Source organism: Aotus nancymaae, unplaced genomic scaffold (genome assembly GCF_030222135.1).
Source record: "Aotus nancymaae isolate 86718 unplaced genomic scaffold, 86718_ANA_hifiasm-v0.15.2.pri h1tg000011l, whole genome shotgun sequence".
Taxonomy (NCBI): Eukaryota; Metazoa; Chordata; class Mammalia; order Primates; family Aotidae; genus Aotus; species Aotus nancymaae.
Window position 1 is genome coordinate 41,563,265 of NW_026988422.1, and position 211,829 is coordinate 41,775,093.

General features: G+C 47.0%; 9 protein-coding genes, 1 long non-coding RNA gene, 1 other non-coding gene and 2 pseudogenes across 15 annotated transcripts; 8 read left to right on the plus strand and 5 right to left on the minus strand.

Moving 5' to 3' along the window:
* Nucleotides 1-25,495: 25,495 nt before the first annotated feature.
* On the minus strand, nucleotides 25,496-26,169 carry LOC135274172 (uncharacterized). The gene is made up of 2 exons (XR_010341957.1): nucleotides 26,098-26,169; nucleotides 25,496-25,834 (listed from the first exon to the last, which is right to left on the minus strand). It is a non-coding gene; the product is annotated as an uncharacterized LOC135274172 (long non-coding RNA).
* A 73-nt stretch (nucleotides 26,170-26,242) lies between these two features.
* RAD51 (RAD51 recombinase) lies at nucleotides 26,243-68,713 on the plus strand. Its single transcript, XM_064374474.1, has 10 exons — nucleotides 26,243-26,458; nucleotides 29,718-29,806; nucleotides 33,309-33,446; nucleotides 39,142-39,259; nucleotides 42,779-42,870; nucleotides 52,404-52,498; nucleotides 65,667-65,780; nucleotides 66,147-66,276; nucleotides 66,663-66,784; nucleotides 67,542-68,713. The coding sequence occupies exons 2-10, from the start codon at nucleotides 29,720-29,722 to the stop codon at nucleotides 67,663-67,665; spliced, it is 1,020 nt and encodes a 339-aa protein (XP_064230544.1). The 5' UTR covers nucleotides 26,243-26,458; nucleotides 29,718-29,719; the 3' UTR covers nucleotides 67,666-68,713.
* Nucleotides 30,270-30,376, plus strand: LOC135274352 (U6 spliceosomal RNA). The gene has a single exon (XR_010342196.1). It is a non-coding gene; the product is annotated as a U6 spliceosomal RNA (small nuclear RNA).
* Nucleotides 41,883-42,001, minus strand: LOC135274372 (5S ribosomal RNA; annotated as a pseudogene).
* Nucleotides 68,714-72,607: 3,894 nt separating the features above from the next.
* Nucleotides 72,608-93,112, minus strand: RMDN3 (regulator of microtubule dynamics 3). The gene is made up of 13 exons (XM_012462484.3): nucleotides 93,021-93,112; nucleotides 92,428-92,621; nucleotides 89,889-90,081; nucleotides 89,343-89,486; nucleotides 82,622-82,907; nucleotides 81,707-81,809; nucleotides 76,885-76,945; nucleotides 75,235-75,310; nucleotides 74,705-74,782; nucleotides 74,374-74,472; nucleotides 74,059-74,112; nucleotides 73,864-73,944; nucleotides 72,608-73,358 (listed from the first exon to the last, which is right to left on the minus strand). Exons 2-13 carry the CDS (start codon nucleotides 92,612-92,614, stop codon nucleotides 73,305-73,307), a joined length of 1,416 nt encoding a protein of 471 aa, XP_012317907.1. The 5' UTR covers nucleotides 92,615-92,621; nucleotides 93,021-93,112; the 3' UTR covers nucleotides 72,608-73,304.
* A 10,970-nt stretch (nucleotides 93,113-104,082) lies between these two features.
* On the plus strand, nucleotides 104,083-104,672 carry LOC110567856 (cystatin-B). The gene has a single exon (XM_064374475.1). The coding sequence runs from the start codon at nucleotides 104,121-104,123 to the stop codon at nucleotides 104,415-104,417; it is 297 nt and encodes a 98-aa protein (XP_064230545.1). The 5' UTR covers nucleotides 104,083-104,120; the 3' UTR covers nucleotides 104,418-104,672.
* LOC110567857 (small ubiquitin-related modifier 2-like) lies at nucleotides 104,502-105,112 on the plus strand (annotated as a pseudogene).
* A 3,801-nt stretch (nucleotides 105,113-108,913) lies between these two features.
* GCHFR (GTP cyclohydrolase I feedback regulator) lies at nucleotides 108,914-112,380 on the plus strand. The gene is made up of 3 exons (XM_012462483.2): nucleotides 108,914-109,024; nucleotides 110,631-110,725; nucleotides 111,924-112,380. The coding sequence occupies exons 1-3, from the start codon at nucleotides 108,989-108,991 to the stop codon at nucleotides 112,045-112,047; spliced, it is 255 nt and encodes an 84-aa protein (XP_012317906.1). The 5' UTR covers nucleotides 108,914-108,988; the 3' UTR covers nucleotides 112,048-112,380.
* Nucleotides 112,381-112,532: 152 nt separating this feature from the next.
* Nucleotides 112,533-158,751, minus strand: DNAJC17 (DnaJ heat shock protein family (Hsp40) member C17). Its single transcript, XM_012462479.2, has 11 exons — nucleotides 158,633-158,751; nucleotides 124,920-124,989; nucleotides 124,532-124,590; nucleotides 124,209-124,296; nucleotides 121,529-121,614; nucleotides 121,178-121,274; nucleotides 120,540-120,583; nucleotides 120,018-120,095; nucleotides 119,345-119,425; nucleotides 118,746-118,856; nucleotides 112,533-112,734 (listed from the first exon to the last, which is right to left on the minus strand). Exons 1-11 carry the CDS (start codon nucleotides 158,708-158,710, stop codon nucleotides 112,612-112,614), a joined length of 915 nt encoding a protein of 304 aa, XP_012317902.1. The 5' UTR covers nucleotides 158,711-158,751; the 3' UTR covers nucleotides 112,533-112,611.
* CUNH15orf62 (chromosome unknown C15orf62 homolog) lies at nucleotides 113,292-117,150 on the plus strand. The gene has a single exon (XM_012462480.3). The coding sequence runs from the start codon at nucleotides 115,163-115,165 to the stop codon at nucleotides 115,739-115,741; it is 579 nt and encodes a 192-aa protein (XP_012317903.1). The 5' UTR covers nucleotides 113,292-115,162; the 3' UTR covers nucleotides 115,742-117,150.
* Nucleotides 158,726-165,458, plus strand: ZFYVE19 (zinc finger FYVE-type containing 19). Its single transcript, XM_012462476.3, is given in 12 exon segments — nucleotides 158,726-158,982; nucleotides 158,985-159,137; nucleotides 160,390-160,511; nucleotides 160,679-160,732; nucleotides 161,118-161,236; nucleotides 161,337-161,482; nucleotides 161,915-162,023; nucleotides 163,582-163,785; nucleotides 164,223-164,302; nucleotides 164,595-164,693; nucleotides 164,825-164,952; nucleotides 165,030-165,458. Coding segments are annotated over 12 exon segments (1,422 nt in total). The 5' UTR covers nucleotides 158,726-158,853; the 3' UTR covers nucleotides 165,109-165,458.
* On the minus strand, nucleotides 162,546-191,092 carry PPP1R14D (protein phosphatase 1 regulatory inhibitor subunit 14D). 2 transcript variants are annotated; one of them, XM_064374859.1, is made up of 9 exons: nucleotides 190,991-191,092; nucleotides 184,645-184,791; nucleotides 179,410-179,529; nucleotides 177,973-178,067; nucleotides 177,393-177,544; nucleotides 176,732-177,010; nucleotides 167,033-167,116; nucleotides 166,826-166,858; nucleotides 162,546-166,624 (listed from the first exon to the last, which is right to left on the minus strand). In XM_064374859.1, exons 6-9 carry the CDS (start codon nucleotides 176,984-176,986, stop codon nucleotides 166,559-166,561), a joined length of 438 nt encoding a protein of 145 aa, XP_064230929.1. In that variant the 5' UTR covers nucleotides 176,987-177,010; nucleotides 177,393-177,544; nucleotides 177,973-178,067; nucleotides 179,410-179,529; nucleotides 184,645-184,791; nucleotides 190,991-191,092; the 3' UTR covers nucleotides 162,546-166,558. The 2 variants fall into 2 exon arrangements, 1 of the variants encoding a protein (XP_064230929.1); XR_010342045.1 differs by lacking the exons at nucleotides 162,546-166,624; nucleotides 177,973-178,067; nucleotides 179,410-179,529; nucleotides 184,645-184,791; nucleotides 190,991-191,092 and adding an exon at nucleotides 167,889-168,057 and having other exon boundaries at nucleotides 177,393-177,613.
* SPINT1 (serine peptidase inhibitor, Kunitz type 1) lies at nucleotides 190,860-209,820 on the plus strand. Of its 4 annotated transcripts, none has more exons than XM_064374855.1 (11): nucleotides 190,860-191,090; nucleotides 191,320-191,859; nucleotides 201,285-201,412; nucleotides 201,648-201,786; nucleotides 201,871-202,089; nucleotides 202,219-202,245; nucleotides 202,562-202,687; nucleotides 202,804-202,854; nucleotides 204,668-204,838; nucleotides 205,060-205,107; nucleotides 205,555-209,820. In XM_064374855.1, exons 1-11 carry the CDS (start codon nucleotides 191,081-191,083, stop codon nucleotides 205,764-205,766), a joined length of 1,671 nt encoding a protein of 556 aa, XP_064230925.1. In that variant the 5' UTR covers nucleotides 190,860-191,080; the 3' UTR covers nucleotides 205,767-209,820. The 4 variants fall into 4 exon arrangements, with proteins under 4 accessions (XP_064230925.1, XP_064230926.1, XP_064230927.1 ...); XM_064374856.1 differs by having other exon boundaries at nucleotides 191,009-191,090; nucleotides 201,871-202,041; XM_064374857.1 differs by lacking the exon at nucleotides 202,562-202,687 and having other exon boundaries at nucleotides 191,009-191,090.
* The last annotated feature ends 2,009 nt before the right edge of the window (nucleotides 209,821-211,829 follow it).

The window sequence follows — 211,829 nt, forward strand, 5'->3', positions numbered from 1 at the left end:
TGCCTCTACTAAAAATACAAAATTAGCTGGTCGTGGTGGCACATACCTGTAATCATAGCTACTTGGGAGGCTGAGGGAGGAGAATCACTTGAACCCAGGAGGCTGAGGGAGGAGAATCACTTGAACCCAGGAGGCAAAGGTTGCAGTGAGCTGAGATTGCACCATTACACTCCAGCCTGGGCAACAAGAGTGAAACTCCATCTCAAAAAAAATGAAACAAATTTTTTTGTTGTTTTTGAGATGTGGTCTCACTATGTTGCCCAGGCTGGTCTCAGACTCCTGGGCTCAAGAGATCCTCCCACCTCAGCTTCCCAAATTGCTGGGATTACAGGTGTCAGTCACTGTACCCAGTTTGCTATTCTTTTTCTAGTTTCTTGTGATAGTAGATGTCTAGCTCATTTATTTTCATCCTTTTTTTTTTTTTTTTGATGGGAAATCGCAGGGGTCAGCACATCCGGAGTACAATGGATAAGCCTCACAATGGGAAAACCACCTTCGTGATCATGGTATCTCCCCTGCAGAAAAGTATATTTTCATACTTTTTTTTTTGAGACGAAGAAGTCTCACTGTGTCACCCAGGCTATAGTGCAGTGACGCAATCTCAGCTCACCACAACTTTCGCCTCCCGGGTTCAAGCAATTCTGCCTCAGCCTCCCAAGTAGCAAGGATTACAGGTGTGTGCCTCCACACCCAGATAATCTGTGTATTTTTAGTAGAGACAGGGTTCCACCATGTTAGCTAAGCTGGTCTCAAACTTCTGACCTAAGGTGATCCATCTCCCTCGGCCTCCCAGAGTTCTGGGATTATAAGCATGAGCCACCACGCCTGGCTTCTTTTCATTTTTTAAACAAATACTTAAGGTGATACAGTTACTTCTTTTTTTTTTTTTTGAGACAGAGTTTCTCACACTTGTCGTCCAGGCTGGAGTGCAATAGTGCAATCTCGGTTCACTGCAACCTCCACCTTTAGAGTTCAAGCCTCCCAAGTAGCTGGGATTACAGGCGCCTGCCACCACACCCAACTAATTTTTGTATTTTTAGTAGAGACAGTGTTTCACTATGTTGGCCAGGCTGGTCTCAAACTTCTGACCTCAGGTAATCCGTCTGCCTGGGCATCCCAAAGTGCTGGAATTACAAGCATGAGCCATCGCACCCGGCCCAATATATTTGTTTCTAAGTAATGTTTTTACCACTCATTCTTCTAATCTGATGTTTTTAAATATATATGTCTTTTTTATTTTATTTTATTTTATTTTATTTCAAGAGAGACCAAGTCTCACTGTGTTGCCCAGGCTGGTCTCAAACTCCTGAGCTCAAGTGATCCTCTCACCTCAGCCTCCCAAAAGTCTGGAATAACAGGCCTGAGTCATTGTGCCAAGCCTTAAAAAAAAAATATATATATATATATATATATATTTTTTTTTTTTTTTTGGGTCAATAAGAAAATGAGATTATTGTTTCTTAGAACATTACTTCATAACAGAGCTCAGCCCCAAAGATCCAGATCAAACTTGAAGAACAAGAGTTTTGAGGTGGTTGCTCTACAAATAAAAAATTTTTGTGGGGCAAGAGATTGGTTCCTGGCACTAATATGTTTGCTTCTAAAATTTTTCTTTCTTTTTTTGGAGACAGGGTCTCACTCTGTCACGGAGGCTGGAGTACAGTAGCACAATCATGGCTTACTACAGCCTTGACCTCCCTGAGCTCAAGCGATTCTACCACATCAGCCTCTCAAAGAGCTGGGACTACAGATGCACACTACCACCCTGAGCTAATTTTTCTAGAGATGTGATTTAAACATGTTGCTCAGGATGGTCTCAAACTCATGGGCTCAAGCAATCCACCCACCTCCACCTCCTAAAGTGCTGGGATTACAGGTGTGAGCCACCACACCTGGCCTAAACTTTTCTTCAGTTCTAAGGTTTGTGAAAAGGAACAGTGAATAACAAGTCAAACGGAGCCTGGTAGGACCTATAGCTGAGAATACTTATACTCACAGTTGAAGAAGGTGTTTAGACTGAATAACAGAATAAAGTGGCAAGAATACACATTTCAATCCTTTAAAAATATTTCCCCTGAAATATTTAGGAAAAAAAGTAATGATGTAAGAGGATTTTCTTTCTTTTTTTTTTTTTGAGATGGAGTCTTGCTCTTGCTGCCTAGGCTGGAGTGCAATGGTGCAATCTCGGCTTGCTGCAACTTCAGCCTCCTGGGTTCAAGCAATTCTCCTGCCACAGCCTCTCAAGTAGCTGGGATTACAGGCATGTACCATCATGGCCGGATACTTTTTGTTTTGTATTTTTAGTACAGATGGGATTTCTTCGTATTGGTCAGGGTGTTCTCGAACTCTGACCTCAGGTGATCCGCCCGTCTTGGTCTCCCAAAGTGCGGGGATTACAAGCATGAGCCACTGCACCCAGCCGTAAGAGATTTGAATCACCAGGATATTATCTTTTTTGGAGAACACTCTCAAAACCAGAGTATTATCCTCAGGTTTGCTGCCACGGTTGTCTATAGATAAATACACAGATTTCACAATGCATAAGCAGATTCTGTCTAAAATCTTTTCCTACGTCAAACCTTTACTGGAGCTCTGTAAGGTGTTCAGACTTGCACTAAGCAAACACAAGAGACTTCTACATAGCAGCTCTTATCTAATGTAACACCACCACAGCATTTTATTATTATTAATAAAACTTTAACAAATGTATCCATATACTTTATTGTACATACAACTAGCATTCACATTACCAGAACAGCCTTACTGCAGGAATCAATGTTAGGAGAAAGCAATTGCTATGATTTGAATGTTTTGTCTCCTCCAAAGCACTTGTTAAGACTTAATCCCCGGGCCGGGCGCGGTGGCTCACGCCTGTAATCCCAGCACTTTGGGAGGCCGAGGCGGGTGGATCACGAGGTCAAGAGATCGAGACCATCCTGGTCAACATGGTGAAACCCCGTCTCTACTAAACATACAAAAAATTAGCTGGGCATGGTGGCGCGTGCCTGTAATCCCAGCTACTCAGGAGGCTGAGGCAGGAGAATTGCTTGAACCCAGGAGGCGGAGGTTGCGGTGAGCCGAGATCACGCCATTGCACTCCAGCCTGGGTAACAAGAGCGAAACTCCGTCTCAAAAAAAAAAAAAAATACTTAATCCCCAATGTGCCAATATTGAAAGGTGCCTCATGAATGGATTAATGTGTTACTATCGGACTGGGACTGATGGCTTTATTAGAAGAGGAAGAGAGGCTGGTCAGTCATGGTGCCTCACATCCATAATCCAGCAGTTTGGGAGGCCGAAGTGGACAGATCACTTGAGGTCAGGAGTTGGAGACCAACCTGACCAACATGGTGAAACGCTGTCTCTAATAAAAATACAAAATTAGCTGGGTGTGGTGGCACCTGTCTGTAGTACTGGCTACTTGGGAGGCTGAGGCAGGAGAATCGCTTGAACCGGGGAGGTGGAGGTTGTAATGAGCTGAGGTTGCACCACTGCACTCCAGCCTGGGCAACAAGAGCGAGACTCCATTTCAAAAAAAAAAAAAAAAAGGAAGAGAGGGCCAAATATTGTGGTTCAGGCCTGTAATCCCAGCACTTTGGGAGGCTGAGGAGTGGTGGCGGGATTACTTGAACTGAGAAGTTTGAGACTAGCCTGGGCAATATGGCAAAACCCTGTCTGCACAAAAAATACAAAAATTAGCAGGATGTGGTTGTGCATGCCTGTCATCCCAGCTACTTGGGAAGCTGAAGTGGGAGTATCACTTGAGCCCAGGAGGCAGAGGTTGCAGTGAGCCAAGAATCATGCCACTCCACTCCAGCCTAGGTAAGAGTGAGACCCTGTACCCTACAGAAAAAGAAGAAAAAAAAAGAGGAAAAGAGACCTGAGCTAACACTCTCAGCCCCCTCGACCTGTGATGCCCTCTGCCAACAGGCACCCCCATCAGAGTCCCTATCAGCAAGAAGGCCCTCATCATATGTGTCTCATCAACCTTGGACTTTTCATCTTCCAGAACTGTAAGAAATACATTTTTGTTTCTTTATAAATGACTGAGTTTTAGGTATTCTGTTACCAGCAACAGAAAATGGACTAACATGGAAATATTATTGTCCATGGCTAAGTACAAACATATTTCATGATATATAAGCTGATTCTGTCTAAAATCTGTTTGTATGCTAAACTCAGTATCACATACAATTCTTTTTTTTATTTTAATCACCTTGTATTATCATATGCTAGATTTTATTCTATCTAACTATATTTTCGTGCCCATTAACTATCCACGCTTGCCTACATCCCCATTACCCTCCCAGTCACTGGTAGCCATCATTCTACTGTCTTTCTCCTTAAGTTATTTAAATTTTTAGCTCCCACAAATAAGTGAGAACATGCAAAGTTTGCCATTCCATGTCTGCCATATTTCATTTACTGTAAGGACCTCCAGTTCCATCTATGTTGTTGCAAATGATAGGATCTCATTCTTTGTTACGGCCGAATACTACTCCATTGTGTGTATGTGTCACATTTTCTTTATCCACTTGTCTGTTGATGGGCACTTAGGTAGCTTCCAAGTCTTGTCTGTTGTGAGTAGTGCTGCAATAAACATAGAAGTGCCAATATCTCTTTGACATACTGCTTTTCTTTCTGTTGGGTATAGCCCTAGCAGTGGGATTGCTCAATCCTATGGTGGCTCTATTTTTGGTTTTTAAGGAACCTCTGAAGTGTTGTACATAGTAGTTATACTAACTACATTTCCACCAAGAGCGTACAAGGGTTCCCTTTTCTCCAGATTCTTGCTAGCATTCATTATTGCCTGTCTTTTAGATAAAAGCCATTTTAACTGAAGTGATATGATTCTCATTGTAGTTTTAATTTGCATTTCCCTAATGATCAATGATGTTGAGCACTTTTTTATATACCTGTTTGCCATTTGTATGTCTCTTGAGAAATGCCTATTCAGATTTTTTTGCCCATTTTTTTTTTTTTTTTTTTTGAGACCGAGTCTCACTCTGTTGCCCAGGCTGGAGTGCAGTGGCTCACAATCTTGACTCACTGCAACCTCCGTCAGCCAGGGTTCAAGCGATTCTCCTGTCTCAACCTCCCGAGTAGCTGGGATTATAGGTGCCTGCCACCATGCCCAGCTAATTTTTGTATTTTTAGTAGAGCCAGGTTTTACCATCTTGGCTAGGCTGGTTTTGAACTCCTGATCTCGTGTCCACCTGCCTCAGCCTCCCAAAGTGCTGGGATTACAGGCGTGAGCCACAGTGCCTGGACTTTTGCCCATTTTTAATTGGATTATTAGATTTTTTTCCTACTGAGTTGTTTCAGCTCCTTATATATTCTGGTTATTATTATTACTATTAAGACAGATTCTTGCTCTGTCACCCAGACTAGAGTGCAGTGGCCTGATCTTAGCTCACTGCAACCTCCATCTCCCGGCCTCAAGCAGTTTCCCTGTCTCAGCCTCCTGAGTAGCTGGGATTACAGGTGCAAACTATCACGCTCGGTTAATTTTGTTTTTTGTTTTGTTTTGTTTTGTTTTTGCAGAGATGGGGTTTCATCATGTTGGTTAGGCTGGTCTTGAACTCCTGACCTCAAGTGATCCACCTGCTTCAGCCTCGCCAAGTGCTGGCATTACAGGTGTGAGCCACCGTGCCTGGCCTATATTCTGATTATTAATCCCTTGTCAAATGGATAATTTGCAAATATTTTCTCACATTCTGTGAGTTGTCTCTTCACTTTGTTGATTGTTTCCTTTGCTGTGCAGAAGCTTTTTAACTTGATGTGTTCCCTTTTGTCCATTTTTGCTTTGGTTACCTGTTTTAATAGTTTCATAGTTTGAGGTCTTAGATTTAAATCTTTAATAGATTTTAATTTGATTTTTGTATATGGTGAGAGATAGGGATCTAGTTTCATTCTTATACATATGAATATACAGTCTTCCCAGCACCTTTCATTGAAGAGACTGTCTTTTTCCCAGTATATGTTCTTGGCACCTTTGTCAAAATGAGTTCACTGTAGATATATGGATTTATTTCTGGGTTCTCTATTCTGTTCCATTGGTCTATGTGTCTATTTTTATGCCACTACCATACTGTTTTTGTTATTATAGCTCTGTAATATAATTTGAAGTAAGAAAATGTGATTCCTCCAGTTTTGTTCTTTTTACTCAGGATAGCTTGGCTATTCTGGATCTTTTCTGGTTCCCTATAAATTTTAGGTTTTTTTTTTCTATTTCTGTGAAGAATGTCATTGGCATTTTGATAATGATTGCATTGAATCTGTAGATTGCTTTGGATAGTATGGACATCTTAACAATATTGATTCTTCCAATCCATGAACATGGAATAACTTTTTTTTAATGTGTCCTGTTTAACTACTTGTGTCAGTGTTTTATAGTTTTCATTCCAGAGATTTTTCACTTCTTTGGTTAAGTTTGTTCCTAGGTGTTTTATTTTATTTGTAGCTATTGTAAATGGGATTACTTTCTTGATTTCTTTTTCAGATGTTCAGTGTTGGCATATAGAAATGCTGCTGCTTGGCTGGGCACGGTGGCTCACACCTGTAATCCCGGCACTTTGGGAGGCCAAGGCAGGTGGATCATGAGGCCAGGAGATCAAGACCACTATCCTGGCCAACATGGTGAAACCCTGTCTCTACTAAAACTACAAAAATTAGCTGGATGTGGTGGTGTGTGCCTGTAATCCCAGTTACTTAGGAGGCTGAGGCACGAGAATTGCTTGAACCCAGGAGCTGGAGGTTGCAGTGAGCCGAATGCGCCACTGCACTCCAGCTGGGTGAAAGAGCAAGACTCCATCTCAAGAAAAAGAAAAAAAAAGAAAGGCTGCTGCTTTTTTTTTTTTTTTTTTTTTTTTGAGAAGGAGTTTTGCTCTTGTTACCCAGGCTGGAGTGCAATGGTGCAATCTCAGCTCACCGCAACCTCCGCCTCCTAGGTTCAGGGAATTCTCCTGCCTTAGTCTCCTGAGTAGCTGGGATTACAGGCATGTGCCACCATGCCCAGCTAATTTTTTGTATTTTTAGTAGAGACGGGGTTTCACCATGTTGACCAGGATGGTCTCGATCTCTTGACCTCGTGATCCACCCGCCTCGGCCTCCCAAAGTGCTGGGATTACAGGCGTGAGCCACCGCGCCCGGCCAGGCTGCTGCTTTTTGAATGTTGATTTTGTATCCTGCAACTTTACTGACTTTGTTTATCAGTTCTAATAGTTTTTTGGTGGAGTCCTTAGGTTTTTCTAAATATAACAGCCTATCATCTGCAAACAGAATAATTTGACTTCTTCCTTTCAATTTTGGGTTCCTTTTATTTCCTTCTTTTGTCTGATTGCTATAGCTAGGACTTCCAGTACTATATTGAATAACAGTGCTGAAAGCGGTCATGCTTGTCTTGTCCTAGACCTTAGAGAAAAGGTGTTATCAAAACACCAGGGGTTAAACCAGGCACATGGTTCACACCTATAATCTCAGCATTTTGAGAGGCCAAGGTGGGTGGATGACTTGAGCTCAGGAGTTTGAGACCAGCCTGGCCAACATGGTGAAACGCTGTGTTTACTAAACATACAAAAATTAGCTGAGCATGGTGACATGCACCTGTGGACCTAGCTACTCAGGAGACTGAGGCAGGAGAACCAGTTGAACCTAGGAGGCTGGGGTTGCAGTGAGCTGATGATGCCACTGCATTCCAGCCTGGGCAACAGAAAGAGAATCTGTCTCAAAACACACATACACACACACACACACACACACACACACAGGGGTTTGGTCTAGGTTCTGCTGCTTGTGGCACAGAAAGCTAATCACTGAGACAAGTATTGCCAAGGAAGAATGTTTTAATCAGTTTCTGCAGCCAAGGAGAGAGGAGATCAGTCTCAAATCTATCTCCCTGGCTGAGGCGGTGGCTCATGCCTGTAATCCCAGCACTTTAGGAGGCTGAGGCGGGTGAATCACAAGGTCAGGAGTTTGAGACCAGCCTTGCCAACATAGTGAAACCCTGTCTCTACTAAAAAACTACAAAAATTAGCCGGGCATGGTGGCACATGCCTGTAATCCCAGCTACTCGGGAGGCTGAGGCAGGAGAATTGCCTGAACCCGGGAGGTGGAGGTTGCAGTGAGCCAAGATTGCGCCATTGCACTCCAGCCTGGGCAACAACAGCAAAACTCTGTCTCCAAAAAAAAAAAAAAAAAAAAAAAAACTATCTCCCTGACGAAAATTAGGTAATTATACAGCAGGGAAGAAATGTAACTATACGTGGTATATGTGGGAAAACAGGAACTAGGGAGGAGTAAGGAAACAATTATGACATATGAGGAGTCTGGCATCTCATATGGATGTGGTGATCTGGAGAGTTTCAGTTATTTGATACTTGGTTTTTTTTTTTTGAGACAGGGTCTCACTCTGTCACCCAGGCCAGAGTGCAGCAGTGTAATCACAGCTCACCACAGCCTTACACTCCCAGGCTCAAGTGATCTTCTCAACTCAGCATCTGGAGTAGCTGTGGCTACAGGGGTACACCACCACACCTAGCTAATTTTTTAAAATTTTTTTGTAGAGATAGGGTCTCCCTCTGTGGCCCAGGCTGGTCTAGAAATTCTAGGCTCAAGCAGTCCGCTGACATCAGTCTCCCAAATTGCTGGGCTTACAGATATGAGCCTACAGACACCCACCAGTTCTTTGATACTTCTTGAGAAGCCTAAGGTTGTTTCCCTTTAAGACCAAAAGGGCCTTAGTCGGGCATGGTGGCACATGCCTAATCCCAGCTACTTGGGAGGCTGAGGCAAGAGAATAACTTGAACCCAGGAGGCGGAAGTTGCAGTGAACTGAGATCACCCCATTGCATTCCAGCCTGGGCAACAAGAATGAAAGTCCGTTTTTAAAAAAAAAAAAAATGGCCCTTTGTGCAGTGGCACAGTCTTGGATCACTGCAACCTCCACCTTCCAGGTTCAAGTGATTCTTCTGCCTTAGCCTCCTGAGTAGCTGAGATTACAGGCGTGTGCCACCACACCCAGCTAATTTTTGTATTTTTAGTAGAGACAGGGTTTCCCCATGTTGGTTAGGCTGGTCTAGAACTCCTGACTTCAGGTGATCTGCCCACCTCAGCCTCCCAAACTGCTAGGATTATGGACATGAGCCACCGTGCCTGGCTGTAGGATGAGTTTGGAAGTATTCCCTCCTCCTCTATTTTTTGGAATAGTTTGAGTAATATTGGTATTAATTGTTCTTTAAATGTTTGGTAAACTCAGCCATGAAGGCATTGGGCCCCAGGCATTTCTTTGCTAGTAGAATTTTTATTACAGCTTTGATCTCATTACTTGTGATTGGTCTGTTCGGATTCTGAATTTCTTCATGGTTCAGTCTTGATAGATGGTATGTGTCTAGAAATATATTCATTTCTTTCAGATTTTCCAATATATTGGCATATAGTTGTTCATGGAAGCCACTAACAATGCTTTGAATTTCTTCTGTATCAGTTGTAATGTCTCATTTTTCATCTCTGATTTTACTTATTTGGTTTTCTTTCTTTTCTTCTTAGTCTGGCTAAAGGTTTGTCAGCTTAATCTTTTCAAAAAAACTAAAATTAACTCCAGATGGATTAAAGATTTAAACATAAGACCTAACATCATAAAAAGCCTAGAAGAAAACCTAGGCGAAACCATTCAGGACATAGACGTAGGCAAGGACTTCATGACTAAAACACCAAAAGCAATGGCAACAAAAGCCAAAATAGACAAATGGGATCTAATTAAACTTCAGAACTTCTGTACAGCAAAAGAAACAATCATTGAAGTGAACCAGCAACAAACAGAAAGGGAAAAAAGTTTTGCAATCCACCCATCTGACAAAGGGCTAATATCCAGAATCTACAAAGAACTAAAACAGAAAAGAAAAAAAACAAACCCATTCAAAAGGGGGCAAAGGATATGAACAGACACTTTACAAAAGAAGACATATATGAGGCCAACAAACATACGAAAAAATGCTCATCATCACTGGTCATTAGAGAAATGCAAATCAAAACCACATTGAGATACCATCTCATGACAGTTAGAATGATGATCATTAAAAAATCTGGAGACAACAGATGCTGGAGAGGACGTGGAGAAACAGGAACCCTTTTACACTGTTGGTGGGGGTGTCAATTAGTTCAACCATTGTGGAAAACAGTGTGGCGATTCCTCAAGGATCTAGAAATAGAAATTCCATTTGACCCAGCAATCCCATTATTGGGTATATACCCAAGGGATTATAAATCTTTCTGTTATAAAGCCACATGCACACGTATGTTCATTGCAGGACTGTTTACAATAGCAAAGACCTGGAACCAACCCAAATGCCCATCAATGATAGACTGGATGAGGAACATGTGGCACATATACACCATGGAATACTATGCAGCCATTAAAAAATGATGAGTTCATGTCCTTTGTAGGGACATGGATGAACCTGGAAACCATTATTCTCAGCAAACTGACACAAGAACAGAAGATCAAACACCACATGTTCTCACTCATAAGTGGGTGTTGAACAATGAGAACACATGGACACAGGGAGGGGAGCATCACACACTGGGGTCTTTTGGGGGGGATAGGGGAGGAACAGTGGGGGGCGGGGAAGTTGGAGAGAGAGAACATGGTGAGAAATGCCAGATATAGGTGACAGGGGGATGGAGGCAGCAAACCACATTGCCATGTATGTACCTATACAACAATCCTGCATGATCTGCACATGTACCCCAGAACCTAAAGTACAATTTAAAAAAAAACTTTGTTTTCTAGATCTTTTGTATTGTTTCCTTCATTTCAAATTCATTTATTTCTGCTCTGATCCTTATTATTTTCTTTTCCTAATTGTGGGTTTAGTTTGCTCTTACTTTTCCAGTTTTTTTTTGTTTGTTTTTTTCCTGAGACAGAGTCTCGCTCTGTCACCCAGGCTGGAGTGCAGTGGTGCAATCTCGGCTGACTGCAGTCTCCGCCTCTGGGTTCAAGGGATTCTCCTGCCTCAGCCTCCTGAGTAGTTGGGATTATAGGTTCTCACCACCACACCCAGCTAACTTTTGTATTTTTAGTAGAGACAAGGTATCGCCATATTACCCAGGTTGGTCTCAACCTCCTGACCTCAGGTGATCTGCCCACCTTGGCCTCCCAAAGTGCTGGGATTACAGGACACCATGCTCAGACATTACTTTTCCAGTTCTTTAAGATGTATCATCAGATTATTTACTTGAAGTTTTTCTTCTTTTTTGATGTAGGCACTTATAGCTATACATTTCTCTCTTAATACTGCTTTCACTGTATCCCATAGGTGTTGGTATGTTGTATTTCCGTTATCATTTGTTTCAATACATTTTAAAATTTCCTTCTTAATTTTTGCATTTAGCCACTGTCAGGAGCATATTGTTTAATTTCCGTGTGTGTGTGTATAGTTTCCAAAATTCCTGTTGTTATTGATTTCTAGTTTTATTCCCATGTGGTTAGAGAAGATACTTGAAATTATTTCAATTTTTTGCATGTTTTAAGACTTGTTTTGTGTTCTAACATGTGGTCTATCCTTCAGAATGATCCATGTGCTGAGGAGAAGAATGTGTATACTGCAGCCACTGGATGAAATGTTTTATAAATACCTCTTAGGTCCATTTTTTCTATAGTGTAGATTAAGTCCAATGTTTCTTTGTTGATGTTCTGTCTGGGAGAAAAGGAGTCTGGGAGATCTGTCCAATGCTGAAAGTGGATGTTCAAGTGTCCAGCTATTATCGTATTTAGGTCTAGTTCTCTCTTTTGCTCTAATAATTTTTGCTTTTTTTAATCTGGGTGCTCCAGCGTTGGGTGCATATATATTCATAATTGTTGTATCCTCTTGCTGAATTGGCACCTTTATCATTATATAATGACCTACTTTAGCTCTTCTTACAGCTTTTGTCTTTAAATCTATTTTGTCTAATATAAGTGCAGCGACTCCTGTTCTCTTTTGGTTTCCATTATTATGGAATAACTTTTTCCATCCCTTTATGTTAAGTCTATATGTATCTTTATAAGTTAAATGTCACTCTTGTAGGCAAGAGATCATTGAGACTTGTTTTTTTATCGCTTCAGCCACTTTGCATCTTTCTATTGGAGTGTTTAGTCCATTTACATTCAACGTCATTGGTAAGTAGGGACTTACTCTTACCTTTGTTTTCTGGTTGTTTGGCAGTCTTGTCTTCCTTCTTTCCTACCCTCCTGTATTCCTTTTAGTGAAGGTAATGTTCTCTAGTAGCATGCTTTAAATTCTTGCTTTTATTTCTTGTGTATCATTGTATGTTTTTCTATCTGAGGTTACTATTAGGCTTGCAAATACTATCTTACAACCCATTATTTAAAATTGATGACAACATTGATTGCATATGGAAACACACAAAAATAAAATAAAAACTATACACTTTCACTTTATTTCCCTGCTTTTTAATATTTTGTTTGTCTTATTGTACTATGTCTTGAAAAGTTGTGTTATTTTATTTTATTTTATTTTATTTTGAGACAGAGTCTTGCTCTGATGCCAGGCTGGAGTGTAGTCACGTGATCTCAGCTCACTGTAACCTACTCCTCCCGGGTTCAATCGATTCTCCTGTGTCAGCCTCCTGAGTAGCTGAAACTACAGGTGCACACCACCATGCCAAGCTAATTTTTGCATTTTTAGTAAAGACAGTGTTTCACCATGTTGGCCAGATGGTCTTGATCTTCTGACTTTGTGATCCACCCACCTCGGCCTCTCAAAGTGCTGGGATTACAGGTGTGAGCCACTGTGCCCGGCTGCAGTTATTATTTTCAATTGGCTCCCTCCCTCCCTCTCTCCCTTCCTTCCTTCCTTCCTTCCAACAGAGTTTCGCTTCTCTTACTCAGGCTGGAGTGCAATGGCGCGATATCAGCTCACTGCAACCTCCATCTCCCAGGTTCAAGTGATTCTCCTGCCTCAGCTACTCTCCTGAGTAGATGGGATTACAGGTACCCACCACCACGCCTAGTTAATTTTTTGTATTTTTAGTGGAGACAGGTTTTCCCATGTTGGCCTGGCTGGTCTGAAACTCCTGATCTCAGGTCATCCACCTGCCTCAGCCTCCCAAAGTGCTGGGATTACAGCCGTGAGCCACCAAGCCCAGGTCATTAGTTCGTCTTTCTACTTAAGACAAGAGTAGTTTACATACCACCATTACAGTGTTGTACTAGTCTGTGCTTTTTGTGTGTGAGCTTACTATTACCAGTAGGTTTTGAACCTTCAGCTTTCTTTCCTTCTTCCTTTCTTTCTTTTCTTCTTCCTTTCTTTCTTTTCTTTCTTCCTTTCTTTCCTTCCCTCCTTGCCTCTTTTTCCTTTCCCTCTTTCTCCCCTTTCCCTTTCCCCTTCCCTTCCTTCTTCCCTCTTTTCTTTTTTGAGACAGAGTCTCACTCTGTCACCCAGGCTGGAGTGCACTGATACAATCTTGGCTCATTGCAACCTCTGCCTCCTGGGTTCGAGTGATTCTCCTATCTCAGCCTCCTGAGCAGCTGGGATTACAGGCACCCGCCACCATGCCCAGCTAATTTTTGCAATTTTAGTAGAGACGGGGTTTCGCCATGTAGGCCAGGCTGGTCTCAAACTCCTGACCTTGCGATCAGCCCACCTCAGCCTCTCAAAGTGCTGGGATTACAGGCATGAGCCACTGTACCTGGCCCAGATGATTTCTTTTTGCTCATCAACGTTCTTTTCTTTCAGCTTGAAGAGCTCCTTTTGGTATTTCTTGTAGGACAGGTCTGGTGTTGATGAAATCTCTCAGCTTTTGTTTGGGAAGGTCCTTCTTTCTTTTCAATGGAAACCTTATAAGCAAGGGAAGAATGGCATGACAAGGAACACTTTAAATATGTCATGCCATTCTCTCCTTGCCTGTAAGGTTTCCACTGAAAAGTCTGCTGCCAGATATTGGAGCTCCGTTGTATTTTTAGGGCCCTTTCTTTAACCTTGGCCTTTGGGAGTTTGATTTTTAGTAGTAGTCTTATTTGGATTAAATCTGCTTGGTATTCTATAACCTTCTTGTACTTGAATATTGATTTATTTTTCTAGGTTTAGAAAGTTCTCTGATATCCCTTTACTTTGAATAAATTTTCTTTTTTCTTTTACCTTTTTTTAGATGGTTCATTCTGAAAATTGTTCTATCTTTATCTCTTTCTCTACCTCCTCTTTAAGGCCAAGAGTTATCGAACTCAGATTTTCCCTTTTGAGGCTATTTTGTAGAGCTTGTAGGTGTGCTTCATTGTTTTTTGTTTTTTTTTTGTCTTTTGCCTTGAATTTCTTTGAGTTTTCTCAAAAGAGCTGTTTTGAATTTTCTGTCTAAAAGGTCAGAGATGTATCTGTTCCTCCAGGATTGGCCCTTGTGCCTTATTTAGTTTGTTTGGTGAGGTCATATTTTCCTGGATGGAGATGATGCTTGGAGATATTTGTCAGTGTCTGGGCATTGAAGAGTTAGATACTTTTTGTAGTTCACAGTCTCGCTTTGTTTGTAGCTGTCCTTTATGGGAAGGCTTTCCAGGTATTCAAAGGGACTTGGGCCCCAAGCCCAATAATGCTGTGGTTTTTGCAGACTCACAGAGGTACTGCCTTAGTGGTCTTGGATGAGATCTGGAAAAATACTGTAGATTACCAGGCAGAGACTCTTGTTCTTTTCCCTTACTTCTCCCAAACAAATGAAGTCTCTTTCTCTCTCTGTCCTGAGCCACCTGTAGCTGGCAGTGTAGTGATGCAGGCACCTGTGGCCACCACCACTGGGAATGCACTGGGTTAGACCTGAAACCAGCAATCACAGCACTGAGTTTTTTTTTATTTTCTTTCCTTTTCTTTTCTTTTTGAGATGGAGTCTCACTCTGTTGCTCAGGCTGGAGTGCAGTGGCATGATCTCTGCTCACTGCAACCTCTGCCTCCCGGGTTCAAGTGATTCTCCTGCCTCAGCCTCCTAAGTAGCTGGGATTACAGGTACCCACCACCACAACCAGCTAATTTTTGTAGTTTTAGTAGAGACGGAGTTTACCATGTTGGCCAGGCTGGTCTTGAACTCCTGACCTCAAGTGATCCGCCCGCCTCAGCATCCTAAAGTGCTGGAATTACAGGCGTGAACCATCATGCCTGGCCAGCACTGGGTCTTGCGCAAGACCTTTCCCTTCAGGGCAGTGAAATCCCCCAGGTCCCAGGTGCGTCCAGAGATGTTATCTGGGAGCCTGGGATTAGAGTAACAAATTTTAGCAGTTTACCTGATGTTCTATTCTACACAGCTAAGTTAGTCCACCTCTAAGCCCAGCCTAGCACTAGGAATTGCCTACGAATTACAGTCCTTGTGTCCTAGATTGCCTCTCAAGTTTACCTAGGACCCCAGAGAAACTCAAGTTCCAACCACTGGGATGGGCAATTCCCCTTGGCTAGGACTGGTCCAAATGTTTTTTGCATGTGTGAGTGCTGGCTGAGCCCAGCATGGCTTTATACTCTGCTGTGACAGGGTAGGACTGAGTTCAATGTAAAGTACCCCAGTCACTGTATTTTCCCTCTCCATATTGCACAGTGTCTCTTCCACATGGCTGCTGCCAGGGGACGGGGTGGGGGTGACACTGGTGATTCAACACCGCCCTCCTCAATTGCCTTTTTAGTGATATGAGTTAAAAACATGTATTATGATTGCTCAACCGACTTTTTGGTTCTTGTTTTTTTTTTTTTTTTTTTTTTTTTTTGAGACAGAGTTTTGCTCTTGTTACCCAGGTTGGAGTGCAATGGTGTGATCTCGGCTCACCGCAACCTCCGCCTCCTAGGTTCAGGCAATTCTCCTGCCTCAGCCTCCTGAGTAGCTGGGATTACAGGCGTGCGCCACCATGCCCAGCTAATTTTTTGTATTTTTATTAGAGACGGGGTTTCGCCATGTTGACCAGGATGGTCTCAATCTCTTGACCTTGTGATCCACCCTCCTCGGCCTCCCAAAGTGCTGGGATTACAGGCGTGAGCCACCGCACCCAGCTTTTGATTCTTGTTATGCTGCTTTTCTGTGTGTTGATAATTACTAAAATTTGGTGTTCCAGCAGAAGGGATAAACAGTGTAGCCTTCTATTCTGCCATCTTGCTCTGCCTTTTCACTAGTGAGTTTTGTACCTTCAGATGATTTCTTCTTGCTCATCAGTATTCTTTTCTTTCAGAATAAATGTCCTTTAGGATTTCTTTTTCTTTTTTTTTTTTTTTTTGAGACGGAGTTTCGCTCTTGTTACCCAGGCTGGAGTGCAATGGCGCGATCTCGGCTCACCGCAACCTCCGCCTCCTAAGTTCAGGCAATTCTCCTGCCTCAGCCTCCTGAGTAGCTGGGATTACAGGCACGCGCCACCGTGCCCAGCTAATTTTTTCTATTTTTAGTAGAGACGGGGTTTCACCTTGTTGACCAGGGTGGTCTCGATCTCTTGACCTCATGATCCACCCGCCTCGGCCTCCCAAAGTGCTGGAATTACAGGCGTGAGCCACTGCGCCCGACCTAGGATTTCTTATAAGATAGGTCTGCTGTTGATGAAATCCCTCAGCTTTTGTTTGTCTAGGAAAGTGTTTATTTCTTCTTCATGTTTAAAGGATATTTTCAGTGGATGTACTAACCTGAGATAAAAGTTTCTTCCTTCAGCACCTTGACTATGTCATGTCATTCTCTCCTTGCTTGTAAGGTTTCCACTGAGAAGTCTGCTGCCAGATGTATTAGAACTCCTTTGTATGTTGTTTCTTTTCTTTTTTTTTTTTTCCTGAGACGAAGTCTCACTCTGTTGCCAAGTGCAGTGGTATGATCTCGGCTTACTGCAACCTCTGCCTCCTGGGTTCAAGCGATTCGCCTCACCCTTCTGAGTAGCTGGGCCTACAGGCACCCGCCACCACACTCAGCTGATTTTTTTTTTTTTTTTTTTTTTTGGAGACGGAGTTTCGCTCTTGTTACCCAGGCTGGAGTGCAATGGCCTGATCTCGTGGCCTGATCTCGGCTCACCAGAACCTCCGCTGGGTTCAGGTAATTCTCCTGCCTCAGCCTCCCAAGTAGCTGGGATTACAGTCACACGCCACCATGCCCAGCTAATTTTTTGTATTTTTAGTAGAGACGGGGTTTCACCATGTTGACCAGGATGGTCTCGATCTCTTGACCTCGTGATCCACCCACCTCGGCCTCCCAAAGTGCTGGGATTACAGGCGTGAGCCACCGTGCCCCAGCCCACATTTTTTTTTTTTTTTTTTTTGAGACAGAGTCTCGCTCCATCACCAGGCGCCAGTCTGGAGTGCAGTGGCACGACCTCGGCTCACTGCAACCTCTGCCTCCCGGGTTCAAGCAATTCTCCTGCCTCAGCCTACCAAGTAGCTCGGACTATAAGCACGCGCCACCACGTGGGCCTGGCTAATTTTTTTTGTATTTTTAGTAGAGACATGGTTTCACCATGTTGGCCAGGATGGTCTCTATCTCCTGACCTTGTGATCCACTCGCCTTGGCCTCCCAAAGTGTTGGGATTACAGGCGTGAGCCACTGCACCCAGCCATTATTTGTTTCTTTTCTCTTGCTGCTTTTAGGATTCTTTATCCTTTACCTTTGGGAGTTTCATTATTAAATGACTTGAGGTAGTCTTATTTGGGGCTTTTTTTTTTTTTAACATATATATATTTTTATTAAGACGGGGTTTCACTGTGTTGGTCAGGCTGGTCTTGAACTCCCGACCTCAGGTGATCCGCCCACCTTGGCCTCCAAAATGCTTGGATTACAGATGTGAGCCACCATGCCCGGCCCTTATTTGGGTTAAATCTGCTTGATATTCTCTAACCTTGTACTTGAACATTTATATCTTTCTCTAGGTTTGGGAAATTCTCTGATATAATCCCTCTACATAAACTTTCCACCCCTATCTATCTCTCTACCTCCCTTTTAAGGCCAATAACTCTTAGATTTCCCCTTTTGAGGCTATTTTCTGGACTCTGTAGGTGTGCTACATTGTTTTTTACTCTTTATTCTTTTGTCTCCTGTGACTGCGTTCTTTTCTTCTTTTCTTTCCTTTCCTTTTTTCTTTTTCTTTTTTTTTTCTTTTGAGACAGAGCCTCACTCTGTCACCATGGCTGGAGTGCAATGGAACAATCTCGGCTCACTGCAACCTCTGCCTCCTGGGTACAAGTGATTCTTGTGCCTCAGCCTCCTGAGTAGTTGGAGCTACAGGTATGTGCCACCATGCCTGGCTAATTTTTCTATTTGTAGTAGAGATAGGGTTTTGCCATGTTGGCCAAGCTCGTCTTGAACTCCTGACCTCAGGTGATCCACCCACCTCAGCCTCCCAAAATGCTGGGATTATAGGCATGAACCACTGGGCTTGGCCTGACTATATTTCCAAATAGCCTGTCTTCAAACTCACTAATTCTTTCTTCTGCTTGATCATTTCTGCTGCTAAAAGACTCTGATGCATTCTTCAGTATATCAACTACATTTTTCAGCTCCAGAATTTCTGTTTGATTCTTTCAAATTATTTCAATTTCTTTGTTGAATATATCTGATAGGATTCTGAATTCCTTCTCTGCATTATTTTGAATTTTATTGAGCTTTCTCAAAAGAGCTATTTTGACTTTTCTGTCTAAAAGTTCATATATCTCTGTTTCTCCAGGATTGGTCCTTGGTGATTTAGTTTATTTGGTGACATAATGTTTTCCTGGATGGAACTGATGTTTGTGGATATTCATCAGTGTCTGGACATTGATGAGTTAGGTATTTGTTGTAGTCTCCAGTCTGGGCTTGTTTGTACCTGCCCTTCTTGAAAAGGCTTTTCAAGTAAGGGACTTGTGTGTTGTGATCTAAGTATTTGGTCACTGTAGCTGTTTCTGGATTAAGAGGCAGCCCAAGCTCAGTAATGCTGTGGCTCTTGCAGACTCTTAGAGATACCGACTTGGTGGTCTTGGGTAAGATCTGAGAGAATTTCCTGGATTACCAGGCAGAGACTGTTGTTTTCTTCCCTTACTTTCCCCCAAACAAACAGTCTCTGTTTCTCCGTGCTGAGTTGCCTGGGTCTGAGGAAGAGGTGGCACAATCACTCCTGTGACCACCACCATTGAGACTGCACTGGGTCAGACCCAAAGCCAGTAGAGCACTGGGTTTCACCCAATGCCCATGGTGACCACTGCCTGGCTACTACCTATGTTCACTTAAGGCCCAAGGGTGCTACAATCAGCAGGTGGTGAATCCAGCCAGGCTTGTGTCCTTCCCTTCAGTGCAGTGAGTTCCCCTTGGCCCCGAGTGGGTCCAGAGATGCCATCAAGGAGCCAGGGCCAGAAGTCAGGAATCTTGGGACTCTACCTGGTACTGTATTGTGCTACAGCTAAGCTCGCACCTAAGTTGCAAGATGAAGTTCTTCCCACTCTTCCCTCCTCTTTCCTCAAGCAGAGGAAAAGGAGTTGGAGTTGGGGGTGGCATTCCCCATGACCACTACTGCGTCAGTCCCGTGATAAGTACTGCCTGGCTACCACTAAAGTTCACTCAAGGCCCAAGGGCTCTTCAGTCAGGTCTTGGTGAATGCTGCCAGGCCTGGTTCTCTCCCTTTAGGGTGATGGATTCCCCTCTGGCCCAGAGCAGTTCCAGAAATGCTTTCCAGGCCAGGCCTGGAATTGGGGACCCTGCTTGTCACTGTGACTAAGCTGGTATCCAAGCTGCAAGAAAAATAAAGTCCCCTTTATTCTTCCCTCTCCTTTCCTCAAGCAGAAGGAGTCTCTACCCATAGCCATCACAGCTGGGAATGTGCTGGGTCACACCTGAAGCCAGTGTGGCTCTGAGTCTTACCCAAGGCCTGCGGTGAGTACTGCCTCACTATTCAGGGCCCAATGGCTCTTTAGTAAGCAAGTGATTATTGCTGCCAGGACTGGGTCCTTCTCTTCAAGGCAGCAGGCTCCCTTCTAGCCCAGGATGTGTCTAGAAATGTCATCCAGCAGCAAAGGCCTGGAATGAGGCCTTAGGACTTTGCCTGGTGCCTGATTCGATGGTAGTTGAGCTGGTATCCAAGATGAAAGACAAAGTCGTCTTTATTCTTCCCTTTCCCCCTCAGTCAAGAAGAAGGAGTCTCTCCCAGAGCTGTGAGCTGCATTGCCTGGGGTTCTGGGACGGGTGATGCAAGTACTCCTTTGGCCACCCCAGCTAGTATCTCACTAAGTTGTGTGCATCCCAAGTCCACTGGCTCTGAGCCTAGCACAGCAGCAGGACTTGCCCAGGAATTGCAGTCCCGGTGGCCTACACTGCCTTTCAAGTTTACCTAGGCCTCCAAAGCACTTTAGCCTGTGGGGCCTGCCAGAACTCAGGTTCCAACTGCTGGAATGGACAATTCCCCTCTGGCTAGAGCTGGTCTCAATGCTCCCTCTGGGTTACTGGCTGAGTTCTTCCCTGTGAACTCAGCCAGGGGAGCACTGAGTTCAGATGCAGAGTCTCATAATCATTGTATTCTTCCTCCCCCAGGAGCACAGATTCTCTCTTCATGCCAAGTGCCCACTGCCAGGGGATGAGGAGGGATGATGTTGACAATTCAAGACTGTATTTCTTACCCTCTTCAGTTCCTGTTTCCTTAATAAAATAAAACCAGGTACTGTGATCACTCACCTGATTTTTGGTTCTTATGAAGGCGCTTTTGTAATGTAGTTGTTCAGTTTGATATTTCTGTCAGGGGGATGATTGCTGGAGTCTTCTATTTAGCCATCTTGCTCTGCCTCCTCCCAAGACAAAAAACCTGAGTTCCAGCTCAGCCAGTATCCCAGAGGGAGCATTTGGAACCTGAGTTCTGGCAGGCCCCACAGGCTAAAGTGCTTTGGAGGCCTACTTTTGTGCAATTTTATGTTCAAATATTTGTAATTTTATTTTTTGAGATGAAGTCTCACTTTGTTACCCAGACTGGAGTACAGTGGCGTGATCTTGTCTCACTGCAACCTCTACCTCTCAGGGTCCAGCAATTCTCCTGCCTCATCCTCCCAAGTAGCTGGGATTACAGGCATCCGCCACCACGCCTGGCTAACTTTTGTACATTTAGTAGAGATGGGGTTTTGCCATGTTTCCCAGGCTGGTCTTCAACTCCTGACCTCAAGTGAACCACTTCCCTTGGCCTCCCAAAGTGCTGGGATAACAGGCATGAGCCACCACACCCAGCCCAAATGGTGTAATTTTAAACATTACTTATAGAAATTCTAATAGCTGTCAAAAAGATTTAATAAATTTTCAGCAGGGAGCAGTGGATCTCACCTGTAATCCCAGCATTTTGGGAGGCTGAGGCAAGCAGATCACTTGAGCCGAGGAGTTCAAGATCAGCCTGGGCAACTTGGCAAAACCCCATTTCTACAAAAAATACAAAAGGTAGCTTGGCATGGTAGCATGTGCCTGTGGTCCCAGCTACTCGAGAGGCTGAGGCAGGAAGATCACCTGAGCCTGGGGAAGTTGAAGCTGCAGTCAGCTGTGATGACACTACTATATTCCAACCTGAGCGACATTCTGTCTCAATAACATATATCTATATATACACACACACATACACACATATATATATCTTGCAAGTACAAATTCTTAGAAGCAGTCCTTTCTTGTCAATTGTAAGCATCATCAACTACTGTGGTTTTTATGTCATCCCAAGATGTTTGTAGAAATCATGAGAACCAAATCCAGTTGCACTCTGAAGGAAACACTCAACATTTTATATAAACAGATTACTTGTTGGGTCTCTGATGTTAACATTCTCATTCCCATCTTTTGCAAAAAATGGGTAGGGTGAATAAGGAGCTCCCAGGGTACTGGGGGTAAAGCAAGCCTTTCTATCCCAGGTTGGCTAGTTGGGGACAATCACTGTTTGGGATGATCAGTGTGTCCATATTGGTCAGTGTGTCCAGTGATACGTCCAGAGTTGTTACCTTCTAGGTTACTACTGAATCCAAGTTGATTTTATGCCATGTTGTCTGGCTCATGTGGTTTGTTTATTGAGTTCCTTCAAGTTTTTCAGCTGCTCCTCTAGAATTCTCCTGTATTTGGATAATAATAAGCTGTTTGGATTGGGAATGTGCCCAAGGCCAGCCCTTGCTGAGGCAGGGGTGAAGATTTCCACAATCTTCTGCTAGGATTGGATTCCCACTGGCCCAGCAATGTCTCTACCCTGAGGAAGGAGTGGATGACTCTGGCAACTGATAGTCACTATTAACCTCTTTGAGTCTTATTTTTCTCATCTGTAAAACTACATTAGTACTTCCTTGTAAGTTGTGAGCATTAAATGAGCTCATGCATATAAAGTGCCAGCACAAAGTAAGCACTCAATAAATAGTAGCTATTACCTTCATATAAACATATATATTTTATTTTTAATTGACAATAATTATACATATTTATGGAATATAAGATAATGTTAATTATGTTTACATTGTGAAATTATTAAATCAAGCTAATTAACAAATCCATCACCTCACATACTTACCATTTTTTGTGGTGAAAACATTTAAATTCTATCATGTACATATATGTTTAACACAGGGGTATTTTTCCCAAGGTTCAGCTGGGCTTGGTTTTCATGGGAAAATTGGATTACAGTACTTATAAGTTTGTTTGTTTTTTTTTTTTGGAGACAGAATCTTGCTCTGTTGTCCGGCTGGAGTACAGTGGCATGATCTTGGCTCACTGCAACCTCCAACTCCTTGGTTCAAGCAATTCTCCTGCTTAAGTCTCCTAAGCAGCTGGGATTACAGGCACATGCCACCATGCCCAGCTAATTTTTGTATTTTTAGTAAGACGGGGTTTCACCATGTTGGCCAGGATGGTCTCGATCTCCTGACCTGTGATTCACCCACCTTTGCCTCCCAAAGTGCTGGGATTACAGGTGTGAGCCACTGTGCCCAGCCCAGTACTTATAAGTTTCATGGATGTGAAATTGATTGAATTTTAAGGAATCATAGCAAACTATATTTAGTTGAACCTTGGGGAAATATACTTGTAGAAAGATATTCATTTAGGCCAGACGTGGTGGCTCACGCCTATAATCCAAGCACTTTGGAGGCCAAGGTGGGTGAATCACCTGAGGTTGGGAGTTCAAGACCAGCCTGACCAACATGGTGAAACCCTGTCTTTAAAAAAAAAAAGAAAAAAAAAAAAGATATTCATTTATTTACAATGCATGTCTGCTACTCAAGGACTCTCATTTTATAAGCATACTAGTGGAGTTGAATTAGTAAGGAGCAGATTAGATCACTTGATACACATCACCTACATGATATTCTTTATATAGAGCTACCTAAAGAATACACACACATACACACACACACACACACACACACACACACACATATATATATACTTTTTTTTTATACACGGTCTCTTTCACCCAGGCTGGAGTGCAGCGGTGCAAGGTGCAATCATAGCTCCCTGTAACCTTGAACTCCTGGGCTCAAGCAATCCTCTCTCCTCAGCTTCCCAAGTAGCTAGGACTACAAGCATGCATCATCACACCTGGCTAATTTTTTAAAAATTTTATTGTAGAGTTGGGGTCTCACTATGTTGCCCAGACTAGTCTCTTAACTCCTGGCCTCAAATGGTCTTCTCGCCTCAGTCTCTCAATGCACTAGGATTACAAGTGTGAGCCACCACACTCCAAAACTTTTCAATTAACATATTTATAAATTTTCTCATAGATTGCCAATTTAACTGCCAGAGAGAAATTTAGTTTGCCTTATTTCCAAGTTCTTGGTAGGTTGTTTTGGAGGAAAGGAACAAAAACTACTCAAACTAGTTTAATCAGAAAGAAAAGGAAAATTTATTGGAATGTAGGGATCTCTTGTAACTCAAGAGCATTAACCCTTAAGAGTTCAAGGTTTTTAAAAAAAAAAGTAAAAAAGAACCCAAGAGCAGGAGGAATAAGTGCTGCTAGGCTTCTGAGAAACTGGAAAGGCAATCTGGAAAGGAGTCAGAATTCAAATGGTTTATTTATCTTTGACTATCTCCTTAGTATCTCAATTTTTTTTTTTTTTTTGAGACAGAGTCTCACTCTGTCACCAGGCTAGAGTGTCGTGGCACAATCTTGGCTCACTGCAACCTCCACCACCCAGGTTCAAGCGATTCTTGCCTCAGCCTCCCCAGTAGCTGAGACTACAGGCATTGTGCCACCATGCCCAGCTAATTTTTGTATTTTTAGTAGAGATGGGGTTTCACCACGTTGGCCAGGATGATCCCCCTGCCTCAGCCTCCCAAAGTGCTCGGATTACAGGTGTGAACCACTGTGCCCAGCCAGTTTCTCAATTTCTTAACCTTTCAGATGTGTTTTTTCTGGTTTGACATTCACACACACCTATCTGTGTACTTTGCCCCATAAATTCCTGAGGTCAGACTTCAATATAAAACCCAAGTCCAATTTTCCAGGAGCAGGAATATGATTGGCTGATTTTGGGCCAGGTGAACACTGCTGGTACAATTGGTGGCCAGAAAAGTAAACGTCATGTGACTACAGTCAGCTAGAAGGAGGGTTGTAGGTTTGCAGATGCTCTAAGGGTGTGTGAAGAACTGTAGGCAAAGGTGGGTAACTTTGATATGGAAGAAAGTTCACTATTATCCCAGGTACTATCTATAATCACTAAGTTAGGTTGTTTCTACCCCAGAAATCTGCCTGAGTCTGTTCTGTCATTCCTCTAATTCAGGGGACCCCAACGCCCAGGTCACACACCTGTGGCCTGTTAGGAATTGGGCTGCACAGCAGGAGGTGAACAGCGGGCAAGCAAACATTACTACCTGAGCTCTGCCTCCTGTTAGATCAGGATGGCATTAAATTCTCACTGGAGCTCAAACCCTATTTTGAACTGCACCTGTGAGCAATCTAGATTGCATGCTCCTTATGGAATCTAACTGATGATCTTGCAGTGCAGCAGTTTCATCCCATTACCATCCTCTGCCCCACAGCCACTCCCCGAACCCTGTGGAAAACTATCTTTCACAAAACCAGTCCCTGGTGCCAAAAGGTAGAATTGGAATCTAATTCAAATCTGTTGCCTGAAATATTGCAAGAGCCTCCTTTTCGCTGTCTTCACTCTCACTCTCCTGAAATCTATCCTTCAATGCCACAAGGTAATAGTGTGAGGATTAACTAAAAACTTGGTCAATTTTAAAGCACTCCACAAATATGAAGTAGTAATAAGGCCGTTGCAACGGCTTACACCTGTAATCCCAACACTTTGGGAGGCTCAGGTGGGAAGATCACTTGAGGCCAGGAGTTCAAGGTCAACTTGGACAACAGATCGAGATGCTGTCTCATTAAAAAAATAATAATAATAAATAAAGCCAGGTGAGGTGGCTCCTGAAGTGCTGGGATTACTGGCGTGAGCCTCCGCGCCCGGCTCTACTCAGCTTTTAAAACCGGAATCAAGAGTCAAAACTTTTTGGTAAACCACGATACTGTTCAGGTTATCAAATTCAATGCCTTCTTCCTCTTAAGTCCTGCAAATCTCCAGTAAAGCACCACAAATTGACGAATATTCCAGCCATTTATCTCTCCCGTCCGCTAGCTCCATTTCCCAATTATATCCATCTTCTCGAGCTTCTCAGCTCCTCCACCTTCATGAGGCCTGGAAAGCACCCGGCTCCAGGAATGTGAGTCGGAGGCTCAGAGCGACCCTAAGTGCCAAAAGCCGACGTTCAGACACTGCCGAAAACAAACCACAAAAGAGCTAAGGCTCCGGGATGAAGCTGGCAGCCGCGAGCCCGCCGGAGGTGCATGCCGGGAGACGCAGTCCCGAGCCGACGCATTACTTCTTGGGAGTTGTAGTCTTTGATCTGGTAAACATAAAACGGTTTCTGTAGACACCTGAGAGAGAGAGAGAAAAAAAGTAAAAAGATAAAACGGCAACTCGGATAAGTCTTCCTCCCCCACCCTCCCAACCCCCGCCCCACCCGCGAGGGACTGGGGTAGGAGTAAGGGCGTTGCTGTGGCTGGCCTCGAACTCCTAGGCTCAGGTGGTTCTCTCGCTCCCACGTCCCGAGTAGCTAGGACTACAGGCGTGAGCCACCGCGCCCGGCATAAAGTTTGAATTAGTCCTCATGCAAAAAGTGAAGAAGGCGGTCAGTAACCTCGCGCAGGTTCAAGCTCTCGCGCTCCCGTCTTGCCCTGGGGTGCAGGGCGGAAGCGGTGAGAAGGCGGATCCAGGAGGCGGGGAGACGTTACGCCGACGCGGGCGTGACCCCTGGCCGAGAAGCTTTGGCGGGAATTCTGAAAGCTGCCGGCGGAGGGCAGACAGCGGCCAGAGACCGATCCTTCACGAGAGCGCCGCGCTTGCCGAGGCGCGCAGCTGGGAGCTGAAACTCGCCTGGGTTGTGCGCAGAAGGCTGGGGCAAGCGAGTAGAGAAGTGGGGCACAACCCAGGGGCGTTGGGGTCCGTGCCGGTGGTGCGCGGACTAAGCCCACGGGCTGAAGTTGGAGCGCGCGGCCTAGGTGAGTGTGTGAGGCGCAGGCCGGGGCCTCCACAGCCGCGGCTCGTGCTCGCCCACCTGGGTGCGAGCCGACTCGTTGCTCAGCGGCGGCTGGTGGGGCCTTCGCGCGCAGTGTGAAACCTGGACGTGGCAGGGCGTTTCGGCGCCCGACCGACCCTCAGCTGCTGGGGCGAAAACACAGTGGACCCCAGCTTTCGAGCTAGGGGAGAAACAGTAGAACCGTCATTGCCAACACCCATTTTTTATGGGCTTGATCGAGGAGTCGGAGATCAGAGCCCTGTAGCCACAGCTGTTTGATATATCACCGCCAGGGCTTCCGGATTCCTGGTCTTTCCCTTACAGCACGGTGTAATGGAAAGTTGGAGGTTGCTTAGAAAGTATCCAAACTCCAATTGCCAAAAAAAAAACATGTCATTTGATGCGGAAAACTATTTACGTGACGCCTAGAGAATGTTCTGAAGTGAGGTTTGGGTTTTTTTGTTTGTTTTTGTTTGTATTTTTTGTTTTTTTGAGATGGTGTCTCCCTCTGTCGTCCAGGCTGGAGTGCAGTGGCCGGATCACGGCTCACTGCAACCTCCGCCTCCTGGGTTCAAGCGCTTCTCCTGCCTCAGCCTCCCGAGGAGCTGGGATTACAGGCGCGCCCCACCACGCCCGGCTAATTTTTTTGTATTTTTCGTAGAGACGGGGGTTCTGTTGACCATGTTGGTCAAGTTGGTCTCGAACTCCTGACCTCAGGTTATCCATCCGCCTCAGCCTCCCAAAGTGCTGAGATTACATTGTGAGGCACTGCATACTGGTTTCTAATGCGATTATGTCGCTTGTTTTGGAATTTTATATACAAGTATATCAGGAGTGTTATTGTTTCACATGGTTGCCAATACGATATTTTTCAGTCTTATTAAATTTTAACCCTTTTGCCGGGTACATAGTAATGTCTCATTATGATTTTGATTTTCCTGATTACTGATTAGGTTGGGCATTTCTTCATGTGTTTTTGGCCATTTGGATATCTTCTATGATGTGCTTGTTAAAATCTCTTGCCTCATTTTCTGTTGAATTGTCTTTTACTGATTTGAAGTTCTTTATATTCTGGTTATCAGGCCTCAGTTATGTTTGTGCTAAATGTTTTCTCCTCTGCTGTAGTTTGACTTATCATTCACTTAGTAGTGTCCTTTGATGAATAGAAGTGCTGAATTTGAATGTAGTTCAGGCCAGGCGCCATGGCTCATGCCTGTAATCCCAGCACTTTGGGAGGCTGAGGCTGGTGGATGACGAGGTCAGGAATTAAAGACCAAGAACCCCAGAGGTAGAGGTTGCAGTGAGCCGAGATCGAGCCACTGCACTCCAGCCTGGGCAATAGAGCCAGACTCTGTCTCAATAAATAAACGAATAAATAAATAAAATAAAAAATAAATGTAGTTCAGTTTTCAGCCTTTCGTCTTTGGCTAGTGCATTATATATCCAACTTCATGAAATCTTTTTCTGTCCCAAGGTTGTGAAAATATTATCCTATATTCTGAAAACTTTGATTTATCTCTTACATTTAGATTGGGTGGAATCTATTAATAAATTGGAAATTGATTTTTGTCTGTGGTATGAGAGAGGGACAAAGTTCATTTTTCTCTCTAAGGCTATTCAATCAACCCAACACTACTTATTGAACAAAACCGTCCTTTCCCCATTATTCTGCAGTACTGTATTCATAAATTATGAAGGGAAATATTTAAATTGCGCTGATGTGATTCTTGGCTGGGTGCAGCTGATTACAGGCTCATGCCTGTAATCCCAGCACTTTGGGAGGCCGAGGTGGGTGGGTCACCTGAGGTCAGGAGTTCGAGACCAGCCTAGCCAACATAGTGAAACCCCATCTCTATTAAAAATACAAAAATTAGCTGGGTGTGGTGGCGTGCGCCTGTAATCCTAGCTACTTGGGAGGCTGAAGCAGGAGAATAGCTTGAACCCAGGAGGTGGAGGTTGCAGTGAGCCAAGATAGCGCCATGGCACTCCAGCCTGGGTAACAAGTGGGAAATTCAATCTCTAAATAATAAATGAATAAATAGCATTGAAGTGATTCTTTTTCTTTTCTTTCTTTCTTTCTTTTTTTTTTTTTTTTTGAGTCAAAGTCTTGCTCTGTTGCCCAGGCTGGAGTGCAGCGGCATGATCTCAGCTTACTGCAGCCTCCACCTCCTGGGCTCAAGCAATTCTCCTGCCTCAGCCTCCCAAGTAGTTGGGACTACAGGCGTGTGCCACCAAGCTCAGCTAATTTTTAAAATTTTTAGTGGAAATCCGCCTACCTCAGTCTCCCAAAATGCTGGAATTACAGGTGTGAGCCACAGCACCAGCCAAGGTGATATTTCAGTACATATGTACATTGTATAATGAATGATCAAATCAATTCAGTTCAAACTTGTCATTTCTCTTTGTGGTGAGAACATTCAAAATACTCTTTCTGGCTATTTTGAAGTAGACATTACATTAGTGTGCATTGTAGTCACCCAGCTGTGAAATAGAACACTAGAACTTATTCCTCTTGTCTAACTGAAACTTTGTGCCTATTGACCAACCTCTTTCCTTCCCACTGCCCCTCTAACAGCTGTGTTCTCCTCAGTCTCTGATTACCAGTCTTCTATTTGCTCCTTGTATGTGATTAACTTTTTTTTTTTTAGACACAGTCTTGCTCTATTGCCAGGCTGGAGTGCAGTGGCAGCAATCTCCGCCTCCCAGGTTCAAGCCATTCTCCTGCCTCAGCCTCCTGAGTAGCTGGGATTACAGGCTCACACCACCACACCCAGCTAATTTTTGTATTTTTAGTAGAGACAGGGTTTCACCATGTTGGCTAGGATGGTCTCAATCTCCTGACCTTGTGATCTGCCCGCCTTGGCCTCCCAAAGTGCTGGGATTACAGGCATGAGCCACCACGCCTGGCCAAGATCAACTTTTTTAGATTGTGCATATGAGTGAGATCATGCAGTATTTATCTGCAGACACATTTATAATGTATAATGGGGTATACAAAAATAAAAAAGACTTGGCCTCCACCCTCTTATTTTTTTTCTTTTTTTTCTTCACTATTTCCAGTAATGGCTATAAGCAAGGCCTCCACTCTCGAGGACTGTAAAGCAGGAGAACAGGGAGGCATAATAAGAGAATGGCATTGGCTCTTCCTAAAGTCTTTCCGATACAACTAGCTAGATAGAAGATGGAGAGACAGATGCACCTTATTTCTCTAGTGTTTATACTGAAGCATTTGTATTTTTCAGTAATGGCAATGCAGATGCAGCTTGAAGCCAATGCAGATACTTCAGTGGAAGAAGAAAGCTTTGGCCCACAACCTGTTTCACGATTAGAGGTATGTGCTTAGTTGCTAATTTTGGAATTATATACTAGATTCTTCTACCTAGAGGAAAGTATTACAATCTTTACATAAACCATAGGTTTACTACCAAGATCAAGACCCAGATTAGACTTTTCAGAAACGTTGTCAAGAATCTTGTGGAAAAGCTGAAGATTGTTGCTAAATATGTCTGACAGGGCGTCTTCCTTTGTTAACAATTCTCTTCCTACTTTATCATTTTTATTTTTGAGAGCTGGACTGTCAGCAACTAAGGCCTAGGATCCCATGGTAGAATCTCTGTGCTGTTTTTTGGTTTGTCTTTAAGAAATGGGTCTTACTATGTTGGCCAGGTTGGTCTTGAACTCCTGGCCTCAAGCAATCCGCCTGCCTCAGCCTCCCAAAGTGCTAGGATTACAGGCATGACCCATCATGCCTGGCCAAAGCATCCTGTGCTATTTGTACTAAGTATGAAAGTGCTGTGCTCACTTTGGCGGCACATATACTAAAATTGGAACCATACAGAGGAGATTAGCATGGTCCCTGCACAAGGATGACATGCAAATTCGTGAAACGTTCAGTATTTAAAAAAAAATAAATAAATAAAAAAGAAAGTGCTGTTCTGGGAATTACAGTGGCCTGGACCAGTTGTGCAAGGAAGAGAGGGGAGCACCTTCTCTCCATTGATCTAGATTGTGCTGTGAGCTGTCATTGGCAGGGAGAAGGGTATGGGGTTGTTATAGTATAAGAGACAAGCTCCAATTCAGGATTCTGCACAAGAACATTAAGCACCAGAGCTGAGGCCTTACACTCTTTCTGCCCATTATATAGAGAATGCCCTGTCAGTGCAACTGATTCGGGCTGAGATAAGTAGGGGGGAAGCAGAGAAAGACTTGATTCTTCTCTTTATGCATATTTCCCATCTCCAACTAACCTTCAAGACTCTAGAAGTTAGGAGTCCAAAAGGCTTATTTAAAAAACAAATTCAAGAAGTTCCTTAAATTGATTTGTGATAAACATTTGAAAGTTCAGAGTCGTAACTTCTGGTGCCATGAACATCCTTATACTAACACACGCATATTGCTTATCGCCTAAATATTCATAGCAGACATGGCTTCTGTTGGCAAACTTTCCTCTTGTAAATTCTCCCAAACCCTAAATACATCCACATTTCCCTACTAACTCATGTTCTCTCAGAAGTTATGGTTTTGGTGGCTAATGAAACCAAAGCTGACTTGAATATAGGAAGAAAGAGGTATCTTTGGGTGGTTTGTTTTGAGAAGTCATATAAAAGTCTCTGACAAAAAGTAGTTTTCCTCACTCTTAATGTCAGTTGTTAGAGCAGAGCTTTCAGTCATTGTTCAAGAAAAAGGGTATTGATAGGCCAAGATAGTGCTCATTTCAGTTCTGAGCAGCTTTATCTGTTTACCCTACCATAGTGTAAAAATATTGTTTTCTATGTGTGTGTGATGTGGAAAATGTTGAGCAACACTGTCTTAAAATAGTCTTTTAGGGCCCAAGGTCTCAGGGGTCATTTAGGATCACAGAAAATGGTTGGGAGTAGTCGGGCATGGTGGCTCATGCCTGTAATCCCAGCACTTTCAGAGGCTGAGGAGGGCGGATCACTTGAGATTGGGAGTTTGAGACCAGCCTTGGCCAACATGGTGAAACCCCATCTCTACAAAAAATATTTTTACTTTTTTTTTTTTTTTTTTTTTTTGAGACGGAGTTTCGCTCGTTACCCAGGCTGGAGTGCAATGGCACGATCTCGGCTCACCGCAACCTCCATCTCCTGGGTTCAGGCAATTCTCCTGCCTCAGCCTCCTGAGTAGCTGGGATTACAGGCACGCGCCACTATGCCCAGCTAATTTTTTGTATTTTTAGTAGAGACAGGGTTTCACCATGTTGACCAGGATGATCTTGATCTCTTGACGTCGTGATCCACCCGCTTCGGCCTCCCAAAGTGCTGGGATTACAGGCTTGAGCCACCGTGCCCGGCCTCAAAAAATATTTTTAAAAAATTAGCTGGGTATGGTGGCCATACCCAGCTAATTAATATCTATTTTATGCTAGACAACATGACATAAAATCAACTTGGATTCAGCCGGGCGCGGTGGCTCAAGCCTGTAATCCCAACACTTTGGGAGGCCAAGGCGGGTGGATCACAAGGTCAAGAGATCGAGACCATCCTGGTCAACATGGTGAAACCCCGTCTCTACTAATACAAAAAATTAGCTGGGCATGGTGGCACGTACCTGTAATCCCAGCTACCCAGGAGGCTGAGGCAGGAGAATTGCCTGAACCCAGGAGGCGGAGGTTGCGGTGAGCCGAGATCGTGCCATTGCACTCCAGCCTGGGTAATGAGAGCAAAACTCCGTCTCAAAAAAAAAAAAAAATTAACTTGGATTCAATAGTAACCTAGAAGGTAACAACTCTGGACGTATCACTGGACACACTGACCAATATGGACACACTGATCATCCCAAACAGTGATTGTCCCCAACTAGCCAACCTGGGATAGAAAGGCTTGCTTTACCCCCAGTACCCTGGGAGCTCCTTATTCACCCTACCCATTTTTTGCACCTGTAATCCAGCTACTTGGGAGGCTGAGGCGGAAGAATCGCTTGAACCCAGGAGGCAGAGGTTGCGGTGAGCCAAGATCGTGCCACTGCACTTTAGCCTGGGTGATGGAGTGAGAGACTGTCTCAAAAAAAGAAGAAAAAATGTTGGGAGTTACTTTTTAATTCCAATTGCTAATAAGAATTTTTTTTTCTTTTTTTTTTTTGAGGCGGAGTCTTGCTCTGTCGCCAGGCTGGAGTGCAGTGGCGCAATCCCAGCTCACTGCAACCTCCACCTCCTGGGTTCAAGCGATTCTTCCGCCTCAGCCTCCCAAGTAGCTGGGACCATAGGCGCGTGCCAACACGCCCGGCTAATTTTTGTATTTTTAGTAGAGACGGGGCTTCACCATGTTGGCCAGAATGGTCTCGATCTCTTGACCTCGTGATCCGCCCACCTCAGCCTCCCAAAGTGCTGGGATTACAGGAGTGAGCCACCGCGCCCAGCCAAGAATTCATTTTAATATACATGGCATAGTGCTAGTTTAAAATTATTGATTTTGATGATGAAAAAGTTGTTACTTTGTTATTTAGTACCTTATACATAGGGCTCATTTTTCAGCTTTTGCATATAATACAGTAGGCTCTCTATATCCCTGGATTCTGCATCAGGAAATTCAACAAACTACATATGAAAAATTCAATCAACTACATATCAAAAAAAAAGTATACAGGAGGATGTTCATAGGTTATATGCAGATAATAAGCCATTTTATATAAGGTACTTGAGCATTCTTGGATTTTATTATCTGCTGGGGGTTCTGGAACAACTTCCCGCCCCAGGATTTAGGAATAGTTGTATTTTAAGTCTTCCAGCACCTCTGTGAAGTATGTAGGACACATATCATCTGTGTTAGATTAGAGAACTAAAGCTTAAATTTATTTATGGTTTTCTTCATTTGCAGCAGTGTGGCATAAATGCCAATGATGTGAAAAAATTGGAAGAAGCTGGATTCCATACTGTGGAGGCTGTTGCATATGCACCAAAGAAGGAGCTAATAAATATTAAGGGAATTAGTGAAGCCAAAGCTGATAAAATTCTGGTAAGTACTGCTCATTTGACCTAGGGAGGTATTAGTGGGAATAGTACAAAAGGGAATGTAGTGAAAGACTTCTTCCTTCCGTCTCTCATTCTTCTGTCATCTTGTTTTCCTTTCCAGGGGTGACTGTTACCTCTGTTTCTTTTTTTGTTGTGGAGACATGTTCTCGCTCTGTCATCCAGGTTGGAGTGCAGTGGTGCCATCTGAGCTCACTGCAGCCTTCGCCTCCCAAACTCAAGAGATCCTTTCACCTCAGCCTCCCAAGTACCTGGGACTACAGGCACATGCCATCATGCTGGGCTAGTCTTGAACTCCCGAGCTCAGGCGATTCACCTGTCTCAGTCTCCCAAAGTGCTGGGATTACAGGTGTGAGCCACTGTGCCTGGCCTATTTATTTTTGTAGCTTCATGTAGTTCTTTAATATCCATAATTCCCCATGGTTACATTTTGTTTTATGAACTTATTCCTTCAGTATTTATATAGTTATACAGTTTTACTTACCTTTGCCCTTGAAGTTTTGTATAATATAAAGCAAATATTTATATAATTGTATTTTTTTTTTTTTTTTTGAGACGGAGTTTCGCTCTTGTTACCCAGGCTGGAGTGCAATGGCGCGATCTCGGCTCACCGCAACCTCCGCCTCCTGGGTTCAGGCAATTCTCCTGCCTCAGCCTCCTGAGTAGCTGGGATTACAGGCACGCGCCACCATGCCCAGCTAATTTTTTGTATTTTTAGTAGAGACGGGGTTTCACCATATTGACCAGGATGGTCTCGATCTCTTGACCTCGTGATCCACCCGCCTCGGCCTCCCAAAGTGCTGGGATTACAGGCGTGAGCCACCGCGCCCGGCTATAATTGTATTTTTAAATATCGATTACTATTAGCATTAGAGAAATTTATTGGATTACTCAAATAAATGAGTATTTGTTGAAGTGGTTGGTTAATTGGAAATAAGAGTTCTGAGTTCCTAACATAGTACTTTTGTTAACCAATTGTGATATTGATGGCCGTGTGTGGTGGCTCATGTCTGTAATCCCAGTACTTTGGAAGGCCAAGGTGGGTGGATCACAAGGTCAGTAGTTCAAGACCACCCTAGCCAAGATGGTGAAACCTCTGTCTCTACTAAAAATACCAAAGAGGAAAAAAAAAAAAAAAGATTGTGATATTGACTAAGCTAGCAGGGGTCCGTAAAGTCTTTCTGTTGTCACTTTTTGGGCATCAGTTTTTGTTAATGAACAAATGCTGACAGGATATTTACTTTTGCCTTGTGAGATCTTGGGTTCAGAAATCAAGTCAGTTCTAGGCTTCTATGAACACAAAAATACAAACAAACCTAGAATATGCGGTTTGAGATGCAAAATGATATAGGCATATGTGTCTTTACTTTTAGATATTTTATGTTCTTAGTTTCTGTTCAGTAAAGATTATGATTATATTGTTTGTTTTCCTTTTTTAAAAAATTTATTTTTTTGAGACAGAGTTTCGCTCTTGTTGCCTAGGCTGGAGTGCAGTGGTGTGATCTCACCTCACTGCAACCTCCTTCTCCGGGTTCAAGTGATTCTCCTGCCTCAGCCTCCCAAGTAGCTGGGATTACAGGCATGCACCACCACACCCAGCTAATTTTTGTATTTTTTTTTTTTTTTGAGATGGAGTTTCGCTCTTGTTACCCAGGCTGGAGTGCAATGGCGCAATCTCGGCTCACCGCAACCTCTGCCTCCTGGGTTCAAGCAGTTCTCCTGCCTCAGCCTCCTGAGTAGCTGGGACTACAGGCGCAAGCCACCATGCCCAGCTAATTTTTTTTTGTATTTTTAGTAGAGATGGGGTTTCACCTTGTTGACCAGAATGGTCTCGATTTCTTGACCTCGTGATCCACCCGCCTCGGCCTCCCAAAGTGCTGGGATCACAGGCGTGAGCCACCGCTCCTGGCCCTAATTTTTGTATTTTTAGTAGAGATGGGGTTTCTCCATGTTGGTCAGGCTGGTCTCACTCCTGACCTCGGGTAATCTGCCTGCCTCAGCCTCCCAGAGTGCTGGGATTACAGGAGTGAGCCACCACACCTGACTTTTTTTTTGGACGCAGAGTCTTGCTCTGTCACCTAGGCTGGAGTGCAGTGGTGCCATCTCTGCTCAGCTCACTGCAACCTCTGCTTCCTGGGTTCAGATGGTTGTCCTGCCTCAGCCTCCCAAGTAGCTGGGATTACAAGTGCCCACCACCACACCTGGCTAATTTTTGTACTTTTATTAGAGACAGGGTTTCACCATGTTCCCCAGACTGGTCTCAAACTCCTGGCCTCAAGCAGTCCACCCGCCTCAACCTCCCAAAGTGTTGAGATTACAGGTGCCAACCACTGCACCCACCTTTCTAAAAAAAAAAAAAAATGTGAGAGAAACAGAGTTTGACCGTTTGCCCAGGCTTGAGTGCAATGGCATGATCATAGCTCATTGCAGCTTCAAACTGCGAAGCTCAAGGAATCCTCCTCAGCCTCTTGAGTAGTTTGAACGACAGGCACACGCCGCTAGCCTGACCATTTCTACCACTTTTGTCTTTGCTACTACATTCTCCTTCTGTTTTTCACCAAAAGAAGTAGCCTGTATTCCCTGAGCTCCCATGCCTATTTTGTTAATACTTCTATTACCTATCACATCTACTTGTACTATAGTTATTTTGTATAGTTTATCTTCCTGATTAAATTGTAAGCTCTTTGGAGGTAAGAATCAGCTCATCTTTTTCTCCATATCCTTCAGAGTCCCTAGGACTGTGTTTCATGCAGAGTAAGGGTCTAGTACGTGTTTTTTGCACTGAATTGACAGTGAGTATATGAATCGACCAGGCTGGTCTCAAAACCCTGGCCTCAGGTAGTCCGCCCACCTCGGCCTCCCAAAGTACTGGAATTACAGGCATTAGTCACTGCATCTGGCCCTGCAATTAATTTTTAAATGAAATATTAAGTATATGGAAAAGTTTAGAGAATAAATTTGCATTGATTTTTCAGCTGTTTGTTGATTTTTTTTTTCTTCTTTTTTTTTTGAGATGGAGTTTTTGCTCTTGTTACCCAGGCTGGAGTGCAATGGCGCGATCTCGGCTCACCGCAACCTCCGCCTCCTGGATTCAGGCAATTCTCCTGCTTCAGCCTCCTGAGTAGCTGGGACTACAGGCACGCTCCACCATGCCCAGCTAATTTTTTGTATTTTTAGTAGAGATGGGGTTTCACCATGTTGACCAGGATGGTCTCGATCTCTTGACCTCGTGATCCACCCGCCTCGGCCTCCTGAAGTGCTGGGATTACAGGCGTGAGCCACTGCACCCGGCCCGATTTTTTTTCTTCACAGAAAATTTTAAAATCATAAAAGTTTAATCTTTTTACTTACTATGAGTCTAGATTTTCTTCTTGAGTGAGTTTTGGTAGTTTAGCTTTCTACGAATTTGCTTATTTCATCCAAGTTATCTAACTTGGTGAGATCAAAGGGTTTCCTTGTACTACTTTTTATTTCCATGTCAGTAATAGTGTCCCCTCTTTCATTCTTGATTTTAGTAATTTGAGCCTTCTCTTTTTTCTTGGTCAGTGCAGCTGAAAGCTTGTCAATTTTGTTGATATTTTCAGAGAACCAGCTTTTGGGTTCATTGATTTTTTTGTTTGTTTCTTTGTTTTGGAGACAGAATCTTACTCTTTCGCCGGGTGCCAGGCTGGAGTGCAGTGGCGCAATCTCGGCTCACTGCAACCTCCACCTCCCAGGTTCAAGCAATTCTCCTTCCTCAGCCTCCCGAGTAGCTGGGACTACAGGCGCACGCCACCACGCCCAGCTAACTTTTGTATTTTAGCAGAGACAGGGTTTGACCATGTTGGCCAGGATGGTCTCGATCTCTTGACCTCATGATCCGCCCGCCTCGGCCTCCCAAAGTGCTGAGCTTACAAGCGTGAGCCACCATGCCTGGCCAGGTTCATTGATTTTTCTGTATTATTCTCTCCTCTACTCAGTAGTTTCTACCCTAACCTGTATTATTTCTATTCTTCTGCTTGCTTTGTTTTGTTCGTTCTTCTTTGGAAGGTTAGGTTATGATTTATCTTTTTTGTTTTTAGAGACAAAGTTTTGTTCTGTCATCTACGTTGGAGTGCAGTGGTGTGATCATAGTTCACCACAGCCTCCCAGCTCCTGGCTCAAACAAACCTTCCACCAGCCTCTCAAGTAGCTAGGACCACAGGGACCTAGCACCATGCCCTTCTAATTTTAAAACATTTTTTTAGAGACAGGGTCCCACTTTATTTCTCAGGCTGTCTCAAACTCGTGGCTTCCAGCAATCCAGCCACCTTGACCTCCCATAGTGCTAGGATTACAGGCGTGAGCCACCACACCCAGGTTTCTTCTCTAATATAGCTATGAATTTCTTTTTAAGCACTGCCTTTGTTGGATCCCAAAAGTTTCGATATATTTTCATTTTCATTCATTGCAAAAGTATTTTCTGATTTCCCCTGTCATTTCTTAGACTTGTTAGTTATTTAGGAGTGTATGGCTTTATTTTTGCATATTTGTGAGTGCATTTATTTTTCAATTTTAGAATCAACCTATAGTGCTATTATAGAACACTTACCTATAATTACAAAATAGGAAGTGACTGTTCTCAACCAGACAATGTGAGAAAAAAAGGTACAGCTGATTGAGGTGGGGAAGTAGCCATGGAGAGAGAAAAGATGAAAGGGCAAATGTCCTCATTTTGCAAAGTAGGCAGTTAAGAGATAGAGTCTGGTTGATGGAGCAGGAAATGAATGTGTACTCTATTGTTATTTTTGTTATAAATTGGACAAAACACATATATATGGATCTATAATGGTTTTTTAAACTATATTAATATATTACCTTGAATTGGCAATTAAAAAATTGATCTTCATGGAGTCTGTGAATTAGATTATCCTTTTTTATGACATTCTAACTTTCCTTTTTTTTGAGACAGAATCTCGCTCTGTTGCCCAGGCTGGAGTGCAGTGGTGCTATCTTGGCTCACTGCAATCTCTACCTCCTGTGGGAGGTTCAAGTGATTCTCCTGCCTCAGCCTCCCAAGTAGCTGGGACTACAGGTGTGTGCCACCATGCCCGGCTAATTTTTTGTATTTTTTTTTTTTTGAGACGGAGTTTCGCTCTTGTTACCCAGGCTGGAGTGCAATGGCGCGATCTCGGCTCACTGCAACTTCCGCCTCCTGGGTTCGGGCAATTCTCCTGCCTCAGCCTCCTGAGTAGCTGGGATTACAGGCACGCGCCACCATGCCCAGCTAATTTTTTGTATTAGTAGAGACGGGGTTTCACCATGTTGACCAGGATGGTTTCGATCTCTTGACCTCGTGATCCACCCGCCTCGGCCTCCCAAAGTGCTGGGATTACAGGCTTGAGCCACTGCGCCCGGCCTAATTTTTTGTATTTTTAGTAGAGACAGGGTTTCACCATCTTGGTCAGGCTGGTCTTGAACTCCTGACCTCTTGATTCACCCACCTCAGCCTCCCAAAGTGCTGGGATTACAGGCGTTAGCCACTGAGCGCAGCCGTTTTTTATGATTTTCTAAAGAGAACTCAGCCTAGTATTTTTGTTAGATGTTTTCTCTTCCCATTGTATACCTGATTCTTGTTTTACTAATATATATATATATTGCCCTTGAGATCACTCTGGTAAGGAATATTGTTTTGTTGATTTAACATTTCTTATTTTTCCCAGGCTGAAGCAGCCAAATTAGTTCCAATGGGTTTCACCACTGCAACCGAATTCCACCAAAGGCGGTCAGAGATCATACAGATTACTACTGGCTCTAAAGAGCTTGACAAACTACTTCAAGGTATAGTAATCCCTTATCCTGTGTTGTGAACCCTAGTTAGGAAAGCTTCCAGGTTATAGACAAAAACTGAAATATTTGGGTAGCATTTACTTGTTAGGTATGATAAAGAGATAAAGGAAGGCCAGGTGAGGTGGCTCACGCCTATAATCCCAGCACTTTTGGGAGGCTGAGGTCGGGAGTTTGAGACCAGCCTGACCAACATGGAGAGACCCCACCTCTACTAAAAATAAAAAATTAGCCGGGTGTGGTGGTGCATGCCTATTACGTAATACCAGCTACTCGGGAGGCTAAGGCAGGAGAATCATTTGAACCCAGGAGGTGGAGGTTTCGGTGAGCCAAGATCATGTGTTGCACTCCAGTGTGGGCAATAAAAGTAAAACTCTGTCTCCAAAAAGAAAAAAAAAAAAAAAGAGAGAGAGAGTTAAAGGAAATGTCTACATTGAAGAAGTAAGACTGCTGCAAGTTGGGACCTTATTTATGAAGTACTAAAATTATCTGCAAATTAAATAATTTAGTCTCCATTTAATGTTGCATTAAGAGAGTAAGTGCCCTTTGCTTAAGGAAGTAACTGTAATTTTAACCTACTCTACCACAAGATTGAAAACCTTATCAATGGTTAAAACATTCCATGTTTGAATACTACTCATTTTGTAGTACACACTAATCTTCAAGACTTTAAGGAAAACTATAAAGCTTTTGACCTTATTTTTTTTTTTTGAGATGGAGTTTCGCTCTTGTTACCCAGACTGGAGTGCAATGGCGCGATCTCGGCTCACCGCAACCTCCGCCTCCTGGATTCAGGCAATTCTCCTACCGTAGCCTCCTGAGTAGCTGGGATTACAGGCACGTGCCACCATGCCCAGCTAATTTTTTTGTATTTTTAGTAGAGACGGGGTTTCACCATGTTGACCAGGATGGTCTCGATCTCTTGACCTTGTGATCCACCCACCTCGGCCTCCCAAAGTGCTGGGATTACAGGTGTGAGCCACTGCACCCGGTCTTGACCTTATTTTTTAAAAAATTTATTTGTTTATTTATTTTTGAGACAGGGTCTTACTCTGACACCCGGGCTGGAATGCGGTGACATGGTCTCAGCTCACAGCAACCTCTGCTTCCTGGACTCAAGTGATCCTCTTGCCTCAGTCTCCCCAGGGCTAGGACTATACTCATTTACTACCTGGCTAATTTTCTTTTTCTTTTCTTTTCTTTTTTTTTTTTTTTTTGAGGTAGGGCTTCACTGTGTTGCCCAGGCTGGTCTCAGAATCCTGAGCTCAAGCCATCTCCTTGCCTCAGCCTCCCAAAGTGCTGGGTTTACAGGCTTGAGCCCCCTAACCCAGCCCAATGTCAGCTTTCTTTGCTTTTCTTTTTTTTTTTTTTTTTTGAGACGGAGTCTCGTGTGGTCACCAGGCTGAAGTGCAGTGGCGCAATCTTGGCTCACTGCAACCTCCGACTCCCTGGTTCGAGTGATTATCCTGCCTCAGCCTCCCAAGTAGCTGGGATTACAAGCGTGCACAACCACGTCCAGCTAATTTTCGTATTTTTGGTAGAGACTGGGTTTCACCATGTTGGCCAGGATGGTCTTGATCTCCTGACCTTGTGATCTATCTGCCTCAGCCTCCCAAAGTGCTGGGATTACAGGTGTGAACCACTGTGCCCAGCCTGTTTTCTCTCTCTCTCTCCTCTTTCTTTTTTCTTTCTTTTCTTTTGTCTTTTTCTTTTCCTCTCTCTTTCTTTCTTTCTTTTTCTTTCTTTTCTTTCCTTTTCCTTCCTTCCTTCCCTCCCTCCCTCCCTCCTTTTGTTCATTCTTTCTTTCTTTTCTTCTTTCTTTCTTTCTGTCTTTCTTTTCTGCTTTCCTTCTTTCCTTCTTTCGTCACTGTTACCCAGGCTGGAGTGCAGTGGCATGATTTTAGTACACTGCAACCTCTGCTTCTTGGGTTCAAGCAATTCTTCTGCCTCAATCTCCCAAGTAGTTGGGACTACAGGTGCATGCCACCACTCCCGGCTAATTTTTTCATTTTTAGTAGAGATGAGGTTTTACCATGTTGGCTAGGTTGATCTTGAACTCCTGACCTCAGATGATCCGCCTGCCTCAGTCTCCCAAAGTGTTGGGATTACAGGCGTGAGCCACTGCACCCAGCCCCCAATGTCAGTTTTTTAATATCAGTACTGTACTGTCATTATGCAAGATGTTAACATTGGCGAAGGCTAGGTGCATAGAACCTCCCTGTGTGATTTTTTTTTAAATTTTTTTAATTTTTATTTTGTTGAGAAGGAGTCTCACTCTGTCACCCAGGCTGGAGTGCAGTGGCACCATCTTGGCTCACTGCAACCTCCACTTCCCAGGTTCAAGCGATTCTCCTGCCTCAGACTCCTGAGTAGCTGGGATTACAGGCGCCCATCACCACACCCAGCTAAGTTTTATATTTTTAGTAGAGACGAGGTTTCACCATGTTGTCTAGCTGGTCTCGAACTCCTGACCTCAGGTGATCTGTCTGCCTTCGCCTCCCAAAGTGCTGGGATTACAGGTGTGAACCACCATCCCCGGCCTTATTTGCAGCTTTCTGTAAATCTATTATTATTATTATTATTATTTTTAATCTTTTTTAAAAATTCATTTTAAAAAAGCCTATGGTACCGGGTATTCCCAGGCGGTCTCCCATTTAAGTGCTAACCAGGCCTGACCCTGCTTTGCTTCTGAGATCAGAAAACATCGGGTGCGTTGAGGGTGGTATGGCCATAGACTGTTACTTTTTTTGAGACAGTTTTACTCTTGTGTCCCAGGCTGGAGTGCAATGGCATGATCTCAGCTCACCGCAACCTCCACTTCCCGGGAACTCAATTCTCCTGCCTCAGACTCCTGATTAGCTGGGAATACAGGCATGTGCCACCATGCCCAGCTAATTGTGTATTTTTAGTAGAGACAGGGTTTCTCCATATTGGTCAGGTTGGTCTTGAACTCCCGACCTCAGATGATCTGCCCGCCTCGGCCTCCCAAAGTGTTGAGATTACAGGCGTGAGCCCCTACGCACGGCCAATCTATAATTATTTTAAAATACTTTTTGTTTGTTTATTTGTTTATCTGTTTTGAGACAGCGTCTCACTCTGTCGCCCAGGCTAGAGTGTAGTGGCGCGATCTCAGCTCACTGCAACCTCCACCTCCTAGACTCAGGTCATCCTCCCACCTTAGTCTCCTAAGTAGCTGGGACTACAGGTACCCACCACCATGCCTGGCGAATTTTTATATTTTTGGCAGAGACAGAGCTTCACCATGTTGCCCAGGCTTGTTTCGAACTCCTGAATTAAGACACTCCACCCACTTCAGCTTCCTAAAGTGCTGGGATTACAGGCATGAGCCACCATGGCTAGCCTCAAAATACATTTTTCAAAAATTATTGCTTGTTGGAAATTAAATTTTTAATTTATGTAAACATCTTTCTGATGAGCTCTAAGAACATTTCTGTGACTACCATTTCTAAACATTTGTATTATGCTAAGAGGTATTTCTTGTTGCTCTTTTAGGTGGAATTGAGACTGGATCTATCACAGAAATGTTTGGAGAATTCCGAACTGGGAAGACCCAGATCTGTCATACACTGGCTGTCACCTGCCAGGTGAGCTACTGGGGCTATAGCTAATCAAATAAGCCATCAATACTTGATTCCTGCTATTTGCAAGCATTAGTTAGGATGGCCATAAAAGATACTTTCTCTGTCCTCAAGAATCTTATAGCTGTTAGTAGTTATAAGATAGACTCCTACTGCAAAATTCTTGCATGTCAAAACTCTTCCAGATCATTGATCTTCTTTCAGATACGTTGATTTCAAATACTTTTCTACTACTAGGCCTTTCCTGTCTTACTTGCCACCTTCTTTTTTTTTTTTTTTTTGAGGCAGAGTCTCACTCTGTCACCCAGGCCGGAGTACAGTGGCACGATCTCGGCTCGCTCCAACCTGCACCTCCCTGGTTCAAGTGATTTTCTTTCATCAGCCTCCGGAGTAGCTGGGATTACAGGTGCCCACCACCATGCCCAGCTAATTTTTGTATTTTTAGTAGAGATGGAGTTTCATCATATTAGGTAGGCTGGTTTCAAACTCCTGGCCTCAATTGATCTGCCTGTCTCGGCCTCTCAGAGTGCTAGGATTACAGGCGTGAGCCACAGCCTCCATCTTCTTTATTAGTCTAGATTTTATGATTCATCAGTAAAGTAATTCTCTTGCAGATAGCCTCAGTTTACATACCCACTTGAGATCCCAACCTTAGATGAAATTCATTTGTCTTCTCAGTGTCTGTACTCAAATAGCTGATTTTGCTGGAGAAAAACCATACCATAAAGCTGACTGACTTCACTTTAAATTCAAGATGACAGGCGGGGCGTGGTGGCTCATGCCTGTAATCCCAGCACTTTGGGAGGCTGAGGTGGGTGGATCACCTGAGGTCAGGAGTTCGAGACCAGCCTGGCCAACATGGTGAAACCCTGTCTGTACTAAAAATAAAAAAAATTAGCCAGGTGTGCTGGCACATGTCTGTAATCCCAGCTACTTGGGAGGCTGAGGCAAGAGAAATGCTTAAACCTGGGAGGTGGAGGTTGCAGTGAGCTGAGATTAAGCTATTGCACTCCAGCCTGGGCAAAGAGGCAAGACTCTGTTTAAAAAAAAAAAATTAGGCCGGGCGCGGTGGTTCACGCCTGTAATCCCAGCACTTTGGGAGGCCGAGGCGGGTGGATCACAAGGTCAAGAGATCGAGACCATCCCGGTCAACATGGTGAAACTCCATCTCTACTAAAAATACAAAAAATTAGCTGGGCACGGTGGCACGTGCCTGTAATCCCAGCTACTCAGGAGGCTGAGGCAGGAGAATTGCCTGAACCCAGGAGGCAGAGGTTGCAGTGAGCCGAGATCGCGCCATTGCACTCCAGCCTGGGTAACAAGAGCGAAACTCCGTCTCAAAAAAAAAAGAAAAAGAAAAAAAAAATTAAAGATGACAAACTTTAGATTAACATTCAAGACTTCTTGGCAAGTCTACTTTCTCCGTTTAAGTGTACTTTCCCACTTAGGTATTTCATACCTTGTCTTCTCTTATCAGAACTTTATGCTCCTCTTCAACCCTCATTCTCAGCCAATAACTTAACCTCCTCTTGGCATCAAATCTAGATCCACCTACATTTGTGCCCATCTTTTCTTATCTTAGGTTACAATGGAGAAAGTGACCCTTTTCTTCTCAAAGGCCCATTCTATCAATATGGTTACCATCTCCTGCTACCTTCTCAAGGACTCTACTCTTTCCATTTTGTGTTGTACCTCTCTATGAAATTATCCTCATCAGTATACAAATATGTCTAGTGTCTCCTCCATTAGGAAAAAACTTTCTCTGGACCCTTTCAGTTTCATTTTCCTTTACTTATGCTGCCATTCCTGGGTGGATTTGGAAACAGACATAGTGGGTTAAATATTTGCCCAATACATTGTATTTAATTAGTAAATAGTGGAATCAAACCAGACTTTAGAGATGGTGCTCTTAAACCTTCATAAGAGACCAGGCATGGTAGTTCATACCTGTAATCCCAGTACTTTGGGAAGCCAAAGTGGGAGGATCACTTGAGACCAGGAGTTTGAGACCAACCTGGGCAACATAGTGAGACCCCGTTTCTATATTTTAAAAGAAAATGAAAATATTAACCTAGCGTGATGGTGTGCACCTGTGGTCCTAGCTACTCAAGACGCTGAGGGGGGAGAATCTCTTGAACCCAGGAGGTCAGGGATCCCAGTGACTGGGTCATGCCATTACATGTTTTCTGTTGTATTGCTAGTGCTTAAGATAGTGCTTGGCACTCAGTAAACAATAAAATGCTTGAATGAGTGAAGATAATAGATGTTCAGAAACATGCCTGATATATAAAATGAATGCTATAGAGGAAATGTGTTGGCTGTTTAAGGAAGAAAAAGGGGTAACTTCACCGTAGAGTTACCATGAAATACTTTATGGAGAAAAGATATTGGACCAGACTTCCAAAGAATGCTAAATTTGGGAAGGAAGGAAATTAAAAGCATTTAACTGTACAGAATGGGATGGACAGAGGATGGAAGGCATAAGTTATAAGGAAAAGACAATAAATAAGCAAGCTCATTTACCTGGTTCAGGGTATGTGTAGAAAAGTTGTAGGAGATGACCTTTAAAAAGGTGCATCAAGCTGGACATGATAGCTCATACCTGTAATCCCAGCACTTTGGGAGGCCAAGGTGGGGGGATTGTTTTAGTTCATGAGTTCGAGACCAGCCTGGGCAACATGACAAAACTCCATCTCTACAAATAATATAAAAATTAGCCAGATGCGGTGGCCTGTGCCTATAGTGCCAGCTACTTGGGAGGTAGAGGTGGGAGGATTGCTTGAGCCCAGGAGGCCAAGGTTGCCGTAAGCCAAGATTGCACCACTGTTCTCCAGCCTGGGCAACAGAGCGAGACTCAGTCTCTGTCTCAAAAAAAAAAAAAAAAAAAAAAAAAAGACCCTATTTCAGAAAGTTTTGAGTATGGTAAGAAGTTTAAGCTTGATTTTGTGGAGAGTAAGTATTAACTGGTCAAGACTAAACTAGGATAGTGACACTAAAGAGATGTAGGGAAAAGATATTGTAAAGGGCATCACTTAATGACTGACAATAAAAAATATACCTCAGACCAACAGTGTATTACAGTAATTTAGTAAACCTAAAAAGTGCTTGGGAAAGGAAGACAGTTTTATTGGAAACATGAGTTCAGGTTTAGAGATGGCAGGTTTGAGGTGACAAACTCCAAGCAAAAATTTTTAGCAGTATTGAGAGACGTGGAACTAAGTCACACAGAGAAGTAACAATGGAATCTGGAAATGAAAGATACATGAAAAAAGGAGGGAGTAGGATATAGAAGAGAAAGGTAACAAACTTTCATCTTGTCTGCAACTTCAGAGATAGGGGGAGCCCTTTTTCCTTGTCTAAGTAGGTCCTAATATTTTCTGGCTTTAAGGATGTGCTGCATGAGTGGCCAGTTCACAAAGTACTCTGGAACCTGGCCCATGCCTGTGGACCAACTCTTCTGTTATAATCTTTTGAAGCTTTATTATAATTTGAGTTATTTTGAAGAACATGACATTATTTTAATCTAGATAGATTAGACCCACTTCTACCATGAACACAAGTTACTGTTGGAGTTCAAGAACAGGGGAAACAAAAACTGACTTATATCAGTATTATAGAAGAGGCTTCCTAGTGTTTTTCTATCCTCAGGACTCTTTTGAGTTTTTTGTTTGTTTGTTTGTTTTTTTGAAACGGAGTCTTGCTCTGTCACCCAGTCTGGAGTGCAATGGTACGATCTCAGCTCATTGCAACCTCCGCCTCCCAGGTTCAAGCAATTCTACTGCCTCAGCCTCCCGAATACCTAGGATTATAGGCACCTGCCACCATGCCTAACTAATTTTTGTATTTTTAGTAGACACGGGGTTTCATCATGTTGACCAGGCTGGTCTTGAACTCCTGACCTCAGGTGATGCATCCGCCCCAGCCTCCCCAAAGTCCTGGGATTACAGGCTCGAGCTACCATGCCTGGCCTGAGTTCTTATCCTCTCAGAAAAATAGCAGTAGTTTTTGGAACTCAGTTATAGATATAGATACTTTCTTTTGTGTTTTTTCTTGTAAATCAAGTAAAGAACTATCCTTCATAATTTACTCTGAATTTTTTTTTCTACTGTCTTGATCGAGTTATAGTACTCTGAATTTATTTATTTATTTATTTATTGAGACGGAACCTCACTCCGCAACTCCACCTCCTTGGTTCAAGCAATTCTCCTGCCTCAGCCTCCTAAATAGCTGGGATTATAGGCGCCTGCCACCACATAAGGCTAATTTTCTTTGTATTTTTAGTGGATACAGGGTTTCACCATGTTTTCCAGGCTGGTTTCCAACTCCTGACCTCAACTGATCTGCCTGCCTTGGCCTCCCCCTTGGCCTCCCAAAGTGCTAGGATTACAGGCGTGAAACACCTTGCCTGGCCAGTTTACTCTGAATTTAAATTATACTTTATTAAAAATGTTTATTACATTGATGTAATGCTGTGTTATAGTTAAAGATGGTAAGTGTCATTAAAAACGTGGATTTTGAAGGCCAGGTATAGTGGCTCAAGTTTATAATCCTAGTACTTTGGGAGGCCAGGGTGGTCAGATCGCTTGAGCCCAGGACTTTGAGACCAGCCTGAGCAACACAGCAAACCTAATCTCTATAAATAATTTTTTAAAAATTAGCCAGGTGTAGTGGCCTGAGCCTGGGAGGTTGAGGCTGCAGTGAGCTGATTATGCCATTACACTCCAGCCTAGGCAACAGAGCCAGACCCTATCCTAAAAAAAAAGGAAAAAGTTGTGGATTTTATTGGGGCCCTGTGTCCTGCATGGTAAACCATATGCAAGAAATGAGAAAATCAGCCTTATCATATTAGTCTCTGCAGAGACTAATTTTTTTTTTTTTTTTTTTTTTAAGTTGGAGTCTCGATTTGTCGTACAGGCTGGAGTGCAGTGGTGTGATCTAGGCTCACTGCAGTCTCCGCCTCCTGGGTTTGAGCAGTTCTCCTGTCTCAGCCTCCTGAGTAGCTGGGACTACAGGTGCACACCACTACGCCTAGCTAATTTTTGTATTTTTAGTAGAGAGGGGATTTCACCATATTGATCAGGCTGGTCTCAAACTCCTGACCTTAGGTCATCCACCCACCTTGGCCTCCCAAAGTGCTGGGATTACAGGAGTCAGTCACTGTGCCTGACTTTTTGATGTCATTTTAATTGTTTCTTTCTTTCTTTGCTTCATTAATATTTTCTTTGCAGACCAAAATGTTACCAAATGTTTTATGAAACAGCCAAGTTAGCATTTCAGTATTGAGCAGACCTAATCCGTTGTTAACTCTCCTCAGAAATAAATTCTTGGCCGGGCGCGGTAGCTCACGCCTGTAATCCCAGCACTTTGGGAGGCTGAGGCGGGCGGATCACGAGGTCAAGAGATCGAGACCATCCTGGTCAACAGGTGAAACCCCATCTCTACTAAAAATACAAAAAATTAGCTGGGCATGGTGGCGCGTGCCTGTAATCCCAGCTACTCAGGAGGCTGAGGCAGGAGAATTGCCTGAACCCGGGAGGCGGAGGTTGCGGTGAGCCGAGATCGCGCCATTGCACTCTAGCCTGGGTAACAAGAGCGAAACTCCGTCTCAAAAAGAAAAAGAAATAAATTCTTGTTTTGAGATGAGGTCTCACTATGTTGACCAGGCTGTTCTAGAACTCCTGAGCACAGGCAGTCCTCCCACCCAGCTTCTCACTTAGCTGGGATTACAGGCGTATGCCTCTGCACCCATCTCCTCATAATAATTAGAAAGAAAGAGTTTGTGGGGAGGGAGGTGGGAGGGTGCTTAGGAGACCTTTTATGATAATAAGGGAGGGACATTGCGAAGAGGAAGAGGAAGCTATAGAAGCTATAGCTATTGCCTGAGCTCCATTAGAAATTTGGTAGCTAAAAAGAAATAGAGCTGTTTAAAATATCACTCTTACATAGGTCATTTAACATGATGTGTGACCTTTTTAAATAGAAATGTTTTCCCATGTTGTTTTGACAGGGACTCATGTAGAATAAATATTTAGACTACAGTACACAATATCCATAGTTGCCACGGCAACTCAGCATAGCATGCTGATGCTCCAAAGTTGTACAAATACAATCCTAGCCTGAGAATGTTTATTAAGTAGTCAGATAACGTCTGTCAACAATAAACTAAAGCAAAATTCTCAAGTAAACATAGCTTGTCCGTTAAAATAACATTTGCAGATGGCTAAACAACTGTAGATCGTTAATTTTTTAAAGAAAAATGCTAATTAAGTAATAATAGAAAAGATTACATTTCATCAGCCTAAGAGCTAGAACCAGGGATATAGAGAGGATGTTAGACTATCACTTAAATCTAAACATTTTCTACTCTCATTTGTTCAGATTTTCTCAATTTAATAAAGTAAAACCCTGCTATGTGTTAGATCGCTGTATAATAGAAAAGTTATGAAGTTGAGAGCTACAGTTAGGTTACAAAATGAATAGCCCATGCTTATTCGAAGTACTACAGTAATTTTAGAATTCTGGGCCAGGCATCGTGGCTCACGCTTGTAAATCCAGAACTTTAGAGGCTGAAGCTGGAGAATTGCTTGAACCCAGGAGTTCCAGATGAGACTGGGCAATGTGGCGAGACCCCATCTCAATTTAAAAAAATAAAAACAAAATTCTGAGAAGACAATTTAACATAAGTACCAATTTTAAAAACATATGCCTTTTGACAGAAAATTTGTCTCACAGAACATTTCTTATATATGCAAAGATAAATGTACAAAGAATTTATGCTAAAGCATTATTAAAATGGTAAAAGTTAGAAACAAACTGCATCACTATGAAATGGGAAGAAGTGTTAAATTATGGTCCTAAGCAGTTATTATGAACAGCTAACCTGGTGGTATCTCAGTCCAATAACAGAAGATGGCTATGATGGTTCTGAGAGGGCAAGGTGGAAAGGGCCAAATCAAGTAGAGAACAGAGCATGCAGTCCATCCCCCTGAGCTTACCCTGGGATCTTGTCCACTATCCTGTTGTCAGTCTACCTACCGATGCCCAATCATCTGTGGCCTTTCTTTTGCCAAGGAAGTCTATTCAATTGGAAAAGAATTCCCTGTGATGGTAGCGCTTAATATTAGCCAGAGGTGGGAGAAAGGGGAACTTCATTTATCTTATTTCCTGGTGACTTAGCCCCCAGAGTGTTAATATTTCCTCCTTCCCAAGAAACTGAGGCAGCTTCTGCTCTTTGTCCTCTTGGCCACTGGTTCCAATTCTTTCTTTACTTCAAGACCCTCTTTTATTGTATATGTGTCCTTTGCTCCTTCCATGGATTCCCCTGATGTGAAATATTTTACCTGCCAAATAATAACATAATTTTTTTCTTACCAAATTAACAAAGCCTTCCATAACTGTATACACTAAAGTCAGTGCCCTAAAGGTTGAGGAAATCATGCCTTCAGAGTGTACTGTGCTAAACACTTTATATGAATTATTTTATTTAGGTTTTAAAACAATCTCATAAGGTCAGTTTGGTCAGTTTTATTTACATTTTACAGAAAAGGAAACAATATTCTCAGAGTCACATAGTAAGTAGAAGAACTACTTACATAAAAGAAGTATATGAAAATGCATAGAAAGTAACGTAGGAGAGTACTTCTGGGAGATGGAGAGTGGTGAAGAAGAGCTTTCAGGGGTTTTTTGTTTGTTTTTTGTTTTTTTAAGAGATGAGGTCTTGCTGTGTTGCCCAGGCTGGAGTGCAGTGGCTGTTCACAGACACGATCCCACTACTGATCAGCACAGGAGTTTTGACCTGCTCCTGTTTCTGACCTGGGCAGGTTCACCCCTCCTTAGGCAACCTGGTAGTCCCCTACTCCCGGGAGGTAACCATATTGATGCCAAACTTAGTGTGGACACCCGATCAGCATAGCACACTACAGCCCAGAACTCCTGGACTCAAGCGATCCTCCAGCCTCAGCCTCCCAAGTAGCTGGGACTACAGGCACACACCACCAGGCCCGGCAAGCTTTCAGTTTTTACTCTACTACTTTTTTTTTTTTTTTAGATAGGGTCTCATCTGTCTCCCAAGCTGGAGTGCAGTCGTGAGATCTCGGCTCATGGCAACCTCCGACTTCTGGGTTCAAGCAATTCCCCTGCCTCACCTTCCTGAGTATCTGTGTTTACAGTGCACACCACCACACTTGTCTAATTTTTGTATTTTTAGTAGAGATAGGGTTTCACCATGTTGGCCAGGCTGGTCTTGAACTCCTGACCTCAAGGGATCCGCTTGCCTTGGCCTCCCAAAGTGTTGAGATTACAGGTATGAGCCGCCACGCCTGGCCCCCTACTTCTATATTGTTTGGATTTTTAATATAAGCACATAGTTACTTTGTAATTTTGAAAGAAAATTCTCAAAAAAGATATTTGGTTCTCCTAGGCCTTTAATGTAAAATGTTCTAAGGGATTTACCTCAGATTTTAAAGGTGAATTTTGACTTCAAAGTAGATTTCTAGAGTGAAAATTACCCTTTAGCATCATTCACTTAAAATTTGTAGAAAAATTCAAAGGTATCTGGTATGGCATGGGTAGCCTAAAGCAGAGGTTTCCTTGAGAGGCTCATGAGACAGGTTTCATGGCATTTCATTTACTTCTCTTTTCTTTCCTTTTAAAAATTGTTTGTACTACTTATTTTTCCATTTTTCCAATTGTTCACTTTCAACATCTGTGTGTATTATTGGAGTAATTGTGTTTTTCTTCTTTCTTGCTCACACTTTAAATTTGCTGTGTGTACTCCAAGGGCATTGACAAGCCCCTTTAGTACCCCTGAAGAATGATCTGCTCAATACAGTGAAGTATAAGTTTGACCTAGACATGCTAAAATTAACTGGTCTTTGGATCATGGCCCTTTATTGATTACAGCTAAGGTAAATGGTCTTCCAAATTTTTGTATTCTTGAATTATCAGTCTTGTGTTGGTATGTAGTTATAGAATTTTATTACCGGCCAGGTGTGGTGGCTTACTCCTGTAATCCCAGCACTTTGGGAGGCCAAGGCAGGTGGATCACCTGGGGGTGAGGAGTTTAAGATCAGCCTAGCCAACTTGGTGAAACCCTGTCTGTACTAAAACTACAAAAATTAGCTGGGTGTGGTGGCACACGCCTTTAATCTCAGCTCTTCTGGATGCTGGGCCAGGAGAATTGCTTGAACCTGGGAGGCAGTTGTAGTTAACCATAGTGCCAGTGCACTCCAGTCTGGGTGACAGAGTGAGACTCCATCACAAGAAAAAAGTAAATAATTTTATTACCTAGTTTGGGCTATACTTCTAAGCAGTTCAGTTCTGACAAGACTAACTGTATGTACTGAGACACAATCAGCGTTACATTTTTTTCTAGCTATATTTCTATTAATATCAGAAGAGAATGCCTCCTCCTTACTTACCACTGTCATATTTTAGTCTTTTTCCCTTTGACTTGGAGTAATGATAAAGATGTCACGAGGAATTTGGTCAGCTATAGCAGAAATAAAATGTTCATTTCCTCTGTTGTTTCTGTTCCCTAGCTTCCCATTGACCGGGGTGGAGGTGAAGGAAAGGCCATGTACATTGACACCGAGGGTACCTTTAGGCCAGAACGGCTGCTAGCAGTGGCTGAGAGGTAGGTTACTGTTCAGATAAGAGAGAATATGGCTACAATTATCACTGTAGTGATTGCCAGGGTTTGGCTGAAGAATGTCTTTTCTATAACCTCACATATCAAAGTTACATATGTGGTTCAAAAGAATGACTTCCTTTAGTAGAAAAAGGCGTTGATTTTTTTTTTTTTTTTTTGAGATGGAGTCTCCTTTTTGTCACCCAGGCTAGAGTGCAATGGTGTGATCTCAGTTCACTGCAACCTCCGCCTCCCGGATTCAAGCAATTCTCCCGCCTCAGCCTCCCTAGTAGCTGTGATTACAGGCACCCGCCACCACACCGGCTAACTTTTGTATTTTTAGTAGAGACAAGGTTTTGCCATGTTGGCCAGTCTGGCCTTAAACTCCTGATCTCAGGTGATCCAGCTGCCTTGGCCTCCCAAAGTGCTGGGGTTATAGGCGTGAGCCACTGTGCCCAGCCAGAAAAAGGCATTCTTTAGTCAACAATCTATGAGATGCTGTCAGACTGGATTAAATAAAAAATCCAACTGTGTGTTTTCTTTTGGAGAAATCCTTTAGAAAGTAAAAGAATATAAAAAGATACTACATGCAAATAGTAACCATAAGAGAGCCTGATGCCAGGCGCGGTGGCTCACGCCTGTAATCCCAGCACTTTGGGAGGCTGAGGCGGGTGGATCACGAGGTCAAGAGATTGAGACCATCCTCATCAACATGGTGAAACCCCGTCTCTACTAAAAATACAAAAAATTAGCTGGGCATGGTGGCGCGTGCCTGTAATCCCAGCTACTTAGGAGGCTGAGGCAGGAGAATTGCCTGAACCCAGGAGGCGGAGGTTGCGGTGAGCAGAGATCACGCCATTGCACTCCAGTCTGGGTAACAACAGCGAAACTCCTACTCAAAAAAAAAAAAAGAGAGCCTGAGTGGCTATACTAATATCAGACAAAATACACTTTAAGACAAACACGTTATATGCGAAGAGGAACATTTTATAATTAAAAGGTCAGTTTGTCAGGAAGTTATAACAGTTGTAAACATATACACATGCCTAACAACAAAGCCCCAAAATACACGAAACAAAAAGTCAATTAAAGGGGAAAATAGACAACTCAACCATAATAGTAGGGGACCAGTTTCTAATTTTCACTAATGGATAGAGCCTTAAATATCTCACTCTGAATAATGAATGTAACATCTGTCAGAGGCCCTGCTAAAGGGCATCTGTGAAAAACCTATAGGTAGCATCATACTTAATGGTGAACATCTTTTTTTTTTTTTTTTTTCTTGAGGCAAGGTTTTGTTCTGTTGCCCAGGCTGGAGTGCAGTGGCTTGAACTCAGCTCACTGCAACTTCCACCTCTCGGGTTCAAGTGACGTGACTCTCCTGCCTAAGCCTCCTGAGTAGCTGGGACTACAGGCGTGGGACACCATGCCTGGCTACTTTTTGTATTTTTAGTAGAGACGGGATTTCTCCATGTTGGCCAGGCTGGTCTCAAACTCCTGACCTCAAGTGATCTGCCCATCTTGGCCTCCAAAAGTGCTGGGATTACAGGTGTGAGCCACTGTGCCCGGCCTTAATGGTGAAATTCTGAATGCTTTCCCCCTAAAGTCACTAACAAGGCAAGGATGCGCACTTTCGCTATTTACATTCAACAATGTACTGAAGATCATGAACAGTGTAGTCAGGCAAGAAAATGAAATAAACGGCATCCAGATTGGAATGGAAGAAGGAAAACTATTTGCTGATTACATGGTGCTTTATATAGAAAATGCTAAGGAAAACACACAAGAAAAACTAGAACTAAATAAACTAGTTCAGCAAAGTTGCAGAATACAGTATCAAAATGCAAATATCCATTATATTTCTATATACTAGAAAATAATTCAAGAGTAAAACTTAAAAGACTTCATAGTAGCGTGAAAAAGAATAAAATACTTAGGAATAAATTTAACAAAAGAAATGTAAGATTTGCACAGCAAAACTCTAAAACATTGCTGAGAAAAATTGAAGATTTACATAAAGAGAGACATTCCACATCATGGATTGGAAGACTCAATATTAAAATGGCCTTCTTTGCCAGGCGCAGTGGCTCACACCTGTAATCCCAAAACTTTGGGAGGCCAAGGTGGGCAGATCACCTGAGGTCAGGAGTTCGAGACCAGCCTGGCCAGCATGATGAAACCTTGTCTCTAATAAAAATACAAAAATTAGCTGGGTCTGGTGGCACATTGCCTGTAGTCCGGGCTACTTGGGAGGGTAAGACAGGAGAATCATTTGAACCTGGAAGGCAGAGGTTGTAGTGAGCTGAGATTGTGCCACTGCACTCTAGCCTGGGCAACAGAGTGAGACTCTCCAAAAAAGGCAGTTCTCCTCAAATTGATCTATGGATTCAACACAATCCTTATCAAAATTCCAGCAAGCTTTTTTTTGCAGAAATTCACAAACTAATTATAACATTTATGGAACATAACATATATGGAAATGTAAAGGACCCGGAATAGCCCAGTCTGGAAAAAAAAGAAAATTTGAGGTCTTAGACTTTTCAGTTTAAAAATTTATTATGAAGCTATAGTAACCAAGAGAATATGGTGATGGCATAAGGATAAACATGGAGAGTTCAGAAATGAAACCTGTATGGTCACTTGATTTTTGACAAAGGTAACAAGGCAATTTTTTTTTAATTTAAAATTTTTTAAAAATACAGGTGGTCTCACTGTGTTGCCCAGGCTGGTCTTGAACTCCTGGCTTCAGGTGATCATCCCACCTCAGCCTCCCAAAGTGTTAGGATTACAGATGTAAGCCACCAAGCCTGTCTGACAAGGCAATTTAATGAGGGAAAGAATGATCTTTTCAATAAATCGTGCTGATGTAGTTGAATTTCCAAATGCAAAACAATGAATTTAGAACTTTACTATACACCATACATAAAAATTAAAGTAGATAACAGTGTGATCATTCCTCAAAAAATTAAACACAGAATGATCATGTGATCCAGCAATTGTTTCTGGCTATATATTCAAAAGAATTGAAAGCAGAGGCCAGGCATGGTGGCTCATGCCTGTAATCCCAGCACTTTGGGAGGCCAAGGCAGGTGGATCACTAGAGGTCAGGCGTTTGAGACCAGCCTGGCCACATGGTGAAACCCTTTAACTACTAAAAATACAAAAAATTAACTGGGCATGGTGGCATATACCTGTAATCCCAGCTACTCCAGAGGCTGAGGCAGGAGAATCATTCGAACCTGAGAGGTGGAGGTTGGAGTACACCGAGATCCTGTGATTGCATTCCAGCCTGGGCAACAAGAGCAAAACTCTGGCACGGGTAAAGAAAAAAAAAAAGGGCCGGGCGCGGTGGCTCAAGCCTATAATCCCAGCACTTTGGGAGGCCGAGGCGGGTGGATCACAAGGTCAAGAGATCAAGACCATCCTGGTCAACAAGGTGAAACCCGGTCTCTACTAAAAATACAAAAATTAGCTGGGCATGGTGGCGTGCTCCTGTAGTCCCAGCTACTCGGGAGGCTGAGGCAGGAGAATTGCTCGAACCCAGGAGGCAGAGGTTGCAGTGAGCCGAGATCGTGCCATTGCACTCCAGCCTGGGTAACAAGAGCGAAACTCTGTCTCAAAAAACAAAAAAAAAAGAAAAAAAAAAAAGGGAGGGGGCAAAAATTGTATGATTCCACTAATATGTGGTACTTCAAAATCAAACAGACAGAAAGTAGAATGGTGGTTTTCTCAGGGTAGGGAGAATGGGGAGGTACTGTTTAATGGTACAGTTTCAGTTTGGTTCCAGTGATGAAAAAGCTCTGGAGATGAGTAGTGGTGATGGTTGCACAGCAGCATGAATGTCCTTAATGCGCCTGAATTGTATACTTTAAAATAGTTAAAATGCTCAATTTAATGTTATATGTTTTACTCTACTGTTTTTTTTTTTTTTTTTTTTTTGAGACGGAGTTTCGCTCTTGTTACCCAGGCTGGAGTGCAATGGCGCGACCTCGGCTCACTGCAACCTCCGCCTCCTGGGTTCAGGCAATTCTTCTGCCTCAGCCTCCTGAGTAGCTGGGATTACAGGCACGCGCCACCATGCCCAGCTAATTTTTTTTGTATTAGTAGAGACAGGGTTTCACCGTGTTCACCAGGATGGTCTTGATCTCTTGACCTCGTGATCCACCCGCCTCGGCCTCCCAAAGCGCTGGGATTACAGGCTTGAGCCACCGCGCCCGGTGATAGTCAAGGCCAGGCATGGTGGCTCACACCTGTAATCCCAGAACTTTGGGAGGCCAAGGTGGGTAGATCATGAGGTCAGGAGATCAAGACCCTCCTGGCTAACACGGTGAAACCCTCTGCTAAAACAATACAAAAAAATTAGCCGGGTGTGGTGGTGGGCACCTGTAGTCCCAGCTACTCGGGAGGGTGAGGCAGGAGAATCGCTTGAACCCGGGAGGCAGAGGTTGCAGTGAGCTGAGAACATGCCACTGTACTTCAGCCTGGGAGACAAAGCAAGACTCCGTCTCACAAAAAGAATAGAAAAGGATGATGGTCCTAGTTAAGTGCCTAATAAAGTATAATTTTTCAGAGAGAACATGGGAGAAAATCTCAGTGACCTTGGGGTAGGCAAAGTTTTATTAGCTACAACACCAAATGCACAGTCCGTGAAAGAATAAATTGATGATAGAGTGAGTTTTCACTTCATCGAAGTTAAAAACTTTTGTGCTTCAAAGGACACTGAAGAAGTGAAAAGATAGCCCAAAGAATGTGAGAAAATATTTGCAAATCATGTATCTGATAAGCTACTCGGGAGGGTGAGGCAGGAGAATCGCTTGAACCCGGGAGGCAGAGGTTGCAGTGAGCTGAGAACATGCCACTGTACTTCAGCCTGGGAGACAAAGCAAGACTCTGTCTCACAAAAAGAATAGAAAAGGATGATGGTCCTAGTTAAGTGCCTAATAAAGTATAATTTTTCAGAGAGAACATGGGAGAAAATCTCAGTGACCTTGGGGTAGGCAAAGTTTTATTAGCTACAACACCAAATGCACAGTCCGTGAAAGAATAAATTGATGATAGAGTGAGTTTTCACTTCATCGAAGTTAAAAACTTTTGTGCTTCAAAGGACACTGAAGAAGTGAAAAGATAGCCCAAAGAATGTGAGAAAATATTTGCAAATCATGTATCTGATAAGGGTCTAGTATCCAGAATATATAGAGAACTATTATAACCCAACAATGAAAAGATAACCGAGTTTTTTAAATGGGCAGAGGATTTGAATAGACATCTCTCCAAAGGGGATATACAAATGGCTGGTAAGCATATAAAAAGATGCTCAACATCATTAGTCATTAGGCAAGTGTAAATTGAAACCACAGTGAATTACCACTTCACACCCACTATGAAGGCTGTAATAAAAAAGATGATAAATGTTGGGAGGATGTAGAGAAACTGGAACCCTCACATACTGCTGATGACAGTATACAATGATGGTCTCTTTGGAAAATAGGCAGTTTCTTAAAAAGTTAAATATAAATTTACCATATGATGCAGCAATTTCACTCTAGTTATATATCCCAGCCCAGGAATTTGTTTTCTATCAGGTGTTCCAGTTTATTCTTATCTTTAGGGAAGTACAAGAGACACTATGAAAGAGGATGCTATTTCCAGCCAACTTTTTCCAAGCTGTGGGAATTCCGTGTCCTGCTTCTAGAGCCTAAGCACAGAGGTTCTGCAGTCTTTTTTTTTTGTGAGTGCTGCTGAGAGAAAAGCTAGGATAACTCTTTTTTCTGGTTAACCTTCTCTGTTCTTATAGTAAATAGATAATCTTCTCCCTTCCTTTTTTAATTTTTTAAAATTTTGTAAATAGAGGCAGGGTTTTGCCATGTTGCCCAGACTGGTCTTGATCTCCTGAGCTCAAGCAATTCTCCTGCCTCAGCCCCTCAAAGTGCTGGGAATACAAGTGTGAGCCACCGTGCCTAGCCTGTTCTCTGTTTCTGATAGATTATATCCATGTATTGTTTTTCTTTTTTCTTTTTTTTTAGACAGAGTCTTGCTCTGTCACCCAGGCTGGAGTGCAGTGGCGCAATCTTGGCACACTGCAACCTGTGTCTCCGTGGTTCAAGCAATTCTCTTGCCTCAGCCACCCGAGTAGCTGGGAAGCAGGGATTACAGGTGTGTGCCACCACACCCAGCTACATTTTATATTTTTTGTAGAGATGGTGTTTCACCATGTTGGTCAGGCTGGTCTCAAATTTTTGACCTCAAGTGATCCGCCCATCTCAGCTTCCACAAGTGCTCAGATTACAGATGTGATCTACCACACTGGGCCATATCAGTGTTTCTTGAGGCAGAACCAGAAGACTTGTATAGTAAAGTACTTAGGCCTGTTATATCTTGTTTTTTACCATACATTCATGATCTAAATAGAGAAAATGTATTATCTCTTCATTCTTGTTTCATTTGGTCAGGACTGTAAGGTGTAACTCTAACCTCATGCCATCTGTTTATCCTTATGATAGAATAATGAACCTAGAACATAATTATAGCACACTGGGTTTTATTTAAACATTCTCTTTTGGGGGCCGGGCACGGTGGCTCACGCCTGTAATCCCAGAACTTTGGGAGGCTGAGGTGAGCGGATCATGAGGTCAAGAGATTTAGACCATCCTGGGCAACATAGTGAAACCCTGTCTATAAAAACTAGCCAGATGTGGTGGTACACGCCTGTACTCCCAGCTACTTGGGAGGCCGAGGCAGAAGAATCGCTTGAACCGGTAGGCAGAGGTTGCAGTGAGCTCAGATTGTGCCACTGTACTCCAGCCTGGGTGACAGAGCGAGACTCCTGTCTCTTAAAAAAAATTCTCTTTTGAACTTTTTTTTTTTTTTTTAAGATGGAGTCTCACTCAGTTGCCCAGGCTGGAGTGCAGTGGCACCATCTCGGCTCACTGCAACCTCCATCTCCCAGGTTCAAGCGATTCTCCTGCCTCAACTTCCTGAGTAGCTGGAATTACAGCCAGGTAGCACCATGCCCAGCTAATTTTTTGTATTTTTAGTAGAGACTGGGCTTTCACCATGTTGGCCACGCTGGTCTTGATCTCTTGACCTCGTGATTCACCTGCCTTGGCCTCCCAAAGTGCTGGAATTATAGGCATGAGCTACTGCACCTAGCCACATTTTTATATTTTTATTTTTATTTATTTTTTAGCCTAATGTCATAATTTATTTTTTTTTTCAAAATTTTTTTATTGTATTTTAGGTTTTGGGGTACATGTAAAGAACATGCAAGATTGTTGCATAGGTACACACATGGCAGTGTGATTTTCTGCCTTCCTCCCCATCACTTATATCTGGCATTTCTCCCCATGCTCTCTCTCCCCAACTGCCCACCCCCTGCTGTCCCTCCCCTATTTCCACCCTACAAACTCCAGTGTGTGATGCTCCCCTCCCTGTGTCCATGTGTTCTCATTGTTCAGCACTCTCCTATGAGTGAGAACATGCGGTGTTTGATTTTCTGTTCTTGTGTCAGTTTGCTGAGAATGATGGTTTCCAGGTTCATCCATGTCCCTACAAAGGACACAAACTCATCATTTTTGATGGCTGCATAGTATTCCATGGTGTATATGTGCCACATTTTCCCTGTCCAGTCTATCATTGATGGACATTTGGGTTGGTTCCAGGTCTTTGCTATTGTAAACAGTGCTGTAATGAACATTTGTGTGCATGTGTCCTTATAGTAGAACGATTTATAATCCTTTGGATATATACCCAGTAATGGGATTGCTGGGTCAAATGGAATTTCTATGTCTAGGTCCTTGAGGAATTGCCACACTATCTTCCACAATGGTTGAACTAATTTACACTCCCACCAACAGTGTAAAAGTGTTTCTATTTCTCCACATCCCCTCCAGCATCTGTTGTCTCCAGATTTTTTAATGATCACCATTCTAACTGGCATGAGGTGGTATCTCAATGTAGTTTTGATTTGCATTTCTCTAATGACCAGTGATGATGAGCATTTTTTCATATGTTTGTTGGCCTCAGGTATGTCTTCTTTTGTAAAGTGTCTGTTCATGTCCTTTGCCCACTTTTGAATGAGCTTGTTTGTTTTTTTCTTGTAAACCTGTTTTAGTTCTTTGTAGATTCTGGATATCAGCCCTTTGTCAGATGGGTAGATTGTAAAAAATTTTTCCCATTCTGTTGGTTGCCGATTCACTCTAATGACTGTTTCTTTTGCTGTGCAGAAGCTGTGGAGTTTGATTAGGTCCCATTTGTCTATTTTGGCTTTTGTTGCCAGTGCTTTTGGTGTTTTGGTCATGAAGTCCTTGCCTACGCCTATGTCCTGAATGGTTTTGCCTAGGTTTTCTTCTAGGGTTTTTATGGTGTTAGGTCTTATGTTTAAGTCTTTAATCCATCTGGAGTTAATTTTAGTGTAAGGTGTCAGGAAGGGGTCCAGTTTCTGCTTTCTGCACATGGCTAGCCAGTTTTCCCAACACCATTTATTAAACAGGGACTCCTTTCCCCATTGCTTGTTTTTGTCAGGTTTGTCAAAGACAGGGTAGTTGTAGATGTGTGGCATTGCCTCCGAGGCCTCTGTTCTGTTCCATTGGTCTATATCTCTGTTTTGGTGCCAGTACCATGCTGTTTTGATTACTGTAGCCTTGTAGTATAGTTTGAAGTCCGGTAGTGTGATGCCTCCTGCATTGTTTTTTTTTTTGCTTAGAATTGATTTGGCTATGCGGGCTCTCTTTTGGTTCCATATGAAGTTTATGGTGGTTTTTTCCAGTTCTGTGAAGAAGGTCATTGGTAGCTTGATGGGGATAGTGTTGAATCTGTAAATTACTTTGGGCAGTATGGCCATTTTCACAATAGTGATTCTTCCTAACCATGAACATGGAATGTTTCTCCATCTGTTTGTGTCCTCTCTTATTTCGTTGAGCAGTGGTTTGTAGTTCTCCTTGAAGAGGTCCTTTACATCCTTTGTTAGTTGTATTCCCAGGTATTTTATTCTCTTTGTAGCAATTGTGAGTGGCAGTTCATTCTTGATGTGGCTCTTTAAATCTGTTATTGGTGTATAGGAATGCTTGTGATTTTTGCACATTGATTTTGTATCCTGAGACTTTGCTGAAGTTGCTTATCAGTTTCGGGAGATTTTGGGCTGAGACGATGGGGTCTTCTAGATACACAGTCATGTCATCTGCAAATAGAGACAGTTTGACTTCCTCCTTTCCTATTTGAATACCCTTTATTTCTTTTTCTTGCCTGATTGCTCTGGCTAGAACTTCCAGTACTATATTGAATAGGAGTGGTGAGAGAGGGCATCCTTGTCTAGTGTCAGATTTCAAAGGGAATGCTTCCAGTTTTTGCCCATTCAGTATGATATTGGCTGTTGGTTTGTTGTAAATAGCTTTTATTATTTTGAGATACGTTCCATCAATACCTAGTTTATTGAGGGTTTTTAGCATAAAGGGCTGTTGAATTTTGTCAAAGGCCTTCTCTGCATCAATTGAGATAATCATGTGGTTTTTGTCTTTGGTTCTATTTATGTGGTGAATTACGTTTATAGACTTGCGTATGTTGAACCAGCCTTGCATCCCCGGGATGAAGCCTACTTGATCATGGTGGATAAGCTTTTTGATGTGCTGTTGCAATTGGTTTGCCAGTATTAGTATTTTATTGAAGATGTTTGCATCTATGTTCATCATGGATATTGGCCTGAAGTTTTCTTTTCTTGTTGAGTCTCTGCCAGGTTTTGGTGTCAGGATGATGTTGGTCTCATAAAATGATTTGGGAAGGATTCCGTCTTTTTGGATTGTTTGGAATAGTTTCAGAAGGAATGGTACCAGCTCCTCTTTGTATGTCTGGTAGAATCCGGCTGTGAACCCATCTGGACCTGGGTTTTTTTGGGTGGTATGCTCTTAATTGCTGCCTCAACTTCAGACCTTATTGGTCTATTCAGGGTTTCTGCTTCTTCCTGGTTTAGGCTTGGGAGGATGCAAGTGTCCAGGAATTTATCCATTTCTTCCACGTTTACTAGTTTATGTGCATAGAGATGTCTGTAATAATCTCTGATGATGGTTTGTATTTCTTTGGAATCTGTGGTGATCTCCCCTTTATCGTTTTTTATTGCATCTATTTGATTATTCTCTCTTTTCTTTTTTATTAATCTGGCTAGTGGTCTATTTTATTGATCTTTTCGAAAAACCAGCTCCTGGATTTATTGATTTTTTGAAGGGTTTTTTATGTCTCTATCTCCTTCAGTTCTGCTCTGATCTTAGTTATTTCTTGTCTTCTGCTAGGTTTTGAGTTTTTTTGGTCTTGCTCCTCTAGCTCTTTCAATTTTGATGATAGGGTGTCGATTTTAGATCTTTCATTGTTTCTCCTGTGGGCACTTATTGCTATATATTTTCCTCTAGACGCTGCTTTAAATGTGTCCCAGAGATTCTGGCACGTTGTGTCTTTGTTCTCGTTGGTTTTGAAGAACATCTTTATTTCTGCCTTCATTTCATTGTTTATCCAGTCAACATTCAAGAGCCAGTTGTTCAGTTTCCATGAAGCTGTGCGGTTCTGAGTTAGTTTCTGAATTCTGAGTTTCAACTTGATTGCACTGTGGTCTGAGAGACTGTTTGTTATGATTTCCATTCTTTTGCATTTGCTGAGGAGTGATTTACTTCCAATTATGTGGTCAATTTTAGAGTAGGTGTGATGTGGTGCTGAAAAAAATGTATACTCTGTGGATTTGGGGTGGAGAGTTCTGTAAATGTCTGTTAGGTTTGCTTGGTCCAGGTCTGAGTTCAAGTCCTGGATATCCTTGTTAATTTTTTTGACCTTTTTTCTCTAATCTTGCCTTCTTGTTTTATTCCATTGAGTTAATCTTTGACCTCTGATATCCTTTCTTCTGCTTGGTCAAGTCAGCTGTTGAAACTTGAACTTGTGTATGCTTTGTGAAGTTCTCGTGTTGTTTTTCAGCTCTATCAATTCACTTATGTTCCTAAGTTGTTTATTCTCGTTAGCATTTCGTCAAATCTTTCTTCAAGGTTCTTAGTTTCTTTGCATTGGGTTAGAACATGTTCTTTTAGCTCACAGAAGTTTCTTATTACCCACCTTCTGAAGCCTGATTCTGTCAATTCATCACACTCATTTTCCATCCAGCCTTGTTCCCTTGCTGATGAGGAGTTGTGATCCCTTGTAGGAGGAGAGGTGTTCTGGTTTCAGGTGTTTTCATCCTTTTTGTGCTGGTTTCTTCCCATCTTTATGGATTTATCCACCTGTTGTCTTTGTAGTTGTTGACTTTCAGATTGGGTCTCTGAGTGGACGTCCAGTTTGTTGATTATGAAGTTATTTCTTTATGTTTCTTAGTTTTCCTTCTACCAGTCAGGCCCCTCTGCTGTATGATTGCTGAGGTCCACTCCAGGCTCTGCTTGCCTGGGGATCACCTGCAGTGGTTGCAGAACAGTAAGGGTTGCTGCCAGTTTCTTCTGTTATCTTTGTCCCTGAAGGATACCCACCTGATGTCAGTCTGAGCTCTCCTTTATGAGGTGACTTTTTGGATATATGGGGGTCAGGGAGCTGCTTGAGGAGACAGTCTGTCCTTTATAGGAGCTCAAGTGCTGAGCTGTGAGCTTCATCGTTCATTCAGAGTTGCTGGGCAGGTACGTTTAAGTCTGCTGCAGCTGAACTCATAACCCTCCCTTTTTTTTTCCAAGGTGCTCTGTCCCGGGGATTTAGGGCTTTATTTATGAGTTTCTGTTGTGCTGCTTGCTTTTTTCAGGGCTGTCCTGCCCAGCGAGGAGGCAGCCTAGTCACTGTCTGCAGAGTGCAGCCTAGCCACTGCAGAGGCTTTGCTGAGCTGCTGTGGGCTCCGCCCAGCTGCCATGTGAACTTCCCTGCAGTCCTGTTTATACGGGTGTAGTTAGAATTGCCTCGGCAATGGCAGCCCACCTCTGTAATGGCGGGCTGCTTCGGCAATGGCGGGCTGCCTCAGCAATGGTGGACTACCTCTGTAGTGGTGGAGTGCCTCCGTAATGGCGTATGCCCTTCCCCCACAGAGCTGGACCGTCCCGGGTTCAGCTGTGCTTGCTGCGAAACTCAATCCAGAGTGTTTCAGATTGCTGTTTTTTTTGTGTGTGGGTGGAACCAGCAGAGCCTGATCACCTGGCTCCCTGCCTCAGAGCCTTTTTTTTTTTTTTTTTTTTTTTTTTGTCTCCCAGGTGTTCCAGTCACCTGTTGAAAAGGTGCCGGGATCTGTGTGATTTCCCATGTGATGACCCGGCTGAAATAGCCATGCTGAGATTCGTGGCACTTTTTTGCCAAGGAATCTCCTGGCCTGGCTCCCTGTTTCAGTCCCCTTTTCTATCAGTTGAATGGGCGACTCTGTTTTCCCCAAGCTCCAGTTGCCTGGACCCATGTATTTTGTATGGAGAACCACCGCACTGGGGTGCTGGTCAAAACAGCCACGCCGGCGAAAACAGCTGCGCCAGCCAAAACAGCCACGCTGGCGACCCGTGGAGCTCCTCCGCCTGGGAATCTCCTGGTCTGTGGGCAATAAAAATCCATCTGGAAATGCGGCGTCCACTAACCCTCCATGCTTTTGCTGGGAGCTGCAATCCTGAGCTGCTCCTAATCGACCATCTTGGATCCGTCCTTATATTTTTATTTTTATTTTTTGAGACGGAGTCTTGCTCTCTTGCCCAGTCTGGAATGCAATGGTGTGATCTTGGCTCACCGCAACCTCTGCCTCCTGGGTTCAACGATTCTCCTGCCTCAGCCTCCTGAGTAGCTGGGATTACAGGTGCATACCGCCACCATGCCCAGCTAATTTTTATACTTTTAGTAGAGACTGGGTTTTGCTGTGTTGTCCAGGCTGGTCTCAAACTCCTGACCTCAGGTGATCCACCTGCCTCGGCCTCCCAAAGTGCTTGGATTATAGTCATGAGCCACAGCACGTGGCCCTCAAAGAATAGATTTGATTTATCCTGAAGACTTGCCAGGTAGAGCTCCAGAGTATTGGATGCTATCATCTCTCTGCTTATAGTTTGCCTGAATTTAACAGAAAGGGAATTACATTCTTTAATCCTGAAACTACTGTCAGTACCACTTCTTCCCTACCTGTTCAGGTAATTTAAGTGTCAGAGATGAATTGCTCATCTGCCTGAGTTCTGTGTGCAGACTATAAATGTTCTCTCCTCGCCTATAGGTATGGTCTCTCTGGCAGTGATGTCCTGGATAATGTAGCATATGCTCGAGCATTCAACACAGACCACCAGACCCAGCTCCTTTATCAAGCATCAGCCATGATGGTAGAATCTAGGTATGTGGTCAGTATAAGACACCAAATACGTTCTTAGAGTCCTTACCTGGATCCTGTAATGGCTATTTGGCCAGATAGATAGTAGCTTTAATTAGAAATGAGGAAGTTTAAGTTTAATTCCTGTTTTTACACTCTTGCTTTGTAGTTTAGGTCAAGTCACTATTAAAAATGAAACCATAATCTACCTGAATTTTGTGGAAATCTTGTTAAACAGTACCTCAGTTGTTAGTGCTGTGCAAATATTTTAATAAAACATCTATATACAAGAGAAACTACGAATATGAGATTTTAGGGTGGTAAGGAAGGGGAGAGAATCTGCCTGACACAGGCCAGAAAGAGGCTTCAGAGAATCCTTGTTTCCTGTAGGTATGCACTGCTTATTGTAGACAGTGCCACCGCCCTTTACAGAACAGACTATTCAGGTCGAGGTGAGCTTTCAGCCAGGCAGATGCACTTGGCCAGGTTTCTGCGGATGCTTCTGCGACTTGCTGATGAGGTAAGTTTTGGGATAGGGACAGAGAATGCCTACTTTCAGTAGCTGTGAATTCCAGGAGCCTTGCTAGGAGGCCAAGACATCAGTGCCTGAGATGATCAAGCTCTATTAGAAAAGGAGGAAGAGGACTGGACCGGCGTGATGGCTCACGCCTGTAATCCAAGCACTTTGGAGGCTAAGGTGGGCGGATCACCTGAGGTCAGGAGTTCAAGACTAACCTGACCAACATGGTGAAACCCTGTCTTTAAAAAAAGAAAGAAAAAAGAAAGAAGGAAAAGGAGGAAGAGAGACATTAGTCATTCGTTTCCTTGTGGGGGAAAGTGGTAGCAGCATTAAGGCTCTTGGAATGTCTGTGGCCACAAAATTGACATTTATCCTTTCTCCATCAGTTTGGTGTAGCAGTGGTAATCACTAATCAGGTGGTAGCCCAGGTGGATGGAGCAGCCATGTTTGCAGCCGATCCCAAAAAACCTATTGGAGGAAATATCATCGCCCATGCATCAACAACCAGGTAAGGTGAGGGATTGATTCTTCTTTTCAGAATGTCATGTTAACTGTGAAGTAGACATGAAGATAAAACATTTTCATTTAAGCCCTGTTAAAGCTACTGTTGTATAGACACTTGGGAACTCTTGCTAATCTAATGGACATGCTTTGGTTGGTATAGATATTTGCTCATATAAGAATTAAAAACCCACAAATGTGGAAGAATGAATTTGAATAATTGATACTCCTCTCCCTGGTTATTACAAAAATGGGCTGGGCACAGTGGCTCACAGTGGTAATCCCAACACTTTGGGAGGCCAAGGTGAAAGGATAGCTTGAGGCCAGAAATTCCAGACTAGTGAGGGCAACATAGTGAAGCCAATATCTCTACAAAATAAACTAGCAGGTGTGGTGGTGTGTGCCTGTAGTCTTAGCTACCCAGGAGAGTGAGGCGGGAGGATCAGTTGAGCACAGGAATTCAAGGCTGCATTGAGCTATGATCACATACCACTGCACTCCAGCCTGAGCTAAAGAACGGGACACTGTCTTGAAAAAATTTTTTTCTTTTTTTAATGTTTGTTTCAGTATGGACAATCCACTTAAGAGGGGCCAGGGCAAAAATGGATTCTGCCAGGTTGGAAATGCATTAAGGAAAATAGTACAGAAACATCCCCAGTGTTCTTCTAGGACGAATATATGTTTAAAAAGTTTTCAGCTCTTTTATAGGAATGGAATTCTTTAATTATAATAACTTGATGCTTTGGTCTGTGTCTTTGGGTCAGATTGTATCTGAGGAAAGGAAGAGGGGAAACCAGAATCTGCAAAATCTACGACTCTCCCTGTCTTCCTGAAGCTGAAGCTATGTTTGCCATCAATGCAGATGGAGTGGGAGATGCCAAAGACTGAATCATTGGGTTTTTTTTTCTGTTAAAAACCTTAAGTGCTGTAGCCTAATGGGAGTGCACTGCACTGTTCCCTGGTGTTCTCCACAGGCTTCTTCCTGTTTTGACTACCAGGAAAAGGCTTCCGGGAAAACAGCTATTGTATCAGCTTTTCTGATGGTGTAAACAGGAGACAGCTAAGTAGTCACAAACTAATCTAAACTGTGTATTCCTCTGGATTGTATTAATCTCTGTGTTTTCTTTGGTTTTGGAGGAGGGATACGAAATATCTGACATGGTGCCTTGGGAATGACTTGGGTCTTTATAAGCTGTCTACTGGACAATCTTATGTTTCTAAGATAACTAAAGCTGGAGAGACTCGACCCTTCTGTCACTTCTGAATTAATGGTAAAATAAAATGCCTGAGCTATGTAGCGAAGGAAATGGGTCTCTGCACAGATTCTTTTTTTCTGTCAGTAAAACTTTCCCCTCAAGCAAGTTTTTAAGTTGTATGTCGGAATGATCTTGTGTAAGATTTAGGTTATGGAGTCTTGTGCCAAGCGTAGTGGGCTGTTAGCCCTTCACCATCTACCTGCTTGGTCTTTTATTGCTAAGACTAACTCAAGATAATTCTGGAGTTTTAAGCATTTCAGGCCAGGTATGGTGTCTGACGCCTGTAGTCCTAGCTACTTGAGAGCCTGAGGTGGGAGGATCACTTAAGCCTAGAAGGTAGAGGTTGCAGTGATCTGAGATTGTACCACCGTACTCCAGCCTGGGTGACAGAGTGAGACCATGTTACCGAAAAAAAAAAAGCATTTCAGAAGGTAAGTAAACAGATTGTGAGGCTTCTAATAAAGTAGTTAATAGTAGTGAATGTGCTGTTTATAGCAGTTATTCTAGTGCTTATGGAGACCCAATCCAAAAAGATAGAGTCTCCATAATCTTTTTGACACTGCATAGGGGTGATTAATTTCTATTACTTTAAGATTTGAAACCAGAAGGTGAAGTCCCGTTTGCAGATGATTTTGCTTGTTCTTTAACCTAATGGGAAATAAAAGAAAGACATACCATGGCTTGGTTTGTGGTCTTTGTTTTTGGTTTTGTTGAGGCAAAGTTTTGCTCTTGTTGCCCAGGTTGGAGTGCAATGGTGCGATCTCGGCTCATGCAACCTCCACCTCCCAGGTTCAAGTGATTGTCCTGTCTCAGCCTCCTGAGTAGCTGGGATTACAGGCGGCTGCCACTAGGCCCAGCTAATTTTTGGTATTTTTTTTTTTTGTAGAGACAGGGTTTCATCATGTTGGCCAGGCTGGTCTTGAGCTCCTAACCTCAGGTGATCCCCCTGCCTTGACCTCCCAAAGTGCTGGGATTACAGGCGTGAGCTACCACACCTGACTGTGGCCTTTGTTTCTATCCTGTAAGTCTGTGGTTGTGCAGATCTGGTACTCGCCTGGATTATTTTACTTCAGGGTTTTGGGATACTTCTTTTCCTCACCTTCAGACTTATATGTGGAATTTTAGCTAGCTCTTCTAATTTCAAAGGGACTCTCAACTAGTATTGAGAGAAGAGGCAGTTGAAATCTCTGCTGCTGCCTGTTGGTACCACTGCCTGTAGGGACATAGAAAGACTTGACTCAAATTAATGTTGCATTGTTTCTGGGTTTTTTTGTTTGTTTGTTTTTTGAGATGGAGCTTCGCTCTTGTCACCCAGGTTGGAGTGCAATGGCATGATCTTGGCTTACTGCAACCTCCACCTCCTGGATTCATGGAATTCTCCTGCCTCATCCCCCGGAGTAGCTGGGATTACAGGCACCCACCACCACGCCCTGCTAATTTTTGTATTTTTAGTAGAGACAGGGTTTCACCATGTTGGCCAGACTGGTTTCGAACTCCTGATCTCAAGTGATCTGCCCGCCTCAGCTTCCCAATGTGCTGGAATTACAGGCGTGAGCCACCATGCCCAGCCCTACAATGCTTTGTTTTAAAAGCAGTTCTAGCCTGGCACAGTGGTCCATGCCTATAATCCCAGCACTTTGGAAAGCCGAGGCAGATGGATTATGAGGTCAAGAGATTGAGACCATCCTGGCCAATATGGTGAAACCCTGTCTCCACTAAAATACAAAAAATGAGCTGGACATGGGGGTGCACGCCTGTAGTCCCAGCTACTCAGGAGGCTGAGGCAGGGGAGTTGCTTGAACTCGGGAAGCGGAGATTGCTGTGAGCTGAGATGACGCCACTGGACTCCAGCCTGGTGACAGAGCAAGACTCCATGTCAAAAACAAAACAAAGCAGTTCTAGTCTCTTTTTTTCTTTTTGTCTTGAGATGGAGTTTCCCCTCTGTTGCCCAGTGTGGAATGCAGTGGCACAACTCACTGGAACAGCCACCTCCTGGGTTCAAGCAATTCTCCTGCTTTAGCTGGGATTATAGGCGTGTACCATCACGCTCGACTACTTTTTGTATTTTTAGTAGAGACATTTCTCACTGTTCTGACCAGGTTGATCTCGAACTCCTGATCTAAGGTAATTCGCCTACTTTGACCTACCAAAGTTCTGGGATCACAGGTGTAAGCCACCACGCCCAGCCTCTCTCTTTAAAGAGTAAGAAGAATCAGGGACTGGGCCAGGCGTGGTGGCTCACATCTATAATCTCAACACTTTGGGAAGCCAAAGTGGGTAGATCACTTGAGGCCAGCCTGTGCAACATAGTGAAACCCTGTCTGTGCAAAAAATTTAAAAATTAAAGTTATTTGGGCATGGTGGCACATGCCTGTAGTCCCCAGCTACTCAGGTGGCTAAGGTGGGAAGGTCATTTCAGCCTGGGAGGTGGTGGTTGTAGTGAGCCCTGATCACACCATTGCACTGCAGCATGGGTGACAAAGCAAGACCCTGTCTCAAAAAAAGTCAAAGATTGAAAACTAGTGTTGTCAATGTCCCTGGAAGCCAGAGGCCAAATGGAGGTTATGGGACTCTTTTTTTTCCCTTTACCTCATTTCACTAGTTAGGACTTCCAACCTAGATCCTACCCAAAGTGCTGAGTGACCATCCAAAATATTTTCCTGTTTTTAAAATAAACTTAGTGTATGTTTAAGATATACAACATGATGTTTTGAGATGTTAATACATATAAGGAGGCCGTGCGTGTGATGGTTCACACTTGTAACCCCACCACTTTGGGAGCCCAAGGTGGGTAGATCACCTGAGGTCAGGATGAGCCGGCCAACATGGTGAAACCCTATCTCTACTAAAAATACAAAAATTAGCCGAGTGTTGTGGCAGGCGCCTGTAATCCCAGCTCCTTGGGAGGCTGAGGCAGGAGAATCACTTGAACGCTGGAGACAGGGTTACAGTGAACTGAGATCATGCCACTGTACTCCAGACTCCACCTCAAAAAAAAAAAAAAAATATATATATATATATATACACACACATACACACACACACACACACACACACACACACACACATAAAGTAAAATGGTCTTAAGTGTCCTATGACACCGATTTCCTTGCCAGGAAGAGTAAGGTCCTCAGCCTGGTCTGGCTCAAGTACCTTTTCCTCTGAATGTGTGTTATTGGTGGCTGGGCCAAACCCTGTTTGTTTTCCGTACAGAATAGTCAGTGTTCCTAAAAATAAAAAATATTTAAAACCTCTTATTCACACTTTAATCTTTTCGTGGCAGGTTTCACCTGAGCTGACTAGAAATAAAAGCTACAGCCTTGCTGGAAAGCCCTCTCAGTGCCACTGTGCAAGATGTCATCCAGAGCTTCCTAAAGGTACTGAGGTGGACAGGGGGGTGCGGGCGACAGAAATACCAGGGTAACTTTGCTTTTCCCTAAGGACATTGTTGAGACCCTAATTAGGAGGGGTTTCTGGTAGGGGGCAATTTTGTGTTTGCCTGTTTCTTGGGAAAATCACTAGAGAAAGATGGATTCCCAGACCCACCGAATCTAGGTTTTAGACCAAAAAATATTATCAGAATTGAGTATATCTCAGGTCCTCTTTCATTACTATACCACAAAATAAATCTGAGGTGGTATAATAAAGACAGTGATATTCTGAAGTAAGAGGTTGGTTCTTAAATAAAAGCATCTCTCTTTTTTTTGTTGTTATCGAGACATAGTTTCACTCTTGTTGCCCATGATAGAGTGCAATGGTGCGATCTTGGTTCACTGCAACCTCCGACTCCCAGGTTCAAGCAATTCTGCCTCAGACTCTTGAGTAGCTGGGATTACAGGCCTGCACCACTATACCCAGCTGTTTTTTTTTTTTTTAAAGTAGAGATGGGGTTTCACTATGTTGGCCAGGCTGGTCTCAAACTCTTGGCCTCAAGTGATCCAACTACCTCGGCCTCCCAGAATTCTGGGATTACAAGCATGGGCTACCACAACTGGCCTAAGCATTTCGGTCTTAAATACCTTGTAAGTGAATTTGACCTAGAAAGTTGTCTTTTTCGTCTAGGTGGAATTAGGGGTTTGTGATGGTGGCTCAGAATGAACATGAGACGGGCAAGGGAGTACCTGCTTAGTTGCAGTAGGCCTTGTTTAGGCTAAAAATAAGCTCAATACCAGCTGGACACAGTGGCTCATGCCTATAATCCCAGCACTTTGGGAGGCCAGAGTGGGCAGATCACCTGAGGTCAGGAGTTTGAGAGTAGCCTGACCAACATGGTGAAACCCTGACTCTAGTAAAAATACGAAATTAGCTGGGTGTGGTGGCACATGCCTGTAATCCCAGCTACTTGGGAGGCTGAGGCAGAACTGCTTAAACCCAGGAGGTGGAGGCTGCAATGAGCTGAGATCGTGTCATTGCACTCCAGCCTGGGCAACAAGAGTGAAACTCTGTCTCAAAAAATAAAATAAGCTCAATACCTGTATCTTACATACTGGAAAGAGCATTAACCATAACCTGCCTGCAGTACCCTCTGTAGTCAGAAACAATTATGGAGATGTCGAGCAAGACTAAAGAGCTGATAACATCAAATTTGTTTTATTTCAAATTTGTAACAAAATATATTCTAGGCAACTTTTCAGACATCATTTTATAGCATCATTATAAACCCTGTACCACTGCTATCATTCCAAAAGCTGCTAGAACTCTGGAAGTCATCAAGTGGTCCAGCCCTTCAGCCCAGGAATACAGGTAGAATTCACATGATGATAAGAAAGCAATGTCCATGGGCCACTCCGATCCCTCCTTTTTACCCTGGTAGGTAAGGTATGATCTTAGGACTATATATATATGTATATATATATATAATTTGTGTGTGTTGAATATTAGTCAGTCAGTGAAAAAGTTAAAGTGACAGGTTCTATGCTTTGTTCTCATAGCTCTTTGAAGTTATCCACCTCACCAGCAGTTAGATCTCAGGTCTAGCAGGCTCCATCCACGTGTAATCCTGGGGCAGGTGTGCATCTTGATTTTTTTCCCCAAGAGATTCAAGGGAGAGAACAATAGAAACCCAGGCCACCAGTACTTCCCCAATTTTAGATTAGGTAAGAGGTTAGAATAAATTAACTGATGGGGAATGGTAGTGGGTAGCAGTCAGACCCAGGAGTCAGATAGATTTGAGTAGTTGCCTGATCTCAGGAAGGTCTAAGGAAAAAAGGCTTTGACTTTTTTTTCCCTCTAAAATAGTGGCATCAAGTCATGAAGGTCAGTGAAATGTGATTAGTCTCCTAAAATGACTTCTAATTCTTCCAGGTCCTTCTGGAGAGCCAAGTCCTAGGGAAACAAAGAACAAATTTAGGACTCAAAATTTAAACCAGCATTTTCCCAAACCAGTGGAACCTGAGAACAGGGGCCCTTTGCTTCCTTCCTGAGCTGTTACATTCTTTTTCCTACTTTCTCAGGATAGCCTCGGGCCCATGAAATCTGTCTCGTCCCCTAGAGGTAGACTGTCTTTCCTTCCCTAGGAAAGATTTTTTTCTAAAAAATGTCACATGATGAATCAGTAAAAACAAGCAGTTTTTCTTTTTTTTTTTGAGACGGAGTTTTGCTTTTGTTGCCCTGGCTGGAGTGCAATTTCTGCTCACGGCAACCTCCGCCTCCCAGATTCAAGTGATTCTACTGCCTCAGCCTCCCGACTAGCTGGGATTACAGGCATTCAACACTATACCCATCTACTTCTGTATTTTTAATAGAGACAGTTTCTCCATGTTGATCAGGCTGGCCTCAAACTCCCAACCTAAGGTGATCCACCCAGACAGGGAGTATTTAAAAGCATTACCTCCTTAGTGACATCTGGCAGCTCCAGGGCCAACTTCATCCACCATCTAGCTTCAGAGTTTTTCCCTAGTTCTCTGTAGCACTGAAAACAGACAAGTGAAACCTGAGAGAAATAATATCAGGAGACTAAAAGGGGATGAGTATGTGTGCTTTCAGGAGTTCCCAGAACTATGTTGAAGTAGACAAGTGAGTTTACCTTGGAAATATATACCCTTCCTGCTTTGGAAAATCCTGGCTGTAGTTCTTCAGCCTGGGAAAAGGGACAAAGATATTTCAGTAAGAGGTTCCTATATTCTAATCAGGCTGAAGTTTATTAGAGATTTCTAGTCCCCAACCATGTGGCTGATTAGTGGGTCTGAAAAAGAAATCTATTTTTGATAAGGTGTGCAAGTGATTCTGATTTTCCCATAGAACAAGCAAACACAAAATTGCCCCCTACCAGGAAAACCCCTCCCAGGAAAAAACAAGGTTACTCTGGTGTTTTTGCCTGCCACCCACCCCTCTCTGATACCTTTAGGAAGCTCTGGAGGGCATCTTCCACAGTGGCACTGAGAGGGCTTTCAAGCAAGGCTGTAGCAGTTTTTTTTTCTAGCCAGCTCAGGTGAGAGACCTGCCACCAAAAGATCAAGGTGTGAATAAGAGGTTTTAAAGGTTTTTTTAATCTTTAAAATGTACTGAAAAACAGGGTCAAAAGGGGCTGGGTCCAACCACTAAATAACACAAGTATTCAGAGGAAAGGGCACCCGAGCCAGAGCAGACCAAAGATCTTGTTCTTTCTGGCAAAGAAATCAGTGCCAGAAGGCATTTAGGACCATTATGTCAAGCCCTTAAATGCAGCTTACCTGATAGCACCACCTGCCAAGAAGAAAATGAGCCATGGGATTTTCTGGCTGGAGAGCAATGGCTTTGTCCACATGCTCCTAAGGGGAAAATGTAAACTAACATCAGACACGAGCGTTGCTAAAAGAGCAGCAAGGGTGGGACGTGGTGGCTCACGCCTGTAATCCCTGTACTTTGGGAGGCCGATGCAGGCGAATCACCTGAGGTCAGGAGTTTGAAACCAGTCTTCGCAGTCCTAGCCAACCTGGTGAAACCCTGTCTCTACTAAAAATGCAAAAATTAGCTGGGCATGGTGGTATATGCCTATAATCCCAGCTACTTGGGAGGGTAAGGCAAGAGAATTGCTGGAACCCAGGAGGAGGTTTCAGTGAGCCAAGATCACACCACTGTAGTCCAGCCTGGACAAGAGAGTGAGACTGCCTCGAAAAAAAGAGAGGCAAGTCACTGAGGCTGTAGAAAAGCCTTTGGCAGGGAGCCAGAAAGGAGCAGGGAGTCTGGGATAGGCCAGTACAAGGAAGAAGCCTGTCCTCACCTTGAAGCTAAAGCCACTCTGGATGCGCCTCTGGATACTCTCATGCTCAGCCAGCTGACCACAAAGCACTGCATACCTAGGGGGGAAGCAGCAAGCTCAGGGACAAGGACTAAGCAGCATCACTGCAAGGAATGATGTCCCACCAACAGCCTAGTGGTACTGTCCCCTGTCCCTCTACCCTCAACTAGAGCTGAAAATGCCTAATTTTAATCTGTATGTAATACTCTCTCTTCACAGACCTCTGGCCCTAATTAGTATTCCTTAGTAGATCATGGTAGGCTTAAAAGTCTCCAAAGTATTCTAGGTATAAAAAAGCTGGGACTACCACAGTAAATCTCTTACACTTAAGAATATTTAGGCAAGTTCTCAGTCCAAATTTCCCCTCATAAAGAGTACTGCCAAAGGCATTAATAAAAAGTTAAAAAGCATGAAATAATCATCAGCATGAAAGTATAAGAAACCGGAGTATATTGCTTATCTTCTGAGCAGACAAAAAAGTGAGTCTCATTAGCCTTTAAGCATACAGATGTAGCACTAGGACTTGGGAAGCAATTTCTTAGGATAGTCACATTGGGAGGGGATGTTCTAGAAATTTCTAATGTTAACTTGGGGACCAACAACCAGAGGAAGAAAGACTTATGTTTGCACACTGCCCCTCCCAAGGGGAACCAACTAGCCAGCTTCCCATCTTCTATCCTCAGAAACAAACTCTTACTCCCCCATCCCCGCAGCATTGTTCCTAGCAGCACAGTTGACATTAGATGAGTAAACCAGCCCAAGTTGCTATTTCATGTATATGCTAAGTATCTGTGGGATATCGGACACTTCTGGAGGCTCATTTCCATGTTTAATCCAAACAGCTGTTCCTCAGGAATAGCTAAAAATTTTCATCCTTGGAAGCCCAGGGTAGCAATGACACCCAAGAAACAGTTACTTGGCCTCTGAGAAGAACCCCTGCAGAGACAAAAGTTTCAGCAACAGATGGAGAAAGGCTCTCACTTAGCTCACAATCTGAGGATGGAGATATAGAAAGCAAGGATGGCGGTGGGAAAGGAACATTTTCACTAAAACTCACGTGCTGGAACCAGACCCCAGGACCTGAGTTTGCTCTGACCCAGGTAAGATGACCAAACTTCCCGTCACATGAGACCACAAAAAGGGCTGATGTTTTTTTAACCTAATAAGTTGAGCGTTGAACTCTCAAGAGGTGAGCTCACATGCTCACATCTACTTTTCCTCATGCAAACCAAGCAAAGAAGCCAAAGTACCACCAGCCAGGGATCACACACAGCAACAAGAAGAGCTTGTGCAGGATAGGGCAGCTGCAGGTTGTCCCAGCCTCCTGAGAGCCAAGAACTTCAGTTTTGTAGCTAGGATGACTCTTACAAAGCTATTCATTTCTCCAAGTTCCATCAGAAAAAAGCTTGCACCGCACCCCCCCACCTTGCCTCATTCCCAAGTCACCTCCCCCACCAGAAACTTCCCTTGTCTCTCTGACTAGGGGTAGACTGAGGTATGTGGAAATACAAGCCAGAGCTCCCTCTCCTGGATCCTTTGGAAAATGCCTCTGTCGCCCAGGCACAGAAAAGAGGGCTTTGCTCTGCCATAGCCCTTGCTGGCTCTTCCCAGAACACTGCAGGGTGTTATTACCACAGGTGGCAGTCAGCACTCTCCTCCCCCTTCTCTAGAGCAGCCTCTGCTTCTTCTTTTCCTGTAGGACAAAAGTAGATCCAGAGTTGACATGAGCTCGTACGCACATTTTCATACGAAGCCTTGTGGGAAGAAAACTGCTTTAGCTCTCACCGGTCCCTAACCAACTTGGACTTGCTTGGAAATAGTTGTGAACTTAAGCAGAATGAAAGGCTGCAAACAGGCCAGGCATGGTGGCTCATGCGTGTAATCCCAGCACTTTGGGAGGCCGAGGTGGGTGGATCACCTGAGGTCAGGAGTTTGAGACCAGCCTGGCCAACATGGTAAAACCCTGTCTCTACTAAAAAATAAAAAAATTAGCTGGGCATGGTGATGAGCACCTATAGTCCCAGCTACTCAGGAGACCAAGGCAGGATAATCGCTTGAACCTGGGAGGTGGAGGTTGCAGTGAGCTGTGACTGCACCACTGCACTCCAGACTGGGTGACAGGAGGAGATACTGTTTCAAAAAAAAAAAACCCAAAAAAACCACAAACAGCTTCTAAGAGATGACTTCTGCTTCACCTTGGCTTCCCCATCCATCATTAGAAACCCCAGTTACCTTCTTTTTATAACACACCTCATGTGCTTGAAGCAGAGTAAAATTTTATCACAGCTTTGATAAAATTCTCTAAAGGGGGTGGGTACATTGGCTCACACCTGCAATCCTGTATTTAAAATATAAAAGCTGGACGCAGTGGCTCACACCTGTAATCCTAGCACTTTGGGAGGCTGAGGCAGGTGGATCATGAGGTCGAGATGAAGACCATCCTGGTCAAAATGGTAAAACCCTGTCTCTACTAAAAAGAGAAAAATGAGGCCAGGCACGGTGACACGTCTATAATCCCAACACTTTGGGAGTCCGAGGTGAGTGGATCACCTGAGGTCAAGAGTTTGAGACCAGCCTGGTCAACATGATGAAACCCCCTTCTCTACTAAAAATACAAAAATGAGTTGGACATGGTGTGGATGCCTGTAATCCCAGCTTACAGGTTGGGGCAGGAGAATCGCTTGAACCCCGGAGGACGAGGTTGCAGTGAGCTGAGATCGTGGTATTACGCTCCAGTCTGGGCAACAAGAGCAAAACTGTCACACACACACACACACACACAAAATTGGGTGTGGTGGTGCATGCCTGTAGTCCCAGCTACTCGGGAGGCTGAGGCAGGAGAACTGCCTGGACCCAAGAGGCAGAGGTTGCAGTGAGCAAAGATCGCGCTACTGCACTCCACCTTGGCAACAGAGTGAGACTCCGTCTCAAAAAAGAAAAGTATAAAAGGATCCAGCCAGGCATGGTGGCTTTTGTCTGTAATCCTAGCACTTTGGGAGGCTGAGGCTGGTGGATCACCTGAGGTCAGGAGTTTGAGACCAGCCTGGGCGACATGGTGAAACCCCATCTCCACTAAAAATACAAAAATTAGCTGGACATGGTGGTGTGTGTCCACCATGATTCTGCTGCCTCAGCTACTCAGGAAGCTGAGGCAGGAGAATCACTTGAACCTGGGAAGTGGCAGTTGACATGAGCCAAGATTCAACCACTGCACTCCAGCCTGGACAACAGAGTGAGACTCTGCCCCACTCCCCCTCAACTGAAAAAAAAAGGATCCGACACAATCAAAAACTGTCCCCAACAGACCTTACTCTGGAGGGGCAGTGTCTATGAATCTCAAGTTGTATAAAATTTAACTTAATTGTGGAGACGGTCCACAGCTTTGATAAAATTCTCTAAAGGGGATACACATTGGCTCACACCTAGAGCTTTGAGAGACCAAGGAGAGAGCATAGCTTGAGACCAAAATTTCAACACCAATCTGGGAAACATAGCCAGACCCCTGTCTCTTTAAAAAAAAAAAAAATCCTCAAAAGGATCCATGATCCAAGAATATTAATCAGCTCTAGGCCAAAACTCTTTTTCATATGAGCCACGTGGATTGAGGTCTGACCAGAGATGACTTTCACTTAGTCTTACCCACATTTTCTAGGATAGTGTTCTAGCAACGAAAGCCCAGACACATGAAGTTATGACAAGTGTCACCAATATCGAGGCTTGAGCCTAGGACCTCCAGATAAGGACCATCATGCCTACACACTGGAGAAGATACTGCAAAATAGGATTTTTTTTTTTAAAGAGAGGGTGTCACTCTGTCACCCAGGCTGGAATGCAATGCTGCGATCATGGCTCACTGCAGTCTTGAACTCCTAGTTCAAGCAATCCTCTAGCCTCAGCTTCCCAAGTAGCTAGGACTATAGATGTGCACCACCACACCCAGTTAATTTTTCTTACAAGGTGAGGTCTATCTAGCCCAGGCTGGCTTTGAACTCCTGGCTTGATGCCATCTTCCCAGCTCAGCCTCCCAAAGTGCTGGGGTTACAGGCATGAGCCACTGTACCTGGCCAAGACTTCTTTTAAGAAAACAGATGGCTTGGAAGGGAACATGGAGAAATGGAACAAATGTAAATTGGATAATCTGAAATGTTATACCTTTTTTTTGGAGACAGTGTCTTGCTCTGTCACCCAAGTTGGAATGCAGTGGCACAATCTAAGCTCACTGCAATCTCTGCTTCCTAGGGTGAAACAATCCTCCTGCTGGCATGTTCCACCATGCCTGGCAAATTTCTTAAGGTTTTTGTTTTGTTCTGTTTTGTTTGTAGAGACAAGGTCTCACTATGTCGCCCAGTTGGTCTCGAACAACTGGGCTCAAGCAATCCTCTTGTCTTGGCCTCCCAAAGTGGTGGGATTACAGGCATGAGCCACCACACCTGGCCACAAATCCATTTTTGAGACAACTGACTGGGCACGGTGGCTCACGCCTGTAATCCCAGCACTTTGGGAGGCCAAGGTGGGCAGGCAGATCATGAGGTCAGGAGTTCAAGACCAGTCTAGCTAACACAGTGAAACCCCATCTCTATTAACAAAACAAAAATCAGCAGGGCATGGTGGTGTGCACCTGTAATCCGAACTATTCAGGAGGTTGAGGCAGGAGAATTGCTTAAAACCAAGAGGCAGAAGTTGCATTGAGCTGAGATCATGCCACTGCACCCCTGCCTGGGTGACAGAGTGAGACTCCATCTCAGAAAAAAGGAAAAAAAAAAAGACAACTGATGGTGTAAAGGACTCTAAATCCCTTCCCAAATGGAAGGATCACATGGCCCCACCAATGAGGGATGCGGCCTCTTTGGGGATTTCTCTCTGCCCTCTTTAAAGTACTGTCTCACGAGGAAAATAATAGCAAAGAATGTTCCTGCCAAGCTAGACAGATTGTTATAGACATTACCTGAGACCCCACAGAATGACTACCTCCTGGTGGTCCAGCTTCTAGAGATACAGTGAAATAAACTTTATACCCAGTAAGGATGATTGGTAAAGGCTGTGATCTCAGAGCAGAAACTTCAAAGACATTCCATCATCATCTGACCTCCAGCAGGTAAAGATTTGCCCACGGGTGCTAAGCTCAGGAGGCCAGACCAACCAAGTACTGCCCCTCTAACCACTGCCTCCACTTATGCCTTTGGGGTTCATGCTGGCTACTAGCATTAATAAGAGATGATCAGTGATGAAGAGGGAAAGGAAAGGTTGTTGATATGAAGAGTCCAAAAATCAGCCCAAAAGCTGATTTAGAATCCTCACCTGAAATTCAGGAGGGAAAATAGAAACTTGAAGAGAAAGTAATTGTAATTAAGCATCTTTTGTTAAAACTTCCAGGAATTTTTCTGAGGAGCTTCAGAGACATCCTACTCAACTCGTCTGTTCTTTCTCCATCGACAGAATTCTACAAATGTTTAGAATGTTAACCTTGAGCTATTGTTAGAGTATACATTATCAACAATTCATATTTGTAAGGCTGTACTTATAATAATAGAAAGGTGGACAAATCCGTTTTAGACAGTTAACTGAACCTGCCAGGCACGGTGGCTTATGCCTGTTATCCTAGCACTTTGGGAGGCCTAGGCGGGCGGATCACTTGAGGCCAGGAGTTCAAGACCAGTGTGGTAAACATGGTGAAACTGTTTCTACTAAAAATACAAAAATTAGTTGGGCATGGTGGCACACGTTTGTAATCCCAGCTATTGGGTTGGCTGAGGCAGGAGAACTGCTTGAGCCTGGGAGGCGGAGGTTGCAGTAAGCTGAGATCACACCACTGAACTCCAGCCTGGGTGACAGAGTGAGACTGCTTTAAAAAAAAAAAAAAAAAAAGATATTAACTGAACCACACAGACCTAGAAACCCATTAATGGTGCCTCACTCAATTTGTGGAGTTCAGCAGGACACATCAGTCTCTTTCTAAAGTCCAAGGATTCTCTGAACTCATGATAGACAAGGCTGAGCCGTGAGCCTGGCACAGGTCAGATGCACCCTATTCTCCAAGGTGGAGCCTTTGCCAACAGACTTGCCAAGTGGATTCCAGAGTCTTCTAAGCTAGCTATATTCTTAGAACACCTGCCCCACAGGTTCCATAACTGACACAAGATTCCTAGCAGCTGCAGAAAGATTTTGCCCTCTGTGGCTAGACAGTGAGAAAAACAAATAACGCTGATAGGATACAACTACTCCTAAAAATACATGCACCTGTGTTACTAATCAGCATGATAGATAAGCAAGGACTGCTCTCTTCCTCCAGAGGAGAAAGCAAGGGTCTTTGGGAGCCAGAGTTTGTCCCTAATGGGTAACTGAACCACAGCTGCTCTGACAGCATCTTGGTGGTTCCCTAGGGCCCCAGGCAGATGGGCCAGCCCCACCCCTGAATCAGTCAGTCACCTTCCCACAGGAAGCTGTCAGCACTTACCATCTAAGGCATATGACTTCTTCTCGCTCACCTCCTCAGTGAGCTCACACATGTCACTGTAGGCCCGGGCCAGGCGCCAGAGAAAGTCCTGCCGGCTTCCATACTGCAGACCAGACAGAAACAGGTGAGGCCCCTTTTTCCTCAGCTGTGGAGAATGGGGGCCCTGGCCTACCCCGACACCCTAGGTTTGTTACAATCACCAGCATTAGGCCAGCTCCTATGCGCAGCCATCCCCCCAGTCATCCCTTCCCACGTGCAGTTAATGTATGACACATTCTCTGTCTAGCCACTGGGTTGCACAATCACAGGGTTAGGGCATTCTGGCCTCCTCAAAATGCCAGGAGGAAAGGTCAACTCTAAGAAGATGTCATAAGGGATGAGAGGTCTTTTGCTGACACATGAAGAAAGTGTGAAAGGAAAAGGGAGACTTTTAACTTCCAGTCGGTGGCGTGGGGCAGCGGGGGGTCGGTTATACCTGGTTGGGCATAACTTTTGTCAGTGAACCTGAGAGAATTGTGGTTGAGTGACCTACACAGTGGTCACTTGGGGCTGGCAGCTTGAACTCTGCATCAAGGGAAAAGAGGAGAAAAAAAATTCCATTTCTTTCCACATTTCCCCCTAGAGGTAAGAGGTAAAGCTCTTTCTGCAGTAGCTCTACAGGAGGCAGAGCACTGTGCTCCCCGTACCCCCTCAGCTCTGGAGCAAACAGTACACTGGCCCAAGGGTCCACACTGGGCCTCATCGGAAGAGGATATGCTACCTGGGCAACAGATGCAGAACCAGCTGTCTTACCCTCATTTCTTCCCCCATGTCACCTTGCGGGGGCAGTAACCACATGGGCGTTCATTCCCCAGGGTTCAGGAGCAGAGGGATGGAGGGAGGGAAGGAGAATCAGGCAGGCAGCTGGAGCCTCACCGCCAGCTTGTTGTTGAGCAGCAGCTGGAAGCCCTCCCGCTTGCCCTGCTCATCACCCTGGTGCATCTCATCCGCCTGCTGCAGGAGGGGCAGCACATCCTCCAAGCCTGAGGAAGCTCCAGTCTCCATGGCACTGGGCACCAGACCTGAAGCTGCCTCCACCTCCAGGTCCAGAGAATCCTTTCTCCCCATCTTCACAGTCTCACAGCTTGCTTCATCTTCTCCATCCTCACTCTCTTTGTCAGAGTCCCGCTCATTGTCAGACTCCGCATTGGCTGTTGTGTAACTGCAATAGAAATGTAAGGGACAATAAGGAAGATGATTATTCAGCTCAGAGCCCCTAGGATCTATCCCTTACCTCCCTTACCCCCAAAGAAGTACTCTACATGGCATTGTCCAAAGCAGCAAATCATAATCATTCCTACCTCTTTTTTTTTTTTTTTCTTCCAGACAGAGTCTTGCTCTGTTGCCAGGCGACAGGCTAGAGTGCAGTGGCACAATCTCGGCTCACTGCAACCTCCACCTCCTGGGTTCAACGAATTCTCCTGCCTCAGCCTCCCGAGTAGCTGGGACTACAGGCACGCGCCACCATGCCCAGCTAATTTTTGTATTTTTAGTAGAGATGGGGTTTCACCATGTTGGTCACGATGGTCTCGATCTCTTGACCTTGCGATCCGCCCGCCTCGGCCTCCCAAAGTGCTGGGATTACAGGCGTGAGCCACTGCACCTGGACAATCATTCCTACCTCTTAAAGGCAGAATTTTTAAAAAAATTTTGAGACAGAGTCTCACTGTCACCCAGGCTGGAGTGCAGTAGCTCGATCTTGGCTCACTGCAACCTCTACCTCCTGGGCTCAAACAATTCTCTCATGTAACTTTTTTTGTATTTTCAGTAGAGATAGGGTTTTGCCATGCTGCCCAGACTGGTCTCAAACCCTAGCTTCAAGTGATCCACCCACATCAGCCACTCAAAGTGCTGGAATTACAGGTATGAGCCACCATGCCCAGCAGAAATCATCATTTGAGAGAAAGCTTCCTATGAGAACTAAGGGCTGGGAAAGTGAACCGGGTAGGAAAGAATAGCCAACCAACTGGGCCCTGTGACAGTCAAGGCAAATGTGAGAAGCCCCTGTTCGTTTTGCCTTATCAGTCAAAGACATTTGCCAGAACCAACCTGTGGGTGCAGCCTCAGGCCATGGGCAGCCACACACATCCACAGTCTCTTTCACAAATGCATAACCTCTGGCCCGAGTCAAAAACCAAACCTAAACCCCAACAGGAGTAGACCTTGGTAACCTTGGGAACTTAAAGTGTGGGGAGAAGTGACAGGAACCACTTTGCAGCTGGAAGCAAGAAGGGGAAAATGGGCCGGGTATGGTGACTCACGCCTGTAATCCCAGCACTTTGGGAGGCCTAGGTGGGTAGATAATCTAAGGTCAGGAGTTTGAGACCAGCCTGGCCAACATGGTGAAACCCCATCTCTACTAAAAATATAAAAATTAGCCAGGTGTGGTGGCAAGCACCTGTAATCCTAGCTACTAGGGAGGCTGAGGCACGAGAATCGCTTGAACCTGGGAGGCGGAGGTTGTAGTAAGCTGAGATCATGCCACTGCACTCCAGCCTGAGCAAAAGTGAGACTTTGTTTCAAAAAAAAAAAAAAAGACAAGGACTATGCAAGCCACCCCCAAAAAGGTGTTTGGGGGGCTGCCAAATGCCAGGTGGCTCCCAAGGAGCCCCAACCCTGATGCACCCACTAAAGAGAAAGCCAAGTTTCTCTTGGATCTCAGCCACCAGCAGCTGATTAGGGTGTTTTCCCTGAGTGCCTAAAATAAATCAGATAAGGACTGAGCAGGGGAAAAGGCAGGACTTCCAGAGGTCAGAAGCAGACACAAAAAAGCCCTCTAGACTCAGGGAAAAATGCAAGGGCTGACGGAGCCAGAAGGCCCTGAAGCATAGGGGAGATCCTCGGGTCATCTCATGATAAGCCTTGCTCCATCTGGAAAAAACGTTAAGAGTAGGCTCCCTGAGGCTGGAGCAAAACAACTGAAGGAGAGATGAAACACACACCTACAAATAAAGTCAACACATGACAGCCTAACGTCAGAGCAGAAGTGCTGTCCTCCTTGTCCAGAAAACCAGAAACCACAGAGCAGCAGGCTGAAGGCTCTAGAACTCAGCAGCCAGACCTGGTACCAATCTGTGCTGACTGCATCCTTACAGAGGAACTTCGGCCTCAACTAAAAAGGAGGCCCCAGACACATCTACAAGGACTTGTAAGGTATTTAAAACCTTTCTTAGCTGCACCTTGTTTTTCAAGAGGTTATCCAAGTATCTTTCCCCTTTATTTATTTGCAGGAAAAAAAAAAAACTTTAGAAACTAAAGGGACAAGGATAAGTGTCATCAAATTTCATGATCGACCTGGGTACTGATAAGCAAGACCACCCCCACAGGTAATCAAAAGAAACTGAAACTCCCAATGGCATCTGCCACAGACAGAAAAATCAAACCACAATTTCCTCTGCCCAACCAGGCCCGAAGGCAAAATGGGTAAATGGTTTATCTGGAATGGAAAGCTGGAATCTCGTCATCTCCCTTTACTAGAAAAAGGAGGAGACCCTATTTCCTGCTGGGTTGAGGGCTGCCTCAGCCAGTCAGGAGTCCAAACAGTAGTCTCTCTGCCTCCAGTTCTCCCAGGGAGGGACCCAGTCGTGCTAGAGCCCAGGCATCAGCACAGAATCCCCTGGGACCGGAGCTGCAATACTGCCATCCCTCTGAATCCTAAAGGCCCAGCTCACAAAGCCAAGAAGAGAGGTCACGGGGCCTTGCTGCCAACAGAGTGAGAGTCAGCAGAGCCCCATGAGGCAGAGAGGTTCCAGGGAAGCTGGCACACAGAGGGGACTTAAATTGCACCTCAGCCCCACTTTAAGGAGCTCTCCTCATCAATCTGAAACCCCACTGCCTGACATCAGCTTCTGGGGCCCAGAAGAGATAAATCACATGCCAACAGCTACTATATTTATGCCATTATCTCTCACCTTCCACCTCAGACTAACCCAGCCAGCCCTTGGAGAAATCCACCAGAGGGGTGACCCTTTTTACATACCCTGAGGCTTCTGAGATCTGCCAGGGATGGGCAGGGACCTTTAAAAAGGCCCTTTAGTCCTGTCCACTCCAGAGGACAGGAGTTCCCACAGTGGGCCAGAGACCCAAGGCTCCCTCTGAGCAAGGAGACTGCCACTCTACTCTTAAGCAGAGGCCACAGTAAGTAATGACGGACTCAGTTACACACATCTCCCCTCCTGGCAATTAAGTTTCTCTTCACTTAAACCATATTAGAGGCTGAGTAAAAATGACCAAGCACATGGGCCCTGACCTTGAGATAGGACCCAACTTAATGAGGTCATAAATGCCAAGAAGTAGTCTTCAAGATGAGGCTGTAGGCAATCTTTCTTGGCTAAGATGCCTGGGAAGGCTTGCTGGAGGAGCTGGTGTTTTAAGGCAGTTGAGTTCTAACAGAGGTTAGAACTCAAGCTGTGTTTGGTACAATGCCTGGGGAACAAGCTCACAGAGCTGCACAGTGATTCTGCCTCTGCCACCCTCAACCTCCTGAGACCTCAAAGTTTTATACAGAAGAAAGAAGGAATACAGTTTTCAGTGAAATTGAGCAGCCCATCAAATTTCAGCCCTTCATCCCTCAAAGCAGCTCTCCTTGCCCAAAGACCCACAAGTTCAAAGCCATTTCAGAGTTTGTAGACTCCTAGAGCTCCCCTTTGACCTACATGACAATGACTATGGCACAAAGAATCAATCACCACAACCACTACCCTAGATAGCAACTGGCTCAACCACAAAGTGTTGCACCATCACCTGCTCCCATGCCACGGGACTGGGCATGGGACAGAGCCTGATGGAACTATAATTAAGAAAGCTGCCCTTTCCCTTGCCCCATCACAGATGGCTGGCAGTCCTGGCCTCCTTGTGGCCTTGGGAGTCCCAGTGAGCACCCTAAGCAGTGAAGCACCCACAAGTGTCCCTGTTTAACTGCTCTGCCTCTCAATGACCCTAGAAGCTTGTACAGCTTCCTTATTTTCTTGAGAGGCAGTCTTTCTCTATCGCCTAGACTGGAGTGCAGTGGTGCAATTTCGGCTCACTGCAACCTCTACCTCCCAGGTTCAAGTGATTCTCCTGCCTCAGCCTCCTGAACAACTAGAATTACAAGAGCACACCACCACGTCCAGCTAATTTTTGTATTTTTAGTGAGATAGGGTTTCACCATGTTGGCCAGCCTGGTCTCAAACTCCTGATCTCAAGTAATCCACCTGCCTCGGCCTCCCAAAGTGCTGGGATTATAGGCGTGAGCCACCATGCTTGGCCTCAAGTACAACTTTATATTTTTTAGAGACAGTCCTGCTCTATTGCCCAGGCTGGAGTATAGTGGTGCCCTCTCGGCTCACTGCAGCCTCCATCTCCTGGGTTTAAGTGATTCTTCTGCATCTGCCTCTTGCGTAGCAGGGATTACAGGTATCTGCCAACATGCCTGGCTAATTTTTGTATTTTTAGTAGAGATGGGGTTTCACCATGTTGACCAGTCTGGTCTTGAACTCCTGACCTCAGGTAACCCATCCTCCTCAGCCTCCCAAAGTGCTGGAATTACAGGCACAAGCCACCACACCCAGCCTAGTACAACTTATTTAAATCATCACAAAGTGGATCAGTTGTGATGGGTCATGCCTGTAATCTCAGCATTTGGAGGCTGATGTGGGAGAACTGCTTGAGGCCAGGAGTTCAAGACCAGCCTGGGCAACATAGGGAGACCCCATCTCGACAAAAAAAAAAAAATAAAATTGGCTAGGCATGGTGGTACATGCCTGAAGTCCCAGGTATTCAGAAAGAAGGCTGAGGCAGGAGGATCACTTGAGCCCAAGAGGTTGAGGCTGCTGTTCTATGATCATGCCACTGAACTCCAGCCTGGGCAACAGAGTGAGAGCCTGTCTTAACTTCCTCCGTCTCTCTCTTCAATTGAGATCTATCAAATATTAATTTCCCTTTGTCCCCTCTTTAACACAACTTCTGGAAGCATCTCTTAGCCCAGAGCCATTTAGGTAAATCGAATTAAAAAAAAGCCATTTCTGCTTGCCCTTGAGAATACAGGTAACAGGGATCTGACAAACCGGACAACAGCAGTCCCCCATGGAGGAGCAGTGCTCTTTACCACCACTCCACAGGTTTTAGGAGGCCCCTGAGCAGTCATCAAATCCAGCATTGGTGATAAAGACATTTCAGTCAACAGTGGACTGTGCATACAACAGTGAGTGCATAAGATGATAATGGAGCTGAAAAATTCCTATCATCTAATATTTACTTAACATTGTTTCTCTCCTTTTTTTTTTGAGGCAGGTTCTCACTCTATCACTCAGGCTGGAGTGCAGTGGCACAATTATGGCTCACTGCAGCCTCAAACTCCCAGCCTCCCAAGTAGCTGGGACTACAGGCACATGCCACTATGCCCAGCTAGCTTTTTTGTGTGTTTTGAAGCCTCACTCTGTCTCCCAGGCGGGAGTGCTGTGGCTTGATCTTCACTCACTGCAACCTCCGCCTCCTGGGTTCAAGCAATTCTCCTACCTCAACCTCTCGAGTAGCTGGGATGACAGTCATGCGCCACCATGCCTGGTGTAATTTTTTTATTTTTAGTACACACGGAGTTTTGCCATGTTGGCCAGGCTGGTCTTGAACTCCTGATCTCAGGTGATCTGCCTACCTCAGCCTCCCCCAACTAGTTATTTTATGTAGAGACATGGTCTCAGTGCCTTGCCCAGGCTGGTCTCAGGCTCCTGGACTCAAGCAATCCTCCTGCCTTGGCCTCCCAAAGTGCTGGGATTACCCATGAGCCACCACCGCTCTTGGCCTGATTTTAACTTCTAGTTTCCATGTGCCCACTTATAGCTAATTCCTCTGATCCACCATAAAACTTGGCTGTTCTTTGCACCAGTCTTTTCCTTGTGAAGAAGAAAGGCTGGATAAGGAGAAATCAGCCTCTAGGCTTCACACAGGCTACCTGAGTGACTGGAGCTAGAAGCAGACAAGGGCAGATGCTGCCACTGACAATATCAGACTCTAGCCTTGGGACCAACGTTTCAAAGTGGTGCTAGTGGTTTAAACTCAAAAAGCCCTTAGTATGACCAGATTTGGAGGAGGCTGTCCACCAGAACCCTGCCAGCTGCCCTGCCTCACAGAAAGGTGTATTGTCATTCCTCCTGGGCCACTGAGAACTCAGAACAACCACCTGCCACCTGTAAAGATTCAAGGGATCATAGGCAAGGCTCCTCTGTGGGAAGAGGGTGACTCCCAGGAAGAAGGAGCATGCTTTGTGCTTAGAGATCTCTGCACACCAGCTCAGCCACCCAAGGAAAGGAACAAAGCCAAACAATGTTATAAAGTCTCTGTGATAACATAGAAAAATGCCCAAATAATGTATCATAATAACTATGTAATAAACTGACTCAGAAAATAGCAGATGTAAGCAATAACTGCTATTAACATCTACAGTTGTCTGAATGACATAAATAGTTGAAACAGTTTGTTTCAACTGTTCTGTATTTATTATACACTTATCTGTTCCAAAAATTATTTACAGCAGCTTAGTTTGGATTTTACATTGATAATACTTTTACGAAACACAACCTGGCTGTAGCCACAACTGCCTCCAGGAAAGACAACTCACCCTCCTTCACTCTCGGCATCTGTAAACGTAGCTCCCGAGGAGGCCGTGAAATAGACAGAGCTGGAGCCAGTGGAGTCACTCCTCTCCCGGACAAAAGGAAACCTTCGCCGCCGAGCCACTCTCTGGTTCTCTTCCATGTGGGATCTGAAAAGCAAGCCCCGTCCCAGAGGGTACCATTAGGCCCCATCCTGTCTTTCCACTCACCATGGGGTGCCTCTTACTACCGCTTCTCATTAAAGGGACAAGAACAGAGAAAACTCTAGGTCTCTACCCACAGGAGGGTAAGCAAGGGAGCTCCCTGGCCCCAGCTGACACAGACTAGGCTAGGCAGAACAGAGCGCTTCAGCTGCAGATGAACCATGAGAGTCCAGAAGCAGCAAGGAGCATGTGCAAGGCAAGGTACCAAATGTACAGCTTCTACCAGATTAGGCCAGAAGCTATAAAACTGGTTTCTTTCTTAGAGACAGAGAGCAAAGGCCAGAACACACCTCAGCTGAAAAAGCTACAGGGGAGGGATACAGCAGGAAAGGAAGCTGCATTACTCACCGGACCTCCCCAACAATCTCCCCTGCAAGCCCTCGCAGGCTGCTCCTCAACTCCTCCACCTCCTGCCGCAGTGCCACAAGGCTGGTGAGCACAAAGTCCAGGCGGTCCAGCACCTTCTCCTGACCTTCCCGTGGAAGGCTGGGCAGCACCACGGCATCTCCAGCCCCACCAGGGGCAGCCCGCAGCAGCATCACTGAAGGGGGAGAATGGGAAGCAGTGACACCCAGGAATATAGTGAGGAAGAGATCTCACACCTAGCGTTCAAGAACACCTGCTTCTCATTGGAAGAGAAGGCCCAGTGAGGCTCAGATAGGACACACATTCACAGCCAAGACATGGTAACAAGTCCCAAGTAACTACCCAGGGATCTCTAAACAAGAGCCCTCTGCTCCAAGAACCTTCCATACCAAGGCCCTTCAGGAATGGTGCACACCACGACAGATAATGTAAAATGCTTGCCAGAGTGGAACAGTTGTCCTGCTTGAGTAAAAGAAAAATCTTCCCCTCACCATATAGTGCCCAATACCAGGGAGTCAATACCAACCACACAGCAAAACTAAAACTGAGCTCTCTCAAATTCTGATCTCTCACTTCACAAAGAATAGCAGGGAAAACCTGGAGCTTCTCCCCAAACTTAGTAACTGCCCTCCACTAAGAGAAAGGGGACAGTTACTAAAAGAAAAGGTATACCAGAAAAAGCCCATCCAAACCATCTCATAAAGACACCATTACTAAGCCCCACGGACCCAACCCTAAATCTCACTCTGAGTAAATTCCAGCAGTGAAATGCTAGCAAAGTGAGAGCCACCTATGGTAACTGGACTGGAAAATACAAAAACAAGAAAGAAACCAGAGAGGCAGGATCCACATATATCAAGCAAAATCCCTTCTTAAAGGAATCTGGTAAACTAGGCCAGGCCACAACACACAGCCAATAATGTTCAAGAATGCAGAGCAAGAAAGAATGCTGGGAATGTGGCCACTTTCTTCTCATCTCAGAAGACTATAGCTAGGCAACTGCAAACAAACGACAAGGAAACGGAAGGAAGCACACTTGCAATACTAGATTATCACCAGGTTAGAAAATGCTGACAATCAATTGCAATCTAAGGTGATAGCTCATTGAAGACTCTTCCAAACTACCTTTTCCAAACAAGCTAACATTGGTAATCAGAGAAAACACTCATTTCCAATTAGCACGGGGGTGAGATAATCTAAACGCTCCCCCTGGCCAGGCCCGGTGGCTCACACCTGTCATCCCAGTACTTTGGGAGGCCGAGGCCAGTGCATCACTTGAGGTCAGGAGTTTGAGACCACCCTGGCCAATATGGCGAAATCCATCTTTACTAAAAATACAAAAATCAGCTGGGCATGGTGGTGCATGCCTGTGATCCCAGCTACTTGGGAGGCTGAGGCAGGAGAATCGCTTGAACCTGGGAGGTGGAGGTTGTAGTGAGCCAAGATCATGCCACTGCACTCCAGCCTGGGCAACAGAGCGAGACTCTGTCTCGAAAAAAAGAAAAAGAAAAAAGAAACACTCTCAAACAAAGATGGTAGTAGTGTGAACCAGCCCTAGATACTTTGCTCAAACAAGGAAAGTTCTGCAAATCTGAAAGAACTACTCATTTCAGCTGTGCAGGCTGCCAGCCACATTCAGCTTCAACTTCATGACGCATGCTCCTAGCCCTATGCCGTACAAAGTCCACTGGACCAGGTGACCAAGCCCAACCTTTCCACTTAATCTGTGACTGCCTCAGGAAAGTTACACAATCTTTTTGAATCTCGGTTTCCTCATAGGACTGATTAAAAAAAAAACTTGAATGAGATAGTTTCCAAGTTGTCTTCAAATTCTAATATATGATTTAATACATAAGCCTCGAGACTTTTAATCCCTACAAGACTCTTTTTGCCCTCTTTTGGACTCTTCCTCTACTCACTACACACCTCACACAACACTAAGCAAGTGCATTTAATATCCACATAGCACTATTGTGGCCAGAACTAAAAGTGAAAGCTAAGCAGACTTTTTGAAATATACTTTCTTGATAATAGAGGGGAAAGAGTACAGAAAACAACGACTGCCTTTTCTTTTTTGAGACTGAGTCCTACTCTATCGCCCAGGCCGGAGTGCAGTGGTGCAATTTGGGCTCACCGCAACCTCCGCCTACCGGGTTCAAGCAATTCTCGTGACTAAGCCTCGCCAGTAGCTAGGACGACAGACCATGCCACCACGCCCGCTCATTTCTGTATTTTTAGTAAAGACGGGGTTTCACCATGTTGAATTCTGGTTGAATGTTAGCCAGGCTGGTCTTGAACTCCTGACCTCAGGTGATCCGCCAGTCTCGACCTCCCAAAGTGATGGGATTACAGCCGTGAGCCATCGCGCCCAGCCTGACGACTGATTTTTCAATAAGCTTCCAAAACAGTGAAACCCTAAGGCACTTCCCTCCGTTGCCCAGTCCCACGGCCTCCACCAAAATCACACCGGACCCCAGGCCCATTAGTCTGCAGTGACTGCGGTCTCGGGACGGGCTCCTACCCTGGCGTCCGGGCTCTAAAGTCTGCGTATAGTCCAGGGAGTTGGGCAGGCTCTGGTTGCGGCCATGGCGCCGGGTCCGTTTCCATCGCTTGCTGCAAAGGACGCACAGGAATCCAAGGCCGGCGGCGGTACCCAGCAACAGTCCCAGCCCGGCACGGACACCGCCCAGGGCCCCCAGTCTAGACATGCTGTACCTACGGCCCGCAGAAGCCAGCGGGAGCAGGCAGGCAGGCAGGCGGGGGTAGAAAGAGATTTGTGAGCCCGGCAAAGCCACCCCCAAGGCCGAACCCCAGCAGATATCCCCTTGCCCAAACCCTGAGCTCCCGACTCCCTGCACCCCAATGTGAACCCTAAAGCCTCCTCCAGCCCCCAGGGCCCCACTGCCGCTCCCCTCACCCAGCCTGGACGTAACAGCCCCTTCAGCACACCCCTCGACCCGGCTCAGAGAGTCCGGCTCCTGGGCCTTCAACCCCCCACCTCAGCCTCACGACACTGCAGACCACAAACCCGCCGCCCTGGCTGCAAACTCCTGGTCTTCCCCTGCAGCCCCCGAAGGTGCACTGGCCTGGCAAGAGAACAATTCAGACCATTACCCAGCAGCCAGCAACCATGGCAGCAGCCGCCGCGGACTCACGCTATCAGTGACTGTGACGTCAGGCAGACGGCGCCAGCGGCTCTACGCGCCGCGGGAAGGCGCAGGGAGATGACAATGCCGACCCCGCCTCCTTTTCCCTCAGGGGCGGGGCGATGGGCGACGCCAGAGGGGCGGAGTCAGCGCAGAGCGCGAAAGGGAAGAGGAAAGGGGCAGAAGGCGGGAAAGCAGGGAGATTTCTTGGTTGGACGCTCACGCAGTCACCGTCGCCGTCCGGCAGCCAGAGCTCCAGTTCCCTCCGGTCACACCGGCTTACTTGCTGTTTCAGGAATACGCTCAGCATATTCACACTTTCTACCTGCGCTTCTGCCTGGATCGCCCCTTCTGGAAAACGTCAGAAACCTGGAAAACGTCACCCCGTCCCCACATTTTATTTTTATTTTGTACAGACTGAGTCCTGCTCTCCTGGTCTCGAGCGATCCGCCCGCCTTGGCCTCTCAAAGTGCTTGAGCCACTGCACCCGGCCATAAATCTTAAACCTAACGTGCCGTCTAATAATTCCATTTTACTCTTGTAATTGTATGCAACTTCTTAGAATGTTGACAACTAAAAAGACCGATTTTATGAACTGTGATAAAAATTTTATTGTGAACATTTCTTAAGAGTTAAAATTCAGTTTAGTGAAAGAAGAAATATCTAGGCCAGTCCTCCCAATACCCTTGACTAGATCTTATGTTTATTTACCCTTTAATTGTGAGACACTGTATACATACACGAATGCAGGAGGCCTGCGGTGGTGGCATGTGATTAGTCCCAGATACTCTGGGGGCTGGGGTGGGAGGATCACTTGAGCCCAGGGGATAGAGGCTGCGGTGAACCACGAACACCCTGGGCTCTGGGCAACAGAGTGAGACCCCTGTCTCTCTCTCTCTTTTTTTTTTTTTTTTTGAGACGGAGTCTTGCTTTGTCACCAGGGCTGGAGTGCAGTGTGGCGCGATCTCGTCTCACTGCAACCTCCGCCTCCCGGGTTGAAACGATTCTCCTGCCTCAGCCTCCCAAGTAGCTGGGACTACAGGTGCCCGCCATTACGCCCAGCTAATTTTTTTAATTTATTTTTATTATTTTTTTTATTTTTAGTAGAGATGAGGTTTCACCATGTTGGCCAGGCTGGTCTCTAACTCCTGACCTCGTGATTCGCCCCTCGGCCTCCCAAAGTGCCAGGATTATAGGCATTAGCCACTGCACCTGGAGAGACCCTGTCTCTTAATTAATTTTAAAAATAATACATTTAATGTATACATACATTGTTAAGAAGCACTGTAAAACACTGAGGTACCCACGTCACAGTTTAAGGAATAAAACTTCACCAATACCTCCTACTCAACTTTTAAGATTCAGTTCAATTAGTGCCTTTTGAGATACACTAAAGGATTAACAATCATTGTTTTGGTGGAGAGAAACCATTTTTTTTTGTTTTATCATTATTATTATTATTATTGGTTATTTTTAATGACTCGGTTTCAATGAAATGAATGTTTTTAACATCTCTTTTCAGTATTCTCATTTTTCTGTAATTGCATGTATCATCTCCATAATAAAAAATATTTACTTGGCTGTGCGTGGTGGCACACGTCAGTGATCCCAGCATTTTGGGATGCTGAGGTGGGTAGATCACAATGTCAAGAGATCGAGACCATTCTGGGCAACATGGTGAAAACCCGTCTCTAGTAAAAATACAAAAATTAGCTGGGCATGGTGGCCCATGCCTGTAGTCCTAACTACTCAGGAGACTGAGGCAGGAGAATCACTTGAACCTGGGAGGCAGAGGTTGCAGTGAGCTGACATGGCCCCACTGTATGTACTCCAGCCTGGGCAACGGAGCAAGATGCCCAAGACTCCCTCTCAAATAAATAAATAAATAAATAACTTTAGAGGCCAGGCACAGTGGCTCATGCTTGTAATCCCAGAACTTTGGGAGGCTGAAGTGGGTAGATCAGTTGAAGTCAGGATTTCAAGGCCACCCTGACCAACTTGATGAAACCCATCTCTACTAAAAGTACAAAAATTAGCCGGGCATGGTGGTGTGCACCTGTAATCCCAGCTACTTGGGAGGCTGAGGCAGGAGGACTCCTTGAACCTGGGAGGCAGAGGTTCCAGTGAGCTGAGATCTCACCACTATACTCCAGCCTGGGAGACAGATATATATATATAATTTATATATATTATATATAAAATATATATAATGTATATATAATATACATTATATATATTTAATATATATAATACACATATAATTTATATATATAATTTTTATACACACACACACACACTTTATTGTGGAGGAAATAAAAATTCATTTCCTCTGGAAACCTTCCCAGACCACCACCTTGGTAGAATTAAGCTTTTCACCCTGCTTTTCTCCTGTGGCTCCATTGCCTCCATTATACTCTTTTTTTTTTTTTTCCAGAGACAGTCTTGCTCTGTCACCCAGGCTGGAGTGCACTGGTGCCATCTCAGTTCACTGCAACCTCCAACTCCCGGGTTCAAGCAACTCTTGTGTCTCAGCCTCCCAAATAGCTGGAATTCTGGAATTACAGGCATGCGCCATGACAACTGGCTACTTTTTTTTTTTTTTTGAGACGGAGTTTCACTCTTATTGCCCAGGCTGGAGTTGCAATGGCTCAATCTTGGTTCACCACAACCTCCGCCTCCCGGATTCAAGCAATTCTCTGGCCTCACCCTCCAAGTAGCTGGGATCACAGGCATGCACCACCATGCCCAGCTAATTTTATATTTTTAGTACAGACGGGGTTTCTCCATGTTGGTCGGGCTGGTGTCGAACTCCCGACCTCAGGTGATCCGCCTGCCTTGGCCTCCCAAAGTGCTAGCATTACAGGCGTTAGCCACCGTGCCCAGCCTACTTTTTGTATTTTTAGTAGAGATGGGAGGTCTCCATGTTGGCCAGACTGCTTTTGAACTTCCAACCTCAAGTAATCCGCCCACCTCCATCTTCCAAAGTGTTGGGATTACAGGCATGAGCCACCACACCAGGCCCATTACACTGTGTTCTGTGATTATTTGCTTTCTAGTCTGTCTGCACCAGTGGACTGCCCACTCTTCCAGAGTGGGGTTCATTCCTGATTCATCCCAGGTTTCTTGGGCCCTGGCACAGCTCTAATGCAAAAGCCATCCATAAAAGTGAATGGAGGAAGGAAGAAAAGAAGGCATGACCAGGCCGGGCGCGGTGGCTCAAGCCTGTAATCCCAGCACTTTGGGAGGCTGAGGCGGGTGGATCACGAGGTCAAGAGATCGAGACCATCCTGGTCGACATGGTGAAACCCCGTCTCTACTAATACAAAAAATTAGCTGGGCACGGTGGCGCATGCCTGTAATCCCAGCTACTCAAGAGGCTGAGGCAGGAGAATTGCCTAAACCCAGGAGGCGGAGGTTGCGGTGAGCCGAGATCGCGCCATTGCACTCCAGCCTGGGTATCAAGAGCGAAACTCCGTCTCAAAAAAAAAAAAAAAAAAAAAAAAAGAAGGCATGACCAACATCACGCCCTGCCATTTTAACAGTGTGTTCTTAGCAGTGGCAGAAAGCTCAGTGGCAGAAGAATAATTTCTCTTCTCTGTACCGGGGGAGGCAGCTCTGCTAGATAAACTGATTGTGATGAGAGGCTAGGCCAAATGGGCAGACCAAGCGGGGGAATTCATTTCCCCTGGATATTAAAGATGTTATCTGGCAGGCGTGTATCTGCCAGGGCAATCAGCAATGTGGCGGGTGGTTCTGGACAGAGCTCTTTATTTGTGCTGCATCTGCAGACCAGTTTTGCAAATCTAACAGAGGCCTGGCTGCCTAAGATATGCACTGCCCACCTTCCCACTCCCTCCACAGCCCAGCATGAAAAGAGAGCAGAGCAGACTCCAAACTCTTGTCCTGCCCTCCGCCCAGAACATCTGCCTCATCTACCCAGCTCTTTGAAAAGAGGTGACAAGTCAGATGCCTTGGGATGGTGGCCTTATTCTTGTGTATAATGTTTAAGGTTCTCGATGTCTTAAAAATTTTTTTTAAATATTATTTTTATTACTTAGTGACCACAAAACAACATTAATACATGTGTAAAGATTAAGAATGCATTTATAAGCTCTTGTACCCAGCACCTAGTGTAAGAAAGAGAATATCACATGCCCTGCCTGTACCCCTCCTCATATCTCCTTCCCGCTTCTCTCAGAGGTAACTGATCCCTGAATATTACATTTATATTTATGATTCCCTTACTTTGTAACTTGACCACATTTTTATTCTCCCCCAAAATTTTTAATTTTGCATGTCTGTGAGCTCTATGTAAATAGTATTCTATACATTTTTTCAAGACTTGCTTTTTCACTCAGCATTTTCATTGCCATAGTTTCCATGTGTGACTCTTCCAGAAACTTTTTTTCTTTCTTTTTTTGTTTGAGACAGAGTCTGACTCCTCTCCCAGGCTGGAGTGCAGTGACATGATCTCAGCTCACTGCAACCTCCGCCTTCTAGGCTCAAACGATCCTCCCACCTCAATCTCCTGAGCAGCTGGGACTACAGTCACATTCCGCCATGCTTGGCTAATTTTTAAATTTTTTTGTAGAGAGGGTCTCACTGTATTGCCCAGGCTGGTCCTAAACTCCTGGGCTTAAGCAATCCTCCTGCCTCAGCCTCCTGAAACGCTGGGATTACAGGCATAAGCCACTGTGCCCAGCCCTTTTAGAAATAAATAATTTTTTTTTTTTTTTGAAACAGGGTCTTGCTCTGTCATCCAGGCTGGAGTGCTGTGGCACAGTCACCATTCACTGTAGCTTCAAACTCCTGGGCTCAAGCTATCTTCCTACCTCAGCCTCCCGAGGAGCTGAGACTAGTTGTGTGCCATCATGCACAGCTAATTTTTTAGTAGAGACAAAGTCTCACTATGTTGTCCAAACTGATCTCAAACTCCTGAGCTCAGACGATCCTTTTGCCTTGGCTTTCCAATGCACTGGGATTATGGGCATAAGCCACCATGCTCAGCCAGAAACTTTTTCTTTTTTTGTAGAAACGGGGATCTCACTGTGTTGCCCAGACTGGTCTCAAACTCCTGTGCCAAAGCAGTTTTCCTGCTTTGGCCTCTCAAGTCATTGGGACTTACAGGTGTGAACCACACAACCCTGCTCAAAAACGTTGAGTCTAATTTTTATAGATATAAGGGCTGTTTCCAGGTTTTTACTGCTTACAGTGCTGCTGCGAACGTTCTTGTACCGGTATCCTGATGCCTGTGGGTTCTCCTAAGGTTTATTTAGGAGAGGTCTGGCTGCAGCACAGGGGTATGTATCATTCACACCAACTTGCAAGCCCAACAGTAGTGGGATTGTTGACATCTTCACTAACACTCGATATTTACAGATTTTAACATTTTTATTATTTTTTTTCTAATCTGTGAAGCACCATCTCATTGCAGATTTAAAATGTAGCTTAGTCTGGGCATGGTGGCTCATGCCTATAATCCCAGTACCTTGGGAGGCTAAGGCAGGAGGATTGTTTGAGGTTGAGAGTTGGAGACCAACCTGGGCAACACAGTGAGACTGTCTCTACAAAAAATTTAAAAAAAAAAATTGGGCATGGTGGCATGTGGGAGGCTGAAGTGGGGGATGCCTCAAGTCCAGGAGCTTATGGTTACAGTGAACTTTGATTACACCACTGCACTCCAGCCTGGGTGACAGAGCAAGACCCTGTCTCTATTTAAAAAAAAAAAGAAAAGCCCTGGCGAAGTGGCTCACACCTGTAATCCCAGCACTTTGGGAGGCTGAGGTGAGTGGATCACCTGAGGTCAGGAGTTAGAGACCAGCCTGACCAACATGGTGAAACCCAGTCTCCACCAAAAATGCACAATTAGCCAGGCATGGTGGTTCACACCTGTAATCCCAGCTACTCAGGAGTCTGAGGCAGGAGAATTGCTTGAACCCAGGAGGCAGAGGTGGCAGTGAGCCAACATCATGCCATTGTACTCCAGCCTGGGCAACAAGAGTGAAATTCTGTCTCAAAAAAAAAAGTAATTTAGTCTTCTGCCACTCCTGGTATTGCTTATTACTTGTTTGATGTGGACCTGATACTGTTACCGCAACATGACCTCAATTCCTTTTTTTTCTTCTTTTTATTTATTTATTTATTTATTTTTATTTTTTAAAGATGGGGTTTCAGAGAGATCCAAGATGGCTGACCACTAGCAGCTCGGGATTGTAGCTCCCAGTGAAAGTGCAGAGAACAAGAGGACGCCACATTTTCAGACGAATTTTTGTTGCTCACGGACCAGGAGATTCCCAGCGGAGGAGCCCCATGGGTCGCCAGAGCGACTCTTGTAGCCGGTGCAGCAGTTTTGCTAGCACCTCAGCGCAGCAGTTCTTGGTGCAGAGTGAGCGGGACTGGGTCCTCTTTTGGCCGATTCCTGGGCAGAAAAGCACCATCAATCTTAACACCACTGGCCAGTGCAGTGGATTGCTCAGATTTTGGCGCTGGGAATCAACAAGTTGGACGTCCACTCAGAAACCTAATTTGAAAGTCGGAAATCACAAAGACGACAGGTGGATAAATTTACAATGATGGGAAGAAACCAGGGTAAAAAGGCTGAGAATACCCAAAATCAGAATGCCTCTCCCTCTACAGGGGATCACGGTTCCTCATCAGCAACGGAACAAGCCCTGATGGAGAACGAGTGCGTTCCATTAACAGAAGTAGGCTTCAGAAGGTGGATGATAAGAAACTTCTGTGAATTAAAAGAACTTGTTCTAACCCAATGCAAAGAAACTAAGAACTTTGAAAAAAGGTTTGACAAAATGCTAACGAGAATATACAATTTGGAGAGGAATATAGGTGAATTAATGGAGCTGAAAAACAACATGAGAACTTCGCGAAGTATGCACAAGTTTTAACAGTCGAATTGATCAAGCAGAAGAAAGGATATCAGAGTTCGAAGACCAACTTAATGAAATAAAATGAGAAGTCAAGATTAGAGAAAAAAGGATAAAAAAGAATGAGCAAAGTCTCCAAGAAATATGGGACTATGTGAAAAGACCTAATCTACGTTTGATAGGTGTACCTGAATGTGATGAAGAGAATGAATCCAAGTTGGAAAATACTCTTCAGGATATTATCCAGGAAAACTTCCCCAACCTAGCAAGGCAGGCCAATATTCAAGTCCAGGAAATACAGAGAACACCACAAAGATATTCCTCAAGAAAAGCAACCCCAAGGCACATAATCGTCAGATTCACCAGGGTTGAAATGAAGGAGAAAATGCTAAGGGCAGCCAGAGAGAAAGGTTGGGTTACCCACAAAGGGAAGCCCATCAGACTCACAGCAGATCTCTCAGCAGAAACCCTACAAGCCAGAAAAGAGTGGGGGCCAATATTCAACATCCTTAAAGAAAAGAACTTTCAACCCAGAATTTCATATCCAGCCAAACTGAGCTTCAAAAGCGAAGGAAAAATAAAATATTTTGCAAACAAGCAAGTACTTAGAGATCTCATCATCACCAGGCCTGCTTTGCAGAAGCTTCTGAAAGAAGCACTATACATATAAAGGAGCAACCAGTATCAGCCTTTCCAAAAATATATCCAGCTAGCATCAAATGGCAGTATTAAACTCATATATATTATTAACTGGATAAAAAGCCAAAACCCATTGGTACGCTGTATCCAGACCCATCTCACATGCAACGACACACAAAGACTTAAAACAAAGGGACGGAGGAAGATTTACCAACCAAACAGAGAGCAAACATAAATAAATAAATAAAAAGCAGGAGTTGCAATTCTCACCTCTGACAAAATAGACTTTAAAGCAACAAAGATCAAAAGAGGCAAAGAAGGACATTACATAATGGTAAAAGGATCAATGCAACAAGAAGAGCTAACGATCCTATATATACACGCACCCAATACAGGAGCACCCAGATACATAAGACAAGTTTTTTTTTTTTTTTTTTATATAAAGATGGGGTTTCACCATGTTGATCAGGCTGGTCTTGAACTCCTGACCTCAGGTGATTCGCCCGCCTTGGCCTCCAAAGTGCTTGGATTACAGGCGTGAGCCACCACGCCCGGTCAACAAGTTCTTAATGACTTATAAAGAGACTTAGCCTCCCACACAATAATAGTTGGAGACTGTAACATCACATTGTCAATATTAGACTGATAACAAGATAGAAAATTAACAAGGACATCCAGGACTTGAACTCAGACCTGGAACAAATAAACTTAATAAACATTTATAGAACTCTCCACTTCAAATACACAAAACATACATTCTTATCAGTACCATATCACACCTATTCCAAAAGTGACTACATAATTGCAAGTAAATCACTCCTCAATAATTGCATAGCATTTCATAGGTTTAAATGAAATATTGGTTGGCTGCTTGTTTATTTTCTTCCCTTATTCCTTCCTGTCTCCATTGTTAAGCACAATTATTGGCATAAAAGAGGTTTTCAATTCCCATTTTTAGACTGCATTCTAGCCTGGGCAATAAAGCAATACTCCCGTTCTCTCTCCCTCTTTCTCTTCCTCTTCTTCATTCTTTTTTTTCCTTTTCTTTCTCTCTTTCTTTCTTTTTTCTTAAAAAAAAATAAAAATAAAAATAAAGAAAAAAAGGAATACATAACAGAGATTCAAAGTGACTAAATAAATTGGTTTCCACAAGCAGTGATTCATCTTTTGTCTTTCCTTACCATCAGACTAAGAGCTTCTTTTTGTCAGCCTATAGGAGAAATATTTGGTAAAGTAACAATCCTGTTTCTATTCCTGCAGTAAGAGCTCTATTACCTTCTGTAGGAGTTGCCCTTTAAAGTATTTCAATACGATAATTAAATCTACATTTGGTTGTTCATTTACCTAAAAAAAAAAAAGACGGGTTTCACCATGTTGGTCAGGCTGGTCTTGAACTCCTGACCTCAGGTGATCCACCCGCCTTGCCCTCCAAAGTGCTTGGATTACAGGCGTGAGCCACCACGCCTGGCCTTTTTTTTTTCTTCTTGAGATGTAGTCTCGCTCTGTCACCCAGGCTGGAGTGCAGTGGTGTGATCTGTCACTGTAACCTCCGCCTCCTGGGTTCAAGTGATTCTGTTAGCCTCCCAAGTAGCTAGGACTACAGGCACACATAACCATGCCTGGCTAATTTTTCTATTTTTATTTTATTTTATTTCAGATGGAGTATTGCTCTGTCACCTCGGCTGGAGTGCAGTAGCGAGATCTTGGCTCACTGCAATCTCCGCCTCCCAGGTTCAAGTGATTCTCGTTCCTTAGCCTCTCAAGTAGGTGAGATTACATGTGTCCACCACCACGGGCTAATTTTTTTTTTTTTTTTGACAGAGTCTCACTGTGTCAACAGGTGCCCGGCTGGAGTGCAGTGGCACAGTCTTGGCTCACTGCAACCTCCGCCTCCCGCGTTCAAGCAATTCACCTGCCTCAGCCTCCCAAGTAGCTGGGACTACAGGTGTGTGCTACCACGCCCAGGTAATTTTTTTGTATTTTTAGTAGAGACAGGGTTTCACTATGTTGGCCAGGATGGTCTCAATCTCTTGACCTCGTGATCCGCCCGTCTCGGCCTCCCAAAGTGCTGGGATTACAGGTGTGAGCCACCGCGCCCAACCTTTTTTTTTTTTTTTTTTTTTTGAGAAGGAGTTTCACTCTTGCACTCCCAGGCTAGAGTGCAATGATACAATCTTGGCTCACCACAACCTCTGCCTACCAGGTTCAAGTGATTCTCCTGCCTTAGCCTCCCAAGTAGCTACAGGCATACACCACCACGCTCAGATGATTTTTGTATTTTTAGTAGAGACAGAGTTTCTCCATGTTAGTCAGGCTGGTCTGGAACTTGTGACCTCAAGTGATCCACCTGCCTTGGCCTCTCGAAGTGCTCGAATTACAGGCGTGAGCCACTGTGCCCACCCAAATTTTGTATTTTTAGTAGAGATGGGGCTTCACCATGTTTCCCAGGTGATCTCTTACCTCTCAACCTCAGGTGATCTGCATACCTTGGCCTCCCAAAGTGCTGGGATTACAGGTGTGGGCCACTGCTCTGGCCCTCAGTTTTTTTTTTTTTTTTTTTTGAAACAGAGTCTCACTCTGTCACTCAGGCTGGAGTGCAGTGGCATGATCTCGGCTCACTGCAACCTCCACCTTCCAGGTTCAAATGATTCTTCTGCCTCAGCCTCCCAAGTAGCTGGGTTTACAGGCACCCGTCACTACGCCTGGCTAAATTTTTGTATTTTTAGTAGAGACGGCGTTTTACCATGTTGGCCAGGCTGGTCTCAAACTCCTGGACCTCATGATTTACCCGCCTCAGCCTCCCAAAGTGCTGGGATTACAGGTGTGAGCCACTGTGCCCGGCAGCTGGCCCTCAGTTCTTTCAGGAAGTCCCAAAACCTGCAAAATTAACCATCCTCCCAGCTGTGCTTGCTTACAGAAACAAAGGCCAGGTGCCAATAACCAGGAACCAACCACAAGTGAATTGAACTCAGCACTGCTGCCTTGACCTGAATTCTTGCTTCACTGCTATACTAAAATCTCCACCCAGTGGGGAGAAATGTACCTTGCTAATCACAGAAAGTGCCATGTGCAAAAAGAATCTACACATTCCAGCTGCTCCTGGAAGAACCCACCTTTTTCCAGGAATCCCTATGCCAGTCTTCACCTACCTGCCCAAAAAGTCTTTAAGACCCCCCTTTATCTGATGTTCAGGGAGCAGATGCTTTGAGTAGAAGCTCCCCTTCTCCATTCCTTAACCAATGAACGTTTCTGCTCTGCTTCACTGAACCTGGTTTCATTCTATTGGCAAGAACTGCACTGGGCGGGTCAAGCGAGCCTCCCTTACAGAGACTCTGGTGTTTGCCATGACCAAGGAAGCTCAAGGAAGAAGTTAAGGCCAGGCGTGGTGGCTCACGCCTGTAATCCCAGCACTTTGGGAGGCCGAGGCGGGTGGATCACGAGGTCAAGAGATCGAGACCATCCTGGTCAACATGGTGAAACCTCGTCTCTACTAAAAATACAAAAAAATTGGCCCAGTCCCCTCGCCGAGTCCCACCGTCGTCGCCACCATGATGTGCGGGGCGCCCTCCGCCGCGCAGCCGGCCACCGCCGAGACCCAGAACATCGCCGACCAGGTGAGATCCCAGCTTGAAGAAAAAGAAAACAAGAAGTTCCCCGTGTTTAAGGCTGTGTCCTTCAGGAGCCAGGTGGTTGCGGGGACGAACTACTTCATCAAGGTGCATGTCGGTGACGACGAATTTGTCCACTTGCGAGTATTCCAAAGTCTCCCTCACGAAAACAAGCCCTTGACCTTGTCTGACTACCAGACCAACAAAGCCAAGCACGATGAGCTGTCCTATTTCTGACCCTGACTTTGGACAGGGTCCTTCCACCCGAAGGCTGGTAATTGTGATTCTGCGTTGGCCGGAGCGTGCACTTGGGATCATAAAATGAGCGTCTCCCGGCTGCGCCCCTTGGGTGGACGGGGCTGGGTGCAGCAGCTGCTCCTGCAATTTCTGTTCCTAAATTTCATTGTGTTGATTTTTTTCCCCCCTTCCAATCAGGGATCTTAATTACTTTCAAACTATTTTCAAAAAATATATATTTTAAAAATCCTTGCAAAAAAAAAAAAAAATTAGCTGGGCATGGTGGCGTGTGCCTGTAATCCCAGCTACTCAGGAGGCTGAGGCAGGAGAATTGCCTGAACCCAGGAGGTGGAGGTTGCGGTGAGCCGAGATCGCACCATTGCACTCCAGCCTGGGTAACAAGAGCGAAACTCCGTCTCAGAAAAAAAAAAAAAAAGGAATAAGTTAAGACTGAGAACAACGATCATATTAATTTGAAGGTGGTATGACAGGATAGTTATGTGGCTCAGTTTAAAAGGCATATGCCACTTAGTAAACTGATGAGAGCCTATTGTAAATAACAGGGTTTGTCAATGGGGCAGATCAGATTCGGATTTGTCAGGCAGCCAATCTATGAAACAGACATACCTGTACAGTTGGTAATGGAGGATGAATACACACTTGACAGGTTCCTGCAGGAGACCGGTGTCTACTAAAAAAGGAACCTGCTACCTTACTCCAGACCTCTGTTCTTACAGACCAAGATTACATCCTCAACTAGAAAACTGCAATTTGGTTCCACAACATCCTGACCAATACAATATAGTTCTATCTCATTTTCACGTTCCCCTTTTCTGTTGTACATACGGTAATTGGCATGTGTGCACAAGCATATTGCATTTGTGTTGTTTTTTGTAAAATGGCCAATGGCATGTTCTGATTGACATCAAGTGGAGATGGGATTGAGGAAAATACTAGTTCTGTGAAAATACTCGCTTTCTCCATTCGTGGCATGTTCATTCAGCTCTTATGTTTTTTTCATATATTTATTTGAGATGGAGTCTTGCTCTGTTGCCAGCCTGGAGTGCAGTGGTGCAATCTTGGCCCACTGCAGCCTCCACCTGCCAGGTTCAAGTGGGACTACAGCCATGTGCTACCACATCCGGTTATTTATTTATTTATTTTTTGAGACAGAGTCTTAGTCACCCACACTGGAGTGCAGTGGTACAATCTCGGCTCACTGCAATCTCTGCCTCCCAGGTTCAAGAGATTATCCTGCCTCAGCCTCTGGAGTAGCTGGGACTACAGGTGCACACCACCATGCTGGATAATTTTTGTATTTTTAGTAGAGACAGGGTTTCACTAGCCTATTGGCCAGGCTGGTCTTGAACTCTTAACCTCAAGTGATCTGCCTTCCTTCGTCTCCCAAAGTGCTGGGATTATAGCACTGAGCTGGGCGTGAGCCACCACACTGTTATCTCTGTATTCCAGTAAGTTATATTTTGTTCTGCTTTAACTAAAAAATGACAACATAAAACTCTTTGCAGCCGGGTGCAGTGGCTCACGCCTGTAATCCCAGCACATTGGGAGGCCGAGGCGGGTGGATCACGAGATCACAAGATCGAGACCATCCTGGTCAACATGGTGAAACCCCGTCTCTACTAAAAATACAAAAAATTAGCTGGGCATGGTGGCGCGTGCCTGTAATCCCAGCTACTCAGGAGGCTGAGGCAGGAGAATTGCCTGAACCCAGGAGGCGGAGGTTGCGGTGAGCCGAGATCACGCCATTGCACTCCAGCCTGGGTAACAAGAGCAAAACTCTGTCTCAAAAAAAAAAAAAAAAAAAAAAAAACCTCTTTGCACACTTTGTTCAACTGAAGAATTTTAATGTTTACATGGAGGGTAATCTGTCTTTAAGTAAAGATAAATTACTCACACAGAAACCTAGTGAATCATGGCTCACTGCAGCCTCGACCTTCTGGGCTCAAGAGATCCGCCTGCCTTGGCCTCTTAAAGTGCTGAGATTACAGGCGTGAGCCACTGTGTCTACAAAGTCTTGTGGTTTAAGTAAATTTGGTTAAAATGAAAGCAAGTGCCTGGAGTGGTGGCTCATGCCTGTAATCCCAGCACTTTGGAGGCTGAGGTGGGCAGATCACAAGGTCAGGAGATCGAGACCATCCTGGCCAACATGGTGAAACCCCGTCTCTACTAAAAACACAAAAATTAGCTGGGCATAGTGGTGTGCTTATAATCCCAGATAATCAGGAGGCTGAGGCAGGAGAATCGTTTGAACATGGGAGGCAGACGTTGCAGTGAGCCAAGATCTTGCCACTGCACTCCAGCCTGGTGACAGAGTAAGACTCTATCTCAAAAAAAAAAATGAAGAAAGAAAAGTGAAATTTAGTTTAATTTGCATTTCCTGGATTTCTAATGATATACTGGGCATCATGTTATACGATTATTGGTCATTTCTTTTTTCTTTTCTTTTTTTTTTTTTTGAGACAGAATCTGGTTCTGCCGCCAGGCACCAGGCTGGAGTGCAGTGGCATGATCACGTCTCACTGCAACCTCCGCCTCCCAGGTTCAAGCAATTCTCCTGCCTCAGCCTCCCGAGTAGCTGGGACTACAGGGGCATGCCACTACACCCAGCTAATTTTTGTATTTTTGAGTAGGGACGGGGTTTCACCATGTTGGCCAGGATGGTTTCGATCTCTTGACCTTGTGATCTGCCCGCCTCGGTCTCCCAACCGCTCCTGGCCTGCTTTTTTTTTTTTGACTCGGTTCCAATGAATTATTCGTCATTTCTATTTCCTCTTTTGTGAAGGGCCTATTCAAGTCAGTTACCCCTGTTTTTTCTATTGTTCATTTTTTTTCTCACTGAGTTGTAGGTGTTCCTGGACATTAATCTTTTGTCACTTTTTTTTTTTAACTGAGCACAAATTTTCCTGAATCTTTTGTCAGTTTTAACACATCCTTTTTTTGTTGTTTTTGTTTTTTTTGTTGTTGTTGTTGCTTGTTTTTTTGAGATAGAGTCTTGCTCTTGTTGCTCAGGCTGGAGTGCAATGGCACGATCTCAGCTCACTGCAACCTCCACCTCCTGGGTTCAAGCAGTTCTCCTGCCTCAGCCTCCCGAGTTGCTGGGATTACAGGTGCCCGCCACCACACCCAGCTAATTTTTGTAATTTTAGTAGAGACGAGTTTTAGCCATGTTGGCCAGGCTGGTCTCGAACTCATGACCTCGTGATCCACCAGTTTCAGCCTCCCAAAGTGCTGGGATTACAGGCGTGAGCCACTGGGCCCAGCAACACATCCTTTGTTAAGCATGAATGTGTTTTATCTCTCTGGCTAACTTGTTAGTCCAGTGGGTAAGAGTGCAGAGGTAGGAACTACAGAATAATAAATTAGACTAGTTAAGGGACCTTTAGGGTTACAACTTCCTACTTCCCTTATAGTTCTCTCCACGTCTTCAAAGTGTTCCAAGGGCAGCATCCCCTATAAATGCCTCCCTTTCCGTTAAAAAGTGAAGATTTTTATCATCCCAGGGGAGGGAAGGCTACAGCTACACACAGGCTGCTTTTGTTTTGCTTTGTTTTCTAGAGAACCAATCACAACAAGGCAGATAAAGAATGATGAGTTGTCAGATTTCGATACCTGCGAATGAGGGCGTGGACGCGGGGTTGGAAACTCGCAGCCCGCTCATTGGTGACTGGTGCCGGGGAAGTTGTTTCATTTGCTTCAGGTGTTGCCCAGTGACCTCCTGCGCGTGCGCGGCGTCTGTCCAGGTGCGCGGGGAGCTCCGGGGAGGGAGGGCCAGGTTCCATCCATTCCGTCACTCCAGACCTGGCACCCAGCCAAGGACGAAGTTCCTTGATAGATTTTCCTGTCGGTCTACAGAAGTGCAAGGATCCGCCGCTGTACTGGAATCAGAGTCTGGGAGGCGGGAATGCGCAGTGCGCCCGGTAGTATTTTAGTTGTAGCCTTCAGGGCGAGCCCCGAGCCTCCTGCCCCGGCCTCCTCAGCGCTTAAGGAATCTCTGCATTGCGTGTCTTGGCGAGGGGAAGTGGGGCCCCGCTGAAGGTGTTGAGGCGTCTCTGGGAGGGGTGGGCTGGGGCCTGGGAGGCCTCCGCGAGGACGCCGTTTGCTCTGGGCTCTGCCTGGCAGGGACTTTGGAACCTGACCTGCAGTGTTGCAAGAAGGGGGCGCAGGGGCAACACGCGCGCTGGGCGCAGCCAGTCGACTCTGCTGGGCCACCTTCGCCTCCAGGCCGTGGGACCGCCCCCTCCTCCCCACACCCTACCTTCCCGCGACTGGACCACTCGGCGGAAGCCTCAGGTGGGCCCCGGGGTCCAAGTTCGCCGCGGGGAGGGCGGGGGCGGGCCCCGAACTGCAGACTGCAGGGCGCGTCACGGCAGCCGCTCCTGATTGGCGGCCACGGCGGTCACGGGCCAGGCGCCCGGGGATTGACGCCGCCTGTGGCGAGAGCCAGAGTAACGGGACTTCCAGCGGCGCGTCGCAGTCCCGACGCGAGAAGGGCTGGAGTCGGTGCCCAGCCCACAGCCACCGGGTGGGAGCCCGGCCAGGACGCGCGCACCATGCCTTACCTCCTCATCAGCACCCAGATCCGCATGGTGAGTACTAGCCGTTCGGCGACTTAGAGCCGGGACCAGGCCCTGGGGGTCTGCGACCGCGCCTTCACGCCTCCCTCCTGGGCTGTGCCCACCGGGGGCTGGACCGCGAACCCGCCCGGCCACGCCCCCTCGGCCCGGGAGAGGGAGGGGAAGCGGGCTCAGCCCGGCTCCCGGGACTCAGCGAGCTCTGGTCCGCCCGGAGCCTCTATGGCCACGAAGGGGACCCGGTACATGCGTCCCGGCGAGAGGGCGACCTGCGGGCGCTTCTGGCTCCTGTCCTACCTGTCGGCGGGAGGGACCCAGGGAGCCCTGGCCTCACTTGCAGCACCCAGTGCCCTGCACGGAGCTGCTACGTATGGGGAAAAAAAGTGGAATAACCTGAGGGAAACAGGTCTGGAAAAGATAAGGACGTGCCAAGGCGCTAAAACCCCTGTGCCAAGTCCTTGACCCATACACAGCCACTAGCTGCACCCTTAGGCATGGCCAGGAAGGGCTGTCCCTGAAGCTTTAGGGAAGGAAGAAAAGAAAACTCCCTGCTTGGGAAGAAAGGAAGGCAGGTGAGAAGGGGTGGTGCAGTTAGAGGTGGGAACACCGTGAGTCAGAAGTCATGTTCCTTTCTGTGGGTGCAGTTTCCTTATCTGTAAAAAGGTTCTGATTGCCCCCCAGGAGTCCTCTTTTAACTTCAAAAGACATGACTGTGCCCCCAAGATGGGCAGCAAGGTGCTCCTCTGCCCCTGCCCACTGTCCAGTGCCGGGGTGAGCCAGCAGAGGGCACACAGCCCCCCTGGTGGGTTCACCAGCAACGGGAGTGCTCTAGCAGAGCCCTGGGCAGTGGTTTGTGAAGCAGTCATCTGTGCAGTTGTGAAAATGTGGATTCCTGGGTCCCTTTTCAGACCTCCCAAAATGCTATGTATGGGGCTTGGGAATCCATACTTGGAAATGTCCCCCGCCAAGTGATTCTTATTTTTTAAAAGACATGGCTTTATTGATATATAATGTGTATACCATAAATTCATTGATTTAAAGTGTACAGCTCAGTGTTGTTTTTTAGAGTACTCAGAGTTGTGCAACCATCACCATGAGTTTTAGAACATTTCTAATACCCCAAAAGGAAAGCCTGTACCCCCTCAGAGACACTCGTGATTTTCTCCAAGTCCCTTAGCTCTAGACAACCACGAATCCCCTTTCTGTGGTAATGTGATCTGTGTCTGGCTTCTTTCATTTACATGATGTTTATTTGTTCTGTTTTGTTTTGAAACAGACCCAGGCTGGAGTGCAGTGGCACTATCATGGCTCACTGCAACCTCAGCCTCCTGGGCTCAAGCGATCCTCCCACCTCAGCCTCCTGAGTAGCTGGGACTATAGGCTCGAGCCACTTTGCCCGGCTAAAGCTGAGCTTTAAGGGTCTAGGGAGGCCCCTACGTTGCTCCTCCTGATCACTGATGGGCTCCACCCCTTCACAATTTATGCCTGGCCCCTACAAATCCTCACTACTCTCTCCAGCCTTTATGTGAGGCTCTCAGGGCTAGCAGGCAGAGGAGGGAGAGGCAAGACCTTCCACCTCCTCCTGGCAGCCAGCCAAGCAACCTTGTGGCTTACCTTGCAGGAGGTGGGCCCCACGATGGTGGGTGATGAACAGTCGGATCCAGAGCTGATGCAGCATCTGGGGGCTTCAAAGAGAAGTGTCCTAGGAAACAACTTGTAAGTAGCAGCCTCCCTCAGTATCCTCTCCCTGCCAGCCCCTAGACCTCCTCCCTTTATGAAACCTCCAAGCCCAGGGACAGGCCCCAGCATCAGAGCCCCTCTGTCTGCATTCTGGAGCTCTGTCCTCCGGAGGAGCTGGTCTATCTATAGCATCTCCAACACCCTCCTCTCCCCCATGAGGCTTGCTCTGAAAGCTTTCCACATCCTTACTGGAACTGCAGAAACAGTCTGTTCCCTGGGTCTAGGACTCCACTAGTGGACTGTTCCTTGCCCTGCCCTCTCCTCTCTAAGCTGGACCCCATCAAGCACAGACAGGCACAGAGAGAAAGGATTTTGTCATGAGGATCTGGCTGAGTCACAAAGCTAAGCCCTAGAAATGGGGAGCAGGGAGCCTGGGTCCTGTCTCCAAGGTGGCTGCTGCCTGGGGACTCAGCTACTTCCCTTGGCATCCTTTGTAATGTCTCCATGTCTAAACTGTGACCACTGCTTCCATTTGTCCTCTCACCCCTGGATGCAGGGAGAACCCAGGCTACACTTCTCCGGGAAGAGTTGCCAGAGTGAGTCCCAGTTCAAAGTGGGGAAAGAGAAGGCGGGCTTATCCCAGCCCCTGGATCAATGCTCAGGGGCAGAAGGCAGCCCCCTCCCTTTGCCATGAGGCACTTGCCTCTCCATGCCCAGCTTGGGGCTTGAGTCCTCTGTCTGCTTCATGGTCCTTCAGCATCAATTAAACCTGAAAGAAGGACTACCACCAGCATTCTCCACGCTAGGGAGTGGCACACAGAGCCAGAAGCAGCTGGGGCTCAGGCTCATTACTCCAGAACTACAGGACATCAGGGTAGTGAGGGGCCTGGAGGCCTGTGTGGGGAGCAAGCCCAGAAGGGCAGGCAGCATTCTGGACCCGCTGAGTGTGCAGGGCTGTGGTCAAGCTAACACGTGTCTACCATCTGGGACACTGGGGAACCTGCTTAACCCCTCTGTTTTCTCACATACCAATGGCCACAACAGTGGCACCTTCACTAGCTTGTGAAGTACCTAGCAGCAGAGGAGGCCGGGCTGTGCACTTGCCCTGGCATCCAGCAAGCAGCCAGCTAGCGAGTCGCTGCCAGAGCAGCCAGGCCACCTGCAGCTGACACTAGCTTTGTACCAGGAGCTTTGCCGTGTGCCCCCCTCACCCTGCCCACCTGTCTCTTTGCAGTTATGAATACTATGTCAATGACCCTCCCCGCATAGTCCTGGACAAGCTGGAACGCAGGGGCTTCCGTGTGCTGAGCATGACGGGGGTGGGCCAGACGCTGGTGTGGTGCCTGCACAAGGAGTGACCTTCTCATGCCGATCTGCAGCCGGGGCACCCCTGTGGAGGGGCTGCTGTGGGCCCAGACCTCCAAGCTCCGGCCTCACCGACTGCCTTGCCCCTGTCTTGCCAAATCATCACTGCCATCTGCCCAGCCTCAAGGGGCGGTGAATGGCCTTCTATGAAACCCTGCCTCAAACAGTGGGAGAGGGCAGGGCCTGTTGCCCTGGTGCTCCCAGCTGCCCTGCTGCTTCGGGTCTGAGTGGAGGGCTCTGGGTAGGCCATGTCCTCAGGCAGTTTCCCCGGCCGGAGCTGGGCACCCCAAGCCAATAAAGGGCTGTGATGAGTGTTTGCACCTGTGCTCTGCTTGTACACAGACTCTCGGACTCTTACCGTGTGGAGTGTTTCCCTGGGGATCTGCCCACTTCCTGGGAGGGTTGCCAGGCCCGCCTGGGTGGAGCCCTCTGTGGCAGAGCCCAGCACCCTATACCTATGTATGGAATAGAGGTAGAGTCTTTAAAAAAAAAAAAAAAAAAACTTTTATTGGTGACATTGAAGAAAAGGGCTGGGGGGCAGGCGGCAGGAGCCGGGGCTACGTGGGTGGCCCCTCCTGGTCTTCCTGCTGCATCCGTGCCATCAGCTGTTGCCGCTCAGCCGCCTGGCGCATGCGCATCATGACGAGGCTCTCGTAGTCTCTCTCCGACACCACTGAGCCCTGGCGGACAGAGCAGGGACAGGAGGGGTCAGGGACAGCAGGGCACAGCCCCACAGACTCTAGACTCCGAGGATGGTGCCGAGGCAAAGCTGTGATCTAAGAGTCTCAGAGGGAGGAGGGCAGAGGAAGGGAAGGAACCCAGAGCATCCTTCTGGAATCCTGGCTCACCTGTGTCCTCCAGAACAAGCCACCTTTGGCCCCCAGCTGGCTGCTCCCCAGCCAGCTCCCCTCCATTTCCCCAGGCCTTGTCAGCTCCTTCCATCTCCAGTCCGTCCTCAGGAATCACCTGCGGACCCTCTAGCCAGGCCCTCATCTCCCCTCATTTCCTCTGAGCCCTTTATCCTTCACCTCTTCCCTCTATCCCATGGCATCTGCCTCTCAGGCTCCTAAGGAAGGGAAGCTGTCTGAGGTGCAGGGATGCACTTGGCTCTGCTGGGCACAGAGCCCGGCACTGTTCATGCCTGGTGCCCTGCGGTCCGGCTCCTGCTGAGGATGCAGAAGGGAGCCCTGCTGGAGACAGCCTGGAATGTCCCACCCTAGAAGGGGAGAGAGGCCAGCATGAGGCCAGCATGCCTCTAAAAATACACACCAGGGCTCCTGGAGGGCAGGGCCCATGGCTCAAAGCTTATATGAACTTGCCAGCACAGTGCGGAGATTAAGGAATGCTGTATTTAAATAATCAAAAGAATCATAAACAAATGCCTCAATGGGCCAAGGCTGTAGGGTGGAGAAGCAGCTCTGCAGCGGCGCCTAAGCTGCCAACCCATGCCCTGACAAGGTCTGTGGTGGGAATTAAACCCCTGCCTCTCAGCGACCTTTAGGCTGTGTGATGATCATGTGGTCCCAACAGTTTCGCAGAGAAGTGTGAAGCCCGCCTGACCTGGCACAGAAGTGAGCCAGGCCAGGGGTTGCAAGATGCGGTGGTCTGCCTGTAGCAGAGAGCTGTGTGGCCCTGATCCAAGCTACGCCACACAGGGGCGCTCTTATGGAACCAGGCAGGAGGAAAATTTGGTGGTCAGTGACCCGAGGAATAGGAAGGGAGTGGCTGGGATTGAGATGCCAGGCCCTGGCCAGCAGGTTTGGGGTAAGGGGTGTACAGAAACAGGAAGTATTACTCAGCCTGAGTTCCCCTGCTCCTCCCAACAGCTGCACCTCTCCCCTCTCCCTGGCTGCAGCAGTCTCCTCCAGGATGGACGGCTAAGCCTGGCCCAGAGCACAGCTGACAATTCACAGCAGCCTCTCTGACCCAGCCCTGCAAGACAAGGAGGATCCCAGAGGAGGCCCGGTAGCTAGAGGGGAAGGGCTGGAGCACAGCCAGGTAGGAGGCAGCACAGCCCTCAGCTGCCAGGAGGCCACTAGGGCAAAACAAGGGAGGACGAGGAAACAGCAGCCAAGCTGATGGCAGGCCAAGCGGAGGCCACGTCTCCCGTCCCCAGGTTAATGTTGCTCTGCCAAGAACACTTGGAGCCACCCTTGGCAGGCCCCCAGCCCAACCCTCTGCGGCAGAGCCCGTCATAGGCATGGGCTGCTCCCCATTTACACACCCTCTGCCTCCTCTCATCGTGCAGGTTCTGCTCATGAGGGCCTGACAGCGGGGCTGAGTCACCCACACCAGCCACAGGTCTCTTCCCTCCCCACAATCGGTCCACAAGCCTGCCTTTCAATTAACTACACCTCCCTCACCTCCCACCCAGACACTGTGGGCCGGGAGCCAGGCCCACCTGCTGGGGCCCGGGGTGGTGGGGATGTGATGAGAAAGGAAGCCGCAAGGTGGCACATAAAGCAGGGCTGCCCCCACAGAGGAATCTTAAGCTCTCCATTGCCCTGGGGTGTTGGTCACAGCTGCCCCATCCCTGCACGCGGATGCTGCAATTACCCAGGAGCACGAAACCCGGCTTCCTACCTGACTGAGTCAGCTGAGAACAAAAACACATCTCCACCACCACACACTGCCACAAACAGCCAAACCACTCATCAGAGTCCAGGAGCCGCCGGCAGAGAGGGCACGACCCCACACTGCCCCGGAGAGCAGAGGAGCCAGGCAAACGCCAGGGCCAGTGAGCTCGAGTCATCTGCCACCTGCCTGTGGAAGGAGCGCTCACCAGCCTCGCCCAGCCCAAGAAGGTCCATCTCTGCCTCCACCGGGGCTGCCCTCACTCAGGCTCCAGTAAGTGCTGCTTCTTCTTCCTGGGGTTTTTTCCACTGCCCTATCCAGTAACCAGGCCACTCCCGTCCCTGTGGGAAACTCTTGCTGTCAGGAACTCCCAGCTCTCCTCTGCTCTCCTGGACAAAAAAGCTCCTTCTTCCTGAGCCCTCCTCTCATCAACCAAGATGCAACCAAAGGTCTGTGCTGAGCAGAAACCCCGAGGCCTCTGCTCCTAGGGGAGCCTCTCCGACTGCTGGCACTCACTGCCCCGGAAGGGACTGCATGCTATCCTGGGTGTTTCTGAATGCCTGTCTGCTGGCTCCCCTGGGCCCCATGGAGACCTGGCGGAAAGGCTCCTTCCGCAATACCTCCTTTTTCAAGCGGCTGAGCCTGGGGAGGCCACGGCGGCTCCGGCGACAGGGCAGTGTGCTCAGCCAGGCCAGCATGGCGGGTGGGGACCATGAGGAGTATAGCAACAGAGAAGTCATCCGGGAGCTACAAGGGAGGCCAGATGGCCGGCGCCTGCCACTGTGGGGTGACGAGCAGCCCCGGGCCACGCTGCTGGCCCCACCCAAGCCCCCACGCCTCTACCGAGAGAGCTCAAGCTGTCCCAACATCCTGGAGCCCCCACCTGCCTACACAGCGGCCTACTCCGCCACCCTGCCATCGGCGCTCTCCCTGGCGAGTGCCCTCCACCAGCACTCAGAGGACGGCCTTGTGGACACTCCCTGCTTCCAGAGGACACCTGTCCCGGATCTCAGTGATCCCTTCCACTCCTTCAAAGTGGACCTGGGGATTTCACTTCTTGAAGAAGTTCTACAGATGCTGAGGGAGCAGTTTCCCAGTGAGCCCAGTTTCTGAATGAGGTGAGGGTGGGCAAACCTGGGGTGACTGGAAGAACTGGAGCCTGGGGACCCAATTGTGGATTAAGGAAAGGGCAGGGACAGAACTCCGGGCCCATCGTTGGAGGGTTCAGGCAGGCAGAGCTCCTCCATCCTGGTGCAGGATTCCAGAATAGGAATCCAGGGCTCTGCCTGCCCTCTGGGTCCTGAACAGTCCTCCCAGGCACCCCAGAGTGGAGGGACAGAGGTAAGCTGGAAATGATGGGAGGGGCACTTCCTGGCAGGACCCCTAAGGAAGCTGGCTATGCCCGGAATGGGAAGCCATGTGCAGCAACCACAGGAACCAGGTAGAGGCCGGCAGAGCCAGAAGGTGGCACGGGGTCAGATCAGGGAGTAGGAGGACACAGATTAGGCACAAGAGATGCGTGCCCTGCGTCAGCCTCTTTGGAAGCCACTGTCAACAGAGAGAGGTACAGGACAAGCCTGGGCAAAAGCGGTCCAACCCAGGCCAAAGAGGAAAGTGGGAAGAAAGGGGAGACAGGCCTGACCTTGTCCAATCTGGTGGCCACGCACTGCATGACACGGCATTTAAATCGAGTAAGATGAACAATTCAGTTCCTCAGTTGCACCAGCCACATTCCAACTGCCCAGTGGCCACACATGACTAATGGCTGCCACACGCGTCAGTGCACAATAGACATGACCGTCGCTGCACAAAGTTCCACTGCACAGCGCTGGCTAGACTGTGGCCTGGAACCACCAGCAAAGGGGAGACGCATACAGGGGCTGGCCGCATAGGAAGAGATAGGTAGAGATAGAGTATAACTCCAGAAAAAGACCAGGCAAATCCTTGGCAGAAATGAGGACATGGCTGTCTGCCAACACAGCTACCTGGTGAATCCCTGGTGAAGGAAGGCAGATCCCGAGAATGCCAGCCAAAGGCACGGGCACAGCTTGTAAAGGAGTGTTTTGCGGAATTCCCAGAATTATTAGTGATCGGAGCCCTTGGGAAGTGCAACAAAACAGCGGCAGATTTCCTTCCTCAAAGAGAACTGGATCCAGGGATGGGCACTCGACGGCGGAGCAGCACAGCTGGTCTCCAGAACTGTCTCCCAGGAATGGAGAGTTCTGCCTGCCTGAACCCTCCAACGATGGGCCTGCCAAACAGGCCAAACCCACTGGGTCAAGGCCACAGGCTGTGCTATGGCCCCACCCCGTGGCCTGACCAGACATGTGGAACCAGAGCCCAGCAGCACTTGCTGGGGCACGTGCTGGTGGCCCCCAGGCCTCTCTAAGAGTAGCGAAGGCAAGAGGGAAGCTTCGACACACCGTTTCTACCACCCAAATCGGTGCCCTCCCTCTTTCCTCCTCTTGTGTGTAGTTACCGAGCTGTGGATGCAGGAGAGAATGAATAAAATTCTAACACAATCTGTGGAGTGTTATCTGGGGCTGTGAAATGCTGCGACTTGAAGGTGGGAATGACGTTTGTAAAGCAGGGTCTTGAGTTAGGCTGAGACCGATTTGTTTCCCTCCATCCAGGGTCTGGGACACACCTGCAGAAAGCTTCTTTCCCACCAAGCGCGGTGGCGTGTGCCTGTAGTCCCAGCTACTCAGGAGGCTGAGGCTAGAGATCGCTTGAGCCCAGGAGTTCTGGGCTGTATTGCACTATGCCGATTGGGTTTCCACATCAAGTTTGGCATCAATATGGTGACCTCCCGGGAGCGGGGGACCACCAGGTTGCCTAAGGAGGGGTGAACTGGCCCAGGTTGGAAACAGAGCAGGTCAAAACTGCCATGCTGATCAGTAGTGGGATCATGCCTGTGAATAGTCACTGCACTCCAGCCTGGGCAACATAGCGAGACCCTGTCTCTAAAAAAAAAAAGAAAGCTCCTTTCCCATCACCCCAGTCAAGTGGAGGGGCAGGCCAGGCAGGGGAGCAGGCTGGCATGGTAAGGCAATGAGAGCAGCCTCCTGCCAGCCTGCCAAGGGGCTGTGGACACACCTGATGGGCCCCAGGCCACTGCAGAGAAGGGGAGAACCAGATCTTGCCCCCACAGCAGTCTGTCCCACAAGGTGGAGGCAGGTGTGGCCAGGAGTCCCACAGCCCCAGCCTTTGCATCCAGGCCAAAAGACACCAGGGCCATGGTTGTAGGTTGGGGTTACACACAGGCCTTCATGGAACTGTGAGGGCATAGGGCCAGCACTGGTCTACAGCAGCTGGAAGGCCTACCCTTCACCACAGGCAGGCACCCCGACTCTAAGCAAGTAGCACCCTATGTCAGCAGGGTAGCCAGGGTGACTTTTTTTTTTTTGAGATGGAGTCTCACTCTGTCACCCAGGCTGGAGTGCAGTGGCTCAGTCTTGGCTCACTGCAACCTCCGTCTCCCGGGTTCAAGCAATTCTCCCACCTCAGTCTGCAGAGTAGCTAAGATTATAGGCACACACCACCATGCCCAGCTAATTTTTGTGTTTTTGTACAGACAGAATTTCACCATGTTGGTCAGGCTGGTCTCGAACTTCTGACCTCAGGTGATCCGACTGCCTTTGCCTCCCAATGTGCTGGGATTACAGATGTGAGCCATCGTGCCTGGCCTGCCAGGGTTACTTCTAAAAGGAGATATTGCCTCTTGACAGTTGGCTCCTGGCTGGGGCAGCTGGAGACACATCTGGAAAACCAAAGTGCTGGGAAGGAAGCGGCTGCCCTAGTCACCTGCCCCTTCTCTGCAGCACTGGGTCGTCTAAGCTCCAAATACTTCACACTGCACAACCAAGCAACCTGAGGGCCAAGAAGATCCCTTTGGTGAAAAGGAGAGTCCCAGTGAGAGAGAAAGCAGGGCCTCTCTGGCCCTCAGACGGGAAAAGGGATCAACATGAAATCACAGCTCCTCCTGCCTGGGTTGGTGGACCTGCCAACCTCACTCTAGGCCCCAAGACCTGGATTTGGAAGGAAAGAGCCTTGAGGAGTCCAGGTAGGAAGAGCTCTGAGTCCTGCGTGCCCAGCTGGGGGAGGCCTGGCTCCTCACCTTTGACAGTCCTGGGTGGCTGCGGTCCATGGTGTCCTGGGGCTGTCCCTCCAACCAGGAAATCTTCAGAGGGTTGTCCACCAGGCCAACTTCATTCTGGACAGCCAGCTCCTGCCAAACACAGCACCTAGTCCTGTCCCATCCATTGAGTCAGCTATAAAGAGGCTCTCTCTATCCCACAGTGAGAACAGAACCAGCGTTCTAGTCCTCTAGGCAGAGATGCCAACCCCAGCAGCCTTCAACCAAAGGACATTAACACTTTGGCCCTTCCTGCAGGAGAGGGGTGGGGAGCACAGAGGGTGGGAAGGCAGTGCTGGGGCGCACCACCCCGAGGGGTGCAGGTGGAGGATGTGAAACCGCCAGCAGGGAGCAGAGTCAGACTGTGCTCTCCTTCCTCCCCAGAGCATCCCCCATCCATCCCTTCATACATGGTCCTCTATTTCTAGGAGTCCAGGGCCCCTGGGAGGAGCCTTGGCTCTGAGCTGGCCCGGAGATTCCCTGGGAGTGTGGACCACCTAACTCAGAGGGCCCATAGAATTGGATCCCTGCCCTAGAATGACAGGGCCACAAGGGGCCCCCAAGCCTCATGCAGCACTCACCGCAGCCCTGACGGTCGCGAACTCCACCACAGCAGTGCCTGCCTTCTTACTGGAAAGTACCAGGTTAAGAACCTCACCATACTGTGGGGACGAAGAGGTCCTAGTAAGCACGACTTGGCTTCAGGATGGCCCAGGTCATGCCAGAGACAAGCCTGGGCTACCTTGAGGTCCGTGGGGCATTTTCAGCTGGGAGATAACTTCTTACCCCACCTACTTATCTCAGTGAAGTGAGATCAGAGTTAGGAAAGACAGAATTTTTCTTCTAGGAACACAGAGCAGCAAAGGAGAGATGGGCAAAGCCTTGGTGACTTAGACTGGCATATTTCATTGCACAGAGTCCTTGCTGGTTGAAGGTGGTAAAGAGGACGGGACTCTCATGCCAGATACCCACCTCCTGCCTCCCAACCCACTCAGCCAAGCTCTTTGCTGCTAAAGGTAAGGGCTAGACCGAGGTAGCAACGGACAGCGGGCTGGAAGGGGGCATATGGCCACACAAGTGAGAGAAGGGCCATAGCCTGGGTCGTCCCATGGTCTATGAAACAGAAAAAAAAAAAAAAAAAAAAAAGCAGGTAGATATATTAAGGGAAGTTTAGGCATTGAGAGTAGAGACGTAGGGTATGGGCTGAGATGTGGACTGAGATGAAAGGAAAGCGTGAACATCAGCAGGGCAGACCTTTTGCAAAAGCCGTAGAAGGACGTCTTTGGAGTAGCCACCTTTTGACTCATCCTCCTTCTTGCACTTCCATTTTAGCTGAAAAGACAGCCTCATGAAACAGTGACCCTTGGCTGAACAGTACCTGACCCCAGGACTGAGCCTGAGAGTCTGAGCAGACATCCTCCCACCCTCCGAGTCACCAAGGCTCCTGCAATCTTGGGAGCACCACCAGAAACGTTTTCCCCTTGGGAACTTGTGGACAGGATGGCTTGCTCATCCCAGGAATGCTTCCCATCCAGGAACACCCTCTCCTGAGAGGGCTTCTGGGGAATGCTCTGCCCTGTGATCCGGGCTAAGAGCAGCCTTTCATGGCAAGCTCTGGTCTCCAGGCAGCTGGAGCATGAAGGGAGGTGTAATGGTGCCACCTCCATGCAGATCCAGCGGCCCCACCAGAAACCCTCAAGCCAGAGGAAGTATCTATTCCTGCTGAGAGGAGGCGGTATGAGTGTGAGGTGGCCCCCAGATCGTGTCCAGGCTCACCTTTAGTTTGGGGGTTCCTTGGCCTTCAGTATTTTCTGTCTTTCCTAGAAATATTAGGAAAAGAAGAAAAATAGAATATGAGGGAGTAAGAGATTCTCAAGGAGATGCAGCCCAGAGCCACGAGAGTCTGCAAAGGGTCACTCCTGACCAAGGGCAACATCTGCCCAGCTCTAGTGAGGGCCTGGTGGGGAAAGTAGATGCCCATCCCCAGAAAAGCTGCCACCCCAGGGGTCGTCTACCCAGCTGCCTCCCGAAGGCCACCTGTTAGCACTCTTTGAATGGAGAGCAAGGAACACCTTCTGGGGGCAGAAGGCAGAGAGACAAACCATGAGGGTCTACGGAAACGAAGTGTCCCAGGGCCCCTCCCTGTGGTGATCTGGCCCGAAACAGCCACCTCTGCTTGGGACTAAGACAGATGTGGCCAGGAGATCTCAGGCAGAGTAAAGAGCAAACAGGCCCCAGAGAACTGGAAGGAAGAAAGGGTAAGTGGCGGGTGTCAGAGTAGGGTGCCATGGGGTGACCCCAGGGTTCCAGCAGGTGGAAGCCTCCACAGCGGCTCCACTGAGCAGCCAGCATGGCCGCTCTAAGCAATCTGGAGCTGCCTTGGAGGGGAGACAGGCGGGGTGATGGACCTGCACCTCTCAACCTCTGGTCATGGTCCTGGCGTATTTGCTCCCGGATCAGCCTCTGCTGTTCCTCCAGCTGCCGGGAACCCTCTTCTCTCAGGCGTTCGATCTGCAGAGCACGGGGTGGGGGTGACAATTCTGTGCAAGTCCAATTCCAGGCTGGCTCACCTTGTAGAAAGTCCCTGGGAGCTTCCACCTGCAAGCTAGGGCTCAGCAACCTGTGGGTGGGACAAATCACCCAGCTCCCACAGAAGGGGGAAGGAAAGAACACACCCACCCCAGCCATGGCGACCACCCAGGTCCATCCTCCCCCTCCTCCTCCTCCTGCAGGTGGCCCTCTAGCCAGTGTGCCTGGGGGCTCACCTCTTGCTCTAGTGTCCTGGTGCTCCGGCTCTCCTCCTCCTCCTCACTCTCCTGGGCCTGGGCCTGCCGTTCCCGGGCCTCCAGATCTAGGCACAAGGGTTGAATGACCAAATTGCTGATCTGTTAAGTTTCCATGTGGCCTTGGCACACCCCAGCTCTGGCTGTCTCCCCAAAGTCTCAATCAGGACGAGACCATACAGTAACTCTGCCCCCTCCCTCCATGGCCACGCCCCCGAGTTAATTTCCATTGAGAAAAATCATAGCACAGAAGTATGGGCTCCAGTAGAGTGGCCAGGGTCTGGAAGAGTTAAAAAGGTTCACACTGACCAAGCTGGTTCTCTCTAGTGAACAGGGCGTGGGTGGTGCTTATGTCAGCAGCCCAGGGCCATGTGTCAAGGGTGCCAATGGGCGGAGCTGCTGGGCTCGACTCCTGTGGTTTTGGCACCACAACTTGACCTCTGGTCTTGCTTTGGCTTTGATTCTATTCATACACTGAGCTCAAGTTCTCGCTGTCTCCTTTACCTCTCAGCTCAACTCACATTTACCAAGCCTCACTGTGGACCTGGCTACAGAGGCTCCATGGGATGAGTGGAGGGTTAGGGCATCACCCTGCGTCTCAGATTGTATGAGGGCGTTACGTTCCAAGGGAAACCTGCTTGCAGCCATGCGCCAGGCCAGCTGCTGTGAGAAACCCTTCTCTTAGGCCAGGGAAGTTTGCGTACCTCACTTACTTAGAATCTCCTTTTCTCTCTCTATTTTTTTTTTTTTTTTTTGAGACCGAGTTTCGCTCTTGTTATCCAGGCTGGAGTGCAATGGTGCAATCTCGGCTCAGCGCAACCTCCGCCTCCTAGGTTCAGGCAATTCTCCTGCCTCAGCCTCCTGAGTAGCTGGGATTACAAGCACGCACCACCATGCCCAGCTAATTTTTTGTATTTTTTTTAGTAGAGACGGGGTTTCACCATGTTGACCAGGATGGTCTCAATCTCTTGACCTCGTGATCCACCCATCTCGGCCTCCCAAAGTGCTGGGATTACAGGCGTGAGCCACCACGCCCGGCTTTCTCTTTTTTTTTTTTTTTTTTTGAGATGGAGTCTCCCAGCACTTTCTTTTATTTTAATAGAGAAATGGATATTGGGATGTTATAGGCACACATTAAAATATACGGATGTCGAAGGGCAAGAGGAAAAGGAGAAAAATTGAGTAAAGAATGCTTGGACTAGGCCAGGCGCGGTGGCTGACGCCTGTAATCCCAGCACTTTGGGAAGCCGAGGGGAGTGGATCACTTGAGATCAGGAGTTTGAGACCAGTCTGGACAACATGGTGAAACCTCAACTCTACTAAAAATACAAAAATTAGCCAGGCGTGGTGACACACACCTATAGTCCCAGCTACTTAGAAGACTGAGGTAGGAGAATGGCTTGAACCCAGGAGGCAGAGGTTGAAGTGAGCCAAGATCGCACCACTGCACTCTAGCCTGGGCAACAAGAGCAAGACTACACTCAAAAAAAAAAAAGAGTGCTTACACCATGTTGCTATAACCAGTGATTTTTTTTTTTAAGTGAGAAAAAAAATGCTTGGACCAATCTTATTGTGTTGATGAAAATGTTCTCAATTTGATTTACAGTCAGAGTTACATCATTTGGTAAATTTACTAGAAATCATTGAAGTGTAGAGTCGAAATGGGTTGATGTTATGATATATAAAGAATACCTCAATAAAGCTATTAGAGAAGAGAAAGCCTAGACCTCTTTGAATCCTTCTGAGGGAGCTTCTCAAAGTGAAACTCTGGGTAGGAATTGGGGTTAGTACAAATGAAAAGACCCAGCCAGGCACAGTGGCTCGCACCTGTAGTCCTAGCTACTCAGGAGACTGAGGCAGGAGGACGGCTTGAGCCCAGGAGTTTGAGGCTGCAGTGAGCTATGACGATACCACCCTCGCCTGGGTACATACAGTACAAAACCTCATCTCTCTTAAAAAAAAAAAAGATTCAGCCGGACATGGTGAACACAAACACCAATTTTACTCACACTGGGTCAGTTTAAATTCCACCTCCAGCAAGCTCTTAAACTTTTGGTGCCTTAGCTCCTTTGCCTATAAAAAATGGCTTCAGAGGCCAGGTGTGGCGGCTCACGCCTATAATACCAGCACTTTGGGAGGCTGAGGTGGATAGTTTGAGGCCAGGAGTTTAAGACCAGCCTGGCCAACATGGTGAAACTCCATCTCTATAAAAACTGAACAAAATTAGCTAGGCATGGTGGTACATGCCTGTAGTCCCACTACTTGGGAGGCTGAGGCACGAGAATCGCTTGAATCCAGGGGGTGGAGGTTGCAGTAAGCCAAGATCGCACCATACTCCAGCCTAGGCGACAAGGTGAGACCCTATCTCAAAAAAAAATGTTTTTAAAAAGGGTTCAGTACCCACATTTCCCTGTACAGTTATGATAATTAAAGGATTGATAAAGCATTTGTCACAATGCTTAGCTAATATTAAACCTTATTATTGTTTAGGAATAATTTCCTAAGAGTGTCTTTAGGAACCAACCTCTAAGAACAGCGTTTTGCCCAGATCCTGAGCCAGAAGGCTTTGAGGTGAGCTACTGGGAATAAAGCTCCAGGTGAGGGAGATGAGTGAAAATGCCCACAGGAAACCACAGGCCACCCGGCACTATGTGTCACCTACCAAGCTTCACTTTCTTCCTTTTCTCATCAAGTTTCTGGGTCCTCTCTGCTGCCTGCTTCTTGGCTTTCCTGACCTTGTCATAGGCAGCCTGGCAGGACAAAGGGACACAGGGCAGAGGGTCAGCCAGAGAATAAAGACAAGAGCCCCAGCAATCTACTTGGCCCCTAGCCCAAGAACCATCAGAGTGGCAGCCTGGTGACTGGGTCTCCTGGGCTTAGACAGCAAGGACTGTGCCACATGGCAAAGGGCAGAGGACCGAGGCTGAGGGGCAGCAGTGGTCTCTAAGCATGGGGGATGATTCAGATGAAGGAGGCTGTGCTTACTCTGGCTGCAGCATCAGTCAGCACCTCCAAGGCCTGAGAAAGCTGGTGGAAGAGTTCAGCTAAACATAAGGATCAAAAAGAGAGAGAGAAGAAAAAAAAGTTAACACTTTGTGATGGTGTGCTCCCTCAAAAAAAAAACAAAAAAAAAACTTCAAAGAAGCCACAGGATGGCAGAAAAGTTGAGATCAGCACACGACAGACCAACAAGGAGGTGTGAGCACATCAGCAACTGACCAGACACCCCTGACATGAAGGGAAGCCGTGGGTTCCACTGTCTGGAGCCAGGCTGTGTGTGCCTACCCCTCAAAGCACTCACATGTGGAGCTCTAGCAGGAAACACAATGCGTGGGTGAGTGGGCCTCTCCCCACGCCCTTAGAAGAGTCTCACCTGCTCTGGGATTATCTGGATTTTTGTCTGGGTGGCAGGAGAGGGCCTTCTGCCTATATGCCTTCTTCACCTGGAAGAGTCAGACAGAAGACATGGTTGTTCACTCTCATCCCACAGACAAACAGGAAAACCTTGCTAAAAGGGTGAGGGATATCCCACGCACACCCAAAAGACAAGCTGCTGGCGCCCACTTCATTGCCACCAGGGAGACTGGCAATGGAGGAGGCCAAGGCCATGGAGGGAGCAAGCCACTATCGCCCAGCACAGGAGCTGGGCCCACTTCCTTCTAAGCGCTCAGTCTCACCACTGCAGATATTCAGGGGCTCCTGGAACAGGCAGGAGCACAGTACCCTGCTTTCTCTACAGCCATGCACAGACAGGTACTCTACACATTTTCAGTGGGCCTATAAATTAGGGTGACCTATCTGGAGGAAGATTCAGCCATCAAAATTTAAAATGTTATTTCCCTTTGACCCAGTCCTAGTAATCTGGACCTATAGAAGTATGGCAAAATAAATATATAAGGATGCTCACTACGGAACTGTTGATACCAGCTAAACAAGATCCCCGTCAACAGGGAGACTCATTTAAAGGATTATCATTAGCTGAGTGCAGTGGCTCATGCTTGTAATCCCAGCACTTTGGGAGGCCGAGGTGGTAGGATCACCTGAGGTCAGGAGTTTGAGACCAGCCTGACTAACACGGTGAAAGCCTGTCTCTAACAAAAATACAACATTTAGCCAGGCATAGTGGCAGGTGCCTGTAATCCCAGAAACTTGGAGGCTGAGGCAGGAGAATCACTTGAACCCGGGAGGCGGAGGTTGCAGTGAGCTGAGATCACACCAGTGCACTAAGGCCTGGGCAGCAGAGTGAAACTGTGTCTCAAACAAAATAAAATAAAAGATTATGACTGAGGCCAGGCGTGGTGGCTCACACCTGTAATCATACCACTTTGGGAGGCTGAGAGGCAGGCAGATCACTTGAGGTCAGGAGTTTAAGACCATCTTGGCCAATAGGGCGAAACCCCATCTCTACTAAAAATACGAAAATTAGCTGGGTGTGGTGGCGCATTTGCCCGTAATCCCAGCTACCTGTGAGGCTGAGGCAGAAGAATTGCTTGAACCCAGAGGCAGAGGTGCAATGAGCCAAAATTGTGCCACTACACTCCAGCCTGGGTGACAGAGTGAGACTCCATCTTAAAAAAAAAAAAAAGATTACGTTTTGGCCAGACATGGTGGCTGGTGCCTATAACCCCAGCAATTTGGGAGGCCAAGGTAGGCAGATCACTTGAGGCCAGGAGTTTGAGACCAGCTTGGACAACATGGCAAAACAGTGTCTCTACTAAAAATACAAAAATTCACTGGGCATGGTGGCATGCACCTATAGTGCCAGCTACTCGGGAGGCTGAAGCAGGAGAATCACTTGAGCCCTAGAGGCAGAGGTTGCAGTGAGCCGAGACTGGGCCACTGCACTCCAGCCTAAGTGACAAAGGGAGACCCTGTCTCAAAAATAGAATAAAAAATAAAATTTTTAAAAAAGTTTGTTCTTTAGGTTCTAGTTCTGACTAAAAAAAAAAGAAAAAAGAAAATAAATAAAAAAGTTTGTTCTGGAATTTGCTATGCTTATTTTTAAAAATTTAAAAAATAAAAGATTATAATAGAGGTATCCATGTTCTGACACAATCTTACTATAAACTTTTGAGTTTAAAACAAACAGCTTGGGTGCAGTGGCTCACACCTGTAAACTCAGCACTTTGGGAAGCTGAGGTGGGAGTATTGCTTAAGCTCAGAAGTGTAAGACCAGTCTGAGCAATATAGTAAATCCTCATTACTGCCAAAAAATAAAAAATTAGCTGGGTGTGATGGCTCATGCCTGTAATCCCAGCATTTTGGGATGCTGAGGCGGGCTGATCATGAGGTCAGGAGATTGAGACCATCCTGGCTAACAATGGTGAAACCCCGTCTCTACTAACAATACAAAAAATTAGCCAGGTGTGGTGGCACATGCCTGTAATCCTAGCTGCTTGGGAGGCTGAGGCAGGAGAATCACTTGAACCTGGGAAGTGGAGGTGGCAGTGAGCTGAGATGGCGCCACTGCACTCCAGCCTGGGCAACAGAGCAAGACTCCATCTCAAAAAAAAAAAAAAATTAGTCAACTGTGGTGGTGCATGCCCACAGTCCCAGCAATTCAGGGGGCTGAGTTAGGAGGATCCCTTGAACCCAGAAGTTCCAGCCCAGCCTGGGCAACATGGCAAGACCTCATCTCTACAAAAAAAATTTTAAACATGAGCCGGGTGTGGTAGCATGTGCATTTATCCCCCTATCAGGAAGCTGAGGTGGGAGGATCATTGGAGCCCAGGAGGTTGAAGCTGCCGTGAGCATGTTCACGCCACTGCACTTGAGCCTAGGTGACAGAGTGAGACCTTGTGTCAAAAAAAATAATTAATTAATTAAAATAAAAAATTAGCTGGGCACAGTGGTGCATGCCTGCAGTCCCAGCTACTACAGAGGCTGAGGTGGGAGGATCAGCTGAGCCAAGGATTTTGAGGCTGCAGTGAGGTATGATGATGCCACTGCACTCCAGCCTGGGTGACAGAGCAAGACCCTGTATCTTAAATAAATAGAAAGAAACAATATTTTTTACATGAGTAAAATATTTCTCACATGAGTAAAACTAAACACAGCTACCAAGATTCTCTTTTGTGTGTTACCTAAAAGCGGTTGTAAGTGAAGACAGAGTACACAACCTCAGAAGCCACCCTCTGTTTCCAAGGCCTTTTCCTCCTCCCTTCTGCTCAGTGTGTGTTACCTGCTGCTCAAACCTCCTGGAGGAAGAGCTGAGCAGGTTGGCTTTCCAAGCTGCCAAGATGGAAGCAAGAAATGCTTCTATGCTCAAGTGTGCTAAAGAAGGACTTTCAGAGGTAAGCAGCTGGCTTCCACCAAGTGAGCACTTGCTGGGCAACTCCTACCTGCAAGAGGCAGCCACCGGGCCCAGGACCTAGGGGTGTGCTGCCACCTGCTGGGCCACAGCCAGCACCACCCTTCACCTGCCAGGGCAACCCAAGCTGTTCGGTTCTCCTGACTGAGCTGGAGGCAGCAGGAACCACCCAGGACAAGCGCTGGGCAGCAAGGGTGGAGACGTGCCGCCCGCCTTCCCAATCACCCACCGAAGCACACCTGCCCTGCCTGCTCACCTCCCCCTCTAACCCTCCCTCCCTAGCTCTGTTTTCACTATGAAAAGGAACAATACTAAGGGGAAGGAGGTGCTAGCTTTATAGACAGTGTCATCGTTGCAATGTCATCTTTACTTTTTAGCTCCCTTATCATTCGTCTTTTCTCTTGTGCTCTTTGCCTCCTTTATTGTACCCCAGCCTCATTCTTTTACTGAACGTTGTTTATATTTTAAGGCCCTTTGTTTGCTTTTTTTCCAATAAGTAAACGATACCAAAAACACTATAAAGATGTTCTTTCTTGATTTCCCCAGCCCTCTGACATCAAGGTTCATTCCCACATAGATAAACACCCCAACACACTAACAGGAGGCTGCTGGGTGTTTGTTCCTGGCCTCTGGGTGCCTCCTCTCTGATCCCATCTCCACCCTGTCCCTGGGATGGTGAGAGGAACGGAGAGGGAGGCGGTCCATCTCCCAGTGTCTATGGCATCACTTTGCAACACTACCTTCAAGATGAACTTCCTCAGGATGAGGATTTGTAGGCTTGCCCTAGGGATGCAGGGGGATTTTGTGGAAGACGTTTTCTTTTGTATCATAGGGCTCTCTTAAAGTGGTTTAGGCTGGGCGTGGTGGCTCACACCTGTAATCCCAGCACTTTGGGAAGCTGAGATGGGTGGATCCCTTGAGGTCAGGAGTTTGAAACCAGCCTGGCCAACATGGTGAAACGCTGTATCTACTAAAAATATAAAAACTAGCTGGGTGTGGTGTTGCACGCTTGTAATCCCAGCTACTTGAGAGGCTGAGGTAGAAGAATCACTTGAACCTGGGAGGTGGAGGCTGCAGTGAGTTGAGATCGCGTCACTGCACTCTAGCCTGGGCGACAAAGCGAGACTCTGTCTCGAAAAAATAAATAAATAAATAACAATAAAATAAAGTGGTTTCTATCTTTCTTTTCGTAAATCTGAGAGGGGCAGTAGAAGTGAGCGTGAATAAGAAGGAGCAGTAAGAAAGCAAGACAGAAGGGGTGTCCGGCACTGGCACTTCCTTCATTTTCTTTCCTTTTTTTTTAGAGAATGCTTTCTGAATTTTATTCTAAGGGAATGATAAATATTTTTTTGTGTTTCATAATTTATTCCAAATGTTCTATATTGGAATTTGGTTTTTCACTGTAATAGGAAATAAAATTATTCAGACTGAAAATTATGTAATAATGATAAATTAATCTACATATTAATTTGCTTCCTTGTCAAGTCTCCTTCCAGAAGGTGTTCCTTTAATAAGGAACTTGAAGAAGCTGATTGGAAAAAAAAAAAGTTAAGTGTCTATAAGAGTTTCATCAGATTTGATGCAACTAGTTACAACTATAACAAGGTTCTCTCCTCACCTGGGTGAACCCCATCCTACCCCTCACCCCTCCAGCCTCTCACACTCCCAACATTTACAACAAAACAGAATTGCCCTAACCAACTTGATGTGTCCTAGACCCCCACTCCCTCACGGCCTGGCATGCGCCTCAGTTTCCAAACCACCTTTTAAAAGTGTAAGGAGCTGAGGCCAGGCATGGTGGCTCACACCTGTAATCCCAGCACTTTGGGAGGCCGAGGCTGGCGGATCACAAGATCAGGAGTTCAAGACCAGCCTGACCAACATGGCGAAACCCTGTCTCTACTAAAAATGCAAAAAAATTAGCCAGCATGGTGGCACCCACCTGTAATCCCAGCTACTTGGGAGGGTGAGCAGGGGAACTGCCTGAACCAGGGAGGTGGAGGTTGCAGTGAGCCAAGATCATGCCACTGCACTCCAGCCTGGGTGACAGAGCAAGACTCCATCTCAAAAAAAAAGAATTAAAAAAAAAAAAAAGGCTGGGTGCGATGGCTCACTGCTGTAATCCCAGCACTTTGGGAGGCTGGGATCACGAGATCAGAAGATAGAGACCATCCTGGCTAACACGGTGAAACCCTGTCTCTACTAAAAATATAAAAAATCAGCCAGGCATTGTGGCACGTGCCTGTAATGCCAGCTACTTGGGAGGCTGAGGCAGAAGAACTGCTTGATCCTGGAAGGTGGAGGTTGTAGTGAATTGAGATTGCACCACTGCACTCCAGCCTGAGTGACACGGTGAGACTCTGTCTCGAAAAAAAAAAAAAAGTATAAGGAGCTGAACATTCTGTATTTCAAGGTCGTTTAGGAAACAACTGCCAGTCTCATATACTGGCTAGATATTAGCAGGGAGAGAAGTGAGGTCCATACAGAGCTCTCCAAGAGCCCCTTGGTGCAGCATGCACTGACCCGCCTTGTGTGTTCACTGATAGGGATCTAGGATATGCAGGTGCTGATGGGAGACTGGGAACACAGGGGACAAACAGGCACGTTCTCTGGCTCTGAAGAAGAATACTGTTTAGCAAAGAGGATGCCAGGGAAAACTATCAGTTCCAATTACATGTGTGAGATGCCTAAGAGTGGTCCACAAAAATGGGAACACAGAGAAGGTGGCAACTAATTTAGCTCTGAAGGTTTCCTGGAGGAGGCACTATCTGAGCTGGGTCTAAGGTGAGTAGTTCTCCAGGCAGAGAGCCTGAAATGGCCTTTAAAACAGGGGGTTTAAAAAAAAAAAGGACCTTTAAAACTTTGCTATTTCTCCTCTAAGTTGATCTGGAGAAGTCTAGACTCAGAGATAAGCAGCCAGCCTCCACCAGGTGAGCACTGGGCAGCTCCTACCTGCAAGAGGCAGCCACCGGGCCCAGGACCTCAGGGGTGTGCTGCCACCTGCTGGGCCACAGCCAGCACCACCCTTCACCTGCCAGGGCAACCCAAGCTGTTTGGTTCAACTACTTGAGAGGGTGAAGTCTAGACTCTTCTCCAGATCAACTTAGAGGAGAAACAGAAAAGTTCTGCTTTAATCAGGAAAAGGTACTAAGAACAAAAAGGAACATGAAAACAGACATGTTTGCAATAAGCTTTTTCTGTCAAAGAACATTTGATTAATTAAAAAACTTTGGCCAGGCGTGGTGGCTCACATCTGTAATTCCAGCACTTTGGGAGGCCAAGGCGGGTAGATCACAAAGTCAGGAGTTCAAGACCAGCCTGGCCAAGACGGTGACACCCTGTCTCTACTAAAAATACAAAAAAATTAGCTGGTGTGGTGACAGGCACCTGTAGTCCCAGCTACTCTGGAGGCTGAGGCAGGAGAACTGCTTGAACCCGGAAGGTGGAGGTTGCAGGAGCCGAGATCACATCACTGCACTCCAGCCTGGGTGACAGAGCAAGACTCCATCCCCCCCCAAAAAAAAACAAGAAACAAAAAAAACTTCAACCAAAAAATGTCATAGGTGCAGTGGCACACTCCTGCTGTAGTCCAGCAGTTTGGGAGGCTAAGGCGGGAGGACTGCTTGAGCCCAGAGAAGGCCAACCTGGGCAACATAGTGAGACTCCATCTCCAAAAACAATTTAAAAATTAGCTCTGTTTAGTGGCATGCAACTCAAGAAGCTGAAGTGGGAGGATCACTTGAGCCCAGGAGTTTGAAGCTGCAGTGAGCTATGATCTTACCAGTGCACTCCAGCCTGGGAGACAGAACAAGAAGCTATCTTAAAAAATAAAAATAGGCCAGGCACGGTGGCTCACGCCTATAATCCCAGCACTTTGGGAGGCTGAGGCGGGTGGATCACGAGGTCAAGAGATCGAGACCATCCTGGCCAACATGGTGAAACCCTGTCTCTACTGAAAATACAAAAATTAGCTGGGCATAGTGGCGCACACCTGTAGTCCCAGGTACTCAGGAGGCTGAGGCAGGAGAATTGCTTGAACCCAGGAGGCGGAGGTTGCAGTGAGCCAAGATCGCACCATTGTACTCCAGCCTGGGTAACAAGAGCGAAACTCCGTCTCAAAAAAATAAAAAATAAAAAAAATAATAATAAATAATAAAAATAAGTAACAGAAAACTGTAGGGAAAAAACAATTTCATAGAAACAGATTTTGATGCACAGACCTGGGATGAAGAAATGCTCAGGAATGAGAGTCGTATACATACAGGCAAAGAAATACAGGCTGGGCCCAGAAAGAGGAGAAAACAAAGATTTTAAAATGATAAAGTGAACTTGGGTGTGATACTGAAAATATACAGAAGTTTACATGTGATTCAAAAATGGAATGGAACAATTGGAAGGGAAAGCTCCAAGGTGCTCATTCTGAGCAGGCCAGATGGGGAGAGCTTTCTGAATTCAATCGTAATAAACCAGGATGGATGAATAAGGAGGCTCATGGGGTGTCTCCAAGCCCAAAGAACTTGTACCTCAATGCTTTCTGACTGCTATGAAAGCATATCACAGGCCACATATGGTGGCTCACACCTGTAATCCTAATACTTTGGGAAGCCGAGGTGGGAGGATCACTTGAGTCCAGGAGTTTGAGACCAGCCTAGGCAACATAGGCAGACCTCGTCTCTAAAAAAAATTTAAAAATTCACCAGGTATGGTAGTGCACACCTGTAGTCCCAACTACTTGAGAGGGTGAAGTCAGAGGACTGCTTGAGCCCGGTGGGAATTGAGGCTGCAGTGAGCCATGTTTGAGCCACTGCACTCTAGCCTGGGAGACACAGCAAGACTCTGTTCCCCACCAAAAAAGAGAGAATGTATCATAAAGCACAAAAGCAGCAAGCAAGATAAATGGAACATAGGGGAGGCCAAAAAACAAAGTGCAGAAAGCATTTAAGTATGCAGCAAAAGATACTATTAAAATATATTACACTAAGTGAAAAAAATTATATCTTCATCTTAAATCACATACCAAAATAATTTCCGGGCTGGGTACAGTGGTTCACACCTATAATCCCAGCACCTTGGAAAGCTGAGATGGGAGGATCACTTGAGCCCAGGAGTTTAAGATCAGCCTGGGCAAAATAGTGAGATGTCTCTCTACAAAAAAATATTTTAAATGAGCTGGACATGGTGGTGCACATCTGTTATCCCAGCTGCTCAGGAAGCTGAGGCAAAGGATCTCTTGAACCCAGGAGTTCAAGGCTGCAGTGAGCTATGATTATACCACTGTATTCCAGCCTGAGCAGCAGAGTGATACTCTGTCTCAAAAAAAAAAAAATGATAATAATAATTCCAGATAGAGCAAAATATTAATTTTTTTTAAAATTTTTTGAGATGGAGTCTCGCTCTGTCAGCCAGGCTGGAGTGCAGTGGCATGATCTTGGCTCACTGTAACCTCTGCCTCCCTGGTTTAAGCAATTCCCCTGCCTCAGTCTCCGGAGTAGCTGGGATTACAGGTGCATGCCACCATGCCCAGCTATTTTTTTTTTTTTTTTTTTTGCATATTTAATAGAGACAGGGTTTCACCATGTTGGTCAGGCTGGTCTCGAACTCCTGACCTAGTTATCCGCCCACCTTAGCCTCCCAAAATGCTGGGATTACAGGCATGAGCCACTTCGCCCAGCCAAAATACTAATTAAAAAAAAAAAAAACTGCTGGGCGCAGTGGCTCACGCCTGTAATCCCAGCACTTTGGGAGGCCGAGGCGGGTGGATCACGAGGTCAAGAGATCGAGACCATCCTGGTCAACATGGTGAAACCCAGTCTCTACTAAAAATACAAAAAATTAGCTGGGCATGGTGGCGCGTGCCTGTAATCCCAGCTACTCAGGAGGCTGAGGCAGGAGAATTGCCTGAACCCAGGAGGCAGAGGTTGCGGTGAGCCGAGATCGCGCCATTGCACTCCAGCCTGGGTAACGAGCGAAACTCCGTCTCAAAAAAAAAAAAAAAAAAAAAAAAAAAACTTAGAAAATGAAAAGAAAAGAAAGTAATAGGACTATTAAACTGCTTTCAGCCTTTCCCAGAAGAAATTCCTGAACATGAAAGGGAAGAAATCACACACATGTGCACATGTGTGAGCACACACCCACACAATATGAGTGGATTTAACAATGAAAACTTTTCAAATTTCTCAAAGCCAAATATGACAGACAGGACTGGCGCGATGGCTCACACCTGCAATCCCAGCACTCTGGGAGGCCGAGGTGGGCAGATCCCCTGAGGTCAGGAGTTCGAGAGCAGCCTGCCCAACACGGTGAAACCCTGTCTCTACTAAAAACACAAAAATTAGCTGGGCGTGGTGGCGCATGCCTATAGTTCCAGGTACATGGAAGGATCAGGCAGGAGAATAGCTTGAACCCGGGAGACAGAGGTTGCATTGAGCCGATATCGAGCTACTGCACTCCAGCCTGGGTGACAGAGCAAGATTCTGTCTCAAAAAATAATAATAATTAAATAAAATCATAGAAAAAATTAACAGACAAGGTACATGAAAACTGAGGGAAGTATCTGCATGAAATACAACAGACAACACAGTCTTAACTAATAAAGAACTCGTGGCCGGGCGCGGTGGCTCAAGCCTGTAATCCCAGCACTTTGGGAGGCCGAGGCGGGTGGATCACGAGGTCAAGAGATCGAGACCATCCTAGTCAACATGGTGAAACCCCGTCTCTACTAAAAAAACACAAAAAATTAGCTGGGCATGGTGGCGCGTGCCTGTAATCCCAGCTACTCAGGAGGCTGAGGCAGGAGAATTGCCTGAACCCAGGAGGCGGAGGTTGCGGTGAGCCGAGATCGCGCCATTGCACTCCAGCCTGGGTAACAAGAGCGAAACTCCGTCTCAAAAAAAAAAAAAAAAAAAAAAAAAAGAACTCGTACAGAGTCCTAAGAAAAAAACAAACAAAAAGAGAAAATAGAGAAGGAACATGGAAAGAGAAGTCACAAATGAATATAAATGGTTAATAACATGAAAAATGGTCAGCCTTAAACCCAAAAATTAAAAGCCATTTTTCACCTGCCAGTCAACAACTAAAAAGCTGGCATGTTAAGGCCGAGTGCGATGGCTCATGCCTGTAATCCCAGCTCTTTGGGAGGCTGAGGCAGGCAGATAACCTGAGGTCGGGAGTTCCAGAGCAACCTAGAGAACCTAACCAACATGGAGAAGCCCCGTCTCTACTAAAAATGCAAAATTAGGGGGCCAGGTGCGGTGGCTCGCACCTGTAATCCCAGCGTTTTGGGAGGCCGAGGCGAGCAGATCACAAAGTCACGAGTTCGAGACCAGTCTGGCCAACATGGTGAAGCCCCGTCTTTACTTAAAATACAAAAATTAGCCAGGCGTGGTGGAGGATGCCTGTAGTCCAAGCTACTCAGGAGGCTGAGGCAGAAGAATTGCTTGAACCTAGGAGGTGGAGCTTGTGGTGAGCGGAGATCACGCCACCGCATTCCAGTACTGGTGACAAAGCGAGACTCTGACTCAAAAAAAAAAAAAAAAATTAGCCGGGCATGGTGGCACATGCCTGTACTCCCAGCTACTAGGGAGGCTGAAGCAGGAGAATCATTTGAACCTGGGAGGCGGAGATTGTGGTGACCCAAGATCGAGCTAAAATTGCACTCCAGCCTGGGCAACAAAGTGAAACTCTATCTCTAAAACAAAATAAAATAAAATAAAATGGCATGTTAGTGGTGCTGGTGAATGTGTAGACTGACATGAGGATTCTGGAACACAGTGTGGTGGTGTGTATCAGGAAGCTTTGAAAAGCAGAACCTTTGACAGCAAGGCCCTTTAAGAGTTTATTCTAAAGAAATACTTAGAAATTCATACAATATTTATAAACACTGCTATTCATTTATATCATTAGTCATAATGGAGAAAAGTCAGGAAATCATTTAAATTCCAAAACAACAACAAAAACAGCAGCTAGTATTTATACACTGCTTACCATACAGCAAGCTCTGTTTGAAGTGCTTTACATATATTAACTTATTTAACTCGTAAAACCCCTACGAGGTAGAAATTATTATCCTCCTCATTTTACAAATGAGGAAACTGTGACATAGGGTTAATCATGATACGGAAGGGTTAATTATGATACCGAAAATCCATTCAATGAAAAGCCATACAAACATTAGACAAAAACTATTCTAGTCCAGCCAAATACCACAGAAAAAACAGTGATCTCCACCCCACCCATGCCATCAAAGGCCAGGTGGAGAGCACAGACTTCCATTCCACTCTTGCCACCCCAAACCTCTGCCAGAGTGATGTCAGAGAAGGCCAAACAGGGAGGCTAGGACTTTCATCCCCACCAGATAGTAATACAAAGTATAAAAATACCTCTGGGCCGTGCATGGTGGCTGTAATCCCAGGACTTTGGGACTTCAAAAAAAAAAAAAAAATCTCTTAAAGAAAAGGGATATCCCTGAAAAAAATTTCTGGTCTCAGTATTGTTTATTATTAAATAATCCTATCTTATAAACAGCTGAAAGAAAGGGTTATAGCTGCTATTTACTTTCTATAATAAACTTGTATTACTTTTCAAGTGATACAAGAAAAAAACTGGTAAGAAACAAACACAAAATTGTTTAGCTTCTTTCCACAGTTCTAAGCTAGGAGGCAGCATGGTTCACCAAAAGGGGGCAAGTTCCAGAGTCTGACAGATTTATTTTCAAATCCGGAATATGCTACATGCTATTAGCATAACCTTAGGCAAATTACTGAAGCTCACACAGCCTTAGGTGCTTCAACATCAAAGTGAGAAGAATAACCCCTACAAACACGGCTGCTGCAAGGATTAAAGAAAATGATCCACCTGGTGGGGTGGCTCACGCCTATAATCCCAGCACTTTGGGAGGCCGAGGCGGGTGGATCACGAGGTCAAGAGATCGAGACCATCCTGGTCAACAAGGTGAAACCCCGTCTCTACAAAAAATATAAAAAAATTAGCTGGGCATGGTGGCGCATGCCTGTAGTCCCAGCTACTCGGGAGGCTGAGGCAGGAGAATCGCTTGAACCCAGGAGGCGGAGGTTGCGGTGAGCCGAGATCGCACCATTGCACTCCAGCCTGGGTAACGAGCGAAACTCCGTCTCAAAAAAAAAAATAGAAAATGATCCATGTAAGCACCTGACAAAAACTAGGTACTTCATACAAGTTCCCAAACCTTTCTCTCCTCTACTTCTGGAAGAGGGTAAACTGTGACACCAGGCCAGCAGGATGCCAATGGGCAGGAATTCAGGAATGGACCCTGGTCCACAGTGGAGCAGGTCAACTCCATTTGAATTCTCTCTTTTTTTTTTTTTTGAGACGGAGTTTCACTCTTGTTACCCAGGCTGGAGTGCAATGGCTCCATCTCGGCTCACCACAACCTCCGCCTCCTGGGTTCAAGCAATTCTCCTGCCTCAGCCTCCCGAGTAGCTGGGACTACAGGCGCGCGCCATCATGGCCGGCTAACTTTTGTATTTTTAGTAGAGATGGGGTTTCACCATGTTGACCAGGATGGTCTCAATCTTTTGACCTCGTGAGCCACCCGCCTCGGCCTCCCAAAGTGCTGGGATTACAGGTGTGAGCCACCGCGCCCGGCCCCCCATTTGAATTCTCTAGGTGGACAGGGCTGGTTTCGAGTCCGCTGGGGGGCAGACCTAAAGTTAAATCCTTGGTTAACTCCCAGGGTCTCTCAACTACACTCATTCAAGGGGTAGAAGGGATGGGTAGGTAGCCTGAGATCTTCCAGAGTGGCCCTGAATCAAAACTCAGCTGGCCTAAGAATGTTGGTCAAGTACATCTGTCTTGATTAACTAGTTATTACTATGTTTAGCTGCTAAACCTGCCCTGGGCAGGGCCCATCCCTTGGTTTTAGCCTGGAAGACCAGTTTTGACTTTGAACCGGTTGGCCTAGAATTTGGTGCTCTGTGCTACAAACTAGATTCCCAGCTTTGTCCAGCCCTCCTGGAGTTGACTGCTGCCTGAAGAATTTCTCACCATGTAAACCCAACTCTCCTAAAGTAGGCCTTTGAAAAAGCTTTCAGTCTCAGTATTATTTATTATTAAATAATCCTACCTTATGAATAGCTCAAAAGGCTAGATTCAGTGTGAAAATGTGCAACAATATTTTTTTAACTATCATAAAGTTGGGAAGGAGAGGAACTTTCAGAAATAGAGGGGCCATCCTCTAAAATCTTACTCCTCATGATGTAGGATAAATACGACTACTGAAACCCAGGAATCCCAGGTGGAAGCTCCTCCAGAAACTAAGTCTGGGCCAGGCCTGGTGGCTCACGCCTGTAATCTCGCTATTTTGGGAGACTGAGGCGGGATGATCGCTTGAGCCCAGGAGTTTGAGACCACCCTGGGCAACATAATAAGACCCCATCTCTAAAAAAAGAAACTGCATCTGCAGGTGCTGGGATCACTTAGGCAGAGCTGAAGCAGCCACAGCAAGGTGCGGAAGGCTCCTGGATTACCTGCAACACTGGCAGCTTTCCTTCTTTACCTATAGGTTTCCCTAAATCCCCTGGGCTCCCTAGCACTTAGAAACACTTGCATTTCTGAGACTTCACAAAGCATCCAGGTGCCAGTTCAAAGGTTTCCAACCCAAAGTTCCCTATCCAGACCCTGGCTTTTCAGAGGACAAGCTCTTTCCCAGGCCCAGCCCCAGAATGATGAAGATCTCAGATAAATGTAAGCTCCATGAGTACCTCAAACTCCAATTTGCAGAAACTCAGTCTTTCCCCTGATGTCTTTCTAAAAACTTCACTGTCTACCACCCTTTTTCCATCCTAGGATACTGGTCTTTGATGTCTCAGGATCATCTTCCAGAATATAAACTACTGAACAGTACAACATTTTCTACGGAGAGCAGTGTCAGGCCTTTCATTTGCTTCCCTAGGTGATGAGAATTTTAAATTCTACTCTTTTAATGGTTTTTCTATTACTTCCTTAGTTGGCCTCTACTAGACTGGCAGATGCCAGCATTTCTCCAGAAGTGCTGCTCATCTGCTGGAGAAACAGATAAGCTGGTTATGACTGTACCTTAAAAGAGCATAAGGGTATAGGAAGGTATGGGGATTCCCCTTACAAATAAAGTGGATATACTTAGTGGGGAGGGAGTTCTGCTTCTCCCCAGGGTCCAGATCAATGAATAGCACCTGGCCCTCAGCAGGCACACAATAAATATCTGTTGCATGAATCAGCATTCATTCATTTGTTTTCAACCAAAACATAATCAGAAATCTCAACTATGTCAATTACTTCAGGCCCACTGATGAGCAGAAGGAAGTAGGTGCCATCTGGATCCCAGGAGATTTGACCACTATTTCACAATTTCTCCTCCTCCCTGCTAACAGCTCCTCTTTAAAAACCAAGTCTGGGAAAGGGAAGGAATTACTAAAGCAGACTGCCAGATAACCACGGTGGGAACTAAGTATCATCCCCCAACAGCCCACATTCAGACAATGAATAATAAATTGGCAGCCACCCAGCCCTTTCCCGGAAGCTCCATAACCGGTTCTACCACTTTCAGCAACCTGAACCCACAGCAGGGGAGGGGGATTGGTCTCGGGCCACCTCCACTGGGCTTTGCCGCAGGCATGCAGCAGGGCCTCTGACATCCACATGCCTCCAGTTTCACCTCTTAAGGGGGGAAGGAACTCCTGACTCACCCAAAAAAGCAAAGTGCTAAGGGATCCAATAAACAGAAAATAACCATCATTAACTTAAAAGAAAGGTGCCCTACAAAGAAGGATCATTATTTTTTAAAAGGCTGCTGTCCTTTCTTATAATAAAACTTGGAGCCAGGTAAGTAAATGGTACAAGTAACGAGGGCCAGACTGATTGGTTAGACTCAGATAAGGAGGACACAGAGGGAGGCAGCTCCATGTGACCTCGAGCACTGAATGGACAAACCATCCCAGGTGAATCAACTGGAAACCCACTGCCAGGCCCAGTTCCACTCACAGGGACAGTGAGTGATAACAGTTGGGGCAGCCATGTCTCCCCCAAGCCCAGAGAGGCAGATCCCTCCTCATCCCCTCGCTAGCAGGAACCCCAGAGGTATGAGACTGCCTGATGTTACAGGCAGGAAGCAAATCACAGAGCTCTGGGCACCTGTCTAAAAGTCCCCCCTGGCTAGACATGGTGGCTGATGCTACATTTTAAGAAGCCAAAGCAAGAGGATCACTTGAAGCCAGGAGTTCAAGACCAGTACAGTCAACAAAGCGAACCCCACCTCTACAAAAAACTTAAAAATGAGCCGGGCGCAGGGGCATGCACCTGTAGTACCAGCTACTTGGGAGGCTGGGAAGGATTATTTGAGTCCAGGAGTTCGAAGCTGCAGTGAGCTGTCATCATGCCACTGCATTCCAGCCTGGGCAACAGAGTGAGAGCCATCTCTCTAAATAAATAAAAATCCCCATATTACATTGTCACCGTGTGAGAGTAAGGAAAAAAAATGTAAAAAATAAAGAGAGGTCCCCTCTGCCTGAAAGATTGATCCTTTCATTCCTTACAGCCTGTGGCCCCTGTTGGGACAGCACTACAGAGAAATCCCCAAACGCTTGGGCACTATAGAACCTATGGGCTGCTCCCAAGGCTTGGCACAAGCAGAGAGCTGGCCAACCCCAGGCAGTCCCCTCAGCTCAATGCTCCCAAAACATGGGCCTGCTGGTAGTACCAAGATAATAACAGAGAGCCCAGGCCTCACATTGACATCCCTCTCAGGCTGACAACCACGGCTTATGGTTCCGTCTCAGGACAGGGACCTGTGCCACCTGGAACACCTGGGGCCACACACTGAGCCTGGCCTGCTTCTCCCCAGATGATGGCCCCTGTGCCCACTTTGGGCTCTGGTTTCTCAGTCCATCCTGAGGTCACTCTTTAGCTCCTCCCATCCCCCTGGCTCTCATCTCCCGGGTCCCCCTTCCTTCACTTCCCCACAGTACTCCCTCCTGTCCTGCTCTCCTCGATCCACTTCCCCAAACCAGCCCACCTGAAGCCCAGTATATCGCCCTCTTTTTCCTCCTCAGATGCCGCCCTGCTCTCTAGCCCCACCTCCTCCCTCTTACCCTTATCCTAAGCACCCCTATATTAGGCTCAGACCCCAAAAGCCTTTCCTATCTTCTCTCAGGTTGTAGATTCCCACTGCCCAGATATGCAAGATACCTCTCCCTACCACCTGCTGTCACTCTTCACCCCTGGAGGCATGGGTCTCTAGCCCCAGCGCCACTTTCTCTGCCCAGTCTCTGCCCTTTCCCAGGGGGCAGAACTTCCCTCTGGGCCCTGGTACTTCCTACATCTCATTCGTTTCTTTCTTCCCTTAATGCATTGTTTCCTTTATAAATAAATTTGCACTAGTAAAATAAAATAGTTGATTTAGTAAAAATAACTAAATAACAATACTCAGGAACAGCAAAAATAGGGAAAGCACTATGCAAATGGAAGATATTTTGAAAGCCACTAACAACTGAAACGGAAACTGTGCTATGGTAGTTTTAACACAAATCTTAACATAAATTCCTCAAGTTGCTCAGAGCAGCTTATTACCTGCTGGGTTTACCCAAGTCCCAGGCAGGCAAAATCTCTGTGTCACAGATGGGGTTGCGAGGCTCTCTGGGGCCCACAGACCCTCTCCTGTTGCTCTAATTGCTCCTGAAGTGTGGGTCATGGAAAAAGCTCTAAAACAGGAGTAGAAAATTCAGGTGTGGGCCGGGCACGGTGGCTCACGCCTGTAATACCAGCACTTTGGAAGGTTGAGGTGGGTGGATCATTTGAGGTCAGGAGTTTGAGATCAGTCTGGCCAATATAGTGAAACCCTGCCTCTACTAAAAATACAAAAATCAGCCAGGCGTGGTGGCACATGCCTGTAATCCTAGCTACTTGGGAGGCTGAGGCACAAGAATCGCTTGAACCCAGGAGGCAGAGGTTGCAGTGAGCCGAGATCATGCTGCTGCACTCCACTCCAGCCTGGGCGACACAATGAGACTCTCTTTCCAAAAAAAAAAAGGAAAATTCAGGTGTGGGTAGGGGCTCTGCAGTTACCAGCCAGCTTATGCTGGGTGAATAACTTAAAGTCTTGGAGTCTTTGTTTCCACATCTATAAATTGGTGCTAATAGTCCTTGCCTACCTCACAGACTTGTTTTGAAGATCACATCAAATGAGATAATTTATGTGAAAGCACTTTGGTGTCATATAAATGTGAGGTATTATCTTGAATGCTAATGAATAGCTTACAGCTTACAAACACAAATGAATCATTTCTTTTGACTTAACAGGCAGCTAAGTAACTTCAAAAATCCAGAGCTTCAGCCAGACAGCTTTGGTGAAAGGTGATACTGAGGGGACTTGGTGATACTTGAAGGGACTTGGTGATACTGAGGGGACTTGGAGATACCGAGAGGACTTCGAGGCCTGCTGCTAGATCCACCCAGAGCTGGTCAGGCCTTTGGTGAAGAACAACTATCAAGTGAAACCAGGCTTGGAAAAAAGAACTTAAAATAAATAGGCCGGGCGCAGTGACTCACACTTTTGGAGGCTGAGGTGGGAGGATCCCTTGAGCCAAGGAGTTTGAGACCAGCCTGGGCAATATAGGGAGAACTTGCCTTTAAAAAACCATAATAAATAAATAAATAAATATGTGGTACTATATACAAAACATTTTTTAAAAGGCCAGGCACGGTGACTCACAACTGTAATCCCAGCACTTTGGGAGGCTGAGGCAGGCAGATCACCTGAGTTCAGGAGTTTGAGATCAGCCTGGCCAACATGGTAAAACACCATCTCTACTAAAAAAATATAAATATTAGCTGGGTATGGTGGCGTGCGCCTGTAGACCCAGCTACTTGGGAGGCTAAGGCAGGAGAATTGCTTGAATGTGGGTGGTGGAGATGGCAGTGAGCCGAGATTGCACCACTGCACTCCAGCCAGGGAGATAAAGTAAGACTCTGTCTCAAAAAATTAAAAAAACAAAACAAAACAGGCTTAGTACCCAACTTCAGGGGTTCAGCGTCTGGCCTAGAGATAAGAGGCTCTGGGAAAGAGCCCCTTTGGAGACAGTGGACTAGATGCCCACAGAATCAGGTCTAACCACCCTAGGGCCTAGCGGCCCAAACACATTTCTCAGATTCACCTCCTGCGACATCTCAGCAAACCCTAGGCCATGCCCAGTCCCTGTCATGCTAGGCACTCCACATCTGCATAGCCCTGTTGCTCCTTCAAGCCCTTGTCTGTCCTCTGTCCTCAAAACCAAGTCTTCTTAAATTTGTAAGCAACAATATTGATGCACCACCTTCTAGTGTATAATAGAAATATACAGCTGGTGGTACCAAAATAATAGCCAGCTTACAGATAAAATAGCCTATTCCTTACAGTAATTTATATGCTATAATATAACCCCCTCCCTGAAAACGTCAACATTAAGGTAGTTTTCTTGATAAATAGACTTAAACTTTGAGTCTTGAAAAAGAATCAAAATTCATTTTCAAGCACCTAGCTTCCCCAAGTAACACCTGCCAAGATGAATGAGCTATACATCCTTCAAAGGGCTTCAAATGAAAGGTAAGTCTGCTACAGACAGAAGAGAAAGACAGGCTGTCATCCCAGCACTTTGGGAGGCCGAGGCAGGAGGACTGCTTGAGCCCAGAGTTCAAGACCAGCCTGGGAAACAATGGGAGACCCCATGTCTACAAAATATTTTTCTAAAAATTAGCCAGACATGGTGGTTCACTCCTGTGGTCTCAGCCTGGAGGATCAAGTGAGATCCCCAGAAAGACACATGTGGGCTGCACAAGAGTGCAAAGGATATTGACTGGGGGTCAAGTCTCAGGCTGATGCGCACTCACTGGATGGTCGTGGACAAATTTCGTAACTTCTCTGAACCTACATTTTCCAGTCTATAAAATAAGACAGTAAATGACCATGAAGATCCTTTCCAACTGCTGCAGTGTATTCTTTTCTCCCTTCAAGATCTTGCATAAAAAACACTTCAGGCCTTCCCTGATCCTGACAGTCATATAAATTATGTCTTCCTCTTTATTCCTACAGCATTTTCGCATATACTTTTACCGAATCTCATTCATTGTACCTCAGCATTCACTGAGTATATAACTGTGTGAGCTGTCAGAAGTTGGAAGTGATATCTTAGTCAGCTCTGTGTCCCACCATGCTCAAACACCTCCTTTCCATGATGATCAACTCCATTCATTTGTGGATGTGAACTAAACAGTGAACTCTGGTGATCCTCAATTTTTTTCTACTTGATCCTCCACTGCCTTCCTACCCTGACCTCTGCCTCAATCGAGAATCACTGGTGTGCTGTTAGGTGACTCAGCACTGATCTGTCAGGCATGGAGTCAGTAAAGCAGAGGTCCAGGTGGAGGGCAACCTTGGACACAAGCTGGGGGTGATTTACACTTGACTTTCAAGCTTGCAGTGTAAGGAAGACAGACTAATGATGAAAACAGCAAGAACCAACTCACAGTGAGCGCTCACTCTGGGCCCGGCACTGTGCCAAGTGCTGACGTGGATCAAGCCTCACAACAATGCTATCAAGGACAGACTACCATCCTCCTCATTTTGCAGATGGGGAAACCAAGGTACAGAGAGGTTAAATATTAGCTCCAGGTCACAAACTAGCTCATGGGGCCAATATCCAGGCAGTCTGACTCCGAAGTCCACTTTCTTAACTATAACTGCTAGGAAGTACAAAGGTGATTACGAAGGCACATTTACAATTCCAGCATCATCTGTATCATGATTTCGATCTATTCTCAATACATGGCGGATGCAACAAGCAACTCGGTCTCAACAAGACAAAACAAAACAAAAAGAAATAAAAACTGTTACTCTCTTTATTTATTTTTAATATATATTTTTAGTTGACTCTTGCTCCTCTCTGGAAAACTGTTATTTTCTGCACCAAGTTCCTCTCTAGGAAATCATGAGATGATTAGAAAACATAAACTGCTAGGCTGGACACACTGGATCAGGCCTGTGATCCCAGCGCTTTAGAAGGCCGAGGTGGGAGGACTGCTTCCCTGACCATGACCCTGCACTCCAGCCCTGGCAACTGAGGGAGACCCTATCTCAAACAGAAAGAAAGGAAGGAAAGAGGGAAGGAAGGAAGTGTTGGGAACCAGCCCAACCCTGTAGGTGGGTGCTCCGTGTCCCGGCAGTGACGAGGGAGTGAGAAAAGACATAAAGACAAAAACACAAGAACAGAATTTTACAGCATAGGTTCAGGGGTCCAACGTACTCTCGCACTTTTGCGGGGTGATCTGAGTTGGCCTTGAGCTCTGGGCTTCATGCACTTTTATTGGGTGCATTATCTTGTTAATCTTGCAGGCTGTGGGGTGGAGGGTTGAGGAGGAAGTTGGCTGGAGGAAGAGCATGTGTTTGCAGCACTCAATAGCAAACGGTGGTTCTCCTAAGAAATGCTAACTAAGGGCACTGAGACTTTACCACCCATTTTCTATCCAGGTGTTGTGGCAAGAGAGGTGCAGTGGATAGGCGCCATAAGGTCTGACCACACACAATGTATTAAGGGGCTTTTATCTCCCAAGCATTGTGGACCCAGAGCAATCGGAATTGCTCCATATTCTGAGAACATAGGCAGAGCCTGTGGCATTCCGGGGTCTCTGCCCTGTAAGGCCTTCTGGCCTTACCAGCTCCCATCTGCAAAGACCCTCCTGAGTTTTGTGAGCAGAGGTTGCATTACTTCCCAGAGTCTTTTGCATAAACTCCCTTTACGAGATCCTCACACAAATTCTCTGTTGGGAGGAGTTGTGGGACCAAAGCAGTTTTTTCTGCTCTGCAACCACACCGCAGTGTTCCCTGGTTTTAGGGCGCTCTCAGATGGTCTTCACCGTAGGCCTCCTGTTACCGCTTAATCTCTGCTTTTATTTTACTGCACCATAGCTTGGATATGATCCGTGGCACAAATCTCAGTGTACAAAAAGCAAAGCAAGCTTGTAATCATTTAACTATAAGTAACACAAGTCTGCCCCTGGCCATCTCTTCCCATAGGAAGGAAGGAGGGAAGGAAAGGAGGGAGGGAGGGAGGGAAGAAGGAAGGAAGGAAAGAAGGGAGGCAGGGAGGGAGGAAGGAAGGAAAGAAGGGAGGGAGGGAGAGTGGGAAGGAGGGAGGGAAAACATGAATTTCTAGAAGAACTGCCAACGTTAGCATCTGTATTTCAAAATGAAGGGCCCCAGGAGCAAGGGACAGAGAAGCTGGAAACAGACAAGATCTGGGGGCCCTAAGATCGCTTCTCTTCACATTTGTATCTTGAGCACCAGGCTCAGAGTTTGACACACAATAGGCACTTATTGTTGTTTATGGGAAATGTTTCAACCCTCCTCTAAAACACTCATGGAGAAAAGGAAGGAAAATGAAAAAGAACCAGGCAGAAAAAGAATCAACTTTGATTTAATAAAGGTTCAGTGTAGCCCAGGTGCAGTGGCTCACATCTGTAATTCCAGCACTCTGGGAGGCCAAAGTGGGCAGACCACGAGGTCAGGAATTCGAGACCAGAGTGGCCAACATGATGAAACCCCGTCTCTGCTAAAACTACAAAAATTAGCCAGCCATGGTGGCAGGAGCCTGTAGTCCCAGCTACTTGGGAGGCTGCGGCAGGAGAATCACTTGAACCTGAGAGGCAGAGGTTGCAGTGAGCCGAGATCACGCCACTGTACTCCAGCCTGGGCGACAGACCAAGACTCTGTCTCAAACAAACAAACAAAAAAGGTTCAGTGTGTGCCTGCTCTGGGCAAGGCACCAAACACACAGCATGCTGCTTTCTGGAGTCAGGGCTGCAAGTGGAGAGATGGGCAACTCTCCTACCTACCGGGTGGGAGTATAAATCAGTGTGACCTTTCTGAAAAGCAATTCTGCATTATAAACCAAAAACTTGTAAATATATTTATTCTCAGTCTAGTAACTTCACTTTGTCATAAAATATTACTGCCTAAGAAAATAAGAATGCATATTCATCAATCATTCAACAAGGATTTATGGAGCATCTACCAGGGGCAAGGCATTGTTCTAGGTGATGGAGACATAGTAATAGACAAAACAGAGGAAGTCCTTTCCTTCCTGGATTTTTTACATTCTAATGGGGGAGCGTGATGGTAAGCAAATGGGCATGTACTATAATGTGTAGTAGTGAGAGCTACTTCGATATATACAGCAGATAAGGGTGTGCGGGTAGCTCACTTAAATAGGTGATCAGGAAAAGCCTCTCTGAGGGGATGATATTTGAATGGAAATCTGAATTAAGTGTGGGGGATAGACAACTGTCCAGAGAAAAAACGTTCTAGCAGAAGATTAGCATGTGTAAAGGCCCAAAAATCAGAAATGTGTGAGTTTGAAAAAAATCACAGAAGGCCCACTTCACACTTATAAGGATTGTTATTATCCAAAGAAAACAGAAAATAACATGTGTTGAAAGGATGTGGGGCCAGGTGCAGTGGCTCACACCAGTAATCCCAGCACTTTGGGAGGCCAAGGCAGGAGGATCACCTGAGGTTGGGAGTTCGAGACCAGCCTGACCAACATGGAGAAACCCCGTCTCTACCAAAAATACAAAAATTAGCCAGGTGTGGTGGCGCGTGCCTGGAATCCCAGCTACTCGGGAGGCTGAGGCAGGAGAATCGCTTGAACCCGGGAGGCAGAGATTGTGGTGAGCCAAGATTGTGCTATTGCATTCCCACCTGGGCAACAAGAGTGAAATTCGTCTCAAAAAAAAAAGGATGTGGAGAACCTGCAACTCCTGTGCATTGCTGGTGGGAGGGTTAAATGGCACAGTCACTGTGGAAGACAGCATGTCAGTTCCTCAAAACATTAAACATATAATTATCATATTATCCAGCAGTTTTCCTTCTGGGTATAAACTCAAAAGAACTGTTGTTTTTGTGACCCAGTCTCACTCTGTCACCAAGGCTGGAGTGGAGTGGTTCTGTTTACTACAGCCTTGACCTCCCAGACTCAAGTGACCCTCCCACTTCAGCCTCCTGAGTAGCTGGGACGACAGGCATGTGGCAAGCCCCACAATGAGCTAATTTCTTTTCCTTCTTTCTTTCTTTCTTTTTTTTTGTAGAGACAGGGTTTTGCCATGTTGCTCAGGCTGACCTCAAACTCCTAGGCTCAAGCAAGCCTCCTGTCTCAGCCTCCCAAAGCGCTGGATTACAGGCGTTAACCACTGCACCAGAACAAGAAATTAGAGTAGGGACGCTGCCAGGTGTGGCAGTTCATGTCTCTAATCCCAGCACTTTGGGACACCAACGTGGAAGGATAACTTCAGGCCAGGAGTTTGAGACCAGTCTGGGCAACATAGCAAGACCCCATCTCTACAAAAAATTTAAAAATTAGCTGGGCATGGTGGCACATGCCTGTAGTCTTAGCTACTCAGGAGACTGAAGTAGGAGGATTTCTTGGGCCCAGGAAGTCGAGGCTGCAGCGAGCTGTGATTGCACAATTTCACTCCAACCTGGGCAGCAGAGCAAGACCCTGTTTCAACAACAAAAAATTCAGAAAGTAGGGACTCAAACAGATTTCTTTTTTTTATTTTTATTTTTGGAAACAGAGAGTCGCTCTATTGCCCAGGCTGGAGGGCAGTAGTGCAATCTCGGCCCACTGCAGCCTCCACCTCCTGGGTTCAAGCAATTCTCTTGCCTTAGCCCCCGCCTCCCCCCGACCCCAAGTAGCTGGGATTACAGGCATACACCCCCACGCCTGGCTAGTTTTTGTATTTTTAGTAGAGTCAGGGTTTTACCATGTTGGCCAGGCTGGTCTCGAACTCCTGACCTCAGGCGATCCACCTGTCTTGGCCTCCCAAAGTGCTGAGATTACAGGCATGAACCACCACGCCTGGCTCAAATAGATTTCTAACCCACATTCATACTAGCATTTTTCACAAGAGTCAAAAGCCAGAAACAACCAAAATATTCATCAACAGATGAATGGATAAACAAAATGTGGTACATACATAAAATGGAATATTATTCAACCTTAAAAAGGAAGAAAATTCTGACACATACTGCAACATGGCTGAACCTTGAAAGCATGAAGTTAATTAAGTGAAATAAGCCAGACGCAAAAGGACAAATATTGCATGATTCCAGTTATATGAGGTTCATAGGAAGCCAAATTCATATAGAAAAAGAAAGTAGAAGAGTGGTTAACAGGAGCTGTCGGGGGCGGAGGGAATGGGGAGTCACTGTTTATTGAGCACAGAGTTTCAGTTTGAAATGATTGAAAAGTTCTAGAGATGGAGGGTGGTGATGGCTGCACAGCCATGAAATGTACTTAATGCCACTGAATCCTATCATCAAAAAGGATGAAAAGGGCAAGTGGTAAATTTTGTGTTAAATACGTTATCACAATGTTGTAGGAAATATCAGGAGGACTGATGTGGCTGGAGCACAGTGAGCAAAGGGGAGGGTGGTGGCAGGGAATGTGCAGGACAGGCAATCAGGGCCTCACGGGGCCAGGGGAAGGACTTCAGATTTCATTTTCAGACTGATGGGAAGCCACTAGGAGTTGTGACCAGAGGTACCAAAATCTGATTTACATTCTAAAGGCTCACTCTGGCTGCTGTGTAAAGAGATCAAGAGGATCAAGAACAGAAATAGAAAAAGAATCCAAAAAAAAGGCCACTGCAGTCACCCAGGTAATTCCTGAGATTACTTCAGAATCTCTCTGGAAGGTTTGCAAATAGCATTAACTCACAACCTACCCTTCATTCTGGCAGTCGTGGTGCCCTGCCTTGTGAGTGTGTGTGTAAGAATTTGGGGCTCGTCAGGCTCTAGCAGGAGACTGATCCTCTCCCCAGGAGCACTTCCACCAGCTCCTCAACCTAAGGCTTTCCCACACACCAATCATACCATGCTCTGCCTGTCTCCTCTAGAGCTGGATGGGGAACAGGGAGAATGGCTGGTTGTTAAATCCCCATGAAAGGTGGTGTTTAGCCCACTTCTGGCCTGCTAGGTTTGTTGTGATATGAGGGAAGAACATTTGCGGAAAGGCTAGTTCCGTGTACAGAAAGGTAGAGTTGAACTTGTCCCTAACTTGAACAGGGAAGAGCAGATTTTTCTGTAAAGGGCCAGAGAGTAAAAATTTTAGGGGGCTACATAGTCTTTGCCATATGTTGTCCTTCATTGTTTTTGTGTTTGTTTCTGTTGCTGGATCATATTACTTTTTTTTTTTTGAGACGGAGTTTCGCTCTTGTTACCCAGGCTGGAGTGCAATGGCACGATCTCGGCTCACAGCAACCTCTGCCTCCTAGGTTCAGGCAATTCTCCTGCCTCAGCCTCCTGAGTAGCTGGGATTACAGGCACGCGCCACCAAGCCCAGCTAATTTTTTGTATTTTTAGTAGAGATGGGGTTTCACCATGTTGACCAGGATGCTCTCGATCTCTTGACCTCATGATCCACCCACCTCGGCCTCCCAAAGTGCTGGGATTACAGTCGTGAGCGACCGCGCCCAGCACTTTTTTTTTTTTTGAGACAGAGTCTCGCTCTCTCACCCAGGCTGGAGTGTGCAGTGGTACCATCTCGACTCACTGCAACCTCTGCCTCCTGGGTTCAGGCGATTCTCCTGCCTCAGCCTCCTGAGTAGCTGGAATCACAGGTGCCCGCAACCACGACTGGCTAATTTTTTGTATCTTTAGTAGAGACAGGGTTTCACCATGTTGGCCAGGCTGGTCTTGAACTCCTGACCTTGTAATTGGCCTGCCTCCTCCTCCCAAAGAGCTGGGATTACACACGAGAGCCACTGTGCCTGGCCTAGATCACATTACTTCTGTATTTAAGTACTATATGAATCATATGATAATTGTTGGGTCATATGGTAATTCTATGTTTAATTTTTTGAGGAATCACCATACCATCTTAATAGTAGCTGGACTACCAGCAATACACAGGGCTGCAATTTTTCTACATCCTCACCAACATTTATTTCTCTCTCTCTCTGTCTTTTTGCTTTTTTAGAGACAAAGTCTCGCTCTGTCACCCAGGCTGGAGTGAAGTGGCACGATCTTAGCGCACTGTAGCCTGGAACTCCTGGGCTCAAGCAATCCTCCTACCTTAGCCTCCCTGTGAGCCATCACACCAACCTTTATTATTAATATTATTATTATTATTACTTTGGTCTTCATTATAGCTATCCTAATGGGTGTGAAGTGGTATCTCAACATTTTTTTTTTTTTTGAGACGGAGTCTGGCTCTGTCACCCAGGCTAGAGTGCAGTGCCTCGATCTCAGCTCGCTGTAACCTCTAACTCCTGGGTTAAAGTGATTCTCCTGGGCCAGGTGCGGTGGCTCACGCCTGTAATCCCAGCACTTTGGGAGGCCAAGGCGGGTGGATCACGAGGTCAAGAGATCGAGACCATCCTGGTCAACATGGTGAAACCCCGTCTCTACTAAAAATACAAAAAATTAGCTGGGCATGGTGGCGCCTGCCTATAATCCCAGCTACTCAGGAGGCTGAGGCAGGAGAATTGCCTGAACCTAGGAGGCGGAGGTTGCGGTGAGCCGAGATTGCGCCAATGCACTCCAGCCTGGGTAACAAGAGCGACACTCCGTTTCAAAAAAAAAAGTGATTCTCCTGCCTCCTCGAGTAGCTGGGACTATAGGCATCTGCCACCATGCCCAGCTAATTTGTGTATTTTTAGTAGAGATGAGGTTTCACCATGTTGGCCAAGCTAGTCTGGAACTCCTGACCTCAGGTGATCCACCTGCCTCAGACTCCCAAAGTGCTGGGATTACAGGCATGAGCCACTGCGCCCGGCCTCAGCATAGTTTAGATCTGCATTTACCTAATGACTGGTGAAGTTGCACATGTTTCCATGTGCTTATTGACCATTTGTATATCTTCTTTGGAGAAATGTCTATTGTGGGTCTTTGCTCTTTCTTTTTTTTTTTTTTTAATTTTTTTACTGACTGAGTTTCACTCTGTCACCCAGGCTGGAGCATGGTGGTGTGATCAGAGCTCACTGTAACTTCAAACTCCTGGTTTGCTCATTTTTAACTGAGTTGTTTGTTTTTTGGTTATTGAGCTATGTTTGTTTTCTACATCATTTAAACATGTAAAAACCATTCTTAGTGCATAAGCCGTTAAAAAAAAAGTCATGGGCCATTTGCCCCCTCAAACTTTACTTTGCCCTACTCCTTCATTTTACATTTGGGGAAAGTCAGGCCCTGAGAGAGGCAGTGACTGCCCTTGGTCTCCTGATTCTCAAGTAAAGTTGTTGCAGTGGTCCCTTTAGCTACCACTTCATTCATTCAACAAATACTTATTGAGAACCTACTATGTGCCAGTCACCAGGAAAGGCTGCTACAGAAGAGCATGGATCAGGTTTAGTCCTTAGGAGTAGAAGTACAGAGGGGAGAAGGCATGAGACAAGTAATCACACAGATAAATAAATTCAGTTCAGCAAACTGAAACAAGCACTAGAAAAAAGAAAAACCAGCTGCTATGAAAGAGAATATAGGCAAAGCTTCTCTGAGAATGCCACTCTAACTGAGTTCTGAAGGACAAGAGCAATTCAGATTAACAGAAGGGGAGGAAGAGCATTCCTGGCAGAGAAAAATGTACAAATGGGGTAAGAAATTCTACGGAGTATTTTTTTTTTTTTTAGAGATGGGGTCTCGATATGTTGCCCAGGCTGGAGTGCAGTGGCTATTCACAGATGTGATCCCACCACTGATCAGCACAGGAGTTTTGACATACTCTTGTTTCCAACCTGGTCAGGTTGACCCCTCCTTAGGCAACCTGTTGGTCCCCCGCTCCCAGGAGGTCACCATATTGATGCCGAACTTAGTGCGGACACCCAATCAGCATAGCGCACTACAGCCCAGAACTCCTGGATTCAAGCAATCCTCCAGCCTCAGCCTCCCGAGTAGCTAGGACTACAGGCACGCGTCACCACGCCCGGCCTACTGAGTATTTTATTAAAAGTGCTAAATAAGGTTTTGGGGGATTAGCAAGATCATTCCATTTTCTGTGAGGAGAACTGGAGAGGCACAATAGATCCGAATAGAATAGGCTGAAAGCAGAGACACAAGTTGGCAGGCTACTCAAAATATTCAGCTGAGTGGCTGGGGGCCTGGGCTGGAGTAGTGGTAGTGGAGATGGAGAGGGTGAACAGGTTTGAGGATTATTTGGGAGGCTGACTCATCAGGACCTGGTGATGGTCTAGATGGCAGGGGTGAGAGGATAGGGAGGTACTGAGAATGACTCCAGGTTCCTAGCTTGAATGGATGGATGGTGATGCCATTTACCGAGATGGGGAAATCCAAGGAAACAGCAGGTTTGGAAAAAGAATTGCAAGAGTTCAATTTTTTTTTTTTTTTGAGATGGAGTCTCACTGTCACCCAGGCTGGAGTGCAGTGGCTTGATCTTGGTTCACTGCAACCCCCGCCTGCCAGGTTCAAATGATTCTCCTGCCTCAGCCTCCCAGTAGCTGCGACCATAGGCGCCCGCCATCATGTCTGGCTAATTTTTGTATTTTTAGTAGAGATGGGATTTTACCCTGTTGACCAGGCTGGTCTCGAACTCCTGACCTCAGGTGATCCACCTGCCTCAGCCTCCCAAAGTGCTGGGATTACAGACATGACCACTGCACCTAGGTAATTTTTGGATGTAGTAAGATTTAGACCACTGTGAAACATCCAAATGGAGGGATCAAATAAGCAGATAGATATATGGATTTGGGATTCAGAGAAGCAGTATGAACACAAGTTAAATTTGGTGGTGGACTACCATCACTACCACTGAACTGTGCTGGATAGGGCCAGGGAGACTTAGCAGAAGGAGCACAGCCCTGAGCTGAGCATCAGGGCATCAGAGTTCTAGTCCCAATTCTGTCACTAACTACCTTCTCTGAGCTTCAGTTTCACCATCAGTAATGCAGGGAGCTTGGGCTTGATCAGGGCTTAACTTTTTTTGGATTAAAATTTCCTCCTCTGGGCGGGTGTGGCAGCTCATGCCTATAATCCCAACACTTTTTGGAGGCCAAAGTGGGAGGATTGCTTGAACCCAGGAGTTCAAGACCAGCCTGGCTAACATGGTGAACCCCATCTCTACAGAAATACAAAAATTAGCAGGGCATGGTGGTACACACCTGTGGTCCCAGATACTTTCGAGGCTGAGGTGGGAGGATTGCTTGAGCCCAGGAGGCAGAGTTTGCAGTGAGCAGTAATCATACCACTGCACTCCAGCATGGGTAACAGAGAGAGGCCCTGTCTCAAAAAGAAAAAAATAAATGCCCTCCTCTCCTCCAGAATAAATACACAGAAAATATTACACCTGATTTTCAGAGGTTCCTTCACTCACTTCCTGAAGCCTTTCTGTAGAGGCCAAATTGAGAATTCCTAGGCTATTTGGCCAGACAATCACTGTTTAGGAGTTCTTCCTTGTATACATTTTAAATAGTTTTTGGTCCTCTAGGTTGCCCATGACAGGTATTAAAGCATGGTGAGGGGACACCAGGGCCTAGGTCTCCCTTGCTTTCTACCAAATAGTGTCTATTGCCATGAAGCTAGCCAGTGTATCCAAAGTGCAAAGGGGAATAAGTCCTAGAAATGAGGAGAACCACCTGCTATGAAAAAGAAAAACAGGTAAGGCCTCTTTGAGGATGCCACCTGATTATGCTCCAAAGTAGATTATATGTATTAATACATACGTTTGCTTTCCTGGAATGCCCTGCCTCCACCTCAACATGTCCAAACTCTGCCCATTCTTCAAGGCCCCAAACACCTTCTCTATTTCCTTTATTCCTTCTCTCAAACTAAAAACAATCTCAGCCTATGCTGAACATCCACAGCACTTTGTATGCCTCTTAAGGAATTTACCATGACTCCCTTGTATTATAGGTTATGGATCTTTCCTCCCCTGCTAAAAGGCAGGAGCAGCACCTGTTACCCTGTATAGAGAGGCTTCACACATATCCCTTATCTCATCTCAGTTAGAACTAGATCCCAGCCACCACTGCTCAGCTCAGACCCTGGTCTCTTGCCTAGACCGCAGCCCCACCTGACCCCTTAGTGGCAGCTCTTCCATTCCTCCCACCCCCACCCATTTTCATTATGCAGACTAGTGTGAATCTTATCTTTTATTTTCTTTTTTAAGAGAGGCAGGGTCTCACTCTGTCATCCAGGCTGGAGTGCAGTGGCACAATCATAGCTCACTGCAACTTCCCAGGCTCAAGTGATCCTCCCACCTCAGCTTCCCGTGTAGATGGGACTACAGGCACATAACACCTCACCCAGCTTTTTTTTATATAGAGAGAAACAGGGTCTCACTATGTTTCTCAGGCTGGTCTCAAACTCCTGGCATCCTGGCCTCAACCGAACACTCAGCCTCCCTAAGTGCTGGGATTGCAGGTGTGAGCCATCACACTCAGCCAAATACTTTCTTTAAAATCCAGTTAAGGGCAGGGCACAGTGGCTAGTGCCTGCAATCCCAGCACTCTGGGATACCAAGGCAGGAGGATTGCTCGAGCCCAGGAGTTCAAGACGAGCCTGGGCAATAGAGCTGAACTCCATCTCTGAAAAAAAAAAAAAATTAGCTAGGCATCATGATGCACACCTGCAGTCCCAGGTGGGAGGCTGAAGTGGGATCACTGGAGCCCAGGAGGTCATGGCTACAGTGAGCTGTGATTGTGCCACTGCATTCCAGCCTGAGTGAGAGTGAGCTCTTGTCTCAAAAAATAAACATAAAAATAAAAAATAATAAGATCTGATTATTTCATTTCTCTAATTAATAGAGAATGGCTTCCAGTTGACTTTGTCAGTTCTCAACCTCAGGGTTAGAAACTCCAAATTTCCGCCAGGTGAGGTGGCTAATGCCTGTAATCCCAATACTTTGGGAGGCCTAGGCCGGCGGATCACTTGAGGTCAGGAGCTCGAGAACCATCCTGGCCAACCCCAGGACATGGTGAAACCCTGTCACTAATAAAAATAGAAAAATTAGGTGGGCATGGTGGTGCATGCCTGGAATCCCAACTACTCCGAGGCTGAGGCAGGAGAATCTCCGGAACCCGAGAGGTGGACACTGCAGTGAGATTGCGCCACTGCACTCCAGCCCGTGCGACAGAGCAAGACTTCATATCAAAAAAACAAAAACAGAAACAAAAAAGGCTGGGTAAGGTGGCTCATGCCTGTAATCCCAGCACTTTGAGAGGCCAAGGCGGGTGGATCACAGGGTCAGGAGTTCAAGATCATCCTGGCCAACATGGTAAAACCCCATCTCTACTAAAAACAGAAAAATTAGGTGGGCATGGTGGTGTGAGCATGGTGGCGTGTGCCTGAAATCCCAGCTACTCGGGAGGCTGAGGCAGAAGAATTGCTTGAACCAGGACTGGGGAGGTGGAGGTTGCAGTGAGCCGAGATGGCGCCACTTCACTCCAGCCTAGGCTACAGAGTGAGACTTTGTCTCAAAACAAACAAACACACAAAAAAACAAAAAAACCTCTAGATTTAGATCTTGTGTGAAATGTTTCAAATCTTGTGTGAAACTCAGATCTTGTATGAAATGTCTCAAATAATTTCTCACTATTAATAAAGTACTAATTAAAAATTTGCAGGCTGGGCAAATTATTTAATTAGTACTTTATTAATACTCGTGCCTGTAATCCCAGTACTTTGGGAGGCCGAAGTGGGTGGATCGCCTGAGGTCAGGAGTTCGATACCAGCCTGACCGCCATGGTGAAACCCTGTCTCTACTAAAAATACAAAAATTAGCCAGGTGTGGTGGTGCATGCCTATAGTCCCGGCTACTCATGAGGCTGAGGCAGGAGAATCGTTTGAACCTGGGAGACAGAAGTTGCAATTAGCTGAGATCACGCCACTGCACTTGAGCCTGGGCGACAGAGTGAGACTCCATCTCAAAAAATAATAATAAAAAAAACCATAATAATAATTTTCAAACATAGAGCACTTAGAATATGGTCCAGGAAAAAAAAATACTGTCCAGGGCACAGTAAACATATACAGGTGTTAGGAATTACGAATCCTAAAATATTAAAACATGAGAGAGGTGAAGCAGATGCTCTTGATGTTTCATAGACATCCCCATGGCCACTTCTGATTTCAGCTGTGGCTGAAGGGGACAGATTTGTGCGGGTTGACAGCATCTCTCAAGGGCCCTCTGGGTCTCCCTGATTTTCTGCCCCAGAGCTTCCTCTTGTCAAAATCTCACTCACCCCTTGAGCAGGGCAGCCCAGAAGTACAGGGACATTAGGGGGCCCTAATTTTCTTTTCTTTTTCTTTTGAGACAGAGTTTTGCTCTGTTGCCCAGGCTGGAGAGCAGTGGTGCCATCTTGGCTCACTGTAACCTCCACATCCCGGGTTCAAGCAATTCTCCTGCCTCAGCTTCCCAAGTAAGGACTACAAGCGCCTGCCGCCACGCCCGGCTAATTTTTGTATTTTTTAGTAGAGACGGGGTTTCACCATATGGGCCAGGCTTCTCTCAAACTCCAGACCCTGCGATCTGCTCACCTCGGCCTCCCAAAGTGCCGGGATTACAGGTGTGAGCCACTGCACCCGACCTAGTGGGCGCTAATTTTCTTTTTCTTTCTTTCTTTTTTTTTTTTCGAGACAGAGTTTTGCTCTTGTTGCCCAGGCTGGAATGCAATGGCGTGATCTTGGCTTACTGCAACCTCTGCCTCCTGGGTTCAAGCAATTCTCCTACCTCAGTCACTAGAGTAGCTGGGATTACAGGCATGCGCCACCATGCCCGGCTAATTTTGTATTTTTAGTAGAGACGGGGTTTCTCCATGTTGGTCAGGATGGTCTCGAACTCCTGACCTCAGGTGATCCGCCCGCCTCGGCCTCACAAAGTGCTGGGATTACAGGAGTGAGCCACCGCTCCCGGCCCACTAATTTTCTTTCTTTTTCTTTTCTTTCTTTTTTTTTTTTGTGTGTGTGTGTGTGTGTGTGTGTGTGTGTGTGTGTGTGTATGTGACGGAGTCTTGCTCTGTCGCCCAGGATGGAGTGCAGTGGTGCGATCTCGGCTCAACTGGGCACTAATTTTCATTTGATGAACACCTCTCCTTCCTATATTGTTAAAACTACCACCATGATCCAGAGGGAGGTAACAGAAATCTTAAGTCCATCTTGATCAGTGTTTCACTCCCTGGCATATTTAACAACACCTAAGGTAGTATGGACCTCTGGGCCATCTGCCTTAAACTTCGGATCCTCCTGCTTTTAGCCCACTAACTAGCACATACTGAGAAGGGCATCAGCTACTGGAAGAGTCAATGGGCTAGAGTGGAAAAGAAAAGACAGCAGGGCCATCAGTCACACTGGCAAGGGGGCATGTAAAGGGAGTTGAGAGGCCTTGAGATCTGACCTTTCTTTCGCCCTAGGATGTAAGTGGAGAAATTAAATCAGCCTGCAGGAGAGACTGAAACGAGGCGCCTATTATCACAGTCAAGACAAGCAAAACCGGACGCCGAGACTGCGCAGGCGCAGAGGACGCTAGCGTTCCCTTGCAGCCTCAACCCCCGACACAGGGAGAGCATAGCCGCGCGGCGCGAGGAGCTCCCTGGGCCCTGCTTCCTCTTGAGGCCGTCGTACTGTCCAGGAAATGTCTAGGAGCCCGCCTGCGGAGGCTATAGGGCCGACCCTCGCTCCCTGCCCAGGACCCGACCGAACCTGGAGAGCGGATGTCAGCCGCGGGCGAGGCGCCAGGACAGGAAGAGCCACCGGGCCTCTCAGGATCAGCCTTCATCGCCACTGTTCTCACCTCTTTGTCCGCCGCCTTCTCCTCAATGCCTAGCAGCGCGTACAGGTCCATTTGTAACAGCTCCTTGGTCACTGCCATGGTTCCCGCCTGACGCAATCGTACTACAACTCCCAGGAGTCTAAGCGCGCGTGGGGACTGTCGGCTCCGAGTGGCGCCTAGCGCTCTGGGAATTGTGTTCTGGGTCAGGATTGACTGACTCTGAGGAAGGCCGGCAGTCGTGAATGAACTACGACTCCCAGCAGCCCCCGCTCCCGCTGCTGCGGTACGCTGGCTGCGGATGAGCGTCCGGATTCCCTGCTCCAGGCTGCAGCCGGACAGTGCTAGTGGGCGTGTGGCGAGGGGCAGGGGAGGGAACGGAAGGGAAGGGCGGAGCTGGGGTGAGGGTCCAAGGGTCCCAGGACTTGGCCAGCGTGACCTCAACTTTTCAGACCCTGCGGCGCTAGGAGCCACCATGGAGAGTAGGTGCTACGGCTGCGCTGTCAAGTTCACCCTCTTCAAGAAGGAGGCGAGTCTTCTATCCCCGAGGGCTGCAGGGCCAGGGAGGAGTGGAGGGAAAAACGCGGGACTTGCCGTCCAAAGACTTGGTCTTACTGCCTCTTTCCAGCTGTGTGGTTTTGATGAAGTCATTGATCCTCTGTTTCCATTTCTGCAAAATGGGCTAACATTCCCTCGCTTTCGGGGTTTATGTGAGGGTCCACTGAAGTGCTGGAGGTGAGAGTTCCCTATAAACTGTAAAGCGTGCTCCGTCGTTTTTGCAAAGCTACTCTTTTCTGTCGGCTCAGTGTAGCATCTGGCAGTTTTCTTCTAGACACCTTGCTCCTCCGCTACTCGGTGTCCATCACACCAAGCCCGTTACTCTCTCTGCTCTGAAACTTTCCCCATCTCGCAGCCTGCCCTTCTCCAGGTCGCTTGAGTTTGGTTACCACACTTCCTCCTGCCTCCGGGACACCATGGCGAAGGCTAGCTGTCCTGTCCTTATCACAGACCTGCCAGATTCCTCCAGTAAACCGCAGGTTCCCTCTGCCTCGGTTGTGGCCAGGGATTCTGACCAGGAGATGACGGAACCAGATGGAGTAAATTAATGTCAGGAAGGCAGGACCGTGTAGTGTTTACCAACCTGGATTTTGGAGTCAGGGTTCAAACCTGAGCTCTGCTGTCTTGTTGACGGGGTTATCTTGGTTTGGATAAGTTATGTAACCTATCTGGCCCCCTCTAAATAAGGATAATCACGGTAGGCATCAAGATTTAGTAAAATAATGTGTGTAAATTGTGAGGAATAAATCACATGATGAATGCTAAGTACTGGGTTTAGTGCCTGGCACACAGTAAGTGCTTAATAAATGGAGGCTATTGTTACCCCGTCCTGAGCCAAGCCTCCCTCCATCTCTGCAAGAGCAGGGGAGACATGGGCTCTGACCTGTCTCTGATTCTCTTTTGTGGAAGAGTCAACGGCCTGAAATACTGGGCTTTATCTATCCGTCTTCTACACCCCTGTGTCAGGGAATTGAAGACAGGGTAGAAAGCATGGGAATTTTGCATAAAGCTTTATTTGGCTTGAATAAGGTACTGGAAACCGAGGAATTGCTTTACCCTCCACTCCTGTCTCTCCCTAGGCCTTAGGGGCCCTACTCCTCTTCCTCCTCCCAACAGCTGGTCATAACTGCAGTGCCTTCTCTCTGTGTGTGCTTGGAGATTCCCTGGGAGCAGCCTGCAGGGGTGGGTGAGAGGTGGATCTTCCTGCTTTATGTTTCTTGTAGTACGGCTGTAAGAATTGTGGCAGGGCCTTCTGTTCAGGCTGCCTAAGCTTCAGTGCAGCAGTGCCTTGGACTGGGAACACCCAACAGAAAGTCTGCAAGCAGTGCCATGAGGTCCTGACCAGGTGAGAGGCAGGCATGGGTGAACGTTCAACTAAGTGTGGTAGTGGGCATCTGGCCAGCCTTTACAGCTTTGTACTTTGTGGTGTGAGTCAGCCCAGGAAGTGTTTGGAGTTGGGGGCACTGCCTGGTGGGATGGCAGGGCTTCTAACACTAGATTTCTTCTCTGTAGAGGATCTTCTCCTGCCAATGCCTCCAAGTGGTCACCACCTCAGAACTATAAGAAGTAAGTGGTAAAGAGAAAAAGACAAAGAGCATTGGGGAAAGGTTAAGGGAGCCATAGGGAAAGACCTTCCCCGACATCTTTAGATGAAATGAGCACAGAATCAGGAGAAGGCTCTCCTCTCTGGTTCCTGACTGCCCTCTTGGGCTGGTAAAGCAGCTCATCAGCCCTCTCCCCAGGACAGGAATTTGGTAGAGCTTGCTCTCAGCTGGACCCTCTGGCTGGTCAGCCAAGTTGGGCTGCAGGGTGACATGAGTGAGGGCCACAGAAGATTGCCCATGGAGCCCTCCCTAGGTGTCCAGAAATGATTTGAGTGGGAAACAAGGAGTGGGTATCTTCACTCCTTCCCTCTGCCTTCTTGAAGAGCCTCTATCTCATATCCTGCCAGGCGTGTGGCAGCCTTGGAAGCCAAGCAGAAGTCCAGCACTTCCCAGAGCCGAGGACTGACACAACAAGACCAGATCATTGCTGAGCGCCTAGCACGACTCCGCCAGGAGAACAAGCCCAGTGAGTGGGGGCAGGTGGGGATGCCTAGAGGACACAGTCCAGGGCTCCTGGAACTGAGATGCCTCTGGCCCTTACAAGGCTCCTCCCATGCCACTTGCAGAGTTAGTCCCCTCACAGGCAGAGATAGAAGCACGACTGGCTGCGCTAAAGGATGAACGTCAGGGTTCCATCCCTTCCACCCAGGAAATGGAAGCCCGGCTTGCGGCGTTGCAGGGCAGAGTTCCACCTTCTCAAACCCCCCAGCTGGTGAGTGTTACGGCTTCGGAGAGAAGTGGGGGGACTAGGGTGAGGACCCAGCAGAAGCCCAGATACAGGTATTGGGGTTGGTACAAAAGTAATTGCTTTTTTTGTTATTTCTTTTCGTTGCAAAAACCTCAATTACTTTTGCAGCAACCTTTGTGCTTTATGTACTTTGAAGGAGTTGACAAAGCCTCCCACCCCTAACTCCTGATCCTCAGGTCTGTTACCAGACCAGGGAACCAGGGACAAACAACAGGATTGGGTAGGGCAGGAAAGAGTGGCCCCTCGGTCCTACTGGGGACTGCCAGACCTATTGATTTTGTGGGCCCTGGATCTGTCTCCTTTCTCTGGGCTTTGAGAACTCCTTAGCATCCATCCCTGACCTAGACTGCTTCTGGGCTACCCCTGCTCTCCACTGAGGTTCCCTCATCTGGGCAGGCACATCACACACCAGACACCAGGACTCAAGCCCAGCAGACACAGGATCTGCTAACGCAGCTGGCAGCTGAGGTGGCTATCGATGAAAGCTGGAAAGGAGGAGGCCCAGGTAACCCCTCCACTTGGCTCCCCAGGAACCTACCCCACCTCTTTCCCCAGATGAGAGAGGTTCTGCTATTCACCCTCTGGGAGAGGAATATAAATCAGAGAGTGATCAACATTATAAGACCATTCATCGAGTGCTTACTCTAAAGGGAGCCAGTGCAAGCCTAGTGTTAAGTGCACGAGCTTTAGAATCAGTGATTCCCAGTTCTACCATGTATTAGCTGTGTGACACTGGACAAGTTACTTGACCTCAGTCTCACTTTCCTCATGTGTAAAATGAAGGTATGTATGGAAAAACCTGCCTCACAGGGAGGTCATGAGGAGTAAATGAGATAAGCCAGTAAGTGCTTGGGACCATACCTGACTCATAGTGAGCACTCAGTGAATATTCTCTGCAGTCATGATGTTGATAAGGAGGTAGAAGCTATTTAGCAGCACCAGGCACATCTCAATGCTCAGCAGCCACATGGGCTTCAGGTCTACCATCTTGGACAGTGCAGACAAAGAACATGATATGGAATGTTCATATCATCGTGGAACATTTTATTGGACAGTGCTGTCTGAAGGCGTCAGAGCAGTATTTTTCAACGAAGGATGATTTTGCCCCCCAGGCTACTTGTAGCAACATTTAGAGACTTTTTGGTTGTCACAACTCAGAGAATGTTCCTGGCACCTAGAGGATAGAAGCCAGGGATGCTATTAAATCTGTGGTGGCACAGGACAGCATATCACAGGGAAGAATTACTAAGATTGAGAAATTCTGCTTTAGAGGCACAATCTCATTGAATATCCTCAATAATCTCATGAGGCCAGGTGTGGTGGCTCACGCCTGTAATCCTAAGCACTTGAGGAGGCAGAGGCAGGAGGGGGGATAGTTGGAGCCCAGGATTTTGAGACCTGCTTGGGCAACCTAGTAAGACACTGTTTTAAAAAAACAAAATCTTGTAAGGTATATACCATTCTTTTTCATAAATGAGGAAACAGGCCTGGTGATCTTGAGGAACTTGACCAAGGTCACACAGCTATTAAGCTGCAGAACGAGACTTAAACCTAAACTGTGATTTTAAACCTCTTGCTCTGAAATGCTAAACTGAAGGTGACCGTGTCAGAGCCACACCTAGTGTGGCAAAATTCTTCCTGCCCAGTGATATACAAGCTCTTAGCTTCCTCCATTGCCCTGTCTGTGCTGATCTGTGTCAGCACAGAGAGTGCCTAGCACGCTGTCTGTGGTACCTCTTCATCCTGCCCTGAAAGGCAGAGACCTGCTGATCCTTTAGGGCAGTGATTCTCAAACCACAGGACCCCATCCTAAGGGCAGAATGTTAAAACATCAGGTAGATGGGGATGGATGTAGTTGAAAAAGACATGGCTAAGATTACTAGCTTTTTACATTTGGAAAAATGGAGGAATACTGATTTTATTTGTAATAGAAACCATTAGGTGCTAGTGCTGATCAAAAAGCTGATGATCTGCGGTTAGAAAGGGTTGAGAAATGGGCTCGATGGCTTCTGAGGAGAGATCTTGGAATGTCTCTGCCTCCCTGATGGCACTGCCCCTTCCAGCTGCCTCTCTCCAGAATGACCTCAACCAGGGTGGCCCAGGGAGCACTAATTCCAAGGGGCCGGCCAGCTGGTCCCTGGAGGAAGAGAAGAGCAGATTGCTGGCTGAGGCAGCACTTGAGTTGCGGGAGGAGAACACGAGGCAGGAACGGATCCTGGCCCTGGCCAAGCGACTGGCCGTGCTGCGGGGACAGGACCCCGAGAGAGGTGAAGGCTGGGGAGCAGCTGCTCACTCGTGTCCCTGGGTCAAGGCCTCCCTGGCAGGGCTGAGTGAGGTGCTGGGGATACCTGTGCCCAGAGATCTGCTGAGCCCAGCCCAGAGCCACAAGGGAGGTGGTGGAGCAAAGCAGTGGGTGAGGAGTCAGGGGTAGCCATGAGGGCAGGGGACTTTCAGTCCATTCAGGGGCTGAGGCTTCTGTTCCTGCCCCTAACCCAGCCCTGAGGCCTGCTTCAGTGATGACCCAGCCCTGTACGGCTGGGGCAGGCAGAGACAGGTCTCATCAAGGTGACTGAAGAGGCTTCTCAGCTCTCGAATAAGTGCCCCTGGGAACCAAACCACTTCTGGGAGGCAGGAGGGCAGCCACTCAGGTGAAATCTCTCACTCTCACTCCCCCTTCCCCTGTTCCTGTCTCTCCCTCTTCAAGTCACCCTCCAGGACTATCGCCTCCCAGACAGTGATGATGACGAGGATGAGGAGACAGCCATCCAGAGAGTCCTGCAGCAGGTGGGCCTGGCTTATCCACCCGCTGCCCCATCCCATCTCTCCACCTCATTGCCCCACCTCCACTCTGGGGCTGGGTGGGCAGTAACTGTGCAGCCCTGTTCCCATCGGGCCCCTTTTGTCCCTGTGACCCAGACCTGCCCACTGGTTCCTTGATATAGGGAATCAGCAGCTACAGGCCACAAATAAAGAAAAAGATGAGTTTGAGAAGCTAAGTCCACAGAGCACAGAAATACTGGGAGGTGGGGGGCCTGGGCTTGGAGCAGGGAGTGGTACTTCTTGATCTCGTCCACAGCTCACTGAAGAAGCTGCCCTGGACGAGGCAAGTGGCTTTAACATCCCTGTGGAGCCGGCTTCTCGACCCCGGACCCAATCCCACAGGGTAGAGCCTGAGGTGAGAAAAGTCCCAGATGCAGACCCCCAGGCCGCCCACAGCCTTGTTTCCTGTCTGGCTGACTGCTCCCCCAGCAGCTCCCACACCCCACTGGGTACCTTACTTCTTCCATTCCTCTCTGGTCCCTGAAGGCCCAGGATGTGGCCCCCAGGCCTGAGGCTGAGGAAGAGGAGCTCCCCTGGTGCTGCATCTGCAATGAGGATGCCTCCCTGCGCTGTGCTGGCTGCGATGGTGACCTCTTCTGTGCCCGCTGCTTCCGGTGGGTGCAGGTGGAATGTCCTGTGGGAGGGCTCAAGGGCTGCCTGGATCCCTAACTTGTATCCCTTTGTTCCACAGGGAAGGCCATGATGCTTTTGAGCTTAAAGAGCACCAGACATCTGCCTATTGCCCTCTGCGTGCAGGCCGAGAGCACTGACGACACCCTGGTTCTCCCGGAAAGGCAGTCCCACAGCAGGTAGCACCGATTTCTGGGCCCAGCCACAGGGTGTCCAATGGGAGAGCTTCTCCGGCTCTACTGATGATGGATAGGCCCCTTCATGAGCCTTGGTTTCCCTGGAATGAAGAAAGATTCTCCATTCGAGAGGATGACTGGGAGGGCCAAGGGAAGAAGTAGAGGCCCTCCTACTAGAAGCCCAGACTGGAAGTGAGAGGCATGATGGGGAGAGATCAGACTGAATCTACAGGTGAGCCCTGTAACGTGACTCTAGGACACAGGGCTCTCCCTTGACACTTAGTGGATCTAATAAAGTATACTGATTCATTGGATCCAGCATCTCATTTCTACGACCCTGTGAGCCTGGTCCCGGTGGGAGGTGGCAGGAACAGAGCAGGCTATAGCACAGTTGTGGGGAATGAGGGAAATGGTTGAGCCATCCTATGAACTTCTCCAGGCAGGAGGAGCGCTACCCATCCTGGTAGTCTCGTACGAAGTAAGGATGTACATTCATTAAACTGAACTATGCTTCCAGCTCTGGGCAGCTCCACTTAGCCACCAGGCCCCACCTTGTTGGGTTTCTCAGCCTCTCTACTACTCACATAATGCATGCAGTAACAATGCACACACGCCATGCTTCCAGCGTTACTGGCAAAGGACCCCGCCTCCTAGGACTCCCCGCTAACCTGCCTGCCATTCAGTCTCAGTATCTCTCTTCCAGTAACTCACCCTAACCAGACCCTTGGCCTCTCAGCATGTATCCTTTACATGCCTCTGCGTTGCCTCTGCTGTTGTTTCTCTTCATGCCCCTGGCTGGAACCTACTCAAGAAAGAACCCTCAGGCTGAGGTCTACCTCCTGCATCATTTGTGGTTGGAGGAACCTTTTCTGAGACTCAGATCCAACTAGGTTTTTCCTGTTACTTCCTCTCTAGGATTTGATATTAGTCTTTGTCACTGGCTTCCCTCTTGTTGGTTATGCCAGGAAGCTATGTACCTTAGGCAGATAATGTCTGCTTGGCCCCTTGGCCTTGCTAGATTGTGATTTCTCTGAAGTGGAGCTGTGACCTTTGTCTTTGAATTCTTGAGCCCTTTGGATGGATGGATGGATGAGTGGCCTTCCTGTGTATCACTTCATCCTCTCCCTCCCCTGTCCCTCAGCACAGACATGTTCCACACTCCATTGAGCTGAGGCTCCTAAAGGTTTTATCCACTTGGCTGCCAAGGAAAGCATTGGACAACAGCCGGCCCTCTCCCAGAGAGCCCAGCTGACAGAAACTAGCTGTGACCACACAGACAGTAGGAGTGTGCAAATGTCCCTCCTTGTCCACATTTCTTGTTTGTGTCCCAAGGAGATGTTTCCCTCTTAGTCAGGATCTGGAGTGTCAGGGCAGGCCTGGTAATGCTGAGGCTGCTAAAGATGATCTCCAGGGCTTATTTCTGAGGTCGACTGAGTCTCCGGAGTTTCTTGAGTTGACTGAGCAGCTCAGAGATAAAAGCCTGAGGGAGAAACAGGAGTGAGACCAAGGCTTGGGGTCACAATCCACTCCCCACCCTGCCCTCCCTAATCTTGCACTGACCCTGTCTCCCCAGAGAAGGGAGAAGGACCCACAGCCAAGCCTTCCCTTCAAATACTCCTCTTCATTAGTTGCCTCCCCCACTGGGCCTCCTCTTACCCCAGACCAGCAGAATGTCCCTTACCTCTGTGGGGCGGGGGCAGTTCCCGAGAATGGCCTAGATAGGAGAGAGCAAAGAGTGGCCCCAAGTCACAGCACTTGCCCACAAGTTCCCACCAATCTCCCAAGAGTCCTCCCCTCTGGATTGGTTCTCTCCACTCCACCAAAGGAGGCAGAACCTGGGTTCCTGGGTTCCCCTTGACCCAAGGCCAGCTTCTAGCCCCCATCCTACCTCCAACTGAGTCTTCTGCTCCTCTGTGGATAGATCCATGAGAGCCTCCAGGTCAATCTCTGGCTCAGAAGGGGTTGCTTGATCCTGTTTAGAAATCACATGGGTCTCAGAGGGGCCTGACCAGCTAGTGCTGGAATGAAAGTAACTGTCAGGGACTCAACCCACCTCTCTCCAAATTCCCATGGTTACACTTTCTCCTCACTCAGAACACCCATTCAGTTTTCCATTCAACAGTAATTTACTAAACATTTACTATATTTTGGCCAGGTGAGGTGCCTGATGCCTGTTATCCCAGCACTTGGGAGGCCAAGGCAGGTGGATCACCTGAGGTCAGAAGTTCGAGACTAGCCTGGCCAACATGGTGAAACCCTATCTCTACTAAAAATACAAAAATTAGGGCCGGGCGCGGTGGCTCATGCCTGTAATCCCAGCACTTTGGGAGGCCGAGGCGGGTGGATCACAAGATCAAGAGATCGAGACCATCCTGGTCAACATGGTGAAACCGTATCTCTACTAAAAATACAAAAAATTAGCTGGGCATGGTGGCGCGTTCCTGTAATCCCACCTACTCAGGAAGCTGAGGCAGGAGAATTGCCTGAACCCAGGAGGCGGAGGTTGTGGTGAGCCAAGATCGCGCCATTGCACTCCAACCTGGGTAACAAGCGAAACTCCGTCTCGAAAAAAAAAAAAAAACAAACAAACCAGGCGCAGTGGCTCATGCCCGTAATCCCAGCACTTTCGGAGTCCGGAGGCAGGTGGATCATTTGAGGTCAGGAGTTTGAGACTAGCCTGGCCAACATGGTGAAATGCCGTCCCTACTAAAAATAAAAAATTAGCTGAGTGTGGTTGTGCATACCCATAATCCCAGCTACTCCAGCAGCTGAAGAAGGAGAATTGATTGAATCCGGGAGGCAGAGGTGGTGAGTAAGGAGACCCAGGCATCTAGGATCACCTCCCGCTTGACTCCCACACTGCATTTCAATAGAAGAAAAGGCTTGCCGACTGGCGCCTCCTAAATCACCTTCCTGTAAATAGCAGGCATGGTGTGAAGGAATCCTTCCAGAAGACATTGTTTTTACTTAAACAAGATCAAACCCCCACCCTACTCCATTGATCAAGACCCTTTCATATGTGATTTCTAAAACTGTAAACCCAAGACCCTTTCACTTGTAATTTCTAAGGCTGTGAACCTAAGATTCTTTCATGTGTAATATCTAGAGTGTAAGCCTATAGAAAGGCAGAGCTTCTCTTTGTTAGAGGAGGTTGGTCATTTAGACAAATTGTTGCCTGGCTCCAAGCCGTAATAATAATAAACACCTCGGTGTTCCAGAGGTCTGTTTCTTACAGCTGCTCCCGCTTCAGTTGCAGTGAGCAGATCGCACCACTGCACTAGCCTGGGTGAAAGATATGAACAGACACCCCACAGAAGATGTATAGATGGACAGTAAGTACATGAAAAGATACTCAACATCATATGTCATTCGGGAATTGGAAATTGAAACATTCAAGTCATTCATTGCTGGTGGCAATGCAAAATGGTATGGCTACTTTGGAAGACGGTTCGGTGGTTTCTTACAAAACTAAAAAAATTTTTTTGAGACAAATTCTTGCTTTGTCACCCAGGCTGCAGTGCAGAGGCATGATCAAGGCTCACTGCAGCCTTGACCTACCATACTCAAGGGATGCTTCCACTTCAACCTCCCAAGCAGCTGGGACAACAGGTGTATACCACCACACCCAGCTAATTTTTTATTTTTTGTAGAGACAGAAGTCTCAATATGTTGTCCAGGCTGGTCTCAAACTCCTGGTCTCAAGTGATCCTCCCACCTCCGCCTCCCAAAGTGCTGGGATTACAGGCATTAGCCACCATGACTGGCCCTAAACACACTCTTACCTTGCAATCCATTAATTGCACTCTTTGCTATTTACCCAAATGAGATAAGAACACATTAACAGGTCAGGCGCAGTGGCTCATGCCTGTAATCCCAGCACTTTGGAAGGCTGAGGCTGGTGGATTGCTTTAGGTCAGAAGTTTGAGACACAGTTTAGTGCCACTTTCTTGATTGATGCGAAGGCCCACAGTTGCTTTTGCATTATTAGCACAAACATCAACACAGTGAAAAAGGCAAACAAAATCTTAGTGTTGGCCAGGTGCGCTGTAATCTCGGCACTTTGGGAGGCCAAGGCAGGTGGATCACTTGAGGTCAGGAGTTCGAGACCAGCCTGGCCAACTTGGTGAAACCCCCGTCTCTACTAAAAATACAAAAATTAGCCAGGTGTGGTGCCATGTGCCTGTAATCTCAGCTCCTCAGGAGGCTGAGGCAGGAGAATTGCTTGAACTCAGGAGGTAGAGGTTGCAGTGAGCTGAGATCGTGCACCACTGCACTCCAACCTGAGTGACAGAGCAAGACTCTGTCTCAAAAATAATAATCTTGCCGGACATGGAGGCTCATGCCCATAATTCCAGCACTTTGGGAGGCTAAGACAGGTGGATCACTCAAGGTCAGGGGTTTGAGACCAGCCTGGATAACACGGTGAAACCCCATTTCTACCAAAAATACAAAAAATTAGCCAGGCATGGTGGTACGTGCCTGTAATCCCAGCTACTCAGGAGACTGAGGCAGGAGAATTGCTTGAACCCAGGAAGTGGAGGTTACAGTGAGCTGAGATCATGCCATTGCACTCCAGCTCAGGAAACAAGGACAAAACTCCATCTCAAAAAAAAAAAAAAAAATATATATATATATATATACATATATATGTTTGTGTTATTATGAAAGTAATCACAGAACCTCTGAAAGAGTTCTTGGGAACCTCCATGGGTCACCAGACCACACTTCAAGAACTGATATGTTATCCATTTTTCTGTTGGGATTTTCAGTTTTTTCTTACTGATTTAAGAACTCTCTTTTTAAATTATTAAATTCAGATTAACCCTAGATTCCACATATGATGAAAGTATCTATTATGTTGGAGGGGTGTTGCTAGGGAAATAGGTGTATGTGTTTACAGAGTTGAATCTAATGGTATTTTCCAGTGTGTACTGCTTTTTTTTTTTTTTTTAAGACAGGTTCTTGCTCTGTAGCCCAGGCTGGAGTTCAGTGGTGCAATTGCGGCTCACTGCAGCCTCAATTTCCCGGGCTCCAACAAGAGTAGCTGGGGTTTCACCATGTTGCCCAGGCTGGTCTCTAACCCCTGGGCTCAAGTAATCCACCCACCTCGGCCTCCCAAAGTGTTGGGATTGCAGGTGTGAGCCACCCTGCCCAGTCACTTCTTTTTTTTTTTTTTTTTGAGACAGAGTCTCACTCTGTCGCCCAGGCTGGAGTGCAGTGGTGTGATCTCAGCTCACTGCAACCTTGCCTCTGGGGTTCAAGCGATTCTCCTGCCTCAGCCTTCTGAGTAGCTGGGATTATGGGCACCTGGCCTCACGTCCAGCTAATTTTTTTACTTTTAGTAGAGACAGGGGGTTTCACTGTGTTGGCCAGGCTGGTCTTGAATTCCCGACCTCATGATCCGCCTGCCTCTACTTCCCAAAGTGCTGGGATTTCAAGCAAGAGCTACTGTGCCCAGCCATATTTTATTTATTATTATTATTATTTTTGAGATGGAGTCTTGCTCTGTTGCCCAGGCTGGAGTGCAGTGGTGTGATCTCAGCTCACTGCAACCTCCACCTCCTGGGTTCAAGCAATTCTCCTGACTCAACTTCCCGGAGTGCTAGGACTACAGGCGGAGGTTGCAGTGAGTGGAGATCGCACCATTGTACTCCAGCCTGGGCGACAAGAGCAAAACTCCATCTCAAAAAGTAAAATAATGGACTGCCACTGCAATCTGATGTTGACAATATGGGCTCACATCACAGTCTAAATACTCTTGCCCCAAATAATTTTTGAACTCTCAGAAAATAAACAGGTGTATATAACCCCTACTGAGATGAACAAATGTGAAACATGTGACTCTATGTCACGTAGGGTGGTTTCCTGGAAGCTGCTGCCTGACTTGCTCCCTTTCTTTTTTTTTTCTTTTTTTTGAGATGGAGTTTCACTCGTTACCCAGGCTGGAGTGCAATGGCGCGATCTCGGCTCACCGCAACCTCCGCCTCCTAGGTTCAGGCAATTCTCCTGCCTCAGCCTCCTGAGTAGCTGGGATTACAGGCATGCGCCACCATGCCCAGCTAATTTTTTGTACTTTTAGTAGAGACGGGGTTTCACCATGTTGACCAGGATGGTCTCGATCTCTTGACCTCGTGATCCACCCGCCTCGGCCTCCCAAAGTGCTGGGATTACAGGTGTGAGCGACTGCGCCTGGCGTTTTTTTTTTTTTTTTTTGAGACAGAGTCTCACTCTCTCACCCAGGCTGGAGTGTGCAGTGGTACGATCTCGGCTCACCACAACCTCCGCCTCCTGGGTTCAGGCAATTCTCCTGCCTCAGCCTCCTGAGCAGCTGGGATTACAGGCACGCGCCACTATGCCCAGCTAATTTTTTTTGTATTTTTAGTAGAGACGGGGTTTCACCATGTTGACCAGGATGGTCTCGATCTCTTGCCCTTGTGATCCACCTGCCTCGGCCTCCCAAAGTGCTGGGATTACAGGCGTGAGCCACCGCGCCCGGCCCCCTTTTTTTTTTTTTTTTGAGACGGAGTTTCACTTTTGTTACCCAGGCTGGAGTGCAATGGCGTGATCTTGGCTCACTGCAACCTCTGCCTCCTGGGTTCAGGCAATTCTCCTGCCTCAGCCTCCTGAGTAGCTGGGATTACAGGCACGCGCCACCACGCCCAGCTAATTTTTGTATTTTTAGTAGAGACGGGGTTTCACCATGTTGACCAGGATGGTCTCGATCTCTTGACCTCGTGATCCATCCGCCTTGGCCTCCCAAAGTGCTGAGATTACAGGCATGAGCCACCGCGCCCGGCCCCAAAATGCTTTGTACTGATTACTTTGGGGCATTTAGTGCTTCTTTTTTTTTTTTTTTTTTTTTTTTTTTGAGGCAGAGGGCAACTCGCTCCCTTTCTTACCTCTTCTCCATACCCAGGTCCCTTACTCCTGACATCTCCATCAGGGAGACCAGCAATGAAATAAGGCTCAGGTGAACTGACAATTGTTTTTCTTTTTTTAATAGAGACAATTAAGTTAAACACAAATGTGTGTTTCACACATTCATTGACAATATCTTTTTTTTTTTTTTGCTTTGTCACCTAGGCTGGAGTACAGTGGCACAATCATGGCTCACTGCAGCCCTGACCTCCCAGGCTCAAGCAATCCTCCCACCTCAGTCTCCCAAGTAGCTGGGACCACAGGCACACACCACCACACCCTGCTAATTTTTTTTTTTTTTGAACAGGGTTTCACCATGTTATCCAGGCTAATCTCAAACTCCTGGGCTCAAGCAATTTGCCCACCTCAGCCTCCCAAAGTGCTGACATTATAGGCGTCAGCCACTGTGCCCAGCTGATGATACTTTTTTTAAGTCAAAAGTTTAATAGAATCATTACTTAAAATGTTGCTACATCAAAAAGAAAACTACAGGAAAGGAATGTTTCAAAACTCTGAGGTGGTCAACTGTATCCCCTGCTAATGTGAACATTAGATTTATCCCCAAGGCAGTGACTGGTGACCTTGGCTGGAGCTCTCAACAGAGTGGTGGAAGCAGAAGCCAGATTCCAGTGGATTGAGTGATGACAGGTAGGGAAGAAGTAAATAAGGCTGTGAGTGTCAACAAGTCCTTTAAGGAGTTTGGCTCTAAAGTGAAAAAGAAATAGGGGATGGTAGGCCAGGCGTGGTGGTTCACACCTATAATCTCAGCACTTTGGGAGGCCGAGGTGGGTGGATCACCTAAAGTCAGTAGTTTGAGACCAGCCTGGCCAACATGGTGAAACCCCATCTCTACTAAAAATACAAAAAATTAGCCAGGTGTGGTGGCAGGCACCTGTAATGCCAGCTACTCACGAGGCTGAGGCAGAATTGCTTGAACTTGGGAGGCCGAAGTTGCAGTGAGCCAAGATTGCGCCATTGCACTCCAGTCTGGGTGACAAGAATGAAACTCCATCTCACAAAAAGAAAAAAGAGGCCAGGCGCGGTGGTTCACACCTGTAATCCCAGCACTTTGGGAGGCTGAGGCGGGTGGATCTTACAAGGTCAAGAGATCGACACCATCCTGGCCAACATGGTGAAACCCCATCTCTACTAAAAATCCAAAAAAAAAAAAAAAAAAATTAGCCAGGCGTGGTGGTGCATGCCTATAGTCCCAGCTACTTGGGATGCTGAGTCAGGAGAATCACTTGAACCTGGGAAGTGGAGGATGCAGTGAGCCAAGATCATGCCACAGCACTCCAGCCTGTGTAATGGAGTGAGACTCTGTCTTGAAAAAAAAAAAAAAGAAGAAGAAGAAGAAATAGAGGGGATGGTAACTAAAGGGGTGCATGTTGGGCAAGGGTCTCCACAAAATAGGAGAAACCCATGCATGTTTAAGTCCCTGCTTAGAAGGCAAATCTGCCGGGCGTGGTGGCTCACGCCTGTAATCCCAACGCTTTGGGAGGCCGAGGCGGGTGGATCATGAGGTCAAGAGATCGAGACCATCCTGGTCAACATGGTGAAACCCCGTCTCTACTAAAAATACAAAAAAAATTAGCTGGGCATGGTGGTGCATGCCCGTAATCCTAGCTACTCAGGAGGCTGAGGCAGGAGAATTGCCTGAACCCAGGAGGCAGAGGTTGCAGTGAGCAGAGGACCACTGCACTCCAGCCTGGGTAACAAGAGCGAAACTCGGTCTCAAAAAAAAAAAAAAAAAGGCGGCAAATCCATGCTCTACCTCCAGGCAACAGGAGCTCTAGGACCCTAAGTCTGTTTGCATCCCCAGACTTGACCCCACACTGGGCTGCACATCCAGGAAGAAGAGGTAGAGCCCTCCAACAAAGGAAGGTTTGTCCTCATGATACTAAACAAGCGTTGCATTCTTAGATGCTTTTCCACTGCTGCTGTCCAAGGTGGGTGTTTGAGGTAGAGCCCTGGTGGGTGGGCAGGGGCTCTGCACAGAACTGAAATGGAGCAGTGTAAGGCTGGAGACTGTGCTGCCTTGACCTCTACCCAAGATGACCAACCACCTGGGGCTTCCCCAGCCACTTAACTGCTTCCTGCTGAGAAGAGCAGGGATTGGGAGAGAAACCACCACCTGGCACCTTTGGACAATTGCCATGGCAACCATAGGCCAGGCATTTTATTCCAGTCATTGCCTGGGAGTGGTCCTCCCACATGTCTTGTTTTCTGTGTTACAAGTTTATTACTGTATGACCTCCAGCCCTCCACTTTCATCTTGCAAAACAAAGTTCTTTAGCTACCATCAGTCTTTCCCTGATGCCTGGAAGGATTTGCCCTGGAGTGTCTGAAATTGGAGACTTTATGCAAGCGCACAACAAACAATCTGAAATTGAAACTGATACAGTAGAGGGTGCTGGAACTAGTGAGGGGCAGTGGATGTGTCCAGCAGATACAGGCCAAGACAGTTTGCCTCCCAGCTCCAAGGCGTCTCCCTACCCTCTATGAGTGGGCTTGGGAGGTAGATGCTTGGGATGCTGCAAGGGACATGGTCAACAACTTGACCAAACTGACACACAACCCAGTTAGTTTCAAGATAGACTGGGCCACATCAATCATTCTTCCCCACCTCCAACCCTAGGACTGTGGATAACCCTTACCCACAGGAATTACAGGGCCCTGCTGCCCCAAAAAGGTAGGATCTGAGTCAACAAGAAGGAGAAACAAGGACACATACTTTGAGATCTTGGCTAGCTTGGTGTATGGTTCTCAGCCCAGCTACACATTAGAACCAACTGTGGAGCTTATAAAAAATGCTCAGTATCTGGACTCCACTGTAGATTTAAATTCAGTTGAGGAGCTGGGGCATCTGGCTTTTTTCCTTTAGTATTTCAGGTGTGGAGAACCATTGGTTGCTCAAATAAGTGGCCAGGCTCCACAGCTGGTCCCATGGCTTCAGCATGGACAGTGCGGGACTACTGGTGTGACCTTGGGTAAGTTATTCAACATCAGTAAACCTCCATTCCCTCAGCTGTAAAACAGTACCTGCTGGCCAGGCATGGTGGCTCACACCTATAATCCCAGCACTTTGGGAGGGCAAAGTTGGAGGATGGTTCGAGCCCAGGAGTTCAAGACCAATCTGGGCAACATAGCGAGACTCCATCTCTTAAAAAAAAAAAAAAAAGGGCCGGGCGCGGTGGCTCACATCTGTAATCCCAGCACTTTGGGAGGCTGAGGCGGGTGGGTCACGAGGTCAAGAGATTGAGATCATCCTGGCCAACATGGTGAAACCCCGTCTCTACTAAAAATACAAAAATTAGCTGGGCATGGTAGTCCCAGATACTTGGGAGGCTAAGGCAGGAGAATTGCTTGAACCTGGGAGGCAGAGGCTGCAGTGAGCCGAGATCGCGCCACTGCACTCCAGCCTGGCGCCTGGCAACAGAGCAAGACTCTGTCTCAAAAAGAAAAAAAAAAAGCAGTACCTGCTTAATGGAGTTGTGGGGAGGATTAAACGAAAGGATGCGTGTTATTTTCGGCACCTGGCACTGTGGCTAGCCAATACTTAAGTGTTCAAAACGCTATTCTTATTGCTGGAGCAGCAGTTGTTACTTCTCTGGAATCCAGGTTTGAAGGTATATAAGAAAGTGCCATTTCCAGTGACCAGGGGCCAAGAACTGTCCTTTTCCCAGGCATTGAGGGGTGTCAATCAGAGCCAGGGTCAAGGATTGCTTTCGTCCTGGTATTGGCACTCAACTCTGGTTACTCTTGACATTCTAGTCCCATGCTGTCCATTCTGAAATAGTGAAAATGTTCTATATTCGTGCTGACAGCACAGTAGTCACTAGCCACATGGGGCTATTTAACACTTGCAATGTGGCCCATGTGACTGGGGAACTGAATAATTTTATTAAATTATAATTCATTTAAACTCAAACAGCTACACATGGCTGATCGCCACAGTATTGGAAAATGTAGCTCTAGGCCACGCACGGTGGCTCATGCTTGTAATCTCAGCACTATGAGAGGCCGAGGCAGGCAGACTGTTTGAGCCCAGGAGGTCAAGACCAGCCTGGACAACATGGCAAAAACCCATCTCTACAAGAAAATAAAAAAAAAAAAAATTTGCCAGGTGTGGTGGCACGCACCTGTAATCCCAGCTACTCAGGAGGCTGAGGTGGGAGGATGACTTGAACCTGGCAGGCGGGGGTTGCAGTGAGCTGAGACTGCATTACTGCATTCCAGGCTGTGCAACAGAGCAAGAGTTTGTCTCAAAAAAAGAATGAAAGAAAAAGAAAACAAAAGAAAAGAAAACGTAGCTCTAGACATGTTTGTGTGTTGAGGATGGGACTAAACAGAGATATAAAATGTTGAAAAATACTCTGACCAAGCATTTTCCCTTCTACTATCTCATTTCAGCCTCAGAAAGTCCTATAAAGGAGACATAACAGCCCTATTTTATAGATTAGGATGTTAAAAGACCTTCCCCAGATAACAAAGAGTGTTAGAGGCACAGCCAAGCCTAGAGGGAGGCAGACTTCCGGATGATGCTTTTTCCTTTCATCAGTTACAAAAGCTTTCCCTTCACAGAAGCACCTCACATCCGCCCTCCAGTTCCTGTGAAGTTCTCAGCCCCAGGCCCCCATTTCCTCCCGCTCTCCCCTGTTCTACCCACCTGGAAGAGCTCCTGCACCTGAGCATCGACCCATTGCTCCATCTCCAGCCAGCGCTGGAGCTGGCCCCGGTCATACTTCACCGTCAGGCGGCTGGGTCTCCGGGACCTGGGTAGCTTGGAGGGGTCTGGGTGGGACTTGGACTCTGAGTCTGTGGATGATGTTCTCCTCCTCCCAGAAGCCCAATGGACCTTCTTACATGGGTTCTCCCCGTCCGGACTGGGAGATGTGCAGGAAGCAGGGCTTGAAGACAGCATGGAAGGATTGGCCTGGGCAAGGAGCTGTGAAAAACCACCGGTTCAGAGCAGGGCCACAGAGAGAAGTGAGGAGACAGAGAACAGGAGAGGCCAGTAGGGAAGAAAGGAAGGCAGGAGGAGGGCTAAGGCTCCCAGGGAGGGGCAAGGGCAAAGATCAATAAGGCTTTGGTGCTGGAAACGCCAGTCTCCTGGCTCCTCACTGCCAGCCAGTGAGTGGCACTCCAGAGCCGTGCCCCAGCTTCCTTTTCAGCAGCTTCTGGGGCCCAAAGTGGTATAAACTGCAGATGAGCAAAGGTCAAGAGGCTGCCATGCCCAGGGAGGAGGAAGCGGCCCTGGTCCTGAAGGGTACAGGGCTCTAATCACTGGTTTACAGCCAGCTCTGGAACAGGACCTGAGTTGTTCTCACCTGAGATCCCTGAGATCCCTCTGTATCCCACCTTCCTGGGGCTAGATCCACGCTGGGTTCCGAGAAGCTGTGGTCAAATTCCGCAGAAGCAGGGTCCCTGGCTGGCAGGGATTTTTGCCCAGAGTGTGGCACTGCTGGGGGCAGAGTCCCAGCTGGTGGATAGAGTTGGAGGTCGGTTATCCATGGCTCCCATGGAACCAGTGCCCCCAGCGTCTGGGTGTGCCTGAATGTAAATTGCTATCAGCCTGGCCTATAAAAGCAGTTTGCCTGCTTGTAAAGGCAAATTTATCAAGCCCAGTCTACCATGCCTGCTCCCCTGAGGCAACTGCTTAGGAAGCCATGTTTATTACCACGTGACCCTCCCCTGATTGTTGTACTTCCTGATACAGAGAAAACCTGCAGACCTCACTTATACACAGGTGTCAAGGACTAATACTTCTAGGCATATACACCTGCATTCTAAAGGCAGGGTATTTTTATATAGTCTTTTGTAATGAAAATTTCTAAACTTTTAAAAAAAGTAACAGAACAGAAGAAAGCTGTAATTTTTTTAAACATGGGCCCGGGTGCGGTGGCTCACGTCTGTAATCCCGGCACTTTGGGAGGACGAGGCGGGTGGACTGCTTGAGCTTCGGAGTTCAAGACCAGCCTGGGCAACATGGTGAAATTCTGTCTCTACCAAACAAACAAACAAAACAAAAAATTAGCTGGGCATGATGGTGTGCACCTGTGGTTCCAGCTGCTTAGGAGGCTGAGGTGAAAAGATCACTTGGACCCAGGTGGAGTTTGTGAGGCAGGAAAATTGTGTCTGGAAGCAGGGAACCTAAGGCTGATTCACTCTGACTTCCTAGAACTAAAATGAAATTTTTAAAAACACAACTTTCCATGCCTATCTAACAAAAGGACCAAAGGCTACTTACTGCCTTTGCAAACCGTCCCCTGTTCTGGGGCACAGATGGGAAACTGAAAGTACTTCTGATTGATTGCTGTGCACAACCAATCAGACTGATTGCAGGCCACTACTTCATTTACATAGGGTGTAGACCAAGTAACCAATGGGAAACTTCTATAGAGTATTTAGATCCCCCAAAATTCTGTAAAGGGGCTTTTGAGCCCCTGTGCTCAGCCAGCTGCTACACTGTGGAATGTACTTTCATTTTTTCTTTCTTTCTTTTTTTTGATTGAGACGGAGTTTCACTCGTTGCCCAAGTTGGAGTGCAGTGGCACGATCTCGGCTCACTACAACCTCCACCTACCTGGTTCAAGCGATTCTCCTGCCTCAGCCTCCTGAGTAGCTGGGATTACAGGCACATGCCACCATGCCTGACTAATTTTTGTATTTTTGGTAGAGATGGGGTTTCACCATGTTAGACAGGATGATCTGGATCTCTTAACCTTGCGATCCACCCAACCTTGGCCTCCCAAAGTGCTGGGATTACAGACATGAGCCACCACGCCCAGCCTATACTTTCATTTTCAATAAATCTCTGCTTTTGTTGCTTCATTCTTTTCTTGCTTTGTGCGTTTTGTCCAATTCCTTGTTCAAAACACCAAGAACCTGGACACCCTCCATGGGCAAATTCGCAGTGAACCAACATGGCACAACTGCACTCCAGCCTGGGTGACAGAGTGAGACCCCATCTCAATAATAATAATAATAAAGTTCTGCTGTCACAGTCTTGGAATTTTTTTCATTTAAAAAAGGAAAAAAATATTTTTAAAAATGGGTGGGCACAGTGGCTCACACTTGTAATCCCAACACTTTGGGAGGCCAAAGTGGGAGGATCACTTGAGCTCAGGAGTTTGAGACTAGTCTGGGTAACACAGGAATCTGCATCTCTACAAAAATTTTTTAAAAATTAGCTAGGCATAGTAGCTGGTGCCTGTGGTCCCGTCTACACAGGAGGCTAATGTGGAAGGATCACTGGAGCTCAGGAGTTCAAGACCAGCCTAGGCAATACGACAAGACCCCATCTCTACAAAACATAAAAAATTAGCCAGACATGGTGGTACACACCTGTAGTCCCAGCAATCTGGGAGGCTGAGTTGGGAGGATTGTTTCAACGTGAGAGGTAGATGCTGCAGTGAACTGTGATCAGGCCACTGCACTCCAGCCTGGGCAACAGCTAGACCCTGTCTAAAAAAATAAAAGAAAAGAAAATTAACAGCTCAGAAGGGCAAGCAAATGAAAAACAATTTCTCTCCTATCCCAGAGGGAACCCTCACCCACACCTTCTGTTTTTTGTTCTCCTGTGGTCATCATTATCCCCTTATGTAATATCTTTGTGAATTTGTCAATTAGACAGTATCTCTTATCTCCTCAATATTTTGAGAATTTAACTCACACTAACTTATGCCCCGTATTTTCCATGTTCCAATTTTTTTATATATTTCTTTTTAGGTCTTGTAGTAGTTGCCTTTATGATGAGTTTCTGTTTCCATTATATTGACTTCAACCATAATACATTGACTCCTAAAAGAAAGCTTTAGAAAGCTGGGCGCGGTGGCTCATGCCTGTAATCCCAGCACTTTGGGAGGCCAAGGCGGGTAGATCACGAGGTCAAGAGATCGAGACCATCCTGGTCAACATGGTGAAACCCCGTCTCTACTAAAAATACAAAAAATTAGCTGGGCATGGTGGCACATGCCTGTAATCCCAGCTACTCAGGAGGCTGAGGCAGGAGAATTGCCTGAACCCAGGAGGCGGAGGTTGCGGTGAGCCGAGATCGCGCTATTGCACTCCAGCCTGGGTAACAAGAGCGAAACTCCGTCTCAAAAAAAAAAAAGAAAGAAAGCTTTAGAAAAAGCCCAATGGGCTGCGTGTGGTGGCTCACACCTGTAATCCCAGTGCTTTAGGAAGCCCAGGCAGGAAGACTGCTTGAGGCCAGTAGTTCCAGACCAGCCTGGGCAACATAGCGAGATCTTATCTCCATTAAAAAAATGTAAAAAATGAAGACCAGGCACAGTGGCTCACATCTGTAATCCCAGCACTTTGGGAGGCCGAGGAAGGTGGATCACCTTAGGTCAGGAGATTGAGACCAGGCTGTCCAACATGGTGAAACCCCATTTCTACTAAAAATATAAAAAATTAGCTGGGCGTTGTGGTGGGTGCCTGTAATCCCAGCTACTTGAGAGGCTGAGGCAAGAGAAGTGCTTGCATGTGGGAGGCGGAGGTTGCAGTGAGCCAAGAGCATGCCATTGCACTCCAGCCTGGGTGACAGTAGTGAAACTGCGCCTCAAAACAAACAAACAAACAAGAACAAGGAACTTATAATCTAGTGGGAAAATAAACAAACATTAATCAACTAATCAAATCAATATAAAATTGCAATCTCATTTAGTTATTTGAAGAAAAGTAGAAGGTGCTATTTGAATGTCTAATGAAGGTGTAACCTGGAGAGTGATAACATCTGTACTGAGCTCTGACAGATGAGTAGGAGTTAACCTGGCCTAGGAGCCAGGAGGATGGGCCTGGCAGAATGCAGATCACATGCAAAGGCCCTGTGATAGAAGGGAGATAGAACAAGGGACTAAGAGGGTCAATGGGGCTAGAACAGAGGGAGGAGGGAGGGAAAAGTGAGGCAGGAGAAAGAGTTGAGGTACCCATGCAGGGCCCTGTAAGCCACATTGAGGAATTTTGTCTCCCTGTTAAGGGCATTGGGCAGTCACTGCAGAGTCTTCAGCAATGGTACTTAGGCAAGTTGACATGTCCAGATTCAAATTTCCAAACAAACACTGTGGCTGTTGTACAGAAAGACAATGTGAGAGCACAGAAGGGCTGGTAGAGACCAGTTAGAAGGCCATTGTGGTAGGGCTTGTAGGGGAGGTGGTGCTGTCAATGGCAAGAAGCAGGCAGACTGGAGAATAATTTAGGAGGTAACAGTTAACAGATATTGACTGGTAATGGGCTGGGGACACACAACATGCAAACTTTATAAAAGCCTACACAGGGATAGACAGATTCATGCATGCAGCCTCCGTGAACGTGTTTCATCTGTAAACAGAGGGTTGGTAGGATTCTATATGAGCACACACCATGAAGCTTGATGGTACACTAATGAGTGATGTCCATTATTTATAGCAAGAGGCTCCTTACTGATATCCTTTCAACTTAGCACTGACCCACATCTCCTCCCCAGCCTGTTGGTGCCACCATTCATCAGTAAGTTTGCCCAAAGATAAGGGAGCTCAAGATCCAAGACGAGATGAGAGAGAAAAGCCACCAGAACCACACAGCCACCTCAGGGCAGAAAAACAAAGAGGGCAGGGGCCTGAGCAGGGAGAAAGGTGTCTGCCTGCTCTCCTGGCCTGGGCCAGGTCTAGTGCTGAGATAAAATGGGCAGCAGACAGACCCCAGCAGAACCACGCTGCTCTTAAATGCCTTTTCTTTTATTAAAAATTTTATTGTAGGAGAAAAACATGTGTATTTTAGAAACTTTTCTACATTTTCTAAAACATGGTTGGGCACAGTAGTTCATGCTTGTAATCCCAGCATGTTGGGAGGCTGAGGTGGGTAGATTACCTGAGGTCAGGAGTTCAAGACCATCCTAGGAAACATGGTGAAACCCCATTTCTACCAAAAATACAAAAAAAATTAGCTGGGTGTGGTAGCGCATACCTGTAATCCCAGCTACTCGGGAGGGTGAGGCTGAGGCAGAAGAATCCCTTGAGCCCAGGAAGCAGAGGCTGCAGTGAACCGAGATCGCGCCACTGCAATCCAGCCTGGGCAACAGAGCAAGACTCCATATAAAAAAAAAAATTATTTTTAAACATTCAAAATTTCCCATAATCCCACCAGACAAAAACCACCACCTCTAACATTCTGACAAGTTTCTTTCTTGTCTATTTTTTTCTAGTCTTTTTTCCTGTGTGTGTATGTATGTATATCTTTTTTTTTTTGAGATGGAGTCTTGCTCTGTCGCCCAGGCTGGAGTGCACTGGTGCAATCTCAGCTCACTGCAACCTCTGCCTCCCTGGTTTAAGCTATTATCTTGCCTTAGCCTCTGAAGTAGCTGGGACTACAGGTATCTGCCACCACACCCAGCTAATTTTTGTATTTTTAGTAGAGATAGCATTTTACCATGTTGGCAGGCTGGTCTTGAACTCCTGACCTCAAGTGATTCACCGAACTTGGCCTCCCAAAGTGCTGAGATTACAGGCATGAGCCACTGCACCCACCCCTCTATGCATATGTATTTAACATAAACACTATATACAGTTATTTGGAAAACTTTAAAATTAGTATGATTATTTAAGAAATGAGTTTTTATTTTTATTTATTTATTTTTTTGAGACAGAGTTTCGCTCTTGTTACTCAGGCTGGAGTGCAATGGCGCAATCTCCACTCACCGCAACCTCTGCCTCCTGGGTTCAGGCAATTCTCCTGCCTCAGCCGCCTGAGTAGCTGGGATTACAGCCACGCGCCATCATGCCCAGCTAATTTTTTGTATTTTTAGTAGAGATGGGTTTCACCATGTTGACCAGGATGGTCTCGATCTCTTGACCTCGTGATCCACCCGCCTCAGCCTCCCAAAGTGCTGGGATTACAGGCTTGAGCCACCGCGCCCAACCGAAATGAGTTTTTAAAATGATGTGCTCATTGTGGAGAACTCTAAAATACAAATGAATAAAGAAAAGTATAAATTATCTGTTTGGTGTATTTATTTTCCTTTTTTTTTTCCATATATTGTTTGGGTTTTCACAAAATTAAATCATTTTCATGAGCCGGGCACAGTGGCTCACACTTGTAATCCCAGCACTTTGGGACGCTGAGGCGGGTGGATCACGAGGTCAAGAGATCGAGACCATCCTGGTCAACATGCTGAAACCCCGTCTCTACTAAAAATACAAAAAATTAGCCGGGCGTGGTGGCAGGCACCTGTAATCCTAGCTACTAGGGAGGCTGAGGCAGGAGAATCACTTGAACCTGGGAGGCAGAGGTTGCAGTGAGCCAACATCGTGCCATTGCACTCCAGCCTGGGCAACAAGAGCAAAACTCTGTCTGAAAAAAAAAAAGAGTTTAACCGAGCAAAATACAACTGGTAAATTGGGCAGCCTCCTGAGTCAGAGTAGGCTCAGAGATTTGTGAATGGAATAAGGAAACTGATATACAGAAAATGGAAGTGAGGGACAGAAACAGCCAGACTGGTTACAGCTCAGTGTTTTCCTTACTTGAACAGGGTTTGAACAGTTGGCCCCCCTTGACCAAAACTTGTTGTTTGGCACAAGAGTGGGTCACAGGCTGTTTACACTGCCATTTAGGTGATAGTTCATTATGTACAGAGAAACCTTTAGGCCAAACTTAAAATATGTAAGGAGGCAGCTTATGCTAAACTTGGTTTAACAGGGCTGTTGCAGTATGTGAGAGGCACTATCTTTTTGAAATGAAAGTTAAATTGGCTGGGCACAGTGGCTCACACTTGTAATCCCAACACTTCAGGAAGCTGAGGCAGGAAGATGGCTTGAGCCCAGGAGTTAGAGACCAGCCTCAGCAATATGGCGAGACCCTGTCTCTACAAAAAATTAACAAAATTAGCTGGGTGTGGTGCCAAGCACCTGTAGTCTCAATTACTCTGGAGGCTGAGGTGGGAGGATCGCTTGAACTAGGAAGGTCGAGGCTGCAGTGAGCTATGGTCATGCCACAGCACTCCAGCCTGGGCAACAGAGCAAGTCCCTGTCTCAAAAAAATCCTTTTTTTCTGCATAATGAATTAGTGGGCTTTTACTTAGATTATTACAAATAAAGTTTATTCTGGCTGGGCATGGTGGTGGCTCACGCCTGTAATCCCAGCACTTTGGGAGGCCGAGGCGGGCAGATCACCTGAAGTCAGGAGTTCAAGACCAGCCTGGCCAACATGGTGAAACCCCGTATCTACTAAAAATACAAAAATTAGCCAGGTGTGGTGGCGGGCACCTGTACTCCCAGCTACTGGGGAGGCTGAGGCAGGAGAATCGCTTGAACCCAGGAGGCGGAGGTTGCAGTGACCCAAGATGGCGCCATTGCACTCCAGCCTGGGCAACAAGAGCGAGACTTTGTCTCAACAAACAAACAAAACCCTAAAGTTTATTCTGTAAATATATTATCTTTTTCAGTTACTATTGACACATAAACCACCCCAAAATTTAAAAGCTTAAAACAGAAACAGCCATTTATTTGCTAATGATTCTGTAATTTGGGCAGGGCTTAGCCGGGTCAGCTAGTTAGTCTCTGCTGAGGCAACCTGACTGGGGCTAAAGATGCAAGATGGCCTCACCCAGCTCCTTGGTTGAGGCCTGGAGTGGCTGGGAGACAGCGGGCTCTTCTCTTTTCCTTTAGAGTCTCTCATCCTCCAAGGCCTTGCTCTCTTCAGGTGGAATCTCTCTCATGCAGCATAGACAAATTCTTTGCATCACAGCTAGCTCTAAAACAGAAAAAACAAAGCTATGAGATTTCATAAGGCCTGAAAGTCACAGGGCCCCACCTTCTGCCAGGTCCAATTGGACAAAGCAAGTTCCAGATTCAAAGAGAAGGAAAAACAACACCTTCTGGTGAGAGAAGCAGCACACACACACAGGACTGGGAGGCACTGCTGGTGGCCACATTCGCAGACAGTCCACCACTCCTACCTATAGAAACTGCCAGAGCACATCCACTGCAAGGCAGTCGGTGTTCCTCTTCTAACAATGGGGTAAGAACAGAATATTCTCATCAAATCATCCACTCCTAAGAGCAACGATTGGTATTTGTAACATGGCAAATAGGAATGGAACCTGTGGCACAGAGCTTCTCTTCCAAAAGCTTGCAGTAGGAAAGTGAGCTATATGGCCTAAGAAAAGAGTGAGCTATAGGTTGGGCGTGGTGGCTCACGCATGTAATCCCAGAACTCTGGGAGGCCAAGGCAGGTGGATCACGAGGTCAGGAATTCAAGACCAGCCTAAACAAGATGGTGAAACCCCGACTCTACTAAAAATACAAAAATTAGCCAGGTGTGGTGGTAGGTACCTGTAATCCCAGCACTTTGGGAGGCTGAGGCAGGTGGATCACGAGGCCTGGCCAAGATGGTGAAACCTTGTCTCTACTAAAACACAAAAATTAGCCGGGTGTGGTGGTAGGTGCCTGTAATCCCAGCTACTCAGGAGGCCGAGGCAGGAGAATTGCTTGAACCTGGGTGGAGGAGATTGCTGTGAGCTGAGATCACACCACTGCACTTTAGCCTGGGTGATAGAGTGAGACTTCGTCTCAAAAATAAATAAATAAAAAAGAAAGAAAGAAAAAGAGTGAGCTACATGGCCTAAGGAAAGAGCTACAAGGCCTTGGCCGGCCATGATGGCTTATGCCTGTAATCCCAACACTCTGGGAGGCCAAGGCGGATCACTTGAGGTCAGGAGTTCGAGACCAGCCTGGGCAACATGGTGAAACCCAGTCTCCACCAAAAAATAAAAAAGTAAAAAAATTAGCCAGGTGTGGTGGCAGACACCTGCAGTCCCAGCTACTTGGGAGGCTGAGGCAGGAGAATCACTTGAACCTGGGAGGCAGAGGTTGCAGTGAGGCGAGATCATGCCACTGTACTCCAGCCTAGGCAACAAAGTAAGATTCCATCTCAAAAAAAAAAGAAAAAAAAAAAAAGAAAAGAGTAAATTCCCCTTGGGCCTGAAGTGTAGAATTAGAAAACAAAATCATTTGCAAATACTTTGCAGGAAGGCAGCTCAAATCATGGAAAGGGCCTAAGATTGGCAAAGAGACCTGAGGTCTGGAGCTGGCCCTGTGTCTATGAACAAACTAAGGCCAAATCTTTGGGCCTCAGTTTGCTATATGTAAGGGGAAGGATTTTTTTTTTAATGTATTTTTTTAGACACTATATTGCTCAGGCTGGTCTTGAATTCCTGACTTCAAGCAATCCTCCTGCCTTGACCTCCCAAAATGTTGGGACTACATGCATGAGCCATGGTGCCCAGCCAGGGGAAGTCTCCTCTGACAGTTATGATACTCTCTGCCTATGCAAATACTCAATTTCATGAGTCCATCCAGGGAACAGTTGGCCCTGTACAGCTTGCCAAAGAAGTTCTTGAAGATCACTGAGAGTCTGAACAGGTGAGGGACAGATGAAGGCAGGGCTAGAGGAGGGAACCACATGACAGTGTGCAGGGCGGCCTCCTGGAGTTTCATCAGGAAGCTGGCACAGAGCCTAGATCAAGGGCAGCAGTGCCGGGCACGGTGGCTCACGCCTGTAATCCCAGCACTTTGGGAGGCCAAGGTGGGTGGATCACAAGGTCAAGAGATCGAGACCATCCTGGTCAACACGGTGAAACCCCGTCTCTACTAAAAATACAAAAAATTAGCTGGGCATGGTGGTGCATGCCTGTAATCCCAGCTACTCAGGAGGCTGAGGCAGGAGAATTGCCTGAACCCAGGAGGTGGAGGTTGCGGTGAGCCGAGATCGCGCCATTGCACTCCAGCCTGAGTAACAAGAGCGAAACTCCGTCTCAAAAAAAAAAAAAAAGGGGCAGCAGTGGGAAAAGACAAGAGGAGATGAATGTGAGTGATTACTAAGGAAGTCTGTCATCAAATACAGTATGTGGAGGTCATCATGGTGTGTCTTACTCTTCATTATGGAAGCTTCCCATGTTCACTGATGAGAAAACTAGAAAGAAGAAATGTTACCCTATAGTCACCATTCAAATATCATCACTTTCACTACTTTGATGGAATACCTTACAGTCTTTCTTCTCTTCACATGGAGTTTTTCTTTTTGGTATGTAAGAAGCAGCAAAAGGTAGTATGGAAAGTGTGGCTTTTAATGTCAGAAAGACTTCTAATACAATCCTGGCTCTGTCACTCTTTTTTTTTTTTTTTTTTTCCTAATTCAGGCTGGAGTGCAATGGTGCGATCTCAGTTCACTGCAACCTCCGCCTCCCAGGTTCAAGCGATTCTCCTGCCTTAGCCTCCTGAGTAGCTGGGATTATAGGTGCCTGACACCACACCCAGCTAATTTTTATATTTTTAGTAGAGATGGGTTTTCACCATGTTGGCCACGCTGATCTCGAACTCCTAACCTCGTGATCCACCCACCTTGGCCTCCCAAAGTGTTGGGATTACAGGCATGAGACAATGCGCCTGGCCTCTGTGACTTTTTTTTTTTTTTTAAATCCTTACAACTTCATTTATTTTTGAGACAGGGTCTAGTTCTTTCACCCAGGCTGGAGTGCAGTGGTGTGATCATAGCTCACTGCAGCCTCAACCTTCCTGGCTCAAGTAATCCCCCCACCTCAAGTAATCCCCCCACCTCAACCTCCTGAGTAGCTGGTACTACAGGCATGTGCCACTACACCTGGCTAACTTTTTGTATTTTTTTATATAGACGGGGTCTCACCATGTTGCCCAGACTGGTCTTTAACTCCTGGGTTCAAGCAATTCTCCCGCCTCAGCCTCCCAAGTAGCTGGTATTACAGGTGTGTGCCACCATGCCCGGCTAATTTTTGTATTTTTAAGTAGAGACGGGGTTTCACCATGTTGGTCAGGCTGGTCCCGAACCACTGATCCGGTGATCCGCCCGCCTCAGCCTCCCAATGTGCTGGGATTGCAGGCGTGAGCCACCGCACCCGGCTTATTGTTCCATCTTTATGTCCATGTGTACTCAATGTTTAACTCCCATTTTTAAATGAGAACATGCGGTATTTCGTTTTCTGTTCCTGCCTTAATTTGCTTAGAATAATGGCCTCCAGCTGCATTCATATTGCTGGAAAGGACATGATTTTGTTTATTTTGTGGCAGCATAGTATTCCATCGTGTGTATAAAGTACATCATCTTTATCCACTCCATCACTGATGGGCATCTAGGTTGATTCCATGTCTTTGCTATTGTGAATAGTGCTGTGATGAACGTACAAGTGCAGGTGTCTTTCTGGAAGAACAATATATTTTCCTTTGGGTATATACCCAGTAACAGGATTGCTGAGTTGAATGGTAGTTCTAAGTTTTTGAGAAATCTCCAAGCTGCTTTCCACAGGGCTGAACTGATTTATATGCCCACCAACAGGGTATAAGCTTCCCTTTTCTCTGCCTACGCACCAGCAAATGTTTTTGTTGTTGTTTTCAAACAACATTTATTGAGCACTCATGGTGTCAAATGCGTTATCTGCATTAACTCATTTAATCCCCATAACAAACCCTATGAAGCCCCACTTCCCATTCAAGGAGACTAAGGCAGAGAGATCAAATAACTTCCATAAGGCCACAGGGATAGTAAGTGGCATATGCAAAAGCTAAATCCAGTAGTCTGAGTTTGAAGCTCACAAGCTCAACTTCGCTACAACCTGTCTCCACTCTTCATTCACTACCTGACCTTGATGGAGTCAGTGAACCTTTCTGCAAAATGGAAACAGCTTCCAGAGTTGTCCTGAGCATTAGCAATATTATGTCAAGCACCTGGAGGGGCCTACCTGGGCTCCAAACCTTACTCTGCCACTTCACTGCTGAATGACCTGACAAGTCAGTTTAACTGTCTGAGCCTGTTTACTCATTTGTAAAATGGGGTTAAAAATAGTACCTCAGTAGGTTTGTTTTGAGTAAAGGGTAATGTGTGGGCAGTGCTTAGGAACAGAGTTTGGGCATTGTCAGTGGCAAATTCATGTTGGTTTTTATAGTGGTGTGTATAATGGATGTAATGATAAATCTATAGTAATGTAATATTACCATAAGGTAATATTCCCCTGTGTTAAGATTCTTGAGGTCAAGCACAGTGGCTCATGCCTGTAATCCAAGCACTTTGGGAGGCTGAGGGGGGTGGATCACCTGAGGTCAGGAGTTTGAGAGCAGCCTGGCCAAGATGGTGAAACCGCAATTCTACTAAAAATACAAAAATTAGCCGGGCGTGGTGGCACTCACATGTAAGCCCAGCTACTTGGGAAGCTGAGGCAAGAGAATCGCTTGAACCCAGAAGGTGGAGGTTGCAGTGAGCTGAGATCATGCCATTGCACTCCAGCCTGGGTGACAGAGTAAGACTCCATCTAAAAAAAAAAAAAAAAAAAAAAAAATCTTGAATGTGTTAGCTATAAGGGGAAATCAAATCACAACAAAACCCTTTGTTCCCAGTGACTGCAAAATCATTTGCTTCATTCCCAGCATACCATCATTGCTCTATATCCACCAGTGTACCAGGCGCTGTGGATAAACCCTAAAAATCCAGAGAAGGGGAAACAGGCCCAATTCCCACCCCAACACTCATCATGTGAGCAGCTGGAGGGTGTTGCAGTTCAGCAACACCCAAGGGTTGGCCACAGGATCTGCTAGGCAAAGCTGCTTTGAATGAGAAACTGGGAATAATGTTCCCACTGGGTTGGGGGTTGTTAAGCCATCAGGAAAAGGTTTGGAATCTCTATTTTAAGAGAGCAGGCTATGGGATTCCCTCCTCCAGCCCTACCTGCATCTGTCCTTCACCTGTTCAGACCCTTGCCTTGCAGAGAATGGTCTCTTTAAGAGTTCTTTACTCAGCTGGGGCTTACACCTGTAATCCCAGCACTTTGGGAGGCCGAGGCAGGTGGATCACCTGAAGTCAGGAGATCAAGACCATCCTGGCCAACATGGTGAAACCCCGACTCCACTAAAAATACAAAAATTCACTGGGCGTGGTGGTGCGTGCCTATAATCCCAGCTACTCCAGCCTGGCAACAGAGCTAGACTCTGTCTCAAAAAAAAAAAAAAAAGTTCTTTACTCAGGAAGAGCAATAAGCTTAACTTCAAGGAGTCCACGGTTTCGTGAAAAGCATTAACTCAGCTACTTGGTGAACTGGAAGCTCCAGCCTTTCAAGGATGACACTTCCCCGAAGAGAGTGGCCAGAAGCATCCCTTTGTGAAAGAGGAAGCCTAGGCTCCAGGAAAGGGGGCAGCAGTCCAACGAGCCGTATCAGGGAATGGACCGAACTGCACAAACAAGAAAAGGAGGGGCCTCAAACAACAGGGAAGCCCCATGGAGCACTCAGGGCAGCCTGGACGCGGGGAATCGCCTCTGTTTCTCACCCAGACAGCAGGGAGGGCTTCCCGGAGCTGACACTGGGGCAGACATCCGGGATCCCAGTTATCAACAGGTGCAGCCACGCATCTTCTGGGTTCCCTTGTCGCCACGAAATGTAAATGATTTCCCGAGGGCCGGAGAGATTATTTGCATCCGGCCTCAGGTCTCGGGCTGGGAATGCAGTCCCCGGCCAGAAAGGAAGGAGGGAGGCCGTCGCCCCAGAGGCCGGACCCTAGCGTCCCGGCCGCGTCCCCTCCGGGCTGTGGATGCGCTTCGGGCGCGGGCCTCCTCGCGAGGCTGGACTGGGTGGAGCCTGCGAGCCCCTTCGGGGAGCTGGCTGCTGGAGAGGCGCCGGGGCTGTCGGGCCGCAGGGCTGACCGGGCCTGGAGCTCCGCCAGGGAGGCGGCCGGGCGCATCAGGCGTGGGCGGGGCCAGCGGCGAAGGGGTTAATGTCCGCCCCGCCCCGACGGCGCTGACTCAGTTTCACCAGAAACTAGGGGGAGAAGGCGGCCGAGCCCCAGCGCTCCGAGCACCGGGGCGGAAGCCGCAGCCCGAGCCGCGCAGGAAGCCGGGACCGGAACCTCGGAGGGCCCGGCCCCACCCAACTCACCTGCGCAGGTAACCGGGGCACCGGCGCGCGAGGCCCAGGAGCAGGCGGAGTCGGCTGGAGCATGTCCGGCCCTTTGTTCTGCGCTCGTGCATGTGTCCGGGTACGTGAGCTCCCTAGCGGTCTGTCTGTTCGTCTGTTCGTCCGTCTGGCTGCCGGGTCCCTGGAGGGCACGTGGGAGGGCCGGTCCCGTGCGCCCTCTTCGCTCCCGGGGTGCTCCGGTCCACCCCACCCCCCCGCCCCGCGCCGCTTCCTCCCGGCCGGCCCGCCTCCTCCGAAGTCTCCCCGGCTGATCAGGTGTGTCTCCTCCTCTGTCCCCTCCCTTCTCTCAGGTTACCAGCACCCTCGGAACCCAGAGGCCCGCACTCTGAAGGTGACCCCCCTGGGGAGGAAGGCGACGGCCCCTGCGAGGATGATGGCGCGCGCCTGCCTCGCCCCGGCCCGCATCCCTGCCGTCTCCGTGTGGCTTCTGTGCGCGCTCGGCCTCCCAGGCACCCAGGCCGGGCCGCCGCCCGCTCCCCCTGGGCTGCCCGCGGGAGCCGACTGCCTGAACCGCTTTACCGCCGGGGTGCCTGACTTCGTGCTGGACACCAACGCCTCGGTCAGCAACGGAGCCACCTTCCTGGAGTCCCCCACCGTGCGCCGGGGCTGGGACTGTGTGCGCGCCTGTTGCACCACCCAGAACTGCAACTTGGCGCTGGTGGAGCTGCAGCCCGACCACGGGGAGGACGCCATCGCTGCCTGCTTCCTCATCAACTGCCTCTATGAGCAGAACTTCGTGTGCAAGTTCGCACCCAGGGAGGGGTTCATCAACTACCTCACGAGGGAAGTGTACCGCTCCTACCGCCAGCTGCGGACCCAGGGGTTTGGAGGTAAGGAGGAGGGTGCCAGGATGGATGGGTTTGGAGAGACTCAGAAAAGGGATCGGTTATGGAGTCCCAGGGGAGGCGAACATCAGAGAGGACTTAAGGAGAGTCCACTTCTTCTTTTTTTGTGTGTGCGTGTGTGTGTGTGTGTGTGTGTGTGTGTGTGTGTGTGTGTGTGTGTCAGAGTCTGACTCTTGTTGCCCAGGCTGGAGTGCAATGGCATGATCTCACCTTACTGCAACCTCCGTCTCCTGGGTTCAAGTGATTCTCCTGTCTCAGCCTCCTGAGTAGCAGGGAGGCACCTGCCATCACTTCCAGCTAATTTTTGTATTTTTAGTAGGGACCGGGTTTCACTGTGTTGGCCAGGTTGGTCTGGAACTCCTGACCTCAGGTGATCTACCTGCCTTGGCCTCCCACAGTGTTGGGATTACAGGTGTGAGCCACTGCAGCCAGCCAGGGGACTCCACTTCTACCCCAAGCCCTCCTTAGAAGTAGGCAGTACTAACAGTAAACAAAGGAAAGAGGACATGAGTGAGAAGGGCAGAGCCCAGACTTTGGCTCCTGGACTCAGGATGTTCAGAGGTGATGGGCTGGGGCTCACAGAGAGGCCTTTAGCTCTGGGCTGTGTGTACTGGAGGGGAGAGTCAGTCCCCAGGACTCCTGACCTCTGGCACTGATAGGCTGATTGAGGGAGTGAGCTGTCTGGAAGGTCTGGTGACTAGAAAGGCATCCTGGCCAAGCGCTGGTCTAGGCACACTGATGCCCTGTCAGGTGAGCCTGGCCATAGTCTTCTCCACTGGCTGGATTTGGGACTAGCTAGCCTCTCTCTATCCCCTAGGAATGGATTGGCCTTTTGGTGGTCTAGGAAGACTGCCAGATTTGAGACTAGAAGACAAGCCCAGTCTGCGGCTGACCCAAAGGGAGAGGAGTGATGTTGTGGGCACAGAAGCCTAGAGTCTTTGGGGTGGGGGATGAGAAGGGTTGTGGGTGAGTCAGGCTGTTGGTATGTATACCTAGTAGGGAAGGGATGTCAGCTGTCCAGGCAGGTGTGTTTGTCTGCGCATGAGCCAGACAGGGCTCTCCCTGCTTAGATCTGGTAGCCAAGCCTTGTTTACATCCATGGATAAGGGCAAAGTGGAGGCCAGGGCTCCTCCTCTTTCCTTCCCAACTGAACAGTCTGCTCGGATAAGGGCCAGTCCAGAACCTTGGTTCCCCATTCTCTCCACCTGCTGTTCTGGCTAGGTGGGGCTCCAGCACAGGGGCGGGTCACCTCTGATAACCTCTGTGAGCACTTTACAGTTTACTGATTGCTGTGCCACATCCTCTCACTCAGGCCTCATCACAACAGCCTCCAAAAAGGGTGCTACTAGCAGTCATCCCACTTTTTAGATTAGGAAACCGAGACTCCCATGCTAAAGAATTTGCCCAGGGTAGGCTGGGCATGGTGGCTCACACCTGTAATCCCAGCACTTTGGGGGGCTGAGGCAGGCAGATTAGGAGGTCAACGTTTCTAGACAAGCCTGACCAACATGGTGAAACCCTATCTCTACTAAAAATACAAAAATGAGCCAGGCATGGTGACATGTGCCTGTAATCTCAGCTACTTGGGAGGCTGAGGCACGAGAATTGCTTGAACCTGGGAGATGGAGGTTGTGGTGAGCTGAGATCATGCCACTGCACTCCAGCCTGGACGACAGAGCAAGTCTCCATCTCAAAAAAAAAAAAAAAAAAAAAAAAATTTGTCCATAGTAACACTGCCTATAAATGATAGGCCTAGGATTCACCCCAGGGGAGACCTCCAAAAGTCCTGTGCTTTTTTTCACACAAGACCACCTCTCTGGTAGAAACCTAGCATTCTGACCCAACATAGCCCAGTGGATAACAAAACTGAAAACTGGGGAGTCTGAGGGCCAGAACTGGGCTGGGGCCACATCTGGGGGTGGTCTCCATTCTGGAAAGTGGAGAAAGGACTTTCCCCCGCTGCCTTTTCCTGGGCTAGTCTCTCTTCCAGGCTAAGGGTCCTCCTTTCTCCCTATCCTTCCAGTAGCTCTCCTGGGTCTCTGAGGAGAGGTGAGATGGGGATTCCTGGGGATGGGAGGGAGACATGTCTGTGGGCCAGGCTGGGCTACCAAGTCCCACTGGACCAGGGCTGGAGCCTGTTCCACAAGGAAGTAGCAGAAAGTGTAGGTGGTGATGACTCTTACTGACCTGAGTTGCCCATGCCCTTCCTGCTCCACAGAGGCCCCAAGGAGTCCCTCTCCAGGGCCAGAGTCTGAAGCTCTGGAGTCTGGTCACAGGGAGCTGAGCTGGACTGTGGCCAGGTGGTCTTGAGACCAGCCATCCTCATCTGGAAACCCCTAGGACCTGCCCGTTTGCCACAAGAGAGGGTGGAGTGGGGATTTCCTGGGACACTGAGGGAGGCAGGTAGGGCTTGGACTGAGAATGAACTCCAGGCCATTCTAGGCCATTTTTAGAGTGCTGCAGTGCTTTGGGAAGTGGGAGAAGCTGTGTGTGTGTCAAGGGATTTATTCTCAGCTGAGTCCAGTTAGAGAGAGGTTGGAGGTGGGTAATGACAGGGTAGAGCCATAAGGGCTAGGGTGGATGAGGCAGGTTGGGTGGGTTGTGGGTGCTGAGGGCTTCCAAACCTTTGATTCTCCTATTACATAGATATTCTCCCCAGAATGGGTTTGTTTGTTCCTCTTTCTGCCTGTGGCCAGGCCAGTCCAGTATGGATTCCTGCAGCTGGAGGCTCAGCAGCTTGTACTTCCTCCTCTCCGCTTCTCTTCCCCCACCCGTCCTCCTCCCCAGTCCTACAAAGGAGTGGCTTAGGAGGCAGAGTCTGCACTTCCCTGAGGTCCTGAGACTTGGTAACCGAGGGAGGGGCTGGTTTTATTGCCACTCTAGCCCTTTGCTCTCTTGAGGGTGGGAAGAAGGGAGTGGTAAGGCAGTACCTGCTCCTTGGTCCTGGCGGCTGGGGCTTGGAGAGGACTGAGTTGTGTGTGGGAGGATTCAGCCCCTGATTGAGCTCAAAGTCTGATGCATCACTCTGCCTTCTACTTCACTGTAGAGGCCTGGTGGGGCTAGCCTGTCTGTCTGCTGGGTATACTGCTAAGTAGTCTGTCTTCTGTCTATGAAATGCAAGGAGGGAAGGAGGACCGGGCTCCTCCCACCTCACTACTCCCTAGGCAGGTGCTCTCAGGGTGCTCTCCTGCTTGTCAGCCAAACCCCTGGGCTGGGAGGTTGCTTCCAGACAGCCACTTTTTGTTACTGCTCACCCCTGTCTTATTTCCCCTAATCCCTGGAACCCAGTACTCTTTTTATTATTTTTGTAGGTCTCTGAAACAGTCAACATGTTTCTTCCTGAAACCTCTCCCTTCCCATCCGTTTTGCTGTCACTGTGCATCCTGGTCTTCTCACCTCTGGAACCACCTTCTGTGAGTCCCCCACTGGCTCTGCTTTCTCTGCCTCATCAAAGAGGAATCCCTGTGACTCAGCCTCCTACCAGCTGTTCTTACCTCTTTACCTTCTCTTCTTTCTTTGGATTCACTCTAACACTTGAAAAAACTCTCTAAAGAGCCTCTGTGGAGGGTAGTTGGGCAAAATCTACCGAACCTAAGTGCATATAACCCTGGACACAGTTCCACTTGTAGGAATTCATCTTGTAGCTGTACCTATATACAGATCAAACAACTTACCAGCCAGCTACTCCCAGCCAGTGTGGCATTGTTTATTTTTTATTTTTAAAATTTTTAGGGAGGCAGTGGCGGTGAAAAAAAAAAATTTAGTTTTTTTTTGTTTTTGTTTTTGAGACGGAGTTTTGCTTCTGTTGCCCAAGCTGGAGTGCAATGGTGGGATCTCAGCTCACTGCAACCTCTGCCTCCCAGGTTCAACTGATTATCCTGCCTCAGCCTCCCAAGTAGCTGGGATTACAAATGCGCACCACCACGCTTGACTCATTTTTTGTATTTTTAGTAGAAAATGGGGTTTCACCTTTTTAGCCAGGCTGGTCACAAACTCCTGACCTCAGGTGATCCGCCAGACTTGGCCTCTCAAGTGCTGGGTCTACAGGGGTGAGCCACGGTGCTTGGCCGAATTGTTTATAATAACAAAGATTTGGAAATAATTGCATTGTCTGTCAACACATCCTATAATTGAATACTCTGACGTTGTTTTCATAATAAAAAACCCTAAGGCAGCATGGTTTAATTCTTAGGGGAGAAAGACAGAAAATCTAAATCAGGAAACTGGTAGGGACTGGTTAAATAATTGTAAATTGTGGTACATTTATATACTGAATATGATAGAGCAACAACAAAAGAAACTATGTGTTGCTATGGAACAATTTCTAATGTATATTAAAGGCAAAACAAGATGAAGAACTCATGCCTGTGAATTCAGATACCGTCTCTTGATATGCTCTCACACACACACATACTAGTAAAACTGGATACCTTTGGGGTAAGGAACCTGATGGAGCTGGTTGCAGTGGCTCATGCCTGTAATCCAGCATTTTGGAAGGCTGAAGTGGGTGGATTACCTGAGGTCAGGAGTTTGAGAACAGCCTGGGTAACATGGTGAAACTCTGTCTCTACTAAAAATACAAAAATTAGCTGGGCATGTTGGCACATGCTTGTAATCCCAGCTACTTGGGAGGCTGAGGCAGGAGAATTGCTTGAACCTGGGAGGTGGAGGTTGTAGTGAGCTGAGATCACGCCTGGGTGGGCTGGGCATGGTGGCTCATACCTGTAATCCCAGCACTTTGGGAGGTTGAGGCAAGCAGATCACCTGAGGTTGGGAATTTGAGACCAGCCTGACCAACACAGAGAAACAAACCCTGTCTCTACTAAAAATAAAAATTAGCCAGGCAGGCACCTATAATCCCAGCTACACTGGAGGCTGAGGCAGAAGAATCACTTGAATTTGGGAGGCGGAAGTTGCAGTAAGTCGAGATCATGCCATTGCACTCCAGCTTGGCAGCAAGAGCGAAACTCCGTCTCAAAAAAAAAGGAAATCTGATGGAGAAGATTCCTTCTTTTTTATTTATTATTTATTATTTATTTTTATTTATTTATTTATTTATTTTTTGACTTTTTTTTTTTGAGATGGAGTTTCGCTTGTTACCCAGGCTGGAGTGCAATGGCGCGATCTTGGCTCACCGTAACCTCCGCCTCCTGGGTTCAGGCAATTCTCCTGCCTCAGCCTGTAATCAGTAGCTGGGATTACAGGCACGCGCCACCATGCCCAGCTAATTTTTTTTTTTGTATTAGTAGAGACGGGGTTTCACCATGTTGACCAGGATGGTCTTGATCTCTTGACATCGTGATCCACCCACCTCGGCCTCCCAAAGTGCTGGGATTACAGGCTTGAGCCACCGCGCCCGGCCCTATTTTTATTTTTATTTTTTTTTAAAGATGGGGTTTCACCACGATGGCCAGGCTGGTCTTGAACTCCTGACCTCAGGTGATCCACCCACCTCGGCCTCCCAAACTGCTAGGATTACAGGCGTGAGCCACCGTACCTGGCCGAGAAGATTTCTTCTTAAGGAGAAGAGGTGACTTAATTTTCACTAACTTTTTGTACCTTTTGGTTTTTTCTGTTTTTTTTTTTGAGATCGAGTCTGTCACCCGGGCTGCAGCACACTGGTGGAACCACAGCTCGCTGCAGCCCTGCCCTCACAGGCTGAAGTGATCCTCCCAACCTCAGCTTCTTGAATAGCTAAGTAGCCACCACATCTAGCTAATTTTTTATTTTGTAGATAACGAGATCTCACTACCTTGTCCAAACTGGTCTCAAACTCCTTGGCTCAAGCCATCCTTCTGCCTCAGCTTCCCAAAGTGCTGGGATTACAAGTGTGAGCCACCACACATAGCCACCTTTTGAATTTTGTATCATAAATGTATTACTTTAACTAAAAAAGCAAAATTTAAAAACCCAAGATTAAAAGAACATTTAAAATTATACCTCTGAGTTGGCAGATAACCTATAGGATTATGTTTTGGAGACAGCATTCACTGTGGAGTCTGGCAGACCTTGGTTCAAATCCCAGCCCTGCCTTTAGAAACTGAATGACTCTGAGCAAGTCATTTAATCTTTCTGGTGTCAATATTCTCATCTGAAAAGAGGGTGAGAATGTAGGTGTGGCGGGCTGGTTATGAAGGTACATGATGGACTCCAGAGGTCAATAAACTTTTTCTGAAAGATCTAAATAGAAATTATTAGGCTTTGTGGGCAGTATGGTCCCACAACAGCTCTGCTGTTGAAAGCAGCCATACACAACATGTAAATGTGTGGGCAAGGCTGTGTTCCAGCTGATGGACACAAATTTGAATTTTGTGTGCTATTCAGATGTCATGAAAAATGATTCTCCTTTTGTTTTTTCATCCATTCCAAAATATCAGAGATGGTGGGGCCAGGCGTGGTGGCTCACGCCTGTAATCCCAGCACTTTGGGAGACTGACGCGGGTGGGTCACGAGGAAAGGAGATCGAGACTGTCCTGGCTAACACAGTGAAACCTTGTCTCTATTAATAATACAAAAAATTAGCTGGGTGTGGTGGCACTCATCTGTAGTCTCACCTACTCGGGAGGCTGTGGCAGGAGAATCATTTGAACCCGGGAGGTGGAGGTTGCAGTGAGCCAAGATCGTGCCACTGCACTCTAGCCTGGGTGACAGAGCGAGACTCTGTCTCAAAAAAAAAAAAAAGAGAGAGAGATGGTGGGCTGAACTTGGCCTGCAGGCCTAGTGCCAACCCTGGGTATAGCTGTTGCAGGTAGAGAACCTAGCATTGCTGCCCAGCATACACTCAGCCAGTGGCAGCTTTGTGAATAAAGATGCCTGCAGATCGATTTCCAGCCCATGCCTATCTCTCATTGTCTGCTGGTTCCAGGTGGCCTTCCTTCTCCCAAATTTAACTTCTCTCTGACTTAACCCATATGTTCCCTCTAAATCCGGTTTCCCTTCTGCCTGTGCCCTGGCTTTTCCTTCTCAGTTCCCAGAGAATGACAGGTGAGAAGCCTGAGGCATCAGCCCGGCTTGGCTGCTCTGGCATTCAGGTCATTCCTGTTGCATCTGTCTTGGACCACTGCACTGGTCTGCTTGCCAGCCTCCTTGCTCCACAGAATACTTCCAAACAGATGGGAAAACAGCTGCTGCCCAGAGCTCAGGAGTGTCCCTGCTGCCCAAGCCCTTGGCCCCTCCCTTTGAACTCCTGGACTTGTCATGTATCTAGGAGGTCAATATCTGGTGCTGCTGGGGCCTCTAGGACTCTGTGCCACTGCTCACAGCCAGTGTCTGTCCCCTTTCTGTACCATCAGTTGTTTAATGTTTGAATGTGACTCCTGCTGTGTCCAAACACCCTGGCCTGGCATCCAGGGTGCTTTGAGGTCAACTGAAGCTCAGCTGATCGATCTCCTTACTGTCCCCACTGAACTGGCCTTGCAAATTCCTAACTCCTTGCTTTGGTATCTCATGTGTTCTGCCACTTTTAACAACACCTACCTTCTCCTCCACAACCAAACAAGAACAAAAACAAAAAACTCAAAAAATCCTTTCTCCCTCCTCCAGAATACTTTCCCTTATGTTCCCAGCCCGCCATGACCTTTCTTGGAATGTCCACCGCCTTGTTTTGTCCACACTGCTTCATGTCGTGGGTTCTTATCGGCCCAACTGGACTAATCTCCTAAAGGGCAATGCCTTAATTTCTTAGAGCTGCTGTAACAAATGAATACAAACCGGTTGGCTTAAAACAACAGAAATTTGGCCACATCCGGTGGCTCAGGCCTGTAATCCCAGCACTTTGGGAGGTTGAAGTGGGAGGATCACTTGCGGTTAGGAGTTCAAGACCAGCCAGGCCAATGTGGTGAAACCCATCTCTACTAAAACTACAAAAATTAGCCGGGCATGGTGGTGCACACCTGTAATCCCAGCTGCTTGGGAGGCTGAGACAGGAGAATCGCTTGAACCCTGGAGGCAGAGGTTGCAGTGAGCTGAGATTGTACCACTGCACTCCAGCTTGACAGAGTGAGACTCCATCTCTAAAAAACCAAAAAACAGAACACAGAAATTTATTTTTGCACAGTTCTGAAGGCCAGAAGCCCCAAATCAAGATGTCAGCAGGGCTGCGCTCCCTCCAAAGACCCTGGGGAGCCTTTCTTAGCCTCTGGGGTCCCAGGCATACCTTGGCCGTGGAGGCATCACTCCTGTCTCTGCCTCTGTCTTCGTGAGCCCTTCTTTTCCTTCACTCTGTTTTCTCTTCTTTTTCTTTTTCTTTTTTTTTTTGAGATGGAGTCTTGCACTGTTACCCAGGTTGGAGCGCAATGGTGTCATCTCGGTTCACTGCAACCTTCACCTCCTGGGTTCAAAGGATTCTCCTGCCTCAATCTCCTGAGTAGCTGAGATTACAGGCACACACCACCACACCCGGCTAATTTTTTTGTATTTTTAGTTGAGATGGGGTTTCACTATGTTGGCCAGGCTGGTTTCAAACTCCTGACCTTGTGATCCGCCCACCTTGGGCTCCCAAAGTGCTGGGATTACAGGCATAACCACTGTGCCCAGCCTTCTGTTTCTTATAACAATACTCTAGAGGTCATTGTATTTGGGACCTAACCAGCTAATCCAGGATGATCTCATCTGGAAATTCTAATTACTTCTGCAAAGACCCTCTTCCTGAATCAGGTCATGTTTATGGGCCCCAGGGGTTAGATGTGAATATATCTTTGAGGGGCCACCATTCAGCCCCCTACAGGCAGGGATCCTGCACTGTGCTTGTCTTCCTCCCTGAGCCCTGACCCTGAGGTGGGGAAGCCTCAGACACAGGCACTGTCAACTCAAGGAAGGGTGTGACTCCCAGGACCCCTTGTAACTGAAGGCCGAGTCTGTCTGAGGTGTTCTTTTGTGGAAAATAGAGACAAGCCCATCCCCTCGTGTGTGTGTGTGTGTGTGTGTGTGTGTGTGTGTGTGTGTGTGTGTGTTTTCTAAATAAGATCAGATGGCAATTAGTTCAGTAATTTGCTTCAGAAAGAAAGCTGAAACATGGTGATTGCACCTTTAGTCCCAGCTACTCAGGAGGCTGAGGCAGGGGGATTGCTTGAGCCCAGGAGTTTGAGGCCGTAGTGGCCATGATAGAGTCTGTCAATAGTCACTGTGCTCCAGCCTGGGAAACAGCAAGACCCCATCTCTAACCAAAAAAAAAAAAAAAAGGAAACAAAGTGGGTTACAACATAAAATGTCTTCAGTATACCAAAAACATGCTCTCTCTGAATAGAGATCAAGAAGCTGGTTCTGTTGGGGGCTCCCACCTGCACCCCATGCAGGCTACAGAGTCCTAGTTTGCTCTAGGTGGGGCTCATACTGTCTCTACCCCACCTTGCTCCCAGAAGCCTGGTCCATCTAGTGAGAACAGACCTTATCTCACTTTCTCCCCCTGCCAGGGTCGGGGATCCCCAAGATGTGGGCGGGCATGGATTTGAAAGTACAATCCCAGGAGCCCGTGGTGCTGAAGGATGTGGAGAATACAGATTGGCATCTACTGCGGGGTGACACTGATGTCAGGGTAGAGGTGAGATGCTGGGCTGACTCTCTGACCCTGCCCTCTGCCTGATAGCCTTCTGGGAGCCCTTTCTGGGGCCCTGGGCCAACCAGTGGCCCAAGATGGTGGGGTGGAAAGAAGCTGAAGATCCATTTAATCCAAGTCCCCCTGGCCTCCCCAGGGGTGTGGGTGTGTGTCTGGGAGGACCTTGGGCAGCCCAAGGGCATTGGGGGTACCCAAGCCTGATAGCCACTTCTGTGTGCAGAGGAAAGACCCAAACCAGGTGGAGCTGTGGGGACTCAAGGAAGGCACCTACCTGTTCCAGCTGACAATGACTAGCTCAGACCAGCCAGAGGACACGGCCAACATCACAGTCACTGTGCTGTCCACCAAGCAGACAGAAGGTGAGGGAGGGGTGAGGAGGTGGTGCCTGGAGCCCTCGCTCTGCGGATTGGCTGTGCGGTCCCCTCACAATCTCTCCCCCCTAGACTACTGCCTCGCCTCCAGTAAGGTGGGCCGCTGCCGGGGCTCTTTCCCACGCTGGTACTACGACCCCACGGAGCAGATCTGCAAGAGTTTCACTTATGGAGGTTGCTTGGGCAACAAGAATAACTACCTTCGGGAAGAAGAGTGCATTCTAGCCTGTCGGGGTGTGCAAGGTGGGCCTTTGAGAGGCAGCTCTGGGGCTCAGGCGACTTTTCCCCAGGGTGAGTGATCTCTCTTCTGTGGCCAGGGAGGTGGGCGGTGGGAATTCTCCCTTACTCACCCACCCCAATCATCTCATCCCCTCTGGAGCCTGGCCATGCCTCCTCTCACTTCTCTGTTCTCTCTCCCAGGCCCTTCCATGGAAAGGCGCCATCCAGGTGGGCTTTACTCCCTTCCCCATCCCCCAACTCCTGCCACGTCTCCAGCCCATATCATCCCCTTGCCCCTGAGCAGCCTGCCTTTGCCCAAGCCATTCCTCCCCTCAGTTTGTGGAAGGACCACAACCATTCCACCCCTTCCAGCCCATCCTCCTATGAGAATCTGCCCAGTTTGCGGGGGAAGGAGTGGGGTTGGTAGAAAGGGAATGGGGGATGTGCTGTGTCTGGGCAGAGAGGGCCAGGTAGAGGGTGGGCCCTGGGCACTTGTTCTGTGCTTGAACCTGACCTCCCCTCCCCCCGTCCCACCCTCACGCAGTGTGCTCTGGCACCTGTCAGCCCACCCAGTTCCGCTGCAGCAATGGCTGCTGCATCGACAGTTTCCTGGAGTGCGATGACACCCCCAACTGCCCCGATGCCTCCGACGAGGCCACCTGTGAAAAATGTGAGGCCTGGGGGATGGAGGGGGTTGGGCAGCAGACAGGGAGGTCCTGACAGCCTTGACCTGAACCCTTGGGAGATGCTTGTGGGGTCAGAGCCTCTGACCTTTCATCTTTGCAGACACCAGTGGCTTTGACGAGCTCCAGAGCATCCATTTCCCCAGTGACAAAGGTGAGATCCTCCCCACGTGTCCTGGGTCTACAGCTGCTGTCCTCACTATTTCCATCCTCAGACCTGAGGGGCCTGCGGGTGTGTAGGCCCGTGGGCACAGGAGCTGGGGCGGCTCCCAGTTCTCCAGATGCACAGCTTCTTCCTGGCTGGATCCTGGGCTCTCTTCTGTGGCTCTGTGTTTTCCAGGCATCACTCATTCTTCGAACACCTTCAAAATTTCAGCTATGCCTACCACCACATACTGCTCAGACCCTATTTACCTAATCAATTCTTTTTTTTTTTTTTTTTTTTGAGACAGAGTCTCGCTCTTTTCGCCCAGGCTGGAGTGCAGTGGCAAGATCTTGGCTCACTGCAACCTCCACCTCCCGGGTTCAAGCGATTCTCCTGCCTCAGCCTTCTTAGTATCTGGGATTACAGGCACTTGCCACCATGTCCAGCTAATTTTTGTATTTTTAGTAGAGACGGGGTTTCTCCATTTTGGTCAGGATGGTCTCGAACTGCTGACCTCAGGTGATCCATCCACCTCAGCCTCCCAAAGTGCTGGGATTACAGGCGTGAACCACTGCACCTGGCCCAGTCAATTGCTTTTATTTATTTATTTATTTATTTGTTTATTTATTTTTGAGACGGAGTTTTGCTCTTGTTACCCAGGCTGGAGTGCAATGGCGTGATCTCGGCTCACTGCAACCTCCGCCTCCTGGGTTCAGGCAATTCTCCTGCCTCAGCCTCCTGAGTAGCTGGGATTACAGGCACGCGCCACCGTGCCCAGCTTATTTTTTGTGTTTTTAGTAGAGACAGGGTTTCACCATGTTGGTCAGGCTGGTCTTGAACTCCCGACCTCAGGTGATCCGCCCGCCTTGGCCTCCAAAGTGCTTGGATTACAGGCATGAGCCACCACGCCCAGCTAATCAATTGCTTTTTTAACGTGATATATTAAAAAGTAACTTTGACAACACTACCATAAATGAGAAGCCACTATTATTTGCCAAACATTCAAAATAACAACAAAAATAAATATAATAAAACAATACGTTTTAGCTTGCCAGGCATGGTGGCTCATGCCTATAATCCCATGACTTTGAGAGGCCGAGGCTGGCAGATCACTTGCACTCAGGAGTTTGAGACCAGCCTGGGCAAGTTGGCAAAACTCCATCTCTACAAAAAATACAAAAATTAGCCGGGTGTGGTGGGGCGTTCCTGTACTTGCAGCTACTTAGGAAGCTGAGGTAGGAGGATCACTTGAACCTGGGAGGTGCATACTGCAGTCAGCTGAGATGGCACCACTGTACCTCACTTAGCCTGGGTGACAGAGTAAGACCCTGTCTCAAAATAATAATATCAGCTCTAGCTGGATGCTGTTGCCTGCCAAGGCTCAGATCCTGAGGCCCATTCTCTTTGTTAAGAAAGGTAAACCAGCCAGGTGTGATGGCTCACATCTGGAATCCCAGCTACTAGGGAGGCTGAGGTGGGAGGATCGCTTGGCCTAGGAGTTTGAGGTCAACCTGGGCAACATAGCAAGACACTGTCCAAAAAGAAGAGGTAAACCACCCAGTGTTAGAAAACTGAGACCATGACCCAATCAGAAAAGCTGAAAGGAAATTGAAGTAACTGTGAGTCAGCGCAATTTACTTTTGTGCCTACGATTATTGTCCAGGGTTTGTCTTCCTTTTCTGGCACCACTGCAGCTGGGCCAGGTGTTTCTGGGGCCTCTCAGACAGGTGGGGAGGTGCTGGGTGGCAGCAGCGTAGAGCCTGGCAGAAGGTGGCAGGGAGGCCATGGACTTGCTCGCCACAGCCTGCTCCATACCCCCCAGGGCACTGTGTGGACCTGCCAGACACAGGACTCTGCAAGGAGAGTATCCCGCGCTGGTACTACAACCCCTTCAGCGAACGCTGTGCCCGCTTTACCTATGGCGGTTGTTATGGCAACGAGAACAACTTTGAGGAAGAGCAGCAGTGCCTCGAATCTTGTCGCGGCATCTCCAGTGAGTGGGGCCAGTGAGAGGGTGGGCATGTACAGAGGGAGGCTTAACCAGTGCCCTCCACTCTGCCCCCAGGCCTGTGGGAGTCACCCTTCCGTCGTCAGAGTGCCTGGAGTAGCGGGTGGAGAGGATGGCTTTGCAGGGTCTGGGCACTGGGGAGCAGCTGAATCTTTCAGCCATTAGTTCTGACTGGTCTCTCTCATCCTCTTGTCGTTATTCTGCAGAGAAGGATGTGTTTGGCCTGCGACGGGAAAGCCCCATTCCTACCACAGGTAAGCCTTGGTCTGTTCTGTAACTGAGGTTGGAACGTAGGTATCAATTCACAGATCAACTCCACCTGATTGGTTGTGACTGCCTGATCTGTGTTGAGAAGTATGCCAAGGAGGCCTATAGAGAGAGAGTCCCATAATCAAATAGTGATGCCTGCCACAGACGAGGGAGTACAGTGAAGTGCGTGCCGATGTCTGCCAGCAGCGTCCCAGCCTTCCCTCAAGTTAACTGCAAGGAGAGTGACTTGAGCTGAGACCTGAGGCCCACCAGAGTCCCTCTGAGCTCCTGGATGGAGCTGTTCATCTGTCCGTATGTGGGAGGTCTGAGTCGGGTGTCCATGTCCTTCTGTACCTGGCATCCATTTGACTTGGTCCCTTCCATAGAGTGGGGATGGGTGTCAGAACCAGGCAGGCCCTGGGAGCCCCTCATTCCACCCCTTCTTCCTCCAGGCTCTGTGGAGGTGGCTGTCGCAGCATTCCTGATCATCTGCATTGTGGTGGTGGTCACCATCCTGGGTTACTGCTTCTTCAAGAACCAGAGTAAGAACTTCCACAGACACGGCCACCGCCACCACCCACCACCCACCCCTGCCGGCTCCACTGTCTCCACTACCGAGGACACGGAGCACCTGGTCTATAACCACACCACCCGGCCCCTCTGAGCCTGGGTCTGGCCAGCTCACCTGGCTCTGCTTCCTGCTTGCCAAGGCAGAGGCCTGGGTTGGGAAAAACTTTGGAATCAGACTCTTGCCCGTTTCCCAGGCCCACTGTGCCTCAGAGACCAGGGCTCCAGCCCCTCTTGGGGAAGTCCCACCTAAGCTGAGGTCCTGAGAAAGCTCAAGGGTCTCAAAGGAACAGAAAACCCTTGGGCTAGAAGTACCATATTAGATGGACCTGCCTGCCTAGGAGTTTGGAGGAAGCTGGAGTTTTGTTTCCTCTGTTCAAAGCTGCCTGTCCCTACCCCACAGCGCTAGGAAGAGGCCTGGGGTGGTGTCAGACCCTGGAGGCCCCAACCCTGTCCTTCAGGGCTCCCCTTCCATGCTTTGTGCCCAGGGCTGGGAGGGAGGACTTCCCTGTGTAGTTTGTGCTGTAAAGAGTTGCTTTTTGTTTATTTAATGCTGTGGCACGGGTGAAGAGGAGTGTGGCTTCTCCATCCTCTCTTCCTCTTCCCCCAAGATTGAGCTCCTTGCCCTTGACCAGCCCCAACCTGGCCTAGACCTACAGAGCAAGGAGAGGCTCAGCTGCATCGCACAGCCACCCCCCGCAGGGTTCTCCAACATCACAGTCCAGTCCTCCCACAGGGTAGTTTGTGGGGTTTCTGGCTCTGTTCTGTGGGCCAAGAGAGGGACCAGCTTGCTGGGGGGAAGATGGGACCGCCCTGTTCAGCTGGTTTAGGCTTTGGCCGCCCTGTTAAGCAGGTTTTCTGAATCTCTCTCGAAACTGTCCTGGCCCCTGAGGGTGGAGAGCAGTGCCAGGTTTGACCACCAGAGGGGAGGAGTGAGAGGGCCACAGGAGTCAGGACTGTGGGGAGGCTGCAGTGCTGTTTTGTAGCATTTCTTCCTGGTGTGAGCCTCTCCACAAGCCTGTTGAGTGGCTGAGCGCTCCACAGTCCTGTTCATGTGGAGGTTGGGGGCAGGGGGTGCACAGGAACCTTGGCTCCTACCTCCACCAGTTAGGGCCCATGTCGCTGGCTGTCTCCCTCCCCACAGAAGCCCTGGCACCTGTGCAGGAGTGCAGCATCCCCTAACCAGGCTCTGAGCTTCTGCCCAGGAACCTTTAGTGGAGACACTCCACTCCAACCCACACCCCTGCATTTGTTCAAGCTACCTCCCGGTGCCACGAAAAATCATACTTTGAGCTAATTCCCTTGTTTATTCAGTGAATTACATTGAGCTCCTCTGTGCCAGACACCGCCAATCGTTAGACATTTGATAGAGAGTAGCACAGAGGAAGCACGATTTAAATGCTTTACATATCTCAAGTTGCTAGCGCTGCACACAACCCTGTAATGACAATACAATCGTTGCCATTTTACAGGTGAAACTAATTCATTGAAGCTGCCTCCCCAAGCCCTAGGGCTGGGATTGGAGGACCCCAACCCTAAAAGTATATGGCCCCAGAGTCTAGTCTTACACAATGGGGGTGGGGGGAAACACTCTTAAGCAATTGAAATACAACTACCATGAATGTACATCTATGAAGTTATAAGTGTACATCTCCATGAATTTCCATAACTGCACACACCTCTGAGGCAAACACCTGGATCAAGCAGAACCTTCGTAGCACACTGGGACAGGCCTCCTTTTGATGGATAACACCTGGTTTTGGACTCATGCTTTTGGCCTGGACCACCTCCCCCTTTTACATGCCTCAGGATAAGCTCAAAACCCTCCCACACAACCCCAGGCGGTGGGCACTCCCTGTCTCACACCCCTGTGTCTGCTTACAACACCCTGAGCCCAGAGCACCTCTCACTTCCTTTACTGTCTTCCTACTGGGTTGTGAGATGGCATCAAGTTATGTCTGGGTTCCAGGCACCCCATGCTCCCTTTGTGACCTTGGTAAATGGTAGTTTAGTAAACGTTGAGTAAGCAGCAGGGAGTAGGGCTCATCCCCATTGTTCCATTTCATAGGGCACCATGTTTTCCCTTCTAACCCCCTACTCTGACATTCATCCATCCTTCGAGGCTCAAAACGCACTTGAGTAGGGAACAACCCCCATTATCGGTTGGTTCTGAGACTCTACCCTAATACCTAGAACAGTGATCAACACAGAGCAAGTACTTATTAAGGGTTTGTTGGCCCCGAATTGAGATCCTCTCAGGGAGGGGCAGAGATCAAGTGAGAATGCTTGGCAAAGTGCAGCCCCTCGTAACAGCTGCTTGCATGTGCAGAGGGAGGGCATGACCAGGTCAGCTCTGGTGGCAGGGGGGTGGGAGCTCTTGGGGGCAACTAGGGGGCGCTCTGACCACTACTAGGTGCTGTGTTCTCATTCCTGCAAGGATGGGAGGGCTCAGTCTCAGATGGGTGGCAGGAATGGAGCAATGAATGCCCAGACACAGCTCCTCTTCTCATGGAGCTTACACTCTGGTGTGCAGGCCACAGGGATGCAAATACAGTGACAAAATAATCTGGTCCCCAAACTGCTCCTTATCCCAGTGAGCGTCCCAGCCATCCTCTGCTCTGTGCTCACCCACATGACTCAGAACTTTCATGCCTACCTCCATGCCCTGAATAGGCAGTTTCCTCTCCTTCAGATGTCCCCTCAGCCCTGGAAAGCTCTACTTTACCCCGTGCTCCAGCTCACAAAGCTTTCTCTGACTCCCCAAAGTTCATTGCTGCCCTCCCCATACACTCCTGCTGTACACAGCTCTGCTGCGCACATCAGCCTGTGCTAGTGTGAGTCTGCCTTTATCTAGACCAGACTTCTCAGACCATGGACCAGGTCTTAGTTATCTCAGCATCTCCCAAGCTAGGCCCTGCCTGTGGGTACCACGTATCCAAAAAATGGTTGCTGGAACAAAACAGAAGCCAGTCAAGTGGACATTAAGGTTAATAAGTGGCTTTGTGGAGAAGGTCTAATGTGAGTGGCCCTGTGTGGTGGCTCACACCTGTAATTCCAGCACTTTAGGAGGCCAAGGAGGGCAGATCATTTGAGGTCAGGAGTTCAAGACCAGCCTGGCTAACATGGCAAAACTCCATCTCTACTAAAAATACAAAAATTAGCCGGTATGATGGTGCACACCTGTAATCCCAGCTACTCTGGAGGCTCAGGAGAATTGCTTGAACCCAGGAAGTGGAGGTTGTAGTGAACCAAGATGGCACCACTGCACTTCACACTCCAGCCTGGGAGACAGAGTGAGATTCCATCTAAAAAGAAAAAAAACTTTGACCAGGCGCAGTGGCTCATGCCTGTAATCCTAGCACTTTGGGAGGCTGAAATGGGTGGATCACAAGGTCAGGAATTCAAGACCAGCCTGTACAATGTGGTGAAACCCCATCTCTACTAAAAATACAAAAATTAGTGGGGCGTGGTGGCACATGCCTGTAATCCCAGCTACTCAGGAGGCTGAGGCAGGAGAATCCCTTCAATTCAGGAAGCAGAGGTTGTGGTGAGCCGAGATCGTGCCTCTGCACTCCAGCCTGGGTGACAGAACGAGACTCTGTCTCAGAAAAAAAAAAAAAAAAAAAAAAAAACTAGGTGAGTAAAGGTCTCCAAGAGATTCTTGCACACACATGTACATAGCATTATTCACAAAAGCTAAAACCTAGAATCAACCTAAGTGCCTATCAACAAATGAATGGATAAGCAAAATGGAGTACACACAATCTACACAGTGGAATGCTATTCAGCTTTAAAAGGATGTTCTAACATATGCTACAACACAGGTGAACCTGAAGGACATATCATTATGCTAAGTGAAATAAGCCAGCCATAACAAGACAAATATGATTCCACTTACCTCAAATGCTCAGAGTAGTCAAAATCAGAGACAGTAGGATGATGGTTGCTAGGGAAAGGGAAATACAGAATTATTGCTTAATGGGCACAGAGTTTCAGTTTTGTAAAAGGAACAGGCTCAGGAGGTGGATGGTGTTGATGGTTGCATAACAATGTGAATGTACTTAGTGCCACTAAACCATATACTTTAAAGTGGTTAAGATAGTAAATTTTACATTGTATTTTACCACAATAAAAAAATTGGAAAAAGATGAGCAGATGGGTGTGGGTGTTCCAAGCACAACAGAATCACACTGAGCAGAAGCTGGGCAGTGGAGATCCTGGGTTTTGTTTGAGATCCACAAGCTGCTCAGTTTGTAAGCAGTGAGGGGGAAGCTGGGAGTTTGGGAGGTACAGGGAATTTAAGCAGGGGAAAGGAGTGATCTCAACTTTAAAGACTGGGCAGATGGCCGGTGCGGTGGCTCACACCTGTAATCCCAGCAATTTGGGAGGCCAAGGTGGGCGAATCACGTGAGACCAGCCTGGCTAACATGGTGAAACGCCGTTTCTACTAAAAATACAAAAATTAGGCGTGGTGGCGCAGGCCTGTAGTCCCAGCTATTCGGGAGTCTGAGGCAAGAGAATCACTTGAACCCCGGAGGCGGAGTTTCAGCGAGCGGAGATCGCGCCACTGCACTGCAGCCTGGACAACACAGCAAGACTCGGTTTCAAAAAAAAAAGAGTGGGCAGATAAGCAGGCTACGTCACCAGCATCACCAGAGGTCAGCGCACAAGGAGAGGGACAGAGGGAGGAAGCAACACCAAGTAAATTAGGCGGGGGAACCTGTGTGAAGCCACAGCAGATCTCTGGTGAAGGCGGGTCGGACGTCGTGCACCGGCAGCTTGCAATCATGCTTTGACTCAAACTGTGGCTTAATTTCTTTAATTAGTTGCCAACATTTAAAGAGAAGACTTCATTGACAAAAAAAATTCATATTGCTAGCTTCTTGTGAGAACTCCGGGAACCTGGCAATCCAGGCACTGAGTTCAGGGTCCTCTTTTTTTTGAGACGGAGTCTTGTTCTGTTGCCCAGGCTGGAGTGTAGTGGCGCAATCTCAGCTCACTGCAACCTCCGCCTCACGGGTTCAAGCGACTCTCCTGCCTCAGCCTCCCAGTAGCTGGGATCACAGGCGCCACCACCATGCCTGGCTAATTTTTGTATTTTTAGTAGAGACAGGGTTTCACCATGTTGGTCAGAGTGGTCTCAAACTCCTGGCTTCGTGATCTGCCCGCCTCGGCCTCCCAAGGTGCTGAGATTACAGGCGTGAGCCACTGCGCCCAGCCCAGGGTCCTCTTTAGCTAGGCAGGCACTAACCCATTCACAGCCCCCCAACCCCCTGCAGGATTAGGTGCTTGCCTGGGACCTCTAGGCATTCACCTCTGGAACCCCCAGCATTTTATCCCTTATGACCCATCTTACCTTCCCTATATTGGGTAGTTGTCTCCAAAATTTATTGGTCCCAACAGTTCAAGTAAACACAAAATCTGGGTTGTTTCTCCCAAACCCATCCCTGCCCACTTAAATAAACAGCCCTGAGTGAGGACTGGTTTGCCCTATTGCATAAGACCACTCCCTTCCCCACCCAACCACAGCAGGACTAAAGCCTAGGAAGGTGCTTTTAAGCTCCTCGGGGGAGAGAATGCTGTCAATAGCTCCATCTGGAAGCCCCAAACCCGGAAGCCCGGGAGTTTCCTAAGCCTTCCCACATGCTCTCTAAGGGTCCTCACCTGTAGTGGCTCCTGGGGAGGGGGCGGGGAGTTAGTATCAGAGAAGCCCAGAACCAGGAAAACAGACTGGGGAAGAAATAAAGATACCTGTTGTGATGGAGTTGTTTTTTTTTTGGTTTTTCAAGGCTATATGTTGTTTAGGAAAAAAACAACAACAACTAGAAAAAGATATTAACCCAAATGACCGCAGTGTTCTCTCTCATTGATAAAATTACAGATGATTTTTGTGTTCTTTTTGTCAACTTGCATTTTCTATTTTCTACAATGAATATCTATTGCTTTCATAATATGAAAAAGTATTCATATTATATATATATATATATATATTTTTTTTTTTTTTTTTTTTTTTTTTTTGAGCTGTAGTTTCACTTTTATCGCCCAGGCTGGAGTGCAATGGGACGATCTCGGATCACTGCAACCTCCACCCTCTGGGGTTCAAGCGATTCTCCAGCCTCAGCCTCCCAAGTAGCTGGGACTACAAGTGCCCACCACCAGG

Coding starts and splice junctions, on each gene's coding strand:
- LOC110567856 (XM_064374475.1), top strand. CDS start 104,121: ATGATGTGCGGGGCGCCCTCCGCCGCGCAGCCGGCCACCGCCGAGACC.
- SPINT1 (XM_064374855.1), top strand. Junction 201,787..201,870: donor GTCCACCAAGCAGACAGAAG/GTGAGGGAGGGG, acceptor TCTCCCCCCTAG/ACTACTGCCTCGCCTCCAGT. Junction 202,688..202,803: donor CGAGGCCACCTGTGAAAAAT/GTGAGGCCTGGG, acceptor TCATCTTTGCAG/ACACCAGTGGCTTTGACGAG.
- CUNH15orf62 (XM_012462480.3), top strand. CDS start 115,163: ATGCTATCCTGGGTGTTTCTGAATGCCTGTCTGCTGGCTCCCCTGGGC.
- RMDN3 (XM_012462484.3), bottom strand. CDS start 92,614: ATGTCTAGACTGGGGGCCCTGGGCGGTGTCCGTGCCGGGCTGGGACTG. Junction 81,810..82,621: donor TGCTCAACAACAAGCTGGCG/GTGAGGCTCCAG, acceptor TCTGGTCTGCAG/TATGGAAGCCGGCAGGACTT. Junction 74,783..75,234: donor AGAGTGGCTTTAGCTTCAAG/GTGAGGACAGGC, acceptor TTTTCCCCTTAG/GAGCATGTGGACAAAGCCAT.
- RAD51 (XM_064374474.1), top strand. CDS start 29,720: ATGGCAATGCAGATGCAGCTTGAAGCCAATGCAGATACTTCAGTGGAA. Junction 29,807..33,308: donor AACCTGTTTCACGATTAGAG/GTATGTGCTTAG, acceptor CTTCATTTGCAG/CAGTGTGGCATAAATGCCAA. Junction 52,499..65,666: donor CTGCTAGCAGTGGCTGAGAG/GTAGGTTACTGT, acceptor CCTCGCCTATAG/GTATGGTCTCTCTGGCAGTG.
- GCHFR (XM_012462483.2), top strand. CDS start 108,989: ATGCCTTACCTCCTCATCAGCACCCAGATCCGCATG. Junction 109,025..110,630: donor TCAGCACCCAGATCCGCATG/GTGAGTACTAGC, acceptor CTTACCTTGCAG/GAGGTGGGCCCCACGATGGT. Junction 110,726..111,923: donor AGTGTCCTAGGAAACAACTT/GTAAGTAGCAGC, acceptor GTCTCTTTGCAG/TTATGAATACTATGTCAATG.
- PPP1R14D (XM_064374859.1), bottom strand. CDS start 176,986: ATGCTGTCTTCAAGCCCTGCTTCCTGCACATCTCCCAGTCCGGACGGG. Junction 167,117..176,731: donor AGGTGCAGGAGCTCTTCCAG/GTGGGTAGAACA, acceptor ATTTCTAAACAG/GATCAAGCAACCCCTTCTGA. Junction 166,859..167,032: donor AGCAGAAGACTCAGTTGGAG/GTAGGATGGGGG, acceptor TCTCCTATCTAG/GCCATTCTCGGGAACTGCCC.
- DNAJC17 (XM_012462479.2), bottom strand. CDS start 158,710: ATGGCAGTGACCAAGGAGCTGTTACAAATGGACCTGTACGCGCTGCTA. Junction 120,584..121,177: donor CCATGACCAGAGGTTGAGAG/GTGCAGGTCCAT, acceptor TAATATTTCTAG/GAAAGACAGAAAATACTGAA. Junction 112,735..118,745: donor GCCACCCAGGACTGTCAAAG/GTGAGGAGCCAG, acceptor TCTGTCCGCCAG/GGCTCAGTGGTGTCGGAGAG.